The 208,599-nt window shown below is 42.7% G+C and overlaps 1 protein-coding gene across 1 annotated transcript; it reads right to left on the bottom strand.

Annotated features, from left to right (window-relative positions):
* Window positions 1-58,188: 58,188 nt before the first annotated feature.
* Window positions 58,189-204,575, bottom strand: LOC125113257 (ATP-binding cassette sub-family C member 4-like). The gene is made up of 31 exons (XM_047755821.1): window positions 204,321-204,575; window positions 196,013-196,123; window positions 195,345-195,465; window positions 189,247-189,471; window positions 183,605-183,694; window positions 182,581-182,744; window positions 180,898-181,023; window positions 179,224-179,473; window positions 168,786-168,887; window positions 165,781-165,870; window positions 164,148-164,339; window positions 159,177-159,271; window positions 158,893-158,979; window positions 155,697-155,793; window positions 151,902-152,108; window positions 150,422-150,562; window positions 149,583-149,620; window positions 148,848-148,942; window positions 146,170-146,316; window positions 136,765-136,844; window positions 119,416-119,566; window positions 113,157-113,276; window positions 111,867-111,977; window positions 108,699-108,799; window positions 107,130-107,321; window positions 101,318-101,473; window positions 81,671-81,760; window positions 68,705-68,877; window positions 68,164-68,269; window positions 58,311-58,445; window positions 58,189-58,254 (listed from the first exon to the last, which is right to left on the bottom strand). The coding sequence occupies exons 1-31, from the start codon at window positions 204,374-204,376 to the stop codon at window positions 58,189-58,191; spliced, it is 3,915 nt and encodes a 1,304-aa protein (XP_047611777.1). The 5' UTR covers window positions 204,377-204,575.
* Window positions 204,576-208,599: the final 4,024 nt, after the last annotated feature.

The following is a 208,599-nucleotide window of genomic DNA, read 5'->3' as shown; positions in this document are numbered from 1 at the left end:
GGGTTCTGGATGAAGGTGGCCCCTCAGGGTTTCCTGACATGACCAATGACCTGGTCTTTATGCATCCACATGACGGGTCATTGCATGTATGTGGCCCCCAGAAGGGCTGCTGGTTTAAGGCTGCCCACTGGCAGCACTTCTGGCAGCTGGGCAAGTCCTTGAAGGGAGATCTGGACGTCACGTGTCCACGTCCCCCACGGTGTGTGTCACAGCTCCAGAGGTAGACGGTTAGGGTGTGTGTACTGTGAAGGGACGCTCTTGGTGGCTGACATTTAAGTCAAGATGGCTAAGTGACTGTTCTCATGCCCTGTGGTCTGAACGTAGAGGAGCAGGTCCATGTAGGGGAGGAACCCTCATTCTCTGGGGTCAGCCCAGTGTTCAGCTCTTCAGGAAGCATCAGTCATCTCCTAGGTAACTCGTGTTGCTGTAAAGCCCTCAACTCCTCTCATTTGTTACACTGACCATACTTGGTTTAGTGTCCTGATGTCACCATCTTGAGATACTTAAATTTTAAACAAGAAACCCATTTTGCACCGGGTCCTGTAAATTATATAGCCTGCCCTGATTATGAGTGTTCAGGGGTCGTTTGTTTTCTTACTAAATCATGAGCTCCTAAAAACTTGGAACTGTGCCCTATTCACTTAGTAATTACACCTTCCACACAGGGTCTGTCACAGGGGGTGCTCAGTAAAGGTTTGCTGAATGAACGATGATTGAGAACAAACTTTCCTTCTAAACTTTATAATTTTGAAATATTAAGAGGAAGCCTGGGATAATAGCCCTGAGTTTGGAGACAGTCACACAGATCAGCTTGTCCGTTCTTTCTCTGCCACTTGCTAGCAATGTGGGTGCCCAAAGAATATACTGTCCAAAGTGGGAGACTTGAGAGTGAGAGGAGAGTGACAACCAGCTAAGGGGCTGGCATAACACACTGGCACCTTCCTTGACAAAACGGGCTGTGGTCACCCTGTAGCCTGGTACCTGGAGTTACATGCTTGGGTAAGTGTCTCAACCTGTGAATCTCGGCCTCTTCACATGGAAAATGGATGTAATTCCCACCCTTGCACAGCTGCTTTCATTGGGATGATGGATGGACCAAGATTATCCACAGACGCAAAGGATGGAATCAGTGACCTTGGTGACTCTTCATCACCAGGAGAGGAGAGCAGGATTGGTGTGGATGAAGGTGGCTGAGTGGACTGTGGAAGGTGTGTTTGAGGAGGTCCTGACCTGATGGCCTAAACCGAACTGTTCATCCTTCACATAGAGTTAAAATCCACCAAGCACGCGGGGAGCAGCACGAGGTCTGGAGCCAGGCTTCCAGGGTCAAACGCTGGCTCCTCTGGGCACTGCCTGGGTTTGCACACAAGTTCTACTCCTGCTAATCGTGTGCTCCTGAGGTTGGGAAGCCCACTGTGCTTTAGTGTCTTTGTCTGAGAGCTGAGATGGGAAGGGTACGTTCCTCAGAGGGCTGTGACAAGATTCAGCATGACAGTGACACTCACATTAAGGTCTGTGGGCTAGCGCTGGTCCACAAACTGTTTGTGAGTAGGTGTGAAACACGAATGGGAATTTCAAGCGAGCTAGAAACGTGTGTCCACCTGACACTGCGGTGACATCCACACTCAGGACAGGGGGGATCTTACAGCCCAGAGACCAGGCGGAGGGTTGAGGTGTATGTGGCTGAGCTGCACACTAGCCGTGCACAGTGGGATCACTGATGAGGGTACAATGGGCTGAAAATGTAAAATTAAATCAAACCAATTCTTAATCCCAGATAGTTGAGAACCCCTGCTTAGAATAATACTGGCTATGTGATTAGCTCTCTTCTATACCCTCTGAATTAACTATTACCATGATATTTATGTTTAAAACTGTTTAAAACTAGCCAATATAAGAGTTCCCATTGTGGCACAGCAGAAACGAATCTGACTAGTGACCATGAGGTTGTGGGTTCGATCCCTGGCTACGCTCAGTGGGTTAAGGATCTGGCTTTGCCGTGAGCTGTGGGTGTAGGCTACAGACACAGCTCGGATCTGGTGTTGCTGTGGCTGTAGTGTTGGCTGGCAGCTATAGCTTCAACTTGACCACTAGCCTGGGAACCTCCATCTGCCATGGGTGTGGCCTTAAAAAGACAAAAAAAAAATATATATATATATATATATTAAATGAGTTTTTGCCTAATAAAACCTAATATTCTAAGGAAAATAACCTCATTTTTTTCCCCAAAAAAGCCGGGGAAAAATATATGTATTTGAATTTAGAACTGAAAAATAACATTAGTAGAAGCAATTACATACCCCAGCCCTGTGAGACCTCCATTTATGCTCCAGGCCCATCCGTTGCCTTGGGGTCAACACTGGGATTGTAGGATTTTTTAAGAACCAAGATTAAGACTTTGATACACTAAAAGTGTTTTACAGAAAGCTTACATTTTTGGACAGTTCTGAGTAAATTCACTTTTTCACTCAGCAACCATGCTCATAAAATGAGCCAAATACCCGCCCCGAGAGTGACAGCTTTGGGTATTCCAGAACAAGGTTCGCCCCAAAGCTAATCATGTTTAATTTTGGAAGACATTACATGAAAAAGATTTTTAAAATTAAATTTTGCAGACTACCCGGATAAAAAATGAGTCTCTGAGATGGAGTTTATGTCATCTTAGAAGTGCTGGAAGTAAGAAAGGAAAAGTCAATAGTGGATTGAAGAGTTTTAAACCTTATGCTTTATAACAATGCATTTTTTAAAAAAAAATCCATAAGTCTGTTCTGATTTTGATAAGATATAAACTAAATAAGAAGAAGGAAAAGCTCTTTTTCGAAGTAAATCAGCAACTGACCAATGTAGGAAGATTGACAGAAAAGTACCTTATGGCAGCATCCTTGTCCTAAATAGTTCAGACAGAATTCCTCATGGCTGATAAATGAATATAGGGTGAATGTTTGGGGGGTTGGGGGAGACAGGCATTTCCCCAGATTAATTTTTTAGGGAAGAATTGTATTTTTATTATTTTTATTTTTGTTTTTTTAGGGCCACAACCATGGCATATGGAGGTTCCCAGGCTAGGGGTCAAATCAGAGCTATAGCCTCTGGCGTACACCACAGCTACAGCAACACCAGATCCAAGCCACATCTGCGACCTACACCACAGCTCACAGCAACTCTGGATCCTTAACCCACTGAGCAAGGCCAGGGATCGAACCTGTGTCCTCATGGATGCTCATCAGATTCGTTTCCACTGAGCCATGATGGGAACTCCAAGAATTGTATTTTTAAAGTGGAAAATTTTGGCAGACACCAGGCTAAGCAAGTAACTAGCGTCAATACCAGTAATGGACCTACCAACACCCTTGGCTCTTGATGTGGGAGGTCATGACAACAATATAACGTCTAGAGTATTCTTGCTCTGCACAAAGAAAGGATCATGGGCTAAAACAGATCAGCAGACAACCCAAACTGAGGACATGCCACAAAACCACAAGCCTGTTCTCTTTAAAAATGTCAGTGACAGGGAGTTCCCATTGTGGCTCAGTGGTGAACCCAACTAGTATCCATATGGATGTGGGTTCGATCCCTGGCCTCGCTCAGTGGGTTAAGGATCTGGCGTTGCCATGAGCTATTGTGTTGGTCTCAAATGTGGCTTGGATCCAGCATGGCTCTGGCTGTGGCTGTGGTGTAGGCCGAGCAACTGTAGCTCTGATTTGACCGCTAGCCTGGGAAACTCCATATGCAGTGGGTGAGGCCTTAAAAAGACCAAAAAAAAAAAAAAAAAAAAAAAAGTCAATGACAAAGGTTGGGACAAGTATTAGCTTATCTGACAAGTTTCAAGTTTGTATCCTCTGCACAGGCCTCCAGTCCGGCGTGGGGGGAAGGCACAGAGACAGGCACAGCCTCGCCTGGAGCAGGTGGAGTGAGGCGCTGACTGCTAATAAAAGCAGTTTTCACACAGGCGGGATAAGGCAGTAGGTGATTATTTTAAGGATATAATCACAATGCTAAACGCAGCATCACCTATGTGCCGAATTCCCAGGACAGTGTCATTCACTGCCCTGTTGTGGAGAGAGGTGGGGGGGCCCTGTGGGATCCCCTGTGTTCTGAACAGAGGTTCTTTGAACAGCAGAGCTGCAGGGAGCAGTGGATGCCTGGGGCCTCCTGGGGCAGTTGAAACACAAACCCCTGCTCCCTGACGCTCAGCTGAGGTGCTGTCGGCTCCGCCCAACGATGTGTCCTGGTGTAAGTTCATTGTCTCCAGAAGGCTCTCTTTTTCCCTGGGGTATATAGATTTTTCTACCTGGAGTTGGGCCAGTAACATTTATTCCAGTATGCCTCTTCTTGATAGGAAGATAAACGAACTCCAGTTCATTTTCTTAAAGACCTGGTTTAACTGATGTGACTCTGCCACTAGTGGACTTTAGAAAAAGGCATCTTCACCGGTTTGATGCTACTTGGACGTGTAGTAACCAAGCCAACACCCAAGCGCACAGGGGAGGGTTGATGATTCTAGAATTCCTTTCCTCCGAGTAGGAAGCCAATTTCAGGAACGTTCACCTGGGCGATTTGAGACAATGCTGAGAAATAGGGATGTCTGCGTTCACCTAACAGATTGGAACATCTCTGGCCACTTTCGAGTTCTACTGAAATTCGCAGATTTCCTTTACTAAATATGCATAGTTTTCCTTCCTTCTTGTTTTACAGCAAATACAGTGACAGCAAGGAGAGCACACTGTCTTCTCCGATTCACAGGCTTAAAACTGACAGTGCTTAGCTCTTGGCAAGGATCCAGCACCCTCAACTCGTTCACACGTGCTGTCCACCCCTCCCTCCCTCGCAAACGGGTCCTCCCAGCCCAGGACTCCTCACACCTGAGGTGCTGCCTGGCGCTGTCACCCTTGGGAGGCTGGACTCAGGCCACAGGCCCAGGCAGGTTCTCAAAATGGGCTGGGAGGATGGGCAGGCCGTTCTGGGATCCTGGGCACCTGAGTGGTCTAGACAGTGCTTCTGGATCTTTAAGGGGCAAATGATCCACCTGGGATCTTGTTAAAATGCAGACTCATTAACTTGCTGTGGGCAGAGGGCAGGGCTGAGAGCCTGCGTTTCTAACCAGTGTCCAGGTGATGCTGACACAGCTGGTTTGTGGACCACTTTTCCAAGCGAGCGCCTGGAGGAAGGGGCGCTGGAGAGGTGTGTCCCCTTGGCTCTCAGAGGCTTCTCCCCATGGGGACCAGTGGGGTCAGTGGGGGGCTGGACTGGGGTCCTCCAGAGTGTGAGGCTCAGGGCGGAGGCCTCTTGCCCTGGTCTAAGGGCGGTCTGGTCCCCCTTCTTTGCCCTCATCCCTGTGGCATCCATGGGCTGTGTCCCCACTCTGCGGCCCTGGTCCTCCCCACCCAGCTCTGCCACCGCAGCCCTTTGATCTCCCACCCACTCTCCCCACGTCCAGTTTCTCTTGGCTCCTTTCCCTGTAGCCTCCCTACCCCCTCCTCTGCTTTTCTCTTACCCCATGAAACAAATGTAAAGGTAACATTTCAAAAATATTGAAAATCAATGCTGATGAAATGGTGTTTTGTTTTCTTGGGATGTAACCAGGCAGTAAATCGCAGTTTAGCCCCTCAGTGCCCAGCTGTCTTCATGAACTGAATCCTATCTGCTTGCCCATTATCTGAAATCAGGATTTCAAACATAAATGCTTGCTAGATTAGAGCAGACTGGATGTTTCTCCCATATTTTTATTTTGACAAGGCTAAGAAAGCTGCTATCTCACCATCTGATGGAATCAAACAGGCTGCTAAAAATAAGCCCTCAAGTTGCCACTACAAACAGGAAACACCTCTCCCTCTTTGCCTGTTACTGCGATGAAGCTTAGTCCTTCCGCTTGAGTTACAGTATTTGCACTGGTTTTGAATTCTTCTTTCCAAGGCTGTTTTTCACTATTTGCTGAGTTATGTGAACAGGTGTCTTTGCACCTCCTATGCTAGTGTGAGGCTTCTGTCTGCTTTGAGGCCACTCTGGAAGGCAGGTGTTTAAGGGAGAAATGGTCCTTTCTTGCTAAACTACTCACACCTGTTCTGCTGCCCACCTGTGTGGAACTAAAATGCCATTCCAGAGGAGTCTCCCCTAAGTGGACGCACGCTCAGCAAGGCAGAGGACCTGTGGCTGGAGAGGAGGTAGGAATCCGCTTTCTCCTATTTTCTGGTTCCTGTGACAAGCAGCCCGGGCACTGGTGTCCTGTAGTTTGGGGATGGGGGGCCCCCTGGCTCTGTCTGGAAGCCAGTGGACATTAAGGATACCTGCGGGGAAGGTTTGTGGGATCCTCGCTGGACTTGGTCACTGGCCAGGTGCAGGTGGGTGCATGAGGTCTCAGGAGCCTCAGCAGACCATGGCTGGGGCCTGAGCCAGTTTCTCCATCCTTCCTCCAGGGCTCTTGGAGTGGAGTGTGGGAGCTGTGCTTGGCGGGGCATCACTGGCTGGCTGTCCTGGGGATGCTCCGCGCGCTCCCTAACCACACATCACAGGCAATCGCCCTCCACCCACCTGTGCCCTGGAATGTGATCACAGGCCACCCAGGGCGCGCCCGCGCCACAGGGGTCAGCGATGGACCTGGGAAGCCTTCCAAGGCTGAGCAAGGGCTTCTCCCGGCTTCCCGCAGGGTGTCTTCTTCCAGGGGGAAGTGGCAGGGGAAGGGAGGCCAGTCCTTCTGGCCTCAGGGGAACGAGAGGCCAGGGCTAAGCAGTCCCAGGAGGGGCTGTGTAGACAGTGAAGTCAGGGCCATGTGGTAGCCACCGAGTATGGACTCCTAACCCAGGGCTCGCTGAGGATGGGCTTTTCTACAACATTTGCGGGGGTGGGGGTGGGGGTGGTATCTACATTCTACTGGTTCCCTGATCACAGGAAAAGAAAGAATGAAAGGCACATGCGATACACAAGACCCGCTTGGATATAGCTTAAAGGGACCCGTTCCTGCCCTCAAAAGTGCCTGTGACGATGATGCCCAGGGGTTCTCACCTGCCCGCCTCTCCTCACACCCACGCAATTACAGGTAATCTTCCGAGACTCTGGGACCGCGAGGAAGCAGGAATGCCTGCACTCTTCCCCTCTATTGATGGCCCTATACCTACCACGACCTGCCAGTCCCCGTCGCCTCTCTAGGAGGCAGGGGTGCACTGGCAGCTGGGCTGTGAATATGGGGCTCCCGTTCAGTGAACAAAGGCCACAGAGAACTGCTGGGAGGACGTTTCTGGAGGCAGATGCTCACCCAGCCTTACCCATGGACAAGGACAAATGGGATGTAAGAAAACATACAGCCCTTTTTAAAATTTGTGTAGCAGATGGGATTCGGAAAAACATAACTTGAAGTTAAATTGTTGCTGAATTCAGGGCAGCTCTCCAAAAGGCTTTTGCCAAATCAACAGAGCACAGCAGTGCAACTTGCAACTGTAACTGTGCTTTAGAGGGATGTGGTTTCCTTCCAGCTTCCATCCACCCCTCCCCCAGTGAGTGGCAGCTGCTAGTAGGGTTCTGAACATGCCATAGCTGGCTCCCCCCAAAAAGAAATGTCAGTTGTGCCAAGATAGAAAATGCCTGCTTCCTGTCCTCCTGCAATTCCTCAGATACATGACCATGCTCTTTATCTTTCTTTAAAGAGCAAATTGGATCATGTCATTCCATTGCTTAAAACCTTTCAGTGGTTTCCCATTATGCTTAGCATGAAGATTAACCAAAACAAATTCTCATCTCCTTGAACCTGCATGACCTGACATCCACCTTCCTCTTGTATTCTGTATTTTAACCAAACTAGTATTATTTCTTTTTTTTTTTTTTCCCCTAAAGAGTCATAATTCTTCCTACCTCACAGGGTCTTGGAACGTCATTTTTTTTTCTAATTTTTTTTATTACTCAAATGAATTGATCACATCTGTAGTTATATAATGATCATAACAATCCAATTTTACAGGATTTCCATCCCATTAGAACATCTTACAAATCATTTCCCTCCCTCTTAGCAGCCTCTCCCCCGTTTGCCTGCTCACTGCTGCCCTCTAATCCTTTAGACCTCAGCTCAAAGGGGACTCCATCAGAGAACCCCTCTCTGACCACCACACTGTCAGCAGCCTGAGGTGAGAAGCCACGTGGAGAGAGAGACCAGGCCATGCCAGCTCTCCCAGCCAGCCCAGCCCAGGCCTCAGATGGAAGTGAGACCTGTCCTGGACACCCAGGGCCTGCTGGGCCCCGAGCTGGCGGCAGGCGGGTGAGTGAGCCCTTGAAGACAGCCACACCCCTCCTCCTCAGCCCACGCATTTGTGCTAAATAATAACTCAGTGCCCTCTGTTTAAGGCCCTTTGTCTTGGGCGGCTTATGTGTGACAGACAACGGATTCCTGCTTCCTGGCGTCGTGAGCTGTGCATTAAGGAGGCTCCCTGAGAGGGTGTGGAATGTCCCCTGACCTCCTGGCTCACCCTGCACAGGACTGTGGGGCAGGACTTGAGTTTCTGGGTCTCTGTCCATCTGACAGGATGATGCTCTGTCCCCAGTAGGTCAGTGCGTGGAGGTGGGGCGACTGTCCCCTTTTCCATGTGGCCAGCCTATCCTGTCAGCCTCCCTGGAACTGCACCTCTGCCCTGAGCAAGGGTGTTCTGACTCAGTTAACTTGGTAGCTGGATCAACATCAAAAGGGTATTTATTTCAGTGCAGAAGGGAAATGGCTACAGTTCTGACAAGATGCCTTTTTCCAGCTTCTAAAAGTGGACACTAGAGAACTGGCCTTTTGCCAAAAGCTCCCTTGGTGGGAACTTCCGGGCCCACACCAGTCCTCTTGCCCTTGGTGTTTTATTGAGGGCCCCCTTCCACTGTGGTCACTTGACTCTCTACTGCCCCCTGCAGGAAACCCGTCCTTATAGGAACCACTAGTTGCTGTGGCTCCAGTCTCCTGGCCAGTCAGGCAGGTCTCAGGTCTCAGTCCCTCAGTTTAGAGGACAGGGGCGCTTCCTGGGGCTCAGGTCTGTAGGGTGGGGGCATCTGAAGGAGGAAACGCTCTGACGCTGTGGGCTCCTGGGTCTGGTGTGAGCCCGGGTCTCCCGCAATGGATTTCCTTCAAGATTCCCGCCTCTGAGAGCGTGTGAGGGTCTGTTTCTTTAAGTCTTTGACCTGCTGGAACAAGAAGGGCTGTAAACCTCACGTGGCTTCTATCAGGAGGGGAGGCGCATGTTTCCAAGAGTCAACATCCCTCTTCAAGGGACATGTAGAGCCCACTCATATTTAAGAAAAGGAAGTTCCTGTGGTGGCACAGTGGAAATGAATCCAACTAGGAACAATGGGGTTTTGGGTTTGATCCCTGGCCTCACTCAGGTGAAGGATCTGGCATTGCAGGTGTAGGTCACAGATGCAGCTCAAATCTGGCATTGCTGTGGTTGTGGTGTAGATTGGTGGCTACAGCTCCGATTGTACCCCTAGCCTGGGAACCTCCATATGCTGGTGCGGGCCTAAAGAGCAAAAAAAAAAAAAAAAAGAAATGAATAATTTTCTTAGGTTCTCCCTTATCTCTGTCTCTAGGAGACATCACATAGCGTGATTGGGCAGAAAATGGTTTGATTTCTTCCTGTTCTGTTAGGGACCCTCCCCAGTCAGACCCCAAGAGGGGCCTTCTGCCCAGTGTTGCTTGCATCTGCAGAAGGAGGCTTAGTTCGGTGGGAAGGAGAGCAGAGCTTTATTCTTCAATCAAAGCACAGATTGGTACCAACTGGGGCTCTAAGCACGTGCTCTCCCCTGAAGCCCTCCCAGGGCTGCTGTCTGGGCTCCTGGGGGAGGGGAAGGGCGGGGCTCCCAGGGGGGTGGGGGGAGGGCGGGGCTTCCTCCAATTGGGGCAGAAACTCAGCTCAGGCTCCAGAGAACAGCGCCAGATGTAGCATCTCTGCACTTGGCCCACCCAGAGAAGTGTCGGCTCAGCCGTGTTGCCCCGGGGCACTGGTGAAGAGCCAGATCAGGGGCCTCTGCCTGAGCCACCCTGGGAGCAGGTGACACTCCACGAAGCACAAAGGGAACAAAAAAAGGTTAGACTTTATTTTATGACAAGATTCCCTGTTGACTCCGGGGATTGTTGATGGGCTTAGCTGGTGGCATGGCCTCCTCTGTGTCTGTCCTTGTCCTCAGGGGCACTGAGGGTGCAGGCCCAGCTCTTACGGCCGCTTCCTGTGAGTGTGGGGTCTACACAACCGTGGGGAGGGTCAGGGCCTCTCCTGCTCCCTGTAGACGTGTGGCCCCCGGCCTTGGCCTCAACTGTCCTGTCCCTGGGCCACCCTTGAGGGTTTTATAGATGGTCATGGTCACTGAGGAGCCCAGGAAAGATGCGGACTTCAGCAGCACTAGTGTGGCCACGTCAGTCTGGGTTTGTTCCGGCGGCCTGGTCTCTTCAGACAAGCGGCCTTCCTAGGTCTCTCTGCGCCACCTTCTCATAGGCCATGTGCATCTACGTGACAATAGCCCTGCGTACTGGCCAGGCTACAGACCCCACCCTGGACAGCCAGCTGATGATTCAGGCAACTCAATTACCCAGGGGCATCCCAGCCAGTGAGGCAACAGACTTTTGTCATAGCTGGAAGTCCAGGCCTACCTTGGTCACCATTGCCAAGGTGACTGCCACCTTTTTTATAGTGACAGTGTTGTGTGTGGTTCTCCTGCCAAGATCACTAGCTCCCCTCTGAGCGCAGTGAGTCTTGCAATTAGTAGTCTGCTCTCTGGGGACACATTTATGTTCTTTTTCAGAAGAGAAGCTTCAAGGCAGAGCGAGGTTCACACAGCGTAGTCAAGGGGCTTGGTTGGCCCAGGTTGTCTCTCTGGAGGTTGGGGCTCTGGTCCTCTTCACTCCAGCATGATGCACCCACAGAGGGACCCCCGCAGCTTCGGGGCAGATGGGTGATGAGCATCACCAAGTGGGGTCCGTTCCTCTTAGGACTGAGCTGGTCTGGTGGCTGCAGGTTTTCCAGGTTTTCAGATGCACCTGGTCTCCTGGCCAGAAGGGGTGGAGGGCAGGTTGGTGGGTGTGGGCAGTGCCTGGTCACCATGGCTTCTCCTACTTGGAGGGTGCACTTGAGCTTTTCCATTTTGAGGGGGCTAAAGTGTCTCTTTTCTCAAGACTGGTGGGGGAGGTCCTCCCTTACATGAGCTCAAAGGCGCTGAACTTTAACTTAGCCCTTGGGGCAAATGGCATGTGGAGCAGGGAGTAAATTAACCAATTTTCTCCAGTCCTCTGACGTAGTTAGGCTAAAGTCCTTTTAAGGTCGAGTTGGATCTCTATACTTTTCCTAATTGTCCAGGTCTCCATGCTGACTGCAAAGTCCATTTTATGCCCAGGACACTTGTTATCCCCTTTGTCACTTGAGACAGGAATGCTGGGCCATTATCACTTTGTAAGGATCCTGGGAGCCCAATCCTGGGGACTATCTCTTAGGAATACTGCAGCCACTTCAGCTGCAGTTTCAGTTCCAGTGGGGAACCCTGCTACCCACCCTGAAAACATGTCAACTAGCACTAAGAAATGCCCTATGCTCTGGGCATGACAGTGAAGTCATTCTGCCCATCTTCTCCAGGATATGCCCGTCTGGTCTGAATGGGCTCTATCTGGGGGCCTCTCGGGGGGGTCTTGTGTTGGGCGTGTTCATTGTGCAGAGGGGATGTGTCTCTACTACAGGGCTGACTATTCCTTCCAGGCGTTACCATGAACTCAACTAACCAGTTATATAGAGCTTCCCTGTGGTGAGTTCCTTGATGAGCCTGCCTGATGGCTTGACAAGCTGCAGTTTGGGGAGAGAAGTATCTGCTCATGTTCATTAACTAGCGCTCCATGGCCTTCTGGATCCCCAGCTGTTACTGAACCGAATTTGAGTCGGCTCACCCTCTCTAAATCTAGCCAATCTACTGACACCAGGTTGTGGTGAAGAGAAGAGCAGCATTTTTTGCAGGTGCCAAGTAAGGAGTAAAAGCAGCTAACACACAAAACACCGAACTTGCCAATGGATTTCAGAGAAATGTTTTTAAAGGCAAGGCAAGGGAGAGAGTCGAAGGGCACTTGATCAGCTCCCACGCAATTCTCTGCTTGATGCGGAGGTAACAGGGTGTCATGGGGATTAACTTCAGTTCTGAGGCTCCAGCTGTTCTGGTTGCCACGTGCTCAAGGTCATCATGTGGTTAATTTCTTCCATCTGGTGGGGGTTTAAGTGTCTGCCAAAAACTAAGGGATGTGCATCAGACACTGATACCTGTGTCCTTCAGGGAGGAACTAATGATTCTGTGACTGCAGTATGGTGGATCCACTGTTTAATGTGTTTTGTTACTACATTTTCACTCTTTCAAATTATTAAAATTTACAGTGTTGTGTCAATTTCAGTTATGCAGCAAAGTGATCCAGTCTCTCTCACACACACACCTTTTCCCAATATTATCTTCCACTATGTTATATCACAAGGGATTCTATAGAGTTTGCTGTGCTATACTCTAGGACCTCACTGCTTATCCATTTTAAATGTAATAGTTTGCATCTACCAACCCCAAACTCCCCATCTGTCCCACGTCCTCCTCCCTCCCTCTTGGCAACCACAAGTCTGTTCTCCATGTCTGTTAGTCTCTTTCCATTTTGTAGATAGGTTCACTTGTGACAGTTTTAAATTCCACATACAAGTGGTATCATAGGGTATTTGTCTTTCTGACTTACCTCAATTAGTATGAGAATCTCTAGTTGCATCCATGTTGCAGAAAATGGCATTATTCTGTTCTTTGCTATGGCCGAGAAGTATTCCATTGTATGTATGTATCACTCTTCTTAACTGATTCACCTGTTGATGGACATTTAGCTTTTTTCCATGTCTTGGCTATTGTGAATAGTGCTGCTATGAACATAGGAGTGCATGTATATTTTTGAATTGTGATTTTGTCCGGATATATACCCAGGAATGGGATTTCTGGATCATATGTTCGTTCTATATTTAGTTTTCTGTGAAATTTCTATATTGTTTTCCATTATTGGATGTACCAAATTACATTCCCACCAACCATGAAGGAGGGTTTCCTTTTCTCCACACTCTCTCCAGCTTTTGTTATTTTGTAGACATATTGATGAATAGCCATTCTTACTGGTGTGAGGTGGTACCTCATTGTATTTTTTAAAATATTTTTTTAAATTTTATTTTTTATTATAGTTGACTTACAATGTTCTGTCAATTTCTGCTGTACAGCAAAGTGACCCAGTTATACATATATACACATTTTTTTCTCACATTATCCTCCATCCTGTTCCATTGCAAGTGATTGGATATACTTTCCTGTGCTATACATTTCTCCAAAGAAAATATACAGACAGCCAGAAGGCACATGAAAAAATGCTCAACATCATTAATTATTAGAAAACTGTAAACCAAAACAAAAATGACATTGCTTATGCACTCCAAATGCAATAGTTTGCATCTACTAACCCCAAAATCCCAATCCATCCCAATCCCTCCCTCTCCCCTCTGGCAAACACAAATGTGTACTCCATGTCCATGAACTATTTCTGTTTTGTAGAGAGATAATTAGTGCCATTTTTTAGACTCCACATATAAGTGATATCATATGGTATCTGTCTTTCTCTTTCTGACTTACTTCACTTAGTATGAGAGTCTCTAGTTCCATCCATGTTGCTGCAAATGGCATCATTTTGTCCTTTTTTGGGCTGAGTAGTATTCCATTGCATATATGTACCACTTCTTCTTAATCCATTCATCTGTCAGTGGACATTTAGGTTGTTTCCATGTCTTGGCTATTGTGAATAGTGCTGCAATGAACATGGGTGCATGTATCTTTTTTTTGTCTTTTTGCCTTTTCTAGGGCCACTCCTGCGGCACATGGAGGTTCCCAGGTTAGGGGTCAAATCAGAGCTGTAGCTGCTGGCCTATGCCAGAGCCACAGAAATGCGGGATCCGAGCTGCATCTGCAACCTACACCACAGCTCACATCAACGCCGGATCCTTAACCAACTGAGCAAGGCCAGGGATCGAACCCGCAACCTCATGGTTCTTGTCGGATTCATTAACCACTGAGCCATGACGGAAACTCCACATGTATCTTTTTTAATGAAAGTTTTGTACAGATATATTCCCAGGAGTAGGATTGCTGGATCATATGGTAATTCTATAATTGTTTTCTGAGGTACCACCATACTGTTTTCCATAGTGGTTGTACCAATTTACATTCCCACCAACAGTACAGGAGGGTTCCCTTTTCTCCACATCCTCTCCAGCATTTGGTGTTTGTGGACTTGTTAATGATGACCACTCTGACTGGTGTGAGGTGGTACCTCATTGCTGTTTTGCATTTATCTAATAATTGATGTTGAGCATTATTTCATGTGTCTGCTGGCCATCTGTATGTCTTATTTGGAGAAATGTTTATTTAGGTCTTCTGCCCATTTTTCAAGTGGGTTGTTTGTTTTTTGTTGTTGTTGAGTTATATGAGTCATTTATACATTTTGGAGATCAACCCTTTGTCTGTTGCCTCATTTGCATAGATTTTCTCCTATTCTGTGGGTTATTGTTTCATTTTTTAAATGGTTTCCTTTGACGTGCAGAAGCATTTGGGTTTAATGAGGTATGATTGGTTTATTTTTGTCTTTATTATCATTATTCTATGAGTGGGGGTCAAACAAGATGTTGCTTCGACTTATGTCAAAGAGTGTTCTGCCTATGTTTTCTTCTGGTTTTATAGTATACAGGCTTACATTTAGGTCTTTAATCCACTTTGAGTTTATTTTTGTATATGGTGTTAGAAAATGTTCTAATTTCATTCTCTTACATGTGATTTTCTAGTTTTCCCAGCACTGTGTATTGAAGAGACTACCTTTCCCTCACTGTATGTTCTTGCCTCCTTCATCATAGATTAGTTGACAATAAGTGCTTGGGTTGCTTTCTGGGCTTTCTATACTGTTCCAATGATGTATGTTTCTTTCTTTTTTTTTTTCCTAGTTGCTATTTTTTTTTATAGTTAACATATTTTATTTTATTTTTTTATATAATTTTTTTTATTTTCCCACTGTACAGCAAGGGGGTCAGGTTATTCTTACATGTATACATTACAATTACATTTTTTCCCCCACCCTTTGTTCTGTTGCAACATGAGTATCTAGACAAAGTTCTCAATGCTATTCAGCAGGATCTCCTTGTAAATCTATTCTAAGTTGTGTCTGATAAGCCCAAGCTCCCAATCCCTCCCACTCCCTTCCCCTGCCATCAGGCAGCCACAAGTCTCTTCTCCAAGTCCATGATTTTCTTTTCTGAGGAGATGTTCATTTGTGCTGGATATTAGATGCCAGTTATAAGTGATATCATATGGTATTTGTCTTTTTCTGGCTCATTTCACTCAGGATGAGATTCTCTAGTTCCATCCATGTTGCTGCAAATGGCATTATGTCATTCTTTTTTATGGCTGAGTAGTATTCCATTGTGTATATAGACTACTTCTTCCGAATCCAATCCTCTGTTGATGGACATTTGGGTTGTTTCCATGTCCTGGCTATTTTGAATAGTGCTGCAATGAACATGCGGGTGCACGTGCCTCTTTTAAGTAGAGTTTTGTCCGGATAGATGCCCAAGAGTGGGATTGTGGGGTCATATGGAAGTTCTATGGATAGATTTCTAAGGTATCTCCAGACTGTTCTCCATAGTGGTTGTACCAGTTTACATTCCCACCAACAGTGCAGGAGGGTTCCCTTTTCTCCACAGCCCCTCCAGCACTTGTTCTTTGTGGATTTATTAAAGATGGCCATTCTGACTGGTGTGAGGTGGTATCTCGTGGTAGTTTTGATTTATATTTCTCTTATAATCAGCGATGTTGAGCATTTTTTCACGTGTTTGCTGGCCATCTGTATATCTTCTTTGGAGAAATGCCTATTCAGGTCTTTTGCCCATTTTTCCATTGATTGATTGGCTTTTTTGCTGTTGGGTTGTATAAGTTGTTTATATATTCTAGAGATTAAGCCCTTGTCGGTTGCATCATTTGAAACTATTTTCTCCCATTCTGTAAGTTGTCTTTTTGTTTTCTTTTGGGTTTCCTTTGCTGTGCCAAAGCTTTTCAGTTTGATGAGGTCCCATGGGTTTATTTTTGCTCTAATTTCTATTGCTTTGGGAGACTGACCTGAGAAAATATTCATGATGTTGATGTCAGAGAGTGTTTTGCCTATGTTTTCTTCTAGGAGTTTGATGGTGTCCTGTCGTAGATTTAAGTCTTTCAGCCATTTGGAGTTTATTTTTGGGCATGGTGTGAGGGTGTGTTCTGGTTTCATTGCTTTGCATGCAGCTGTCCAGGTTTCCCAGCAATGCTTGCTGAATAGACTTTCTTTTTCCCATTTTATGTTCTTGCCTCCCTTGTCAAAGATTAATTGACCATAGGTGTCAGGGTTTATTTCCGGATTCTCTATTCTGTTCCGTTGGTCTGTCTGTCTGTTTTGATACCAGTCCCACACTGTTTTGATGACTGTGGCTTTGTAGTATTTCTTGAAGTCTGGGAGAGTGATGCCTCCTGCTTGGTTTTTGTTTCTCAGGATTGCTTTGGCGATTCTGGGTCTTTTGTGGTTCCATATAAATGTTTGGATTGTTTGTTCTAGTTCTGTGAAATATGTCATGGGTAATTTGATAGGGATTGCATTGAATCTGTAGATTGCTTTGAGTAGTATGGCCATTTTTACAATATTGATTTTTCCAATCCAGGAACATGGAATATCTTTCCATTTCTTTCATCTTCTTTGATTTCTTTGATTAAAGTTTTATCGTTCTCGGCATATAGGTCCTTTACCTCCTTGGTCAGGCGTATTCCGAGGTATTTGATTTTGTGAGGTGCAATTTTAAAAGGTATCGTTATTTTTGTATTCCTTTTCTAATATTTCATTGCTGGTATACAGAAATGCACCTGACTTCTGAATGTTAATCTTATATCCTGCTACTTTGCTGAATTTATTCATCAGTTCAAGTAGTTTTTGGGTTGAGTCCTTAGGGTTTTCTATGTATAGTATCATGTCATCTGCATACAGTGACAGTTTGATCTCTTCTCTTCCTATATGGATGCCTTTTATTTCTTTTGTTTGTCTAATTGCTGTGGCTAGGACTTCCAAAACTATGTTGAAGAGCAGTGGTGAGAGTGGGCATCCCTGTCTTGTTCCAGATTTGAGGGAGAAGGCTTTCAGTTTTTCCCCATTGAGGATTATATTTGCTGTGGGTTTCTCATAAATGGCTTTGATTATATTCAGGAATGTTCCCTCTATACCCACTTTGGCGAGGGTCTTGATCATGAATGGATGTTGGACTTTGTCAAATGCTTTTTCTGCATCTATTGAGATGATCATTATGATTTTTGACTTTTTTTTTTGTTAATGTGGTGTATGATGCTGATTGATTTGCGTATGTTGAACCATCCTTGTGAACCTGGGATGAACCCAACCTGGTCATGGTGTATAATTTTTTTGATATGTTGTTGGATTCGGTTGGCTAAGATTTTGTTGAGAATTTTTGCATCTATATTCATCAATGATATTGGGCGATAGTTTTCTTTTTTGGTGGTATCTCTGTCTGGTTTTGGAATGAGGGTGATGGTGGCATCCTAGAATGTCTTTGGGAGTATTCCTTCTTCTTCAACCTTTTGAAAGAGTTTAAGGAGGATGGGCACCAATTCCTCTTTATATGTTTGATAGAATTCACCTGTGAAGCCGTCTGGTCCTGGACTTTTATTTGTAGGGAGTGATTTAATGACCTCTTCAATTTCATTTCTAGGGATCGGTCTGTTCAGTTGGTCTGTTTCTACTTGATTCAGTTTTGGCAGGCTGTAAGATTCTAGAAAATTGTCCATTTCTTCCAGATTGTCAAACTTGTTGCCGTAGAGTTGTTCATAGTATTCTCTTATGGTTTTTTGTATTTCTGCTGTATCTGTTGTGATTTCTCCTTTTTCATTTATAATTTTCGTTATTTGGGTTCTTTCTCTCCTCTTTTTAGTGAGTCTGGCCAGGGGTTTGTTAATTTTGTTCACCTTTTCAAAGAACTAACTCTTGGTTTTATTAATTTTCTCTATTGTTTTTTGAGTCTCTATTTTATTGATTTCTTCTTTGATCTTTATAATTTCCTTCCTTCTGCTGACTTTAGGCCTTTTTTGTTCTTTTTCTAATTCATTTAGGTGGAGGGTTAAGTTGTCAATTTGGGATCTTTCTTCTTTTTTGAGAAAGGCCTGTATTGCTATAAATTTCCCTCTGAGCACTGCTTTCGCAGCATCCCATAGATTTTGAGTGGTTGTGTCTTCATTATCATTTGTTTCAAGGTAGTTTTTAATTTCCTTCTTGATTTCCTCATTGACCCATTGGTTTTTTAGTAGCATGTTGTTTAGTCTCCATGTAGTAGGTTTTTTCTCTTTCCTTTTCCCATGGTTGATTTCTAATTTCATGGCATTGTGGTCAGAGAAGATACTTGAGATAATTTCTATGCTCCTAAATTTATTGAGATTAGCTTTGTGTCCCAATATGTGGTCGATTCTTGAGAATGTTCCATGAGCATTTGAGAAGAATGTGTATTCTGCTTTTTTTGGATGTAGTGTCCTGAAGATATCAATTAAGTCTAACTTTTCTATTGTTTCCTTTAGGATCTCTGTTCCTTTATTGGTTTTCTGTCTAGAGGATCTGTCCATTGATGTGAGGGGGGTATTAAGGTCTCCTACTATGATTGTATTCTCATCAATATCTCCCTTTATGTCTGTTAATATTTGTTGTATGTATCTGGGTGCTCCTATATTTGGGGCATATATGTTAACAATAGTAACATCCTCTCCTTGGATGGATCCCTTAATCATTAAGTAGTGTCCTTCTTTGTCTTTCTTTATGTCTTTTGTTTTAAAGTCTATTTTGTCTGATATGAGCGTTGTGACTCCTGCTTTTCTGTCATGTCTATTGGCATGATATATTTTTCCCCACCCTTTCACTTTCAATCTATATGTATCTTTTGTCCTGAGGTGAGTGTCTTGTAGGCAGCATATTGAAGGTTTTTGCCTTTTTATCCACTCAGCCACTCTGTGTCTTTTGATTGGGGCGTTCAGTCCATTGACATTTAAGGTGATAATTGATAGATGATTATTTATTGCCATTTGAACCTCGTGTTCCAGTTGATTCTATGGTTCTCCATTCTTCCTTTCTTTTCTTTTTTTCTTTTTTTTTTTTTTGGTTGGATGGTCTCCTGTTATTATCTGCTTGAGTGTATTTTTTTTTCATTTTTTGCAAATGCAATATTTGGTTTTGGCTTGTGGTTGCCCTGTTTTTTAAGTATGCTAACCCCTTCTCATAATTGTGTGTTTTAGCCTGATGGTCCTGTAAGTTCAAACACTTCATTACTATATTAAAATTAAGAAGAGAAACATACAAACAAACAAACAAAAAGGGTTATTTACTTCCTAACATCCCTTGCCCACATTTTATGGTTTTGATGACTCTTTTATTTTTTTCTTTTTAATTTTATTTTGTTTGAAGCATGTTCATGATTAAATCGTTATGCTGGCTTATTTGAGTGACTGCTGTCTGATTGCGGTTTCCTCAGTCCTAGTTCTTCCTCTTCTTCTTTTTTTTTCTTTTCTTTTTTCTTCCCTTTCCTTCCTTTCTTTTTGGTTTAGAGAAGCCCTTTCAATATTTCCTTTAACCTGGGTTTTGTGTTGCTGTATTCTTTAAGTTTTTGTTTGTTGGAAAAAATTTTTATTTCCCCTTCTATTTTAAATGATATTCTTGCTGGATAGAGTATTCTAGGTTGCATATTTTTCCTTTTAGCACTTTAAATATCTCTTGCCATTCCCTCCTGGCCTGTAGTGTTTCTGTAGAGAAATCAGCTGATAATCTTATGGGGGTTCCCTTGTAGGTAACATTCTGTTTTTCTCTTGCTGCCTTTAGGATCCTCTCTTTATCACTAACTTTTGCCATTTTTTTTATGATGTGTCTTGGTGTGGGTCTATTTGGGTTCAGTTTGTTTGGGGCCCTCTGTGCTTCTTGTATCTTGAACCCAGTATCCTTTAGATTTGGGAAGTTTCCATCGATAATTTCTTCAAATATATTTTCCATTCCCTTATCTTTTTCTACTCCTTCTGGAATTCCTATTATGCGTAGATTGGCCTGCTTTATATTATCCCATAGGTCTCTTATATTGCTTTCCAGTTTTTTGATTCAGTTTTCTGTCTGCTGACCAGATTGGGTGATTTCCATTATTCTATCTTCCATATCACTGATTCGTTCTTCTGCATTATTCATTCTGGTTTTTACTGCCCTTAGTTCAGTTTGCATCTCTGCAAATGAATGTTCTAGTTTTTCTTGGCTCTTCCTTATATTTTCCAGTTCCTTTCTGAGGGTATCTACATTACTGTTCATATCTTCTCTTAAGTCCTTCAGTATTTTCACTATTTCTCTTTTGAACTCCAGGTCTGTCAGACTACAGAGATCTGTTTCATTGTTGACTGTTTTAGGTGAGTTCTCCTGTTGGTTTGACTGGGGGTGGTTTCTCAGCTTCTTCATCTTGCTTGTTGTTTTCTTTCTCCTGAGGGAGTTGTACTCTCCGTTATCGGGCAGTGTTTGCCTTGTCACTGCCGTGGAATATTTCCTGAGGGCTGGTGTTGTTGGTCAATCTTTTTTGAGGCAGTGTGGCCTTTCTGGAGTGTTGATGGGGCTAACAGTGTTTCTTTGAAGCAAAGGAGGACTTCCTGAGGGCAGACAGGACTGGGAGGTCCACACCACGATGGTAGCAGATTTCACTTGGTCATGCAGAGCTTGCTCTGGTGTTTTTAGGCTGTGGGGTTCTTGCAGGGGGTTGGCGGTGTTGGGCAGCTGTTCCTCAGGAGTGCAGCACCCCCTGGGGGCTGGAGCAGCTATCTGGGTCACTGAGAACCTAAGAGGCTCTTCCCTAGGGCAGCCCAACTCAGAAGGATGGCCTGAGAATGTAGGCGGATCTTTTCACAGTCTGGCCAAGCTTGTTGTAGCTTTTCTGGGCTGCAGGGGCTCCTCCAGGGGGGCTGGTGGTGCTGAGCAGCTATTCCATGGGAGTGGGGCACCCCCTGAGGGCTTGGGTGGCTAGCAGCGCCGCTGAAAACCCAAGAGGCTCCTCCCCAGGGCAGCCCAACTTAGAAAGACTGTCTGAGATCTTTTCCCAGCTCGGCCAAGCTTGTTGCAGCTTTTCTGGGCTTCAGGGGGTCCTGCCTGGAGCTGGCAGTCCTATGCAGCTGATCCACTAGGTCTCAGCACCCCCTGCGGGCTTGGGCGGGTAGCAGGGCCGATGGAAACCCAAGAGGCTCCTCTCCAGGGCAGCCCGACTGAGAAAAACTGTCCGAGAATTAGGTAGATCTATTCACGGCCTGGCTAGGCTTGGTCTAGCTTTTCTGGGCTGCAGGCCTTTTCTCGGGGGCTGGTGGTGTTTGGTGCTGCTCTGCGGAAGTGTAGCCCCTCCAAAGGGCAAGCAGGCCTGTGCAGGGACAGCCCCTGCGGTGGTAGGCTTCAGGCAATTGTTGAGGCCAGCCCTCCTGGATGGCAGGCAGCCCCAGGTCTGGCGAGAGCGTGGGGGGTGGCGGGGGTGGGGGGAGGGAATGCACTGGGAAGCACAGCTTTCTGCTAACTAGTGGGCCTGTAAGCTTGCTGTGGCATGGGGAGTATTCTATGGGGACCCACCCCTTCTTCTCTCCCCTCCCCAGCATGGGCGCAGACCAGGCTCTTCTCCCAGGTTCCCTCTGATGCGGCTTTCTACTTCCCTGCCCCTAGAGTATTGCTCCCTTCCTCTGCGACAGCTTTGTTTTCTAGTCTCCCAGGCAGTCTCTGCCCAGTCAAACTTGACAGACTGGTTTCTAGACCTCCCAAGCAGTCTCCGCTCCGCTCCGCCACCCCCCCCCCCAGCCCGTTCTTGGGGACTAACCTTCGGAGGCGAGGTCTCGGTGCCTAGCCCCCACCCAGGCGTCCCCTGGCCCTTTTCCGGGGACTAACCTCTGGAGCCGAGGACTCGGTGCCCAGCCCCCACCCAGTTGTCTCAATTTTTGGTGACTGTGCCCGTAGTTCAGATGTTCCTTTCGGTTTTTGATCGGCTTTTCAGTACTCCAACTTACTGCTACACTCTTCTCTGCATCTGGAGATTCCTCCAGTTCGTTTGATCTTTCCCCCGTGTAGGTGACTTTCCAGGGTGTGGGATCCCTTTCTCCTCCTCAGTTCCCTTTCGGGAGCGCCCGTCCCGCTCGGATTCACCTTCTCTCACTCTCCTCTTTTCTCCCGTTCTGCCCAGTAATGTCACGAACTTCTTGCCGTTATTGGAGTTTAGGTTCCTCTGCCAGCGATTGGTTGCTGTTCTGTGCGAGTCATTTATTCTGTAGATGTGCTTTTTTTGTTGTGTTTGTGGGAGAGGGCGAGCGTATCCCCCTACTCCTCCGCCATCTTGTCCTCTCTCTGATGTATGTTTCTGTTTTGGGGCCAGTACCATACCATCTTGATGATTGTAGCTTTGTAATATCGTCTGAAGTCAGGGACCCTGATTCCTCTAGTTCTGTTTTTTCTTTTCAATATTGCTTTGGCTATTCGAGGTCTTCTCTGTTTCCATACAAATTTTAAAATATTTTGTTGTAATTCTGTAAAGAATGTCATTGGCAATTTGATAGGGATTGCATTGAATCTGTAGGTTGCCTTAGGTAGTATTGTCATTTTTATTATATTGATTCTTCCAATCCAAGAGCATGGTATATTTGTCCATCTATTTGTGTCTTTGATTTATTTCATCATCTTTTAGTTTCCAGAGTACAAATGTTTTCTCTCTTTAGATAAGTTTATTGCTAGGTATTTTATTCTTTTTGATGTGATAGTAAATGGGATGGTTTCCCTAATTTCTATTTGTGATCTTTTATTGGTATATATACAAATACAATCGATTTCTGTGTATTATTTTTTTATCTTGCAACTTTACCAAATTCATTGATGAGCTCTAATAGTTTTCTGGTAGTGTCTTTAGGATTTTCTAGGTATAATATCATGTCATATACAAACAGTGATAGTTTTACTTCTTCTTTTCCAATTTGGATTCCTTTTATTTCTTTTTATTCTCCAATTGCCATGGGTAGGACTTCCAAAATTATGTTGAATAACATTTGTGCAAGAGGACATCCTTGTCTTGTTGCTGATCTGAGTGGCAGTGCTTTCAGTTTTTCACTGTTGAGAATGTTAGCTGTGGGATTGTCATATGTGGCTTCTATTACATTGAAGTAGTTCCCCTCTCTGTCCCCACTCTCTGGAGAATTTTTATCAGGAATGGGTGTTGAATTTTGTCAAAAATATTTGATGCATCTATTGAGATGATCATATAGTTTCTACTTTTCAGTTTGTTGATGTGGTATATCACATTGATAGATTCGAGGATATTGAAGGATCCCTGAATCCCTGGGATAAATCCTACTTGAACCATGGTGTACAATCTTTTTAATGTATATTTACATGCTGTTTGCAAGTATTCTATTGAGGATTTTTGCATCTATGTTCATCAGTGATATTGGCCTGTAATTTTCTTTTTTTGTGTTATTTTGTCTGGTTTTGATATCAAGGTAATGGTAGCTGTATAGAATGAGTTCCTTCCTCTGCAATTTTCTGGAAAAGTTTCAGAAGAAGAGGTGTTAACTCTTCTCTGAATGTTTGGTAGAATTCAAGCTGAGAAGCCATCAGGACCTGGAGTTTTGCTTTTTGGAAGTTTTTAAAAATATATTTTCAATTTTAGCACTTGTGATTGGTCTATTCGTATTTTCTATTTCTTCCTGGTTCAGTCTTGGTAGGTTGTACCTTTATAAGAATCTGTCCATTTCTTTAGGTTGTCCATTTTCTTGGCATACAGTTGTTCATAGTAGTCCCTCATGATCCTTCATGTTTCTGAAGTGTCAGTTGTAACTTCTTTTTCATTTTTCTCAATGAATTTTATTCCATTTATAGTTGTGCAGTGATCATCACAACCCCATTTTATAGCATTTCCATCCCCAACCCCCAGCACAACCTCCACCTCCCAACCTGTCTCTTTTGGGCACCACAAGATTTTCAAAGTCTATGAGTCAGTATTTGTTCTGCAAAGAAGTTCATTGTGTCCTTTTTTTAGATTCCACATGTAACTGATAGCATATGATTTTGGTGTCTCATATCTAACTTCATGTAGCATTATAATTTCTAGGTCCATCCATGTTGCTAAAAATGCCATTGTTTTTCTTTCCTTTTAATGGCTGAGTAATATTCCATTGGGTATATGTACCACATCATCTTTATCCACTCCTTTGTTGATGGACATTTAGGTCATTTCCATGTCTTGGCTAGTGTATATAGTGCTGCAGTGAACATTTGAGTACATGTGTCTTTTTGAGACATGGTTTTCTCTGGATCAGTGGCCAGGAGTGGGACTGCTGGATCAAATGGTAATTCTATTTTTAGTTTTCTTAGGAATCTCCATACTGTTTTCCACAGTGGTTGCACAAATTTGCATTCCCACCAACAGTGTAATAGGCTTCCCTTTTCACCACACCCTCTCCAGCACTTATTGTTTGTAGGCTTTTTGATATGGCCATTCTGGCTGGTGTAAGGTGGTACCTCATAGCTGTTTTGATTTGCATTTCTCTAATAATTAGTGATGTTGAACAACTTTTCATGTGTTTTTCGGCCATATGTTTGTCTTCTTTGGAGAACTGTCTATTTAGATCTTCTGCCCATATTTTGATGGCTTGTTTTTTTTTTTTTTTTTTTGGTATTGAGTAGTAGGAGGTGTTTATAAACTTTGGAGATTAATCCCTTGTCAGTCACTTCATTTGCAAATATTTTCTCCCATTCTGTAGGTTGTCTTTTCGTTTTGTTTAGGGTTTCCTCTGTTGTGCAGAAACTTTTAAGTTCCATTCGTTTATTTTTGTTTTTACTGTCATTACTCTAGGAGGTAGATCTGAGGAGATATTGCTGCAGTTTATGTTGGAGAGTGTTTGGCTTATGTTTTCCTCTAAGTTTTATAGTATCTGGTCTTATATTTAGGTCTTTAATCCATTTTGAGTTTATTTTTGTGTATAGTGTTAACAAGTATTCTAATTTCATTCTTTTATATGTAGCCGTCCAGTTATCCCAGCACTACTTATTGAAGGGGCTTTCTCTATTGTATCTTCTTGCTTCCTTTGTCATAGATTAGTTGACTGTAGGTGCATGGGTTTAATTTCGGGCTTTGTATCCTGTTCCACTGATCTATATTTGTCTTTGTACCAGTACCATACAGTTTTGATGACTGTATATTTGTTGTATAGACTGAAGTCCGGGAGCCTGATTCCTCCAGCTACATTTATCTTTTTCAGAATGTTTGGCTCTTCTGGGTCTTTTGTGCTTCCAAACAAATTTTAAAATATTTTGTTCTAGTCCTGTGAAAAATGTCCTTGGTACTTGGATAGGGATTGCATTGAATCTGTAGATTGCCTTGGGTTATATAGTCATTTTGATAATATCGATTCTTTCAATCCAAGAGCATGGTATGTCTTTCCATCTGTTTGTGTCATCTTCGATTTCTTTCATCAATGTCTTATAGTTTTCAGAGTACAAGAATTCCCTCTGAGATCAGGAACAAGATAAAGATGTCCACTCTCACCAGGTAGTCAGTTTTTTTCTCATTTGCTTTTCTGCAGCTGATTTCTATTTCATACTATTTGTGGTCAGAGAAGATGCTTGAAATAATTTCTATATTCTTAAATTGGTTGAGGTTAGTTTTGTGCTCTAGTATGTGGTAAACCCTAGAGAATGTTCCATGTGCACTTGAAAAGAATTTCTATTCTGGTATTTTTGGATGTAATATCCTGAAAATATCAATTAAGTCTCACTATTCTATTTTGTCACTTAGGATCTCTGTTGCTTTTTCTGTCTATAGTATCTGTCCATTGATGTGAGTGGAGTGTTAAAGTCTCCTACTATTATTGTATTCCCACTAATTTCTCCTTTTATGTCTGTTAGTATTAGTTGTATGTATTTGAGAGCTCCTATATTAGGGGCATACATATTGATGAGTGTAATATCCTCTTCTTTATTTGATCTTTTCATCATTAGCTAGTGTCCTTCTTTAGCTTTCTTTTTGCCTTTGGTTTTCAAGTCTATTATGTCTAAGTATTGCAATTTCTGCTTTCCTGAAATTTCCATTCACATGAAATATCTTTTTCTGTCACCTCATTTTCAGTTTATATGTGTCCTTTGTTCTAACATGCCTCTCTTGTAGGCAGCATATTGTAGGCTTTTGTTTAATACATTCTGCCACTTTGTGTCTTTTTATTGCAGCAATCACTCCTTTGATAGATAATACCATTTAAGATAATTATTGATAGATAATATGTAATTATTGCCATTTTAAACCTTGTTTTCCAGATGATTTTATTTTTTCCTTTTTTTTTTGGTTGGATAATTACCTTTCATCTATGATCGTGTCCTCTTCTTTTTAGATTTTGTGAATGTATTGTTTGGTTTTGATTTGTTGTTGCCCTGTGTTTCAAGTATGCTAACCCCTTCCTATATTGGCTTGCTTTAGCCTGATCGTCACATACACTCAAACAAAAAAAGACTCTAGACTTTCTTACTCTCTTTCCCCACATTTTATGATTTTAATATCCTTTTTACATCTTCATGTTTATCCTTTTGCTGTTCCTTATGTTTATCATTGCTTTCATAACTTTTTTTTTTCTTTTTTAATCTTTATTCTGGCTTAAGTGATTAATTTCCAATTGTGATTTCCTCCATCCTAGGTCTTCTTACTTCTTTCCTATTTAGATGAGTCCTTTCAATATTTCTTTTAGAATGGGTTTATATTTTTGTACTCTTAGTTTTTGTTCGTTGGAGAAATTCTTTATCTCGCCTTATATTTTAAATGATAATTTTGCTGGGAAGAGTATTCTAGGTTGCAAATTTTTCCCTTTCAGAACTTTGAGTATATCTGTCCCCTCTCTTCTGGCCTATAGTGTTTCTGTAGAGAAATCAGCTGATAGCCTTATGGGGGTTCCCTTATAATTAACTCTTTTGCTGCCTTCAAAAGCCTCTCCTTATCTTTAACTTTTGCCACGTTTATTATAATAGGTCTTGGTGTAGGAATGTTTGGGTTGAACTTGTTTGGGGCTCTCTGTGCTTCCTGTATCTTGATATCTGTCTCCTTTATGTTTGGAAAGTTTTCAGCCATAATTTCTTCAAATATATATTCAATCCCTTTTTTTCTTCTCCTTCTGGAATCCCTATTATGTATAGATTGGACTGCTTCTTATTATACCATAGATCTCTTAAATTGTTTCCATGTTTTTTTCATTGGACTTTCTGTCTGCTGTCCTGATTGGGTGGTTTCCATTTTTGTATCTTCCAAGTTGTTTATTTGTTCCTCTGCCTTATTCATTTTGCTCTTCAATGTCTTTAACTCAGCTTGTGTCTCTGCAAATGAATGTTCTAATTTTTCTTGGCTCCTCCTTATAATTTCTTGTTTCTAAAGTAATCTGTATTACTCTTCATATCTGATCTTAATTCCTTTAGTATTTTCATTACCTCCTTTTTGAACTAGGTGTCTGTTAGACTGCAAAGGTCTGTTTCATTGTTTGATCCTTCAGGAGAATTCTTCCGTTCTTTAACTGGCAATGGTTCCTCTGCTTATTCATTTTGCTTATATTTTTCTTAGTCTGTCAGTTCAGGAAACAATTATCTACTGTAGTCTTGGGAAGCTATTTATATGCAGGAGTGCTCCTGCATAGCTTGTAAGGGCTTAGTAATTTTTTGGTGTGAGTGCTGCTTTTGGTTTGGATGCTTGCTATCTTTTTCCTCAGTGTGTGACTGTTATCCCCTTAATAGGGGATGAGCCAGTGTCTGGCCTGCGTGTGATTCCAGGGAGATGGAGACAATGGGAAGTTCCTTTAGCCAGTACCTGGTTGCTGACTCTTGACATTCGCAAGGACTCACATTGAGGTGGAAGCGGTGCTCAGAGCCTTTGGTAGCAGCAAAGGTAGGGCATGTGTGTTCCTAGGGGTGTGAGGGCAGTGGGTTGAACTAGGTTTCAGGGCCCTAAATGGCAGTAACCTGAGGTGAATGGGGCCACAGGTGGTGCCTGTTCATGGGATCCTGGTGTTAACAGGCTGCATGAACCCTCAGGAGTCTGAGATAACTCTGGCAGTTTGCTCCTGCTGTCTGTAGCCCATATAAGAGATGCCCCAAGGCCTGAGAGCATGTGTGTGCACAGAGAAAGATGTTCCTACAGTGTTCCCACCCCTCCTCCTCTCACCCTCCCCCAAATGGTGCCTTGCTACTCCTGCCGGCCTAGGCCTCCTCTGGCACTCTGAGCTGTAGCACACAGCTCCTTAGCCCCTTAGACTATCTCCACACACAGTCAACTCTATTCCTCTCCCTGGAACTGACCTCCAAGGGCCAAGCCTCAACACCCAGCCAGGCCCAGATGTCTCAGCCTGTGATGTCCAGGGTGGTGGCATCAGTGATCTGATCTGCCCTCGTTCTGCTTTGCCTTCCCAAAACGAGATGCTCTGCTTTCCTCTGAGACTGAGGTTTCCCCTCCATTACAGCTGAACTTCCTGTCATTTAGGTGGCCTCCCTGGGTGTGGATTCCTTTCCTATTTCACAGTGCCCTCTCAGGAGTGCAGGTCCTATCCTGATTGCTCCCCCCAACTCTTCTCTCTTTTTTTCTTTTGTTCTAACAAGTTATATGGAGGGTTTTTTGCCCTTTTTGGAGATCTGAGGTATTCTGCTGGCTTTCAGTAAATGTTCTGTGGGAATCATTCTACATGTTTTTTTTCTTTTGATGAATTTGTGGGAGTAGATGAGCTCCATGTTGTACTCCTCCACAAGCATGATCCTGCCTCCTATTACTTTTTTAATTTAATGGGTGGGGACTCTATTTGGGGACACGTTTTGCTTTAGCACACATTTCAATAAAACTAGTTGAGTCTTGAATCCTTCCTAATTTTCTGTAGTTTTTATTTATAGTACAAAATAACCTTTAAAACACAGAGTTTAATTGCAATTCATGAAGTTTTTCACTTTTAACAGTTTTTAATTATATTGTGATGCGTGTTCATGACCATGTAATTTGGTGCATCTTTCCTTTTTCTATATTCCCAGAAGTAGAATAACGGGTGAAAGTCTAGATTGTTTTTCATCAGGTTTGGACCAGTTTGCCATTTAACCATTGTTTATGTGCTTCATTGTTAACTTTTGAGTACCTGAATTATAGTTTTTTAGGTCTAAGGTTAATATCAAACATTTTTAATTTGAATTTGATTTATAGAGATGAAACATATTGATTGTCATTTGTCTTTCTTTGAATTATTAGATTTTCTCCTATGAGGCATTTATAGGTTGATATAATTTGCAGTAGTGCTTATAGTACTTTTCCAGATTTTCACTTGTCCTGTAATTTAGTTTAGAGGTTTTAAATTATGTGTCATTAATTATATTTAGCCTTTTCTCTCCTGTTGCTTTTGTAATATCTTTTTAAAAGCTCAGCATCATCTAAATCTCCATAAGCATTTTATTTTAGTTCTTTTCTCATTTTCTAATAGTAAAGGAAGCTGGAATTTCTTTTACTATTTGTTACAAGATAAGTCCCATTTTTTTCCCAAACAGCCTATTTTCCCCACATGGTGTACTGAATAAATCTTCATATTCCCCCTTATTGGAAATCATGATTTCTGAATGGTGTCCAGCTTGGCACTAGATTTTCCAGTATGCAGAGACTCTCCCTGGCAATGTCCCTCCTGTCCTGCATAGCAGGCCTCTGGGATATGCTCTGCCTTTTCCTCCCACCCTCGTCCCAGAGACTGGCAGGTTGGGGAGTAGTGTAGTGCAGGACTTGTCCCCAGAGGTGGGGGCTGAGCACCATCTTGGACCAGATGCACTTGGCCCATCAGGGAGTGGTTAAATCATGGCTCACCCAATGTTGGCCATGCTTCTGTCAGTGAACTGTCACCTTGCAAAGGGAGTGCTGTTGTGGAAACTGCCTGGAAGCTCTTGTCAGAGAAGCTGAGGACATGTGAACTGTGCAAGTGCTGAGATGATTTGGAAAGTTTGGTCATGGTTAGGCCCTCAGTAACTATTGATCATGAATGCATAGAAATGTTTGATTTCAAGTCAGGATTGTTTGCACCATTTTTAGAAAACTGCTTGTATTAATCTTGTCCTTCATTAACAGTCAGAAATCCAAATGTTGTAGATGGAGGCCACGTGAGCTCTCTTGGGCTTTTCATCAGGCACAGCCTGTCCCGCTAGCTTAATCATTTAATTTTACGAGTTGAGTAATTTTATACAATAATTACATCTCCAAGCAAATAACACCCCAACAGTGGTACCAGGGACCCAGAACCACAACTGTGTCCCCCTCCACCTCTCTGCTTCAGTGCCACCATGATGCTTCTCTGTAGCACCTAGAAGCTTGGACTATTACATATAATTGTGTGTGTGTACACATGTACACACATAAACATATGTACACACACACACACACACAGAGCTGCCCTGAGTGCCTGCCAAAAACACAAGGGAAGGCAGCTCAGGAGCCCACCTATAGGGCACAGGTGAGGAGTGGTAGCCAGGTGAGAACCACTGGTCATCATCACATACACTTTAGCGGGCAGAAAGTCCTTCCTCTTTTTTGAGGAAGGACTTAGTATCTTTTGTTAAAATTGAAGTGTAGTTGATTTACAAGGCAGTTAATTTCAAGTATACACTAAAATGATTTCAGCTATACATAAATACATATTTTTCAGCTTCATTTCCATTATAGGTTATTACAATATACTGAATATAGTTCCCTGTGCAATATAGTAGGTCCTTGCTATTTATCTATTTTACATGTAGCAGTGTGTATATGTGGTTACTGTACTCCTAATTCATCCTTGCCCATTTCCCCTTTGGTAACCATAAATTTGTTTTTTATGTCTATGAATCTTTTACTGTTTGGTAAATAAGTTCATTTGTATCACATTTTCGATTCCATATATAAATGATATCATATGGTATTTGTCTTTCTCTGATTTATTTCATTTAGTATGATAGTCTCTAGGTCCATCCATGTTGCTGCAAATGGAATTATTTCATTTTTTTATCATTAATATTCATTATACCCACAACACCTTTCTCATCCATTCATCTGTCAATGGACATTTAGATTACTTGTGTGTCTTGGCTGTTGTGAATAGTGCTGCTATGAACACCGTATGCATTATATCTTTTTCAGTTAATAGTTTTGTCCAGACATGTGCTCAGAAGTGGGATTACAGGATTGTATGAGAACTGTTTAGTTTTTTAGGGGAAACATCCATACTGTTGCACAGAGTGGTTGCACCACATGACCCATCAACAGTGTAGGAGGGTTCTCTTTTCTCCACACCCTCTCCAGCATTTATTATTTGTAGGCATTTTAATGGTGGTCGTTCTGACTGTTGTCAGGTGATACCTCATTGTAGTTTTGATTTGTACTTCTGTAATAATTAGCTATGTTGAGAAACTTTTCATATGCCTATTGGCTATCAGTATGTCATCTTTAGAGAAATGTCTATTTAAGTCTTCTGACCATTTTTTGAGCGGGTGTTTTTTCTTGATAAAAAGGTGTTAGCAGTGTTTGCATATTTTGGAATTTATTAATTTTTATTACTGTGTGTGTGTGTGTGTGTGTGTATGCACACGTATGTCTTTAATCTTTTGAGGGCCGCACCTGCGGCATGTGGAGGTTCTCAGGCTAGGGGTCTAATCTGAGCTGTTGCTGCCAGCCTACACCAGAGCCACAGCAACGCCAGATCCGAGCTGCTTCTGCAATGTACACCACACCTCATCGCAATGCCAGATCCTTAACCCTCTGAGCGAGGCCAGGAATTGAACCTACAACCTCATGGTTCCTAGTCAGATTCATTTCTGCTGTACCACAATGGGAACTCTCTTGTCAGTTGCATCATTCACAACTATTTTTCTCCCAGAGTGTAACTGCATTTTTGATTTGTTGATGGTTTCTTTTGGTGTGCAAAAGATTTTAAATTTAATTAGGTACCACTTATTTATTTTTGCTTCTGTTTCCATTACTAGGAGATTGAACCAAAAAAATATTGTTGCAGTTTTTGTCAGAGAATGTTCTGCCTGTGCTTTCCTCTAAGAGTTTAATATTATCCAGTCTTACATTTAGGTTGTCTTTAATTCATTTTGAGTTTATTTTTGTATATGTTGTTAATGTTCTAATTTCATTCTTTTACATGTAGCTGTCTAGTTTTCTCAGCACAACTTATTGAAGAGTGGTGCTATCTTTTCTCCACTGTATATTCTGGCCTCCTTTGTTATAGATTAGTTGACCATGGGTGCTTGGGCTTATCTCTGGGCTTTCTATCCTTTCCATTGATCCATATTTCTGTTTTTGTGCCAGCACTTTTTTGATTACTGTAGCTTTGTAATATAGTCTGAGGTCAGGGAGCCTGATTCTTCTAATTCTGTTTTTCCTTTTTTTTACCCTTATAAAAACCATGTTTAATTCTTTTTTTATTGTTATTTACCCAATACAATTTTTTTCTACTATACAGCATAGTGAACCAGTTACACATACATGTATACATTCTTTTCTCTCTCACTGTCATGCTCCATCATAAGTGATTAGATAGTTCTCAGTGCTAAACAGCAGGATCTCATTGCCAATCCATCCAAAAGTAATACTTTGCATCCATTAACCCCAAGCTCCCTATCCATCCCACTCCCCTCCCCACTCCAGGCAACCACAAGTCTATTCTCTAAGTCCATGATTTTCTTTTCAGTGGAAAGGTTCATTGTGTCATATATTAGATTTCAGATATAAGTGATATCATTTGGTATATGTCTTTCTCTTTCTGACTTACTTCACTTAGCATGAGAGTCTCTAGTTCCATCCATATTGCTGCAAATGGCATTATGTCATTCCTTTTTATGGCTGAGCAGTATTTCATTGTGTGTGTGTGTGTATATATATACAACATCTTCCTAATCCATTTGTCTGTCAATGGACATTTGGGTTGTTTCCATGTCTTGGCTATTGTGAATAGTGCTGCAGTGAACATGCTGGTGCATGTGTCTTTTTAAGGAAAATTTTGTCTGGACATATGCCCAAGAGTGGGGTTGCTGGGTCATATGGTAGTTCTATATATGCTTTTCTAAGGTAGCTCCTTACTGTTCGTTCTCCATAGTGGTTGTACCAGCTTACATTCCCAGCAACAGTGCAGGAGGGTTCCCTTTTCTCCACACCCTTTCCAGCACTTGTTATTTGTGGACTTATTAATGATGGCCAATCTGACTGGTGTGAGGTGGTATCTCATGGTAGTTTTGCATTTCTCTAATCATCAGCAATGTTGAGCTTTTTTCATGTGCTTGGAGAAATATCTATTCGGGTCTTTTGCCCATTTTTCAATTGGGTTGTTGGCTTTTTTGCTGTTGAGTTGTATAGGTTGTTTATATATTTCAGAGATTAAGCCCTTGTCAGCTGCATCATTTGAAACTGTTTTCTTACATTCTGTAAGTTGTCTTTTTTTTTTTTTTTGGATTCCTTTGCTATGCAAAAGCTTGTCAGTTTGATTAGGTCCCATTGGTTTATTTTTGTTTTTATTTCTGTTGCTTTGGGAGAGTGAACTGAGAAAACATTTGCAAGGTTGATGTCAGAGAATGTTCTGCCTATGTTCTCTTCCAGGAGTTTGATGGTGTCTTGTCTTATATTTAAGACTTTCAGCCATTTTGAGTTTATTTTTGTGCATGGTGTGAGGGTATGCTCTAATTTCATTGATTTGCAGGTAGCTGTCCAGGTTTCCCAGCAATACTTGCTGAAAAGACAATCTTTTCCCCATTTTATGTTCTTGCCTCCCTTGTCAAAGATTAATTGACCATAGTTGTCTGGGTTTATTTCCGGGTTCTCTGTTCTGTTCCATTGGTCTTTCTGTTTTGATACCAGTACCACACTGTCTTGATGACTGTGGCTTTGTAATATTGTCTAAAGTCTGGGAGAGTGATGCCTCCTGCTTGGTTTTTTGTTCTTCAGAATTTCTTTGGCAATTCTGGGTCTTTGGTGGTTCCATATAAATTTTTGGATTATTTATTCTAGTTCTGTGGAAAATGTCATGGGTAATTTGATAGGGATTGCATTGAATCTGTAGGTTCCTTTGGGTAGTATGGCCATTTTTACTATATTTTTCCAACCCATGAGCATGGAATATTTTTCCATTACTTTGCATCCTCTTTAATTTCTTTGATTAATGTTTTGTAGTTCTCAGCATATAAGTCTTTCACCTCCTTGGTCAGGTGTATTCCCAGGTATTTGATTTTTTGGGGTGCAATTTTAAAAGGTGTTGTATTTTTGTATTCCTTTTCTAATATTTCATTGTTTGTATACAGAAATGTGACTGATTTCTGAATGTTAATCTTGTATCTTGCTACTTTGCTGAATTTGTTGATCAGTTCAAGAAGTTTTTGGGTTGAGTCCTTAGGGTTTTCTATATACAGTATCATGTCATCTGCATACAGTGAAATTTTTACTTTTTCTCTTCCTACTTGGAAGCCTTTTATTTGTTTGTCTGATTGCTATGGATAGGACTTCCAGCACTATGTTGAATAACAGTGGTGAGAGTGGCCATCCCTGTCTTGTTCCAGATTTAAGTGGGAAGGCTTTCAGCTTTTCTCCATTGAGTGTTATATTTGCTGTGGGTTTGTTGTAAACGGCTTTAACTATGTTAAGGTATGTTCCCTCTATACCCACTTTAGTAAGAGTTTTGATCATGAATGGATGTTGGACTTTGTCAAATGCTTTTTCTGCGTCTATTGAGATGATCATGTGGCTTTTGACTTTTCTTTTGTTAATGTGGTGTACGACGTTGATTGATTTGCGTACGCCGAACCATCCTTGTGAACCTGGATTGAATCCCACCTGGTCATAGTTTATGATCTTTTTGGACATATTGTTGGATTCAGTTGGCTAAAATTTTGTTGAGAATTTTTGCATCTATATTCATCAATGATATTGGCTGATAGTTTTCTTTTTTTGTGGTATCTTTGTCTGGTTTTGGAATTAGGGTGATGGTGGTACCATAGAATGTTTTGGGGAGGGTTCCTTCTTCAACTTTTTGGAAGAGTTTAAGGAGGGTGGGTGTAAGTTCTTTTTTGAATGTTTGGTAGAATTCACCTGTGACGCTGTCTTGTCCTGGACTTTTATTTGTAGGGAGTGGTTTTATGACATATTCAATTTCATTTCTAGTGATCAGTCTGTTAAGTTGAGCTATTTCTTCTTGATTCCGTTTTGGCAGGCTGTTAAGTCTCTAGAAAGTTGTCCATTTCTTCTAGGTTGTCAAATTTGTTGGCATATTATTGTCGATAGTATTCTCTTTTTTTTTTTTTTTTTGTATTTCTGTAGTATCTGTTGTGACGTCTCCTTTTTCATTTCTTATTTTGTTTATTTGGGTTTTTTTTTCCTCCTCTTCTTGGTGAGTCCAGCCAGAGGTTTGTCAATTTTGTTTACCTTTTCAAAGAACCAGCTCTTGGTTTTACTGATTTTTTTCTACCACTTTTTGAATCTCTATTTTATTGATTTCTTCTTTGGTTTTTATGATTTCCTCCTTCTGCTGACTTCAGGTTTTTCTTATTCTTTTTCTAATTCATTGTGGTGGGTTAAGTTGTCAAGTTGAGATCTTTCTTCTTTTTTGAGGAAGGCCTGTATTGCTGTGAACTTTCTTCTGAGCACTGCTTTTGTGGGATCCCATAGATTTTGAGTGGTTTGTTTTCATTATTGTTTGTCTTGAGGTATCTTTTAATTTCCTTCTTGATTTCCTCATTGACCCATTGGTTTTTTAGTAGCATATTGTTTAGTCTCCATGTAGTAGGTTTTTTCTCAGTTCTTTTTCTTTGATTCATTTCTACTTTTATGCCATTCTGGTCAGAGAAGATACTTGAAATAATTTCTATACTCTTAAATTTGTTGAGGTTAGCTTTGTGTCCCAGTATGTGATCAATTCTTGAGAATGTTCTATGTGCAATTGAGAAGAATATGTATTCTGATTTTTTTAAATTTAATGTCATGAAAGTGTCGATTAAGTCTAACTTTTCTATTGTGTCCTTTAGGATCTCTGTTCCTTTATTGATTTTCTGTCTGGAGGATCTGTCCATTAATGTGAGTGGGGTGTTGAATTCTCCTACTATGGTTGCATTCCCATCAATTTCTCCTTTTATGTCTGTTAGTATTTGTTGGAGGTATCTGGGTGCTCCTATATTAGAGGCATATAACTTGATGATTGTAATATCCTCTTCTTGAATGGATCCTTTAATCATTAAATAGTGTCCTTCTTTGTCTTTCTTTATGGCCTTCATTTTAAAGTCTATTTTGTCTGATATGAGTATTGCAACTCCTGCTTTCCTGTCTTGTCCATTGGCCTGAAATATCTTTTCCCATCACCTCACTTTCAATCTATGTGTGTCCTTTGCCCTAAGGTGAGTTTCTTGTAGGCAGCAGATTGAAGGTTTTTTCTTTTTTATCCAATCTGCCACTCTGTGTCTTTTGATTGGAGCATTCAGTCCACTGACATTTAAGGTGATTATTGATAGATGTTTATTTATTGCCACTTTAAACCTTGTTTTCCAGTTGATTCTATGTTTCTCCTTTCTTCTTTTCTTTTGTTGGTTGAATGGTTTCCATTTATTTTATGTTTGAGTACTTTTCTTTTTAGTTTTTGTGAATGTAATGTTCGGTTTTGATTTGTGGTTGCCCTGTTTTTTAAGTATGTTAACCCTTTCCTATCTGCTTGCTTTAGCCTGATAGTCATATAGGTTCAAACACATCATTAAAATAAAAAGAATCTATTTTTTCTTACTTCCCTTGCTCACGTTGTATGATTTTGATCTTTTTTTTTTTAATCTTCATGTTTAGATCTGTATGCTGGCTTATCAATTGTGGTTTCCAATTGTGGTTTCCTCCATCCTAATACTCCTTACTTTTTTTTTTTTAATTTAGAGAAGCCCTTTCAGTATTTCTTTTAGAATGGGTTTCATATTGCTATACTCTTTCAGCTTTTGTTGGATAAATTCTTTATTTCCCCTTCTATTTTAAATGATATTCTTGCTGGATAGAGTATTCTAGGTGGCAGATTTTTTTCCTTTCAGCACTTTAAATATATCTTGCCACTCCCTTCTGGCCTGTAGTGTTTCTGTGGAGAAACCAGCTGATAGCCTTACTGGGGTTCCCTTATAATTATCACTTTGCTTTTCTCTTGTTGCCTTTAGAACCCTCTCTTCAACTTTTGCCATTTTTACTATATTATGTCTTGGTATGGGCCTGTTGGGGTTCAACTTGTTTGGAGCCCTCTGTGCTTCCTATATCTTGATATCAGTATCCTTTAGATTTGGAAAGTTTTCAGCCATAATTTCTTCAAATATATTTTCAATCCCCTTTTTTCTTTCCTTCTAAATTCCTATTATGCATAGATTGGCCAACTTTATATTATCCCATAGGTCTCTTATATTGCTTTCATGTTTTTTTAATTTGGTTTTCTGTCTGCTCCTGTTTGGGTGATTTCCATTATTCTGTTTTCCGTGTCACTAATTCATTCCTCTGCATTATTCATTCTGATCTTTATTGCCTTTAGCTCGGTTTGTATCTCTGCAAATGAATTTTCTAGTTTTTCCTGGCTCCTCCTTATATTTTCTAGTTCCTTTCTAAAGGAATCTGCATTTCTGTTCATATCCTCTCTTTCTTCAGTATTTTCACTATCTCCCTTTTGAACTCAAAGTGTGTCAGATTGCAGAGGTCTGTTTCATTGTTGACTGTTTTAGGTGAATTCTCCTGTTGCTTTAACTAGGAATGTTTTCTGAGCTTCTTCATTGTGCTTGTGTTTTTCTTTTTCTGTGAATTTGGGGAAGCCAAACTGTAGTTTGGCACAGTCCAGGGCAGGCCGGCAGGGCAGCTCCATGCAGGCTGGTGACTGGAGTGTGGCAGGCTGGCAGGTCAGCTTCCTGAGGGCAAGGGGTCTGGTCCATGGCAGATGGCATGTGGCTTCTGGTGGGGGGTGTGTGTGTGCCAGGAATGTTCCACTCTCTGCAAGCCAGCAGGCAAGTACACTTGCTGTGCAAAGAGTTTTCTATGGTGGCCCACCCCTCCCCCTCTCCCCTTCCCAACAATGGCACCTTGTCTCTTCTGTGGGTCCAGACTTTCTCCCAGGTTCCCTCTGCTGTGGCTTTCCACACTCCAGGCCTTAGTGTACCACTCCCCCATCCCCCAATGCACTGCCCCCTAGTCCCTTAGGCTTTCTCCTCACTGCCAACCCCAGCCCACTCCACTCCCAGGGACTGACCTCTGAAGCCTAAGTCTCAGTGCCCAGCCCCCACCTTACCATCTCAGGCTGTGGTGTCTGTGCCAGTGGTTCAGATGATCTGTGCATCTCTCACTCTGCTTTTTGGTTCTCAGATCTGCTGCTGCACTTTTCTTGGCATTTTGGAGGTCTCTCCGACTTGGCTGATACTTCCGTTGGTTTGGTGCCTTCCTAGGTATCCCTGTGGGTTCCCTTTCTCCTTCACAGCTCTCTCACAGTCATGCTAGTCCCATCTTAATTCATTTTCTCTTTTTCTTTTGTTCTACCCAGTTATGTCAAGAGTTTCTAGCCCTTTTTGGAGGTTTAAATTCTTCTGCCAGCTCAGCTGATGTTCTGTGTGAGTCATTTTACATGTAGATGTGTTTTTTTTAATGTGTTTGTGGGAGAGGGTAAGCATGTCCTCCTACTCTTCTGCCGTCTTGCCTCCTCTGTTTATCTTTTTCAGGATTTCTTTGGGTCTCTTGTGTTTCCATATAAATTTAAACTTTTCTGTTGTAGTTCTATGAAAAACATCATTGGTAATTTGATAGTGATTGCACTGAATCTGTAGATTCCCTTGGGAAGTATAGTCATTTTGACAGTATTGATTTCTCCAGTCCAAGAGCATGGTAGATCTTTACACCTGTTTGTGTCATGTTTGATTTCCTTCATCATTATCCTAGAGTTTTCAGAGTGTACAGGTTTTGCCTCTTCAAGTAGGTTTATTTCTAGGTATTTCATTCTTTTTGTTGTGATGGTGTGGTCATTTCCTTAATTTCTCTTTCTGACCTTTAATTATTAATATATATGAATGCAAGAGATTTCTGTGTATTAATTTTGTATCCTGAAACTTGACCTGAAACTTGACATTAATGAACTGATAGTTTTATGGTAGCATCTTTAGGATTTTCTATGTATAGTATCATGTCTTCTGCAAACAGTGACAGTTTTACTTCTTTGTTTCAAATTTGGGTTCTTCTTCTTCTCTGCTTTCCTTGTCTAGGACTTGCAAAAACTATGCTGAATAAAAGTGGTTAGAGTGGACGTCCTTGTCTTGTTCCTGATCTTAGGAGGAATTCTTTCAGCTTTCCACTATTGAGAATGATGTTAGCTGTGGGTTTGTCATGTATGGCCTTTATTATGTTGAGGTAGGTAGGTTCTCTCTATGCCCACTTTCTGGAGAGTTTTTTAATTAAAAAAAATGGGCATTGAATTATGTTAAAAGCTTTTTCTGCATCTATTGAGATGACCAAATGGTTTTTATTCTTCACCTTGTTTATGTGCTATATCACACTATTGATTTGCAGCTATTGATAAATCCTTGCATCCCTGGGATAAATCCCACTTGATTATAGTGTATGATCCTTTCAGTGTATTGCTGGAATTGGTTTGTTGATATTTTGCTGCAGATTTTTCTATGTTCATCAGTGATATGGACCTATAATTTTCTTTTTTTATGGTATCTTTATTTTGGTATGAAGGTGATGGTGGCCTAACAGAATGAGCTTGGGAGTATTCCTTCCTCTGTACTTATCTGGAAGAGTTTCAGAAGGATAGATGTTAACTCTTCTCTAAATGTTTGATTGAATTCACCTGGAAGCCATCTGGTCCTGGACTTTTGCTTTGTGGAAGTTTTAAAAATCACAGCTTCAGTACTTTTCGATGGCTACTCATATTTTCCATTACTTCCTTGTTCAGTCTTGGAAAGTTCTACCTTTGTAAGAAGTTGTCCATTTTATTGGCATATAGTTGCTTGTGGCAGTCTCTTATGATCCTTTGCATTTCTGTGGTGCCAGTTCTAACTTCCTTTTTATTTCTAATTTTATTGATTTGAACCCTCTCTCTTTTTTTCTTGATGAGTCTGGCTAAATGTTTATCAATATTCTTGACCTTTTCCAAGAGCCAGCTTTTATTTTCCCTGATCAGCTGTGATTTCAGCCCCATCTCTGCATGTTCACAACCCACAGGGGGCCACCCCTGAAGCGTCAGGAGCACAGGAGCCTATCTAGGCAGAAGGGTCTCTACGGGGCACTGGGCCAGCTCCCAGGAGAGAAGGGTGGGGCCTATCATTGATATTTTTAGAGTATGGGCCAATTGTTTTGTAGAATGTCACTTTGGGTTGTCAATTTGATTTAGGCTATGCCTTTTTCTTCTTTGGGGGCAGCAGCAAGAGTACCATAGAAATGATATTGTCATCATCACCTCACACAATCAAGAGCCAAGGGTGCTGGTTGCTCCATTATTAGTAAAGTTAACTCTGGTCACTTGGTAAGGGTGCCGCCAGCCAGAATTTTCCACTTTAAAGATACAATTCCTCCCTTATTAACTAATTAATCAGAGAAGATACTTCCAGTCTATGAAAATTCCCTATCTTCCCTTGCCTTCCAAATGTTCACTCTATATTCATTGATAAGCCAATATTGAATTTTATATGAATTACTTATGATGATGATGGCTGCCATATGTACATTTTCTGCCAATCTTTCTACATTTGTTGGTGTTCTACTGCAAAAAAGAAATTTCCTGTCTTATTAGAGTCAGTATAAATTGGATGGATTTTTTAAATTGTGTTATAAAATGGAAAGTTTTAAAATCCTCAGTCTCCTCTTCAATTACTTATACCACTTCAAATATGATATAAGCTCCTTCTCACAGAGACTCTTTTAAGAATATTTGTTCTAGATAGTCTGCAAAATTTTTAAAATGTTTTTCATGTAAAATTAAATATGATTATCTTCTGGATCAAACACTCTTTTGGAATCCCCAAAGCTTCCATCTAGTGGGATGGATAATTGTGAGTGGGCTTGTTTTATGAGATGCTTGCTAAGTGAAAGACGGTGTTTCGTCAGAACCATCCAATGTAGGCTTTCTGTAAAAGATTCTCAGTGTATCTAAATGGTGATCTTAGTTCTTCTTGAAAAATCATACAATCCCAATGTGACCCCCAAAGATGAGTCTGGAGCATAGATGGAGGTGTTACAGGCTGGGACATGTTATTCCTTCTATTAATATTATTTTTGGTTCTAAATTCAAATACATATATATTTCTCTTTGGTTTTTCAGTACACATGCTGCTGTTTTAGTTTATGAAAAAATGAGTTTTTCTTAGAACATTAGATATAAAAAGAAAAAGCTACTTAATTCATATTCTTTCAGTTTTTACAAGACAATCAACAGCTTAGACATAAAACCTTGTGTTCTCTGAAGGGTTTTTAAAGTGGGCTGATATGTTTTCAGGTACCTTCTTCAACATCAAGCCCATGCTGTTGATTCAAGAACAGAATAGGAATAAACATATGCACAGTATTGTTTTTAGGCTTAAGAAAAAAACCTTCTAAACTTGATCAGGAATTTAATTATTTTTAACTTTTTAATGCTATTAAAATATTGCTAATACATAACAGGACTTTTTGAAAGCCTATGTGGTCTAATTTTATTTTTTTTTTAATTTTAAATGTAAATATAATTGTAACAATTATTAAAAAGGGTAGTGCTGAGAACCAACACATCTGAGTATTGCTATAAAGCAGGGGTTCTCAACTATCTGGGGTTAAGAATCAGTTTAATGTTATGTTTTCAGCCCATTGCACATATTCAGCAATCCCACTGTGCATGGCTAGTGTGCAACTCAACCACATACACCTCCCCTGCAAGTGAAACACTCAGCCCAGTCTCTGGGCTGTTCAAGATCCCACCCATCCTGAGTGTGGATATCACTGCCATGTCAGATGGCTACACATTTCTAGCCTTAATATTCCTGTACTTATTTCTAACCTAGTTACAAATAGTTCATGGACCAGCACTAGCCCATAGACCTTAACATGAGTGTCATTGTCTAATTTTTACAGCAGCCCTTTGAGAAACATACTATCCTCATCTCAGCTTTCAGACAAAGAAACTGAAGCCCAATAGGCTTCCCAACCTTAAGAGCACACAATTAGCAGGAAAAAAAACTTGTGTCCAAAACCAAGCAGTTTCCAGAGGAGCCAGTGTTTAACCCTGGAAGGCTGTTGCCAGACCTTGTGCTCCTCCCTATCTGCTTTATTTTAACTGTTATGTGAAAGATGAACAATTTAGTTTAGGCCATCAGGTGAGGACCTCCTCAAATACACCTTCTACAGTCTGCAAACCTACCTTCGTCTTGCTCTTCTCTCTTGATAACTAAGACTCACCAAGGTCAATGATTCCATCCATTGTTTCTTTGCATGTTCTTGGTCCATCCATCACCATAACAAAAAAACTATTCAAGGACAGGAATTATAGTCATTTTCCATATGAAGAGGCCGAGATTCAGAAGTTGAGACACTTACCCAAGCATGTAATGAAGGCTACATGGCTCAGGGTGACCATAGCCCATTTTGTCAAGGATGGTGCCAGTTTTTTGCCGTGGCACCTTGGTTGGTAATCCTTTCATTCTCAAGTCTTCTACTTTGAAGAATACATTCTTTGGGCACCCACATTCCTAGTGAGAATCAGACAAAGAACTGGCAAGCAGATATGTGTGACTGACTCCAAAACCAGGGTTCACTATTTCAAAATTATAAAGTTTAGAAGGAGGGTCATCATTCATTCATTCAGCAAACATTTACTGAGCACTCCCCATGATAGACATTGTGCTGAAAGATGTAATTAAAAGTTAATAGGGTATAGTTCCAAGTCTTTAGAAGCTCATGGTTTATTGACAAAACAGACCACCTATGAATGAATACTCATAGTTAGGGCAGGCTACATAATTTACAGGACTCTGTGCAAAATGGAAAAAGCAGGGTCCCTTGTTTTAAAAATAAGTGTCTAAAGATGGCTAAAATAGAACATTAACCAAGTATGGTTCATTTTAACAAATGAGAGGTGTTGAGGGCATTACAGCAACACGAGTTACCTAGGATGATGACTGATGGCTTCCTGAAGAGCTGAAAACTGGGCTGACCCCAGAGAATGAGGGTTTCTCCCCTACGTGGACCTGCTCCTTTATTTTCAGACCACAGGGTATTTAGGAGAAGCATTTAATCATTTTGACTTATATCAGTCACCAAGAGCATCCCTCCACAATACATATACCTTAACCATCTACCTCTGCAGCTATGACACATATGTGGGGGACGTGGACACGTGTCATTCAGACCTTCCTTCAAGGACTTGTCCAGCTGTTGGAAGTGCTGCCAATGGGCAACCTTAAACCACCAGCCCTTCTGCAGGCTGCATACATGCAATGACCCATCAGGTGGAGGCATAAAGGCCTGGCCACTGGACATGTCAGAAAACCTGAGGGGCCACCTTCATCCAGAGCCCCCATGGGGTCAGCTAAGGTCGTCTGGGCAGCGTCCAGCTTGATCTCTCCCTCTACCCTATCATGTTTCTTTCCTCTTGATTCCACAAGTGTTGACCCCAAGGGTACCCCTAATACTCATCCCAATATTAATCTCCACCTGAATTTGTACCCCAGAGAACCAACCAGCAACATGTATCCAAAAAAAAAGATTCCAGTGCTCAGATTTCCATTTGAAAATCACTGGTTGTGCACATACTTACAACATTTTAAAAAGCCCAAAAGGAATACAAAAAGATAAAAACAGGACTTTGTGTGTGAATGCAGTTACCTTTGGTTTAAAACGCAATCTAATGTTCTCTGACCAAAGTAAAACTTACATATTTAACAAAACAATTATGTTGAACCATATGAACTGCCATTTTTGTAGGTTAAAAAAAAGGTTTAATATTAGCATCTTCACAAGGTTTAATCTAACAAGAAAATGCCATTAACATCTGAAGTTTAGAGAACATTACACTTAGGAATAGCTCATGGGTAAAAGATACAGTTAAGTTAGAAAATGGCTATTATTATGGTTACTTATCAGTGCTAAGAACCAAAACTTGCAGGTTGCTACTAAAGTGGTACCTAGGAAAAAAAGTAGGCTTTATAATTAAGTTAAAAATTAATCTAAGTTTCTGTTTTTAAAAAGTAGAGGGAGAAAACCCCTCAAATGAAGAACAGATGAAGGAAAGAAATAATATGAACTAGAAAAAAACAAAAATAAATTAAGCCAGAAAATTAATAAGAAAAAGTCATGTAAGATTATTCAAGAAAAAAGGTCAAAGAAAATTAAAAAAAACCACAATTACAAATGTTGAAGAAATTAAACATATAAGATATTGTAAATGACTTTATGCCATTCACACTTAAAACTTGTAGGAAACCGATCAGTTCCTAGAGAATAAAACTTAAAAATGACTTTGTAGCAATAACTGAATAGTTCTAAAAGAACTACCAAAAATGAACTAGAGGGTGATGGTTGCCCAACACTGGGAATGTGATTAATGGCACTGAAGTATATGTTTAAAATGGTTATGATTGTAAATTTTATGGTATATGTGTTTACAGTAAAAAATGCAAAACAATCCGTCTAGAGACAATCGATGATCATATACATGTCTGTCCTTCATTATCAAATCCCCTAGAAGGGCTACGTTGTGAGAGTCATATTTTCTCTTCCTTTTCTTTTAGAACAGAATTAAATGTTGTCCTTCTGTATTTTAACCATATATCTTTCATTTTGGAGGGGTGAACAGCTTTCTCTCCTATAATATCATTTAAAGTATGCATATTTTTCCTATTAGTATTTCTCTGTACTATTTCAACCAGAAAGAAGTCTTGGGGAGAGTAACGGATCCTAGTTATGTTAAAGGAGGTGGTCAGACAACATGGCAGCTTCACACAGTCTTCCAGTAAACAGAGTCCCTGATATAACTGGAAAGTGGCACATAATCTGTAGAGCAGCAAAAAATAAGTGACAACTCTGTCCTATACCTTAGAAAATGAGCTGCATCTCTGGAGTCTCTTGTGGCACAAAACCTAGGAGAAAGCTTTTATTGGTGATCCACACCACTGATTTGGATAAGAAGAAAATTCTATAATATATAAGTAAAAATATAAATCATTTCATAGGAGCAGGAAATCAACGGGTGAAGATGGAGAAAAAAATAAAAAAACATGTAAATATTTGTTGTTGGTATAAAAAAGAAGTACAACATAGTTTTTGCAGTGCAGAAACTACTGGAAAAACGTCTTTGGAATAGACTTGACCTTATGGTGGAATCACAGTGCTGGCTCAAAATTGTTAAGGTGGAGGGCTGTCCCCTGGAAGAGTTCATAACTTGTTCACGTGCTCCCTGTGAAAAATCTGCCTCTGACGTATGCCTGAGGGAAAAACAAAAACAGCATATTTATAAGTACTCCTCCCTAAGACAATGCATTTTTTTGTCCACATCTTCATGGAAGCAAATTACATCAATAGTGGTGGCACAATTTAAAAAAAAACCAGGGATATATTTATTCTATGGAGGAAGTAACCCCATTATAACCCTCAGAGGGGATGGGCTTAGTGCCAAACAACCTGGAGATGCACTTTAGTTCTGATCATTCAAATTCACAACTAAGTACATTAAACTGAGAAGCAAAATCATCTTACAGACCCAAAACTTGGACATAGGAATTCCCTCTGTGGCTCAGCAGGTTAAGGATCTGGCATTGTTGCTGTAGCAGTGCAAGTTTAATCCCTGGCCCAGTACAATGGGTTAAAGATCTTGCATTGCTGCAGATACGGTGTAGGCTGCAGCTGCAGCTCACGTTGAACTCTGGTCTGGGAACTTCCATGTACTGCAGGTGTGGCCAAAAACAAAACCAAAAAACCCTGGAGATAAAAACAAGGTGACAGAGAGTCTGGGAAATCCTTCCTCTGTACGAGGGTTTCTCATTTTCATACATCAAATGAGCACAACAGATTTGCATCTTAATATCCAAATATAGGTTGTAACCCTATATTTTATGAATTCTGACAAGCACTGAAATGCTGGCGTATATGTATGAAGTATCCTGGTGTTTATGTTGTGCAGCAAAGCAATTATAGGGCCTATAGAAATGTGATCTGTGGATAAGTGGGTCACAGAATGAAAAGAGAATCAAAGGTTTTAACAAGGAGGAAGAAGGATCAAGACGGCAGGAGTAAGATGTGGCAGTGACCTTCTCGCACAATCACATCAAAAAAACCCATCTACATGTAGAACAATTCAAACAGAACATCTACTGAATGCTGGCAGAAGACCTTAAATCTCCAAAAAGGGCAAGAGCCCCTCCACATAACTGGGTAGAACAAAAGTGGGGAAACAAGAGAGAATGGAATAAGGATAGGATTAGCACTCCTGAGAGAGAGCTGTTAAAGAGGAAGAGAGAACCCACACCCTGGGAAGCCACCTAACCAATGAGGAGATGAGCTGAGATGGAGGGACCTCAAAGTCGTGGAGAAAAGCGCTGCAGCTGGACTGAAGAAGGCAGGGCAGAGTGAGAGCTGTACAGACCATCTGCACCAAAGCCCCTGGACACCACAGCCTGAGATGCTGAGCGGGGGCTGCGTGCTGAGACTCAAGCTCTAGGGGTCAGTTCTGGGGAAAGGACTAGGGTTGGCTGCGTGGAGACAGCCTGAGGGGCTAGGGAGCAGTGTGCCACAGCTGAGGGAACCAGGGAGGAGGTCTGGGCCTGCAGAGAAGCAAGTCGCCACTGTTGGGGAGGGCAAGAGGAGGAGGGGTGGACTGCCATAGGACTATCTTTCCTTGCACACACATGGACTCTCAGAGGGCAGGGCACCTCTGGCACAGGCTATGGGTGGTGAGGCACCTTTTGTGAGGGCTATGGAGGGCTGGGCACCTCTTGTTCAGGTTAAGGTCAGTGGGGGGGTCTAAAAGTGATGAGCGTCTCTTGTGTGGTCTACAGGCATCTAGGGAAAACCAGCACAGTCATCTCAGACACCAGAGGTGAGGGTGGCCCACCCCCACTAGAGATCCATGATCAGGGACCACCAGTGGCCCCAGTCATCTCAGAGGTTGGCAAAGAGGAGGGTACTGCAACTGACCACCACCCATTGTTGCTCTTATTCCTCTGGGAATGCACCCACTCCAATGCTGCCATTGCTAAACTCTCCAGACACTGCCCACACCTGCCTGAAGATCACTGTCACTTCTCAGGGCCCTGCAACTAGGAGCAGCCTGTACCACCTTCCCACAGGTCCTTGCCACTGTGAAGGCCCAGCAATCAGGCAATGGCTATTGCCCTGACCATTGCCTCTATCTCCCTGAAAACAGGTACAGAACCCTAAATATAAATAGTAAGCCCTCACAAAATACTCAGGGGAACTCTTGCATGTAAGTAGCCTCCCAAGGCTACAGTAGTTTGTTTTCCTAAACTCACAGAATAAGAAAAATATAAGCAAAATGAAGAAGCTCAGAAACCATTCCCAGCTGAAAGAACAGAACTCATCTGAAGGAGCAAAAAATGAAACAGAACTCTGTAGTCTGCCAGACACTGATCTCAAAAAGAAAACAGTGAAAATAGTGAAGCAATTAAGAGCAAATATGAAGGAATTAAGAACAGATATGAACTATAATACAGATTACTTTGGAAAGGAACTAGAATGTATGAGGAGCCAAGAAAAAGTAGAAAATTCATTTGCAGAGATGCAAGCTGAGTTAAAGGCATTGAAGAGCAGAATGAATAAGGCAGAAGAGCAAATAAGTGACCTGGAAGATATAATAATGGAAATCATCCAATCAGGATAGCAAACAGAAAACAATAGAAAAAAAAAACACCAAAGCAACATAAGAGATCTATGGGGTAATAAGAAGCAGGACAATCTAAGCATAATAGGGATTCCAGAAGAGAAAAAAGGGGATTGAACATATATATGAATAAATTACGGCTGAAAACTTTCCAATTATGGCTGAAACAGATATCAAGATATAGGAAGCACAGGGGGCCCCAAACAAATTCAACCCAAACAAGTTCATCCCAAACTGGCCCAATCCAAGACATATTATAATAAAATGGCAAGAGTTAAAGAGAGGATTCTAAAGGCAGCAAGAGAAAAATGAAGAGTTAATTATAAGAGAACCCCCATAAGGCTATCAGCTAATTTCCCTACAGAAACACTATGGGCCAGAAGGGAGAGGAAAGATACATTCAAAGTTCTAAGAGGGAAAAATCTGCAACCTAGAATATACTACCCAACAATAACATCATTTAAAATAGAAGGGGAAATAAAGAATTTATCCAACAAAAGCTGAAAGAGTATAGCAATATGAAACCCATTCTAAAACAAATACTGAAAGGGTTCCTCTAAATAAAAAAGAAATAAGATATAGGATGGAGGAAATCACAATTGTAAAGCAATAACCGAAATAAGCCAGTATATAGATCTAAAAGGGAAAGAAAACTATTTGTAAAAGTGATGATAAACACAAGGAACAGCAAAAAGACAAACATAAAGATGTTAAAAAAAAAAAGGGACATCAAAATCATAAAATGTGGGGAAGGAAAGTAAGAAAATCTATATTTTTTTCTAGAATATGTTGGAGCCTATATGATTTATCAGGCTATAGCAAGTAGATATAGAAAGGGGTTAACATACTTGAAAAACAGGGCAATAACAAATCAAAACCAAACATTACATTCACAAAAACTAAAAAAAAAAAAGGACACAAGCATAAAATAAAAGGAAATTGCCCAACCAAAAAAAGGAAAGGAACAAAGGAGAAACAGAGAATCAACTGGAAAACAAGGTTTAAAATGGCAATAAATACATATTTATCAATAATTACCTTAAATGTCAAAGGACTGAATTCTCTAATCAAAAGACATAGAGTGGCAGATTGGATAATAAAACAAGAGCCTACCATATGCTTGTCTATAAGAGACTCACCTTAGGGCAAAGGACACATATAAACAAAGTGAGGGGATGGAAAATGAATTTCAGGCAAATGGAAAAGACAGGGAAGCAGGAGTTGCAATACTCATATCAGACAAAACAGACTTTAAAGTGAAGTGCATGGAGAAAGACACTATTTAATGATAAAAGGATCCATTCAAGAAGAGAATATTACAATCGTCAATATATATGACCCTAATATAGAAGCACCCAAATATATACAGAAAATACTTAAAAGGAGAAATTAATGGGAATACAATAATAGTATGAGACTTTAACACCCCACTCACATAAATGGACAGATCCTCTAGACAGAGAACCAATAAGGCAACAGAGATCCTACATGACACAATAGAAAACTTAACACTTAATTGACATTTTCAGGACATTACATCCAAAAAAAAAATCAGAATATACATTCTTTTCAAGTGCACACAGAACATTCTCAAGGACTGACCACGTACTGGGGCACAAAACTAACCTCAACAAATTTAAGGGTATAGAAATTATTTCAGGTATCTTCTATGACCATGATGGCATGAAATTAGAAATCAACTACAGGCAAAGAAATGAGGAAAAAAACTGACTACGTGGAGACAAAACAACATGCTACTAAAAAATCAGTGGGTCAGTGAGGAAATAAAAAGGGAAATTAAAAAAAATACCTCAAGACAAATGATAACGAAAACATAACCATTCAAAACCTATGGATTTCTGCAAAAGGAGTGCCTAGAGTGAAGTTCATAGCAATACAGGCCTTCCTCAGAAAATATGAAAAATCTCAAATCAACAACTTAACCTGCCACCTAAAAAAGAATTAGGAAAAGAAGAACCAAAAAAAACCTACAGTCAGCAGAAGGAAAGAAATCAATAAAATAGAGATTCAAAAAATAATAGAAAAAATCAATCAAATCAAGAGCTGGTGCTTTGAAAGGTAAAACAAAAATTGACAAACCTCAGGCCAGACTCACCAAGAAAAGGAAAGAACTCAAACAAATAAGAAATGAAGGAGAAATCTCAATGGATACCACAGACATACAAAAAACCATAAGAGAATATTATGAACAATAACATGCCAACAAATTTGAAAACCTAGAAGAAATGGACAACTTTCTAGAGACATAATGTCTGCCAAAACTGAATCAAGACAAAATAGATCAATTGAACAAACCGATCATGAGAAATGAAACTGGATATGTAATAAAAAAACACTCCCTACAAACAAAAGTCCCAGACCAGATGGCTTCACAGCAAATTCTACTAAACATAGAAAGGACTTATACCCTTCTTAAACTTTTCCAAAAGGTTGAAGAAGAAGGATCACTTCTAAGGATATTCTGTGAAGCCACCATCACCCTAATAGTAAAACCGTACAAAAATACTACCAAAAAAGAAAAAAAATGGGTTTTTTTTCTTTATTTTTAGGGCCACATCCATGGCATATGGAAGTTCCCAGGCTAGGGGTCAAATCGGAGCTACAGCTGCCAACCTATGCTACAACCACAGCAACACAGGATCCGAGCTGCCTCTGTGACTTATACCACAGGTCATGGCAATGCCAGATCCTTAGCCCACTTAGCAAGGCCAGGGACTGAACTCACAATCCCATGGTTACTATTCGGATTCATTTCCACTGTGTCACTCCCAAAAAAGAAAATTATAGGCCAATGTATTTGATAAATATAGACGCAAAAATTCTCAACAAAATTTTATCCAAACGAATCCAACAATGTATAAAAAAGATCTTACACTACAACCAAGTGGGATTCATCCCAAGTCCACAAGAGTGGTTCCACATACACAGATCAACATCATACACTACATTAAGAAAGGAAAAGTCAAAAGCCACACGATCATCTCAATAGATGTAGAATTGACAAAATCCAAATCTATTCATGATAAAAAAAAAAAAAAACCTCTTACCAAAGTAGGTATAGCGGTAACAAACCATAACATAATAAAAGCCAGTTATGACAAACACACAGCAAAAATAATAATAGTCAATGGAGAAAAACAGAAAGCCTTCCCACCAATATCTGGAACAAGACAAGGATGCCCACCCTCACCACTTTTATTCAACATAGTACTGGAAGTCCTAGCAACAGCAATCAGACAAATAAAAGAAATAAAATGTATCCAAATAGGAAGAGAAGAGGTAAAATTGTCACTCTATGTAGATGACATGATACTATATGTAGAGAACCCTAAGGACTCTACACAAAAACTACTTGAACTGATCAACAAATTCAGCAAAGTAGCAGGATATAAGATTAGCATTCAGAAATCAGTCACATTTATGTATACTAACAATGAAGTATTAGAAAAGGAATATAGGAGTTCCCATTGTGGCTCAGGTTAATGAACCCAATTAATATCCTTGAGTATGTGGTTTCGATCCTTGGTCTTGCTCAGTGCGTCAGGGATCTGGTGTTGCCGTGAGCTGTGGTGTAGGATGCACATGCAGCTCAGAGCCTGCATTGCTGTGGCGTGGTGTAGGCTGGCAGCTGTAGCTCTGATTTGACCCTTAGCCTAGGACCCTCCATATGCCATGGGTATGGCCCTAAAAAGACAAAAGAAAGGAATATAAAAATATAATACCTTTTAAAATATAACCCCCAAAAATCAAATACCTAGGAATAAACCTGACCAAGGAGGTGAAAGACTATAAAACATATGCTGAGTACTATAAAACATTAATCAGGGAAATTAAAGAGGATTCAAAGAAATGGAAAGATATTCCATGTTCCTGAATTGGAGGAATTAATATCCTTAAAATAGCCATACTGCCCAAAGCAATCTATAGATTCAGAGTGATATGTATCAAAATACCCATGACATTTTTTACAGAACTAGAACAAACAACCCCAAAACTACAGTCATCAAGACAGTGTGGTACTGGTACCAAAATAGACATACAGACCAATAGAACAGAACAGAGACCCCAGAAATGAACCCAGACAGCTATGGTTAATTAATTTTCAACAAAGGAGGCAAGAATATAAAATGGAAAAAAGACAGTCTTTTCAGCAAGTGGTGTTAGGAAAACTGGAAAACTGCACATAAATCAGTAAAACTAGAACACACCCTCAAAGCATGCACAAAAATAAACTCAAAATGGCTTAAAGAGTTAAACATAAGACAAGATACCATAAAACTCCTAGAAGAGAACACAGGCATTCTCTGATGTCAACCATACAAATGTTTTCTTAGGTCTGTCTCCCAAGGCAATAGAAATAAAAACAAAAATAAACCAATGGGACTTACTCAAACTTAAAAACTTTTGCACAGCAAAGGAAATGATAAAAAGACACCCTAAGAAATGGGAGAAAATATTTGCAAATGGTACAAGTGACAAGGGCTTAACCTCTAAGATGTACAAACAACACATACAACTCAACAACAAAAAAACAAACAACCCAATTGAAAAATGGACAGAAGACCTAAATAGACATTTTTCCAAAGAACACATGAATATGGCCAACAGACACATGAAAAAATGCTCAACATCATTAATTAATAGAGAAATGCAAATCAAAACAATGAGGTACCATCTCACACATCAGAATGGCCGTCATTAGTAAGTCTACAAATAAATGCTAGAGAGGGTGTGGAGAAAAGGGAACCCTCCTGTACCATTGGTGGGAATGTAAATTGGTACAAACACTATGGAAAACAGTATGGAGGTACTTCAGAAAACCAATTATAGAATTACCATATGATCCAGCAATCCTATTCCTGGGAATATATCTGTACAAAACTTTCATTAAAAAAGATACATGCACCCATGTGTTCATTGCAGCACTATTCACAATAGCTAGGACATGGAAACAACCTGAATGTCCACTGACAGATGAATGTATTAAGAAGAGGTGGTATGTATACGCAATGGAATACTACTCAGCCATAAAAAAGAACAAAATAATGCCATTTGCAGCAACATGGATGGAACTAGAGACTCTCATACTGAGTGAAATGAGCCAGAAAGACAAAGACAAATACATATGATATCATTTATAACTGGAATCTAATATCCAGCACAAATGAAGCTATCTACAGAAAAGAAACAAACTCATGGACTTGGAGAACAGACTTGTGGTTGCCAAGAGGTAGGGGGAGGAAGTGGGATGGACTGGGAGTTTGGAGTTAGTAGATTCAAACTATTGCATTTGGAGTGAATAAGCAATGAGATCCTGCTGTATAGCACAGGGAAATGTATCTAATCACTTGTAATGGAACATGACGGAAGATATAAGATCTTCCACATGAGAAGAAAGAATGTATATATATATATATATATATATATAAAACTGGGTCACTTTGCTTTACAGGAGAAATTGACAGAACAATGTCAGTCAACTATAATAAATTAAAAAATATTAGTTACAGCTACAAAAACTATATGAGACATGGCGGACAGGATGAGAAATAGATAACAGATTTATAAAATATACAAAAAACAGTCAACATATATATTATAGATATTTATAAAGAGAATCCAATCAAATAAAACAAATTCAAAGATGTAACTCAGGTAATCTTTTAGAAATAAAACACTTGAATGTACAGACCAGAAGTACCTGATGTCCTAGGAAAAACTAATGACCTTCAAAATAGAGAAAGAATCCTTTGTGCATCCAGGAAAGAAGAACAAATTATTTCAAATTTGAGATGCAGCTGATTAATATTTCATGCAGTTGACCCTTGATCAATGTGGGGCTTTGGGGCTCTGACCCTCTAAATAGTCAAAAACTTGTGTATAACTTTACAGTGACCTTCCATACCCACATATTCAACCAACTATGGATCATATAGTATTTTATCACATATTTTTTGAAAAAAAAAAATCTCTATACAAGTGGACCCATGAAGTTCAAACCTGTGCTGTTCAAGGGTTAAATATATTGACAATAAGTCAGGGATTCTAAGTCCCATGGACCCATGAAGTTCAAACCTGTGCTGTTCAAGGGTTAAATATATTGACAATAAGTCAGGAATTCTAAGTCCCATGGACCCCCCCTTTAAGATGATATACAGCCTTGTTTTAAAACTTTTATTTGGGCTGTTTCCCACAATAGTAAATATTTTTAATTTTACATGAGTCCCACTACAGATTCCCTAGCTATATCTATATTTATCTATTTTGAAAGGAATTCACGAAATATTTACTACTACTAGGAAAGATACATAGCTGTTTTTCATTCATTCCATTCTTTTCTATTGCATTTCTTAAAACACTATGGTCATGATTGACTAAACAGGTTTCACAGCCCCACTAATGACTCATGACCCAAAGTTTTAAAAAGGCTATAAACTAGAGCACAAATTTTATCCAACTATAGATGGGAAAAGTGTCATTTAATATAGGTAAGTAAAATAATAGTTTTAAATATTTTTTAAAATGTGAAGGTAAACAGTAGTTCTTCTAAACAACGTTCAGCAGAGCATAGAAAAGGGAAATGACAATGTTTATAATGTGGAATCAATAAGGGAATAAGGAATTCCTAGAAGAAAGCAAAACACATAAAATAAAGTGTAAAAGTAAAAAATTAGAGTATAATTTCAAAGATTAAAAAAAAAAACCCTACAAATTGAAAGCATAATATGACAGAACTAAAACAAACACACCTATTAAGGGCTAAGATTAAATCCCAGAGCTAAACCTAACTACTTGCCATTGCAGGAGACACATCTACAACTGATATTAAAAGACAAAGACAGGAGTTTCCCTCATGGCTCAGTGGTTAATGAACCCAACTAGTATCCATGAAGACACGGGTTTGGTCCCTGGGCTTGTGCAGTGGGTTAAGAATCTGGCATCATCGTAAGCTGGGGTATAGGTCACAGACGTGGCTCGGATCCTGTGTTGCTGTGGCGTAGGCTGGCAGCTACAACTCTGATTCAACCCCTAACCTGGGAACCTCCATATGCTGTGGGCGCAGCCCTAAAAAAATAAAAGACAAAAAAATAAAAAAAGACAATCAAAGACATATCAAGCAAATAAAAACAGGGGACTCAATTTCACTTTTTTGTACTTGCTTGGATTCAGGGCCAGAAACATCCAATAAATCAAAGTACTGTAAAATAATAAAAAAATATATAACTCATAGTGAAAATCTAAGCCATGAGTATCTATGGACTGAAAAAATCATAACACTGAATTTACCAAAACAAAAAATGACAAGAACTACAAGGGGAAACTTGGCATAATAGAAGACTAATTCACCTAAGTCCAAGTCACATCAAATGGACCAAAATAAATAAGGATAGAAAAAAACCTAAATAATGTAATTAATAAAATCACTCTAATTAAAAATTAAACTCTGTACTTTAAATAGACAATAAGCATTCTTTTTAAATGCCTAAAGAACATTCACAAAAATTACCTATATTCTAGACCATAAAAAAGTATTAATAAATACTGTTTCTGGGTAGAAATACTACAGAGAACTTTTTTTTTGAATCACAAGTCAATGAAATGAGTAAAATGATGAGTAAAATAGAAAACAAACATTTTTAAAAAATCCTCTAACTAGGAAATTGGAAAGATCTCCTTCTCAAATAATTCTTGGGCTAAAGAAGAAATGAAAACCAAAATTGCAGAAACGATAAATAAAAACCTAACTGTGATAAAAGCACTACACACCAAAACCTATTAGGATAGCAGAGAAAAGTCACAGCCTTAAAATATATTAAAAACAAGAAAGGAGTTCCCATCATAGCTCAGCAGAAACCAATCTGACTAGCATCCATGAGGACACAGGTTCAATCCCTGGCCTTGCTCAGTGGGTTAAAGATCTGGCATTACTGTGAGCTGTGGTGTAGGTCGTAGTTGCGGCTCAGATCTGGCGTTGCTGTGGCTATGGCGTAGGCCAGCAGCTACAGCTCCCATTTGACCGCTAGCCTGGGAACCTGCATATACTGTGGGTGCAGCCCTAAAAGGACAATAAATAAATAAATAAATAAATAAAGGACTGTCATAAGGATTAAGAGAAATCATATATATGACAACTAAATAAAACAAAATTATAAAGAACTATACCATTGTAACTTACCATTAATAATGTAAAAGTAGGTACAAGATTTCTACACCAGGAATTATAAGATTTCTAATTCTGTGACCTATGCTTGCTTTGTATATAAGTTACACTTGATTTAAAAAATTAATTGAAGAAAAAGATTACTAATCCTCTGCTGCAAATTAGTGTAACACTAGTTGTATCTATAGGGCCGTCTTCCTCCTTAGTGGCTTTAGTTTCCTCACTTGTAAAATCAGGGTGTTGAATCCTATTATCTTCTGTTATTTGGCCCTATCTAAAATTCTGTGATCTATTTCTCATCGCTCAAGGTCTTGATAATAGATAATGATAACAAAATTTTGGGGGGGTCTTTTTTTTGTCTTTTTAGGGCCACACCCGTGGCATACAGAGGTTTCCAGGCTAGGGACTGAATCAGAGCTGAAGCTGCCAGCCTACGCCACAGCCATAGCAACGCATGATCCGAGCTGTGTCTGCGACCTACACCACAGCTCACAGCAACGCCGGATCCTTAACCCACTGAGCAGGGCCAGGGATCAAACCTGCATCCTCATGGATTCTAGTTGGGAAACTCCAATAACACAGTTTTTAAACAAAGACTTTGACACAGAGGTAGGGGCACATCTCTTTGAGGTGAAATAACTAAGGTTGAATGAATAAAAGGGTTTGGGAGATTCCAGGCTCTTCCATGTTAGGTTATACAGGGAATCTCCTAAAGGATTGTCAGGTCTTAGACGGGAAACTCTGACTGGGAGATGAAAGCACTCTGTCCATTTCAGGCACAAATGAATATCCAGCTCCAAGGGCAGCTTCTCTGCATGTGCATACAGTGTGAGTATTTGTGGAAAGTCTTCAACTGTCCCTAACCCGAGGCTTGAACCAGTGAACTCTGTCAACTCCTCAGCCAGCTCTGTGACCCTGGGTGATCTCCTAGCCTATGAACAGTGGAAGGCACTGCTCGTCATGTCTTCATTTCTAAGGGGGAGGAATGAGATGAAACCAGAACAGAGAGAACTCAGGTACGTTTTAGATAAGTCATTCATACAAGAGCACTATGGACACTGGGCCATATCTTTACGAGATATTTTAAATATTACACAAGTAATTTTATTCTACTGACAAGTGAAAATCTGGGAAATGCAGAAAAGTATGGAGAAGGAAAAATGCTCCCATCGTTTAAGGCCCAGAGATAACGTTTGGATGAGAAGCCCCGTCACATCCAGTTGGAACCTCCTCCTACCTGAGCCACGCATCTCAAGGGGCAAGGACACCAGACCCTCCTTCCCTCCCTCCATCCTTCCATCAACCCCACTCTCACCTGGGTCCGGATAGAACTACAGGCAGCTTCATGGCAATGGCTAAGTCTCTGAAGCCAGATCTGAGTTATCACATCTGTAGGACAAGATACCACCACCTCGCCTCTGTTAGAGCGACACCACGTGGCCTGAGTGTTACTTGTGGAGCATCTTCCTCACACCACCTACAGCGCTTAGAGTTCCCACACCCCTCAGCTCTGCACAAAGGCTTTGTTAAACCCCCAAGCCCCATTCAGACTACAGTGCTAAGGTTGTGTGAATTCCTGATGTGTCCTCATGACAACTGCACCTTCTAGAAGGTAGAGGAAGCTTAGGGAGGCAACATGACCAAATTCTAAACAACAAAGAATTAGGGAGACTTAGTATCATGTTGGAGTTTTCTTCACAAATTAGAAAACAGAAGCTACCTACACCTTTCCCTGGTAGATCTTTCTAGACCCGAAATAGTCCAGATTTTCCCCTGAAACTCTCAAATTTCTTGGATGTTCCCTGACGGCACTTGCATCGCAAAGGGCCTGAGGACCAGTCAGGATAAGACATAAAACGTCTGCAGAATGAGAGTGGTCTGTGCTGTGTGGGAATCCGAACCCACAGAGTCCAAAATCATGGAAAGTCTAATCTGCAATCTCTCTCTTATGCACATGTGTGTACACACGTGAGCACACACACATCCTGCCCCACCCCCACCTCTTCTGCAGATTCTCAGCAGACCTGCCTTCAACCTGCAACTTGTTGTTAAGGCCCAGCCATGAAGCTTCATCTCTGGAGGCTCATAATTGCAAAGGGCACAGAGCGCTTGTTACCAGACCCCTCATGGAGATCCTGAAGAGTGAACCAGGGAAATGAACTTTAATTATACTTCTCTGCTTGGAGCTCACCTCTGTTGCTGTCTCAGTGAGGGCAGCGGCCTCGGCCTCCCCCAGGTGTTGCACCATCTTGTAAAATAGGCTGTCTTCATCTTGTAGCAACTCATACGGCTGACTATATTCTACCCGTCTTCCTGAATCCAAAACCTAAAAATCAGCGGAAGGAAACCTATTATCAGACAATGTTTCCCAGTAACATAGTATAACTCAGACAATATTTTATTGCACATGGATATGTTCACTAATTGAAACTTAAAAGGAAGAGGAAGGGGCTCTTACTCTGCTTTCTACTTACTAGTGGCTTTGCTTCAGGGTGCTGGAGAGAAGAAAGAGTCTGAAACAATTGGCCCAAATGATACAGCTATAGACATAGTTCTGATGTTAAGTGGTACTGAGTTCTTCATTTTGGTCATTCTTAGACTAAATGTATTTTAAGAGAAGGTGCTGAAACTCTGAACAGGACACAGGTTGTTTTTCCATAGCTAAGGATTGCAGCTAATTCTGCCCCAAGGTATTTAATTAGAAACATTTATTAAGTCTCTTAAAGGCCACTTTCCTGTGAAGCTTTTGTTTATCACTAGGAAGCATTGCTAAGGGCAGCTTCCTCAAAAGAATTGAAGAATAATTGAATCTGTCACATCCACATAATAATTTAAATGTCCTCTTAGTATGCCAATTTAGATGCCACGAATGTGTAATTTAACTTAATTGCAGTATGATAGAATATAACTACTCCTCCTGAAGTAGAAAAAAAAGAAAAAAATGCACCTTTAAAACACAGGTCTCCACACCTCTTTGGTCAATTAATCTATGAGAGAGCCATCAAGAATACATATGGAGAAAGGACAGTCTCTTCAGCAAGTGGCACAGGGAGACCTGAACAGCTACATGGAAATCAAGGAAATTAGAACACTCCTTCATATCATATACAAAAATAAACTCAAAATGGCTTAAAGACTTAAAGACATGATACCATAAAACTCCTCAAAGAGAACATAGGCGAAATATTCTTGGACATAAATTGTAGCAGTATTTTTTTAGATCAGTCTCCCAAGGTAAAAGAAATAAAAGCAAAAATTTAAAAATGGGACCTAATCAGGCTTTAAAACTTTTGCACAGCAAAGGGAACCACCAACAAAATGAAAAGACAACCCAAGGAATGCGATAAAATATTTTCAATTATGTGACCAACAAAGGGTTAATATCCAAAATACAAAAACACCTCATACAACTCATTATCAAAAATAAAAAGGCAACACCCCCCCAAAAAAATGGAGAGAAGTCCTAAATAGACGTTTCTCCAAAGAAGACACAAAGATGGCCAACAGGCACAGGAAAAGATGCTCAACATCACTACTCATTAGAGAAATGCTAATCGAAACAATAATGAGGAGTTCCCATCATGGCACAGTGGAAACAAATTGGATTAGGAACCATGAGATTGCGGATTTGATCCCTGGCATTGCTCAGTGGGTTAAAGATCCAGTGTTGCCATGAGCTGTGGTGTAGGTCAAAAACGCGTGCAGATCCTGCGTTGCTGTGGCTGTGGTTGTGGCTGGCAACTGTAGCTCTGATTGGACCCCTAGCCTGGGAACCTCCATATGCTATGGGTGTGGCCCTAAAAAAAGCAAAAAAATAAACAATAATGAGGAATCACTTCCCACTGTCAGAATGGCTTTCATCAAAGTCTAGAAGTAATAAATGTTGGAAGGTATAGAGAAATGAGAACCCTCTTAGATTTAGTGGGAATGTAAATTAGTGTAATCATTTCAGAAAACAGTATGAAGTCCTTAAAAAGTTGAAAATAGAAGAAACAGACCAACTGAACAGACCGATCCCTAGAAATGAAATTGAAGAGGTCATTAAATCACTCCCTACAAATAAAAGTCCAGGACCAGACGGCTTCACAGGTGAATTCTATCAAACATATAAAGAGGAATTGGTGCCCATCCTCCTTAAACTCTTTCAAAAGGTTGAAGAAGAAGGAATACTCCCAAAGACATTCTAGGATGCCACCATCACCCTCATTCCAAAACCAGACAGAGATACCACCAAAAAAGAAAACTATCGCCCAATATCATTGATGAATATAGATGCAAAAATTCTCAACAAAATCTTAGCCAACCGAATCCAACAACATATCAAAAAATTATACACCATGACCAGGTTGGGTTCATCCCAGGTTCACAAGGATGGTTCAACATACGCAAATCAATCAGCATCATACACCACATTAACAAAAAAAAAGTCAAAAATCATAATGATCATCTCAATAGATGCAGAAAAAGCATTTGACAAAGTCCAACATCCATTCATGATCAAGACCCTCGCCAAAGTGGGTATAGAGGGAACATTCCTGAATATAATCAAAGCCATTTATGAGAAACCCACAGCAAATATAATCCTCAATGGGGAAAAACTGAAAGCCTTCTCCCTCAAATCTGGAACAAGACAGGGATGCCCACTCTCACCACTGCTCTTCAACATAGTTTTGGAAGTCCTAGCCACAGCAATTAGACAAACAAAAGAAATAAAAGGCATCCATATAGGAAGAGAAGAGATAAAGCTGTCACTGTATGCAGATGACATGATACTATACATAGAAAACCCTAAGGACTCAACCCAAAAACTACTTGAACTGATGAATAAATTCAGCAAAGTAGCAGGATATAAGATTAACATTCAGAAGTCAGGTGCATTTCTGTATACCAGCAATGAAATATTAGAAAAGGAATACAAAAATAACGATACCTTTTAAAATTGCACCTCACAAAATCAAATACCTCGGAATACGCCTGACCAAGGAGGTAAAGGACCTATATGCCGAGAACGATAAAACTTTAATCAAAGAAATCAAAGAAGATGTAAAGAAATGGAAAGATATTCCATGTTCCTGGATTGGAAAAATCAATATTGTAAAAATGGCCATACTACTCAAAGCAATCTACAGATTCAATGCAATTCCTATCAAATTACCCAGGACATTTTTCACAGAACTAGAACAAACAATCCAAACATTTATATGGAACCACAAAAGACCCAGAATCGCCAAAGCAATCCTGAGAAACAAAAACCAAGCAGGAGGCATAAGTCTCCCAGACTTCAAGAAATACTACAAAGCCACAGTCATCAAAACAGTGTGGTACTGGTATCAAAACAGACAGACCGACCAATGGAACAGAATAGAGAATCCGGAAATAAACCCTGACACCTATGGTCAATTAATCTTTGACAAGGGAGGCAAGAACATAAAATGGGAAAAAGAAAGTCTATTCAGCAAGCATTGCTGGGAAACCTGGACAGCTGCATGCAAAGCAATGAAACTAGAACACACCCTCACACCATGCCCAAAAATAAACTCCAAATGGCTGAAAGACTTAAATATATGACAGGACACCATCAAACTCCTAGAAGAAAACATAGGCAAGACACTCTCTGACATCAACATCATGAATATTTTCTCAGGTCAGTCTCCCAAAGCAATAGAAATTAGAGCAAAAATAAACCCATGGGACCTCATCAAACTGAAAAGCTTTGGCACAGCAAAGGAAACCCAAAAGAAAACAAAAAGACAACTTACAGAATGGGAGAAAACAGTTTCAAATGATCCAACCAACAAGGGCTTAAACTCTAGAATATATAAACAACTTATACAACCCAACAGCAAAAAAGCCAATCAATCAATGGAAAAATGGGCAAAAGACCTGAATAGACATTTCTCCAAAGAAGATATACAGATGGCCAACAAACACATGAAAAAATGCTCAACATCGCTGATTATAAGAGAAATGCAAATCAAAACTACCATGAGATACCACCTCACCCCAGTCAGAATGGCCATCATTAATAAATCCACAAAGAACAAGTGCTGGAGGGGCTGTGGAGAAAAGGGAACCCTCCTGCACTGTTGGTGGGAATGTAAACTGGTACAGCCACTATGGAGAACAGTTTGGAGATACCTTAGAAATCTATACATAGAACTTCCATATCACCCCGCAATCCCACTCTTGGGCATCTATCCGGACAAAACTCTACTTAAAAGAGACACATGAACCCACATGTTCATTGCAGCTCTATTCACAATAGCCAGGACATGGAAACAACCCAAATGTCCATCGACAGATGACTGGATTCGGAAGATGTGGTCTATATACACAATGGAATACTACTCAGCCATAAAAAAGAATGACATAATGCCATTTGCAGCAACATGGATGGAACTAGAGACTCTCATACTGAGTGAAATGGGCCAGAAAGACAAAGACAAATACCATATGATATCACTTATAACTGGAATCTAATATCCAGCACAAATGAACATCTCCTCAGAAAAGAAAATCATGGACTTGGAGAAGAGACTTGTGGCTGCCTGATGGGAGGGGGAGAGAGTGGGCGGGATTGGGAGCTTGGGCTTATCAGACACAACTTAGAATAGATTTACAAGGAGATCCTGCTGAATAGCATTGAGAACTTTGTCTAGATACTCATGTTGCAACAGAAGAAAGGGTGGAGGAAAAAATGTAATTGTAATGTATACATGTAAGGATAACTTGATCCCCTTGCTGTACAGTGGGAAAATAAAAAAAAAAAAAAAAGTATTGCTGCAATTAAAAAAAAAAAAAAGTTGAAAATAGATTTTCCAGTAATCGCATTCCTGGGCATATACCCAGAAAGATGAAACCCCCATTTCAAAAACATACGTGCACCACAAAGTTCATAGCAGCATTGTTTACAAAAGCCAAGAGCTGGAAACAACCCAAGTGTCCATCAACAAATGACCAGTTTAAGTAGATGGGGTACATACATACAGTAGATATTTCTCAGCCATAAAAAAGGATGAAATAATGCCATTTGCATCAACATGGATGGACCAAGAGAATATCATACTAAGTGAAGTGAGTCAGAAAAAGACAAAATATGGTATCACTTACATATGGAATCTAAAAAATAATAAAATACAAAGGTATCTATATTCAAAACAGAAACAGACTCGCAGACACAGAAACCAAACTGAGGGTTACCAAAAGGGAAAGGGAGGGGTTATAAACCAAGACGACAGGATCATCAGATGCAAACTACTACACACAAAAATTAGCGAAAAGTATTTACTATATAACACAGGGAACTATATACAATATCCTATAATAACCTGTAATGGAAAATATTTTGAAAAAATATGTAACTTAATCACGTTGCTGTATACCTGAAACTAACACAATACCATAAATCAACTGTACTTCGATTTTTAAAAAACAGTAAATAACATGTGGCTAAAACACATCTGAAGAAACCAAGGAAATTTTCACTAATTCTGTATTGATTCAGCACACATTTACTGCATATTTAACTGCATTGATGGCATTATCCCAGAAGTGTGGAAGCAGCAGACACAGCCCCTGCCTTCAGGGAGCCTGTACTGAAAGGAGAAGAAAACCCTCAAGTGTTTATGATGCAAGAAAAAAAGCACGACAAGGAGCAGGTTAGTAGTAGATGAGGTGACTTCGGGTCACAGGTTCAGAGGACAACCTTCAAGGAGGACAGAGGGCAGGGAAGTGGGCCTTGAAGAATGGACAGACGTGGACATGCAGACACAGGGCGGGTGGGTGGACAGTGGTCTTTCCAGACACAGGGAACCACATGAGCCAGGAGGGCTGGAGGTGAGCCTGGAAGCTTTTTAAGGGCAGGGTGTGTGGTTTTCCTTGCTCACTGTTGCATCTTGCAGCCCTGACATTGTACATGACAGGTAAGAGACACAAAGTACCTGCTGGCTGAAAGGTAAATACAAAGGAATCGAAGTTCAGGGACGACTGGCTGACCGCCCAATGGTGCCGCCTGGCAAGACTGTAGAGTAAGACCAAGGAGGGAACCAGTCCAGCCGGCCTGGGAGTCAGCTCAGGCAGTGGGATGCAGGGGTTCCAGGACGAGGGATGTGGACGGGGAGGACCACAGGTTGATGGCCACGGGCCAGAGGGAGAGTGGGAGGAAACTGAGGGAGAGAAAAACCAGGGTTGAGGATGGAGGCTTGAAACTCACTGATGGTCAAATACTGGAAAAGAGAGAGAAGAGAAGGTGCAGTCCGAGGGGAGGGGGAGCTGAAAGGAGCAGGAGGGTAGCGCCCCAAGGCTCAGGTCAGGGGCTCCAGGAGCTGCGATGGAGCCCAGACTGAAAAAAGGCCTAGAATAGAATTTTACCCACTTGACCTTTACGTTTACCGGTTTGACCAAAGATTCTAGATATTTCAGAAGGAATAAACAGAAAGTGACTCTAAATTTTCTTTATGTACAGAAAAATTAGTGTAAACTTGATTTTTTAGTTTAATATCCTTTTATATCTATAAGAAATGACTCCTGTAATCTCCCCCCGCCCATGTCCCCACTCTTCCTGCTACCCAAGTTAAACTATAAACTAACCACACATTCAAGGGGGTGCGATAACAACCCCTCAACCCCAGGCTCTCTCCAGGAATGCCAGCCTCACATTGCTCACCACCCTCTGGAAGGTTAAAGAAAATACAGTATATGAGATGAGTCAGTCAGTTACACAAGCTCAGTGAAGAGTGTCTATCAGGCCTCTGTATCTGCAGATATTCCAGGTAACTGTCCCAGACATAAACATCTAAGGGACCCACTGCAAACTAGTTTGCTCCACTGTCACTGGCAGGATGCCAGCAGTGACAATGGGGTGGCTGCAGGAAGAGGTGGGGGCAGGACAGGGTGGAGGAAGAGCCAACAATAGGAAAGAGATGCTGGGAACAGCTTTCAATATGGGGACATACAGTGAAGGGAGACCCCACTTAGTGACAAGTAGAGAAGGGGAGGGGAAGGTATGAGTGTCAGGCCTCTGTCTCTGGCTGCCAGGTGACTCGGATGGTGGGTCCATTCCTGGTAAAGTGGGTGCCTGTGACCTTCTCAGTGACTGGACAATGTAGCAAGTATTAAGGCAAGACCTTTCTGAGGTCCTGAACAACTAAACCCCTCTACTCAGCTGGAGAATGAGGGAATGGCAAGGCCATGGTGACTCCACGCTGCTCTCCCAGAGCTGCTGCTTTTACATGGAAGCCCCCCCATAAAGGATTTCCTCTCCCAGATTGTGCTTCTGCCTCCAGGTGAATTATCTTCCCTCTGAAAAGTGGAATGACATCTCTTGGTATGTTTTTAAAGAGCTTTTCTCTTCTAAATGTTTTAACTGCAGCCAGTAGGCTTATGAAAGAAACGTTCCATGAAGGTGAAATATAGAATTTCAGTAACACTCTAGTTAGGTGTGGGCCGTTTTTCTGCTTTTCAGGTGGGTATGTTACAACAGTTTCTGATTTTCATTTCACTGGGAAAAACTTCCAAGAAGAGGCTTGCACTAAGGAAGAAGGAAAAGGACATAAAACCACAAGACTGCCTGTAGACAGAAGAAGTGGAACCTAAGCTTCCTGGCCCTGGTTCGGGTCCTTCATTTCCAAAGAATCCTCGAACTGCTGGTAGTGAAAATGCTGAACACAGGCAACAACAGAGTTGGAGCAACAGCAGATTTTCACCTGCTTCCTGTGCTCACACTACCAGGGAGAATCTGGGGTGTGGGGGGTGCTTATGAAGACAGTTGTGTGCAGGGATCGGAGGAAAAGCTGTGCCACCGGCTGAAGAGAGAACAGACCACAAGCGACTAGGTGGTCCTAAAAACTACAAGAAGCAGCCTTCAATGTGGGGACAGTGGTAATTCTTAGGAAAGAGAGGATTTCTAATTTGTCTTGTTCTCCTGTTTAGTGATAACGGAGTAAATAAGGAAGATTAAATTATGTGTCATTATGACTACACCATGTTTAATAAAGTTGAAATTGGGAGAACATCTTTGTAAAACAGAATTCTAAGTCTGACCCACTCTGGTGCCTCATGAAGCAAAACTGAATGAATCCCTTTGGAGATCTAACACATAAAGCTACCTACCAGGTCACAGTTGTTTACCAGCCAGACTTCTGTTTGATTTACTTACAGTAAACAAAAGCACATCACCCATCTTCCTGCAGAATAGTCACCAGTGCAGGAAAATGTAGTAATTACAGCTTAAGCACTTGCAGTGACTGGACTTTAAGGTGACAACACTGATGGTTATGCCCTTCATCAGCGTCCATCACCCCCCAGCCACTCCCCCAACCCAGAGGCTGGCTGCCTGCCCTCTGCAGCATTAGGCTTTGCAGCTGATGGACTTGTCTTTATGTCCTTAAACCTTTCAGAACAATCACCTGCTTTCTGGAAAGGAAACAGGTACAGGCATCGCTCGGAGACACTGCAGGTTCAGTTCCAGAACACCACAATGAAGGCACCATCGTAATAAAGTGAGTCACATGATTCTCTGGTGTCCCAGGGCACAGAGAAGTTATGTTTACACACTACGGTAGACTATCAAGTGTGCACTAGCATTGTTTCTTAAAAAAACAATGTGGAGACTTTAACGTAAAAATAATTTATTGCTAAAAAATGGTAGCCATCATCGGAGTCTCCTGCAAGCATCACTGGATCCTGTGGTGTCTCCTGACAGTGGTTACTTAGCATTAATAAGATAACTGAAATCAACTCATTGTCACAGGCTAGGGGTTAACCTTAAAATACTTTGCATTCCTGTGGGATTATATGCAGCCAAAGGTTTTTCCTTTCAGGGATGATTTCCTTATCATTTTATAAAGTCACACCCTAACATATATTGAAACTCAGCAAAAACAGAGGGAAAGAACAAAGAAAGAGAGAAGATTAAAAAAGAAAGAGTAAAGGAATAAAGGGAGGAAGGAAGGAAATAGAGCTAAGGAAGGAAATGTTAAATCACTAAAGAACAAAGAGCCAATCACAACAGGAAGAAAGAGACTAGACAGACACCCACAGACCAAGCCTGGAGCCTGCTGTGTGTGCAGAGTCCAGATCTGCTGTGTAAGACACTTGCTGGGTGTTTCTCTACAGGCTCTCAGCTCCCCATCTCCCTTCTTTCTACCCTCTCACCTGTGATGCAGAGGCTGGGTCTCTGCAAATCTCATTTCAGAGGCTCTGTGACCTGCTCCCCTTTGAGAGGTTCTGCCACTAGGGGGCACCAGAGGGAGACCGAGGGTGGGACTCAGAGCTAATGGTCTCCCTGGTCTCTGCTCCTCCTGCAGCATCACCCCAGCAGTGATGACTGCTCCCAGCTCCCAGCTCTCTCAGCACAGGGAGAACCTGCCTCCTCGGGCTCCCTCACAGACATGACCAGCAGCTGGACGGGGACTTGGAGGACTGAGCGCCGACTCTTTAGAGCCTCTCCTCTCAGTTCTTAGGTCTGGACGTCTGTCCTAGGACATGGGAGTTGGTTCCTAAAATTCTTATCCCAGTGTTTCCTTTCATTTTTCTATCCCTCAAAGTCCTATGTAACAAATTTCCTATATTAAATCCCTTCTGTTGAACTACTTTATTTTTCTCTCTAGGCCATTTCTTCTCATGGACTCCCCTCTGACAGCAACAGCTGAGAAATTCTGGAACCCTAGCCAACCTCCTCGGGGCAGTCTAAATGAGAGGCTAATTTTCTGGATCAAGGAAATCCAAAAAAGCTGAAACAGCTATGACACAGTGACAGTGACTATGTCCCACCATCCGAAATATGAAGCCAAACATGGATTTTGAATATTTTCATGGTTAACCATCTTAAAAAAATGACAATGCAAATAAATTTTTAATATGAAATTATTCAAAAGCACCTTCAGAAAGCAGAGTTAAGTACCTGAGTTAATGTCAGGAATCAGAGGAGAAATTAAGAGAAAATTAAATTATTTGGAGGTTTCTATCAAGGTTTACAAGGAAGGATGAGTTAAAAAATTGAACATAAACAGAAACAACTGAAATTCCACAGACGAGGCTCTTACCATCACCCGTTCGCTGTCAGTAACAGTGCTCAACCTGTTTGTGATGGTTAACACAGTGCACTGGGCAAATTTCTCATGCATGTTTTTCTTAATTAACTCATCAGTTCTGGAATCAAAGAAGGTGATTTAGTTCAGCAAAGATATGAAAAGCAGACAAAAGAGTTTAAAAATCATGTGATATTTTCATACTGTGTTTAAAAAATTAATACTGTAAGACTTAATCTTGTTCCTAAAAAACTATAAAAACTTTCCTTAGAAATTTATTATTTTTCATTAAACAGTGGGAAATAGTCTTCCCTTGAAATTACTTGAAACTCTCAGGAGCTAAATTTAGAAATCTAGCTCTCCTAGGATACTTCATAACAACATGAATAATACATAACACATTTTGGTGTCTTCTTCTGTTTTATAGGATTAACGATAACAAGAGCTACCTTTTGGGTGGAGAGAAGAATTAGAAACATTTCTCAGCATCACAAAATATTTCCCATTTACTACATTTAAAATTTGGAATCCAGGTTTCATGGATCCAAGCTCCTACCTTGGATCTACATTGGATGTGGCTTTGTCAATAATCAATATCTGATTTTTCCTGAGAATAGCCCTGGCAAAGGACACCAGCTGTCTCTGTCCAGCACTCAAGTTTGATCCAGATTCTGCTAATTCAGTATTCAGTCTCCCAGGGAGACCTTCAACAGCTTCTTTAAGCTGAACCTGTGGATACAGAAAGAATGACATTTTCCGCAACAAACTGCTACTGAAGTAGACAAGCCTCTTAGACATTCGAGCTCTGAGGGCCTCAGGACTTCCTACATATCTTACATGTGCAGCCAGGTGATGGGGGGAGCTCCTGCCAGTGAGCGATCACTGAGAAAGATGCTAGAGTCAATATAGGACAGAAAGAAATCCTAGAGAAACACAATGATGGGGTGATTTCTCATTTGAAAAGACATCACTAAAGTGATAGGGTCAATTCCAGAAGCATACATAGAAACCACACACTTTGTGAAATAAAACCATGTTTATTTTTATTATCATAAAGTTTCAAGTGCAGTTTAAAAAGGCAGTATTATCCTCTACCACTTCCACGACCTCATCATTATTAGAATTCAGAGGCTACTAAATTTAATTTTGGCTGCAACAGATGAGTTAATTATAAGTTTAGGCCAAGTTCTATGGTAGTTTTTTTTTTTTTTTCCTTTTTACTACAGCACCTACAGCATATGGAAGTTCTCGGGCTGGGGCCAAATCAGAAGTACAGCTGGGGGTCTACACCACAGCCATAGCAACATCATAGCTGAGCTGCATCTGTGACCTATGCTGCAGCTTGTGTCAATGCCAGATCCTTAACCAGCTGAGTGAGGCCAGGGATGGAACCTCCATCCTCACAGAGACAATGTCCAGTTTTTAACTTGCTGAGCCACAATGGGAACTCCAAGACAGTTTTTAACAGGATTTGTCTCCTAATGAACATAACCTCTCTGTCCATGGAAAACTATATTCTAAAATCCTAGAGCAATTTTACTACCTAAGAATCTGTTAAGATCTCAAGCTAGGAGACAAACAGAAAAATGATTTACTAGGAGTTCCTGCTGTGGCTCAGCAGGTAATGAATCCGACTAGTATCCATTAGGATTCGGGTTCAATCCCTGGCCCTGCTCAGTGGGTTAAAGATATGACGTTGCCTGAGCTCTGGTGTAGGTTGCAGAGGTGGCTAGGATCTGGCATTGCTGTGGCTGTGGTGTAAGCTGGCAGCTATAGCTCAGATTTAAGCCCTGGCCTAGGAAATTCCACATGATCTGGGAGGGGCACCCCCCCCCCAAAAAAAAGAAAAATGATTTACCAGTATTTTCAGTTTTTTTATATGTTTGTTTGTCTGTGTGTACATACACTTCCATCCTCAAATTCCGAGCCTATGAAATATTTCACAACCATTCTCTAAAGCATCTGCAGCCTTCAGAGTCACATGAGGGGGAAAAAATCTCTGTGTATTTGTAATAAATAGATAATGGATCTATCTATCAAAATAGGATTGTCTTTTTAAATTTTATTTATTCATCACATTATTTATTCTTAATTACTCAATGAATTTTTTTACATTTATAGTTGTACAGTGATCATCACAACCCCATTTTAGAGCATTTCCTTCCCAAACTCCCAGCCCATCCCCCACCCCCACCCTGTCTCATTGGGAAACCATAAGTTTTTCAAAGTCTGTGACTCAGTATCTGTTCTGCAAGGAAGATCATTGTATCCTTTTTTTATTTTCCACATGTAATTGATAGCATTTGATGTTGGTGTCTCACTCATCTGGCTGACTTCACTGAGCATGATAATTTCTAGGTGCATCCATGTTGCTGCAAATGCCGTTATTTTCTTTCCTTTTAATGGCTGAGTAACATTCCATGTGTATATATACCACATAGTCCTCATCCACTCTTCTGTAGATAGACATTTAGGTTGTTTCCATGTCTTGGCTATTGTATATCGTGCTGCAATGAACATTGGAGTACGTGTGTCTTTTTGAGTCATGGTTTTTTTCTGGATAGTGCCCTGGAGTGGGATTGCTGGATCAAAATCTATTTTTAGTTTTCTTAGGAATCTCCATACTGTTTTCCACAGTGGTTGCACCAATTTACGATCCCACCAACAGTGTAATAGGGTTCCTTTTTCTCCATACCTTCTCCAGCACTTATTATTTGTAGACTTTTTGATGGTGGCCATCCTGGCTGGTGTAAGGAGGTACCTCATAGTGGTTTTGATTTGTATTTCTCTAATAATAGGTGATATTGAACATCTTTTCAATGTGTTTTGGCAATCTGTTTGTCTTCTTTGGAGAACTCTCAGTTTAGATCTTCTGCCCATTTTTTGATGGGGTTGGTTTTTTTTTTTTTTTTTTTTTGGTATTGAGCGGTAGGAGGCATTTATAAATTTTGGAGATTAATTCCTTGTCATTTGCAAAGATTTTCTCTCATTCTGTGGGTTGTCTTTTTGTTTGGTTTGAGGTTTCCTTTGCTGTGCAGAAACTTTTAAATTAGGTCCCATTTGTTTTTGTTTTTATTGTCATTACTCTAGGAGGTGGATCTGAGAAGATATTGCTGTGGTTTATGTTGGAGAATGTTTGGCCTATGTTTTCCTCTGAGAGTTCTATAATATCTGGTCTTATATTTAGGTCTTCAATCCATTTTGAGTTTATTTTTGTGTATGGTGATAGGGAGTGTTCTAATTTCATTCTTTTACATGTGGCTGTCCAGTTTTCCCAGCATCACTTATTGAAGGGGCTGCCTTTTCTGATATGAGTATTGCTACTCCAGCTTTCTTTTGATCCCCGTTTGCATGAAATATTTTCAGCCATCCTCTCACTTTCAATTTGTATGTGTCCCTAGAAGTGAAGTGGGTCTCTTGAAGACAGCATATATATGGGTCTTGTTTTTGTATCCATTCAGCCAGTCTATGTCTTTTGGTTGGGGTGTTTAGTCCATTCACATTTAAGGTAATTATTGATATGTATGTTCTTATTTCCATTTTATTAATTACTTTGGATTTGTTTTTGCTGCTCTTTTTCCTTTCCTTCTTCTTTTGTTCTTTTCTGCCTAGAGAAGTTCCTTTAGTATTTGTTGAAAGGCTGGTCTAGTGTTGCTGAATTCTCTCAGCTTTTGCTTATCTGAGAAGGTTTTGATTTCTCCTTCAAATCTGAAGGAGAGCCTTGCTGGGTAGAGTAATCTTGGTTGGAGGTTTTCTCCTTTCATCATGTTGAGTATATCATGCCACTCCCTTCTGGCCTGCAGAGTTTCTGCTGAAAAATCTGCCGATAGCCTTATCGGGGTTCCCTTGTATGTTAGTTGTTTCTTTTCCCTAGCTGCTTTCAAGATTTTCTCTTTGTCTTTAATTTTGGTCAGTTTGATTAGTATGTGTCTCGGGGTGTTCCTCCTTGGGTTTATTTTGTATGGTACTCGTGCTTCCTGGATTTGAGTGAGTGGTTCCTTCCCCATGTTAGGGAAGTTTTTGGCTATTATCTCTTGGGATATTTTTTCTGTCTCTTTCTCTCTCTCTTCTCCTTCTGGATGTTGGTGCATTTCACTTTGTCCCAGAGTTCTCTGAGACTCTCTTCATTTCTTTTCAATCTTTTTTCTCTTTTCTGTTCTGCATCTATAATTTCCACTAATCTGTCCTCCACCTCGCTTATTCGTTCTTCTGCCTCCTGTATTCTGCTGTTAGCTGCTTCTAGTGAATTTTTTATTTCAGTTATTGTATTTTGCATCTCTTCTTGTTTAAGTTTTATATCTTGTATCTCTTTGGTCAGTGTTTCCTGTAAGTTATCCATCTTTGCCTGCAGTTTATTTCCAACGTCTTGCATCATCTTCAGCATCAATAGTCTAAAGTTTTTTTCCTGGAGGCTGAGAATCTCCTCATGGCTTAGCTGTTTTTCTGGGGTTTTTCCTTTCTCCCTCACCTGAGTTACAGTTCTCTGTTTTTTCATTTTTATAGGTTTTTGGTGTGGTGACTTTCTTACAGATAATAGAGTTGTAGCCTCTCTTACTTCTGATGTCTGCCCCCTGTGGCTGAATTCAGTATGGAGGCTTGGTGTAGGCTTCCTGATGGGAGGGGCTGATGCCTGCCCCCTGGTAGGAGGAGCCGATTCTAATCCCTCTGGTGGGTGGAGCTTAGTCTCTGGCTGGGATTAGAGGCAGAGGGGCCTGAGGGGTCTTTAGGTAGCCTGTTTACTGAGGGGTGGGGCTGTGATCCCACCTGGGTGGTTGTTTGCCCTGGGGCTTCTCAGCAGCTGGCTGATGGGTGGAGCCAGATTTTCCCAAAATGGCCACCTCCAGAGAAAGGCACTGCTGCTGAATATTCCCAAAAGCTTTGCTTTCAATGTCCTTCCCTCACAACAAGACACATTCACCCCTGTTTTCCCAGGATGTCCTCCAAGAACTGCGGTCAGCTTTGACCCAGATTCCTATGGAGACGTTGCTTTGCCCTGGGACTCAGTGCACGTGAAAGTCTGTGTGCGCCTTTTAAGGATGGGGTCTCCATTTCCCCCAGTCTGGTGGAGCTCCTGTGCACAAGCCCTACTGGCCTTCAATGCCAGATGCTCTGGGGCTCTTTCTCCCTGTGCCAGATCCCCACATGTGAGAGTTTGATGTGTGGCTCAGAACTCTCACTCCTGTAGGTGAGTCTCTGTGAACCAGTTAGTTTCCAGTCTGTGGAGCTTTCCACCCAGGAGGTATGGGGTTGTTTATATCACGAAATCGCCCCTCCTACCTCTTGATGTGGCCTCCTCTTTTTTTTCTGGAGTAGGGTATCTTTTTTAAGGTTTCTGGTCCATTTTGGTGAAGTGTGCTCAGTCTTTAGTTGTGAATTTTGTTGTTTTTAGGAGAGAAGTTGAGCTCCAGTCCTTCTATTCCACCGTCTTAATCCCATCTCCGAAGGTGCTGTCTTTTCTCCATTGTATATTCTTGCCTCCTTTGTCATAGATTAGTTGACTGTAGGTGCATGGGTTTAATTCTGGGCTTTCTATCCTGTTCCACTGATCTATATTTTTGTCTTTGTGCCAGTACCATACAGGTTTGATGACTACATCTTTGAAGTATAACCTGAAGGAAGGGTGCCTGATTCCTCCAGCTCCATTTTCCTTTTTCAGGATGGCTTTGGCTATTCTGGGTCTTTTGTGCTTCCAAACAAACTTTAAAATATTTTGTTCAAGTTCTGTGAAAAATGTCCTTGGTAATTTGATAGGGATTGCATTGAATCTGTAGATTGCCATGGGTAGTAGAGTCATTTTGATAATATTGACTCTTCCAATCCAAGAGCATGGTATGTCTTTCCATCTGTTTTTGTCATCTTTGATGTCTTTCATCAGCCCATCTTATAGTTTTCAGAGTAGAGATCTTTTGTTGCTTTTAGGTAGCTTTATTCCTAAGTATTTTATTCTTTTTGATGGGATGGTAAGTGGGATTATTTCCCTAATTTCTCTTTCTAATCTTTTGTTGTTAGTATATGGAAATGCAGTCCATTTCTGTGTATTGATTTTATATCCTATGACTTTGCCAAATTCAGTTTTGAGCTCTAATTTTTTGGTAGAGTCTTTAGGATTCTCTAAGTATAGTAACATATCATCTGCAAATAGTCATAGTTTTACTTCTTCCTTTCCAATTTGGATTCCTTTTATTTCTTTTACTTCTCTGATTGCAGTGGCTAGGACTTCCAAAACTATGTTGAATAGTAGTGGCAAGAGTGGACATCCTTGTCTCGTTCCTGGTCTTAGTGGGAATTCTTTCAGCTTTTCACTATTGAGAATGATGTTAGCTGTGGGTTTGTCATATATGGCCTTTATTATGTTGAGGTAGGTACCCTCTATGCCCACTTTCTAAAAGGTTTTTATCAGAAATGGGTATTAGATTTTGTTAAAGATTTTTTCTGCATCTATTGAGAGGATCATATTTTGTGTGTGTGTGTGTCTTTTTGCCTTTTCTAGGACCACACCCGAGGCATATGGAGGTGCTCAGGCTAGAGGTCTAATCAGAGCTATAGCCGCCAGCCTACACCAGAGCCACAGCAATGCTGGGATCTGAGCCATGTCTGTGACCTACACCACAGCTCACAGCAACGCTGGATCCTTCACCCACTGAGAAATGCCAGGGATAGTATCCACAACTGCATGGTTCCTAGTTGGATTTGTTAACCACTGAGCCACGACGGGAACTCCACAGGATCACATGGTTTTTATTCTCAGTTTGTTAATGTGGTGTATCACACTGATTTATTTGCAGATACTGAAGAATCCTAGCATCCCTGGGATAAATCCCACTTGATCATTTTGTACAACCCTTTCTATGTATTGTTGAATTAGGTTTGCTAGTATTTTGTTGAGGATTTTTGCATCTATGTTCATCAGTGAAATTGGCCTAAATTTTTCTTTTTTTATGGTATCTTTGTGTGGTTTTGGTATCAGGGTAATGGCGGCTTCACAGAATGAGTTTGGGAGTGTTCCTGCCTCTGTGAGTTTTTGGAATAGTTTCAGAAGGATAGGTGTTAGCCCTTCTCTAAATGTTAGATTGAACTCGCTTGTGAAGTCATCTGGACTTTGGTTTGTTGGAAGTTTGGGGGTTTTTTTGCCTTTTTTGTTGTTGTTGTTGTTGTTGTTGCTATTTCTTGGGCCGCTCCCGCGGCATATGGAGGTTCCCAGGCTAGGGGTCTAATCGGAGCTGTAGCCGCCGGTCTACGCCAGAGCCACAGCAACGCGCGATCCAAGCCGTGTCTGCAACCTACACCACAGCTCACGGCAACGCCGGATCGTTAACCCACTGAGCAAGGGCAGGGACCAAACCCGCAACCTCATGGTTCCTAGTCAGATTCGTTAACCACTGCGCCACGACGGGAACTCCTGTTGGAAGTTTTTAAATCACACTTTCAATTTCAGTACTTTTGATTGGTCTGTTCATCTTTTCTATTTCATCTTGGTTTAGTCATGGAAGATGATACTTTTCTAAGAATTTGTCCATTTCTTTTAGGTTTCCCATTTTATTGGCATATAGTGGCATGTAGTAGTCTCTTATGATCCTTTGTATTTCTGTGATGTCCATGGTTACCTCTCCCTTTTCATTTCTAATTTTATTGATTTGAGTCATCTTTTTTTCGTGATAAGTCTGGCTAAGGGTTTATCAATTTTGTTGATCTTTTCTAAGAACTTTTAGTTTCATTGATCTTTTCTATGCTTTTCTTCATTTCTAATTCATTAATTTCTGCTCTGATCTTTATGATTTCTTCTGCTAACTTTTAGTCTTGTCTGTTCTGTCTCTAGCTGCTTTAGATGTAATGTTAGGTTTTTTGTTTTTTGGTTTTTGGTTTTTTTGTCTTTTTGCCTTTTCTAGGGCTGCTCCTGCGGCACATGGAGGTTCCCAGGCTAGGGGTCTAATCAGAGCTATAGCCACCAGCCTACACCAGAGCCACAGCAACTCGCCGAATCTGCAACCTACACCACAGCTCATGGCAACGCTGGATCCTTAACCCACTGAGCAAGGCCAGGGATCAAACCCGCAACCTCATGGTTCCTAGTCAAGTTCGTTAACCACTGTGCCACAATGGGAACTCCAATTTTAGGTTGTTTATTTGAGCTTTTTCTTGTTTCCTGAGGTGGGCTTGTATTGCCACAAACTTCCCTCTTATAACTGCTTTTTCTGCTTCCCATAGCTTTGAGAGTGTTGTATCTTTGTTCTCATTTGCTTCTAGGTATTTTTTAATTTCCTCTCTGATATCTTCATGATCCATTGGTTGTTTAGTCAGCATGTGCCTGTGTTTTTTGCACTTTTTGTTGTTGTTGATTTCCAGTCGTATAGCATTGTGGTAGAAAAAGATGCTTGATAGGATTTCAGTCTTCTTAAAGTTACTGAGGCTTGATTTTTGGCACAGAATGTGATCAATCCTAGAGAATGTTCCGTATGCACTTGAGAAGAATGTGTATTCTCCTGCTTTTGGATGGAATGTCTTATAAATATCTACTAAGTCCAAATGGTCTAATGCTTCATTTAGGGCCTGTGTTTCCATGATGATTTTCTGTTTAGATGATCTGTCCATTGCTGTAAGTGGGGTGTTAAAGTCCCCCAGTATGATTGTGTTACTGCCGACTTCTCCTTTTTTTTTTTTTTTTTTTTTTTTGCTATTTCTTTGGGCCGCTTCTGCAGCATATGGAGGTTCCCAGGCTAGGGGTTGAATCGGAGCTGTAGCCACCGGCCTACGCCAGAGCCACAGCAACGCACGATCCGAGCCGCGTCTGCAACCTACACCACAGCTCACGGCAACGCCAGATTGTTAACCCACTGAGCAAGGGCAGGGACCAAACCCGCAACCTCATGGTTCCCAGCCAGATTCGTTAACCACTGCGCCATGAGGGGAACTCCCGATTTCTCCTTTTAAGGTTGTTAGCAGTTGCCTTATCTAATGAGGTGATCCTATGTAGGGTGCATATAGATTTACAACTGTTATATCTGCTTCTTGGATTGATCCTTTGATCATTAGGTAATGTCCTTCCTTGTCCCCAAAATATTCTTCATTTTAAAGTCTATTTTGTCTGATATGAGTATTGCTACTCAGCTTTCTTTTGATTCCCGTTTGTGTGGAATATTTTCTTCCATCTTCACTCTTTCAATTTGTATGTGTCCCTAGAAGTGAAGTGGGTCTCTTGAAGACAGCATATATATGGGTCTTGTTTTTGTGTCTATTCAGCCAGTCCATGTCTTATGCTTGGGGCATTTAGTCCACTTACATTTAAGGTAATTATTGATATGTATGTTCTTATTTCCATTTTATTCATTGCTTTGGATTTGTTTTTGTTGCTCTTTTTTCTTCCCTTCTGCTCTTGTTCTCTCCTCTTCTGGTTTGATGACTATCTTTAGCATTGTATTTGAATTGATTTTTCTTATTTGTTTGTGTATCAATTGCATATTTTTGGTTTGCAGCTGCCCTGAGGTTTTGATAGAGGACTCAACTTAAATAGATTGTTTTAAGTTGTTGGTCTCTTAATTGCAAGTGCATCTCCAGTGTCCTGCATTTGTAGGCTCCTCTTCTGACAATTTCTGATATTGGTAGTATAATTGTCAATGGATAATTTCCTATCTTTACTGTATATATGCCTTTACTGGAAAGCCTTGTCATTTGTGGCATTTTTGTTTCTGGTCACAGCCTTTTCTTTTCTGCCTAGAGAAGTTCCTTTAGTATTTGTTGTAAAGCTGGTTTAGTGGTGCTGAATTCTCTCAGCTTTTGCTTATCTGTGAAGCTTTTGATTTGTCCTTCAAATCCATATGAGAGCCTTGTTGGGTAAAGTAATCTTGGTTGTAGGTTTTTCCCTTTCATCACCTTAAGTATATCATGCCACTCTCTTCTGGCCTGCAGAGTTTCTGCTGAAAAATCTGCCAATAACCTTATTGGGGTTCCCTTGTATGTTACTTGTTTCTTTTCCCTAGCTGCTTTCAAGATTTTCTCTTTGTCTTTAATTTTGGTCAGTTTGATTAATATGTGTCTCGGTGTAGTCCTCCTTGGGTTTATTTTATATGGTATTCGTTGCACCTCTTAGATTTGACTGAGTGGTTCCCTTCCCATGTTAGGGAAGTTTTCGTTTATTATCTCTTCAAATATTTTTTCTGTTCCTTTCTCGCTCTCTTCTTCTGGCACCCCATCATATGGATGTTGATGCATTTAATGTTGTCCCAGAGTTCTCTGAGACTCTCATTTCTTTTCAATTGTTTTTCTCCTTTCTGTTCCACATCAGTGATTTCCACTGGTCTGTCTTCCACCTTGCTTATTCATTCTTCTGCCTCCTGTATTCTGCTGTTGGTTGCTTCTAGTGAATTTTTCATTTCAGTTATTGTATTTTGCATCTCTTCTTGCTTAAGTTTTAAATCTTGTATTTCTTTGCTCAATGTTTGCTCTAAATTATCAATCTTTGCCTTGGGTTTATTTTGAATGTCTTGCATCATCTTCAGCATCATCAGTCTAAAGTCTTTTTCTTGGAGGCTGAGAATCTCCAGATCACTTAGCTATTTTTCTAGGATTTTTCTTCCTCTCTTATCTCAGTTATAGTTCTCTGTCTTTTCATTTTTACAGGCTTTGGGTGTGGTGACATTTTAACAGAAAATAAAATTGTAGCCTCTCTTACTTCTGGTGTATGCCCCCTTGGGGCTGAAGTTGGTATGGGGGCTTCCTGCAGGCTTCCTGATGGGAGGGACTGGTGCCTGCCCACTGGTAGGTGGAGGTGATTCCTATCCCTCTGGTGGGTGGGGCTTTGTCTCTGGATGAGATTAGAGGCAGTTGTATGCCTGGGGGGTCTTTAGGCAGCCAGTTTACTGATGGGCAGGGCTGTGATCCAGCCTGGATTGTTGTTTGGCCTGGGGCACCTCAGTGCCCGATGGGTGGGGCCAGATTTTCCCAAAATGGCCACCTCCAGAGAAAGGCATGCTGATCAATATTCCCAGGAGCTTTGCTTCCAATGTCCTTCCCCCACAACAAGCCACATTCACCCCTGTTTTCCCAGGGAATTTTCCAAGGCTGCAGACAGGTCTGGCCCAGATTCCTTTGAGCCTCTGATTTGCCCTCGGACCCAGGGCACATGAAAGCCTGTGTGTGCCTTTCAAGAATGTGGTCTCTGTTTGCCCCAGTCATGTGGAGCTCTTGTGCATAAGCCCTAGTGGTCTTCAATGCCAGATGTTCCAGGGGCTCTTTCTCCCAATGCCAGATCCCCAGGCATGGGCACTTGATGTGGGGCTCAGAACTCTCACTCCTGTAGGTGAGTCTCTGTGATACAGATACTTTCCAAACTGTGGACTTCCCACCCAGGAGGTTTTGGGTTGCTTATATCACATAATCGCCCCTTCAACCACTTGATGTGGCCTCCTCTTTGTCTTCTGAAGCAGGATACCTTTTTGAAAATTTCCACTCCATTTGGTTGAAGGCTGTTCAGCATTTGGTTCTAATTTTGTTGTTTTTAGGAGCAAAGTTGAGCTCCAGTCCTTCTAGTCAACCATCTTAATCATGTCTCTAGAGTTTTTTAAGATATCACAATTTCACCATTAAATCTACCCTGTGATTTCAAATCAGTGGATCATCCTATTTTTCTTTATATTTGATGGTTAACTTCTCTCCCACCTTTCTCTTCCAGAATTTAAATGTAGAAAGATTAATAAACTTAAATGAAATATGAGAGGTGCAATGCTTTTCAAGTCAGAGAAGGTGGAGTAATCGGCTTGATTTAGGAGAATAAAAGCCCACCAGTTGCTTGAATGCAGAGGGAGTGTGTAAAGAATGAGTGCTGACATGCCCTAAGGAACCAGAATCACTGGCAGGAAATTGTCAGGCCTACAAATCCACCCACAGACTTCAGAGCTATCCCTAGAAGGGTGACACTAAATGCCAAATGCACCAGATCAAAATAAGAAGGCGAACAGTCACATGGATTTGTATTTTAAAAACATGTTTTAAGAAATAAGCCACACTTGGGAGTTCCCGTTGTGGCGCAGTGGAAATGAATCCAACTAGGAACCATGAGGTTGCAGGTTTGATCCCTGGCCTTGCTCAGTGGGTTAAGGATCTGGCATTGCCATGAGCAGAGGTATATCCCGGTGGCTACAGCTCTAATTAGACCCCTAGTCTGGGAATCTCTATATGCCATGGGTGCGGCCCTAAAAAGCAAAAAAAAAAAAAAAAAAGAAGAAGAAGAAGAAGCAAGCCACATTTCTCTGAAATAATGAGATCGCTAAATATTCAGTAACTTCTTATTTTTTAATTTATTATTACTACTACTATTACTACCACTACCACTACTATTATTATTATTACTATTAGTCTTTTTAGGGCTGCACCCGTGGCATATGTAGGTTCCCAGGATGGGTTCAAATAGGAGTTGTAGCTACCGGCCTACACCACAGCCACAGCAGTGCAGGATCCAAGACACGTCTGTGACCTATACCACAGCTCACGACAATGCCAGATCCTTAACACACTGAGTGAGGCCGGGGAATAAACACACGTCCTCATGGATGCTAGTCAGATTCATTTCAGCTGAGCCACGACGGGAACTCCTAGAACCTTTTTATTAAGTGCTTCTTTTTAAAAGCAAAAAACTGAGCTAGGTCCTCTGGGAAAACACAACCCAGTCTACAGTTCAGAAGTCTAGACAGAGCTTCAGCCATCATAGAATCAATTTTCAAAACTTGGGTGAATACACAAAATAATCTGTATCAAAATATATAAACCACAGAAAGGTCTACTCAATATTCTGAAATAACCTATATGAGAAAAAGAATGGATATATATATATATAACTAAAAATTTTTTTAAGAAATCAAAATCCTTTTCATGCAAAGGTAAGGAAATTCAAAAATTCATGTAAAGGGAAACACACACAATTAAACAGAAAATTTTCTAGAAATAAACCTTTGCATATAAAAACTGAGCAAAACACCCAGGTTCTGTTATCCGCATTCATGCTGCAGCATCAAAATGACATGATTGTCAAAAAACAGTTAACATCACCTCCCAACTACATAATTTACCTTTATAAACACTTACAAAACTTAATGGCTTTTTATTGGTATGATCTCATTTATCTTTCAGGTAATAGTGAAAAAACTACTTTTGTCTCCACTTAGTAGATGTGCCCTAAGACCCGAGGAATAAAGTGAATATTGCAGGGTAATTAAGGTAATTAATTTATTGGGTCACTTGGTAGAATTTGAACCCATAATTATATCTTCTAGTTTAGGGCTTTGCTAAGGACAAGATAATGTCTCTGGTTACATTGGTTTCTAGGAGTAAAGCTAAATGAAAACATAAGGCATTATCTTAGTTTTCATCACCATCAATACACATATTTTCATTTATAGGTGTACCCTTGTCATCAATGGTCTCCTGGGAGGTAAACAAAGTCAGTTAAACTCATAAGCTCCCCTTAATTACCTGCAGTGATACAAATGTACACACACTTATACTAACAAGTTAGTTACATTTAATAAATTACCTCTTCTAAGGCATTCCACAGTTCCTCATCCGTATGCTCATGAAAGGGATCCAGATTTTTCCTCATTGTTCCAGTGAATAAAACAGGTTCCTAAATACCCCAAAATTGTGAATGTTATTAACTTTTTATCATGCTAGACTGATTATAGAACAGAATTAAAACATGGAAAACCAAAATTTACCGTAATCATTAAAAATAAAGTTGCAGGAGTTCCTGTCGTGGCGCAGTGGTTAACGAATCCGACTAGGAACCATGAGGTTGCGGGTTCGGTCCCTGCCCTTGCTCAGTGGGTTAACGATCCGGCGTTGCCGTGAGCTGTGGTGTAGGTTGCAGACGCGGCTCGGATCCCGCGTTGCTGTGGCTCTGGCGTAGGCCGGTGGCTACAGCTCCGATTGGACCCCTAGCCTGGGAACCTCCATATGCCGTTGAAGTGGCCCTAGAAATGGCAAAAAAGACAAAAAAAAAAAAAAAAAGGTTGCAAATGCTTGTTTACAAAACAGTATCTCTCAATTAATTTTCCACTGTACAAAGTATGCTCTAAAATATCTTGCAGACAACTGAACACTAAAAAAAGAAAGTGTCGAAATGTGTGATCTTAAGAAAAAAACTGAAGAAGAGAAAGGAACAGCCTTTGGCCTGGTACTAAAAGCCAGACTCCTTCGAATGGCAAACTGAAGTCTCGCCTGTGGAGTGGACGCATTGCGGTGCATCAGGAGAATGAGCCTCTCAAAACCTCACTATTAACTGCAGGGCCAGGGTGACCTGAAACCCACTGTGACGAGCACCACACAAAAAAACTATTGTTCCTATTCATCTGCTTCCAGAAGAGACACAAGTAAATCACTCTGGAAACACAAGCCTCCTTCTGGGTTTCAAGACAGGATCTTGCCCATAAGCTCACATAGGCCATTTACGTTTTCTTCTGGAAAGCTCTAGTAACCTAAACCACAAGAACATGGGCAGCAGAGAAGAACCCAACTGGCTCCTTTCAGTGAAGGGGCAGGACAATGGGACACACAGATGTGAGAACAAAAGAGACCTGACTCTTCCACGAGAGCCCAGGAACCGTTGCAAGGAATCGCCAGCCTTAAATCCTCCCGCCTGGCCTTGGGCTGGACTGTTTATTCCTCCTCACTCACAAAAACCCAAGAAGAAAAATGAAGAAGACATTTCCTTCCATAGCCATGAAGGAGGACACTCAGAGAGCCTCCCGTACCTTCTTTCCCTGTTGTCTTAGTTTGAAGTCTGGTGAGAGAGAAATGGGTGCAGAAGACACACGCTGTGCCACCAAAAAAAGACACAACTCTAAGCAAAATCCAAAATTAAAAAGACATTCCTAAATGTAAGACCAGATACTGGATAACTCTTAGAGGAAAACAGAGGTCACTCTCTGATGTAAACTACAGCAATATCTTCTCAGATGCACCTCCTAAAGAAAACAAAAACAAAAATAAACAAATGGGACCTAATTAAACATAAAAGCATTTGCACAGCAAAGGAAACCATAAACAGACCAAAAAGACAACCTACAGAATGGGAGAAAATAGTTGCCTAAGAAGCAACTGACAGGGATCAATCTCCAAAATATACAACCACCTCCTGCCGTTCAATAGCAAAAAAACAAACAGCATAAAAGAAAAAAAAAAGTGGGCAGAAGATCTAACTTGATATTTCTCCAAAGAACACATACGGATAGCCAAAAAACCCATGAAAAGATGCTCAACGTCTCTAATTATTAAAGAAATGCAAATCAAAGCTACTATGAGGTACCATCTTATACCATCCAGAATGCCCATCGCCAAAAAGTCTACAAATAATAAATGTTGGAAAGGGTACAGAGAAAAGGAAATCCTCCTACACTATTGGTGGGGATGTAAATTGGTGCAACCACTACAGAAAACAGTATGGAGGTTTCTCAAAAAATTAAATATAGAACTACCATATGATCTTGCCATCCCACTTATGGGCATCTGTCCAGAAAAAACTGTAATTCGAAAACATACATGCACCCCAGTGTTCACTGCAACACTACTTATAACAGCTAAGACTGGCAAGCAACCTCCACGTCAAGTGACAGAAGAATGGATAAAGTAGATGTGGTATATAGATACACAGTGGACTATTACTTAGCCATAGAAAGCATGAAACAATGCCATCAGCAGCAACATGGATGGAACTAGAGATTATCATACTAAGTGAAGTTAGACAGTGAAAGACCAGCATCATGTGATATCACCTACATGTGGAATCTAAAAAGAAAGGACACAAATGAACTTATTTACAGGACGGAAACAGATTCACATACATTGAAAAGCATACAGTTGCCAAAGGGGACAGGTGGGGGGAAGCGAGGGATGGACCGGGGGTTTGGGATTGGCATATGCACACTGAGGTATATGGAAAGACTAGCCATTGGGGACCTGCTGTACAGCACAGAGAACTCTACCCAGTGTCCAGTGATAATCTATGTGGGGAAAGAATCTGAGAGAAATAGATATGTGTATACATATGATGGGGTCACTTTGTTGTACAGCAGAAATTATCCCAATCTTGTCAATTAACTACATATAAATAAATTTTTTTTTTTAAATTGTGAAGGGAGCTCTCTTTGCACAAAGCTGTTTAAGTGGCCAACATACCTCCAAAGCACTGAAAATCACTGGTCATATGACATAACAAAGGAATACTGAACTGAGCTGAAAAATCCTGAGACCCAAATGTAAGGTCCCCTTAAAACTCTCAAATTTAGGATCAAAGACTATAAACAACCACTTAGGCAGTGGTAAGAGTTCCCTGTCAGGGAAATCACCATCATCTACTTGACATTTTGGAAAAACTTCTCACTCTCTGGAATGAGCAACTCTAGTTTCCACAGGCCAGGCAATGGCGCTTCCTTCAGCTTTTCCACGAGGTTTACACAAACGACGTGAGCCGGCGAGGGGAGGCTGGTGCCCACTATTCCCCCCTCCCCTCTGACTCTCCCCACCTTCCCTCAAGGCTCTAAACCAGGGGCTGGATTCTACTCCGGGGCCCAGATGCGGGACCCTTCAAGGACTCGTGTTTGAGGAGATGATGGGCCTGAAAAAGGCAGGTTAATGAACCAGCTTTGAGTCCAACTGGGAGAAGGGAGACAGGGTCTCTGTGCTCATAATAAGGACAAGAATGTCTCTTTGCCCATCACAGCTTGTGTGACCTGAACAGTTTTTCCCTCCAGGTTCCTCTCACAGAGCAAGTTCATGTCTTGTAAGGGGTCTAAGGTTTGAAGCATCCACCAGGTTTTCAACATGTACTCTAGAGAGGTGTTACCTAAGCTAATCTACAAAAAAAAAAAAAACTTTTAAATAGCATTTTTTAATTTGTTCCTTCAATTCACAAAAAAAAGGCTCACAGTATTAGCAGGTTACTGACAGCCATTTTGCTGGTTCAGGAGAACAGGCCAGGGACCCCATTTAAAGTTCAATGACCTGCTTCATAATCGGAGCCTCTCTCTACTGTCACCTCCCTCACCTTCTTCTCTTCAGGAAACTCCTTGAAGGGGATGAAGCTCTGCACAGACTGGGGACTAGAGTGAGATTCTTTGCAGAAAGAGGAGTCCTTCCTCCTGAGCCCCTGCCAGACGCCTGCAGCTGCTTCAGGCTGAGCTGTGGTCAGAGCCCTCAGACATGCTGCAGGCCTTAAGGAGGTTCTGCTCATTAGCACCAAACCATTGCTGGTTGTTGTAAAAAGAAAAATATAATAATAAGGTTAAGATCTCCGACAGCAATAAGGGCCCACATTTAAATCTGTAGTAACAGTTTAAAAGAACATACTGGGCATTACTAGTATTTACTTAGCAGTATTAGATGGAAAAACATAGTTTAATAAATATTTCTCTGTTAGTGCCAAATGTTTCAAAATCAGTAAAATTTCAACAAAAAGTTGAAGGAAAACAAGGATTGATTAAAACATTAACTGATTGAAGCTGCATTTGTCTTTAAAGCAGCAACTCGTGAACAATGTCTGTTTTAAAATGTCAATGTCTTTTAGGCACAGTGTTCGCTTTGGTTTTTACGTTCATCCCTTGCCAATAAGAAACCACTGTTATCTTCAAAAGTAATCAAAATGCTCACAGACATACACCGCAAGGGCAGGTAAGGGTCAAACTAATGATCATTTCCGACAGATAATATTTAATTACTCACCTCTAAGCAATGAATTAATTTTATAAACATCTGCAAGCAAAACACTCACTGTAGACATTTATAGTAGGACACACAACCTTCACGTAAATACCCACAAAATTTATCGGTCCATATATTTTTTTTTCTGAAGGTGCACAATTAAACTGCATTTACTAAGTGTTAGCTGGCACAGCAGAGTGTATTGGAAACCAATACACTTGCTCAGTGTAAAACAGTAAGTGGGACATTCGTTTCCAAATTGTTTGGGAACGTCCCTTGTGGTACAGCAGGTTAAGGATCCAGCATTGCCACGGCAGGCTGCCACTGTTATGAAGGTTTGATCCCTGGCCTGGGAACTTTGGGTGCAGCTCCCCACCCACAAATTGTATTCATCATGGTTTAAAATTTATGCTTTTAAAATTTAATCCTTCGTATGGATTGGAAGGTTGAGACTGGCATATACACACTACTATATACTAAGTCGATTGGTAACCAGGACCTACTCGGTATCTCGAGGAAAACCATTAAATACCCTGTGATAGCTTATATGGGGATAGAATCTGGAAAAGAATGGATATATGTATATGTGTGTGTGTGTATGGCTGATTCATTTTGCTGTACACCTGAAACTAACAAACATTGGGAGTCACCTATACTTCAATGAAATTACTAAAAACAAACCAAAACCAAATTTAATTCTTTCTGCCACATTCAGTAGTAATTTTTTGAACTTTAACTAAGATAACACAAGTTCATATTAGCTGTGTTACCCAAAAACTGCCACTCTGAATCAGAGCACTTAGTGTAGTAAGTGGATAATCCCTCCACACAGCTGCCAAGACTGAGAACTGCAGTCTTACTGGCCTTTGTGTCTGCACTGCTGGAAGACAAGACCCTCATTATCTTAAAAAGAAACCCTACCCAGGCTTAAGGACCTGGGATCAAGGCAAAAACCATACAACTGGTGACAAATTACACGGATTAAACACAACAGTTTGCCCAAATTGTTTCAGTCCCAAACCAGAAAACCGCCCTCCACTAAAATACATCCTCAAGAGTAGCTATTGCTGCTGTTTCCTAAGGGCTACCTTCTCATTTCTAATCTGAGGACCTGACTTAAGGGGCAGCCAGTGCCCCTGTTTCAAGAATGAGGGAATCACGGGAAGTCACTGTACATCTTGGCTTCCTTCTTTTCTTTTTAAATCCTGTAGCCTCTGAATCAACTAATCACCATTCATAATCAGAAGAACACTGTTTACCAACAAAGCAAAGAGAATTTAAGTCCCATAAAGTCCTCTTGCAGCCTCTCCAAGGAGCAGTTTCATGGGATTTTACAAAGATTTCAGTGTCAGAAACAAAGTGCTGCCTGCGTTAGGCTAGAATCCAGCTGTCTTTCTTTACTAGTAACACTACATCCACCTCCTCTTTGACTTTTGTTATTAATAAGAAAAAAAGGGAAAGAAACCTAGGTAATCAGGGAGGAGTCTTAAAGAGACAGCTCTGGTTCAGTTTCTTCGAACTACTGAAGAAAACGCAGGAATGGAAATACCAAATGAGTAGCGTGGGCTGTTTTAAAAATATTCACCTTTTGTTTTGTTTTGTTTTTTTAAAAAAAAAACCTCTTAAATATCAAAAATTAACCTGTTTGATCATGATAAAGGTGACAGACATTGTTCCGTGCCAAACTTTGAGTTACAAGCATAAATACTCAGTTTACATGGGATCCCTCTTCAACTGAAAATATTATCTTTGTGCCAAAAGGATAAAGATCCCTAGGTATGAAGAATCATCCAATGAAGTTTTGAAATCTGTTTTCCAGATTCTTTCAGAGAAGCAACTTTGCTTCTGTTCCCTTAATATCATCACAGTTGCTATTCTTTCTGGGGAACACACTTCAGTCTGGAGCACAAAGAACACATACACTGTGGCTGACCATCGTCAATGGAAAGTATTTAGGAAGTGCTTTCAATTATTACTTCTGCCTGAAAGTCAGAATACAAATGAAGAAGCACAGTCTATGCCTCCATAACTGTTTTTGAAAGGTCCCCCCAGGACTCCAGGACTGACTAAGTCCCCACTCCTCTGTCTCTGGTTCCTGTGCAGGTCCTTGCTAAGACCACATCTTCTTAGTTCTGATCTGCTCATGATGGGGTCAGCAGTGACAGGGATGAGCCTGGGACGGGGAGAGAGCACCCTGGAAGCTCCCGCTGCTCCCAGGATCACAGGGAGCAGGGAGCCAGGGAGGTTGATGTGGGCCCAGCTCTCCTAAGCAGACAACTCAAGAAATAGCACTCAAGAAGCAGACCCTGCTCAGAGTCTGCTCTCAGCTTCCTAGGGTCCCTCCATCAGGGTGTTCAGACACAAGCAACACTGCTTCCTATTTGTTTGGGGGAAGAAGCATATAAGCTTTCTGCACTTAAATAGGTAACTTCAGGTAACCAAACCAATAGATTTTCTCCACCTCCATAGCCAGCTTGACATTGTGAAGAAAAATGGCTCTGCGCTGGAGAGGGTAAGATATTGAATATCTTCTCCTGACACTTATTAGCCCATGGCATATAAGTGAATAAGCCTATTTCTAAACTGATATTGTTCTTCAAATTAGGGGTACAACACTAGGAGAAATATCTTCCAGCTTTGCTCTGTAGTTATTCACTTTTGTTATTGTTTGGGGAATCCTTTTGAGTGGGGTGATAGGAAAAAGTGGAAAAAATATCTGATGAGAATATCATTCACTTCAACAAACATTTAGTTTAAAAAAAAAAAGGACAGTTCTAAGCTCTGATTCTACTGCTTATCAGCTAGTAGACTCACAGTGAGCTCTTAACCTTCCCAAGCATCAGTCCCCTCTCTGGAAGATGGCGCTAACCTTGCAGGGCTGCCGGGAGAATCTGGAACAATTAAGCCCCTGGTATGAGGCTCACATGGACCAGGACCAGCCCAACAGGGGGATAGGGATGGACAGTGTTTGTCAAAATGCAGGTGCAACCAAAGGATCAGGAAGTAAATGTTGTGCCACACGACCATCATTGTCTCTAATATGAACTAGAACTGATAGAAAATATCAGAGCACAGAGCAAGAGTAATATTATTTTGTGAAGTTTTTGTTCCTGTGTGTGTCTTATGTGTGTGCCCCACGCTCACATAAAATCATGATATGAAGCAGTTCCACCATGGACTGCAATCAAGAGGATTTTGAGGTCACTAGCAGAGTGGTTATCTGCTCAGGCTATGGAGTTGGAATTCTCCTTAAATTAAATTTGAATCCTGTCTCTATTTGGAAATTGACCCTTTGTCAGTTGCATAATTTGCATATATTTTCTCCCATTTCCTAAGAGTTCTTTTTGCTTTGTTTATATTTTCTTTTGCCGTGAAAAAGCTTTGAAGCTTAATTAGGCCCCATCGATTTATTTTTGCTTTTTTTCCCCATTAGTCCAGGAGATGGATCCAAGAAAGTATTGCTGTGATTCATGTCAAAGAGTGTTCTTCCTATATTTTCCTCTAGGAGTTTTATGGTATCTCCTCTTACATTTAGGTCTTTAATTCATTTTGAATTTATTTGTGTATATGGTGTTAGAGAATGTTCTCATCTCATCCTCTTACATACAGCTGTTCCAGATTTCCCAGCACCACTTATTAATGAGACTGTCTTCTCCACTGTATATCCTTCCATCCTTCGTCTTAAGACAAATTGACCATAAGTGCATGGGTTTATTTCTGGGCCTTCTATCCTGTGTCACTGATTATGTACCTGATGTTTTTGCCAATACTGTACTGTTTTCATTATTGTAGCTTTTTAGTATGGTCTGAAGTCAGGGAACATGATTCCTCCAGCTCTGTACTTCTTTCTCAAGATTGTTTTGGCTATTAGAGATCTTTTCTTTTCCCATACAGATTTTAAAATGTTTTGTTCTAGGTGTGTGAAAAATGCCATTGGTAATGTGACAGAGACTGCACTGAATCTGTAGGTTGCTTTAGTCATTTTAACAATATTGATTCTTCCAATTCAAGAACATGGCATATGTTTCCATCTGTTTGTGCTATCTTCAATTTCTTTCATCAATATCCTATAGATTTTGGGGTATAGGTCTTTTGCCTCCTTGGGTTTTTTTTTTTTCCTGATGTGATGATAAATGGAATTTTTTCCTTAATTTCTCTTTCTGCTATTTTGTTATTAGTATACAGAACAAGCAACAGATTTCTATGTATGGAACAGCTCAATTTCAAAACAAAACAAAACAAAACAGGGAGTTCCCGTTGTGGCTCAGCAGTAACAAAAACAACTAGTATCCATGGGGATGCAGGTTTGGTCCTGGGCTTGTTAAGAACCAGAATTGCCATGAACTGGTGTAGGTCAAAGGCAGAGCTTGGATCTGGCATTGCTGTGGCCATGGTGTAGGCCAGGAGCTCCGATTCAACCCCTAACCCGGGAATTTCCATATACCACAGGTGCAACCCTAAAAAGCAAAACAAAACACCAACAACAGCAAAAGAAATCAAACAACCCAATCAAAAAATGGGCAGAAGACCTAAACAGATATAGACATTTCTCCAAAGAAGACATACAGATGGCCAGCAGGCACATGAAAAGATACTCAACAGCACCGATTATTAGCAAAATGCAAATGAAAACTATAATGAGGTATCACCTCATACCAGTCAGAAGGGCCATTATTTATAAGTCTACAAAAAACAAATACTAGGAAGATTTTGGAGAAAAGGGGAGCTGCCTACACTGTTAAGTAGTACAACCACTATGGAAAACAGTATGGAGGTTCCTTTAAAAACTGAAAAAAAGAGTTACCAAGTAGTCTAGCAGTCCCACTTCTGGGCATATATGTAGAAAACCTGAAAATGCTAATTCAAAAAGATACATGTACCCCAATGTTTACAGCAGCACTACTTAAAACAGCAGAGACATGGAAGCTACCTAAATGCCATTTGATAGAATGGATTGAGGTGATGTGGTGTATATATATATGGAATGTAAGGGAATATTACTCAGCCATAAAAAAGAATGAAATAATGCCATTTGCAGCAACATGGAATGGTCCTAGAGTGTATCATACAATGAAGTAAGTCAGAGAATAATTGTCATATGACATCATTTATATGTGGAGTCTAAAATAATGATACAAATGAACTTAATTACAAAACAGATGGACTCATAGACATGGAAAAGAAACTAATGGTTACAAAAGGGGGATGTGGGAGAGGGATAAATTAGGAATTTGGGATTAAAATATATGGACTACTATATACAGAATAGATAAACAAGGACCTACTGTATAGCACAGGGAACTATATTCAAAATCTTGCAATAAGCTATAATGGAAAATCAATTGAAAAACATGTATATGGATATATGTATAATTGAATCATTTTACTGTGCACCTGAAACATATAAATCAACTATACTTCAAACTAGAAAAAACAGAGACACACAAAATTTGAATCCTGGCCCTTCCCCTTAGTTGGTAGTGGCGTAGCTCACAGTACCTCATCTCTTTCACCTGTCAGGTAAAGATAACAGAATTGGGAGGATTAAGTGAAAGACGGTAGGAAAAGAAGCTAAAACATGTTGAGGATTCCACAAATGTTAGGAATTATTATTCATGCTTGTAACTTGTCAGGGCCTCAACAAGCACTAAAGCAACAGAAATGAGAGACAAAGGCCCTCTAGAGCCTCATAGGAAGAAAATGTGGAGCATGTGGGGAGGGCTGAGAAAAATGCCAGAGGTCTTCATAGAAGACTGGGAAGTCTGAGTGAGCACAGGGTGGTGATCAGGAAAGAGCCTGGAGGGAGAGGAGCCAGAAAAGAAAAAGATTAGACATTTCTCTGTTATGCTTTTCCCCAAAACTTCTACTGAATATGTGTGTTTTTGTGTGTGTCCTTTACTCTTTAAATTTGTAGAAATAATTTGGTTTATAAGGAATAAATATAAAAAAAATCACGGACTACAAAAACAAACAGAAATTAATGAGCAAAGTCATTCCAGAATGTGTTAATTTTTTTTTTATTACTCAAATGAATTTATCACATCTGTAGTTGTATAATGATCATAACAATCTGATTTCACAGGATTTCCATCCCACAGCCCAGGCATATCCACCCACCCCCCAAACTGTCTCCTCCAGAGACCATAAGTTTTTCAATGTCTGTGAGTCAGCATCTGTTCTGCAAAGAAGTTCCGTCTGTCCTTTTTTCAGATTCCACATGTCAGTGAAAGCATTTGATGTTGGTGTCTCATTGTATGGCTGACCTCACTTAGCATGATAATTTCTAGGTCCATCCATGTTGCAAAAAATGCTGGTATTTCGTTCTTTTTGATGGCTGAGTAATATTCCATTGTGTATATGTACCACATCTTCTGGATCCACTCCTCTGTCGATGGACATTTAGGTTGTTTCCATGTCTTGGCTATTGTAAATAGTGCTGCAATGAACATTGGAGTACATGTGTCTTTTCGAGTCGTGGTTTTCTCTGGATAGATGCCCAGGAGTGGGATTGCTGGATCAAATGGTAGTTCTATGTTTAGTTTTCTGAGGAGTCTCCATACTGCTTTCCACAATGGGTGCACCCATTTACAATCCCACCAACAGTGTACTAGTGTCCCTTTTTCTCTACACCCTCTCCAGCACTTATTGTTGGTAGACTTTTGGATGATGGCCATTCTGGCTGGTGTAAAGTGGTACCTCATCGTGGTCTTGATTTGCATTTCTCTAATAATGAGTGACGCTGAACATCTTTTCATGTGTTTCTCGGCCATCTGTATGTCTTCTTTGGAGAACTGTCTGTTTAGATCTTCTGCCCATTTTTGGATAGGCTTGTTTGTTTTTTTGGTATTGAGCTGCAGAAGTTGTTTATAAATTTTGGAGATTAATCCCTTGTCAGTTGATTCACTTGCAAAGATTTTCTCCCATTCTGTGGGTTGTCTTTTTGTGTTGTTTAGGGTTTCCTTTGCTGTGCAGAAACTTTTCGGTTTGAGTAGATCCCATTTGTTTATTTTTCTTTTTATTGTCAATACTCTGATAGGTGGATCTGAGAAGATGTTGCTGTCGCTTATGTCAGAGAGTGTTTGGCCTTTGTTTTCCTCTAAGAGTTTGATAGCGTCTGGTGTTATATCTAGGTCTCTAATCCATTTGGAGTTTATTTTTGTGTATGGTGTTAGGGAGCGTTCTATGTGGCTGTCCAGTTTTCCCAGCACCACTTATTGAACAAGCTGTCCTTTCTCCATTGTATATTCTTGCCTCCTTTGTCACAGATAAGTTGGCTGTAAGTGCATGGATTTAATTCTGGGCTTTCTATCCTGTTCCACTGATCTATATGTCTGTCTTTGTGCCAGTACCATGCAGTTTTGACAACTGTTGCTTTGTAGTATAGTCTGAAGTCCGGGAGCCTGATTCCTCCAGCTCCATTTTTCTTTTTCAGGATGTCTTTGGCTATTCTGGGCCTTTTGTGCTTCCAAACAAACTTTAAAATATTTTGTTCAAGTTCTGTGAAAAATGTCCTTGGTAATTTGATAGGGATTGCACTGAATCTGTAGATTGCCTTGGGTAGTGTAGTCATTTTGATAATATGAACTCTTCCAATCCACGAGCATGGTATATTTTTCCATCTATTTGTGTCGTCTTTGATTTATTTCATCAGTGGCTTATAGTTTTCAGAGTACAGGTCTTTTGCCTCTTTAGGTAGGTTTACTCCTAGGTATTTTATTCTTTTGGATGGGATGGTAAACGGGATTGCTTCCCTAATTTCTTTTTCTGATCTTTCATTGTTAGTGTATAGAAATGCCGTCAATTTCTGTGTATTGATTTTGTATCCTGCAACTTTGCCAAATTCGTGGATGAGCTCTAACAGTTTTCTGGTAGAGTCTTTAGGATTCTCTAGGTATAGTATCATGTCATCTGCAAATAGGGATAGTTTTACTTCTTCCTTTCCAATTTGGATTCCTTTTATCTCTTTTACTTCTCTGACTGCTGTGGCTAGGACTTCCAGAACTATGTTGAAGAGGAGTGGCGAGAGCAGACATCCTTGTCTTGTTCCTGATCTCAGCGGGAATTCTTTCAGCTTTTCACCATTGAGAATGATGTTCGCTGTGGGTTTGTCGTACATGGCCTTTATCATGTTGAGGTAGGTTCCCTCTATGCCCACTTTCTGAAAGGTTTTTATAAGAAATGGGTGTTGGATTTTGTTAAAGGCTTTTTCCGTGTCTATTGAGAGGATCATATGGTTTTTATTCTTCAGTTTGTTCATGTGGTGTATCACACTGATGGATTTGCGGATATTAAAGAACCCTTGCATCCCTGGAATAAATCCCACTTGATCATGATGTATACTCCTTTTAATGTACTGTTGGATGCGGTTTGCTAGTATTTTATTGAGGATTTTTGCATCGATGTTCATCAGTGAAATTGGCCCGTAGTTTTCTTTTTTTGTGGATTCTTTGTCTGGTTTTGGTACCAGGGTGACGGTGGCCTCATAGAATGAGTTTGGGAGTATCCCTTCCTTTGCAATTTTTTGAAATAGTTTCAGAAGGAGAGGTGTTAGCTCTTCTCTAAATGTTTGATAGAATTCGCCTGTGAAGCCATCTGGTCCTGAACTTTTGTTTGTTGGAAGTTTTTTAATCACAGTTTCAATTTCAGTACTTGTGATGGGTCCATTCATCTTTTCTAGTTCATCTTGGTTAAGTCTTGGAAGATTGTACTTTTCTAAGAATTTGTCCATTTCTTCTAGGTTTTCCATTTTATTGGCATATGGTTGCATATAGTAGTCTCTTATGATCCTTTGTATTTCTGTGGTGTCCGTTGCTACTTCTTTTTCATTTCTAATTTTATTGATTTGAGTCCTCTCTCTTTTTTGCTTGATAAGTCTGGCTAAGGGTTTATCAATTTTGTTGATCTTTTCAAAGAACCAGCTTTTCGTTTCATTGATATTTTCTAGGGTTTTCTTTGTTTCTATTTCATTGATTTCTGCTCTGATCTTTATGATTTCTTTCCTTGTGCTAACTTTAGGTCTTGTCTGTTCTTCTCTCTCAAGCTGCTTTAGATGTAAAGTTAGCTTGTTTATTTGGGCTTTTTCTTGTTTCCTGGGGTGGGCTTGTATTGCTATAAACTGCCCTCTTAGAACTGCTTTTGCTGCATCCTATAGGTTTTGGAGTGTCGTATCTTCGTTGTCATTTGCTGCTAGGTATTTTTTAATTTTCTCTTTGATTTCTTCAGTGATCCATTGGTTGCTTAGTAGCATGTTGTTGAGTCTCCACGTGTTTGTGTTTTTTCGCATTTTTCTTCTTGTTGTTGATGTCCAGTCATATTGCGTTGTCGTCAGGAAAGATGCTTGATATGATTTCAATTTTCTTAAAGTTACTGAGGTTGGATTTGTAGCCCAGGATATGATCAATCTTAGAGAATATTCCATGTGCACTTGAAAAGAATGTGTATTCTGTTGCTTTTGGATGAAATGTCCTATAAATATCTATTAAGTCCATCTGGTTTAATGCTTCATTCAGGGCCTGTGTTTCCTTATTGATTTTCTGTCTGGATGATCTGTCCATTGCTGTAAGTGGGGTGTTAAAGTCCTCCACTATGATTGTGTTATTGTCGATTTGTCCTTTTAACGTTGTTAGCAGTTGCCTTATATATTGTGGTGAACCTGTGTTGGGTGCGTAGATATTTGAAATTGTTATATCATCTTCTTGGATTGATCCTTTGATCATTATGTAATGTCCTTCTTTGTCCCTTAAAATATTCTTCATTTTAAAGTCTATTTTGTCTGATATGAGTATTGCTACTCCAGCTTTCTTTTGATCCCCGTTTGCATGAAATATTTTCAGCCATCCTCTCACTTTCAATTTGCATGTGTCCCTAGAAGTGAAGTGGGTCTCTTGAAGACAGCATATATATGGGTCTTGTTTTTGTATCCATTCAGCCAGTCTATGTCTTTTAGTTGGGGCGTTTAGTCCATTCACATTTAAGGTAATTATTGATATGTATGTTCTTATTTCCATTTTATTCATTGCTTTGGATTTGGTTTTGCTGCTCTTTTCCCTTTCCTTCTTCTCTTGTTCTTTTCTGCCTAGAGAAGTTCCTTTAGTATTTGTTGTAAGGCTGGTTTAGTGGTGCTGAATTCTCTCAGCTTTTGCTTATCTGAGAAGGTTTTGATTTCTCCTTCAAATCTGAAGGAGAGCCTTGCTGGGTAGAGTAATCTTGGTTGGAGGTTTTCTCCTTTCATCATGTTGAGTATATCATGCCACTCCCTTCTGGCCTGCAGAGTTTCTGCTGAAAAATCTGCCGATAGCCTTATCAGGGTTCCCTTGTATGTTATTTGTTTCTTTTCCCTAGCTGCTTTCAAGATTTTCTCTTTGTCTTTAATTTTGGTCAGTTTGATTAATATGTGTCTCGGGGTGTTCCTCCTTGGGTTTATTTTGTATGGTACTCGTGCTTCCTGGATTTGAGTGAGTGGTTCCTTCCCCATGTTAGGGAAGTTTTTGGCTATTATCTCTTGGGATATTTTTTCTGTCTCTTTCTCTCTCTCTTCTCCTTCTGGCACCCCTATAATATGGATGTTGATGCATTTAATGTTGTCCCAGAGTTCTCTGAGACTCTCTTCATTTCTTTTCAATCTTTTTTCTCTTTTCTGTTCTGCATCCATAATTTCCACTAATCTGTCCTCCCCCTTGCTTATTGGTTCTTCTGCCTCCTGTATTCTGCTGTTAGCTGCTTCTAGTGAATTTTTTATTTCAGTTATTGTATTTTGCATCTCTTCTTGTTTAAGTTTTATATCTTGTATCTCTTTGGTCAGTGTTTCCTGTAAGTTATCCATCTTTGCCTCCAGTTTATTTCCAACGTCTTGCATCATCTTCAGCATCAATAGTCTAAAGTTTTTTTCCTGGAGGCTGAGAATCTCCTCATGGCTTAGCTGTTTTTCTGGGGTTTTTTCTTTCTCCCTCACCTGAGTTACAGTTCTCTGTTTTTTCATTTTTATAGGTTTTTGGTGTGGTGACCTTCTTACAGATAATAGAGTTGTAGCCTCTCTTACTTCTGATGTCTGCCCCCCTGTGGCTGAATTCAGTATGGAGGCTTGGTGTAGGCTTCCTGATGGGAGGGGCTGATGCCTGCCCCCTGGTAGGAGGAGCCGATTCTAATCCCTCTGGTGGGTGGAGCTTAGTCTCTGGCTGGGATTAGAGGCAGCTGTGTGCCTGAGGGGTCTCTAGGTAGCCTATTTACTGAGGGGTGGGGCTGTGATCCCACCTGGGTGGTTGTTTGCCCTGGGGCTTCTCAGCAGCTGGCTGATGGGTGGGGCCAGATTTTCCCAAAATGGCCACCTCCAGAGAAAGGCACTGCTGCTGAATATTCCCAAAAGCTTTGCTTTCAATGTCCTTCCCTCACAACAAGACACATTCACCCCTGTTTTCCCAGGATGTCCTCCAAGAACTGCGGTCAGCTTTGACCCAGATTCCTATGGAGACGTTGCTTTGCCCTGGGACTCAGTGCACGTGAAAGTCTGTGTGCGCCTTTTAAGGATGGGGTCTCCATTTCCCCCAGTCTGGTGGAGCTCCTGTGCACAAGCCCTACTGGCCTTCAATGCCAGATGCTCTGGGGCTCTTTCTCCCTGTGCCAGATCCCCACATGTGAGAGTTTGATGTGTGGCTCAGAACTCTCACTCCTGTAGGTGAGTCTCTGTGAACCAGTTAGTTTCCAGTCTGTGGAGCTTTCCACCCAGGAGGTATGGGGTTGTTTATATCACGAAATCGCCCCTCCTACCTCTTGATGTGGCCTCCTCTTTTTCTTCTGGAGTAGGGTATCTTTTTTAAGGTTTCTGGTCCATTTTGGTGAAGTGTGCTCAGTCTTTAGTTGTGAATTTTGTTGTTTTTAGGAGAGAAGTTGAGCTCCAGTCCTTCTATTCCGCCATCTTAATCCCATCCTCTGTCACTTTCTTTACTTAAGAAAAATACCTAAAAGGTCAGTGCCTCGATCCTTAAGGATAATAATAGTTGCTGCTGACTGAGCGTCCCCAACAACAAACGCTTTCTACCCAGCGGCACCCTCACAACAAATCTGTGAGGCAGCAGCTCCCAAAATAAAAGTGGAATAATAAAGGTTCTGTGTTTATAATGCTTGGTGAGCCTTATCTGTGTGGATACAAAGCTTAGCAGGGTTTCGTAAGCATGCAGAGTGTGTGTGTAGAGCATGCTCCAAAGTAGGGTAGAAACCAATAGAACCTAAAGCTGCTCATGCCAAGGTCTGTTTAGCCTTTGCTCAGATGTGCTTCCAAACATTAGAAACAGAACCAACATTATCTCTTTGTTTACAGAATTCTTTTCTGTACACAAGCATAAAACTTTTTTTATTAAGAAGCATTAAAAACACAGGGGCACATTTCTAAATCCTTTCATCCAAGGACATAAAAGGACTTTCAGGCACACTCATCATTTCTGCTACCTAGTTTCAGTTGGCCCATGTCAGAAGTGGGTACAATCAAAACATAAAACCTGAGAATGCAAACTCATCTGTTTTCGTTAATCACTAAGTCGTGAAATCAAATAACAGAGGGAATCTTTTAACAGAGAGATTTTATGTGCTAAAATTTATTTCTATTTCTCCCATAAGCGATATCTTTTACTGTGATTAAAATACACAGAAAATTTACTACCTTAACCATTTTTCAGGTGTACAGATCAGTAGTATTAAACACATTCCCACTGTGGTACAGCCAACACCAGCATCCAGCCACAGAACTCCTTTCAACTTTCGAAACTCAAACTCTGTACCATTTAACAAGAATGCCCTACTCTCCTTCCCCCACCTCCTGGCAGCCACCATTCTACTTCCTGTCTCCATGACTACTCTAGGTACTACTCTAGGTACCTGTCATTAGTAGAATCATGCAGTATCTGTCTCATGTGACTGGTTATTTCACTTAGCATAACACCCTCACGGTTTCTCTGTATTGGAACATGTGTCAGAATTCCATCCTTTATAGGGATGATAACTATTTCATTGTTTGTACATGCACCATATTTATTTTTTTTCTTCTACTTTTTTTTTCTGGCTGTACCCATAGCATGCAGAAATTCCCAGGCCAGGAGTTCCTGTCGTGGCGCAGTGGTTAACGAATCCGACTAGGAACCATGAAGTTGTGGGTTCGATCCCTGCCCTTGCTGAGTGGGTTAAGGATCTGGCGTTGCCGTGAGCTGTGGTGTAGGTTGCAGACGCGGCTTGGATCCCGCGTTGCTGTGGCTCTGGCGTAGGCTGGTGGCTACAGCTCCGATTGGACCCCTAGCCTGGGAACCTCCATATGCCGCGGGAGTGGCCCAAAGAAATTGCAAAAAGACCAAAAAATAAAGAAAGAAAGAAATTCCCAGGCCAGGGGTCAAACGCAAGCTGCAGCAGTGGCTGTGCTGAATCCTTAATCGCTAGGCCACCAGGGAACTCTTTTTTTTTTTTTTGTCCTTTTTTGGGCCACACCCATGGCATTTGGAGGTGCCCAGGCTAGAGTTCAAATTGGAGCTGTAGCCGCTGGCCTACACCACAGCCACAGCAACACCAGATCCTTAACCGAGCGAGGCCAGGGATCAAACCCGTGCTCACAGATGCCTTTCAGCTTTGTTAACCACTGAGCCACAACAGGAAATCCTACTAGGGAACTCCTGCACCACATTCTGTCTTCACCTTTTTGCTACAGTGAATATGCTGCTATGAACATGCATATCCAGGTATTTCTTTAAAACCCTGCTTTCAATTCTTTTGAATCTATACCCCAAAGCAGAACTGCTGGATTATAGAATAATTCTATTTTCAACTTTTTTGAGGAAACTCCATCTTATTTTCTACAGTGGCTGCACCATTTTACATTCCTACCAGCAAGGCACAAGGATTCCAGTTCCTTTTTTTTCTTTTCTTCTTTTTTTTTTTTTTTAAGGGCCACACTCACAGCATATGGAGGTTCCCAGGCTTGGGGCTGAATCTGAGCTACAGCTGCCAGCCTACACCACAGCCACAGCAACTTGGGATCCGAGATCCATCTGCAACCTAAACCACAGCTCACAGCCATAACAGATCCCCGACCCACTAGGCGAGGACAGGGATGGATCAAACCTGCATCCTCATGGATACTAGCCCGATTTGTTTCCTCTATGCCATGACAGAAACTCCCAGGATTCCAATTTGCTGACATGCTCACCAACACTTATTTTATTTTCTTGATAGTGGACATCATAAGGGGTGTGAGGTGGCGTCTCACTGTGGTCTAAAAGAAATATCTTGTTTTCAGAAGTACTCATACCACTTCCAGGTATTTCATAGGTCAGGGGAGGGTGGCAGTAGCTGTGCTGTCACAGGACACACGTCCATGTTCTCCTTCCTTTGGTGCCACGTTCTACATGCTTCCTACTAAACAGGCATTTCAGAGCTCACTGTACCTGCACTCCAGGAAGCACATCTGTCTGAGCCTTTTGTCTTGACTCTTCCCTGTGTTTCTCATCTCAAGAGGTTAGAAAATATATATATATATATATATATATATATCCCTCAAAATAAAGAAAGAAAAACAGCAAGTCTGTTAAAGCAGAGCAGGATGGAAGATGTGGGCGTAGAGCCTATGTTGCCCTTGACTATATTATGAGAGACTAGTAATTGCTCAATCAATAGTCTCTGAATTATTTGGGTGGATGAACCAAAAGGAATGACAGGAACGTCTGCTGTGCATATAATCCAATCTCCAAACACTCCCTGAACAACACACATTTTAAAGAAGCAGAAGAAAAGAGAAGAGAGTCAGAGCCCAGGAAGAGAGGGTCACGTCAAGGCTCCACTGTCACAGCAACCAGGCATGGGGTCTGCAGGAAGCTCTCCACACGCACTGACCTGTTTAGTCCTCACAACAGCTCCAGGGGGTGGTACTGCGAGCTGCCCTGTGAGGGGGAGAAGCCTGAGGAGCACAGAGATGGGATCCGAGTCCCGTGCTCCTCCTCACTCTTCTCTACGGCCTCCCTGGTTCTACTCGCTGATGAATGGCTGAACTCTCAATGTCTCCCCAAAGCACCCACACACTCTCTAATTCTCAAAGAAGCACGGTTTCACAGAAGGCCCTCCAGGGAGATGATCACTTTTGAAAGGGTGGCTTTATTTCCTATAGCAAAGGTTCATCATTAAGACACTTAAAATTCGTGTTTCCCTGAAGGAACCTCTCCAGTGCTAAACGAACCATTTATATGTTTTTTCCTCAGAATGATACGGCTATCAGTGGAAGAGTCCAGATATCCATCTGGGTAAGTTATCAAACAAATCACGTACAAATGAATGAACAAACAAAACTTTATATCGGATGAAAATAACTGTTGAAAATATCTGCTGCTAAAAACGTGCTCTATTGGGAGGGAAAAGATCAACGGCTTCACGCAATTTGAAAAAACAACAATCAAATTAAAAGCAATTAAACTTAGGTGTCTTATGAAAAGACCATGAGAGAATGCTCTGAGGTGCACACCTGAGGTACGACTGACATGTTCTTCCTTAAATCGTGAAGTCCAATGTTTTGTGTCCAGATCCCATCAATCCGAATTTTACCATTGGGTTCTGACAATCTGAAGAGGGCCGAGACGAGGGAACTTTTTCCGGCTCTTGTTCTTCCCACAATGCCAACCTGTAAAGAGATCCAGGAGGGATTAACAATTAACAGTAGGCAGCAAAACTTTGATTACTGAAGATAAAGTTTAAAAGTTCTATATAGAGATCTGTCTATAGGATTCTCAGCCATGGCACTGTTGACGTTATGGGTCAGATAATTCCTTTTTTTTTGCGGGGTAGGGGGGGCACTGGAGGCCAGTCCTGTGTCCTGTAGGATGTTCAGCAGGATCCCTGGACTCTACCCATTAGATACCAGAAGCACCCCCACAACTGTGGCAACCAAAAATGTCAGACATTGACAAATGTCCCCTGGTTGAGAACAACTAGTCTCCGAAAGAGTTAAAAATAACAAAATCAGGAGTTCCTGTCGTGGCGCAGCGGAAACAAATCTGACTAGGAACCATGAGGTTGCGGGTTTGATCCCTGGCCTCGCTCAGTGGGTTAAGGATCTGGCATTTCCATGGGCGGTGGTGTAGGTCACAGACACGGCTTGGCTCTGGTGTTGCTGTGGCTGTGGCGTAGGCCAGTGGCTACAGCTCCGATTAGACCCCTAGCCTGGGAACCTCCATATACTAAGGGTACAGCCCTGAAAAGACAAAAAGACCAAAAAAATTAAAAATAACAAAATAGTAAAATCAATCTAGTGCCAGTGAAATGCCTCCAGTCTCCTAGGTGGTTCATAGGAAGTCAACTTTTATTTATTTATTTTTCAGATTCCTATCTTTTTTATATATTTAAGTCCAGTCTTGGCATTTTTCTAGATTTTACAATAAGTCTATACCTTTTAGATATAAATAATCATTCCATTAGATACAATTCATCGAATTAGCTTTAGTCCTACTGTCTGGGTACTTTGACCTTGAGAATTATGTGGGCAATTTTACAGAGATCAACAAGTCAGAAGTTTTGTACGTAAATAATACCTTCTCAGGCATCTATTATTTACGAGGGATTATTCTTTGGTAGGGAAAATAAATCACTTCCTGATATTAAATATCTTAATGATATTCTATCTTGAAAGGAAAAATCTTGAAATTATAAAGCAAAGGTTTCAGTCCCTTAAAAGTCAGTAGCCAGTAGACACAAAACACATAATAAGGTCAAGAACAACTACGCAGGAGTTCCCGTCGTGGCGCAGTGGTTAACGAATCCGACTGGGAACCATGAGGTTGCGGGCTCGGTCCCTGCCCTTGCTCAGTGGGTTAACGATCCGGTGTTGCCGTGAGCTGTGGTGTAGGTTGCAGACCCGGCTCGGATCCCGCGTTGCTGTGGCTCTGGCGTAGGCTGGTGGCTACAGCTCCAATTGAACCCCTAGCCTGGGAACCTCCATATGCCGCGGGAGCGGCCCAAGAAATGGCAAAAAGACAAAAAAAAAAAAAGAACAACTACACAAAGAACATCTCCTATTTATAGGAGACCTTCATCAGAGCAGTTCAAAAGGCATTTTATAAACCAATTAATAGTTAACAATTGTATCTTGGAAAAATACATGTCAAATATCAGTCTAGTTATTAAAACCAAAGCAGAGAGAAATTAAGTGCATTAATAATAAGATTTAAAGAATCGATATAATGCAGGTAAAATGCTGGTGAGGAATAAAACTATACTGTAAATACTGGCTTTTAGCTGTGTGCATTCAAACGTGTGTAGAGAAACTGGCCTGTCTTATCAATGAGCTCGCCCAACTGCATAATTCCCTGGTGGGATCTTCCCAAGAGAGAAATTCATCTCTATTTAGGAATCTGGAATCCGTGGGGGGTCTAGGACATATTTTCAATCATTTGTAAATTAATCCAGTAAATTTAAAAAACTCATGGCTTTAAACAGAGAAGAACTAAATCTTTCTGAGCACTGTTATCAGAATACAGGGACTTTTTTTTTTTTTTTTGGCTATACCCAAGGCGTGCAGAAGATCCCATGTCAGGGATCAAACCGGAGCCACAGCAGTGATAATGCTGATCCTCAACCACCAGGCTAGGCCATCGGGGAACTCCAAGTGGGAATTTTTCATATTGTCTCATTTGAATAACTGTGAAGTTTCAAATCTCAGTCTGTAAAATCAATCATGGCATTTCCAAAAAAATTAAAGAATTTGTCTTTATAGAGATTAAATGTAAGAAAAGTGGGTCTAGCTAAATTTATTATCTTTATAGCTACTTTGTATGTTAAGTTAAACTCTAATTTATGTAATACAGATGGGCCACTCTCTGTACATAGGCAGGTCCCGTGTGTATATATGTGACTCACATATTCTGGGTGCAGGCAGACCTTGAACACGCTGCAGATTTGGTTTCAGACACCACAATAAAGTGAGTATCGCAAAATTAAGCGAGTCATATGCATTTTTGTTCCTCTGTGCATGTTAAAGTTACGTTTACACTGAACCGCACTCTACAAAGTGTACAACAGCATTATGTCTGAAAAACATTCTACGAACCTTAATTTCCAAATCCTTTATTGCTTAAAAAAATGCCATCAACTGAGCCTTCAATGGGTTGTGGTAACATTAAAGAAGGAAGATCCCAGATCACCGTAACAAATATAATAATGAAAAGGTTTGAAATAGTCCAAGAATTACCCAAATGGACACAGAGCCACAAAGTGAGCAAATGCTGTAGGAAAAAGAGCATCGATGGGCTTGCTTGACACGGGGCTGCCACAAATGTTCAAGCTGCAAAAGATGCACTGTCTGTGAAGCACAATAAACCAGGCATGCCAGAGTCTCTGGATGTCCTCATAGACACATCGACACGCATCGGGACACGGGTGAGAACGTGGCTGTGAGAAAGTATGGAGGTTCCCACACCATCAGCTCTGCTGAACTGACGCATCTGTGCAAACTGGGACATCTGTAGACTTTGGGCCAATGGCCGAGATAGGACAGGGACGCTGCCTGTGGGCTGCTCACAACCACAGGCCTGGGAGCTCCAAACTCCAGGGAGGAGTCTGTGCCTGTCACTCCGCCCCAGAAGTCTCTTCTATGAAACTGTCCCCACCAACCTCTCCGTCCTTCATCTCAGGAGTCAGCTCCCTTGGGACCACTGGGTAGGGGTGAGGAAGGACCGTGACAGTAGGTGCTCTGCACCTGCTACTTCTGTTCCCTGAACGCTCTGCAGGGGTCTAGTTCTTCACCCACAGGATCAGGACACTGTGCCTGTGCTCATGCTGGTCCCACCTCCCAGAATGCCTGTCCCATGCATTTCCACCTGCTGAAATCCTAGCCACACGTCACTAAGTCTGTCTCACATGCCTCATTCCTCGGAAATGCTCTACCTGATCCCTCATGTAGGCGTCTCTCAACCATAAAAGACGTTACATCATCTTTGCCTAAACGTCTATAAACATCACGACCACCTTCTATCTTACGCAGCTGATAGAGCCATTTTCTTACATCTTCACCTGGACTGTATATGTTGACCACAGGATCTATACTGGGTTTGCCTTTGTACTATGTGTATGAACTGTGAAGTCCTGCACAGAAGAGGCATTCAGTAGGGAGCTGAGATTTTTAATGCAGGCTAGAGAAATGTATGGAAAAATCTATTACCATAATATTTAGATAATGATAATTTGGACAGAGAGACACATTAGATGGATCCTAGAGCCATAAATACAATTTCAAGTGGCCAACCCCTCATATTCAAAACAGACAACAATTTACCCAGGCAAAGTAGTTATGGTCATTTTACACTCGATTAAAATGGCAGCTCTCTTTGTCCAAGCATTTACTCTGTGCCAGTCTCTATGCTGGGTTTTTATTCATTCATTCATTCATTTATTGCTTTTTAGGACTGCAACTGTGGCATGAGGAAGTTCCAAGGCTAGGGGCCGAACTGGAGCTACAGCCGCAAGCCTATGCCACAGGCACAGCAATGCAGGATCCGAGTCACAGCTGCAACCTACACCCAAGCTCTTCACAGCACCAAATCCCCAACCCACTGAGCAAGCCCAGGGATCAAACCTGCGTCCTCATGGATACTGGTTGGATTTGTTACCGCTGCACCACAAGGGGAACTCCATGCTGGCTGTTTTATGTGTTTTATTTATGTTGTACAGCTATCCAGGAGGTTAAGGCCTATCACTTCCATTTTGCACAAGAAAAGGTTGAGGCTTTTAAGATTAACTAGTCTGCCTCAAATAACAGAGCTCATATGTCACAGGAGAGGACTCAAAGCCACAGTGTCAACCTCTTTTCCATTCTGTTCATGGCCTCCTTATCACCTGGATGGCCTGGTACCTTATCATGTCTCTCTGTGTAGCCAGAACAGAGAAAGTGGTGGTGGGGGGGGTGTAGCTGCAGTTAAAGGAGCCTACCGACCATAGAGATCTTACTGCCAAACGGTTAAAGCATGACAGGGACACAGGTGACTATAATGTGGTGGGTGGTTCAGAGGGCCGGCGTCACTGAGCCAAGAGGGGACCTGAGGTCAGGTGGGCTGGCTGTCAGCAGGAAGACCCAGCACCCACAGCTGGGCTGGGAGAGAAACCTAAAGAATCTAAAGCTAAGTGGGGCTCAAGGTGCCCGGGAAACAGGCCCAGTAGACCGGTGGCCCTGCCTAAGGCAGCGAGACCCATGTCTGATCCCATCAGTGGCGAGAGAGCCTCACAGGCACTGCTACGCGGGGCTGTCTCTGACTCTGAGCCCAGGCAGGGCCGAGCCTGGGGTGAAACACCTCCTGTCCCTGCAGGAGGCTGGTGTGGGGAAGGCCGGACAGCAGGATGGGCCCCAGACTACACTCAACAGAGGCAAATAAGTGCATTAGGATCACATAGAGCTGGATTACAATGTAAAGGCACAATTTTCATAGTACAAACATGAGTAAAACTCTAAAGTAAATGGCACAGAACTTTCTAGAGCCTCATGCTCAGTCACAAGAGGGGTTCACCCAAACCTCAATTCAGAACAGCATTTGAACAAGACCTTCCAGTAAAGTCCTTTCCTACCCATAGGCAATTTTTCATGACTCGTAAACCACAGTTTCTAAGGAACTTCCTTTGATGGTTTGAAATTGAGCTGATAATCACCCAACCACAGATGTACCATAAGCTCTATCTGAAAAGACTCTCTAAGATGCTGTGGAAGCACAGAGGAGCCTGAAGAGGCAGGTGCAGGAGAGCTGACTCTGAACAGGAGAAGACTTTCAGCAGCCGGATGACGGGAGGGAAGGGACTCCGAGGTTGAGGGGCAGCTGCGCACACAGGGCGCTGGGAGGACACGGGGTTCTGGGAGAACAACCATGACCTGAGCACGGGGACCGCATGTGCGCCAGGACCTGGGGGAGAGGGCGGTGCCGAAGAGCTGCCTATGCCGTGTCTGCTCTGGTTTAGTCCATGTCAGGACCCGGCCTTGGTCCCAACCGAGGGCCAAAAGCTGAGCATGACAGGGACACTGCCAGCAGGCAGGGATGCTGGCAGGACCAGGTCACACACTCTCTGCCGTCTCCCACGTGTGTCTTCCCTGCTCCCTTCCATGTGCTTTCATCAACTCTGAGCAAGTCTCTGGGCCCTGCCTCCAGCTGGGGCCCTGGTTCCTCACACCCCACTGAGTCATGATTCTGGGCTCTTCTCTGGTGGACACACGCTGCCCCACAGCCTCTGCTGGAGTGGATAACAGCACATGCGGTGCTTGACCTTTAGCTGGACTATGAACAAGGCAAATGGCTTAAACAAACCTTGCTTCTTGGGGGAATCCATGATGTCAGGTCCTTCAGTACCAGAGGCCCGTCTGAGCTGTACCTGAAGCTCACATTACTAAATTCAATATCTCCTCGTTGGGGCCAGGACGGTGGCGGACGATGCTTGTATTCCCAGGGTGCTTCTTTCTCAAGGTCTATATATTCAGTCACTCTTTCTACTGAAATCATCTGAAAGACACATGACATCACGTGGGTTAGGAAAGGAGAGTCTTCTTTATGGAGGTTCAGAGATTATAAATGAGATCTTTTGCTTTTTTTATCTTCCTATCTGCTTTTCTCTGGTTAAGTTTATCCCAGGTCTTATCATCCCCAAAGGACAGAAGGAGGCGTCTGACGAGGCCTTTGATGATTTGCAAACTTGTTCATCGTCCTGTAACACTGTCACTTACGGCCACTTCCTTCAACACTGTATTAAAACCAAAAGAACTAGAGAACTGAATGCTAAGACTTTACTGATCCACTTTTCATACCTGAATAAAAAAACAAGAGAGTTGTGTCAAAGGAAGGGATACTGATGGACCCTGATCAGTAATGTGTGGTACAGAAGGGCATCTGTCATGACGAGCAGAACTGGACGGTCAGCAAGCTCGTTTTAATGACTAGTCACCTTCTCTACAAAAGTGAAGAATGCAATGGAAACATTTCGTCCCTATTGTTTTTCTCCCTTTAGGAGAAGTTGCAAATATTCAAAAAAGGAGATAATTTACAAATTGACTAAGGCCTCCTAAACGACCATTCACTCAACACCTCTGACACCACATTCTGAGACAGGGCTTATCCTGCCAGAAAGAAGGGACACCTGCAGATTCAGGAGCTCAACACATAAAAGAATAAATGCTAAAATCGGGCGGGGGGGTTGCTACCTATTAATTAAACAACTAACCTCAAAACCTTACATTCTTCTTTAACCAAAAATGAGGAATTACCAATTAAGAAACAAAAATAAATAAGGCTCTAAGAGGGGAGTTCCCGTTGTGGCGCAGTGGTTAACGAATCCGACTAGGAACCATGAGGTTGCGGGTTCGGTCCCTGCCCTTGCTCAGTGGGTTAACGATCCGGCGTTGCCGTGAGCTGTGGTGTAGGTTGCAGACGCGGCTCGGATCCCGCGTTGCTGTGGCTCTGGCGTAGGCCGGTGGCTACAGCTCCGATTCGACCCCTAGCCTGGGAACCTCCATATGCCGCGGGAGCGGCCCAAGAAAGAGCAACAACAACAACAACAACAACAACAAAAAATAATAATAAGGCTCTAAGAAACCAACTTTAACTCTTTCCAGGATTTCAGAAGCTCCCTCCTACAGAGACATTTATTACATGTGAAGACAGCATGTGATGAACAGAAAACCTGCTGACCTGGCACCCATAGAGTGAGAAAAAGATTATATTTTATTCCATATTAACTTTAAACAGATGGGAGAAGAACCTAGAAAATTCTGTTAACTACAATGTAAAAACATCAGTTTTAATATTTCACATAAGAATTGATGTTATATCATTTAATGGCAAGGAGACTAGAACAGGCTAAGAAGGTTAAGATAAGCACTTTACCATAGTCTCGGCTTCGGCACTTTGCCTGACGCACCGCGGGACCATCACCATGAACGTGAGGGCGAGAGACAGCACCAGGCCCACCTGCCCGACATTCAAAGCTAAGAGAGGATGAAGAGGAGGAATGAGGTCAGCGCCATTCCTTTTTAAATTTATTGATTTTCAATGTTGTGTTAATTTTTATTGTACAGTAATTCAGTTATACACACAGTCTTTTTCATATTCTTTGTCATCCTGGTTTACCACAGGATACGGAATTCGGTTCCCCACGCTGTACAGTAGGACCTTGTCGTTTCTCCATTCTGCGTGTATCAGTTTGCATCTGCTAACTCCAAACTCCCAGCCCATCCATCCCCCCCTCCCCCGCTCCTCCTTGGCCACCACAGTTCTGTTCTTTATGTCTGTGAGTCTGTATCTGTTTCATAAACAAGCTCATCTGTCTTATATTTCAGATTCCGAATATAAGTGATATCACATGGTATTTGTCTTTCTCTGACCTACTTCACTTAGTATGACAATTTTGAAGTCCCGTCCATGTAGCTGGAAATAGCATTATTTCATTTCTGTGGGTTAGCAGTATTCTAATATACCATATCTCCTTCTTCTTTTTTTTTACTTTTAGGGCTGCACCTGAGGTATACGGAAGATCCCAGCCCAGAGGTCAAATCAGAGCCTCAGCTGCCATCCTATGCCACAGCAACTTGGGTCCGAGCTGCATCTGTGACCTACACCACAGAGTGCAGCAATGCCAGATCCTTAACACCATGCGTGAGGCCAGGGATCAATCCTAAATCCTCACGGATACTAATCAGGTTCTTAACCCACTGAACCACAATAATAACTCCTCTACCACATCTTCTCTATCCATTTATCTGTTAATGGACATTTAGATTGTGTCCATGTCTCAGTTACTGTGAATAGTGCTGATGTGAACATAGGGGTGCACGTATCTTTTCAAATTATGGTTTTCTCTGCATATATGCCCAGGAGTGGGATTGCTGGATCATATGGTAACTCTACTTTTAGGTTTTTGGGAGGAGCCTCCATACTGTTTTCCATAATGACTGCACCAACATACATTCCCAACAAAAGTGTAGAAGGGTTCCCTATTCTCCACACCATCTCCAGCATTTGTCACTGGTAGACTTTTTAATGATGGCCATTCTGAATGGTGTTGGGAGGTACTTCATTGCCGTTCTGGTTTGCACTTACCCAAAAATTAGCAAAGCTGAGCATCTCTTCATGTGCCTACTGGCCATGTGTATGTCTTCTTTGGAGAAATGGCTATCTAGGTCTTCTGCCCATTTTCCAATTGGGTTGTTTAGGTTTTGTTACTGAGTTGTATGAGGTGTCTACATATTTGGGAAATGAAGCCCTTGTCGGTCCCATCATTTGCACATATTTTTCTCCCAGTCCACAGGTGGTCTTTTCATTTTGTTTATGTCTTCCTTTGCTGTACAAAAGCTTGTAAGTTGTATTAGTCCCCTCCCCCTTTTTTTCTTTTATTCCCATTGCACTGGGAGACTAACTTAAGACAATGAATTGGAATGGGAGTTGTCGGAGCTCCCATTGTGGATCAGCAGAAACAAATCTGATTAGCATCCATGAGGACCCAAGTTCGATCCCTGGCCTGGCTCAGTGGGTTGAGGATCCGGAGTTGCCATGAGCTGCAGTGTAGGTCACAGACATGGCTCAGATATGGCATTGCTGTGGCTGTGGTGCAGGTCAAATTCGACCCCTAATCTGGGAACTTCCATAAGCCACAGGTGCAGCCCTAAAAAAAAAAAAAAAAAAAAAAAAAAAAAAAAAAAAAAAAAAAAAAAAACCAGAGAGAGAGAGACAGAGAGAGAGAGAGAGAGAAAGAAGATATTGGTATGGGAGTTCCTGTTGCGTTTCAGCAGTAAAATACCAGACTAGTGTCCACAAGAATGTGGGTTCAATCCCTGGCCTCTTTCAGTGGGTTAAGGATCTGGCGTTGCCGTGATCTGTGGTGCAGGTGGCAGATGCAGCTCAGATCCAAGTTGCTATGGCTGTGGCGTAGGTCGGTAGCTGCAGCTTTGATTCGACCCATAGCCTGAGAACTTCCATATGCCCAATAAAGCAAAGAAGAAAAAAAGAAAAAGAAAATGTTGGTACAATTTATGGCACAGAATGTTTTGCCCATGTTCTCTTCTAAGAAAGAGTTTTGTGGTGTCATGTTATATATTTAAATCTTTAAGCCATTTTGTGTTTATTTTTGTGTATGGTTTGAGGGTATGTTCTAACTTCACTGATTCACATGCAGCTTCCAACTTTCTCAGAACTACCTGCTGGAGAGAACAAATCAGTCCTGTTCTTCTCCCAAGCCCACCTCCTTCTGTCACTCTACCAAGAAGATACCTTTATAATATTTAAATCACTTGCACATAATGATAGTATTATTTCTTTTTTATTTTTATGGCCACACCAAGTGGCACATGGAAGCTCCCTGGGCCAGGGACTGAATCAGAGCCATAACTGCAAACTACACCATAGCTGTGGCAACACCGGATCCTTAAACCCACTGTGCCAGGCTGGAATCAAACCCTCACCTTCACAGTGTCCCAAGCCACTGCAGTCAGGCTCTTAACCCACTGTGCCAGGGCAGGAACTCCTGATCCATCATTAAAGACCGTGATTCTGTGTTGTTACCATGGAATAGTGAGGGAGGGTGACTCCATATAACCCATGCCAACACCTGCTCATCTGGTGCCCACAGAGCAGGGAGGAGACTGCTCTTTCCTACAGAGACTCTTCTCCCCACACTGCACTAGGCACCTTCAACCACCAGATCCAAGTGGCCCCAAAACTAAACCCCAAAGCCCTGAGCTGGACACAAGGCTTAAAGGTGAACCTGGTTCTCTCTCCCAACCACGGGACACGACCTAGTATGTTCAGAAGTCAGTTTGCTACAGTTGCATAGACCTCAACCCATTCAAAGAGAGAGAGAAGAATAAAAGGTCTTATCAAGAATCAAATGACTCCCTTCTACAGGCCACACTCGGAATCACAAGCTGCAAACACTTCAATACAATTCCTTAGAACCAAACAGTATATATTAGGCAAGTTAGCAAGAGTTTAATTTAATAAATGTATATGAAGCCATAAACTGTAATCATACCACAAATAGTTACCCACATCTGTACTTACTTTCTGCCATAAACAGGGACCCAAAGGCAACACCAATGACAAAGACGGCACAGATGGCATCCAGGCACAGGGCGAACCATCGGGATGTGGTCAAAGACAAGGACCAGGCCTCTGGATTCATGAACCGAAATAAGGATAATGAACAGGCAGAGAAAACACGTTAGCAGCTTCTCATGAGACGGAGCATGTTGCTCAGCTGAGCTACAGGAGATTTTTACACAAAGTCATCCCCTCAAGGAACCTGAAGATTCCAGAAATCTAGGCTCTCACACCAGACAACATGTGGGACACAGAGGAATCAGTCCAGGGGCTTGTGGGAAGCGTGTGCTGAAAACCTCAACCCACAGGTTATAACAGAAATATGGTCACAAGGACAATGATGGAAAATGGTCTCACTGGTGTGTTTCCTGCAGGGCTGGGGCCTCAAGGGAGATTCTTCCTCTCACAAGTCGACGGTTCCCGGTTCTCTGAAAGCAGACACAGCTCTCACTGTTTCTAGCACCTTCTGTGCTCATGGCAGGGACCTGCACATGTTTAGTCTTAAGGGCCGGTATCTAAATGACCATCAGCTAAAAGGATCTGAAGGTTGCCCTGAAAATGTTCTTTTACAAAATATAATAAAGATTGAATGGAAAGGTGGACAAGGATTTCACAGACTTAGAGGAAATTCTGAAATTTCTACCCTAGAAAAAACATCACTGATACAAAGAATAATACACACCAAGTGGGTGGCAAACCAGGAGATTATTTTCCTCAATCACTTCTGCCACCTTGCACGCTCTGAAAAGACAGTTGTCAAAGTCCAGCCTGTGGTCTAAGAACAGCCCTCATCTGGTTTGTGAATGAATCAAGTTTTATTGGAACACAGCCAGGACCATTAGCTGATAGATAATCTCTGCCTGCTTTGGTGCCACAATAGCAAAGGTGCATAGATGCAACAGAGACAGGAGAGTACACACACCCTGAAATATTTTTCATGAAGATCTTTCCCACTAAAAAACCAAAAAAAGTTGGGTGAACCTTGCCCTAAAGGGACAGAAAGCCACAGGGCACCGTGACGGAAGGACAATGCAAGGCAGTCAGGGAGAAAAGCCGGGCTGTGAGGGGCAGAGGGGAGCACAGAGGGGAAGCCGAGGAGGGTGGGGGAGGGGGAGGATGTGCAGAGGGGGACAGGGGTGGGGCGGGGAGGCACAGAGAGAGGTGCTGGCCAGCAGGGCCACCTGAGGGGGAGGTCAGGCCTCAGAAGGCAACTCATCTCTTCCTTTGAATCATTTCCAGAAACTCACAGACCTGAGTGCAAATCCTGGTGAGCATCAAACAGCTCCTGAAGCCTCTGTTGCGCTTTGAACGCCCGGATGGTCCAGCGTCCCTGGAGAGAAGATGCTAGGTGGGAAAAGACCGGGCTCCGAGCTGGGGAAGCAGAGACAGAGAAACGACAGAGCGGGTCAGGGAGGCTGGATGCCAGGAAACCCACTGCCTCCCCTGCTCTGGGGTCACACATCCTGTCAGAGGGCAAATCTGGGGCTTCCTGGGAGGCTGTCTGGAGGAGGAGGGATGACACCCCTTCTGGAGAGGACCCTCCGTGTGAACCTCAAACTCCTGTTCACATCAGCTTCACTTTAACACCCTGGAAATGAAAGCTTCTCTTTGAACCCCTCTTTGACCAAATCCAAATCACAGCTACATTTAGATCATGACTTTTTTTTTTCTTGTCTTTTCTAGGGCCGCACCCATGGCACATGGAGGTTCCCAGGCTAGAGGTCGAATTGGAGCTGTAGCCACCGGCCTATGCCAAAGCCACAGCAACGCAGGATCCAAGCCGCCTCTGTGACCTACACCACAGCTCATGGCAACACAGGATGCTTAACCCTTTGAGCTAGGCCAGGGATTGAACCCACAACCTCACGGTTCCTAGTTGGATTCGTTAATCACTGAGCCACAACAGGAACCCCAAGATCACATAATTCTTTCTTCACTAACTCATCCATCAAGGTCCCCCTCAAACACACCTCCCTCCAAATTCTTCCCGGACACATCCCCAGGTGGAAACTGTTCACTAATTGTTTTTAATTTACTGACGTGTAGTTGGTTTACAATGTCATGTTACATTCAGGAACATAGCAAGTAATTGAGGCTTTTCTGTTATACTTCATTAGAGGGTCTTACAAACTACTGAATAAAACTCCCCGTGCTGCACAGTAGATCCTTGTTGCTCCCCTATCGGATGTGCAGTGGTGCGGATCTGTTAACCCCACACTCCTCTTCTGTCCCTCCCTCCTCTGACCCTCTCCCTTTCGATAACCGTGGGTTTGATTTCGATGTTGCAGAGTTTCTGTTCTGAATAGAGATTCATTTGTCTTATTTTTTCAATTCTGCATATGTGATCTCATATGGTATTTGTTTTTTTCTGACTTACTGTACTAAGAATAACATTCTCTATGTACATCCACGTTGCTGCATATGGCGACATTTGAGTCTTTTTATTCCTGTGTAATTACTATTTACGAATTTCTCAGTGAGTAGTATTTTCAGATTTAATTCTCCATGACCCTAACCCTAACCACACTGAATTTTGAGGAGCTGTGTGTCACCCCCACCTTAGGTGAGTAACCTGAGGGCTGGGATGAAATCGGTATGTCCCCCAAACTGGAACAGTGCCAGGACCAGGACAGGTCCGAGAGAAGTGAGGTGAGGGGACAGTCTGCCATCGCCCTGCATCCTGGGACTTTCCTTGCACCTATGCTACATGGGTCACAGAGCTCCTGGTACCGCAGGGCCCTTGCACCCACAGGACCCACGCAGCCAAGGCGTCTTTGAATACATGTGACTTCTGCTCTGGGAACCTGATGGATGTTTTCGTAACTACCCTGCTGGAGACCTGGCCTGGCATTTGGAGGTCCCTGTGGCATGTGACACTCATATCATCACCCTTTTAGAAGCAGACGGTGGCCTGAGTGGCCATTCTCTTTTGAGAGACTTCACGTGGGTTTAGGAGTTGGTGGCACATGACTGGCCATTCGTCTCCCTGCCGTCTGCCCTAAGAGCCCACTGAACACCAGCACCAGGGCCAGGCTCCTGCCCATCACAGAACAGGTGGGCTCAGGCTGCTGGGCAGGGAGGAGCCCTCACGGCTTTCATTCCCCACCGTGAACCAGGCTGTAACTCGCTGTGGTCAAGGGCAGACTCGGAGCCTGTGACCTCTGTCCGGGATGAGTGATAACTTCTGCTTTATCAGCAGGAAACACCAACTTAGCACTTAGTACCCATGTGTCTCTTAGAGAAAGTGTGTCAGCAAAACCTAGGTGTTTAGGGGAAGGTAACAACTCACAGGAGGCTACAGAGATGTTAGAAAATGATGGAGGGGATAGCAATGAATGGGGGAAAACTCCAGATTATTTTCAGGACCATATTCCTTAGCCTGGCATCCAAATGCCTGTCTGGGGCAGTTCACTTAGTACCGATGTGCACATGGGCATTGCAGGTGTGTGTGTGTGGGGGGGGTGGCTGGGTATAAAGGGGTCAAGACACAGAACCTCCTCTGTGCTTAGTGTGCCTGTTCTACAAGCAAGGAAGGAGCAGCTTCCTCGTGTGAGACACTGGGCTTCAGAGAGGGTGGGAAGCCCCAGGCTGGGGGAGCACAGCCTGGGCCATGGGCCAGTGACCAGCCTCTCAGCCTGGGGCTCTTTCCACTAGGACATCTGACCAGGAGCCTTCACTGTTAGGGGCCCTCACCTGTGATACTGTGTTCATGAAAAAAATCCTTCTCTGAACTGGAACATGAACTAACATTTCCTCTTGTATCAAAGTCAGACAAAGAGCCATAAGAGACTCACTGGAGCTTCTGACCGTCCAGCTGCAGGTTTGGGGTCTTATTCCAGCATCCACACTGCTCTTTCCCTTCACTCTATTGAGGGACTTTAATTTTATTTATTTTAGTTTCCTTTAACTTTACACTTTTAACACAGCAGCATGAACACAGATTGACCTCAGGCTCCAAGTAAGGAAGGCTGGAAGCTCTGATCAGGCCTTTCCTGCAGCCCCAGCAGGTGTCCCAACCCGCCCCCAGAACTCAATCCATATGGAAGCGGCGGGGGGGGGGGGGGGTCACAGGGACAATGTGGGAGAATTCTGGGGCCCATTATCCCGAAAGGAGGGGCTAGGAGTCCAGCCCCAGAGAGTGCAGAGAACTCACTAGAACCCCGCTCTCATCCCAGAGCAGACATTGCAACATCAACACTATTCATCACAGACAAAGCTTCTGAGAAGGAAGCAGACGTGGCTGGTCACGCAGGAGAGTCCTGGGGTGAACTCTTCAGCCTGGCCACCCTCTGCTGCTTCCCTTCTCAGGAGATCAAAGCTGCAGGTGCTTCTTTCCAGCAGGGATGGAGGATGGAATGCACTTTAGAAATCAGGTGTCATCTCAGCCTTGAATGCTGGGGACACCAAACACCCCATCACCTACCTCACCTCATGCCAAAGAGGCACAGAATCCAGCAGGAATCTAGACCCATGAAAAGTTATCCTGTTTCTCCCAAACCCACTTACGACTGAGCAAGCTACCAGGGTGCATGAACTGGAGAGTGTGCAAAGAAAACTAGGCTAAAATTAAGGCTCTTGCATTATCTCGCCCAAAGTAACATCCTTTTCCCACAAAGACTGAGCTCGCTATTCTGAAAGAGACTATGTCACAGCCATGGCCTCAGTCGCAGTCACAGACTCCGGTAACCCTACAGTTCGCATGACTGACGGCTGTGTTTACACAACCTTGGGGACTCTTGGGGACACACCCCCACAAGGCCTGCAGATCCTCCCTGGCAGGGGGAGGGCAGGGAACTGCATGCAAGGCCCCCAGGCTGACAGCCCTGCTGCTGGTTATCGTTCACGCTACGTGATGCCCGACAGTTGATAATATGTTACCCACCTCATGTTCAAGGTTCTGTGCCTTTGAGAGTAGCTGGCAAGCACTTTATAAGCATCAACTCAAGAAATCCTCATGAGACCACAGAGGCCAGGTATTGTTATATCCTTGACAGAGAGAAAACCAGACTGAGGGATTAAGAGCACGCACTGCCCAAGAGTCAGTCAGTTAACCCACCTACATGGTGGAGCTGAGTGTCAGAGCCACCTCTCTGATTCCCAAGGCTGTGCTTTTAATCACAGCCACACTGTCTCAGAGGGAGAGTAATCAGGGTTAAGGATTCCTGTGCGTGACTATAGGCATTTTTCCCTAGACATTGTTGTTTATGTTTAGAAAACCCCAAATCTTACTCAGCTAACATCCAACAGCCTTCACATTCCTGTGCATCTTATTAAGTACCTGAAGCTGAACAAAGTTCCTGGGAAACTGGCCTAAGAACCCTTAAAACAGCAGACTTGAGACTCCATGGTCTGAATACACATGTCACACATGCCAATCCTCCCTAGCGGTGCCCATGGCAGACATTGCTAATTGATTACAGCACCTTTCAGACAGAATGTTGATGTGGCTTCATCATTCGGGCACAGCTAAAGGAATAGAGCTGACCAGAAAAAGGCAACACAACGCCTTGCTGGTTTTATGCAGGGATCCATAAGTGACCGTTACTATGCCCACTTTTGCAAATGGGGGAAGAAATTATAGTTAGCTGTAGATCTTTCATCAAGATGAAGCAACAGGATCTGAAAATAAATCTTGGGACTTCAGTGGTCCCTCAGAGCACAAGGATGAAGCAGGGTTATACCTTCTTTTGCTGGTGGCTCCAACAGTGGCCTTAAGACACACTACTAGTTACTGCATAGGGAAGATAGTGGTGTTATTATTATGGCACAGACCCCCCACCTAGACAGAAAACATAAAACAGCTCTAATCAACCATCCACCACACTTAGTTATCTGGGGTGTGGAGGAGGGAGCGTCTGGGTTGAATTCATTGTCTAACTTCTGCAGCCTATTTAGGGTGCCAAAAATCTCAACATTCCACACACATGAGGCCAAAGTTCTCAGACTCTCCAGATCAAACCCTGAGAAAATCCTCTACTGCTTCTTGAAAAAAGCCTCAGGGGGTGTCCTCTCCACAAGCACATGGACAGAAGGTGGTCCCAGCCCCAGGCAAAGATCTCTGGCAAACATTCCTTCTGGAACCACCCCTCCTGTAATGTACCAGAAAACTGCTTTGCAACAAGACTGCTGAGTGACTCCACTTCACAAGTGGCCTCAAGTCATAAAGCGTCTGAGGCCCTCTATACGCACAAGGCTGGATGGAGCTCTCACTTCCTCTCCTGCCTCCCCAGGTCCTGCCTCCTACTATGTCACATGGTCACACACACCTGGACTCCGCTGCTCCACTGTCCATTCAGACTCCTCACAAAACCAGACCTCAGAGGGTTGAGCTGCTCCCCTTGATGAGTGAGAAATGTTTCTATAGCTTTTCGGAACCTGATGCCCACCATCCTTTACTCAAATGCTCAGGACAAGTGCCTCTTAAGAGCGTATTATTAAAAACAAAGCACGCAAATACCACAACAAAAAAACTCCTTTGTCTTGATGAATTTAGATTACTCCACTTAATAGATGTAGAAAACTATGGGACTCAAAAGGCTTTTCTTCTTGGCTAGGCTTCCAGAAAGTTAAGTTGGTATTAATTTGCAGGAACTATCCATGGTTGAGGTTTTGGATATAAACATCTTCCTTTTTTACTTTTTGGCAATCATCCATAGACCTTTAAAAAGAATGCAACAATTCTAGTCTCAAGCTTTTTGGTTTTAATAATGATGAAATGCGTTGGTGCATTAACAATGAATTTCAGCCTCTCTGATTACCTGTAGACCAGAAATGATATTCCAAATCTAGGTAGTCAAATGGAGTAATAGATTACATGTGTGCTGAACAGACACCACCACCACCCCGCCCCCAGGGCCTCCCAAGGGGATTATTCTCAGCATCCATTCCTATGACCAGCCTTGGGGAGGGAGGACCACAAATACTGTCGCATTAACACCAATTACTGGTGACAACAAAGAGCAAACCTGAAAAGTACAGGGCTTATCTTTTCAAAATAGTTAGCAACTGCAACTAATTTGCCATTTTTTAAACATATAAAAAAATTTATTTTTCAAATATATCACTTCTAACATATATTTCCTGATGCCTCCTTTCCTTTATCTAGTCTTTCTTTCCTTTATATTTCTAGTAACTTCAGGGAGAAAAATTCCCTTATTTTCCTTCTACATTAGTTCCAACAGGATAAAATATTTTTTTTCTAGAGAAACGTTTACTGAGTGGCAGCTCTGTTCAGACATATGTCATGAACAAGACAGGAACGGGCCCTGTCCTCATGGTGCTCACATTCATCCTCGCGCTAAAATGCAAGGCTGCAGCTCACTCGCCACCAGTTCCATGTGCCATAAGGGCCACACTGACTCCCAGTGGCCATGACATTCAGTTACCTAAGGTTCACTTGGTGAGAAATTCCAGAAGACAGCACCTGCAGGATTTCAGGGATCTGGTTAATTATGGCATAAATGGAAGCCAGCCTGCATCTCCATCCCACCCCGAGAGCCCAGGTACTCACTTGCGCATTCCAGGCGTTTCACATCTCGTGACGTCTCTAAGAAATATCTCCGAAGAACAAAGAAGATGATGCCAAGTGGAATCAGGGGTATCACAGTCCAAGGAATCACCACCACCATCACGCCCACCACACCCATCACAAGAAGAAATGCCTGAAATAGGAAACATAGATACAGAGGCCTCTCTATCAAGGATTCTTTGCAAAGATGAACTTTAATGGTTTGTTTGGTTAGGATTAAACTTCATTCCTCAAAGGACTTGTTGGAGTGGCAGGGAATGCTTTACCGTCAAAGAAATAAAATTACAGGTGGTCCTCATGTATATGTGCATCAAAAACTCTGATAAGATCTTTCTAGGTATCAGCTCTTTGATACACAAGGGGCCCTATGAAGCAGGCATTGCTATTTTTATTTTTATTTTTAATTTTTATTTTTGTCTTTTTTGCCATTTCTTGAGCCGCTCCATGGCATATGGAGGTTCCCAGGCTAGGGGTCTAATTGGAGCTGTAGCCGCCGGCCTACACCACAGCCATAGCAACGCAGGATCCGAGCTGCATCTGTGACCTACACCACAGCTCACGGCAACGCCGGATCCTTAACCCACTAAACAAGGCCGGGGATCGAACCCGCAACTGCATCGTTCCTAGTTGGATTTGTTAACCACTGAGCCATGACGGGAACTCCATGGTATTGCTATTTTTAACAGAGGAGAATATTTGAGGCTCAGAGTGTAGGGCTTGAATCCCAATTATCAGGAGTCAGCAGGTGTCAGTAGGTAGATGACCACGCGGGTAGCATAGATGAGGGATCCAGAAGCCTCTGCTATACGTGTAGGGATAAAGAAGTGGCTAATTATAAATTTAGTGACGAGAAAGGTAGGGAAAAAGTCACATGTTGACCTTTGGAAGTAGGAACTCCTTTTCTTGGTCTTCTACCCATAGTTAACATTTACTGAGTGCTGACTGTGTACAGGGCCACCCGTTCAGTACTTCACGCCTATTACCTCCTTACTCCTCACAGCGGCACTACTGAGTAACAGTATGGTCTCATTTTACAGATGGAAATACTGAGGCACAGGGAGAGGAAACGCAACTTGGTGGAGACGGCAAAGCATAAGTCACAGAGCCAGGGAGCCCAGGTTATGAGCCACTCTGACATATTTAAGTTTGCCCCACCATGTACGCCAACTTTCTTTCATTATGCTAAGTATCTAAATGTCCATTTCAAAGGCTAATGGTGAAAACAGCAGATGCCTTTTACCAGGTGTTTACTGCATACCAGGCACTGTGCCAAAAGGTCTAGGAACATTCACTTAATCATCACCTCATCTCACGAGGTGATTTTAAATCTCAGGAAATGATCTTGATCTAAAAATATAGCAGGAAGAATAGAAACCTAAGCCACTGGCTGATGCTGACTTAAGTATCCATCTTTACCAGGAAAAGTATGACACATGGTGCACAGCTTCAGGTGAGGGGAACGCAAGCAACACTCAGTGTCCCCATGCTATGAAAGCGGGGTGGGCTGCTGAGGACGGGCTGATTCACTCAGCCTGGGCCAAGGCCTCTGCAGTTTATGATCCCAGATGGATATAAATCCATGACCATCTGGACAAGGCGCAGAGCACTGGGCAAACACAGGAAAGAATATCTGAATGCTTTTCTTAGAGGATTTCTTAGAGGGAAGTGTGGCATGAGTAAGGTGCAGAGAGTAATCACAGGTCGTAGAAGTTTTGACCAAGAAAGAGCTGGGTTAGGAAGGTTAAGAGGCTTTTCCTACTTAACACTGGTTGTTCTGGGTCCTCTCAGCACCAGCACCTGCATCCTGACCTCACCTGCCCAGGGCCCTCCCACCTCACCACCCAGGGCAGCTGGCCACAGTCACACCTCTGAGGGATGGGCTAGCAGGGAAACTTCCGGAACTGTGACTTTGTGGCCAGGAGCCCTTGTAAACCAAACTGCATTATCTGGATGGAGACCTCTTTGCTTTTCCTGTTTCTCCCAGGCTCTGCTCCTTTATTAATATAAAACTCAGAGTGAAGAGGAACAGAATTCTGAAGGAACAAGTTCCAACCGTAAGTGGAGATAGAGCTGTCCAACCTCTCTCCTGTTATACATATACCTGTACGACTTCTTACAGCTCCTGGATTAACTGACACATCCCACCCTGCTATACTCTTCATGCTCATGGGGATGGGTCTTTCTGGTTGCTTCTGTGTGTCGTCTTAGGTAAAGTCACTCAGCTTGCCATCATTAGTTAACAAGAAAAAAAACCTAATGAAATGTCAATTATGAAAAAAATCCAAGTTATAGTTTTTTTAGCAGATTCCCATCATTTGATTGGAAAATCACCAGTTTCAATACTCTGGCTCTCTCCAGGTGAGATCCTTTTATGACTAATCCAGCCTGGCAGGTTACCTGGGAAGCAGACCTAAGATCAAAATGAAGGGCTCTATCCTGGCCTGGAAACATCCACATGCTGTGGGCATAGCCCAGAAGAAGCAGAGCTCCAGGGGAGCTCTGTCAGTGTTTTTCCATGGTAGCCATAAGGACCAGTGGGTAACTGTTGCTCTCAGAAGCTCCCTAGTTAGGTTACGTCCTTTAGATCTCATGGCCCTAAATTCTGAAACAGTTCAAAGAGGCTTTCTACAAGAGTTTTGTCTCTACTTATAGGTCATACTATAGCCAGCCTCATAGTGGACTGGGCATTACAAAAACAAGGGAAGTAAAACACAATGTGTGGGTTTACAATTATATGTATCTGTGTATATACACTTGTGAATCTTTTCTCGCCAGCTGTCTCAAACTCTTTATACAAGTTTGTAGAAGACAAAAATACTATCTAAGCAAAGAGCCAACTCTCTGAAGAAGGAAACAGAAAATTCTGGTGCACCACAAATATCCCTTCCTTGAGGCCAATCTCATTTCTTCCTTCCACACTCCCAGGAATTCCAAGGAGCATAGCCCAGGCTACACACTCAATTCTCCCCGCCCATATCTAATTGGAATTCAGGCTCATCTGAAGGCCCACCTCCCCACGGCCAGTGCCTCTGTGCCTCTGTCACACTATGTCACAGAGACAATGATGGGGGAGAAAGAAACATGGTGACCCAGAAGCAAGTGACCCAAGTCCTAAAGTACCAAGAAATAAAGGCCATCATTATGCTGCTGTGCTTATAGCCTACTTGGAGCATAGCATTTGGGAATTCTATCCAAATTCTATGAATCCACATGGAAAAATACAAAAAAAAATTGTTGGATGAAATATTTTGCCTGAGAGAATATACTGATTCACCGCAATTCAGAATAATTCTTTAGTTTGCAGAGAATGAAAACCTAAACCTGAAATGGAAGTTCCATTAGCCAGGTATTGCACTGAGATGTGGCTTAGGGCCAACCTTCTTGGATATTAGCAGGGAGGGTAAGGCCCTACACCTACTCTCAATCATAGTGAAAACTGGGATAGACCAACAACAATAAGGGATGCTGGTGGGAATTAAATGAGATCATGCAGGTAAAGTGTTTACCAGCTCATACATAACAAACAGAAACTCTAAGTCCACTACAGCTAAGTCCATGGACCCAAAGAATCTTAAGAAGCTCATGAAGTTGCACCCTAAGAGGCCACTCATTCTAACCACTGGCACAGCTTATATTATACAAGGACATATCAAAGCAGGTGCTATTTTTCTTAGATGATGTCATGTACAGAAAAGTGACTGTGGCTTTTCTCTGGTCAAAGCAAAAATAGTATCTCAAGTCTATTTTGTTTGAAGATGCACCTTTAAAGTAATATGACCTGTAAACCTCATGCCTACTATAATTTTTGTCCTCTCTGTATTTTCTTCCCAACTCTAGGCCTTCCAAAGATTGATAAACACAAACACTAAAAAGAACAGGACACAAGCATAAAATAAAAGGAAATCATCTAAACAAAAAGAACAAATGAGAAACATAAAATCAATTGGAAAACAAGGTTTAAAATGGCAATAAATACACATGTATCAATAATTACCTTAAATGTCAATGGACTGAATGCTCCAATCAAAAGACAGAGCAGCAGACTGTACAAAAAAACAATACCCTACAACATGTTGCCTTTAAGAGACTAACCTTAGGACAAAGGACATATATAAATTGAAAATGAGGGGGTGGAAAAAGATTTTCATGTGAATGGAAACGACAAGAAAGCAGGAGTTGCAATAATCATATCTGACAAAATAGACTTTAACATGAAGGCCAAAAAGAAAGACAAAGAAGGACACTATTTAATGATAAAATGATTGAGTCAAGAAGAGTATTTACAATCATCAGTACATATGCCCCTAACATAGGAGCACCTAAATACATACAACAAATACTAACAGATATCAGAGGAGAAACTGATGGGAATACAATAATAGTAGGAGACTTTAACACCCCATTCACATAAATGGACGGGTCCTCTAGACAGAAAAGCAATAAGGCAACAGATACCCAAAATGACACAATAGAAAAGTTAGACTTAATTGATATTTTCAAGACATTACATCAAAAAAAGAAAAAAACAAAATATACATTCTTTTCAAGTGCACATGGAACATTCTTAATAATTGACCACATACTGGGGCACAAAACTAACCTCAACAAATTTAAGATATAGAAATTATTTCAAGTATCATCTCTGAACATAATGGCATGAAACTAGAAATCAACCATAGAAAAAGAAATTTAAAAGAAAACTAACTACATGGAGACTAAACAACATGCTACTAAAAAAAAAAAAATGGGCCGATGAGGAAATCAAAAGGGAAATTAAAAAATACCTCGAGAAAAATGATAATGAAAACACAACCATTCAAAATCTATGGGATGCTGCAAAACTAGTGCTTACAGGAAAGTTCATAGCAATACAGGCCTTCCTCAAAAAAGAAGAAAAATCTCAAATCGACAACTTAAACCCACCACCTAAAGAAATTAGAAAAAGAACACATAAAACTTAAAATCAGCGGAAGGAAGGAAATCATGAAAGATCAGAGAGGAAATCAATACAATAGAGATCCAAAAAACATTGGGAAAAAAAATCAATCAAACTAAGAGATGGTTCTTTGAAAGGGTAAACAAAATTGACAAACCTCTAGCCAGACTCACCAAGAAGAGGAGAGAAAGAACTCAAACAAAATGAGAAATAACAAAGTAGAAATCTCAACAGATGCTGCAGAAATACAAAAAACATAAGAGAATACTATCAACAATTACATGCCAACAAATTTGACAACCTAGAAGAAATAGACACTCTCTAGAGACATAGAGCCCACCAAAACTGAATCAAGAAGAAACACATCAACTGAACAGACAGATCACTAGAAATGAAATTGAACATACAATTAAACACTCCCTACAAACAAAAGTCCAAGACCAGATGGCTTTGCAGGCAAATTCCACCAAACATACAAAGAGGAACTTACACCCATTCTCTTTAAGCTTTTCCAAAAGGTTGAGAAGAAAGAATAATTCCAAAGACATTCTATGAAGCCACAATCACCCTAATCCCAAAACCAGACAGACACTACCAAAAAAGAAAATTACAGGCCAATATTGCTTTGATGAGTATAGATGCAAAGATTCTCAACAAAATTTTAGTCAACTGAATCCAAAAACATAGAAAAAACATCATTCACCATGACCAACTGCGAGTCATTCATCCCACGTTCACAAGGGCGTCTCTCCCTGTGGGATAAACACTGTATCTCATGTCGCAGATTAACGCACTCCTTCCACAAGCACCATCTGAAGACAAGGCCCTGTTGGCCTCCTGGGCATTTACCTTCCCAGTTGCTTACAGTCCTGTAGGAATTCCTAGGTACCTAACTACACGTTACTCTTAACCTTAATTCCAAGGGATTCGTTCCTGATAGGCTCTGTGAAGCTTGTGCCAAAGAACATGTTGTCTATAAACATCAATAAAAAGGGATTTGTCTTACTTTATGCAAATAACTATGCCATCCATACTTTGGCTCACTCCAGTCTTATATGAATCCTCACTTCCCTGCTCTCATACTTATATTAGGCATAATGTGAAGTATATATTTAAACATAAAGTCAATCAGTAGAGAGTATTTTTTTGTTTACAGTATTAAAATATGAAATTGGGATCATTAAGATTGCTAATATCTCAAAAGAATTTCAAAATTTTTAATTCTGCTGTCAGATTCTTAAGAATTCTATTTCAAACTGTGATAAATACACATGGTCCAGATCTCCTTAAATTATTGCTCATTCTGCAGAAGGTACAACTAAAGTGCAATAAACACAGCAAGATTCACTTCCTGGCAAGAAAACAAGGCAATATTTCCTTGTCATTTAGAGAGAGAAAAAAAATGACTTGTTTTTGATCAGCATGCTGTTTACTGATGTGTGTGTAGGAGAGATCCTTGCATCTGTTTATTCTGAAGACATATGAAATTTTAAAAATAACCTTTCAATGAAACGACTATCACATGGACTGTGCTGCTGGCTAACACAAGATTCTCATGGAGGCAGTAAAATCCTGATCTGACTACACAAATCTATGAAAGGATCAAGAAATAAAATATAACCTCTATCAAACCCATATTCATTACATATCAATTACAGGATAAATCGATGAAAAAGAAAAACATGGAAGGCTTTTAACCGTAAGCTCCTAAGCCTAATAGCAACCAATGATTAATATTGAGACTGCAAGCGTAAGCTGATATGGTACCTTGCAAGTCTCAGGGAGTTCAGAGATCAGCTCTGGTTCCCAGATCCCTCCTTTATCACTTCTGTTCCCTTTGACCTCAGCCAACTCAGTTAATTCTGTTAAATCAGAACATTATAGAACTTCTCTATGATGAGATCTATACAAACCTTGAGACTCAGCTTTTCTCATCCTATCCCTTCCTTGGGATACACTAATCACATCCTCCTGCCTCGGATCTCTTCACAACCTCATTAGCTCAGGGACATGTGTATTCTTCAGTTAGAATTGAGAGTCAAAATCAACTCCACTGAAAAGTGAATGGTGGCATTTGGTTTACAACAGAAAGCATCAGGGGAAAATATAATGCACATGTTCTGCCTATCTCATTGATCAGTGGCTTCCTTTCTACCCTTTGTCAGGCTTTAAGCTTATTAAAAAATTCAAAACTGCAGTCCATCTACTTGCTACTTTTATAAAGCACACCTTAAAAATAACACCATAGAAAAGAGATGAAACGTTGAAAATGGTACTCCTTAAAAACACTAATGAAAAGAAAACTGGAGTATCTATCTACACCACTATGAACATGAAGTTAGAAAGGATTCCTAGAAATAAATAAAAACATTGCATATGAATAAAGGGCCAATTTATCCAGAAGATATTTGTAAAAATCTAAATTTATATAATCCTAATAACGGAGCTTCAAAATACATAAAGGAAAATATGACAGAACTCAGGAGAAATAGGCAATTCCATGTTCATAGCAGGAGATTGAAATTCACCCCCAAACAAACTGATAAAAATCAATAGGGACATAGAAGATTGTGAAAACATGATCAATAAACTTGAACTAAATAGGAAATACACAATACTGCCGTGAATAACTACACAACACATTCTTTTCAATTGTATTATACTATACTAATACGAGAATCAACAAACTTCAAAGATCTGAAATTGTACAGAACATATTCTAACCTACATGGAATTAACAAGGAATCGGTAACAGAAAGGTAACTAGAAAGTTAATAAGTATTTAGGAGCTCAATGAAACACTTGAAAATATCACCTAGTTCAAAATTACAATAAATGAGAAAGTATTCTGACTTAAAAGAAAATGAAAATCTACTAATATTAAAATTTGAGGGCTGCAAATTGAAGCTGTGCTTTGAAGTAAATTTACAGCTTTTAACATATTTTTAGAAGGCTTCAGAGGATACACTGGGGAATCTCTATACTTCCACTTAATTTTGCTGTGAACTGACAAAATGCCCTAGCAAAAAATAAAGTCATACCAAAAAAAAAAAGGTAAAAGTCGAGGGTTTTTAAATCCACATTAAAACAGGAGAAAAACAAAAAATTGCAGCATATTAAAATATGTAAGAGAATGGAAATAAATAAAAAGTAGACACAGATCCAATGGAAAACCAACTTCTATGTAGAAAAAAACAAACATAGGAGTTCCCTCCATGGCTCAGTGGTTAACAAATCCTACTAGGAACCATGAGGTTGTGAGTATGATCCCTGGCCTTGCTCAGTGGGTTAAGGTTACGGCATTGCTGTGAGCTGTGGTGTAGGTCGCAGACATGGCTCCGATCTGGTGTTGCTGTGGCTCTGGCATAGGCCAGCAGCAACAGCTCCGATTAGACCCCTAGCCTGGGAACTTCCATATGCCGTGGGTGTAGCCCTGGAAAATACAAAAAAGACCCAAAAAAAAGAAAAACAAAAGAAAAAAACAAACATAAAGCATGGTTCTTTGAAAGTATCAGTGAAATGTAAAAAGGAAAAAAAAAGGTGGAGAAATTACCATTAACTTGAATTAACACCAGATAACAAGAGATACTACTGGCATTAAAAAGAGAAAATAATAGACACTGTGCTAATAAATGTTTAAATGTTCATGCAAAGGACAAATATCTTGAAAGTGACATATAAGGATTGACATAATGAGACAGATCTGAATAATTTCATATTGATTTAAGAACTTAAATCTGTAATCCTTAAATTTCCCACAGAGAAGATTTTAGGCCCAGAGGGCTTCACCAAATACATTCTGTGAAAAAGTCTTACCACACTCATCCAGGGAATTTGAGTCCAGCATTATTAGCACATAAAACCCAGATAAAGACATTAAAGACAAATTACAAACCAACTATCTCAGAAACATCAAACAACATACCAATAAACTGAATCTAACAATATAAAAAAGAGAATATTTCACAATCAGTCTTGGCTAGGCAAGTCCAAAATCCAAAGGGCGGGCTGTTAGAAAGGACGGGGGCGGGGGAGGGGGGGGCTCTTGGGCAGGAGCTGATGCTGTTCATCCACCGATTTCAGAGAAGCCTTAGATCCAAGGCCTTTCAGCTGACAGAACTGTGCCCACACAGACTATCTAGGATGATCACTCTTACTTAAAATCAACTGATTATGGACTTTAGTCACATCTACAAAATACCTGTACAGCAATGCCTTGATTCCTTTTTGTTTGAATAACTGGGAAATATAACCTGATCAATTTGACACATAAAAACAGGAGTTCCTGTTGTGGCGCAGTGGTTAACGAATCCAACTAGGAACCATGAGGTTGCAGGTTCAGTCCCTGCCCTTGCTCAGTGGGTTAACGATCCGGCGTTGCCGTGAGCCGTGGTGTAGGTTGCAGACGCGGCTCGGATCCCGAGTTGCCGTGGCTCTGGCGTAGGCTGGTGGCTACAGCTCTGATTAGATCCCTAGCCTGGGAACCTCCATATGCCGCGGAAGCGGCCCAAAGAAATAGCAAAAAAAAACCCAAAAAAAAACGACCATCACAAAATGGAAACATTTCCTATGTATTTTCATGAGGCCTGCATAATTTTTTTTCTTTTTCTGCTTTTTAGGGCCGCACTTGTAGAATATGGAGATTCCCAGGCTAGGGGTCCAGTAGGAGCTACAGCTGCTGGCCTTTGCCACGGCCACAGTAACATCAGATCTGAGATGCATCTGTGACCTACACCACAGCTCATGGCAATACCAGATCCTTAACCCACTGAGTGATTCCAAGGATCAGACCGGCAACCTCATGGTTCCTAGTTGGATTTGTTTCCACTGCACCATGACGGGAATTCCATGGCCTGTGTAATTCTGATACCAAAACCAGCTGACAAAATATTTCCAGAAAAGTAAATTACAGGAGTTCCCACTGTGGCACAGTGGGGTGAGGATCTGGCATTGCTCTAGCTGTGGCACAGGTCAAAACTCCAGCTTGGATTTGACCCCTGGCCTGGGAAACTCCATATGCCACAGATGTGGCCAAAAAGGAAAAAAAAAAAACAACAACCAAACAAAACCAAAAAACAAGAAAAACAAATTACGGGCCATTATCCTTGATAAACAATAGATACAAAAATTCTTGAAAAAGTATTAACAAATTACATAAAGTGATACATTAAAAGAAAAAGAAAAAAGATGCTGTATTATGACAAAATGGACTTTATTCCAGGAATCTAAGTTTAACCTCAAATACTAATCACTATAATTCACATTAAAAGAGTATAGGTGAATAATCACATCATTATCTAAAGAAATATAGAAAAATATATGTCCATTTTCAATACCTATTCTTGATTTTTTTTAAAAAAGTAAAATTCTTGTCAATTGAGGAATTAAAGGAAACGTTTTCAATCTAATGACAGAGAGCTACCTAGAAAATCTCAGTAAACATCATCTGCAATGTAAAAATATGGCAAGATTTTGATGAGTACAGGAATATCTTATCTTGCAGTTCCTGTTGTGGCTCAGCAGTTAACGAATCTGACTAGCATCCAGGCGGACGCAGATTTGATCCCTGGCCTTGCTCTGTGGGTTAAGGATCCAGTGTTGCCGTTAGCTGTGGTATAGGTTGTAGACACGGCTTGGATCCTGCATGGCTGTGGCTGTGGTGCAAACCAGCAGCTACAGCTTTGATTTGACCCCTAGCCTGGGAACCTCCATATGCCACAGGTGAGGCCCTAAAAGCAAAATAAAACAAAACAAAGATTATCTTATCTCATCAGTTCTATTCCATGATGTACTAGAGGCTCTAGCTGCAACAATTCAAAAGTCATAAATATTGGAAATGAAAAAGTAAAACTATCATTATTTACAACTGACATGACTGTATATATACAAAATCCTACAGAATTTTTAAAAACACCACCAGCAACTCTAGTAAATACAAACTAAATCCACAAATATATCGACTGTATTTTTACATACTAGCAACAAGCAGTTGAAAAAATAGAATTAAAAACAATCCAATAGGAGTTCCTGTCATGGCTCAGTGGGTTATGAACCCACTAGTACCCAAGAGGATGAGGGCTAGATCCCTAGCCTGGCTTGTGGGTTAAGCATCTGGTGTTGCCATGAGCTGTTGTGTAGGTCACAGGTACAGCAAGAATCCTGCGTTGCTATGGCTGGGGCATAGGCCTGCAGCTGCAACTCTGATTCGACCCCCAGCCTAGGAACTTCCATAGGCCACAGGTGCAGCCCTGAAAATAAATAAATTTTAAAAAGCAAAATAAATAAATAATAAAGACAATCCAATAATGCAATGAAAATACATCAAATACTCAGGAATACATTTAAGCAAAGAAGTATAAGATAGCTATACTAAATATTACAAAATATTTCTAAAATTAAATGAGACCTAAGTAAGTGGATAGATTTGCCATTTTCATAACTGCAGATTCAACATTGCTAAGACTCAGACTCCTCAAACTGATCTACACGAAAAGGAAATATTTGTAAAAATCCCAGCAGGCTTCAGTTAAAAAACAAGTTGAAATGCTTCTAAAGTTTACACGTAGGAGTTCCCATCATGGCTCAGTGGAAATGACTGACTAGAATCCATGAGGAGGCAGGTTCGATCCCTGACCTCACTCAGCAGATTAAGGATCTGGAATTGCAGTGAGCTATGGTGTAGGTCACAGACATGGCTCAAAACATGAGTTGCTGTGGCTGTGGTGTAGGTTAGCAGCTACAGCTCTGATTCCACCTCTAGCCTGGGACCCTCCATATTCTGCGGCTTCAGCCCTAAAAAGAGAAAAAAAATTAGAATAAAAAAATAAATAAAGTTTATACAGAAAAGTAAAGAATCTAGAATGATCCAAACAATCTTCACAAATAAACACAGAAGATTTAAACCACTGGATTTCAAATCTTAAAAAATGTACAATAACTAACACTGCACAATTGCTATAAAGATAGGTAAACAGATTGATGAAACAAAATATACAGGCACAGACTTCCTCACATAAAGTTCAATGATTTCGAATCAAAGTGCCAACTCAGTGCATCAAAGTCTTTAACAAATGTGACTAGAATCACTAGAAAAAAGTGAAGCTCAAGCACTAACTACGCTTCCATATACGAAAATTAAAGCAAGATGCAGCAATTTCTAAAAAGGTAGAACAGCAGGAAAGTATTGTCACGCTCCTAAGGATAAGCAAAGATTCCTTAGGATACCAAAACAGGAACTACAAAAGGAAAAAAAATAAACATCAGACTTTACCAAAATTAAAACTTGATCTCCATTAAGGATATAAAAAGGCAAGCCACAGACTGGAAGAAAATATTCACGAAGGACTAGTATAAAATACACACACTAGAAATAAATATCCCCAATGGGGATCTGAGGGAGGGGGTGGGGAAAGGGGTCAACACTCCACAGGAATCTCAACATGACAAGGTCACTGTTCAGTGAAAGAGGCTGGGATGCTTCCACACACGCTCCCTGAGGTCTCTGCACCATGAGATGCAAGGTCAGTGGTGCTGAGACAAGGAAAGGCAGTTCCACTCTTTGCTTCTCTAAAAGCCAGTGACCCACCCCTTATGCTGAGTCTCAGGCTGGCTTTGTTCTCAGTGTCCAGAGGCAGCAGCTCCTTCTCCTGCGCTCCCCCCTCTGGGAAGGAATGACTGAGGGCACCTGCTTCCCATTTCCTTTTTCTTGGGCATTTTCACTTCCTAGAGCTGCAGTCAGTGTGTTTTGTGTGCGGGGAGGAGGGAATGACACGTTCCATGGTGGTCCCACCACTGCTGGCACTGGGGGCTCAAGGAGCCTCAGGATTAGCCCTTTGTGTCCAGGAAAGGAGATGAAAAGTCGGTTTTTTAGGCAAAGCCGAGCGGTTGATTATTTTTTTTCTTTTTTCTGTATGAGGGCTGTGTGGGGAGGAAAGGTTTTGCAATTTAGTTTTCCTCAATAAATTATAGCATTTTGCTGAGGGTAGCTGAGTTCACTTTTGCATGCTCAGAGCAGTGCCTTTTTTTTTTTTTTTTAATGAAAATGCCTAAATCCAACATCTGCATCTTAGCTTCATGTTTACTTGCTTTTGTAGTATGAAGAGTTCTTGGAAGTGATGATTTTAATGACAAGAACTGTAGATAACTGAAACTCCTTACTCAATGTTATCCTGGACTTTGGCAAATTGTAGGAAAAGTTACATTAATTTGAAATATTTAACGCTCAATGGTCTATTTTGGAAAATAATTGATTTTTATTCTGTGAGTCTATATGGGAAAGTGTCCATTAACATCTTCAAGCATTACAAACCTATAATACAAATTCATGAGGTGATATTATGTCCCTGGAAACTGCCCGTAACAACAACTTCAATGCAACATAATGCCATTATCAGTCTATTTCTCCCACTTAAAAAGACATATGGTTTTTTTAAATGTAACTGCCCATTACTGAGTGCTCAACATGCACTTAGATGTTACGCTAAGAATTTTATTAACAGGACTTCATTGTGTCTTCCCAACGACCCTCATGAAGTTGGTCTTATTGTCCTACTTTACAGAGAAGGAAAGTGTGGCTTTGTGGGGCAGAGGCGGGAAGGGGGGAGCCAGGACTCAAGCCTGGAAAGGGAGACCGCGGGCCCCGCTCCACCACTCTCACAGCGCTGACCTCACACATGGTTGTCAGGTGGAAGCGCACCACACAAACAGTTTTCTTCATGCTGCCTGCCTTCCTCCTCTGGAAGGCGAATGGCTCCAGTTTAGCCACGAACCATAATGTGACTGGACAGGCCACAGATCTGGGAGGGATGAGTCAGTGCACGTGATGGCGTCCACACTCCTGATTCCCCTCGGCTGGGACATGGCCTCTGAATGTCTTTGCCTTAGGGTTGGGCTGACCGGCAGTGGGGACCACTGCTCAGAATGCAGGGTTTTCTTTAGCCATCCTTGGCATCACTATTAGAAAACAGTAAATAAACTGTCTGAGATTTTATTTAAGGGAATGAGAAAGTATTAGATGAGGGAAAGTATAGAGAAGAACACTTAACACTTTAGAAGTGATGCAATTAAAAATGAAAATGATCAAGTATCTTCCAAAGCTTGTCAAATATACCAAGGATGAGCAGAATTAGCAAAGATGAGTTCAAACACACTGGGCACTACGTCCTTTAAAACGAAACAGAACAACTCTCTTCAAGCCCCTTCCTGACCCCACTCTCAGCAGATGACAGAAAGAAAAGACTGGCTCTCACAGGGAACTCAGCTTCTGGCAGCACCTCCTGCCCTCCACCCACAGGGGCCTTTTCCTCTCATCTGGGATCAAAGGTCACCTCCTAGAAGCTCCACCCACCTCCTCCTGGACCAGGCTCCCCACTGCCTCCAACCCCACAGCCAGTTGGCCTTCTAGGACTTTCTGCACAGCCCTCTCGCACAATCAGGATCCAAAGGCAGCAAGGGGGGTGTCTCTGGATGCCCCTTACCCCTCGAGCGGCTGGAGGAGACCCATGAGGGGAGGGCTTCGTGCCTGACTTCCCCCTGAGCCTCAGGGCCTCAACGCTGGTCCCTGTTTGGTGAAGGGAAGGAGGCAGAGAGGGAAACACCACCACGTCCTCCTCTGACCCACAAACTAAACCCCAAACAAGCAGCACCCCCTCCTCAGAGCCTGCGTTGCCCATGGGCCTCCCTCCTGTTTCAGTCAGACTCCTTCAGAGCAGCCTGCCTGCACCCCTGCTCCCTCCAGGCCTCTTCCAGTCTCAGCCCTTTGCCCTCTGGCCTCCTCCCAGCTGAAACCGACCCCTCTGGTCACCACAGGCCTCCTGGTCCCACATCAGCCAGCAACTCTCCACGGACGTAGCTTCTCCTTGAATAGACCTGTCTTTCTTCTGTTCCCCAACCTATTCCCTCCTCTCTTCCCTGCTGTTTGTATGGGTCTCCTCTGCTCTTGCTCTGAACAGAAAGGCTTCCGTAACCTTCTGATCTTGGCCCCTAAAGACACTTCCCTCTCTCTCTCTCTGGGCAACCTTACCCATCTTCACAGATTCAGCTACTACCTGCTCAGTGAAGAATATACCCGTGTCTGCTCATCCCATGTCTCTCTCAACCACCAGATTCTCAGTTCCAATTAGATAAAGTGTGCCTGCACCTGAAGGTCCCAAAACTTCAAGGTAATTGAACTCTAACAGGTAGAACTGGGACTGGAAATCAGGGAGACTCTCTCCTTGCACCTCTGAGAACGGTTTCTACTGAAATCAGGCTGCATCTATCCCTGTCCCTCTTTATGCAATAATATGTCACAGATTCTTTTTTTTTTTGTCTTTTTGTCTTTTTGTTGTTGTTGTTGTTGCTATTTCTTGGGCCGCTCCCGCGGCATATGGAGGTTCCCAGGCTAGGGGTTGAATCGGAACTGTAGCCACCGGCCTACGCCAGAGCCACAGCAACGCGGGATCCGAGCCATGTCTGCAACCTACACCACAGCTCACGGCAACGCCGGATCGTTAACCCACTGAGAAAGGGCAGGGACTGAACCTGCAACCTCATGGTTCCTAGTCGGATTCGTTAACCACTGCGCCACGACGGGAACTCCCAATATGTCACAGATTCTGATGATGAGAACTAACTAACCATGTGCTCAGCACACAGCGGGGCAGCCAGCTCTGGAAACACAACCTTGTTCTCACTTGTAGTAGCAGAGAAACAGGACTTTCACACAATCCTTTCAAATTAATTAACAATCACTATCAAAATGTGACACTGTTTGTAGGGTTAGACTGCCTCTGCGGATGAATTAGATACCTAAACTCAGCAGGACACATCTATAAAATAGGTTTGCAGAAAATAAAACAAAAAATAAGATCTCTTTGCTATAAAAGTACTCTGCCTCTGAGATCAGCTTACTGCTCACTGGTCAAGAGTAGAAGTCTTTGCCCACAGAATATGAGGTTTGCAGTCAAATGTTCGTGGCTGCATTTCTGTGTGCAGCTTTTGATAAATGCTTTTCATTTCCAAAATGAACACTTGGAAATGAAGAAACCCCCACAGCCTGAACCACTGAAAAGCAGACAGAATTAAATAACAGAAAAAACATCCCGCATGAGCAGTGATACTGAATGAGGAGATGAGAGCTGAGGTGACCAACATCATTCCTCAGAACCTCAAGTTTACAGACAAAAAGAAGGATGGACAGAAGGGATTTATTTCTGGGGGTGTTTCTTTTTTTCTTTTTCTTTTTTTGCCTTTTCTAGAGCCACTCCCACAGCATATGGAGGTTCCCAGGCTAGGGGTCCAATCGGAACTGTAGTCACCGGCCTCCACCAGAGCCACAGCAATGCGGGATCGGAGCCGGGTCTGCAACCTACATCACAGCTCAGGGCGACGCTGGATGCTTAACCCACTGAGCAAGGCCAGGGACCGAACCTGCAGCCTCATGGTTCCCAGTCGGATTCGTTAACCACTGCACCACCACGGGAACTCCTTAAGTTGTCTTAAAAAAAAAAAAAAAGACAGGAGTTCCTGTGGTGGAGCAGTGGTTAATGAATCCGACTAGGAACCATGAGGCTGAGGGTTCGATCCCTGGCCTTGCTCAGTGGGTTAAGGATCCGGCGTCGCCATGAGCTGTGGTGTAGGTCGCAGACGTGGCTCCGATCCCAAATTGCTGTGCCTGTGGCGTAGGCTGGCGGCCACAGCTCTGATTCAACCCCTAGCCTGGGAATCTCCATATGCCGAGGGAGCGGCCCTAGAAAAGGCAAAAAGACAAAAAAATAAAATAAAAAATAAGACACCTTAAGAGAGATAAATCAATGAGTGAAAAGAAAAACTAGGTTAATAAAAAAATTTTTTCTGAGAGAACTTTGATCCTCTACTCCAATTACTGGCTTAGAGACATTGTATCATCAATACCTGCTCTCTATTGGCCTTGTCCAAGTATTATTTTCACCTTATCATTACTGATCTTTTCTTTGTAAGTAACCACACCTGCATTTATCCAAAATAAATTCCCCCAAAGTAGTGCAGTCAATATGTTTTGTGATGATAACAATGCATAACTTAATTAATCTAGGCTCTCTTTCCATGAGAGGTGAGGTTTCTATCTTACGTGAAACGTGCTCACAGTGAAGGGAATCCACGCCAGATACCTGCATGGCAGAGGGAGACCTACTCACCAAGCATGTCGCTGCTTTACATCAACCTTGATGTGACGGCGCAGCCACTGCCACACCAGGTATTATGTTAACTCGACCTCCCAATCCTAACTGCAACTTATCTTCCAAACACGGCCTTTTACTAAGATAAAAGGACACAGCACCAGGCTGAAAGGCCCACCCTCAGCCCCTGAGAAAAGGCCTTGAAAAACAGGCACTTGGCTTTTCCCTGTGAGAACGTCGATGTGACTGTTACTTTACCTGCACGAAATCTTGAAAAATCTGCGGCAGCAAGTCATCCATATGCCCAGTGTCTTTGGAGAAACGATTTAAAATCCTTCCTGCAAGAACAGGACATGAGAAATTACTCCTTTCTCCAGATAGACCCTTGAAGGCAAGCAATTCATGAACAAATCAAAGCAGTACTTTTAAAGTGTATGTATTCAGTATATTAGAGATTCCTATGAAATAAGCCCATGTCAGTGGTAAAGAAAGAGAAAATACAATGACACCTAAAGATAAACAAAAACGCCACCGAATGGCACTGAGGGAAGTGTGAGATTGGGACGTTAAAAGTATGGGGGTGGGATCCTGTGGCAGCATCGGGATGGGCTGGTGCATTTGAGAATGGTCCCTCTTTTTTGATCCATCCCATCTAAGACTCGTGCTAAGTGCTAAGTCGGTGAATACACAATTGCAAAATATTTAAGTTAATCCTAATTATGACTCTAATTTTGCTTTAGTTATCAAAATAAATTTTGCTAAGTCATACTTTTAAAATAAACGTAATTACAACCTCTCCGTAAATTTTCCCCTCAAGACACAACAGAGGACCTCACATGTTGGGAAATTGCAGATTCCTGCCATTTCCAAGTTATGAGTTTCCCACTGGGGTAGTAAGTGGTTATTTTCAGAGGTGCACCAGGTGTGAGGAACACAGACTCCTGCATAAGCATCCAAGGAGACCAGAGAGATGGAGGTAGAAAAAAAGAAATATTACTTAATAACCAAAAGTCACTTATCATCATTGATGTTATTTACCTTCTCAGAATCCACAAAAACAGTATACCCTAGAGGTTTTAGGATTAGAAAATGAGAATTTCTAATAACTACCTAGTGTAAACTACAAATGCTCCCTGTCACATCAGTAAACAAAGGATGTTGCAGCCATCAGACACTGAAGCTGCCCGCCAAAAGCGCAGCCTTAGGAAACAGGATGAGAAACCACAGGATACTGGTAGCAATGGCTAAGGTGCATGTGCGCGCACACACACACCCACACTCACAACCTAATTTGGTACAGCAACTCTTGAGAAATATGTCATCTAGACCCCTGAACTTCATTTGTAACTGACACTTCAGGAGGCCAGCCTGCAGATGAGATGCAGGACCTCTCAGTGCTCTTCCTGACCTCTGTCACAGGAGACTTCCTCCCAAGGCCCTTCACACTAAGCCACAACAGGACCATGAATGACCAGAGGCTGGGGGTGGAGTTTCCACTGCCCAGGACAGGCTGGCTGCCGTCTAAAGTGAACAGAAGCCTTTAAAGTTGACCCATAACTACCTACACTCAACCTCTCAAACTCTGCCTTAGACCGCTGCCCAACACTGAGCATAAAAACTCCTTACTCACTTTTGACGTCTCTTGACCTCCCATAATTACCAACAGGTCTCACCCTGTCATTTAAAATAAACTCATCTGCATCCACCTTTCTTTAGCAAATCAAATCTACCATGTTTCTAAGAACAGTGAGGAGAGAGGAGACAGAAGAGAGGTACCGACCTCCCCTCCCTTCCCTCACTCCTGGCCACAGGTCCTTATTCTGATGGGGGCCCGCTCCTCTCTCTTCTTCCCACCAACAAGGTCCTCGATCCCGGCCCCATCTCTCCAGATCTCAGCCTTAGCCCTTGCTCCTCCTTGAGACTCTTGCTGGCAAATGTAGCTCCAGGAATCTGCCACTCATGTGAGCTCCTTTATCTTTACTGGACAGGCTTGGAATAACTGTGCTGCCCTCTCAGGAGCCCCCACAGCTAACTGACCAGAAGAGCCCAGGGGGAGCTAAGCCACTGACTAACTACCAATCATTCTGATTTCCCTGCCAAGAACTATGAGGCCAGGAGAGAATCAGGAAAGTGGAGCAGACTCACCACACCCAGCAAAGGTGACAGGCAAGGGGGCTTGGGAACATGCAGGAGCCCTGTGACAATGGCCCCAGCTCCCATAAGGACCCAGTTCCCAGCTCCAGTTCCCAGGAAAGTCAGCACTGCTCCAGCTCCACGAGATGCCCACTTCCTTTCATTCAAGTCCTCCTCCTCTGAACTAACTTGGGTAGATTCTTCCCCTAGAACCCACAGGGACAACAACTGATGCTTACTAAAATTAGTTGGGGGAAATGATAGATTTTTGTAAGGTTAAAATTTTAAGTTACTAAGTACCTTTGAAATAACAAAATTTATTTTAGTCATTTTAACAGAACATTTTTCATGCAGACAAGAGAACTTTGTCGACTTTTATTTCATTTCCATTATGGTTTATTACAGAATACTGAATATAGTTCCCTGTGCTATACAGTAAGATCACGCTCAACAAAAGATACGGAGCATAAATACAACTTTTCATGAGAACCCAGATCTAATATTTTGGATATCAATGGTTTGACTGTTTTTAAATGTCAACATCCTTTGAGGTTACTTACGGTTACCTAAGATACACTACAAACCCCTACACAATTACTATTTTTTTGGCTGTGACTGCAGCCTGTGGAAACTCCTGGGCCAGGGATAGAACATGCTCTACAACAGTGACCCAAGCCACTGCAGTGACAATGCCAGGCCCTCAACCTGCTTCACCAAGACGGAACTCCCCCCGACTATTATTTTTTATCAAAGTAAACTTTAGTTACAATACTGTACCAATTTCTGCTATAGTGAAAAGTGACAATCATGTACATTTATACATTTTCCACATACACATATATACGCATACACATATATGTTTCCCTCATGGTCTATCCCAGGAGATTGGTCAGAGCTCCCTGTGCTACGCAGTAGGACCTTACTCTCTATCCATTCTAAGTGTTTGATAGTTTGCGTCTACCATCCCACTCCCTCCCACCTCCCCCTTGGGAACCACAAGTCTGTTCTCTATGTCTGTGAGTCTATTTCTATTTTGTAGATAGGTTCATTTGTGCCATATTTTAGATTCCACATAGAAGTGACATCATATGGTGTTTGTCTTTCTCTTTCGGACCTCCTTCACTTAGTATGAAAATCTCTAGTTTCATCCATATTGCTGCGAATTGCATTATTTTGTCCTTTTTATGGCTGAGTAGTATTCCACACTATACACGAACCACATCTTCTTAATCCATTCATCTGTTGATGGAAATTTAGGTTCTTTCCATGTATTGGCTACTATGACTAGTGCTTCTATGAACATGGGGAACGCATGCATCTTTTTGAATTATAGTTTTTCCAGATATGTGCCCAGGAGTGGGACTGCTGGATCATACGGTGGTTCAACATTTAGTTTCTGAGGAACATCTCTCCTGTTTTCCATAGTAGTGGTACCAATTTACATCCCCACCAACAGTGTAGGAGGGTTCCCTTTTCTCCACACTCTCTTCAACAATTTGTTATTTGTAGACTTATTAATGAGGGCCATTCTGACCAGTGTGAGGTGGTACCTCACTGTACTTTTGATTTGCCTTTCTCTAATAATGAATGACATTGAGCATCCTTTCCCATGCTGCTGGCCATGCACATGTCTTCTCTGGAAATGTCTATTTAGATCTTCTGTCTAGTTTGCAACTGGGTTCTTAGGTTTTTTTCATTGTTGAGTTGTATGTGTTCTTTGTGTGTTTTGGAGATTAAGCCCCTGTTGGTTGCATCATTTGCAACTATTTTCTCTCATTCCATAGGTTGTCTTTTTGTGTTTATGATCTCCTTTGCTGTGCAAAAGCTTTTAAATTTGAATAGGTCCCATTTGTTTATTTTTGCTTTTATTTCATTGCCTTGGGAGACTGACCTGAGAAAACATTTGGACAGTTTATGTCAGACTGTTTTGTCTATGATCTCTTCTAAGAGTAAAAATACTCAGTGTTTATCCAAAAAGTATAAGGGACTCATTGTGTTACCTAACACTTAAACTTTATTCTCATCTGACTACTTGAATATAACAAGAACCAAGAGACATACACTGGAAGGCCGGGTTGATTAAGCCTGAAACTCCTACTGTCTCCTTTGTCAAAAGAGATGGGAATGGATAGAAAATCTGGCACCAATGGGAATTAAAGCTTCTTCAAGTGAGTTTTAAAATTCCCTAATGTAGCAGTGAAATCTACTCACCTGGTCTAAAGATTGAGCATTTGTTAATAAACAGCAGCTTATCTGACTGTAGGATAAACCACTGACTCCAAGATTACACAGGTGCTGCCTTTATTACTCTGGCTATTTCTATCAACAACTATTTATTTTGTCTTGAAGTCAAAGCATAGTTTTCTAGTAACACCGATTACTCGTCATCTTAAAGTAGATGTTTACTTTCCTTTCATTTACAGGACTAGGTCAAGACTAACACTGAAAACCTGGCACCAGTAAGAAATACTTCTGTCTACAGTATTGGCCATTAGTGAAACTCATTAAGCCATATTTGACTCCCTCTTCATTTTTATGCTAAGTAAAAAGAATATCCAAAAGATTTATACTGACGTGTGATATAATTTTAAGATGTTATGGTTGCTTTATTAGCCAAAAAGGAAGAACAATAAATTTATAGTTCTCCCAAAAGAAATAAATTTTTGAGCCCAGGCAGTCTGATACCAACAGGAGAAAAAAGGAAAAACTTCTAAAAATAATGACTCCATATAAGAAAGCAATCATTTCCTTCTTAATTTCCCTCTAAATATTTAAAGGTGATGAAAAAATTAATGCATGATTCTGAGTATATTTCAAAGCACCACTGCTGATCTAGGTATATGTAAGTATTTAATGTAGGAAGATATATTTAAGGCCAAGTCCAGATACACTCTAGTATCTGTGCAAGTATTTTTGTATGGATCAGAAAGAAGTGGGTACAATGTTTTTCTCATCGCACCAGCAAAAAAATCTCTATTTTTTAATTGTATTCCTCAATCAGAATAAAGAATAAGATCAGTCACTGAGCCGAAAGAACACTTCTAGAAACAATCACTTAAAGATCAGAGAGAAATCACTACCTAATTATTGACCTAACCATCCCCAAGTCAGGGCTTAGGCTGTGAATCAACCAGGGCCGATGCTCTGGTTTCTGCTGCTGTGTGAACAACACGCTGCCCTGCAGCACTGCTTCCCCCAACTGCAGACCCGGAGGCAGGACTTGCCCACCATGAGGAGCACGACTGTATTTGGAAGAACGTCTGGACAAAGATTCTTAACCACATAACAAGCCTCAAAGAGACTTTCCAGGTGTTCAAGAGGTTGAAATGTCTCCCATGTGATACAATCTATTAAACTGCAAATGCAAAATAGAGAAAAGAAAATATTTCCAGAACAGAGAACTTGATTTTATGATAGCTTTCCATTTAAAAACAGGATTTTAGTAAATTCCCACTCAAAATATATTTCAAAGCCTGCCATCTACTTCTAGATATTAAAGAGTTTCTACCTAAATGAGGGGAAATTTCTAACAGATTAATCCTGGTTTCCAAGAATGAAAAGAACACTCAACACAGACACCATAAGTGATTTCATGATAACATTACTTATGGAGAAAATGGCATTGCTAATAATGTTTGACCTCTGCCAAAGCATCTGTACCCAACTCTCAAAAGCCCAAAGAGAAGTGTGTGTGGCTATTTACAAAGGACAACGCTGGAAGTGCTGCTTCCCTCTTTCCTCCCCCAACACAGATTTCAGAGAGGAGCTCTGCGCCCAGACAGTCCTGATGAGGCAGGAGAGCATTTCAGCTTCATCAAGAGTCTGGTCAGAAACCAGGTTGAGTTTGCTGTAAGCTCAGAGATGATGATTTTAAATAAAAAGTCACCTTATTTCTGAAATTCCACTCCCACTACCACTGGTATGGTTGTATTTCGAAAACAATCTATTTTAAAGTTCCAGGAAAACAGGTTCTGGAAATTTTCTGAAATCAAGGACAATTTCATAATTGATTATGAAAAAGAAATACACCATAGGGCCGATGTACGTATCTGTGTTTTGTTTATAAATGCATTGAGCTCTCCAATCTAGAGCTGTATTAAATTCTGAATCTGTATCTTTTCCATATGCAGTCATAGGACATTGACAATTTTTAAAAATAATCCGGAGTTCCCATGGTGGCGCAGTGGTTAACGAATCCAACTAGGAACCATGAGGTTGCGGGTTCGGTCCCTGCCCTTGCTCAGTGGGTTAACGATCCGGCGTTGCCGTGAGCTGTGGTGTAGGTTGCAGACGTGGCTCGGATCCAGCGTTGCTGTGGCTCTGGTGTAGGCCAGTGGCTACAGCTCCAATTCGACGCCTAGCCTGGGAACCTCCATATGCCGCAGGAGTGGCCCAAGAAATAGCAAAAAGACAAAAAAAATAAAAATAAAAAAAAAATAATCCATTGTCGGCAATCATTTAAGTTGGCAAATGCCTTGAAAGACAGGGACTTTTTGTCCCAGTGCTTGGGACCACAACTGACAACCAGAAGATGGCCAAAAAATGCTTGATGAGTGAAGAGGCCCCTCTTCTGACCTGAGGCCAAGAGAAGGGGAGTGACAGGCACTGCTCTCCCAGGGCTGTGTTTCAGCACAACTGGGACATCACGACATCTCCACCTACCTCTCAGATCCCTGTCGAGTAACAGTTTCTAAAGGTCTAATGATGTTTTAAATGGATTAATTCCTCCTCTCTACTTCTTAAGGGCTACAGTTTATAAGGTAAAACTATCAGGTATCAACTATTTCAGCCACTTAAGTTCCAGGATTCATCTTCAGTGCAGAACTACATCCCAGAGACATGTATTAGGTGTTTGACAGTTTCATTTCCTTGATTGGCAGACAACAGTACCTGGAAGCTTGGATAGTTTGGTTCCACGAAACACAGCTTCCAAAGAACTGGCATGTGTGGTTTTTTTCTTCATGCCATCACATGCCAGAAACAAAGTCCATCATAAATAATCTATTACAAACTCTCCTTTTGCAAATAACTATAGGAAAGAGTTCAATTTAATCTACCATTAAAAGAGTAAATAATTCATGGTCCCTAAACATTTTGGACAAAGAAGGTCTATCTTTGCAGTACTTATTTGGGCTTCTACTTTCTTGAAGGAATGAAGTCCTGCTAAGAGATACGGGAGGGGGAGGCAAGATAAACACTAGGGTCCTGACTGCTCTAAGATGAGTGACCCTGAAGCTCTAAACTTGGTCTGAAATCCAAAAATAACAAATGCATCAGCATCTGGAGGAGCCTACAGGTCTTGAACATGAAGACCCTGTTCTGGTTGGTTAACTGTGGTCATGAGCACTCAGAGGCTATGATAATAGAAATCCAGTCCCACTTAATCCTCCCAACTTTATGACTGTAGTTTTCACTTTAGCTGACAAAGTGGAGCCATATTAGCAGGAACTCCTCCAATCACTTTCTCATACTGGCTTCATAATAAATAAGATGTATGAGGGGCCTCTGCATTTTACCAAGAAGTGCTCTGCACGGTGCCTGGACTGACAGCATATGCTGAGTAAATCTATACAAAATATTTCCCTGAACAGTCTTATTTCATATTTACCAGAGTCTTGTGAAACAGGAAGGGCAGAAGGTATTCCCAATTCACAGAAGAGGAAGTTCCCAGACACCAAGTCACTGTTGTCTCTAAGGTTCATTAGCCACTGACGGTGCACTAAGTGCTGTGAGCGTACTGACCTGCTTAATGCCCACAGTATCAAGATATAGATAAGGCACATGAGAATAGCATCCCCATTTCATGAGGAGAAAACTGAGAAACAGAGAACTTAAATAAGTAGCACGTAAGCATCAATATAACTAGAGCCATCTATCACTAGGAGTAACTAGCACCAGGACTGAACCCAGGCACTTGGCTCCAGAGCCCATACTTACAACCATGATGACACCCTGCTTTGAGATGTGCCTGCCCAGAAATGCTCACCTTCTTTAGCCTTGGTCGCATGTCTAGTTGATGGTCAGGCCAAGGCTACTCCTCTCCTCCCTCCAGCCCACCTCCCTGCCTCTACAGTTCCTGTCAATCATCACCTGCAACAACAAAGCTGCCCTGGGACTCACCACTAGTCCAACCAACTGAACAGAGAGGGCATGCATGCTGATGAACTATTCGTGAACGAACCCAGGTCAGGAGCTATCTTCAAAGCAGGACAGGTCAAAGGCCTCAGGGCAGAGGAAGCAACCACTGGGAAACCTCCAGGGACACTCATATTGAGAATCTTACTCCTGAAGATCCACCTGCTACAGACCACACAAACCTCCTACATGGCACTAAAAGTCCACTGTAAAACTAGAGAATTAATTGTACTGAAGAGGATGTTTACATTTCACCAATCTCGGGTTTTAAGAATCTTTCATTACCATTTTAGGTCGCAGCACGTGCCAGAGCTCTGTGTTTCCAGAATTGGATGGACGATGAAAAAAGACACCTACAGCCTGTCTCTTACAGAGATTCACTGTAAGAAAGTTCTTCCTAGAAGACAACCTAGCTTAACACTTTGTAACACAGCCAACCTTTTAGCACACACTGACACATGACTGTGCCACACAACAAATGGATTCCTAATCCATCCTACAAAGTGAGTGTTCATTTATATTTCTGCACACACATAAACGGGCATAAAATCTTATATGGCCACTATGGAGAACAGTTTGGAGACACCTTAGAAATCTATACATAGAACTTCCATATCACCCCGCAATCCCACTCTTGGGCATCTATCCGGACAAAACTCTACTTAAAAGAGACAGATGCACCCGCATATTCATTGCAGCACTATTCACAATAGCCAGGACATGGAAACAACCCAAATGTCCATCAACAGACGATTGGATTCGGAAGATGTGGTATATATACACAATGGAATACTACTCAGCCACAAAAAAGAATGATATAATGCCATTTGCAGCAACATGGATGGAGCTAGAGAATCTCATACTGAGTGAAATGAGCCAGAAAGACAAAGACAAATACCATATGATATCTCTTATAACTGGAATCTAATATCCAGCACAAATGAATATCTCCACAGAAAAGAAAATCATGGACTTGGAAAACAGACTTGTGGCTGCCAGATGGGAGAGGGAGGGAGTGGGAGGGATCGGGAGCTTGGGGTTATCAGACACAACTTAGAATAGATTTACAAGGAGACCCTGCTGAGTAGCATTGAGAACTATGTCTAGATACTCATGTTGCAACAGAACAAAGGGTGGGGGAAAAAAATGTAATGTATACATGTAAGGATAACTTGATCCCCTTGCTGTACAGTGGCAAAATAAGATAAAAAATAGTGAACTCAAAAAAAAAATCTTATATGATTCTATATTCAGATGTCGTTTGGTAGGAAAAAATATCTGTAAAATTTTTTGTGACTGCCTTCCAAGCATCTTCTCCATTTTCAAATATCAAACGTAACCAAGCACTAAATGCGTTAACAAGACATATTTACTGAGAAACTTGGTCTGACTCACCTGTTGGATTTCTATCAAAGAACAATACCGGAGCTCTCAAAACGGACTCCAACATTCGCTTGTGCAGAGTTTGTGAAGAATTAACAAGGACGTAGAACATCAACCGAGACCTCGAGATGCCAAATAGCACGGTACCTGCAGTGAGAACTGGAACAAAGAAACATCGCTCAGCACAAGGTCTCTGCCTTTTCTTCAATGATGCTAAAGCGTGGAAGGCAGCTTACAAAAATATGATGTATTTAATTTTTAAAATATAATGTATATATAAATTCATATGTAGAATATAGAATAAATTTAGATATAATGGGTTCAATGATAATGTAACACATTCACAAGATACATTTATAAACAATATAAAAATCACTACAGTCCTCTCATTAAATAGAAATGACACAGGCAGTTCCCATCGTAGCTCAGTGGTAACGAATCAGACTAGTATCCATGAGGATGCAGGTTTCATCCTTGGTCTTGCTCAGTGGGCTGGGGATCCAGCGTTGCTGTGGCTGTGGCACAGACCAGCAGCTGCAGCTCCAATTCCACTCCTAGCCTGGAAACTTCCTTATGCTGTGGCTGCAGCCGTACAAAGACAAAAACAACAACAACAACAACAACAAAAAAAAAAAACCTCAGAAGAAAGAAAATTATAGAAAGTGGTTGATCTTCCTTTCTCCATATTTCAAGTCTTACTACTTACAACAGGTTTCAGAATCCAAAATTGAGGAATGCTTTGTACTAGCATGGGAACAGGAGAAAGGATTTCCATGTACATGGTAAACTCATATGGAAATTTACTTCCACATAAAGTAGCTATTTCCATGCCCAAAAAGCTTTAAAGAGTATGAAAACAACATATTAACTTGTAAGTGAAAAGTCCTTAAATAATTCAATTGCAAGAAAATACAAATTTTATTTTAACACAAGATAATCTAATGAGCAACTAAACTATCACTGTTTTACAGCAACGTGAAGCATTTGGAAATGAACGTAATCACTTAAATGTACAGTTTATTAATGACATAAATGGGTACCTACTAGTCATGTAGAAATTAAAATAGATCTCTGAACAGTTCTTGAAGCCACAACGCTAAAGAGACTGGAGAAACCTTCCGTAATATTCAATCAGGTACTTTTTTTCCTCTTCTGCTAATGTATCTGTTATTTCATTTCTGAAAGCTGCTCAAATTCCTGATTCTATCAACAGGCATCTATCTGCCTTAGCCCACCATCCCATATGAACATGTAACAGAATCCTTTCCTTTTTCCTTGAAGCTCCCCTAGTCCACTAATTCAGAGGCAAACAACTAATGGATTTAGGTTTCTTAGCAAGTGATCAAGGAAGTAAATACCAAATAATATCAAATTTCTTTCTTTCTTTTTTCTTTCCTTTTTTTTTCTTTTTTTCTTTTTTTGGCTTTTTAGGTCCACACTGCTGGCATATGAAAGTTCCCAGGCTGGGGGTCAAATTGGAATAGATGCCGGCCTACACCACAGCCACAGCAACTCTGGATCTGAGCTGCATCAGAGACCTACTCCACAGCTCATAGCAACCCCCGATCCTCAACCCACTGAGCGAGGCCAGGCATCAAACCCACATCCTCATGGATCCTAGGTGGATTCGTTTCCGCTGCACTGCAGTGGGAACTCCTAAATGCCAAATTTCAATGAGTGGGTCCTTACAAAGATAACTCACTTTACTTTCACAGAAAGCTTGTAAGAACATTTCCTGTGGGAATATTTAGTCTTTTATATAAGGATTTCCTTTAAATAGTATGGAATACTACATATATCCTTTTTTTTTTCCCCCTGCTTTTTAAGGCTGTACCTCCGGCAAATGGAAGTTCCCGGGCTAGAGATCAAATCCGAGATACAGCCACTGGCCTACAGCACAGACACAGCAACACCAGATCCGAGCCGCGTCTGCCAATTACACCACAACTCCTTAACCTGCTAAGTGAGGCCAAGGATCGAACCCTCAACCTCATGGATCCTAGTCAGGTTTGCTAACTTCTGAGCCACAAAGGGAACTCCAAAGCAACATATATTCTAAGAAGAGAGCTGTGTTAATATTAGTCTAGCAAGCCAGATGTTACATTAATCACACAGCTGGGGATGTGATAACATGGTGATGTCGAGGTTAGACAGAGAAGGAACCCCAGTTCCCAGACACTTGGTTTCTCCTGCTCAGCTTCTCTCTTCAGTAATTAGTGAAGCCGAGGAGATGAGCTGTGTGGTGAAGGGGAGCTCTGCATACCTGCGAGAGAATGATGCTTTTATTTGGGGGGGGGGGGAGGCTTTGCTGCCAGAAAACTTTGTCCAAGTTCAATAAATACAGGGTTTACTCAGAATTGGAACAAGTGGAACCACAGGGGGGGGATCCGTTTCTAATCCCCTTGCCATCCATATAAAGACCTAAGACTCAACTAAAGCAACCTATTAGCATAGTCAGTTGCCACGGATTTCCAGTGGCTGATTTTCTGAATGTGCAATCCTGGTTTAACTTCCAAAATCCAGTACAAAGAAATCTAAGAGTCTTCATCCACCCTCTTTCTTCTAGTAGATTTAAAAATAATTATTCTAATTAATTCACAGAGTAAATGTGACTCAACTATAATCTGTCGAGACATTTCATTGTAAGCACCTCAGACACTTGTATGATAGAGCACATGACTCGGCTTTACCTGAATAAGGGGTAAAGTACCAGCCAGGATCAGGTACCGAAATTATATTTCCTTTTCCATATGACACAGCATACAGGGTACTCAGTTCATTTGCCCTATGAAACAGGGAAGAAAAATATTACACCATATAGATAGAATTTAGAAAAATAATTTTAAAAATTAAGCTCAATTTAGGAGATGTGTTTCATGCTGGAAAATGATCCCCAGCTCACAGGACCCTGTGTCCATCTACCTTATAAAGATTCAGTTTCAGAGTTCCATTCATGGCGCAGCAGAAACAAATCCGACTAGGAACCATGAGGTTGTGGGTTCAATCCCTGGCCTCGCTCAGTGGGTTAAGGATCCAGCATTGCCATGAGCTGTGGTGTAGGTCACAGACACGGCTCAGATCTGGCATTACTCTGGCTGTGGTGTAGGCCAGCAGCTGTTGCTCAAATGCGACCCCTACCCTGGGAACTTCCATGTGCTTGGAATGCGGCCCTAAAAAGAAAAAATTCAATTCAAATAATGACTTTCGGGTCTCAAAATTGTCTGTGAAAAGCTGCTGAAGGTCAGACATGGGGAAAAACCATGCAAGGGTCACACTCCACCAGCAGGAATTTAATTTTTCTTCAGGGAAACTATGTGAGGATCAGAAGAGGAGGCTGAACAAGCCTCGCCTCTTCCCTGGACTCTGGGAAAATGAGGCTTCCTGTTGATTTTAGAGCACTTTGGGTCAGACCAGGAATCACTCACCAGGATGAGAGCCACCAATCCTGAAGGACGTAGGACACCTGGAGCAGGAACAACAAACAATCAAACGCTGACATCACTGAGCCCCTCAAAACTCCCACTTACGACAATGGGTGATGGGAAGGCTCCAGAAAATAGACATGGTCCTTCTGGCTCAGATCTGCACCAAGCCCCATGCCCCAGATAACCACAGGTCAGGGAAGTGCATGTTACATGATAAAATGTTTAAAAGACATCCTTTTTTCTCTAGAAGCTCTCTGCCATATACACACAAGTCAGCCTCACTTATTTTGCTCCCCACAGATAACCTGTTTCAATACAAATCCATGTGGACTGAAAATATAATAATAATAGTATAGATGCTGGGATTTTTCAAAGAAAAAAACCTGGACAGGTACTGTGATGGTCAGTTTGGTGTGTCAGCTGGGCCAGGCCACTCCCAGTGATTTAACCAGATGCTGGTCTAGATGCTGCTATGAAGCTATTCTGTAGATGAGGCTCACATCTACACTAAGATAACTGAAGCAGAAGAGGTCACCTGAATGATGTGGGGGCCTCGTCCAGTCAGTCAAAGGCCTTTAGAGCAAACCCTGAGGCTTCCTGGAGGAGGACGAAATTCTGCCTCAAGACTGCGGCACTGGCTCCTGCCTGACGTTCCAGCCTGAAGACCTGCCTGACTGATTTCAGGTTCACCCACCCAGGTCCCACCGTCTCGTGAGCCAGTTCTTTGACATAAGTCTCTTAAAATACATGTTAACAATAATAATAAATAATAAATACAGTATAAATAGTATGTAAATATCAAGCTGAGGGCACAAACCAAAACAAATGTCCTTATTTACCTGAGCTGCGATGTTTATGAGAATAAGGAAAATGATGATATTCCAGTGAGCACCAGCTGTGAAGTAATCCTTGTAGGTCTTAAAATCAACTTTTCCCTCTGAACGACTTTCCAGTGACAAGGCAACCTGTATAGTCTCAGTCTGGAAGGGAAAAATGGCAGTAAGAGACAAAATTTTATATAACAAACTCCAAATTTCTAAAGTTCCATAATATGCCCCATTGCAAAGCTGTGGGGAAAGAGACATCTCAATGCTGGTAGGAGTAGGAGCATCTCCATGGAGAAGGTGTGGAAATATCTCGACAAACTATATACGCATTACCCTTGGACCCCTCCACTCTATCTCTAGGAATCTGGTAGAAATAAGGAAACATCATTTGCTTGAGGTTATTCATTGTTAAGTGGCTCTGCTTAAGGACTTAAGGGCAGTCATGACTCTGAGCACACATTCAACATACCTCTTTCAAGTACAAATGCAGAAACTTGTACCGAAATAATACACAAAATGCTATGAGATGATGTATCCGTTTAGACTGCTTGTGTGACTCAGTGATGGAAACATAAAATACGGTTGGGGCTCAAACAGAGTAAACTGAGTTCGCACAGCGAGCTGGAGTGATGCGAGTTTGGATAGCAAGGGATAGCATATGATCCAAATCCACATGGTTCCTGAATTTCAGAGAGTGATTCCTGACTTTGGAATGTGAGGGACTAATCTGAAGACTTGGAGAATCATCCAAGTATTGGGATAGTGAAGGTTTCGATATTGAGGAATATCTGTGTATGTTTTTAAGGGAGATCTGGTACATGTCCGCATTTCTGTCTGCAGGTCTTAGAATGTGTTATAGAGTCACATGGGCCAAGGACGGCCTCAGCTCTATGCTGACAACTGGGATTCAAGGTGGATAAGATGTGCTTCTCAGTCTTGAAGGATAAGAAAGGAAGATGGGAACTAACTCCAAAGTGGCCACTGTGTGTCAGGTCCTTTGCACCTGCTACCTCTGGCCTCTCACAAACCATCTGAGAATGGGGCAAAACACTACCATCAAGTACATGCGGTAATTCCAGCATACAGGAAAAGCAGCTGATTTAATTTGGGTTGCACCAGGACTCAGTCTAAGGAGGTCTTTAAATTAAGCCTCTAGATTCATACAGGAAGCCAAGGGCCACCAGAGTGAGCAGGATGTAACCATGATAAATTAAAGACTTCTCATATCAGTGTGGGTCACATATGCCCAGGAACTCACAACAGTACACCTACTGCTGATCTCCCTAAGATTCTCCATCTACACCCAAAGGGAACCCCAATCAGGCTTGCTCCCTTCATGCTCTTTTAATTCTACTAATTCCGTGAAATACGGCTTTGAAATCTTAGGGTCTACTTTGGGACAAACAAACATGCCCTCAGAGGAACAGACTGACGGGCCATGAGGCCACCAAGGGCAGAGAGACCAGGGCATGTTGCAGGAGGAGAAACTCACATCTTGGTCCTCTGGGGCAGCATCTTCCAGCGAGGGTCTGGGAGACTCTTGAGGCTGAACAGAAGGTTCGGAGGGCCGACCCCTCAGAGTGCGAGAGTCTGGAACTCGAGATGGTTCAGCCTCCTCATTTGTCTTCAAAAGGATATCTTCAAAATCTACCCCAGGTTTTGGAAACTCAACATAAGTCCCCTTTTTCATAATTTTGCCCTAGAAGAAAGAATGTGAGAGGAATACATTTGTATTTGATACTATTAATCTAATAACATACTTATCAAGAAAAGTGAGCCAGTCCTAAATCATGATTTTCCTAAGAAAATGACCCTTAGGTTGGAATTCTGGTTGAAAGCCTAGTTCAGTTCAACTCGACACAGAACTGAGCATTCTGTCCTCTGCCAAACCCTGTGTGAGGTGCTGGGGGATTTGAAAGGAACATGTGATCATGTCTTAAAAATGTACTGAGGGAGGCAAAAAGCACAGATGCTGGTGGAAGTATCAGTCGGTCTTTTTAGACAACATGGAAACTGAGAGAAGCCTCCTGTGACAAGCAGAATTTTAAAAAAACAGTGAATTGGAGAGGATATTCCTGGAAGGAAACTTAAGACTGACCCCGAGGTGGGCACAAGCACATCCGCATGGGTCAGGTCACTCATCAGTCTTCGCTGACCACTGTCATAGGTTCATGTACCTGCTGGGTCAAGACGTGTAGGAACCAGCCCTGGACAGAGGACCCCTGAGCTGTGTCATCATGGTCTTTACACTGTCCACAAACGCAGGAAGTTCCCAACTGAAAATTCAATATTCCACCTGATAAAAGTAACTAAAAAGGAGCCAGGAGACAGAGACTGAAGTGACTCTAACGCCTAGACAGCCTGTGCCAGCAAACCAAAACCGAAGCCAGAATGAATATACTGAAATCTGAGAAAAGACTTAAGGACAGCCAATCACAAGTAGCCAATCAGGATTCCCCACATCAGGCATCTGCTTAAGCTGCAGTCAATCTAATCATTTTCTTTGAACGCATGGGGTACGTCATTGCACAATTTCCCTTCCTTACAAAATTATATAAAATAACGTGCTGACAGCAAAGGAAACCCTAAACAAAAGGAAAGACAACCCACAGAATGGGAGAAAATCTTAGCAAATGAATCAACTGACAAGGGATTAATCTCCAAAATTTATAAACAACTTCTGTAGCTCAACACCAAAAAAAAAAAAAAAAAACTCCATTGAAAAATGGGCAGAAGATTTAAAAAGACAATTCTCCAAAGAGGACATACAGATGGCCAAAAAACACATGAAAAGATGTTCAATATCACTCATTATTAGAGAAATGCAAATCAAAACTACTATGAGGTACCACCTCACACCAGCCAGAATGGCCATCATCCAAAAGTCTAGCAACAATAAGTGCTGGAGAGGGTGTAGAGAAAAAGGAACCCTAGTACACTGTTGGTGGGATTGTAAATTGGTGCAACCATTGTGGAAAGCAGTATGGAGATTCTGCAGAAATCTCAAAATAGAACTACCATTTGATCCAGCAATCCCACTCCTGGACATCTATCCATAGAAAACCATGACTCACAAGGACACACGTACTCCAATGTTCATTGCAGCACTTTTTTCAATAGCCAAGACATGGAAACAACCTAAACGTCCATCGGCAGAGGGAGTGGATCCAGAAGATGTGGTACATATACACAATGGAATATTACTTAGCAGGAATGAAATACCAGCATTTTTAGCAACACGGATGGACTAGAAATTATGCTAAGTGAAGTCAGCCATACAATGAGACACCAACATCAAATGCTTTCACTGACATGTGGAATCTGAAAAAGGGACACAATGAACTTCTTTGCAGAACAGATACTGACTCACAGACTTTGAAGAACTTATGGTTTCCAAAGGAGACAGTTTGGGGGGAGGTGGGGTGCGCTGGAGTTGTGGGATGGAAATCCTGTAAAATGGGATTGTGATGATCATTGTACAACTACAAATGTAATAAATTCATTGAGTAATAAAAAAATTTTTAATAAAATAATGTGCTATTTTCTGCCCCCATGAAACAAAACTCAGCTGATTCACTCAGTGTCAAAGAAAGTATTAGGCAAAATAACAAGATGCAAAGCTAATCAAAGGAGGGCACCTCTGGTTAAGGCAGGTGAGGTGGAAGAAGGTGGCCCAGGACCCGAGCTGGTCCTCCTCTCACCTCATCCCCTGAGGTGGTCCTCTGGCAGACACTCAATGAAGCCTTTGGGCACCATGTGACTGCACAGAATTAGAAAAGTATTCATGATACATTGTGCCTTGTTCCATTGGGGAGGCAAAATGCATGCACCGTGTTTTTATGAAATTACCACTTTCCATGTAGTGGTACAAAGATATGGCAATTTTACTCAGCAGCCAAGCACGGACAATCCTGAGGGGACAAGAGGGCAGCTGTCCCCTCTCTGCTGTGACAGAGGGACCAAACTAACAGTAAGGATGGACCCCAACTCATCCAGGGAGGCTCACTGAGGACAAATGGTTGTTCTGATAGTACTAAAATAGAGGGTTGTCTCCTCGAAGATGCAGTAGGGGACCCCAAACATGTAGGGACTGGCTAAACAGGTTATTCTCCTGCCCACTGGTTCTGCTCACGATGCTGCCAAGGCTGGGGTTTTACACACTAGGATCACCCCCTCTGCACATGAAAGTGACTGTTCTCAAGTTTGAGAAACTGAGCTCCCCATTCCTAGAGACACAGAGAAGAAATGACACATGGCACTGCTTCAAAAGATACAGAGACTCTACATTTTAATCATCTTTCCTAGGGCAGAAATTCATTTGATAAGAGAAGGATTTGGCCAAGGGCCTGATGGAACAGACAAGGTTAAGGACAGAGGTTCTGAGGCACAGAGGCAAAGAAGCCAGCGAGTGAAGCATCAACTAACACCAAGTCTGAAAAATTCTCACCAATCTCCACCCCAAATCATGTCAGGCGTTGTGGGTTGACTGGGAGGTGCCCTATCCCCCCAAAAAGGGCCTCAGACACGCTGGCCCTCCTGCCCTCCTCCCACAGGCCAGGTCAGCGCCCTCCTGAGGACCCCCTGCCTCAGACCCCCACCCCCAGGTGACGGTGAGGCCCCCACCTTCCTGTCCCTCAGGCCCCGTGAGCCACCACCTCCTCAGGGAGGCAGCCCCCACCCCACTCTTTCCTCACATCTGACCCCACAGGACAGGAAGCTCCACGAAGGCACAGGTCCTCCCACTGCACAGGCTCCTGCACGTCTCAGCACATAGAGAGACCTGCGCGGTAAGCTCAGCACCTGCCAGACCGGCAGAGCGGGCGTCTCTGACACGGTGCTCAGCTCCCCAACCTCACTTCCAGCGTTAAAGGAAGGTGCTCTTCAGGCAAAATGCATGTGACAGTCACATGGACACAAACAAGTTTTAGTATCCTTAATTTTCAAATAATACTCTTTGAATTAAGTCACAGAATGGGAAAACAAAACTAAGTAAAACAGCATCATTATCCTGAACACATTTCACCAGAACAGTGATAACTCAGTAACCCCGTGGCAGCACCTTCATATACTTTAGGGTTTCTGTGGCTTCGAGTGCAAAGGTCACATTTCTACAGGTCTCTGGATTCATCCTCAAAGGCGTCAACACCAGCTCTGAGAAGAAGGGGGCATAAAACTGATGGAAAAGTGGGCATTTACCATGAACCCAAGGACAGTGACCTACAGGGAGGCCTGGCCTTCAACACCCCTGAGTGCTACCAAGTTCCACAGACTTCTAGAAACTACTTACATCTTTCAATATCAGAATCTGACTTGCATCCTTTAGGTACCGTAGCTGATGGGTCACTAAGATTGTGATCTTCTCGTGCAAGGCTTGGCGAATACACCTACAAAGAAACGTAAAATGGACAGCAGCAAAAGCACATTAATGGGGGCGCTCCCAACTGAAAACTCATATTTTGAAAATGTAATGAGACAAAGACAACACAGCAGTCAATGATCTGTAGTTTACATACCAAATAAATCACAGAAATGTATTACAAATATAAATCAATGTTTCTGACTAGGTCTCAAATTCATCAAACTAGCTCTGCTAAAAAAAAATCTAAAAAGCAGTCCACTGAAGGAGACCCCAAGACCTAAGGTTTTCTTTTTTCCAAATACTCGGCTTAACAATTTACATGTTTCATAACAAAAACAATTGAGCAAGACGGAGATTCCAAAACTTGACTGAACGAAAACACTATTTTATCGCCATGTGAGAGTGACAGAAGAGGATCCATGTCATATAAAAAAAAGTGTATATTTTTTCCTTAGGCAGTTTTCTAGGTGATTTTTTTATGATTTATGACGTACATACTGATGAAAAAACTAATAAGATTCTTGGTAAATTTTCCAGAGTCAACTTTCTAGACACTTCTCCCCAAATAATATTAGATAGAAAATAAATGCCAGTGTGGCCTCAATCTGTCTCTACAGCATTTCCCATACCAGCCAGGAAGTAAGTCTTATTTCATGAGGACTGAAACCCTTACAATATGAAAGTAAAATAACAGAATCCAAATGGCCCGAATCACAGTGGAAATCATCCAACAGCATAAAAGACACCCCACTTCTCTGCAGCCAAGACCCCCGTCTGGTCAGGTCAGCAGGATGGCTGTCCTCTTGCTCTCTGCACATCCCCTGCTCCACCAGCACCTGCTTCACCCACACCCTACTCACTCACTCACTCACTCACTGACCTTCCCACAAACTTGCCCCAGGGCCCAGCTAGTGACTGCCTCTAGCTTTAGATCAGAACTCTTCACTATGCTTATCAAGGGGCAGTGAGGGGTGCGCCCTTTTGCTGGTTTCCATGGTAACCGATGAGCCAACTTGATCTCAATTCCCCCTATAACTGGTAATCTCCCCTCTCCCCCTCCTGGGGGCAATGACAGCAGCCAGATCCTACCCCAACATCCCCACAAAGTGGGGTGTCATTCAAGCACCTTGCTTCAGACACACAAGCTCGCAAGAATTTCCAAACGCTTTTCTCGCTGCTCAACAGCCCGCATCCTCCAGGTGAGGACGTGCCTGCTGTTCCTCGTGGCCTTGCTTCCTCCTCCCTCCATACCTTGGCTTCTACTGTTCCTTCAGCAAAAGGAACTCAACCCTCTCCTCAGAACCACAAACCCCGCTCAGCCTGTAGGCGCAGGGGGGCCCTTCCCTCCATGCCCAGTGCACGGGGAACTTTCCAGCTTAAGCTGAAACCTCCTGCTGCCCACTTGGGCCTCCACTCAGCACTCACTGTCCTGTATGGAAACCTCAACACCCTGAATCTGCTGGCCCTTCCCCAGGCATCTGCCTGAACGAGCTCTGCTGGGACACAGATTCCTGAGAGGCAGGAAGGAGGGCTGAGCATCTCTGTCTCCCTCACTCTGTCCCGTGTGGCTCTATCCCCTCTCCTGGCTCACTGCCCTCCTGTGGGAACTAACATCTGTAAGGGCATAGACCTCAGTGCACACAAAATTGGGCTTTAGTAAGTGCAGCTGAAGGGCTTGTTGGCTTTAACAAAGTGAACAACAGGAAGGTAACTAACCAAGGGGTAAATATCAGTGTTTCAACAAAAGCAAATCCAGGAAGCTTTCAAAAAGGCCAGTCTAGGGAGGGGGAGGGAGTGGGAGGGATCGGGAGCTTGGGTTTATCAGACACAACTTAGAATAGATTTACAAGGAGATCCTGCTGAATAGCATTGAGAACTATGTCTAGATACTCATGTTGCAACAGAAGAAAGGGTGGGGGAAAAAATGTAATTGTAATGTATACATGTAAGGATAACCTGACCCCCTTGCTGTACAGTGGGAAAATTAAAAAATATATTAAAAAAAAAAAAAGAGTGATGCACCAAAAAAAAAAAAAAAAAGGCCAGTCTAGGGAGTTCCTGTCATGGCCCAGTGGTTAACGAATCCAACTAGGAACCATGAGGATGCGGGTTCGATCCCTGCCCTTGCTCATTGGGTTAAGGATCCGGCGTTGCCGTGAGCAGTGGTGTAGGTCACAGATGCGGCTCAGGTCCTGCGTTGCTGTGGCTCTGGTGTAGACTGGCAGCTACAGCTCCGATTAGACCCCTAGCCTGGGAACCTCCATATGCTGCGGGAGCAGCCCAAAAAATGGCAAAAAGACAAAAAAAAAAAAGGCCGGTCTAGATGCCACCCGAGGCATAGGCATGTGTTGGGGGCACATTATACACAGAAAAGAATTGCAGTTGTTGTCCTATTTCAGGGGTTTGTGGCCAAGAAAGAACCACTGACAACAAATTCCAGAAGCATGAAGTAAGGCTTAGGATTCCCGCCAGAATCTAGATACTTAGTTTCAAATTCAAGGTAACCCTGCACTGTGAGTCTAAGTATTAAGTCTACTGAGTATCTGTGAAGCAATGTTAAAGAATTGAAATCATACTCTGGTACGGGATAAATCATTTAAAATCCTAGACTTTACTAAGTATTAAGTATTTCCAAACCGACAGAACACTAAGCACAAGCCAACAAGGCCTTTCCACGGAAGCTCTGTGTCAGTGATAGAAACTTCCCATCTAACTAACTGGCCTTCAACGAATGATGGAGGAGAAGAACTGGCAGCCAAGCACCAGGCTCCCGACTCCCACTCTCTGTACAGCATCCCTCTTATTCCTGGGCTTGGGATCTGTCCACAGGGTCTGGTTTTCAGCTGCAAGGAGCAGGGCCACCTGCCATCTGCTCCTCACTCCCTAGAGCACTGACTCCACTGGCCTCCACACACTGGAAGCCCCTTCTGCACTTTCCATCCTGACCTCATCCTTCTGCAAGACTTCTCTGCAATGGGTCTACTGTAGAGGTGGGAGGGGAGAGGGACGCCAGGGTGGAAGGAGCCGAGTCTCCGGAAGCACAGAGGCTTTCCTGAGCTCCCTTCCCTGGACCTGCAGGGATCCTGGAAGCAGCAGAAATGACAGGACACAGAAGCAAACTCACTGTTCAAACAGGTGCTTGCTGACCCCTGCATCGACGGCGCTGAGCGGGTCGTCCAGGAGGTAGATGTCCGCGTCCTGATACACGGCTCTAGAAAACGTAGAGAGACGTCAGGAGAAGGACGCTTCCCGCTACGGGATCCCATCTCTGGATCCTGACAGCATCCAGCATCTCTGCGTTCCTTCCCGGAGCCCAGGGAAAGGGCCGGGCCCCTGCTTCCCACAGCGCCCACCCGGGAAGGGGTCCGCACCCTCACCTCCACTAGAGGCCTCGGAAACGCCCTTTACCTTGCGAGGCTGATGCGGGCTTTCTGCCCCGCGCTCAGCGGGGTTCCCCGATCTCCAACCACAGTTAGATCCCCGCCAACCAAAAGCTGCAAATCCTAGACAAAAATAGAAAAAGGAACAAGATTTAAAATGTGTTCTCCTCCTGTCATCCTAAACTTCCAGCATCAATTCTTCATACATGTATTTGATGGAGAACATTGAGTATATTTCATAGTGACTGAAGTGCAACCTTGAACATTAAAAAAAAACTTGCAGGGCTCTTCATTCGTTTTCATTCTGTAGAGTTGCACAGCATTTATGCATTTGACCATTTCAACAGATATTTATTGAGGACTGACTCTATGCCAAACCTTGTTCTGGGCACAGTGAATTCAGTCATGAGGAAACTAAGTCCCTGGAGTTTCTTCCATGGCGGGAGATGGACAATATGGAAAATTAACACAAGTACAAGCACTAAGCACCAGGAGAAAAAGGAGGCCAGCTTAGGGGACAGAGAGGAAAGGGGGGAGAGTGTATCTACACTGGGGTCAGGAAGGGCTCGGCTCAGAGGGGGTCTGAGCAGATCCCAGAGTGTGGAGGGGGCTCCCCAGACCTGGAGAGGGTATCCACACAAAGGAAGGAGTCAGTGCAAAGGCCATGGGGCAGATGCCCAAGGTTTTCCAAGACAGACAAGGAGGCCAGGAGAGCTAGAGCTGAGCACGCATGAGGGGAGTGAGGGCAGACAGAGCAGAAGGAGCCTGGTGTCATGCCCAGGAAAAGGGGTGGGGAGGATGACATGGCCTGAGGTGTCTTTTTTTTTCTAGTTTTAAATTATTTTCTTTAAATTTATTATAGTTGATTTGCAATGTTCTGTCAATTTCTGCTCTACAGCAAAGTGACCCAGTTATACATGTGTATACATTCTTTTCTTCACATTATCCTCCACTATGTTCCATCACAAGTGATCAGATATAGTTCCCTGGGCTCTACAGCAGAATCTCATTGCTTATCCATTTCAAATGCAATAGTTTGCATCTACTAACCCCAGACTTTAAGGAACCACGCCTGCCTCTTTGAGGAAAACAGTGAGGAGGAGGGGGAGGGGAGGGTGGATCCCAGTTAGGAGGCTTCTGCAATAATCCAGGCCAGAGATGACAGTGCCAGGACCAGAGTGGAAGCAGCAGGAGTGAAGAGACGAGTCACACTCCAGACACATCTCGAAGGTGGCATCTGTGAGACCTGCTGACGGGCGGGTGTGGGTTGTAGAAGAGGAGGCCTGTGCTGTGTGGGGGTGAGGAAGGGGAAGGATGGGGTCCCACTTACTGAGCTGGGGAAGACGGTGGATGCAGGTTTGGGAGACTCTGGTTGTGGACAAGCTGTGATGACCTCTAGGTAACATCACCGTGAAGCTGGATGTGCAAGTATGAAGGTCTGTGCTAGAGGCACCAGTGTGAGGGCTGGTGGCACAGGCTGGTGAAGGCATAGGTTTACTTTATCAGGGAATGAGTGTGGCTTAAACTGGCCATTTTGCTGACTCGGTCTCAGCTTCCCACTTTCAGAGAAGGGACAACACCTGACCCGTGTCTTCACAGTGATACTTAAGGCAAGTGACAGGTTGACAGGCAAGATCTGTACAAGAAATGGGGGCAGAAAGAGCAGGCTTGGCAGGAAAAACCAGAGGGAAAGACACAGCGAGCTCGAGGAACACTGAGCAGAGCAGCTGGACTAAGAAGGTGCTTATCCTACTCAGTGAAAAGTCATGAAAAACTCAAAGCTGAGAAGGATGAGAAGTTATGACTTGAAGAACTGGGGATCCATCAAAAGTTATATCTGAGTATTATTTAAGAAGTAAATAGACATGAGTTCATGCTGTGGCATAGTGGGTTAAGGATCCAGATTCGCTATAGCTGTGGTTCCAGCTCAGACTTGATTCCTGGCCCAGAAATTTCCACATGCTGTGGGGGTGGCCCAAAAAGAAAAAGAAGAAGTAATAGACAAACCAGAATATCTGGGAACAAAAGATGAGAAGAACAGCCCCTGCAAATGGCAAGAGGTCAGGCTCAGGTTGCACGTTATCATATTAGAAACCTTTTCTTAGATTGCCTATAATTACCACTCTACCATCCTGGCACAGACAAGCAGAGTTTGGCAGTTGGTGGCGGGAGTGTAACCCACTAATCCTCTCAGACATCAACCTAGGACACACAGCAATAGTTTTCTGCAGATGGAGCTCTCATGTCTGTCTCTATGTTAGCAAATTTGGGGAGAAGGCAAGTGGCACTCTGGCGTCTTCATGATAAACAAGTCCTTTGATCACCCTAAGTCTCATTTTCCTCTTCTACAGACTGTGTTAGAAAAACAAGAAGCACTACACTTAAGGATGCTGTGAGAAATCAAGGAAACTCGAACACATCCTCACACCATGCACAAAAATAAACTCAAAATGCCTGAAAGACTTAAACCTGAGACAAGACATCCTCAAACTCCTAGAAGAGAACATAGGCAAAACATTCTCCGATATCAACCTTACCAATATTTTCTCAGGTCAGCCTCCCAAGGCAGCAGAAATAAAAGCAAAAATGAACCAATGGAACCTAATCAAACTGACAAGCTTTTGCACAGCAAAGGAAACCATAAAGCAAACAAAAAGACAACTTACACAATGGGAGAAAATAGTTTCAAATGATGCAGCTGACAAGGGCTTAATCTCAAAAATATACAAACAATTTACACAACTCAATAGCAAAAAAGCCAACAACCCCAGTGGAATATGGGCAAAAGATGATCTAAACAGACATTCCTCCAAAGAGGATATACAGATGGCCAACAAGCACATGAAAAAATGCTCGACATCACTGATTATGAGAGAAATGCACATCAAAACTACCATGAGATACCACCTCACAACAGTCGGAATGGCCATCATTCATAAGTCCACAAATAACAAGTGCTGGAAAGGGTGTGGAGAAAAGGGAACCCTCCTGCACTGTGGGTGGGAATGTAAATTGGTACAACCACTATGGGAAAAAGTATGGAGGTACCTTAGAAAACTATACACAGAACTACCATATGACCAAGCAATCCCACTCCTGGACATATATCTGGACAAAATCTTTCTTGAAAAAGACACATGCACCCGCACGTTCTTTGCAGCACTATTCCCAATAGCCAAGACATGGAAACAACCAAAATGTCCATCAACAGATGAATGGACTAGGAAGATGTGGTATGTATACACAATGGACTACTCCTCAGCCATGAAAAAGAACAAAATAATGCCATTTGCAGCAACATGGATGGAACTAGAGACTCTCATACTGAGTGAAGTAAGTCAGAAAGAGAAAGAGAAATACCACATTATTATTGTTTTTTCAAGGCTAGGGGTCAAATCAGAGCTGCAGCTGCCAGCCTACACCACAGCCACAGCAATGTGATGGGAGCCACATCTTTGACCTAAACCACAGCTCACAGCAACACTGGATCCTTAACCCACTGAACGAGGCCAGGGATCCAACCGTCATACTCATGGATGCTAGTTGGGTTCGTTGACCGCTGAGCCACAATGGGAACTATATTCCTCCATCAGGTGAATTCAGTTTTCAACATTCATTTGCTAATTTTATTTAAATGTCAACATACAGTTAAACAAGCACTTCATCTTGCCATTTTCTGTGAAACTGAATGCCGTTTCTGAAAACAATCTCTCCTACAGTGAAACAATGCAGTACTAAGAAATTTTTAAGCAAAAAAAAAAAAAAAATACTAAGGAGTTCCCTTCGTGGCTCAGTGGTTAATGAATCCACTAGGAACCATTAGGTTGCAGGTTCGATCCCTGGCCTCACTCACTGGGTTAAGGATCTGGCATCGCCATGAGCTGTGGAGTAGGCCGGCAGCTACAGCTCCGACTAGACCCCTAGCCTGGGAACCTCCACACGCCACAGGTGTGGCCCTAGAAAAGACACAAAAAGAAAAAAAGAAATTTTAAAGCAGAGCGCCCCCTGTGCCTCAACAGGTTAAGGACCCTACGTCCTCTTTGTGAGGATGTGGGTTCAATCCCTGGCCTCATTCAGTGGATTAAAGATCAGGCATTGCTGTAAGCTGTACATAGGTCTCAGTGCAGCTCAGATCTGGTGTGGCTGTGGCTGTGGCTGTGTCTGGCAGCTGCAGTTCTGATTCGATCCCTCACCTGGGAACTTCCATGTGCCACAGATGCAGCCATAAAAAGAGGAAAGCAAGAAAGCGAAAGAAATCTTAGAGCATTCTCTATTCTTTAAATAATAAATTACAAGTGCAGAGGGCAACCTAGAGACTGAAAGGGATGGAGGAGGCATCAGCCACGTGCAAGGGGCAGAGCTCATGCGAGTCAGATTCAAACCAATGGTGAAGGAGATTTCTCAGTGAGCTGGTTAACAAATGTAAACACAGATGAGAATATTGATGATATTTAAAAATTTGGGTTATTTTTCAGGTGACATAACTTTTTTTTTTTTTTTTGCCAAAGGCTTTCCTATCTTTTAGGAAAAACAAATGAAATGTTTACAGATGAACTAATCTGAGGTCTGGGATCAGCTTCAGAATAATTTGGGGTGGGGGTGGGGCTGGGGCTGGCAGAGGGCTGGGTGCAGATGCAGCAAGACTGGATGCCAGTGATCCTGGTTGAAGCTGGGTATGTGAGGGTTCACTACAAGATGCTCTCTACTTTTGCCAATTTTTTAGATTGTCCATTAAAAAATAGGTTAAAAGTGAATGAAACTTCACAAAATGAAGGAATCTCCCTAAAAAAGCATTCTTTGAGAGTTGTTAACACCTCAGGATTGAAATAATAGAGTATGTGCCTGCATATTTACCCAGAAAGCCACCTTAAATTATTAAAAATTCAAAGATCTTTCAAATTAAAAAAAAAAAAAAAGAACTTTCAACAAGCCCTGTGGTTAAATCAACAGTATTATTATCTGAAATCTGCGTACATGCAACTCAGAAGTCATTACTCACCTCTTCCAGAGCACAAGCCTTTAGTACTTTTTCATATCGGTCTTTTTCATATTTCTTCCCAAATAAAATATTACTCCTCACGGTTCCGGGAAACAGCCAGGGCTGCTGAGGAACATACGCGATCCTCCCGCGCACAGTGACCTGCCCCTGACTCGGGGGCAGCTCCCCCAGCACCGCATTCAACAGTGACGACTGAAACAGACACAAACACACCTGTGAGCAGGCAGCACCCAGGATGAACAGGCCCCGCAGCACAGCTTCCCTGCCCTGGGCGCTTGATAAACAACAGAACCCTCTTGTTCAGAGTAAGATAAAGTACAGTACTGGCAGATGTGGCAAAAAACTTAATTAACATTATCAGAAAGTGTAAACTAATGTTTGATAAGGAATATTAACAAGATAGTACAACAACATAGTCTGCCCAAGAATTTCCCCAAATGAAGTGTTATACTCAGCAAAGACTAGTAAGAATGACAGTGTTCCCATCATGGCTCAGCAGTAACGAACCCAACTAGTATCCATGAGGACACAGGTTTGATCCCTGGCCTCGCTCAGTGGGTTAAAGATCCAGCGTTGCCATGAGCTGTGGTGTGGGTCGCAGATGTGGCCTGGATCTCACATTCCTGTGGCCGTAGTGTAGGCCAGCAACTGTAGCTCTGATTCAACCCCTAGCCTGGGAACTTCCATATGTCACGGGTGCGGCCCTCAAGAGCAGAGACAAAAAAAGAATGTCTGACATCCTTAACGAGCACAGCAGCCCAGCATGTGTCTGGTGTTTAATGCAGTTGGTTCCTGCATCTGGGTATCCTCTACCTGACAGGTACTTGTTCTTAAAAAGTTCTGTGTCAGGAATACATCCAAAGATGATTATTTAAAAGAACTCTGCAGGGTGCTGTGTGCGAGGAGCAAAGTCCATCCCAGAGGAAACCGTCGCCCTCGCATGGACACAGCCCACGCTGATGGTCTGTATCCTGTTGCACAGACACAGGACACCAGTTCACGTGCACGTCCTCCACATCTTCTACACACACAGGGGACGTGTCTGTGTCCACACCACCAGGGCATTCGCCACATGGGGCTGAAATAACCTGCCTGCGTCTCTGTGTCGCCCCGGAACCTGGCTGCCTCTGGAGGGCAGGGGGGCGGGGTCTTGCTCACGCCTGTCTCTCTGGCTCCAGCCCGTGGCTGCATGTTCACCACACATGACTGATGGGCCAAGTCCACTCACAGGAGGAGATGCTCAAAGCTTCCCAAACAGCCTTGACAGCCTCTGGAGGGGCCTGACGTCCTGGAGGGGCCACCGTGACAAAGAGAAGTCCCCATGTCTCAGTCTGTCCTGAACAGCTGTCACATAAATCATTTCCTTCACTGGGACATGCAGATTCCCAACAAGCAGTTCCAGCTATGCAACTGGAAGCACCAAGAAGGAACCATAATCTGTGTTTATCAAGATTTGGGATGAAACTTTCTTGCAAAACAAATGTTCCCTGGATCACACTTAGAGAAATGCTGTTCTAGATACACCCATTCACACTGGGTGTTTTCCACACGGCTTTGGATTAAATATTAAAAATTAAAAATTCACTAGGGGCTGTGGCATTGCATCAAGCTGCCAGAAGGCATCATAACTTACCTTTCCTGCTCCCACAGGTCCGACCACAGCTAATAGTTCCCCGGGTCTCACAGTAAAGCAAAGGCCTTGGAGGGTTGGAATTCCTGAGGCCTACAAATCAAAGTTTACAAAAATGTGCCCATTTCAATAAAGTAACACAAACTGCCTCAGAAAGTGAAGAAAATTAAAAGCCACTGATACATGAATATAACCCTGATCTTCCTCTTTCCTGCGTGAAGATACTGTGTCCTGGAGGCCTTTTCATCTGATCACACCTCTCTAAGGGTTTGAAGCAGCTTAGCTGCCTTTAGGAAGGATCCATCTTTTACCAGATTTCCACATGGACACAGCCCTAGACACACCCACAGAATTTAAGCAGTTGAAATGACAAGGCACCTGCTTGAAAGGCAAATTTCATGATGCACACTAGCTTATTAAAATAATATACTTAATACAATATTCAGTGTGGGAGGTTTTTAGCCATTCATCAGTTTGAATTATGATGCTTGGTTTTATTTATTTATTTATTTTTTATGGCCGTGCCTATGGCATATGGAAGCAAGTACATGGAGTGCCTGGCCCTTTGCTAAGAAATAATTTGAAATATTCACTAATATTTCCATTTTTTGCATGAGAAAGATCTAATTTCAGTAATGCCCAGAAAGCAAAGGGGCACTCCATATGCCAAAGTCCCTTGGTAAATTCATGTAAATGACGGTCAAGGCTCTAATTTCTATTCTTTGTTTTTCTTTTTAGGGCCACACCTGAGGCATATGGAAGTTCCCAGGCTAGGGGTCGAATCAGGGCTGCAGCTGCCGGCCTCCATACGGCCATAGCCACACCAGATCCAAGCCAGATCCATGACCTGGGCTGTAGCATACAGCAATGCTGGATCCTTAACCCACTGAGAGAGGATAAGGATCAAACCTATATCCTCAGGGATACTAGTCGGATTCTTAACCCGCTGAGCCATAACGGGAACTCCAAGCCTCAGATTTTACCAGGGGTGTCATTTAACACTAACAACAACAAAAATGAAGAATAAAGAAATTAAGCATGACTTCACGGATCAGAGTGAAAAAGCCTCAGTTTTATACACCTTACATGCATTACCTGTCTTGGCTAGACAGGAACAAAAAAGTACTTCTACTATTAACAAAACAAAACAGTACCCACAAAAAAAAAAAAAAAAAGAACATGGAGGTACACGCGACAGCACACAATCCTAGTGAGGGAGAAGAAAGACCGAGGACTCATCATGCCAATCACAGCTCGTGTTCCTGAACAATCTGTAAATTCCCAGATAAAGAGACAGAAGAGTGTATGTATCTGTACATACAATGTAAGGGAAATTCTCAGGAGCTGCTCATGCTTAAAAAAAAAAAAAAAAAAAAAGAGGGGGTGATTAGTAAAATGCCCAAAAGCAGAGGGGCTGGATAATCTTCAAACTGAAAAGCTTTTCTGGGAATGACTGAATAGATTGTGGGATAGTCACTTACTAAAACAAAAATTACTCTATCAAAAATGCTAGTCCCCGATTTCATAGCAATTATAAAAACTATCAAGAAGCTAGATTTTAATACAAGAGAAATTTTTTTTATACTTCTCCACTTCATTCTTCTTGTCTGACACTTAGGGTTCCTATTTTAGTTAGGACTACAAAATAGCCACATACATCAGCTTGCTGTCCCCCACTATCACACACACACAGTCTGTCAGGACAGACCCGGAGTTCCCTCTGCGTCAGGCTTCAGGATCCGACACTGCCCCAGTGTAACCAGAGGAGGGCAGCACCAAACAGCTCAGGGGTTCTGGTCCCCTTCTCTCCAGGTTATCCAGGCTCAGGGGACAATGACTCAGCCAGGATCATCAGCTGAGCCCCTACTCTGTGCCAAACACAGTTGGATACCCCTACCCCCCGGAGATTTGGAGGTTCCCACAGGACCATTTATTTTGAAGTTTAAAGACTGAGACCAAGGCCCATCATTTCATGAATGAGACCTGGGTGCCTGAGACCTTCCCCCCACCTGCCCACCTGGCTGTCTAGCAGGGCAGGTTAGAGGGCTCTTGTCTATCTCCTGCCTCCCAACCAGCATGTGCTTCATTCAGACACGGCTTCTCCCCAAAACCCCCAATGTCTGTGCCCTCCCCCTCCTGGGGACTCTCACCCGTGACCTAACCTGACAGGCCCTAATTACTAATGACCCCAGCATGGGACACAATCACCAGAGGCAAGGCCAGGACAACAGAATAGGTTGCTCTGTACTACAATGCAAGGTGCACAAAGTCTGAGGATGTAACCCAGCAGGACCCTATGCAGTTTTCCTGGGACAGACCCCTCCCCCCATGTCCTCTGCCTGCCTCTTGTTTGCAGAAAAGCTATAGTCTCCCGGGTGTCCTCTGAATCCCAGAAGCCTGGGTCAAGAATTAACAACTTAAAAGATGTGAACATATAGTGACAAACGTAGCAGCTGACCAGGAGAACTGCTAAAAATTTAAATGGCTGGCTGCCACCAAAGTAGCCAGCACCACCCAGCAGCTTAGGAGGGGGGCCCCGACCTACCCCCCAGCAAAGATCCAGATCACGACTTTGCTCCGTGTATTGCAATGAGATGGTCAGAGAGTATCAAGGCAAACATACGTGCACTGATTCTCCAAAGCCTCTGATTTTTAACAGTTGCTTATGTATCTGTCAGTGAACCCCCTTTACACTGCAGCACTTTGTCTGGCCAGTTATATAATTCTACCATAACAAATGTAAGTACTTTAAGTTCAAAATGTGCTAACACTGTGAAAGTTCTCTTGAAAATGAGATGAGAGAACAAGTCAAAGGTCTTAGGCTGCCTTTATACTTAATTTCCTTTAGTTACAAACTTCATTCCTCATTTTCAGCAATTCTATAACATACTTTGGGTAAATGAGTAAATCACATTTTATGCCTTGTGTAAATTCTCAAAATTCTCCAGTAAATCTATGTCGCTGACAGTCTTTTAGCAGTTACATTCTTAGAATGGAGGACTTGTTACCTTGTCCCAAAAAGCAGTGAAATCTTGCAACTGTACTATCGTTTCGCCATCTGATGGCAACTGAGAGTTGCGCTCTGATACCTCATCGAGTAACAGAAAGTTCTGCAGAAAAAGGAAAAACAGATATTTAAACTGCAGAAACAAAGTACAAAAATAATTGCTCCCCTAGAACTTGCAATAAAAAACTTTATACAGCCTACATATCATTTTGCCAACCATACTTAAAGTGTTGGTTCACATCAGAACATACTAAATAATACATAGAATAACATACACTATTATTACAGTGTAATATATACAATCAGGTAATATAGTATGTATATAGTATACATAATAGAGTATATATGTGTATCTGTGTATGTACCTACATATACATATATTTGCGCACACACACACACATATAAATTAAGAGTTCGGCCATGAGGAAAGTTGTAACTTTCTCACCAAGTATATTTGTTCCTCCTTTAAGTGAAAATATGCCTCTAAACTCTAACTTTAGAACCTGGACACTTTCATTGTTTTACTTTTGTGTTACTACCAACAAACACAGGAGCTCCTAGGAAACAACTCCATAAGGACTTGTTGAATCCCACCATCTGCCAAGCACCAGGCGGCATGCTGAGAACAAAGGGGAAGGCCATTCCCAGGCCTTCAGGAATCAGGTGTCACAGGACTAGCTGGGAGCACAAGACCTCCAGCAGAGACTCAGAAGGAAAATCCTGGTGCTGCCTGTTTGGGGTCATGACCTTCACCCAGGCACTTAAGTACACTCTGCTCTGCTCCTCAAGGTGTTAAATCCACATCACTGCTTGTCATTAACTATCGCTTAAGTCATTGTTCTAAAAATGAAATGCTCTTGTTACCTTTCTATCTCTTAACAAACACTTTACAAGCATCTTCTCACAATCACTGGTCTCTTCTCCTTGGTCAGTGCTCTCTCTTGCACAGCAGGAATGGTCCATCTTCCACTTCTTACCATTTTCCCGCAATTTAGTAGCTATTCAACACCATTTAGCTGAGTAAAACCAAGCCCTGGGAACTACTACAAAGCTAACACAAATCTAAGCAGCTTTGTGATCAATATAACCTAAAAGACACATTTAACTGGAGGGAAAAGCCACTGAAGACTATCACGGCTTTGAAATTGAGGCAAGATATTTACAATCTTATTGGAGTCATTCAAAGCCAAGACATTCAGCCTCCTTTCCTTACTAAGAGGAAAATACAGGGGCTTCTTGGGCCTACAAGGTTTTAATAAACAATCCATTTTCTGTACAAGAAAAAAAAAAAGGAAACTTAAAAGCATGTGTAAACAAGAAGACACAACAACATGAAGCCACCTGGAGGTCTGCTGTGGGGACGGACCATCCCCCACATCCAAGGTGGGCAGGGGTGGTGGATTTCCTTCTTAGAGCCCCATATGTGACCTGGTGCAAATCCCAGGAGGTGGCCCATCCAATCTGCTGAGTCCCAGGCTGCAGAAGCAGTGAGGCAGCAGGGCTTAACAGCACCTGAGCTCTAAACTCCACGTGCCCCCACGCCCTCAGCACATCCACAGACAAACCTCGCCCAGTCCTGACATCTGGTCAGTCTACTGGGCTGACCTTCTCTTTCCCTCCTGCTGCCCTTTCTGCCTTCTCAGTGGGCAGTAACACATCTAAGAGAGAGACGAGAAAGGAAGAAAACGGAGCATCTGATTACTGCCCACTAACCGTTAAAAAAGGAGGCTGAATCAGACCCATGGCTGGTTGGTGGCCTGGGTCTTAGAGCAAATACCAGGTATTTCAAAAGCCCCTCAGAACTCAAAGCCAAGTTCATGCTCTTCTCCTCCTCAATTCTGGTCCTCTTCTGGTATTCCACATTTCAGTGCATCCAGGTGATTCTGCAGCCCCCAAACCCAAAGCAGCCCACAATCCACCTCTCGCTCCCCTACTTCATCACCATCCCCAGGAAAATGCAAAGCTTCAGCCTCCCACCTCCCCCACCTCCCAAGCCCTAAGGACATAGAAATGCACACTGAGTTTCATTATTTGACTCTTGATTAACCCGCCACTTGATGAAACATAAATTCCAAGCAGAAAGGACTTTCTGTACTTGCTCACCTGCCACTGGACACAAGCATCTAGTCTGTGCCAGGCTCCAAGCAGCTACCCTGTTATTCTGTGGGGTACGTGACTGAATGGGTGAATAAATTGCAAATTGGCCCCCAAAAAGTCTAGCACAAACCAAGACAGGTTTTCCTCTAAATTCATTTTAGTCTTAAGATTCTTTCAGTCTTAACAAGATGTCTTTTATATTTGCTAAAGGACATTGAGGCTTTGTGTGTTTTTCCTACTTCCACAGCAATGTTTCCCAAACATGGCCTATTTGCAGGTGCACAGGGGCGCTTACTAAAGACATAGGTACCTTGGGCCCCAGCCAAGACCGGGAGAATCAGAATCTCCAGGGTGGGATCATTCAGTTTTAATAAGCACTCCAGGTAATTCTGATGAGCCAGAGAACTAAGCTTTTTAAAGGGTTGTAGACACTAGAAGGGCTGAAAAAGGGTCCATGATCTTATAGAAAAAAATTTCAACAATCACCTCAACACACCATGAAGCAGGCTAACGCCCACCCTTGTCACCACTCTTATTCTCAGACATTTTCCCCCCTTTACTGACAACAACTAATGCTGAACAGATCTCTAAATTCCTAGACCACCTTCCTGCCATAAATTTTATGTACATGAGAAAAAATTGAGGTTTGCTGCCCAAAACAAAGGTGCTTTGTTCATCAGGACACAAAGCAGCTTGACCAAGTCAGCCCCAGGAAAATTCCAAGTTCTCAGCAGGTTGTCGTGTTAATGTTACTGCACACAACTACATGGCAAGGAATTTCAAGCCTCAGACAGTTCAGCTGCATTTGGTGGAAAAGAAATCAAAAAATCTATCCAATCCTACTGCACAGCACAGGGGAGTCTATCCGATCTCTTGTGACAGAACATGATGGAGGATAATATCAACAAAATAATGTGCGTGTATATATATGTTTATGTATATATGTGTGTGTATATGAGACTGGATCACTTTGCTGTAAAGCAAAAATTGATACAACACTGTAAATCAACTCTACATTAATTTTAAAAAATGTTATTAAAGAATTTTAAAAAAATCCATAGTTCCTTTTATGGCTCAGTGGTAACAAACCTGGCTAGTATCCAGGAGGACTCAGGTTCAATCCCTGGCCTCGCTCAGTGGGTTAAAGAATCTGGCATTACCATGAACTATACGTATAGGTCACAGACGCCGCTACAATTTTGTGTTGCTGTGGCTGTGGGGTAGGCCAGCAGCTGCAGCTCTGATTCAGTTCCTAGCCTGGGAACGTCATATGGCCCAGGTGCAGCCCTAAAAAGAAAAAAGAAAAATCCTACTCGAATATTTGAATACAATTCCCTGAAAACCTTCTGCAGGACCCCTTTTGTCATAGACTCTCTGGTGCATCACATAATCCATCAGAGATCAAGATCACCTTCAGATAGAGATGCATTTTAGCTAAAGCCTTCTCTTTTTTTGTTTGTGTGGTTGGTTGTTGCGTTTTTGTTTTTGTTTTTAATACATATATACACACAAACACACATTCTTTTTCTCACATTATCCTCCACCATATTCCATCACAAGTGACTAGATATAATTCCTTGTGTTATACAGCAGGATCTCATTGCTTATCCACTTCAAAGGCAATAGTTTGCATCTACTAACCCCAAACTCCCAGTCCATCCCACTCCCTCTCCCTCCCTCTCAGCAACCACAAGTCTATTCTCTAAGTCTATGAGTTTGGTTTTTTTCTGTAGAAAGGTTCATTTGTGCCCTATATTGGATTCCAAATAAAAGTGATATCATATGGTATTTGTCTTTCTCTTTCTGACTCACTTCACTCAGCCTGAGGGTCTTTAGTTCCAGCCATGTTGCTGCAAATAGCAGGTTTTGTTCCTTTTTATGGCTGAGTAGTATTCCATTGTGTATATATACCACTTCTTAATCCATTCATCTGTCCATGGACATTTAGGTTGTTTCCATGTCTTGGCTATTGGGAATAGTGCTGCAATGAACGTAGGGGTGCAGGTATTCTTTTGTTTTTTTCCCTTTTTTTTTCTGTCTTTTCTAGGGCCATACCCACAGTATATGGAAGTTCCCAGGCTAGGAGTCTAATCAGAGCTGTAGCCACCAGCCTACACCACAGCCACAGCAATGCAGGATCCGAGCCACATCTGCAACCTACACCACAGCTCACAGCAATGCCAGATCCTTAACCCATTGAGTGAGGCCAGGGATTGAACCCACAGCCTCATGGTTAATAGTTGGATTTGTTAACCACTTCGCCATGACAGGAACTCCACAGGTATCTTATTCAATGAAAGTTTTGTCCAGATAGATGCCCAAGAGTTGGACTGCTGGGTCATATGGTAGTTCTATACTTTTCTGAGGCATCTCCATACTATTCTCCATAGTGGCTGTACCAATTCACATTCCCACCAACAGTGTAGGAGGGTTCCCTTTTCTCCACACCCTCTCTAGCATTTGTTTTTTGTTTTTTTTTTCCCACTGTACAGCAAAGGGATCAAGTTATCCTTACATGTATACATTACAATTACATTTTTCCCCCACCCTTTCTTCTGTTGCAACATGAGTATCTAGACAAAGTTCTCAATGCTACACAGCAGGATCTCCTTGTAAATCTATTCTAAGTTGTGTCTGATAAGCCCAAACTCCCGATCCCTCCCACTCCCTCCCCCTCCCATCAGGCAGCCACAAGTCTTTTCTCCAAGTCCATGATTTTCTTTTCTGAGGAGATGTTCATTTGTGCTGGATATTAGATTCCAGTTATAAGTGATATCATATGGTATTTGTCTTTGTCTTTCTGGCTCATTTCACTCAGTATGAGATTCTCTAGCTCCATCCATGTTGCTGCAAATGGCATGATGTCATTCTTTTTTATGGCTGAGTAGTATTCCATTGTGTATATAGACCACATCTTCCGAATCCAATCATCTGTCGATGGACATTTGCGTTGTTTCCATGTCCTGGCTATGGTGAAGAGTGCTGCAATGAACATGCAGGTGCATGTGTCTCTTTTAAGTAGAGTTTTGTCCGGATAGATGCCCAAGAGTGGGATTGCGGGGTGATATGGAAGTTCTATGTATAGATTTCTAAGGTGTCTCCAAACTGTTCTCCATAGTGGCTGTACCAGTTTACATTTCCACCAACAGTGTAGGAGGGTTCCCTTTTCTCCACAGCCCCTCCAGCACTTGTTATTTGTAGACTTATGAATGATGGCCATTCTGACTGGGGTGAGGTGGTATCTCATGGTAGTTTTGATTTGCATTTCTCTTATAATCAGCGATGTTGAGCATTTTTTCACGTGTTTGCTGGCCATCTGTATATCTTCTTTGGAGAAATGTCTATTCAGGTCTTTTGCCCATTTTTCCATTGATTGATTGGCTTTTTTGCTGTTGGGTTGTATAAGTTGTTTATATATTCTAGAGATTAAGCCCTTGTCAGTTGCATCATTTGAAACTATTTTCTCCCATTCTGAAAGTTGTCTTTTTGTTTGCTTTATGGTTTCCTTTGCTGTGCAAAAGCTTTTCAGTTTGATGAGGTCCCATGGGTTTATTTTTGCTCTATTTTTATTATTATTATTATTTTTATTATTATTTATTATTATTATTATTTTTATTATTTTTTTATTATTTTTGCTTTGGGAGACTGACCTGAGAAAATATTCATGATGTTGATGTCAGAGAGTGTTTTGCCTATGTTTTCTTCTAGGAGTTTGATGGTGTCCTGTCGTAGATTTAAGTCTTTCAGCCATTTGGAGTTTATTTTTGTGCATGGTGTGAGGGTGTGTTCTAATTTCACTGCTTTGCATGCAGCTGTCCAGGTTTCCCAGCAATGCTTGCTGAATAGACTTTTTCCCATTTTATGTTCTTGCCTCCCTTGTCAAAAATTAATTGACCATAGGTGTCAGTGTTTATTTCTGGGTTCTCTATTCTGTTCCATTGGTCTGTCTGTCTGTTTTGATACCAGTACCACACTGTTTTGATGACTGTGGCTTTGTAGTATTTCTTGAAGTCTGGGAGAGTTATGCCTCCTGCTTGGTTTTTGTTTCTCAGGATTGCTTTGGTGCTCGCTAGCATTTGCTATTTGTTGACTTGTTAAAGATGGCCATTCTGACCAAGGTGAGGTGGTACCTCATAGTAGTTCTGATTTGCATTTCTCTAATAATCAGTGATGTTGTGCGTATTTTCTTGTGCCTTTTGGCCATCTGTATATCTTCCTTGGAGAAATGTCTGTTAAGGTCTTCGGCCTTAATAGAATACTACTGGGAATACTGGGATACTACTGGAATACTACTCAACCTTCTTCAGCCTTCTTTTTTCAGTTGGATTGTTGGGTTTTTTTTGGTGTTGAGTTGTATAAGTTGTTTTCATATTTCAGAGACTAAGACCTTATCAGTTGCATCATTTGAAATTACTTTCTCCAATTAATTCCATAGATTATCTTTTTGTTTTGTTTTTTTTTGTTGTTATTTTCCTTTGCTGTGCGAAAGCTTTTAAGTTTGATTAGGTCCCACTGATTTTTGTTTTTATTTTCTATTGCCTTGGAAGGCTCACTTAAACATTTGTACGGTGGATGTCAGAGAATGTTTTCCCTGTGTTCTCCTCTAGAGTTTTATAGTGTCTTGCCTGAAATGTTTAAGTCTTTAATCCATTTTGAATTTATTATTGTGCATGCTGTGAGGGTGTGTTCTACTTTCACTGATTTACATGCAGTCGTCCAGGTTTCTCAGCACCACCTGCTGAAAAGACTCTTTTACCCATTTTATATTCTTGACTACTTTGTCAAAGATTAATTGACCATAGGTGTCTGGGTTTATTTCTAGGTTCTTTAATCTGTTCCATTGGTCTGTACGTCTGTTTCAGTACCAGTACCACACTGTCTTGATTACTGTAGCTTTGTAAAACTGTCTGAAGTCTGGGAGAGTGATGCCTCTTGCTTGGTTTTTGTTCCTCAGGATTGCTTGGGCAATTCTGGGTCTTTTACGGTTCCATATAAATTTTCAGATTCTTTGTTCTAGTTCTGCGAAAAATTACATGTGTATTTTGACAGGGATTGCACTGAATCTGTCGATTGGGTTGGCTAGAATGGCCATTTTAACAATATTAAGTCTTCCAATCCAGAAACACGGAATAACTTTCCACTTTCTTGAATCCTTTTTAATTTCCTTGATTAAGGTTTTATAGTTCTTAGCATATAGGTATTTCCCCTCCTTGGTCAGGTTTATTCATAGGTGTTTAATTTTAGGGAGTGCAACTTTAAAAGGTATTGCATTTTTGTATTCCTTTTCTAATATCTCGTTATGAGTATACAGAAATGCAACTGATTTCTGAATATTAATCTTATATCCTGCTACTTTGCTGAATTTGATGGTCAGTTTGAATAGTTTTTGTGTGGAGTCCTTAGGATTTTCTCTATATAGTATAATTTCATCTGCATAGAGTCACAATTTTACCTCATCTCTTCCAATTTGGATACATTTTATTTCTTTTGTGTGTCAGATTGCTGGGGGTATAAGGACTTTCAATACTATGTTGAATAAAAGTGGTGAGAGTGGGCATCTCTGTCTTGTTCCAGATTTTAGTGGGAAAGCTTTCAGCTTTTCTTCACTGAGTGTTATATTGGCTATGGGTTTGTCATAAATGTAAAGCCTCATGGTTTTAATCTTCTTTTATTTCATGATGACCAGCAAGACGGTCAGACTAACATTGTTAACCAAGTAAGACTGAGTGTTTCTAATTATCTGCAAGGCCCCAGAGCCCAGCCCAGGAGCCAGGCCAGCAGATCTGCATGAACACAGACTGCGCAGGCCCAGCTCCTCTCTTCAGAGACAGGTCCACCAAGTCTAGTCGGGCTGGTCTGAGATACACAAACACACAGAACAAGGGGACGATTCAGATCTATTCCCACTCTGGATAAAGACCAGTCCCCAGGGTTGAGACCCCTGCCCCTTCCAGGGCCCAATGTCCCAGAAATGCTGACTCCCATCTGCTCCCTGCTCTACATTTCTCTGGCTTCTAGTAAAGTTTGGCCCACCCTGGGCCTCTGCACAGTCCCAGCTGTTTCCTGCACTGCTGTTTCAGTCAATCAAGTATTTATTTGATGCCCATGCTGAGTCCAACATAGGCCATGGACTATGATAAAGAACTAGGAGATAGAGTCTGCTGTCAGAGGGCTTAGAACACTCCTGGGGAGTCAGGATCACCCCACGTGACATGTGCTCGGTGGTGCAGTGCCCATCGAGGGAAGTCTTAGATCAGCATGAATGCAAGTGTTGTGAGGGTTCATGGGACTATGGGAGGCCTAGCAGCATTTGCTTAAATCAAGGACAGAAGAGAGGGTAGCCAAGGGGGGCCAGACTGAGAGAGCAAAGACCCCAAAGTGGGGATCAACATGGCATGTCATGGAGAGAATCCTCCCTCTCCCCACCCCTACCAGAGTGGACAGTCATGTGCTGGGAAACAGAGCAGCCAGTGGAGCCTAGAGTTTAAAATTTTGATTTTTCAGGCATCATGGAAACTTTGAAGGTCTTCAGAGTAAGACTAGATGATGGAAACCACACCTAAGGATAGAGTCCACATTCCAGAAGGTACTAGGAAAGCAGTGTGACAATGGCTGGGAAACCAGGCTTTGGGCAGAATCCTAGTTCTGTCCTTTGCAAGTTATATGAGGACAGGTGAGCTGTTTCACCTGTTACCAGAACCTGTTTCCTGATCTGTGAAGTAGGGGCACTAATGCTTATCTCATTCAACTGCTGTCAGGATTTAATGAGATGATGAGTAAAGGCTTCAAGAGCACCTGGACCACACAGCAAGCCTGGGTGGTAGTGATGGAAGACAGCGGCTGTGGCAATAAGAAAACAGCAACACAGAGTTCCCGTCGTGGCGCAGTGGTTAACGAATCCGACTAGGAACCACGAGGTTGCGGGTTCGGTCCCTGCCCTTGCTCAGTGGGTTAATGATCCGGCGTTGCCGTGAGCTGTGGTGTAGGTTGCAGACGCAGCTCGGATCCCGCGTTGCTGTGGCTCTGGCGTAGGCCGGTGGCTACAGCTCCGATTCAACCCCTAGCCTGGGAACCTCCATATGCCGCGGGAGCGGCCCAAGAAATAGCAACAACAATAACAACAACAACACACACACACCAAAAAAAAAGAAAAGAAAAGAAAACAGCAACATGGCAGCACAGTACACATGGGCAGTCACCAACTGGACAATTTAGTGTCACTGAGAATGTCACCATGGTCCAAGGACATTCCTAAATGCCCTCTTTCTGGATATGAAAGGCATGAAGAGGAAATTTTATTGAACTGCATGGACCATCCCTTAAAGCCCCCGTCAAAGAGAAGGATGAACTTGGGGGACCAGAACTAACCCCGTTTGACTCATCTGTTTATAAGTAGTACTTTTTTTACATTATGGTATACAATCACACACACACACACACACACACAAATCTCAACTTTTATGTCAAGGCCCAAAAATAAAACATAATCACACCCTGAGCTATCTGACTTCACTAGAGATGTATTGCTGGCGTCCATCACGGTGGACGAAGTAGGAACAAAACAAATTAGATTTTTTTTTATGAAGCTCAGACACTCAAGCTCATGCCCAGGCAGCTCACAAAGACCATTTATCCTCATTTGAGACCTAATCATCAGCACACAAGTACTTGAGCACCTACTGTGAGCCAGGCCCTTGTCTTGATGATGTAAATTATTTGTCCCCGGTATTGTAGGGACAGTTAGGAAAAGGAGACAGTGGGGATGGTGGGATCACACCTGTGAAAGGAAGAGGCAGCTGGAGAGACTCAAGCAGAAAGGGAAAAGAGGACAGGATAAGGAGGCAGATCCAAAAGGCGAGCTCAGCCCTCCACAAGCAAGGCATCCACAGAGGCAAGAACCCGCTGTAGACACAGAACTAACGGAAGCTGAGCCCTTCGTCCTGCCCAGGAGCAGGGACCACTCAGCAAGCTCCTTCCCTCCCGGCCCAGAGAGAGTCCTGCTCCCTGTCGCTACCCAGTCATTCACGTCAGCACAAACAATGGATCTGTTTGCTGCTCCTGCTCTGAACATTTTAATCGCCTGCCGTCGTCACTGCTTACCCAGAGTCCTGTGCCACTGCTACTGTTCCTCCTGCCCAGAAATGAGCAGAAATGACCTTACAAGACCTGTAACGACTCCACCTAAGACAACAGGAGAGGACACAGGACATTGTGGAATCACGACCAGCTCTGGCACTGAGAGAGTTAAATTTCATCTAACTAGACCAGTGACGCCCAAATAAAAGGAGCCATTTTATGTAAAATCCACCTACAACTAACACTTAAAAAACCTGTCACCAAACCTTGACTCTTCGGATGCTGACGACCGCCTCGGACACCTTCTCGACGGCCATGGGGAAGTGGAGGGTGCCCGTCAACCGCAGAGCCTCGAACAGTGTCACCACCACAAACACTTGGCTGGCTGTGATCACGTTGCCAAGGAGCACAATGGTGATGAAGGTGACAAAAACCATGATTTTGCTCAGAGCAAAAAATGAGGCCAAATTCAGTCCTCTAAGGTAGGAACTTCTCAGAATCTTGGAAACTTCCTTCCTGGAAAAGAGGAGGAAACAGGTCTTAAAGACGCATCAACACTCAAGTCATGAATTCCAGAGCCTTGTGGGGGGGGGGCCTTTTGAGGGGGTGGACACGGATTAAGAGAAAGCACCCCCACAGCATGGAGACACTACACAGTGCACACCCGGGGGGTCTGCCCGACACAAGGACCACACACCTCATCACCTGTCATGCATCCAGGAATTAAAGAAAGGCTTAAGGTCACACTTTAAACATTCTGGGTCAATGAGACCAAGTTTGAAAATTCATTCAATAAGCACTGGGAACCACAAGTCCTATGCTGGCTCCTCGCTGATGACAGAGACACAGCCCAGCCCCTCCAGGAGCTCGTGAACTCGTGGGGGAAGAGAAGTAGCAACCCCAAGCCTGGGAGACACCGAGACACTCGACACAGGCAGCCAGCACAGCCCCCACAGCACAGAGCAGAGCCTGGAACCCGGAGCCGTGGAGTCAGGGTGAGTCGCACATGCGTGGAACCTGAGAAGACAAGCTGGCGTCAGTCAGGCCTGATGGAGGCCAGAGAAGAAGGAAGACGAGAGTGTGTTCCAGGCAGAGGGAGGGGCACCCAGGAAGGTGAGAAGGTGAGAGGTGACAGGGCACTGTGGAGAGGTATAAGCCCCTTGTGCTGGAGTATAAGTACTCATCAGACACTTACATAAAAGGTGTGGAAATTCTACATACATAAAGCAAAGCAAAAACAACAGTATTTCATGGCTCTGGAATGAAGAAGACTGATCGGCAAAATTTGGGCTGAAACAGGTATATCCAACATCTATAATCTCCCCCATTTGTGGTACATTAACTTAAATGACAGTTTTAGTTTAAACATCACCATCTTGCAGTTCTTGTTGTGCCTCGGTGGTAACAACCCCCACTAGTATCCATGAGGATGCAGGTTCGATCCCTGGTCCCACTCAATGGGTTAAAGATCCGGCACTGCCAAAAAACTACGGTGTAGCTTCAGATGTGTCTTGGATCTGGCGTTGCTGTGGCACAGGCAGGTAGCTTCAGTTCCAGTTCCACCCTGGGCCTGGGAACTTCCATTTGCCCTGGGTGCAGCCCTAAATAAATAAACAAACAAACATCAATCTCAAACACTAACAACTTAGAACCATTGCTCATTTGGGATTTGCAGTACTAAGAAATATTTGGAATTTCATTTCTGCATAAGTGAGAAGCAGATAGATTTTTCCTTTAAGGAGAATGTACAAGGAAGAGCAGGTTAAAATAACGTCTCCACTATTCTATTAACCACAGGCCACATGTGGAGGGTGGAGAGGGTGGAGAGTATTTAAATTCACCTTAATGCGAAAACTCACTAAGATTTCTAAATTCATTCAGTAAAAATCGGGGGGGGGGGGGGACTACAAAAATATGGTGTGACGTATACTAAAACTTACCTTCTCAATCTGGCAATAAGATCCGCAAGTGACTTTTCCCAAGTGTACATTTTTACTGTTCTGATGCCAGTTATAACTTCACTCACGGTCCTGATCCTGTCGTCTGTATAAGCTGCGGTCTCACTCCTGAGGGGACAGACGTGAGGGGTGAGCCTTAGTGACCACAGCCCAACTTTCTGTAGCAGCAGCAGGGGGCACAGGGAGGGACCAGGAATCACGTGATTCCCTGCAGCCCTTTTGTACTAATGACACAGGCAGGTCCTACTCAAAGTACAAATGAGAAAGACTTCAATGAGCCAACCCTCCAGCCCGATTCAACAAGCACCTTGGAGAACTTGCAGGATCAGCTAAGGAAGACCTGAAATGAGTCGGATACAAACTGTCTCCACAAGGAGGTCACAGTTGGGCAGGGAAGACAGAAAGGAATCTAACAGGAAGACAGGCTGTGCTGTCATAACAGAGGAGTGAAGAGTGGGGAGCAGAAAAGATGGGGCTGTTATTTCTAAAGGGAAAGGAGAGCAAGAATATCCTCAGAGGCCCTTTAGCACTGGAACAGGCCCTCAAAGGATAAGGAACATCTCTCCACTGAAGAGATGGGAAAGGAAATCCCAAGAAGAGAAAAATAACACACAGAAATGTACCAAAACCACCACCACAACTCAATGTTCATCACCTGACACCCTGGACAATGACCCACCTCTAACCCTCGGGGACCTGCTTCAGGACTAACTCATCACCATCAGTTCTTTCTTCATCATCAGACACTTTTCTATCCCATACGCTGCTGGGAATGGGGGGCTTTAACAATGAGATCATTAAGACTGACCTTGCCCTTGAATACTGCTAATTTAATGGAGACACTGAATTAAAGTAAGATATGGGGGTTCCAGTTGTGGCTCAGCTGGTTACAAATCCACCTACTTTCCATGAGGATGCAGGTTCGACCCCTGGCCTTGCTCAATAGGTTAAGGATCTGGTGTTGCCATGAGCTGTGGTGTAGGTAGCAGATGCAGCTCCAATTTGACCCCCAGCCTGGGAACTTCCATATGCCACAGGTGTGGCCCTAAAAAGAAAAAGAAAATAAGAACTAGACTTCCCACTGTGGTGCAGCAGGATCAGCAGCATCTTGGGAGCGCTGGGACACACGATTGATCCCCGGCCCAGCACAGTGTATTAATTATCCACCCTGCCACAGCTACAGCTTAGGTCACAACTGCAGCTTAGATCTGATCCTTAGCCCAAGAATTTCATAGGCTGCAGGGGTGGCCAAAGAAGAAAAAAAAGTAAAACAAACAAAAAAATTTAAGTCACGAACATGCATACACGAAAATGATTGTAATACAAGCAAACAAAAATATATGCAACTAGAAATGGGCCAGTAAGATTATTACTATTTTTAGCAATGTTTAAATAACTTTGACATGAGTAAATTCTGCCGTAGGACACTCTACCTATTCAGGTGGGATGCCAGGAGGAGCCACGAATGCCTTCGCTTTTCCCACTTCAATTTCAGCCTTCAACTTAAGGCTGGAGCCTCCCTCCCCTGGCTAAGCCTGAAGAGGCTACAACACACACAAAGAGAGCAGAGAAGGTATTTATCTTGTTTTTAAACAAACGCATTGAGCAAACTTTGAATGCTTCCAACTATATGTCACCTATTTTTTAACCCAGTGTTTCTCTTACCGGAGTGATGAAAACGACTTCCCCATGCAGCTTTGCAAAAGCAGAAGAAGAATTAGAACCGCCATCCCCGCAAGACACGATATTCCTACTTCCATCCAGAGCAGGGCGGTCACCGCGACAGCCTGCAGAGGCCCCACCCACAGAAAGTGCAGGAACATCATCACCTTAAAAGAAGAAGACGACAAGGACCTCTTAGGACTATATCAAAACACAACCCATAAGGACACAGTAGAGAAACTGTCTGCTCTGAAGGGTCAGACAGGAACCTAAACAGAAATGATCACAGTGGGTTTTCCACCTGCTAAAGCAGAGATCCAAGCCTCCGCCCCAGATGAAGCTGCTCCAGGTCAGCCCAGAGCCCACAACAGGGAGACAAGAGCAGCAGCACTGGAAGCAAGATGCTGATTTTTGTCTAAAGACCACAGATGAGCTCAGGGCTTCCCCAAACTCTCTCTGCCCCAAAATTCAGCCCCCATCCCTACCCGACACACCCACAAAACCTATATTATGGTACCTACCACACCCTCCAATACTTGTGTGTTTACCTCCCTGACACACTGGGGCTTCTCCAGGGAAGAAACAGAATCTTACTCATCCCTGAGACTGAATAGGGGCATGATTTCCCGAAGGCTCCCTGGGCAGCAGGCACTGAACAGGGCACAGGGGGAGGAACAATCCCTGCCCCCAGCCCACACCACCTGATCGAGGAGCAGACAGTCCCGCAGCAACAGCAGCACAACGTGCCAGGAAGAGCCCTCCAGGGGGACTCTCACAGACAGTAACCACGCTGGGCAAGACCTCGGCTGCCTGTTTATTATTAGGCGAACAAAGCTCTCACCTCCAGGATAACACACAGTGTCACATCTAAGCTGCACACAGAAGAAATCAGTGGTGGATAAAAAGATCCCTTGTCTTAGGTCCCCTAAAGAATCCTGGCCAACACCCAACACTGGTGCCTGGTGTCCAACAAGCTAAACCCATTAGAAGGACAGGAAATGGAAACCATTCCTCGGGTACAGCTCACCTGGTCAAACCTGTTCACGTCATTGGACAGCAGATTGACTATCTGGCCGGTGCTGGTCTCCCTCGTGGCTGAGTTGCTCAGGCGAAGTGCCTGAAATGAGAGAAGGAAACAGAGAACTGGATTCCTAGGGTGACACCAAGTCACTCTGAGGTCACAGCAAAAGGGAGCATGTTTTCATGGGCTCTTGAGTCATGTCAAGAGGAGCAGGATGACCCCGGACAGCAGGGCTTGGGCTTTTTTTTGGCTGCGCCCACAGCATGGGGAAGTGCTTGGGTCAGGGATCGAACCCAAGCTGCTGCAGTGACACCACCAGATCCTTAACCCTCTGTGCCACAAGGGAACTCCCAAACATAGGCTCTTTAATGTGGGGGCAGCCACACCCTCAGGGATAGTAAAGGGAGGAATAGGAGGTAGAAGCAACCCCCCCACCCTGATTGTTGATGACTTTGGACACACCCACATATAAAGGATACAGGTTTAGACTTAGGAGTCAACTAAAGTAAATCTGAGACACCGTTAAGTCAAGGATAATTTAGGAGGTGGAATTAACATCCACTCACTCCTGTACACAAGAGAGAAACTGGAGCTCCAGCTGTGGTGCAACAGGATCAGCAGTGTCTCTGTAGCACCATGATGCGAGTGTGATTCCCTGCCTGGCACAGTGGGTTAAAGGAACTGGCAATGCCACAGCTGCCACATACATCACAAATGTGGTTCAGATCTGATCCCTGGGCCTGGGAACCCCATATGCCTTGGGGCGGCCAAAAAACCTTAAAAATTCAAAAATAAAAGAGATAACTAAGAAGGACCTACTGTAAACCCCAAGGAAATCTACTCATTACTCTGCAATAACCTGTATAGAAAAAGAATCTAGATGTATATAACTGATTCACTTTGCTGAGCACCTGAAACTAACACAACATTGTAAGTCAACTACACTCAAAATTTTTTTAAAAATCAAACACAAACACCACTTCTGTCCGGGGGACCTGTGGTTTTTTGTTTTTTGGTTTTTTTTTTTTTTGGTCATTTTGCCATTTCTAGGGCCGCTCCCGTGGCATATGGAGGTTCCCAGGCTAGGGGTCGAATCGGAGCTGTAGCCTCCGGCCTATGCCAGAGCCACAGCAACGCAGGATCCGAGCCGCATCTGCAACCTACACCACAGCTCACAGCCACGCAGGATCCTTAATCGTTAACCCACTGAGCAAGCGCAGGGACCGAACCCACAACCTCATGGTTCCTAGTCGGATTCGTCAACCACTGCGCCACGACGGGAACTCCGGACCTGTGTTCTTAATGCCAGTCTGTTGACTTTACAAAACACACAGCCTGTGCCCCACAATCTACTTACTTGGTTAAAAGTTCTAACAAAACGCCCTAGAGATCTGAGGACCCTGAACAGACACCATGAGCTGTTTCAACAGACATCAGCTGGACCCGCTGATCCAAACAAAATGTCAAGTTCATAAAAATCTTATTTACTCCTGAAGGTAACAAAAAAATCATCAGGTGGGAATGTGAAATGATGTAGCCGTGATGGAAGAGAATATACAAATTCTGCAAAAAACTGAAAATAAAGTCAGCAGATAATCCAGCAATTCCACTTCTGGGGATGTACTCAAAAGGACTGAAAGCACGAACTTGAACATGTTTTTTGTACACACACCCATGTTCACAGCAGCCTTGTTCACAACAGACAAAAGGTGGAAACAACTCAAATGTCCTCTGACCACATGAACAGATACTCAGAATGCTGTATATACCAATCAATATTATTCAGCCTTAACAAGGAATTCTGATACTTGCTATATCACGAATGAACCTTGAAGACATGGTGCTTACATGACATAAGCCAGACACAAAATGACAAACATTGTTTGATTCCACTTATATGAGGCACCAAGAGCAGCCAAATTCAGAGAGAGAAGCAGCAGAATGGTGATGGCTGTGGGGGAGGGAACTGGGCAGTGAGTGTTTAATGGGCACAGAGATTCAGTCTGGGAAGAAGAAAAGGTTCTAGAGATGCACACGGCGACGGCTGGACCATAGCATGAATGCACCTAATGTCACTGAACAGCGCACTTAAGGAGTTGAGACGGTAAATGTCATGCTGTGTATATTTTAGCACAATAAAAAAAAAAATCAATGACCAAAAACCAAAAGTAATTTTATCAAAGCCGTGGAACAGTAAATAAATGACAAGTCACTTTTATATATGATACAGCCCTCAGAGTCATTTCAAATTCAGCTGAAGAGAGCACTAAAATGCTGAATGGGCCACAGTGGGAAGCTGGCAGATGTGCAGCCTTAGAGATCACCTTTAAAAGGGCCCAAGCCAGAGTTGCTGTTGTGGCTCAGAGGGTCAAGAACCCAACACAGTATCCATGAGTATGTGGGTTCGATCCCTGGCCTTGCTCACTGGGTTAAGGATCCAGCATTGCCACGAGCTGCTGTGTAGGTCACGGAATCGGCTCAGATCTGGTGTCACTGTGGCTGTGGCCAGGCCCTGGGCTCACAGGGCCACAAAATGGATGAGTCTCTGCTCCAGGAGAGAAGAGGAGGAAACAGATGTCATTTGGCTGACAAGAATAATCCCAAGAAACAAAAGCTCTAGGAAAGTACCAACTAAGGGAAAGAAATTAAATTTTCCGTTTAAATTGTTTGGTTTTAGCTTTCAATAAGGATTTCACTTGTTAACAAAAATTACATGTATTTAAGGTGTGCAGTGTGATGTTTCATATAAATACACAATGGGAAAAGATTACTGTAATAAAACCAACATCCATCAGCACACGCTGTCATCCTTTTTTATGTGAGAGCAGAGCACTTACCACCTACTTTCTCAGCAAATTTCAGGCATACACTACAGTTAAATAAGGATTTTTCTTTAATAAAGATGAAAGCCCAGGGTAAAAACGTATCCAGCATCAAGTTTATAAAATATTTCAATTAATGACATGGTGTATCTGTGTCAATTCCTTTGTAAAGACATCTAAAATCCCAACTCCTTTTATACTAGTTAAGATCAGGGTACACTATGGAATGTTACAGCATTTCTCATTACAAAATCACTGAACACATCAGATCAGGTATTATTAAAAGTGTTACAATGCACACTCGACAAAAAAGGAATACTGTATTAAGAAAATAACTTGACCGTGCACAAAAATAAACTCAAAATGGCTTAAAAACTTAAACCTGAGACAAGACACCATCAAACACCTCAAAGACAACATAGGCAAAACATTCTCTGATATCAACCTTATAAATGTTTTCTCAGGTCATTCTCCCAATGCAACAGAAATAAAAGCAAAAATAAACCCATGGGACCTAATCAAACTGACAAGCTTTTGTATAGCAAAGGAAACCATAAAGCAAACAAAAAGACGACTTACACAATGGGAGAAAATAGTTTCAAATGATGCAACCGACAAGGGCTTAATCTCTGAAATATACAAACAACTTATACAACTCAATAACAAAAAAGCCAACAACCCCAGTGAAATATGGGCAAAAGACCTGAATAGACATTTCTCCAAGAAGATATACAGACGGTCAACAAGCACATGAAAAAACGCTCAACATCCCTGATTATTAAAGAAATGCAAATCAAATCTACTATGAGGTACCACCTCACACCAATCAGAATGGCCATCATAATAAGACCACAAATAACAAACGCTGGAGAGGGTGTGGAGAAAAGGGAACCCTCATGCACTGTTGGTGGGAATGCAAATTCATACAATCACTGTGGAAAACAGTATAGAGGTACGTTAGAAAACTGTACGCAGAACTACCATATGACCCAGCAATCCCACTCTTATGCATATGTCTGGACAAAACGTTCCTTGAAAAAGACACATGCACCCACATGTTCATTGCAGCATTATTCACAATAGCCAAGACATGGAAAAACCATGTTCATTGAGATGAGTGGATTAAGAAGAAGTGGTATGTATACACAATGGAATACTACTCAGCCGTAAAAAAGAACAAAATAATGCCATTTGCAGCAACACGGATGGAACTAGACACTCTCATACTAGGTGAAATAAGTCAGAAAGAGAAAGACAAATACCATAGGATACCACTTATATCTGGAATCTAATACACAGCACAAATGAACCTCTCCACAGAAAAGAAAATCATGGTCATGGAGAACAGACCTGTGGTTGCCAAGGATGGAAGGAGTGGGATGGACTGAAATCTGGGGGTTCATAGATGCAAACTATTGCCTTTGGATTGGATAAGCAATGAGATCCTATTGTGTAGCGCTAGGAACTATATCTAGTCACTGATGATGAAGCATGATAATGTGAGAAAAAAGAATGTAAATATGTATGTGTGACTGGGTCACCTTGCTGTAGAGTAGAAAATCGATAGAACAGTGTAAACCAGCTATAATGGAAAAAATAAAAACCATTATTTAAAAAAAAGAAAATAGCTTGAATGAATAGCAACAAATTCTCTCCAAAATTACTAAAAATAATGCAAAATTTCAAGTTTTATCCCAAACAACTCATTATTTTTAATACTACTAAAAGCAATCATAGCTATAGAATATAGTGAGGGAGTCTGTATCTGGCATAGATCTCATTTACATTATTCTTTAGTTAATGCAATTATGTTGAAGAGGCAGTTATGTTAAATGTCATTTAAAGACAGAATCATACCCTTCCCCAAAACATTCTTTTCTACTAGATTTCATTTTATAGATTCAAACACTGATGTTCACTTTTAAATACCAGTTTCATGTAAACAAAGGTTTTAATGAACACCAAAAACAAAATTTCCATAAATACCACTATCAAATTTAGGCATGAAAACACTGAAAATCAATTTGATATTTTATTTCTTTTTCTTCTTTTTACGGCCACACCTACAGCACATAGAGGTCAAATCAGAGCTGCAGCTTCAGCCTACACCATAACCCCAGAAATACCAGATCCAAGCTGCATCTGCAACCTACACCGCAGCTTGCGACAACACCAGATACTTAACCCACTGAGCAAGGATCAGACCTGCAGCTTCATGGATACTAATCAGGTTCTTATCCCACTGAGCTACTATGGGCACTCCAACGTCATACTTTTAATACTTACTTTTAAATTATATTTTGTTACAAATTCAGTGGGTACCATGCAACAATGTGTGGCTAAAAGCTATCAAAGGCAGCCCTGACCTGATCTCAATACAAAACTTTTCATTATTTGCTGGTAAAATTAGGTTAAACAATAACAAAATTGGCTTAAGGCAAATAGCAAGCTTCTCTAGTAACGGGTAAATGATCCCAGTTACAATTTTTTTTTTTTTGGTCTTTATGTCTCTTTTAGGGCCACACCCACAGCATATGGAAGTTCCCAGGCTCGAGGTCCAATCGCAGCTGTAGCCACTGGCCTACGCCAGAGGCACAGCAACGCCAGATCCGAGCTGCAACCTATACCATAGCTCACAGAAACACCAGATCCTTAAACCACTGAGCGGGGCCAGGGATTGAACCTGTGTCCTCATGAATGCTAGTCAGGTTCACTGACTGTGGAGCCATGACAGGAACTCCCAAAACTGTTCATTTACAGAGAACTTGCCCAAAATACCTCTGATGCTTCAGGGGAGGTACACACTTTGGTGACAATGACACTTACCTTGCGGTAAATCATGTGGCACACGGCTACCCTCAGCCTCATCCCCACACGCTGAATGTGATAGAAGTACAAGTGGTGCAGAACAGCCCAGGTGAGCACGCAGACGCTCAGCCCTGCGGCGTAGGCCAAGGCTTCATGGAAGGCGGCAGAATCACTGGGATCGTAGTATTCCAAATAACTAATAATTTTCCCCAAAAGGACAGGCTGAACTATTCTGGTGCCCTCCTAAAGGAAAAAAGTCATATTGAGAAATTCAAGGCATACTGGTTTTTCTTAACACAAGCTGTACTTTTGTTATTAGCGTGTTAAAAAGACACTTTGACAATATGCTACATTCATAGCTAATCTAGGAAAAAATTATGCAGATCTGCTATCTTCTATGAGACAAGCAGAAAGCAGTTTTAACCTCAAACCAATTGTTTACATTCAAAGACGATAAATCCTTAGTACACTGTGCTCAGTACACTGGGGATGCTCAATAAATACCATAACCAGTGCTTTAGAACACACTTGACAAAATACCAAGTGAGTCTTGGCCTAAGATGAAGACGGAAAAAGGCGGCACAAGAACAGTGAGAAATTTGCTTCCTTGTGAAGGAGCCCCGCTGGCAGCTGTCCCTGTCCCCTGTGCGCTCAAGGCCCCAGCCAAGAGGAAGTCCAGGTGGCTCATGCACAGGAGACACGCTCTTGCCATCACCTTGTGCTTTAAGAGCCTTTATGAACTGAGACTTTGGCACAAACACAGATCCAATCCTTCCCTACTTGAGGTTCACGTGTCAGTAGATCAAGAGAATGGAGCCCAGATTTCCTTGGTGATTCACAAAGAAACCAGGCTTGGGAGGCTCCCAGGCTCTCAGTTCTGGAGGGCTGGGTTGGGGGGGTTATGTCTTTACCTCGTAGAAGCTGGGATGTTCCCTGGAATCAAAAGTTAAACATGCCATAGGCAAAGCTAAAAAATGATGTCTTCCATGGCTCTCCATCCAACATACACTGCAGGTGCTGGTTTGGGAGAAACACTATCCGTCATCTATCCCCCAAGACAAACATCAAATCCTAAACCAATGAGATGAGAGGCATGGGGGCTATGACATGAGTAAAACTTGAGGAAAGCAATTTTCTGTCCCAAAGTGAAAGGCAAAAGAACAGCAACACTTACCCACCCTTCGAAACAGCCACTCCACCCACAGCCTACTTCCTCCCTCTAATTACCATGTGTGAGGTCCCTTGTCCCCCATCAAGGACCCAGAGATTATCAGAGAAAGACAAATATATGACATAGCTAATAAGCAGAATCTAAAAAAAAAAGAAAGAAAAAGAAATGAATTTATTTCCAAAGCAGAGACTCAGAAACATAGAAAACAAACAACCAATGGTTACCAAAAGAAAAGGAGAGTGGAGAGAAGGTAAATTACGAGGTTGGGATTAACAGATACAGATTATACATGTAATAGACAACCAACGAGGACCTACTGTATAGCTCAGTAATGACCTATAAGGGAAAGGAACCTAAAAAATACTAGAGAAATATGTGTGCTGTGACATAAACCTGTAACTATGACAACACTGTAAATCAATTATACTTCAATAGAAATTTGTTAAAAAGCAAAAGATCGAATTCATGGAAAACTGGCCTAGGCATCAGAACATTTTGCTTCAGAAACCAGATCAGCCATCGGATGATGATGACTCCAAGCCCATCATAAGCCCTCGTGTGCCTCCAGGTCCTTATCCATGGAAATACCTGCCTTCTTTACTTCGAAGGAATCCTGAGAAAACTAAATGATATATAACAGCTCAGAGTGTTTTGAAACCAGCATAAAAACAAGTGTAGGCTATGATCACTTTACTACATAGAAGTCCTGGGAAGAAAGCTACTCAATTCTTCACGGCACAAGCTTGGAAAACTCATTTGCTGCTGAGAGGTGATCATGGAGAACATGACCTCTTGAGAAACCTCATTCATAAAAGCCAGCTTTTCCAGACAGTGATTAACCATTTCACTTCTAAGCATATTCTTAAAATTCCTGACCAATATGGAGCTCCCTTGTGGTACAGTGCGTTAAGGATGTAGCATTCTCACTGCAGTGGGATCCACTGGCCTGAAATCTTCCACATGCTGTGGGTGAAGCCAAAAAAAACCAAAAAACCATTCTGAGTGCAATCTTTAAAAAATGAGTCACCTATTTCCTGACTCCTTAAAATGGATTGAGGGGATGGGGGAACAAGTGAAATAGGTGAAGGAGATTAAGAGGTATAAACTCCCAATCATAAAATAAATAAGTCACGTGGCTATAATACAGCATAGGAAATAGAGTCAATAATATTGGAATAACTTTGTGTGGTGACAGGTGGTAACTACACTTATGATAGTCAAAATTCTCTAATGTATAAAAACATTGAGTCACTATGTTTGTACATCTGAAATGCAAGTCAATTATACATCAATTTTTTAAAAAATTTGATTCCACAATTGAAACTTACATAAAGCTTTAAAAAAAGATAAGGAAATTGGATTGGAAATCACTGCCCCCATTATGACGCAGTCACTGTGGACACCACTCACATCTAGTGGCTGATGCTATGTGCTCAGGAACCAGCAGGTGTACACAGCAGCTCTGCCCTGCAGGGCCCCTGTCCCCTTGGCTCAGTGCTCCCTCACCCCTCCCTTGCTGTGTGGTCCTCAGGGGCTGCTCAGGACCCACAGTGTCTCTGCCACCAGCAGCCACTCCTCAGCCTCCTGAGTGGAGGGGAGTGAGGGACACTTGGAAGAAAGGTTGGGGAATAAACGCAAAGCCCAGGGCAGCTCTTGGGGAACCAGCCCTGAATCGAGGCACAAAGCTCCCTGTAGACTCAGAGGGTCTGCTTCCTTCCTATCCATCAGCTGAGCTCCAGACGGAAGATTTCCACAAACACGTGCCTTCCTACAGCCTCCACCTGAACCAGAGACAATCAGCAAGCGTGGCCCTGGACAAAGGCCAAGTGGCCAGACAAGCCTGGGCCATTTCTAAAGGTCACAGGAATAGGTCACAACTCCAGCCACTCCTCCCCTCTCAGGGGAACCCACACTGGCTCTGTGAGGTCACCCAACTTCCACACCAGCAGCTTCAGAGAGAAGGCCCCAGATGATGTGGGGAGGTGACCTGTGTGTCTCTGGCCCATGAAGCAGCTGTAGTCCTGTGGAGGTGCACACAGGGGCCGGGCCTGCAGGGAGCTCACTGGCTGATCTGTTCTCATCAGGGGTGGCCTCCAGGAGCTCCAGGTTCAACATCAGCCTGGTACTCGCTTCTCTGAGCCTTACTGTCATCCTCAATCCTCATAGAACAGAGGTTTTCATACTTCAAAATCTTGACACTAAAAGCCTGGTCCTCAACTGGCATCACCTTCCCCTTCCCGTGGGCACTGCCAGTAGTACTGGGGGAGGCCCCACCTGTGCGGTCAGTGGTCACAGCACACTGCCTGGGAGTCACCAACAACATTGGCCTCAACAGCCAGAACAAGCAAGCACCCTCCTGGGAGAAAGGCCAGCTTCACATCACACTAATTTATCTGCTCCCAACCCAGGAACTGCCTGGTCCCACCCAGCCGTCACCCTAAGACCTCAGGCCTAGGGCATGTGGGAAAGTGGATTCAGACAACAGGACAGGAACACTGTCCACACCCCAGGGGCTGATCTGGGGTTCTCATTCCTGATGAGCAAATGCATCCCCAGATTCACAGAGACACCTCCTCTCAGCAAGCACCCACAAGCTCTCACTAAGTAACAACAGAGAGGACTCGGCCTGTGCCCAGATCATCAATGTCCCAACACAGTCACCACCCCAGACCCGCTGCCTTCCCACGGGTCCATCTCAACAAGCTGGTGTGTAACGGTGTCACAAGTGTGTGAATGGACGTGTAGACGTAGCTCACCAGGGCCGCCACAGCTCACCCACGTGGGGATGGTAAGGAGGGAAGGTGGCTTCTTCCTAAAGGCTCCTGACCCTGTGAACCCAGCACGACGCTGCTGCCAATGTCACACCCTTGGCACTTCCAGCTCCCGGAGGACGTGGTCACCTGGACGTGGTCCACCCTCATTTATGATCCCCAATCTGAGCCCCTGCTCCTGGGAGTTCTCAGCACCCTATTTATTTCCCTGAGGCCAATTCAGGGTGCAGGTGTCTGAGACCCTGGAGGCGAAGCTCTCAGGACGAGCCTCCCTGACCCTGGACAAGCCATCAGTCCTTAGACGGTCAGGCTCATCTGTCTTTATGCTTCGTGTAACCACAGGCACGCATGTAACCACGTGTACTCAGTGTCCTCTCTTCTAGAGTGGGGGTAACGTAACACCAAGGATTTCATGGACTAAGCCAAAGAAACAAAAGTGACAGTCCATGGAAAGTGCTCAGAGCAGTTGCTGACTACTTAAAATTGTTACTAAACTGCTAACAGTCCTGCTGCCACCACAAATACCACTGTAACTGAGATGAACCTACATTGCCATGAGTACTGTTAGTATTACTAGGGAGTATGAGCAGCTGGTACTGCTGAAAGTACTACTAGTACTGTAGAGATGAGCCCCTGTTACTGCTAGAGTACTGCTAGGACTACTACTGAGATGAGCCCTCAGGTCCTCCACTCCCCACCTTCCTGCCATGACCGCCCAACAACCACCCTCTGAAAGAGGGGCCAGCACTCTACCAGTGGCTGCCTTGTGCAGCCCCCGGGCTGGCCTTCCTGGACCCCAGCAGTGAGTATCACTGGGCTGGACAACTGTGGGATCAACACTCCCCCCTGCCCTTTACACAGCACTGCGGTACCTGGGGGGTCTTTGTCCTCTCAAAGGTGACACTCCGCCCCTGCACCTGTCCCCACCCTCTGGCACATGGTCAGCCCACCTTTGTCATCAGTGAGAACTCAGACTCCTGGCACCATCGGTCACCTGGGAGCTGACAGAGTCTCTGGTTTCTCCAGTGTGGGGGCAGGTTCACCTACCTGACCACCCTCTGCTCACGGGCCCTTCAGGACAACAAGAGCCACACCCACCTCCTACAAACCCCCTGCCCACCGTCCTCAGCCCAACAAAATTTACTGATGACAACTCACTACCTTCTCCAGCTAAACAGCCCTATCCTGGCAGCTGCCCCTCTGTCCCACTTGCTGTCACACACACAGGCTGCCCATGTCCCTAAGGTAGCACAAAGGTATCACAGAGAGCACGAGCCACCCAGGAGGAGGTGCAGCAGACACCCCGCAGCCACAGCCCACAAGAGGCCAGCTGACTGGCACTGTGCCCCCGGGGGGAGCGGTCTCACTGGGGACCTTGACCCAGACCCTTCAGGGTCACAGTGGTCACAAACCTCTCAGCTTCAGGCTTTGGTCTCCCTCTGGACACCCGCTCCTACACACTTGGCAAACGCCAGGCTGCCAAGCCTCCCCCTGCAACCAGCAACACCGCTGACAACCAGGGACAAAAACCAGAATGGGTGGGACACAGAATTCATGGTGAAGCTGGAGCTCCCCCCACAGGGAGCTGGGGTTTGGGGTACCCGGTCCATGGGGAAGGGGGTGCTCCTGGGAGCTCTGGGCAGCTTCAGCCCAGATCCAGGGCCCCAGTTCTGCTCCCCTGGAAGGACAGAGGTGACGACCCTTCTTAGGAAAACATTTATAAGATACTACCTGGTCAAGTTAATTATTTCTGAACACCAATAAAATGTCGTTATTCTGAACTCTGGTCCAAGTTTACTTCCCCCAAACCACAGGGCACATATTCCTTGAGGTTGTAGGATCTTGTTTTGGTCAAGGATCATTCTTAGCATTTACACAATTTATTGAGCACCAACAGTGTCTTAACATGGTATCAAATGGCCTTTCCTTTCAGTGCCATCCTTCCATGACACTGTGTTTTAATAAGGTGAAGATAAACAGCAATCCCCAGGAGGTCCAGTCCTTTACGCATCTGTGCATTCTAAACACAAACACAACCGCTGAGCTCCATCATCATCCCTAGACAAGACTTATCCTCAGACCTTCAACTACTGGCCTCTCTCCCCTCCCTCCCGTCCATCTCAGGACTGATCCACATTCACTGGAAAGCAAAGCACTGTATGCAAAAGCTTTACCTCAAGAAACGTAAAAACTCCCAAAACTAAATAGGGTTTCCAGTAACACTTGATGATGGCTTTCGTTAAAGAAGGCTCCCGTGCATCTTTCTCAGCTCTCGAACTTTCTCGATCCCAGTACCTGCGAGGAGACACAAAGCACAATAAAGGACAGCCTGCCCGCCACAGGGAACACAGGGGAGGGGCAGCGTGGAGACAAGCCTCTACTGCAGGGCCCTCTGTGACTGTCCCCGAGGGGCTGGCTAATGGCTTGCAGGCTCCTGAAGGCAGAGCGATGCAGACCCTGAAGCACCAGAACAACAGGCTTTGAGGGATAGAGGCCCAGTCTCAGGAAACACGTGCCTGCCAAGCTCCAATGGACTCACAGCACAGGAGCAGCCCAGGAGGGCAGCCGAGCTCCTCCAGGGACACCCCCTCGGGGACAGAGCCCGGCATCCAGGGCCTTGGCTGAGGGCCCCTCCTCTTCCACAAGCGCCCAGGACACACGGGGTCCCCAGCCTCCAGAGTCAGCTCAGCCAGGGCTCCGCCTGAGGGGCAGGGGTGAGCGTGCAGGGTCCGGGGAAGGGGGCTCCAGGAGAGCCCAGGGGAAGGCAGAGTCCACTCCCACCATCAGCCACACGGAGACCTGCTCCTGCTTCCTCCCCTGCGCCTCGCGGCCAGCTGCTCACCCTCGCAGCTCTTCTCCAAGGCGTGCGGAGCGATCTTCTGGAAGCACCGAGTACATGTCATCTTCCTCTAACCTCCGCTTGTAGCCAACTCGCAACAGGGGGGTTAGCCACCTGTTAAAATGGAGAGAAAAGGAGAATGACATGCATCCAAGCCAGGCATCTCTGTCTAATTAGAATCCTACATTCATGGGCTTTGTTAAAAAAAAAAAAAAAATTACATTTTAAATATAGAGAGATATGGGAGGAAAATTCTTAGATATGTTTACACACACACACACACACCAGCTATAAATCCTGAAAGACCCTGGAAGCAATGACACACTGGTACAAAGAGCACTCCAACCCCCAGATCTCGGGTTTTGTTCTTTTTTAATGTACACAATTATATTATCTTTTTTCTTGTGATGACAACTTTTAAGGTCAACTCTCAGCAGCTTTCAAATATGCAACACAGTGTGATTAACACAGTCATCATAAAGGCCTCTACATCCCCACCACTTATTTACTTTATAATGGGAAGTTTGGGCCTTAGGCCCCTTCATCCAGATCTTGACTTTCTAACATGTTTCTTCCCTAAGGGAACCAAGGCTCCTTGAAGCAATGGCTGGTCCCACGCTTGGGCAGTCTGGGTAAGCGCCTGATGATTAGCTTGTTGGGTGTAAGGTAAGGGCCTGACATTAGGCTTTGGAGACACGCACTTCAGAGACATCCATCTCCCATGAACACATGCCAGCCACACGATGAGATAAAGAGCCCGGCCACCCCACCCATGAAGTCCCCCGTTTTCAGAAAGCTCTGGGTGACCAGATAACAAACCATTTCACTGACTGCTTGCTTTTGCCTTCCCACACTTTAATTCCCTCTCTTGCGTTTTAAATACACCAATAAACAGTGAGTACACAAAATCCTAGACACCCCACCCTCCACCCCCAAAAGGCAGAACCCAAGCCCAGGCTTGCTCATACGTTCTCTTTCTCTCTACCCAGGATCTCATTGTGTGGCCCCAGGTGTGCCTTGAACCCTGTAGGACACGTGAGTGATAAGCCTTGTCATTTCAAAGTTCCCTTATGGTTGTTGCTGAGACGCGTCTCACAATTGTAAGAACCACAAGGGCCAGCCCAGTCATAACACTGGCTCCAAAAGGGCCATGTCTGTGGGGGCTGCCGGAACCAGTACACACCCAGGTGAGCAGCGCCCCAGGCATGCCCACCCAACAGCATCGCTATCAACAGACCAAGACCCACAGGCAGAGAAGGTCCATGATGGGCCTGGGACCTCTTGCACCATCAAGTGAGGAAGCGCTCAGGAATCGTGAGGATGTGTAGAAAGACAGAGAAGCCAGCTTGAATGGCTCTCATACACAAACCTGGGATACTGTCAGCATCATGACAAATACGTGGCAATGAATGACAACCCATTAAATAATGAAAGACTCCAGGAGTCCTTACTGCTATGTTAACAGGAGAGAAAGGAAATCTCTTGCAAAAGAATGCAAACATAAAAGGAATCCTGGAGTCAGAAGATTATCAATGGAAGTTAAATTAGTGAGGATGATATTGACATTATCTCAAATTATCTTTCTGCTAATTACTTCTTAAATATAAACGGAAAAATCAGTAACTGTACAGATGATATCCCCAAAAAAACTCTATTCAAATCCATTATGCATTATGTAAATAATAATGATTAATATGCAGAGTGAGCCCAAAGATTCATACCATTTTTCTGATTTTACCAAGGTAAGGAAATTTCCAAAGCCAGACAATAACAACCCATGAAAGCAGAGACCACATTTCTTTCATTGCATTGTTCCTGGGACAATACAGGTACACAGGAGATGCTCAAGAATGATGGGTGGAATAAATGAATATCCATGAATCATTAGAGAAGCAAGAAGAGAGACTGAGCTTCAGGTTTCGCACACCCTGTACCTTGGCACCTCTAAAGAATCCTAGTCCAGGAGTCTGAAGACCAGACTATGGTGCCAACAGTGGTGCTGAGGACCCAGGGCCCCAACTGTGTCCCCCTCCCCTCCTCCACTCCAGTCCAGCATCTCCATGACCCTCAGTATCTCTAGGTCAATTTCCTTCCAAAACACAAGTGTAAATCTGTGAGCGTTACCCTTAAAAAGGTTTGCAACACGTTGGGCCAGTTACCCTATAGTTATCACTCCAGACAAGGCTCCAGGAACCAGCACTGGGGCTGAACCACATGATGATGCCCAGCCCTGAAAGGAGCTCTTTAAATTCTGCTCACACAGGAAAAGATGCTTGACATCAGTCATCCTTAGGGAAATGCAAATCCAAACCACAATAAGATATCACCCCACACATATTAGAAGGGCTACTATGAGGAAAAAAGAAAGGAAGAGAAAACAAGTGTTGGTGAGGATGTGGAGAAACTGGAACCCTTGAACCCTGATGGGGGAGTGTAACATGCTGTGATCACAAAGGACAAACACTGCATGATTCTACTTCCATGAGACAACACAGTGCAATCAAATTCATAGGGAAACAAAGTAGCACTGGGGTTGTGGGGGGCTGGGAGGAAGGGGAGAGGCAGTTTGTGTCTGATGACGCATTAATGTAGAATGAAAAGAATTCTGAGGAGTTCCCATCGTGGCACAGAGGAAATGAATCCAATCAGGAATCATGAGGTTGTGGGTTTGATCTCTGGCCTCGCTTAGTGGGTTAAGGATCCCGCGTTGCCGTGAGCTGTGGTGTCTAGGTCATAGACGTGGCTCAGATCTGGCTGTGCTGTGGCTGTGGCATAGGCCAGCAGCTGTAGCTCTGATTAGACCCCTAGCCTGGGAACCTCTATATGCTGCGGTGTGGCCCTAAAAAGCAAACAAAAACTAAAACAAATTCCCAACAAGCAGTTCCCACTTGTGCGAAGGGAAGCACCAAGAAGGAAAACACAATGTGTGTTTATCCAGGTTTATTTGGCCATAAAAGAGGCTCTGGAGACCTCGCCCAGCCTCCATCTACAGTATTTGGATTTCTGACTATTAATGAAGAACAATAAGATTAATATAAGTGGTATTTTGAAAATGGTGCAAAGAGTCCTGGTTTGAAATTAAACATTTGTATGCATTCGCTATCGCTAGTTAGCATTAGTTTCTAAGGGCCTAACACAACGGACCCCTAAACCATCTCAGCACTCAGCCAGTTCGCATCCACCTCATGTCATCTGCTTCGCTGCCAATAGCCTCCAAAGAGTCTACCTTGATCCCAGCAGCCGTTTCCACAACAGCACTCCCTTTGCAAGGTGACAGTTCACTGACTGAGACACAACCAGCATCCAGGGAGCCAAGATTTAACCACTCCCTGATGGGACAAGCACATCTGGTCCCTGCTCAACCCTCATCTCTGGGGACAGGTCGTGCACTAACCCCCCAACCTGCTGCCTCTGAGACGAGGGTGGGAGAGAAATGCAGAGCTCACCCCAGAGGCCTACTGTGCAGGATGGCGGGGACATTGCCAGGGAGATTCTAAGCAGACTGGACATTCCAGTGTCCAGCTGGATATGGTACAGAAACTGTGCCACTGATTTCCAATAATGGGGAAGAGGAAGAATTATTCAATAAACCATGATGGGAAAATGGGTTGTTTTGGGGAAAATGGGGCCTATCTTATAGCAAATACTAAAACAAATTCTAGCTGCCTTATTCTTAGAAATGAAACAAGAGATAAAATAAAATGCTTACAAAGACTTAGATGACACTAGGAATTTAAAAAGACATTTTAAAAATCAACAGGAGAAACCAAAAAGAAAAGCTCAATATAATTAATGTTATACAATTTAAAACCTCTAAACCAAAGGACAAATGAAAATCTCAAAAAGTATTTTATGCATTATTGCAACTTGAGTCAAAAATATAAATCCTGGAGTTCCCATCATGGCACAGCAGAATTGAATCCGACTAGGAACCATGAGGTTGCAGGTTCACTCCCTGGGCTCGCCCAGTGGGTTAAGGATCTGGCATTGCCATGAGCTGTGGTGTAGTTCGCAGATGCAGCTTGGATACTGCATTGCTGTGGCTGTGCCCTGGGCCAGCAGCTGTAGCTCTGATTCAAGCACCTAGCCTGGGAACCTTCATATGCCATGGGTGCAGCCCTAAAAAAGCAAAAAAAAAAATTATGTGTGTGTATCTCATAGGAAAAATAATCTAGTAAAAGACAATTCAGGAGTTCCCATGATGGGTTAAGAATCCAATTGCAGTGGCTCAGGTCACTGCAGAGGCATGGGTTTGATCCCCAGCCTAGCACATTGGGGTAAAGGCTCCAACATTGCTACAGCTACAGTGTAGATTACAGCTGCAGCTTGGATTCAATCCCTGGCCCAAGAACTTCCACATGCCTTGGGTGGGACCAAAAAAAGAAAAATTTCAAATGACTACTGAAATCATTTTTTAATTTAGACCTAGAAAAAAATGTAATTCTGTACACAGAGTTGACAATGAAATAAGCATACAAATAGCTGTCAAGAGGGCAAAATGGGCTGAAAAGATGTAAAATATTTGGGCCTTCCATCAATTATTAAACTACTTCTTAGAATATAGAAAAAGCAAAGATCCACCAAAATACATAGTCATGGACATGCATCACATCATAACTAGCAATAAACTGTGCTAAACAAAAGTGAAAGACTGCATAAATTGCAATTAAATACCATGTTTAAATATTATTAAATGCCACAAATAAATGTTAACCATAGAAAATTAAGAAGTAATTAGGATGACCAAGGAGATGAAAGACTTATATGCTGAGAATTGTAACATATTACTCAAGGAAATTAAAGAGGATTCAAAGAAATGAAAAGATACCCCATGCTCCTGGCTTGGAAGAATTAATATTGTTAAAATGTCCATACTACCCAAAGCAATCTACAGATTTGATGCAATCCCTATCAAATTACCCATGACATTTTTCACAGAACTAGGATAAATATTTCAAAGATTTATATAGAACCATAAAAGACCCAGAATGGCCAGAGCAATTCTGAGGGGGAAAAAAAAAAAAACAGGAGGTATAAATTGCTCAGACTTCAGACAATATTACCAAGTTACAGTAATCAAGACAGTGTGGTACTGCTACAAAAAACAGACATACAGACCAAAGGAATAGAATAGAGAGCCAAGAAATAAACCCAGACACCTATGGTCAATTAAACTTCATCAAAGGGGGCAAGATTATAAAATGGGAAAAAGGCAGTCTGTTCAGCAAGCGGTGCTCATGCCATGCGCAAAAATAAAATAAACTCAAAATGGCTAAAGACTTAACCATAAGACACTGTAATTCTGCTAGGAGAGAATATAAGCAAAATATTCTCTGAAATAAACTGTACAGCCCAATAAAAACAAAACAAATAAATGGGACGTAAGCAAACTTACAAGCTTTACGCAGCAAAGAAAACCATTAGAAAAAAAGAAAAGATGAACTACAGAATGGGAAAAATATTTGGAAACGATGCAAATAACAAAGGCTTGATCTCCAAAATATACAAAAAACCCATACAACTCAAAGCAAAGAAAACAAACAATCCAAATGAAAAATGGGCAGAAGACCTAAACAGACATTTCACCAAAGACAAATGGATGGGCAGCAAGCACATGAAAAAATGCTCAATGTCACTAATTTGTAGAAAAATGCAAATCAAAACTGCAATGAGGTACCACCTCACCCTGGTCAGAATGACCATCATTAATAAGTCTACAAATAATAAATGCCAGAGAGGGTGTGGAGAAAAGGGAACCCTCCTACACTGTGGGTGGGAATGTAACTTGGTACAACCACAATGGAAAACAATATGGAGATTCCTCGGAAAACTCAGTATAGAACTACCATATGATCCAGCAATCCCACTTCTGGGAATATATCTGGACAAAACTATAATTCAAAGGATTCATGCACCTGTATGTTCATAGCAGCACTATTCACAATAGCCAAAACATAGAAGCAACCTAAATGTCCACAGACAGATGAGTGGATTAAGAAGGTGTGGTATATATACACAATGCCATTTGCAGCAACATGGATGGAACTAGAGATTCTCATACTAAATAAAGTCAGAAAGAGAAAGACATATGATAGCACTTATATCTAAAATATGGCACAAATGAAACTACAGGAAAGAAACTCTCTCACCAACATGGAGAATGGACTTAGAGTTGCCAAGGGAGGGGGAGTTTGAGGTTGGCAGGTGCAAATTATTACATTTAGAATGGATAAGCAATGAGGTCCTGCTGTAGAACACAGGAAATTATATCCAATCTCTTGGGGTAGAACATGAAGAAATATGAGAAAAAGAAAGTGTATAGATACGTACGACGGGGTCACTTTGCTGTACAGCAGAAACTGACACAACACTGTAAATCAACTACTCTTCAATTTTAAAAAGAGGGCGAAAAAAGAAGAAATTGGCATTCAAAGCTACTTACTTTTATAGAAAAGATGTGTGCGCCCACACAGGTGTGCACAAAGATTTTAGGGCAAAGACTAAGCAACAACCAAAATATCACCACGTACACATGGATAATAGAAATAAATCCTTATAACCTCTTCTTCTATAGTTTTAAGTTTCTTAAATAGGAAAATATATGGAGTTCCCGCAGTGGCGCAGTGGTTAACGAATCCGACTAGAAACCATAAGGTTGCGGGTTCAATCCCTGGCCTCGCTCAGTGGATTAAGGATCCTGCATTGCTGTGAGCTGTGGTGTAGGTTGCAGACTCGGCCAAGATCCCGAGTTGGGGTGGCTACTCGACCCCTAGCCTGGGAATCTCCATATGCCGTGGGAGCAGCCCTAGAAAAGGCAAAAAGACAAAAATAAATAAAATACTATGTCTTCTCTTAAAAAGAAAGAAGGAAAATATACATTCTTTTCTAAAACCTACAACAATTACCAGGAGCCACAATGCACTTCTTATCCTAGACCCTAAGTCCAACCTGTGCTGTGAAAACACTAAAAACACAAGTGAGGTCATTTGCATAAAAGTCGGTCAGCTAGTGTTACTGGCATCATTTATCATTTTGGAAAGCAGATCAAAATCAAAGAGAAGAAAATCAAATACCCAACGAGGGATGAAAACTCCGTTTTTCTCTACAAGGTGGGCTTGTCTCCGGGCGCCACTTCCTGGCTGGGTTCGTTTCCCGGGACAGCGAGTGGGGGACACAAAGCATCACTGAGGCACCTCAGACTTGAAACCCAGGGTGGCAACCATGATTAACAACTAACTTCACAAAAGTCTAGGCCCCCCCCCCCTTTTTATTTAGCCTCCCTCCTTGGAATTGGACAGTTCCCAGGACAGGGATCAAACACACACCTGAGCAGTGACCCAAGCCACAGCAGTGACAATGCTGGAGAGAGAACCTGCTGAGCTACCAGATGCCCCTTTTAAAAGTTAATACTGAAAGAACAAAGCCACTAGGAGGAGTGGCTAAAAGCAGTAGCCAGCCTAAACCTCCCATCAGAATCACCTGGAACCTTGTTTAAACCCCACCCCCAGTCCCGTTCCCTGTTGCCCTTATTTGCACCTCCCCCTTTGAGGACCACTCTGGGGATAGGGTCCCTGAGGCCTGTGGGGTCGTATCTGGATCTCTAGCCTTGAGAGAAGTGGTGGGTGGTCTCAGTCCTGGCATGTGTCGGAGGCCAAAGCAAAACATGCTCAAGAACAGTGTCCACATCCACTAAATAAAAATCAGTGTGTTTTGTACCCACATGAAATTTGCCACAACTAGGTACCAAGACATACAGTGAGAGACGCACCTGGACAAAGGAAGGAGGAAGAGAGACATGGTCAGAGACACAGGCACAGAGGGAGCCACACAACTGGAACTCAGCTGTCACCAAGGAACATGGGGAAAGTGGGAACATTATTGGAAGATGGCAGTGGTCCGGGGCATTAATTAGAGCACTAATTAGATAAAGGAAGCTGTTCTTAAGTTACTTGCTTAGGAAAAAAGGCTGCAGCTTTGGTTCAGAATTGCAAATTTCTGAGCAGCATTGGGGAAGCCAGCTAAGGGTGGGGTGGGGAGCATCCCAGACCCTTCCCCACAAGGGGTCAGCCCTCCTGGGCAGCCTGGGCTCTCAGCCTCCCTGCCTCCTGCTCCCCCTGCTCCCAGGTACAGGAGGCTGGTGGGAAGGTGAGCAGCAAAGCTGGGGCACCTGGCACCCCAGCTACCAGGTCCCGGGTCTCCCTCCCAGGCCTCCCTTGCCCTGACCCTCAATCCTCAGTCCCTGAAAAATGCCAGTGGCATCAGGCCAGGCCCCCTTGGCAGCTGGGTGTCGCATGTTCAGCTGGGCGCTCACCAGAAGAACAGGCTCGAGCAGACGTTCCCGTCCTGCAGCGGGTTGGGCTTCCCCATCTTGCCCACCTGGGTGGGCGTGGGCTGGAGTCACGCTGTTCTGGCTGTGATGTCACTCCCGCTGCTCCTGGAGGCTTGGCCACCAAGTAGGTCTGCTGGGCAGGAGCCTGAAGTCCACCTCCTTCTGGGAGTGAAGCACCTATGGCTCGCCTCGCTTCTGCTGCCCAGGGCCACTCCCTATGCACCAGCCACAATTGCATCTACCTGTAGCCCTGAGCCCCAGAGCCTAGATCAGTACAGAGCAGCCAGACCAAGGGGTGGCCAGGCAGGCACTGCCAGGAGCCACACGCTGTTGCGAGGCGAGGCCTCCTGCACAGTAGAAGGCGGCGGGTAAAGAAACTGCCAGGCACTTGGTGTCAGGGGCCTGGGCACCCAATTTCCAGCATCCTGCAGTGAACTCCACTGAAGTGGGTGCTCTGAGCCCAGGACCCACCCAGAAGGTGGAGAGGGGAGGTGCAGGCTCTATCAGCTCCCTCTGCTCAGAACCCACCCCCTCAGTTGTGGAGAAGACCCGGAAAAAGCTGCAGAGGGAGATAACAGCCCTTCCCCTGGGCAACCTGACCTCATCAGGACCAGACAAGGATGCAGCGGGAGGTTCTCCAACTATAACCCAGCAGGACCCTATGGGGCCTTCCAGGGATAGACACCCCCACCCATGTCCTCTGCCTGCCTCTTGTTTGGAGAAAAGCTTTAGTCTGCCACCTCCTCTGAGTTACAAAAGGCTGGCTCAGGAATCAATGACTGAAAAAATGTGAACATGTAATAACAAAAAATATTAAGTGACAGCTCAGCCACATAACAGTCACAGAGTCTTTAGTTTCTCCCTGAAGGATACAGAAAGCAGTGTCTGACGCACATCTCTGACTTGTTTTGTAGATACTAAAACCCCCACCAGATGGAAGGAATGAGCTGCCTGATGACCATGAGCAGGGAGCCCTCAGACCACCTGGAGCCTGAGGACTGAGGATGCTAAACCGCTTGATGCCACTCTGGTCCCTCACCACGAACCAGTCAGAGAACAGTGCAGGAGCTGATCACATGCCCTGGACTCTCTCCCTCACCTTGCCTTCAAACACCCTCCTCTGAAATCCCCTGGGGAGTCTGGGTCTTTTGAGCATGATATGCCTGTACTCCCTGCCTGGCCCTTGCAAAAACCTTCCTCTGCTCCAAACTCCAACATTTCAGTTTATTTGGCATCACTGTGCCTTAGGCGCAGGAACTTGGGTTGGACAACACAACCTGCAACCAAGCCCTCAACTGACCAGCATTTAGCATAGATTATGTTTGTTTCACTGCAAGACCTAAAGAAAGGTAACCGAAGCTTAGAGGAGCTCACATGATTTAGGAAGATGAATGCATGCTGTCCTGGGGACAGGCTTTGGGCATCTCACATGCTGCACTGTGCTGGGACCTCTGTGAGCGTCTGCTGCCCTCCTAGACTGGGAAAGGGAAATAGGACGCGACAGAGAGAGACTGCCTGATGATTGCTTTCATCGTGTGCTCAGATCGTGGCCGAATAACAGCAACATATGTTACAGAATCCAGGTTATGCCTATTTCTGGAGAACTTACCTCACCCTTCACTTTAATAATGCCCTATTCAAGAAGGCGTTATCATCTCCATTTTACAGATGAGGGAGATGAGGCTCAAGGACAGCACTTGTCCAGGGTCTTAGAATCGGGAAGTGATGAACCCTGGTTTGGCCTCCAGTCCACGTCCAGCAAGGTCTGTCTCACAAGAGGATGGACAGTGTGCATAAAAAGAGCCCAGAATATGCTTTTTAACTGAATAAATGACTGTAGGGCTCAATGAACAACATCTTGGGCTCTTACAAGTCTTTAGTTATTTCTGTAGCCATCTTACAGCTCAGCAGTCTCTTCCATTCCACCTAGATGAAGAAAGATCAAAGTTCATGAAGCTTATAACAAGATCTATTATTTTTCTGATAGTTTACTGTGTGCCTCAGCTACACTGATGATATCAGCAATGGTCTGGGCTTCAGTTATACAAGATGAATAAGTTCGGGAGACCTAATGTACAGCAACGTAGCTATAGCTGACAATATTGTGCTGTGTACTGTTTTGTTTTGTTTTTTTGCCATTTCTTGGGCCACTCCCGCGGCATATGGAGTTTCCCAGGCTAGGGGTCCAATCGGAGCTGTAGCTGCCAGCCTATGCCAGGGCCACAGCAACGTGGGATCCGAGCCGCGTCCGCAACCTACACCACAGCTCACGGCAACACTGGATCCTTAACCCACTCAGCAAGGGCAGGGATCGAACCGCAACCTCATGGTTCCTAGTCGGATTCGTTAACCACTGCACCACGACGGGAACTCCTGTGCTGTGTACTTTTAATGGTCTAAGATCTTAGATGTTCCCAACATAAAAAGGAGGAAAAAAGGAAACGGTTACAGTGTAATGTGATTGCTATGTTGACTGGCTTGGTTGTGGTGAATATTTCAGCATATATATGCATATTAAGTCATTGAGTTGTACATCTTAAATACATACAATTTTTTAGCGTCAATCTATCCCAATAAAACTGGAGGGGACATGTCTTTTTAAAAAAGTAATGTATTCAAACATTTTTTAAATAAGTCAAACATATAAGAAAGGCAAAATGTTGATAATACTCTGTTGATGGGCAAGATGTGGATTTATTACTCTATTTTCTTAATATTTCATGCATGTTTGAAATTTTCTGTTGCAAAAAAGAGTCAGAAACATGTTCATTTTTTTAATTACCTGCCTTTCTGGTGTTTGCTCTTTCCCAGAGAAGACAATCTACAGCCTCCATAACCAGCCCTCACCGGATGTCCAGTTCTCTTTGACATTCCCCACTGTTTCCAGCCTGTAAACACTCAGCTGCTGGTCCTACTGCAAAGGTGAAGACAGTGCTTGCTGAAGTGGGAGGTCTAGTGACGTCCCTTGTCACACGGCCCCAGACTGTCCTCTCCCATCCCCACAACCATCTCCGGACCACGGTGAGCATCTCCAAGCTGCCACGTACACTCGATCCCCTCACCTTCTGCTTTTTTTTAAACAAAGAGCTTTTGAAACTTTTTAGGGTTTTTTCCCTGAATGTTAACTAATATGGTATTTAGAAGAGATGCTGAAATCCAGTGTTGAACTGTACAGAGAAGATTGTACACGAAGCCAGGGCACCAGAGCTCTAGATGCTTCGCTTACTACCTAACCTTTCTGACCTAACCTACCTCAGGTCTAGAGCAGGAAATTGCCACCCTTCCTACTTGCTGCAGAGTTATTGTGAACCTCAGAATTTGTGAATTGCACTTTGTAAATCCTAAAACCTAAGTCAACATACAAAGAAAAATTTTGAGCCTTTTTTTCATTCGTTCAACAAATGTTTAGTGAATGCTTTCTAGGAGCATGGCCTCTAGGGCAGGCATAGAGCTTACAAACATGGGGAAGATGTCATAGGACCTCTATCTGTGCTCATTTACTGATCTTAAATGGTTCAATACTGTAACTGAAAAGTCAGTAACAAGTGTTGGAGAGGATGTAGAGAAACTAGAGCCCTTGTACATTGCTGGTGGGAGTGGGAAATGCTACAGGTGGGAGCTGGTGGACAAATGCTGCAGTCCCCTGGCCTGGAATAATTCTGTCTCCCAGGGTCACCCAGCAGGAAGGAGCCCAATTGTCTAAGCAGTGCCGTGCTTGCTAACACACTTTTATTGGCCTCCTTCCCTTCTCTGTCTCACTTCTCCACTCCCTACAAGTGTTTTCCCGGGAACCCTTCAAAATGAACTATTTCTCCTCATATCCTTGTTTCAGGGTCTGCTACTGTGGGAACCTAAACTAAGACACCTATCAGAAACATCCTTCTTATTACTGATAAATATATTCACTCCCTTGCTCATGGGCCTTTTATTTTTATTATTTATTTGCTTTTTAGGGCTACATTCATGGCACACAGAGGTTCCCAGGCTAGGGGTCAAATCAGAACTGTAGCCGCTGGACCTACACCACAGCCACAGCAACGTGGGATCCGAGCCACATCTTTGAGCTACGCCACAGCTCATGGCAACACCAGAGCTGATGGCAACACCAGATCCTTAACCCACCAAGTCAGGCCAGGGCTCAAACCCACATCCTCATGGATACTAGTTGGATTCATTTCCACTGAGCCACGCCAGGAACTCCACTCCCTTGCACTCATAGAAGACCTAACTAATCCTATACAGCCTGGGTTGTCAGTACAGC

The sequence above is a fragment of the Phacochoerus africanus genome, chromosome 13 (assembly GCF_016906955.1).
Source record: "Phacochoerus africanus isolate WHEZ1 chromosome 13, ROS_Pafr_v1, whole genome shotgun sequence".
NCBI lineage: Eukaryota > Metazoa > Chordata > Mammalia > Artiodactyla > Suidae > Phacochoerus > Phacochoerus africanus.
Note: the sequence above shows the minus strand (reverse complement) of the source record. Positions and strands in the feature narration are given on the sequence as shown.

Bases quoted from the DNA above. Each gene is read 5' to 3' on its own strand.
- LOC125113257 (XM_047755821.1), bottom strand. From the start codon at position 204,376: ATGGGGAAGCCCAACCCGCTGCAGGACGGGAACGTCTGCTCGAGCCTG. The intron at 189,472-195,344 runs GTAAAGCTTTTG...TTTTTCCTTTAG, and splicing joins GAGTTTTTACGTTTCTTGAG to GAGGGCACCAGAATAGTTCA. The intron at 107,322-108,698 runs GTAAAGTGCTTA...TGTGTCTTTCAG, and splicing joins GTGCCGAAGCCGAGACTATG to ATGATTTCAGTAGAAAGAGT.